General features: G+C 36.0%; 10 protein-coding genes across 13 annotated transcripts; 4 read left to right on the top strand and 6 right to left on the bottom strand.

Annotated features, from left to right (window-relative positions):
• Nucleotides 1-26798: 26798 nt before the first annotated feature.
• On the bottom strand, nucleotides 26799-37358 carry adnpb (activity-dependent neuroprotector homeobox b). Its single transcript, XM_056449327.1, has 4 exons — nucleotides 36914-37358; nucleotides 31481-31596; nucleotides 30787-30879; nucleotides 26799-30695 (listed from the first exon to the last, which is right to left on the bottom strand). The coding sequence occupies exons 2-4, from the start codon at nucleotides 31586-31588 to the stop codon at nucleotides 27885-27887; spliced, it is 3012 nt and encodes a 1003-aa protein (XP_056305302.1). The 5' UTR covers nucleotides 31589-31596; nucleotides 36914-37358; the 3' UTR covers nucleotides 26799-27884.
• A 974-nt stretch (nucleotides 37359-38332) lies between these two features.
• On the bottom strand, nucleotides 38333-44129 carry dpm1 (dolichyl-phosphate mannosyltransferase subunit 1, catalytic). The gene is made up of 9 exons (XM_056450003.1): nucleotides 43956-44129; nucleotides 43724-43823; nucleotides 43598-43631; nucleotides 43050-43126; nucleotides 42670-42695; nucleotides 42440-42535; nucleotides 39829-39897; nucleotides 39621-39735; nucleotides 38333-38650 (listed from the first exon to the last, which is right to left on the bottom strand). The coding sequence occupies exons 1-9, from the start codon at nucleotides 44084-44086 to the stop codon at nucleotides 38546-38548; spliced, it is 753 nt and encodes a 250-aa protein (XP_056305978.1). The 5' UTR covers nucleotides 44087-44129; the 3' UTR covers nucleotides 38333-38545.
• Nucleotides 44130-45452: 1323 nt separating this feature from the next.
• LOC130217696 (collagen alpha-1(XX) chain) lies at nucleotides 45453-111145 on the bottom strand. The gene is made up of 42 exons (XM_056449862.1): nucleotides 111019-111145; nucleotides 108792-108913; nucleotides 102427-102531; nucleotides 93232-93375; nucleotides 90013-90168; nucleotides 87307-87498; nucleotides 84485-84652; nucleotides 84047-84166; nucleotides 83209-83373; nucleotides 81331-81489; nucleotides 81071-81240; nucleotides 78275-78404; nucleotides 75863-76008; nucleotides 75652-75781; nucleotides 73664-73803; nucleotides 72313-72439; nucleotides 72099-72238; nucleotides 68692-68824; nucleotides 68464-68606; nucleotides 66107-66236; nucleotides 63139-63255; nucleotides 62900-63046; nucleotides 62761-62817; nucleotides 59597-59635; nucleotides 58428-58566; nucleotides 58202-58344; nucleotides 54419-54528; nucleotides 54034-54192; nucleotides 53345-53422; nucleotides 53152-53238; nucleotides 52991-53044; nucleotides 50278-50373; nucleotides 50139-50192; nucleotides 49999-50052; nucleotides 49866-49919; nucleotides 49712-49783; nucleotides 48466-48501; nucleotides 48312-48378; nucleotides 48000-48188; nucleotides 47810-47887; nucleotides 46810-46965; nucleotides 45453-46367 (listed from the first exon to the last, which is right to left on the bottom strand). Exons 2-42 carry the CDS (start codon nucleotides 108886-108888, stop codon nucleotides 46339-46341), a joined length of 4710 nt encoding a protein of 1569 aa, XP_056305837.1. The 5' UTR covers nucleotides 108889-108913; nucleotides 111019-111145; the 3' UTR covers nucleotides 45453-46338.
• Nucleotides 111146-113933: 2788 nt separating this feature from the next.
• On the bottom strand, nucleotides 113934-130025 carry slc35c2 (solute carrier family 35 member C2). Of its 4 annotated transcripts, none has more exons than XR_008835897.1 (11): nucleotides 129823-130025; nucleotides 129316-129464; nucleotides 129058-129208; nucleotides 128649-128712; nucleotides 126934-127006; nucleotides 123721-123889; nucleotides 123529-123612; nucleotides 121883-122058; nucleotides 117623-117752; nucleotides 115985-116417; nucleotides 113934-115012 (listed from the first exon to the last, which is right to left on the bottom strand). XR_008835897.1 is itself a non-coding variant. In XM_056449863.1 (10 exons), the coding sequence occupies exons 2-10, from the start codon at nucleotides 129424-129426 to the stop codon at nucleotides 116287-116289; spliced, it is 1089 nt and encodes a 362-aa protein (XP_056305838.1). In that variant the 5' UTR covers nucleotides 129427-129464; nucleotides 129823-130025; the 3' UTR covers nucleotides 115249-116286. The 4 variants fall into 4 exon arrangements, 1 of the variants encoding a protein (XP_056305838.1); XR_008835896.1 differs by having other exon boundaries at nucleotides 113934-114999; XR_008835898.1 differs by lacking the exon at nucleotides 113934-115012 and having other exon boundaries at nucleotides 115249-116129; nucleotides 116200-116417.
• Nucleotides 130026-131539: 1514 nt separating this feature from the next.
• taf13 (TATA-box binding protein associated factor 13) lies at nucleotides 131540-132258 on the top strand. The gene is made up of 2 exons (XM_056449628.1): nucleotides 131540-131623; nucleotides 131722-132258. The coding sequence occupies exon 2, from the start codon at nucleotides 131723-131725 to the stop codon at nucleotides 132095-132097; it is 375 nt and encodes a 124-aa protein (XP_056305603.1). The 5' UTR covers nucleotides 131540-131623; nucleotide 131722; the 3' UTR covers nucleotides 132098-132258.
• Nucleotides 132259-134646: 2388 nt separating this feature from the next.
• tnnc2.2 (troponin C2, fast skeletal type, tandem duplicate 2) lies at nucleotides 134647-139215 on the bottom strand. The gene is made up of 6 exons (XM_056449627.1): nucleotides 139106-139215; nucleotides 137673-137724; nucleotides 137451-137594; nucleotides 136487-136601; nucleotides 136271-136407; nucleotides 134647-135099 (listed from the first exon to the last, which is right to left on the bottom strand). Exons 1-6 carry the CDS (start codon nucleotides 139106-139108, stop codon nucleotides 135068-135070), a joined length of 483 nt encoding a protein of 160 aa, XP_056305602.1. The 5' UTR covers nucleotides 139109-139215; the 3' UTR covers nucleotides 134647-135067.
• A 1970-nt stretch (nucleotides 139216-141185) lies between these two features.
• Nucleotides 141186-154086, bottom strand: tnnc2.1 (troponin C2, fast skeletal type, tandem duplicate 1). The gene is made up of 6 exons (XM_056449626.1): nucleotides 153975-154086; nucleotides 146812-146866; nucleotides 146544-146687; nucleotides 143891-144005; nucleotides 142174-142310; nucleotides 141186-141682 (listed from the first exon to the last, which is right to left on the bottom strand). Exons 1-6 carry the CDS (start codon nucleotides 153975-153977, stop codon nucleotides 141651-141653), a joined length of 486 nt encoding a protein of 161 aa, XP_056305601.1. The 5' UTR covers nucleotides 153978-154086; the 3' UTR covers nucleotides 141186-141650.
• Nucleotides 154087-181455: 27369 nt separating this feature from the next.
• LOC130216839 (olfactory receptor 2AG1) lies at nucleotides 181456-182538 on the top strand. The gene has a single exon (XM_056448719.1). It carries the CDS (start codon nucleotides 181456-181458, stop codon nucleotides 182536-182538), a length of 1083 nt encoding a protein of 360 aa, XP_056304694.1.
• A 6883-nt stretch (nucleotides 182539-189421) lies between these two features.
• si:rp71-17i16.5 (phosphatidylinositol 4,5-bisphosphate 3-kinase catalytic subunit gamma isoform) lies at nucleotides 189422-198221 on the top strand. The gene is made up of 11 exons (XM_056449116.1): nucleotides 189422-189512; nucleotides 190883-192825; nucleotides 192954-193019; nucleotides 193185-193410; nucleotides 193479-193573; nucleotides 193877-194023; nucleotides 194131-194221; nucleotides 194929-195059; nucleotides 195149-195260; nucleotides 195492-195649; nucleotides 196738-198221. Exons 2-11 carry the CDS (start codon nucleotides 190888-190890, stop codon nucleotides 196993-196995), a joined length of 3222 nt encoding a protein of 1073 aa, XP_056305091.1. The 5' UTR covers nucleotides 189422-189512; nucleotides 190883-190887; the 3' UTR covers nucleotides 196996-198221.
• Nucleotides 198222-209294: 11073 nt separating this feature from the next.
• On the top strand, nucleotides 209295-212370 carry si:rp71-17i16.6 (uncharacterized protein LOC100148415 homolog). Its single transcript, XM_056449919.1, has 5 exons — nucleotides 209295-209494; nucleotides 209569-209689; nucleotides 209790-209887; nucleotides 211337-211434; nucleotides 211531-212370. Exons 2-5 carry the CDS (start codon nucleotides 209580-209582, stop codon nucleotides 211693-211695), a joined length of 471 nt encoding a protein of 156 aa, XP_056305894.1. The 5' UTR covers nucleotides 209295-209494; nucleotides 209569-209579; the 3' UTR covers nucleotides 211696-212370.
• Nucleotides 212371-212923: the final 553 nt, after the last annotated feature.

Raw genomic sequence — 212923 nt, 5'->3', positions numbered from 1 at the left:
TTTCTGTATATTTAAGCACTTCATAGCTTAAAAATGTGTAAAATAGTGTAAACACATAAATTAAATTCTGGTGCAAGATGCGTTTCTATATTATTGAATGAGAATTGGGCACATCAGATCACATGAAGGTCTGAGGTATGGTCATATCTCACAAAATGTCCTATTTTTGGTTATTTTAGTTTTAGATATTTCACATCAGTTTGATTTAATTGAACCAAACCAAGTGTGAACACACTATCTTTTGGGGATTATTGTGTCCTCGCCAGTGATTGGCACATTACTTTAAAAAAGTTATTATTTATAGTTACTAGTTACCTCTCACAAATAGTAAATAATTAAGTAACTGAATTACTTCACTATAAAAGTAACTAATTACCCAGGAAAGTAACTATTGTGTTTTTTAAAGAAAACATGCACAATTAATTTATTTTTTTGCAAATGTTGAATAAAATGGACACTAAATTAAATAAATTATAACTAGAAAAGATTCTACAATATTCTATACTATATCAATGTTGCTGTGGAACAATGTGAGATATATTATATATATTATAAATATTATTCTTTCACTTCATTCATTCATTTTCATTAAGTGTGATTCCAGCGTTCACCACTGTGGAATGAACCAGCAACTTATACTACTGTGTAAAACATGTTTTAACATGTTCGCAGTACTGGGAAACACCCACACACTCTCACATTCACTCATACACTACGGCCAATTTTTGTTCACTCAATTCACTTAGAGTGCATGTCTTTGGACTGTGAGGGAAACCGGAGCACCCGGAGGAAACCCACGCAAACACGAAGAGAACATGCAAACTCCACACAGAATTGTCAACTGGTCCAGCCGGGACTCAAACCAGCAACCTTCTTGCAGTGAGGCCACAGAGCTAACCACTGAGCCCCCGTGCCACACTATCCTTCCTATAATAAAACATAGCTGATAGTTTAGAACTAGTAATAGCCTATTTATCACAACTGGCCAACAAATAAGTCTAAAAATAAATTATGCTGATTAAGTAATGTAACCAAACAGAGTATAAATATTACAGTATTATTATTAGAATATTATTAATAGTAATATTTTTTTTAGTTAAATAAAATATTAAAATTACTTTACATCCTTCAAATATATAAGATACTGTACATTACAGCCGGTTACTTTCAACAAAGCTTGTAATGTCATTCATGTTGGTATAACTTTGTGTTAGCCAATCATCATCAGTTATGTGCTTGTCCCGCCCCTACACACTTAATGCATTTAATATACACACGTTTATTTATAATAAAAAACGTGACTAATTTTCTCACTTAATCAATCAATCAATCAGTCAGTCAATCAATCAATCAATCAATTTGTTTATGTATTGGCCAGGTAAATAAGTGTAATAACCAACAACTTATTATACACAAAGGAATGTGTGGCTGTTTGTACCAAAATACTTTGTACTTTCTACATATTTGTAAAATATGGACAAATCCTGGCTTAAAAAAAGATTCTAAATATTAACCCAACAATTGGATATTGTTCATATTTTGCCCAAATTTGGGATAAAACCCCCAGCATTTTTAGTGTACCCATATTCTGTCATTTCAAATTCACATTTCTTTGCACAATTGCGTCTATAATTCTTTTAATATAGTAATGCCATAATATTCTGATTTAGAATTACGTAAGCATGTCCTTGTATTTCTATTGATGTGACAGTATGCTCCAGTTTATGATTATTTAATAACCTCTGAAAGGATTTGCAGTGATTAATGCAGTGGTTCTTGACACTGGACCACAACACTGCACGTTTTTGATATCTCTTTTATGTAACACCTGATTTATATTATCAGCTCATTAATAGAGTCTGCGAGTCCTGAACTGGATGTGTCAGATAAGGGACACATTTAACGTGCAGAGCTGGGCCCCTCCACAACTAGGATTGGGAAGCACTAGCAGATTGAGAGCGACGGATTATTACATCGGATTAAACTGCAACAAACATCATTTCATTATCTGCGCATCAGATGAAAAGCATGGTGGGTGGTGAAAATCTCTCTCTTTTTCCATCTCCAGATTTGTTTTTGTAAACTTGTGCATTTTATAGGCTCTTGCTCATTAAAGCATAAAAGTGATGTGCATTAATGTGCAGGTCAATAATTCATGTGACCCTAGACCACAACCAGTCTTAAAATCCTGTCTTGAGAATATCTCAGCTAGTGTGCTATAAAAGTGATCAAATTTGCATTATGAAAAATAATAAACATCCAAAGTCTGTCACTGTCACTTCCACTTACAGATCTATGATTTTTTCAACCCAAGCTTATTCTGGTTATGTATCCCTATATACATTTCTGGAGAAAGCAAAATACGTCCCAGGAGTTTTCGCGAGTCCACCAGAGGCCGCTGTGTACGCTTTTTCAGATCTCAAATTTCTCTTCTGAGTGCCATTCACGCATGCAGTTCTTACATGAATCCACCAGAGGCTGCTGTCGACTGACTGACTGACTTACTGACTGACTGACCAACCGACCGATACCCCCACCCTCCCCTAAACCCAACCAATAGTATTTTATAAAAGAGAGATTGACCAGCCCACCCCTTCCCTAAACCCAACCGTAGTGTTTCAAAAAGCAATCCATAAAAAGAAAAGCCCCAATTTTTACCACATTTTTAGATATTACCACATTCTCATCCTGTTATTTACTTGTTCATATTACTTTTTAGCTTTCGTTTTTATCTTACCTGTTTTCTGGAACCGTTCTTCACCGGAATCGAACCCCGTTGTCGCGGTCAACTTTGCTCTGCATCTCAAGTCTGCCAACGTAAACAGCAAGGTATTGGACAAACTGGTAACAGAAGTAACCCCTTCCCATCCCTTCTCCCTCTTCAGAATCGGGCGACACAACAGCTTAGCGGCTAGCACTGATACCCCACAGCAAGAAGGTTGTTGGTTCAAATACTAGCTGAGCCAGTCGGCACTTTCTGTGCGGAGTTTACCTGTTCTCCCCATGTTCATGTAGGTTTTCCCAGGGTACTCCGGTTTCCTCCCCAGTCTAAACACATGTAACAAGTTAAAGTCACAAGCACCTAATACGTACACACTGGAGCGGTTGGCGGTCTATTCTTGGGAAGCTCTCGAGAACTACCTGATCTAGTAGCCCTCCTGGTGCTCATTGACCAGGCGGGAGCCTTGGGCTCATCTATCTCTGAGCTCAGTGTTCTCTCCCAGGACAGCATGTCAAACCTGCTAAATTAGTCAAGCATTATCCAAGTCTGAACTCCTGAAAGTCAGTTTGTAAATTTTCTACCCTAAATATAGAGACCTAATTTTGGATTGGTAAAATGTAGTGCTAAGAACTTAATTTAGACAACTTTCTAAATATTTAGATTCTTCTGAACCCTCAGATTTCAGAGATTGTCCTATACCAACAAACATTAATGGATAGACAATTTATTTAGCTTTCAGGTGATAAAAAGTTTTTAAAAATTTAATTGACCCTTGTGACTGGTTTTGTGGTCCAGAATCCCATATGGAGTGTATTAATGAGATTTGTAGGGTTTTATGTTGTCATTAAAGCTTCAGACATATCAGTAGTCTTCCAGAAATTAAATAATACTTGAATCTCAGCATGTAAAGATGACTTTGGTCTCACGCCATTATGAAGTTCATCAGTCAGACATGAAAATGAGAAGTCCTTTCTTCCAGTATACAGCCATTATGTCTCTCTGGGAAGAGCTAGTCTCTTCTTAATGGGATGAACCACTGAACCACACAGAGATCAGGGCAGCAATGCCATGCGAGGTCTATAGCATGCCAATGGGATATGGACAGATGGCTGTGTAATTACGCAGGAACTAACCCCTGTGTGCGTGCGGCTTCCGCTTTCAAATGCGAATATGTTCAATTATTCTTGTTTTCTCAACAAAACAACTATCACATCATTCCCTGCGAACAACATGCGTCTGATCAGAACTGAAACTTTAATGTGGCCTAATTTAGTCAGTAATGCAACATAATGTGGAGAGAATTGCAATATCAAAGCTTGTTGTGTTTAACACACACTTATACCCTCAAGGAGTTTATTATCGCTAGAAGCATAGAGCAGATGTATGCAAGATGTGGATATGTAGGTCTGAATGTATGGTGTTATTTTGCTTCCTAAATATTTTAATATTAAATTGTTATTGTTATTATTATTATTAATGCTAAAATGGCATGGCATGGAGCATCAGACCAATTAAAACCTATTGTAATAAAAGATAATTTAGTCAAAGTGGATGAAAAATCTACATTAAATCTAAATATAATTTAATGGTTTATCCCATTTGACCAATGATTGTGAACAAATTTATTAATAAGATGAACACAGACTTGTCCATCAACACGAAATACATAACTTTTTGCCAGTATGATCCATAGATGATCTGAGTTAAATTTTTTGATTTGTTTTTAACAGCAAATGAGTTTGAAAAAAAAGTATTTTTAAAGCATTTTGTGAAGGTAATTTTGAGCAGTTCATGGCACAAGCAAAAAGTGAGTTACAGACTCCAAATAAGATTTGGTTGCTGTTCAGAGAGTTCTCTGTGTGCCAGATTTCATAACTTTGATTTTTATGGGCTGCCAAAGACTCGGGTGCCTATAAATCTTTGTTGTTTGAACTCCAATAAATAAACATATCATAAATAAATTTGAGAACATGAAATATTGATTCAAGTTGAAACTATTTGATATTTTTACTTCTACATAAAGTTAACCACAGAATATGGTATGAACAAAATCTACAGTATAGTGCATACAGTATACAAAACAATTGGCAATATTACAGTAACATTAATAATAAAGTTCTCAGAGATCATAATAATAACAACAAGATGATAACTATGTTAATAGACATGCTTGTATGAAAAAAAAGAGTTGAGTGAACATTTTATTGGCTCATTCAGACACAATTAGTTCTTTCACTCCTAAATGAATCACATAATTTTGAATGAACTGGTTGTCTGAATGATTCACAAAGAAACTCACTTAACTGTAACACACCATCTGATTGTGAAACTAGGGCAACCACCGGGTTACTGTTCTGTTGCAGGACAGCAGATGTGATTTTTACAGGACAAGTGGGTCAAGTTAGTGAGAGATTTACTACCATTAAACTACACAAGTATAGATTTACATAACATGCTTTAAATTGCCAATAAGAATTTGTGTGCATGTATGTGTGTCACTGAAACTACACTTGCTAAGTTTTAAGCTAAAATCTGGCAGCTTTGAGCAGGAGGTTCTTGTGCATCAGTCTACACTCACTGGCCACTTTATTAGGTACACCTTACTAGTACTGGGTTGGACCCCTTTTTTGCCTTCAGAAGTGCCTTAATCCTTTGTGGCATAGATTCGACAAAGTACTGGAAATATTCCTCAGAGATTTTGGTCCATATTGACTTGATAGCATCAGTTGCTGCAGATTTGTCGGCTGTACATCTATGATGCAAATCTCCCATTCCATCACATCCCAAAGGTGCTCTATTGGATTGAATGGTGATTGTGGAGGCCATTTGAGTACAGTGAACTTATTGTGATGTTCAAGAAACCAGTCTGAGATGATTCACACTTTATGACATGACGCGTTATCCTGCTGAACGTAGTCAGAAGATGCTGACCATGTCCATCCCTTTATAACCAGTGTACCCCCCTGTGGTAAGGGTCAGCAACAATACTCAGGTAGGCTGTGGCATTGACACGATGCTCGACTGGTACTAATGGGCTCAATGTGTGCCAAGAAAATATCCCCCACACCAGTACACCACCATTACAACGTTTCTCCAATCTTCTATTGTCCGAAATTTTAGGATGAGCAAACCAACATTTGATATGCTGTGTCAAACCTGTCCTACAATAACACATCGGAGATGTGCGTTAGCACATCTGTTTGGCATAAACAGTGCATCGGTGTGCCTAATATGGAACGAGTTCTGTCAAACTGTGCAAGACAAGCTGTGGCATGATTACATCCAGCTTCCGCAGCTGGATTAGCAAGGCAAGAAGGCAGATAACTTCTGCCGACGACCACTGACCACTTTCCTCCTCAATGTTTCCTCTGTTGTTGTTGTTTACCACGACGGCATCTCCACACACGCCCTTCTTTCTACATGATTAAATCGTGGAGAAGTACCACATTGTCGCAAGTTTATTGACGTCCAAAACGAAATGCCTCAATAAATCCAATCTGCCTCTCCAATCTAAACTCTCTGTTTACATGAGAGTTGCATTGTCACATATCCAATTTATATCTGGTTTATTTCCACATATGAAGGAGTCTGAAATGATCTCTGAATATCTGAATGCTTGCATTTTTTTTGTGTTCACATGGTCATGGAACAGATCCGATCTGTGTCACATATGAGCAAAAAAAATCGGAATTGGGTCACATTTAACTGACAGCGTAAACGGGGCCTAAGATTTCAGATTTGCAAAAAAAGTAGACAGTGCCCTCTGGTGGATTTTTCATCTGAAATGTACAGCAAAACAAACCCAGAGCAACGTATTCTACAATTTGCAAAAATGTAGGCTAAGATACACATTTCCAATTAACCTGGATTGCAAATTCAATCAGTTGACAGAAATGGAGAAGAAAAAATACACTGGGGGAAGCCAGGCTCAATTGGGGGAACAGTTCCAAGTTCCTATTGCCCTAATTAATGTAGCCTTATGGCAACATATCTGTGTTTGTGTATTATGTTAATGCTAATACAAGTGTCTTTAGGGCCAAAATTTAAGAGTGACCACAGAAAATAAGCTGCAGACTGACAGAGCATCAATCTTTAATCCAAAATAAAATACAACAAAGCCTTGTTAAGGCAGCCTTGACTTTGACCCATCGTCCATAAAATCAAAAGCGCTATAATTAGAAATTGGGTTTTTTAAGAAGGGAGGAAATGGTCCCACTGGCAGGCCTGTGCAAAACAACCTGTAATTGGACCACAGGCACACCCATTGAAACAACCGCACGGTGTCCCCTGCATCTTCCATTCCCATTTAATTGTAATAATCAAATTGCCCAAATGTAGTATAGCAACGCAATCCAAGTAAGAGATTGCGACTTCCATGACAATCTGCTCAATGCACATAAACAAGTAGCCTGTATGTGCAGTGGTTTACAAACGCACAGCGATCCGTTCATGTGTTTCTGAATTAGGGATCAAAGGATGAAGGCAGCCTTTGCAATGCTATTCATCATACGGTTATTTCCTGTGCTGGAACTAACACGCATTTGTCTTTTTCAGATAGCCTTTCAGGGTGAAATTTGGCTTTCGCCCACACGAGTTCACACTGTGGCCTTGGGTTTGTGTGACAAAGGCTTCTTCAGAGAAAAAAAAAAATATCCTTCAAAAAATGTATAATAAAAATGTGCAGTAGCTGTGAATGTGTGCTCGCGTAAAGACAACCTACAGTAGATCGAAATGGTGCCTGCTGGACAAATGAAGAGAATGATGGATGTGATTCTGAACAATGGGCTCCAGTCTAATGAAATGGTTTTGGGCCAAAATGGTTTGAATGGCCAAAATTGATATGTTTTGACTGTTTACAGTATATTTTACGCACATATTATAGATAAAGTACTGCAGTCAAACACTGGACATATCTCAAGACTGATCTTTTAGGCTGTTTTCTGTTGATGTATAAACGTCACTAAACATTTGTCGTGCAAATCACAAAATTCAAAGATGAATGCCATTTTGATGCTCATTCATATGGTGAGGCAGATCGCTGTATTAGTTTAAGCAGATCAAGCAAACATCTTTTGCTCTTCCTTTACTTCTATAGTGATGTTTACCTCAAGAGAGCCATTCAATACCCATATCTCTTCAGTTAGCTAAAAATAACTCCAGACAGCATGATTTTTCTATGCACTTCTATGCATTGGATGATCTTTTGATTTTTACTGAACCTATGTTTACATTACATCAACAAATTTATGTGTTATTAGGGTTTTTATTTGAAAATGTACTTTTTTCCCTATTATTATATAATTTTGATTAATTAATTGATTAATTAAAAGAAATGCATTTTGTTTACTTAAAAGATTTATTTTCTGTGTTTAGGTAAGATAAATGACAAAAAAAGAAAAGTCTGATATGAATAATTTTTTTAAACTATTAAAAGTTTTAAAGGGCATCTATTTTACCGCTTTTTCAAGATTTAAGATAAGTCTTTTGTGTCTCCAGAATGTGTCTGTAAAGTTTCAGCTCAAAACACCCATCAGATTATTTATTATACCTTTCAGAATATTGGAATTTATTGCTCTGATCACAATGTAGCTGTTTTTGTTGCCTGTACCTTTAATGCTAGTTCTTCTCACCCACCGTTCCCACATGCCTGTCAGAGTGTGCCTCAATCTTCGCCTCGGCTGCATTAGATAAACATCACAGAGACAGACATAAAGGAAGCAGATCTCACATAACATTTGTGAGAAATACTACAGTAAGAACTTTCCCAATGATTATTTGATGCATTTGTTGTGGAGTTAATTCAAGCCTTTCTGCAACGAGGAGTCACACACAATGTTGTTACAAAGTTAATGCACAGACACAATACAAAGTTCATGCACACACACACACAAAGACACACATACAGATACATGATCACAGCGCGCTGAACAGATCTTTTAATCCTGATTGCTTTGCGCACGTCTGTCAATCAATTTGGTGGGCGGGGAAACTGCATTCCTATGTCAAGTTGTGCTGGGCCTCAAAATGGGAGGGATTTGGATCCTAATTTAATGTCAAGAAATAAAAAAAAAGACTTATTGTCTTTATATCACCCCAATATGACGGTGGACAATATACCTACACACAGTTTTGTCCAAGCAGCTCCTGAAAGACGATTTTCATCATAGGTCCCCTTTAAAAGAGGGTTTTTTTTTTCCAGCCAAATCGAGTGGATCCTGAATTTCTGGTTTTAATTTTTGCCTAAAATTTTCTAAATATAATGTGAACAGAAACTCCATGCATTTTAATGTCTTCTTTTTTTTGTATGTTTTTTTCATTTAATGAAACTATAAATATATATATTTTCTAATTTTAATATTTTTTTCTCGAAACATTTTCACAGACTTGCTCAAACTCCTTTGTTGGCCTCTGGACCCCAGATTGAAAAGTCTGGCACAGGTTTTTATGGTTGTACAAAACAGTTAAAAGGAATCGTTCCCAGGCTAATGGGTTATTGGTCACGTGTTCTAGATGGCCTTAATTATGAAGCTATATTTGAATGGGGATGTAGGGCAGGGATTACTCTGACATTAACAGAGTACAGAGGTAAATCAAGTAAAGAAATGTCCAGTCCGGCATGTGTACTGACACCTGAACTCACTGAATGTCACCGTTCTAATAAATCACACTGACAGTGGCGCATTTGTGTTTAAAGTCTTTAATTGGCTGGTCAGTGAATGCTGGTTTGAGAGTTTCTGTCTGAGGACTTCATTAATCATATGGACGTAATAGAGAGGACAAATATGGGCCAGGCTGATATTTGGGAAATGTGAACTTTGTTTTGAAAACTGGATTTTTCAGTCTATATGGGATTTCTGTAAGTCCCTAAAAATAAGTGCTATTTTTAAGTCTTTCATGCACAAAAGCTGTCTTGTCTTCAGACAGAGGTCTCCAATTAGTCTGCTCTTTCTTTTTGGAGGCCAGTGAAATCTGCTCGTACACAGTCTGTGCACACACTATATTGTCAAAATAGCTACAGATGCGGCTTTATTCTGGTCAGTTCAAACTGTAGACAACTGTGACGGTACTAGAGAGAATTATGGGTCAGTGATTGAGGGTTTGCAATCAATCAATTAATCAATCACTCAGTCAATCAGTCAGTCAGTTCAACACTATCGCATGCCAATTCGTAATTTTTTAATTTGATGGCTAAATTGTATGAATTCATATGATCTCATTCGTACAATTTAGTATGATTTGCTTAACCCAAATGACAGTTAGGTTTAGGGGTGGGGTTGGGTGCCAGGCCTCCTTTTAAAAGTCTTACATTTTCGTATGACTAAACTTATAAGCCAATAAATAAGCCAAATAGTTACGTTTCCTTGTGAGATCAGAGAGGTCAATCAATCAATCAATCAAATCACATACAAATGTTCTTACAAAAGTACTATGATTATTTAAAACTTTTTAAAATCACATTTTAGTACAATTTGCTTATTCTACACTGAGGGGTAAGTTTCAAATATGTGTGTGTATATATATATATATATGCTTTTATTTATAAATGCATATAATGCACCACTGTCTGTGTGATCATTTTAACACAATATTTTTTGTTCACAATAATCAATTACACAAAACAACTTTGTTTTTTCCACAAAGAATTAAATCTTTTTTTTTTCTTTTTTTTAAATATTTCCCAAATTATGTTTAACAGAGCAAAGCAATTTTTCACAGTATATCTGATAATATTTTTTCTTCTGGAGAAAGTCTTATTTGTTTTATTTCGGCTAGAATAAAAGCAGTTTTTAAATTTTTTAAAGCCATTTTAAGGTCAAAATTATTAGCTCCTTTAAGCTATATATTTTTTTGATAGTCTACAGCAGTGTTTCCCAACCCTGTTCCTGAAGGCACACCAACAGTACACATTTTCAACCTCTCCCTAATCAAACACACCTGAATCAACTCAGCAGAACATTAGCAAAGATCCCAAAACCTGACACGAATGGGTCAGATAAGGGAGACATACAAAATATGTACTGTTGGTGTGCCTCCAGGAACAGGGTTGGGAAACACTGGTCTACAGAACAAACGATCGTTATACAATAACTTGCCTAATTAACCCAATTTAAGCTTTAAGCTGTATAGAACTTGACTTGAAAAATATCTGGTGAAATAATATTTACTGTCATCATAGCAAAGATAAAATAAATCAGTTATTAGAAATGTGTTAATAAAACTAATATGTTTAGAAATGTGTTGAAAAAATCTTTTCTCCATTAAACAGAAATTGGGGGAAAAAAATAAACAAGGGGGGGGGTATTAAATATCAATAATCTGGGAATATGGGAATATCAAAAATCTGATATTTTTGAAAACATTTCTTAAATTTAAAATTATATATTCAATTCAATTCAAATTTATTTATAAAGCACTTTAAAACAACACAGTTGACCAAAGTGCTGACAACAGAGAGTAAACAAAGCGTAGCACATACTTTAAAAGAAGAATAAATAAACATAAAATGTCAACATCTCACGCTGTGCTAAAAGCCAAATTGAACAAGTGGGTTTTAAAAAGAGATTTAAAAACAGTAATGGAAGATTCTTGTCTAATATACAACGGCAGCTCATTCCACAGTTTTGGTGCAGCCACAGCAAAAGCCCAGTCCCCTCTGAGCTTTCGACTTGTCCTATAGGCAAACCCAGGAGGAGCTGGTTGGTTGACCTGAGCGAACGAGAAGGTGTGTATACGACATTCAGACACTTAAAAACAAATAAAAGTAACTTAAAATGTATGTATGTATAAAAATATATGTGGATAATTATATAAATAATAAGTGAAGTCAACAGTTCCAAGTTGCAATGGGTTTACTCACCTTTTTTAGTCAACTTGTTGCTTATAAAACAATGAGTTTACTCACTTTTTAGGTAAACTAATCACTTTTTACAATGTATTTAACTGTTGTACATATGCATTTTAATATATACATTTTTTCATGCAAAAATGATTTTAGTTTTTGTTACTTTAGTTAGTTATTCAAGTAATTATATGCATGTACTTTAACTCTTTAAGAGGCATCAAAACATAAAGAAATTTAAAAAAAGAATGGGCCAAAAACAAACAAAAAATAGAGTGAACATTAAAGGGTTTAAATGTGAAATATGTACAAAAGTTAAATAAATATTTGCTATTTCATGTTGACCCACCCACAGAGTACCACCAGCAGCCACCCTAAAATTCAGAAAAGTGAATGTTTGGTTACCTTTTGGAGTCTGTTCCAGTTTCATCTCCCAATTAATCTATTATGACATACAGAAGACGCAGGTTGTACAGTATTAGAAAATGAATGTATTTATACCCAGAGCAGACTTTCCCCCAGATTTTAGAGGTCGCTAATAAAAAGAGATATACCCTGAAGAGAAACGCATGAACTGGGTCACAGAGGAGACTCACTGTAGGTGCTTTTGTAAAGGCTTTTTAACTCTTTCATTCGAGTGCCATTCAAGTAAATGGGGATGTATACATTCAGCCACACAACAAGAGATACACCTGAAATCGATTGCTCACTTCTTCCCCCACAACTGGAAAGGTAGAGGTGGTAAAAATAGCACAGTGAACTGTCTTACCTTTCAGTCCCCTGCCGTCTGTCTCTTCAAAAGATACATTCACACTTCAGCACTCCAACAGAGTACAATTTTTTCAAAAATCACAGAGCAGTATAATTTAGGCCACTAATGATATCATAAAAGACATGCAGTCAGCAGGTAGGCCAACATCATGTAACAAATCTTGACTGAGATTTGAGAATTTAACATTAGCGGCTAAAACGTATGTAAATGTAAAATGGGTGGCCATTTTGGAAAAACTCAAACAACAGAATTTACTGCAAAGTAATCTACTACTGAATATGATGCTTATTTTTGCTGTCTAAACCACTGAAATAAAATGTGTGTAAGCTGCTGTATCATATAGAGGACTTGGTAAGCAGGAAAATGTGTACCATTTGGTTAAGTTGAGGTTAATAGGCTCTGTTATGCTTGGTTTGTGATAAATTTCAAAAATGTTTAGTACTCTAAGGGCTCAATTTTAACAATCTAGGAGCAAAGTCTAAAGCACATGGCACAAAAGCATTATCCGAATCCACTTTTGCTATTTTAAGGACGGAAAAATACGCTTTATGCCCTGGCACATGGTCTAACAGGGTTGTGCTTATTCTCTTAATGAGTTATGGGTGTGTTTTGAGCATAACATGCATTAAACCCATTAGAGTCTCATCTCACATTCCCTTTAAGAGTCAGTTGCATCGCAATATGGCCCATTTGCCATTTCCGTGGCGGACTTTGTAAGTGGTAAAATTGAACGCATTACTAGCGAGAAAACAGTTAAACCGACCATCTGCAGCGCGAGGACAAAAATTGAGCCTCCTCCATTCGGGCTCTTTACTTTACTTTTACGCTTTACACCTTATAAGGAAACGGTGTCATGCGCTCTACACTAAAGACATTCATTAGCCTACATAATTAATTTCGTTTGTTAAGTGCAAAGATTTGTTTTCAAAACTATTTTTAAATTTTGTTCAAATTTTTAGTAATCGAATAAATGAATATGGTGATGCATACGTCTCCAAAACCCGACAGGTGGACAAATCTAACATTGTTTTTATTAAAACAAATATAATTATGCATATAATAAATAATACTGATAATAATATTAACATTATATAAATGCAAATCGTCATGAATAAACTGAAAAAGCCCCCCGAAATGAAGGCATGGAGGTAGTGATTTTCATATTTATGTAGAAAATATAAAATATTATCAAAATATTAAATGTTTAATTAATATTAAACATTTGAATCCTTAGATTTTTTTTCATATGTAAAAATATTTGTATATTGCTGTATATCCTCTGTGTATTAAGCAATGTGTAAGCAATTGGAACTGCAGGCGCATAACTAACGCGTTCCGCGCTGGACTTTAGACCAGGTTTCAATTGGTCAATGGCGCAATCTTGTTCAGTTCTTCAAAATAGCAACTCCCCAACAATGCATCCTAACACACCTCCTTTTTAGACCAGCACACCCATGAGTCCACAAAGTGGTACAAACGGATTTGCTATTTAAACACTGCGGTGCAAAATGTGAAAATTAAGGTTGCGTTGGTCTGAAAATAGCAACAAATCGTGCCAAACACGTCTTGCGCCTTATTGCGCCAGGTGGATGATAGGGCCTTAAATGTTATTTTCCAGCCTGACTGATTAGTAAAGCCCAAAACATGACAATAATTGATCATTTTAATCAGCAATAATTAGCTAAATATGCTAGTTTCATTTAGGTCAGTAGCATTGTTTACATTTTGCTCTCCAACATGGCTGACTCTAGGTCTTTCGCCTCTTGATTGGATTTCTCTACACTGTAAAAAAAAGATCTGTAAACAGTTTTCCATATTTTGTAATTAATGCTTTTTTTATGCTTTTAAACTGCATTATGGGTCCTCCAATGACTTTTGATGATGAAAAGTTTGAAAAAAGTGACTTTTATTGACATTTTTAATAGTTTGAAGTCATACGTTGCCTGGGTTGGTGTTTAAATTATGGTACATTAAGCTGCTAATAAACTGACAGTACCTTTTCTGTTATTTTTGCAACTTAATTCTCTCTCTATATTTTTATACAATATATTGTTTTAAAGTCCAAATTGTCAAGGTAATTTTATGCAAAAGTCGACAAAACAGATCAATGTACCATAATCAAAATACCAAACCTATTAAATAATGTCTATTTTTTACAGTGTAGGTTTACAGTAAAAAAAAAACAGTTCCAAGTTTATATCATGCAATCATAATTCTTCCTCAGAATTGCGATTTGTGTCTCACAATTTTGACTTATAAACTTAGAATTGTAAACTCAGACAAAAAAAAAAGATTAAAACAATGATCAAAAAATGTGTATTTTTCAGTTCAGATTAGTTTTTCTTAGAATTGTCACTTTATATCTCACATTTTCATAAAATCTGTGATTTTATATCTAACTATTCTAAACTTTCCCCTTTTCTTTTATCCTGTGGCAGGAAAATTGGCTTTTTTACTACTACTACTACTACTACTAGTATTAGTAGTAGTTTTTTACTAATACAACTTAATTTGCATTAATACACAGTAATACAAAAGAGACACGGTAATACAAAAGATATGAAAGTAACACCAATGTCTTTTTAACAACAAATTATCCTGCTAATATTTTAATAAAGTAGTGGCTATTTTGCTAAAGAAATAAAGCACTTAGTGCTATATAGTATGTACACCTCTAACAGGGTTGCTATTAAAACATCATTTAGACTTTACATTTATTCATTTAGCAGATGCTTTTATCAAGATAAAAATAGGTCTAAAACAGGATTAATTTAAGATAATGATTATTTTCAATATAGAAAGATTAGATGCTGCAGTGATTAAATACACATAAAGAACAAACATAGAAAAATGGTCAATTTTAAATGTAACCTGAAATGAACGTTAATCATCCACACGCAGCATCAGTCTTTCTCTCATATTACACTACACAGCCTTGTCCGTAACAGGTTTCTGCACGAAAACATTTCATTTGCACACGACCCACTCAAGGTTTTTCTTTGTATCCAGTCTGGCTCATCAATTTTTTTTTTTTTTTGTGAGAACTGTCAGCTCTAACCTTTCACTCTCTCTCTCTCTCTCACACACACACACATACACACACTCACACACTATCAGCAACTTCTTCTTTAGCGTTGACTGAGGCTATGGCTGTTGCTTTGTATGTTGTTTCCCTCGAACTATTCTGCTGACCTTGAGCTTGAATTATCTCGAGAATAAAGACTCGGCTTCACTCTGCTGAAGGAGATGGGAGTCATGTACAGGCAGTGAGAGATTCACTGATTGAAACTGATTTCTATACAACACCAAGCTTTGACCAGATATTAGAGACCTATGAACCGTAGAGCTTTATGCAGTGCCCTCCACTAATATTGCTAAATTTGAGCAAAGAAGGCTCTGAAAAATGTGTCTTATGTTTACTCTTTTAATCTTTTGTGCAAAATATGAACAAAAAACTAAGGGTGCTTAAGTTTGTTTAGGATGACATTGGAGACTTTTTATCTCGAAACTTTCAAACTTACTGTGTACTGATGTACAGTACTGAAAAACATGATTCATTGGGTTTAATAAATTTTTTAAGGTAAGTGATTGCAAACAAGTTATATAGGCTGAATTTATACAAACAAATTAAGTTGGACATTATTAAAATAGAATTTGTTTAAATTCAGCCCATATAAATTGTTTGCAACCACTTACTTTAAAAAAAAAATTGTAAACTGCTTATTTCAGTGTAAATGAAGTTGGATTGACCCCAGTTTTTTGACCCCAAGACCAAACAAACTCATTGTTGGAGATTTTTTTTGACCACTCAAACTGTTATCTTAACTGATAAAGATAGAGTGCATCCCAAATAGCATACTTATGAACTACTCTATGTAAATTTGTAGTATGTCGTGCCCCTGAGCCTGGTTTCTCTTTTTTTTTTTCTCTCTTAACTTTGGTCAATTGGTGAAGGTTGTTCCTCACCACTGTCGCCACTGGCTTGCTTGGTTTGTGACTTGTGGAGTTGCGCATCGATGGATTTGCTCTTCAGTGTTTGGACTTTCAACAGTGAAATTTAAACCACACTGACCTGAACTTAACTGAACTTTAACTCTGAAAACTGAACTGTCACAGTTTCAATTTACTACAACTTCTAGGTTAAGCTGCTTTGACACAATCTACATTGTAAAAGCTCTATTCACCTTATTCTCCGCGTATGAGTGGGCGCAGCCATTTGAATCTTTTTGGCTCGAGACTTCTGGTCTCATTCACGTCCATTAATTTTTACAGGTTAAAAACAGCTCGTAATGCTGCGTTATGTTGCAAACTGATCTTTTCTTATTATATTATTCTAATTTTTATATATAATCATGCAAACGCTTGTTTGTAGAGCGAGTAGTTTGTCTGTTTTCTGCCGTTTATTATTCCTAGTCATTTCTCCCATAGGCAACTGAATCTGAAGTCCTAAAACAATCGCAAAAACGAGCGCACTTCCACATTGTAGAATAAGGTCAATAGAAATAAACAGAAGTATAGATAGTGTACACTCACATCAAAAATCCTAATAAAAAAATGTTAGTGTCGTGTCTCTCAGTCAGGTCTATTTTTTTTAGTAGTCAGGGCACTTATCAGGGAGTCAGCCCTTTTAAGTGCTGTCTCCATCAAACTTTTTTCTAGTGCATCAAAACGGTTGCTTTTCAAAAAATTCCACAATGAAAATGGATATTTAAAGGAATAGTTCACCTAAAAATTTTTATTTACTCACCTTTGAGCGGTTCCAAACCATAACGAGTTTCTTTATTCTGTTGAACACAAAATTATTCTGAAAAAAAGCCAAAAACCTGTAACCATTGACTTCCCTAGTATGATAACAAACTCTATAGAAGTAAATGTTTACAGGTTTCCAAACAGGTTTGTAACAAGTGAAGGATGAGTAAATGATGACATAAATTTTGGTGAACTATCTCTTTAAATACTGCCATAGGCATTCATTTGTTCATTCATTTTCTTTTCAGTTTAGTCCCTTTATTCACCAGTGGTTGCCACAGCGGAATGAACCGCCAACTTATCCAGCATATGTTTTACGCAGCTGATAACACAAACACAGGGAGAACATGCAAACGCCACACAGAAATGCCAACCAACCCAAGGCTCGAACCGGCGACCTTCTTGCTGTGAAGCTGTAAATAGCCATTTTCATGGGGGGCTCAGTGGTTAGCACTGTCACCTCACAGCAGGAAGACGGCTGGTTCGAGTCCTGGCCGGGCCAATTGGAATTTCTGTGTGGAGTTCGCATGTTTTTGAGGGTTTCCTCCGGGTGCTCCGGTTTCCCCCACAGTCCAAAGACATGCGCTATAGGTGAGTTAAATAAACTAAATTGACCGTAGTGTATGAGTGTGAATATGAGAGTGTTGCTGGAAAGGCATCCGCTGCGTAAAACATGCTGGAATAATTGGCAGTTCATTATGCTGTGGTGACCTCTGAAATAGAGACTAAGCCAAAGCAAAATGAATGAATGAATGATTTTATGGCAGCACGGGGGCGCAGTGGGTAGCACAATCGCCTCACAGCAAGAAGGTTGCTGGTTCGAGTCCCGGCTGAGTCAGTTGGCGTTTCTGCATGTTCTCCCCGTGTTTGCGTGGGTTTTCTCCGGGTGCTCCGGTTTGCCCCACAGTCCAAAGACATGCGATACAGGTGAACTGAAAAAGCTAATTTGGCCATAGTGTATGTGAGTGTGGGGGTGTTTCCCAGTGTTGGATTGCGGCTGGAAGGGCATCCACTGTGTAAGACATATGATGGAGTTGGCAATTCATGGCAGTTCATTCCGCTGTGGTGACCCCTGATTAATAAAGGGACTAAGCCGAAACAAAAATGAATGAATGAATGATTCATGGGGCTGCCAATTATTTTGGACACTTTTATTTAACAAAGAAATGTAAGAACACATGCTGTCTTCGCAAAATGTTTGTTCTCATAGAGAGTTTTATGGTTAATATTTTAAGCAAAACATTAAAAGGCAACACAATAAAGATCATTTTTTTCACAGCCTTCATAACTTTTAATTGCCTGGGTGCCAATATTATTCATTAATTTTCTTTTCGACTTACTCCCTTTATTAATCCGGGGTCGCCACAACGGAATGAACCGCCAACTTATTCAGCACATGTTTTACGCAGCGGATGCCCTTCCAGCTGCAACCCATCTCTGGGAAAGGTGCCAATATTAGTAGCTAAATATTAATATTGCAGTTTATAATCAAGACCCTCATTTCTCCTAAAAGTAATGTAAATCATTTCTCAACTGTCCCTAAATGAATGTACTGTAGGTATCTGCGATGAAAAACACATTTGAAAGAGGAGGATGAAGGAGGTGATACAGTATGAGAACAAAGATGAAAATATATCACCGCCTCAGACAAAAATTCTGCATAATGAGCAGAAGCTGTGAAGAATGAATAATTTTTAAAGGGAAAAAAACCTGTCAATAATTCATGACTCAAAAACTCAGGCCTAAAAAAAATTGTGATTGAGCTTCCATTTCAGTTTTTCCCTATCTGAGTGAAATGCAATGAATAATCAATAGGCACAAACTTAAATTCCTTATATTATTTATATACCTTACAAATAGAATAGTGCACTGCATATCTAGCCTGAATATGACTTTCCCCTGTATTTTTGACCGCAAATGGAAACTTTAAAACATGAAAAGACACTATTAGATTTGTGGTGCATATAATTACAGTACTTGCAGTGGTAAACAGGCCATGTTTATAGTTCCGGCCCTCAGGAACTCAGAGCGGGGCACAGATTGCTCTTGTGGCTGGGGACCAAAACACGAGCCGAGAGGAGAACGGTCCAACTGTGCGATGGAAAGACCCACTGAGATCCCCCTTACATAAGCTCTTCAGCAGCCTCAGTCCCGGCCAAAAGACCTAAAACACACCACTGGACATCAGGACAAAACTCAGCTAGACGTACTACATTGCATGCAGTAGTGTTTGTTTGTTTGTTTGTTTGTTATTATAAACTACAAAAACTGAAACATATAGACCATTTCAATGTGGTCATGTCATTGGCCTATAAACATTTCCTGCTTGCTATCAAACTATTTCATAACTGTAACAAGAGGCAATTCAATCATAAGTTATTGGTAAAACAGCTATCCTACCATTATTTATTAATATGTGGCTCTTTTTGGATTCTCTGAAGCTATAGAAATTAAAAATGTAAAACAGGAAATATGCGACCATTATTTTTGTTTACATCCTTCAAAATGGTCAATACAAGACATGTGACCAGACATCCAAACAGAAATTAACAACAACAAAAAAATATTCTTTACTTAACAAATTTAGATATACAAAAAAAAAAATAAATGACAAAAACGTGGGGGAAAAAAACAGCAAAGTGTCAAAATTACAAAAGACAGCGTATATAAGTGCACCAACGTTATCCAAACTAACTGTTAACGTTATTAGCAAATAGGCTAACATTTTTTATTTCAAAAAGTTGAAGAGATTCAATATATGAATGAAAATCAATTATGAAAAAATTATTCATACATGGTTAAGATTTACTTTTATATTCATGAAATTACTGAATAAAATCATAAGCTTAAACTTAAAAAAAAAAAAAAAAACAGACAGGCCTTCATGTGCAGAAGCTAGCTGCTAGGAAAATAAACAAATGCTGTAAACGGTAAAAACGACGTGCGCTACAAACCAGTGTTTAACTATAAGAAAACGTTAAAATGATATGATAAAATATAATAATTCAACATAAGGTGGATACAACTGCAGCACAAATACAGTAAAGTAGCCTAACCACCTGTTGTGTAGGGTCGAGTCAGTCGTGTCAGTAACGTTACTGAATTAAACTGCATTTGACAGAGAATAGGCTGCCAACACTTTTCTGTAGTGGGTATTTTGTCTTTCTTTCTGTTTTTTTCCCCCCATTTAATTTTCAGGGCAGCATTTCATTGCAGAACGTGTTTTCGGCTGCCTTTGCATAACACCCTTTTTATTACACTGCCATCTAGTGACAAAACAAGATATTTGGGAGGAATGTAAACGGAAATAACTGAACGCACAAGATCATTCCATGTATTATTCATTTTATTATGTCTTAAATGTATGTGCGTTTTATAAAATTATAAGAAAAATAAAATAAATATGTAAATATTATTTAAATAGAATTTTTCACAAAAAAAGGTTTGAATTAAACATACTATTAAATATAGCATGCATTTGTAACAAAAGGTGTGTGTGTGTGTGTGTGTGTGTGTGTGTGTGTGTGTGTGTGCGTGTGTGTGTGCGTGTGTGTGTGTGTGTGTTATGGATGACAAAACCTGCAAAAAACAATAAATAAATAATCAAATAAATAAATAAATAGACAAACAAATAAATAGTCAAAAGGTGCACAAAATCTTGCGTAAATAAAACCATAAATAAATAAATAAATAAATATTGTAAATATATTACATTACAACATCAATGCTGTAAAAACAACCTTGTGAAATTGAAAATAGTCACATTAACCCTTCACCGGAAGTTTATTGTTGGCTTTAAAACTCTAGCTGTGCATAGAGCCCATCGAAAGCTGATTTTCCCCACACTTCCAAAAGTTTGTTCATTTTTGAGGCCAATAAAAAAAATCTAAGGCAAATTTTTTCTAAGGATCATGCAATGATGGCATAAAGACTGCCTTCTGATGATTGACAGACACCGTTACAGAGGTAAAGTAAATACAGGATTATATTCTAAAATGAATAAACTTTTGAAAGAGTTCAACTTTGAGTTCATGTAATTTGTTTAATTATTTTTTAGCCTGTACTATTAATTGTTTATGTAGAATTTTGGATTTTTGGATTTATTTATTTGCATATTTTTGTTTTATTTTATGCAGGGATTTATGGATTTATTTACTCATTTATTTATTTATTTATTTATTTGCGTATTTATTGTTTTTGCAGGTTTTGTCCTCCATAGTGTGTGTGTGTGTGTGTGTGTGTGTGTGTGTGTGTGTGTGTGTGTGTGTGTGTGTGTGTGTGTGTGTGTGTGTGTGTGTGTGTGTATAACATGTAGCTTTTCTTTGTAGAGAATGCTGAATGTATATAAACTACTTAAAAAAAAACATTTAAGTTATTTTTCTCTGTTTTACTTTATTTAAATTAATAAACAATAAATCAGTAACAATAAAATATTTTAAATGTTACATCTATCGATTATTAAAAAAGTGTACATTTCAAAAGACAAATAACACCGGTGACATTTACCTCACAGACACACAGATGTTCACTCAGACTCAAATCATTTTCCAGCTTCTCCAGCAGCAGAAGACACTTTAACAGGATTGTATAACAGCAAAAGCAACCTTTGAGCACATCAGAGTCCTTGAATGTTTTGAGAAGTCAAAAGAGCTCTTTGCATTCAGCAGTGCTCACGCTGTCTGTTTCCTTTTCAAGGTATTTTTTAATGGTTCATTGCCAATGTTTTACAGCCGTTCCTTCTCCTCCTTCAGACATTCTGGCCCAGTCCGTGACTCTCATGTCCTACATTTGCTGTGATCTGACCATGACCAGAATACTTTACTCTTTTTTTCCCCCCAATTAAAAACATGATTCTCAAATCAGTGTTCATGTTCCAGCCTCAAGGAAGTCAGGGATTTTTGAATAAAAAAATCTTTCAGGCAGGTTTTGCAGAAAATAAACTATAAAAACACAACAGCTATTAAAGTGTTAATAACACAAAATATATATGTTAATTTTTGATATATACTATATCAGATATAACACTGATATATGTTTTTTTGTAATATTAAATATTATATAGAATATTTATCAACAAGATAATATTATAAATGTTGTTATTAATATTATTATTGTGTGCACTTACAAATTAAATTTAAAATAAAATGAATTTTTTAAATTTTGGTTTGCTTTTGTCTTTTTTATTTACATTATAATTTATAATTAAAATTTAAGTTTTAGTTACTTCATATTTTAAACTCATTCATTCATTTTCTTTACGGCTTAGTCACTCCACCTATCAGGGGTCGCCACAGCGAAATGAAGCGCCAAATTATCCAGCACATGTTTTACGCAGTGAATGCCCTTCCAGCTGCAACCCATCACTGGGAAACATCCATACACACTCGTTCACACACATACACTATTAAGACAATTAAGCTTAAACAATTCACCTATAGCGCATGTCTTTGGACTGTGGGGGAAACCGGAGCACCCGGAGGAAACCCACGTCAACAAGGGGAGAACATGCAAACTCCACACAGAAATGCCAATTGACCCAGGCGAGGCTCGAACCAGCGACCTTCTTGCTGTGAGGCGATTGTGCACCGATTGTGCACTGTGACACTCATATTTTAAATTAAATAATTAAAAAATAATTGATATTTGACAATGCAACAATGCATTTTTTATGTTTGTGATCTAATATTTATATTTTAATTATTTAATATAAAAAAATCTTTATTTTTATTTCATTTTCCTTTAAATCCTAATTAATAAAAACTATATTTGCCACAAACAAAGAATGTGAAATATGTAATCAAAATGCAAAATACTACTTTATTTTAATTTAAATAATTTTATTAAAGCTGAAATGTAAAATTGTACGTAAAAAACTTGCAGTTCAGTGTAAAATGCTACATATAACCTAAAATCACAAATAAAACAATGGAATAATCCATTATTGCATTAACATTTTACTTTTATAAAATTAAGTTATAAATTAGACAAAAGTTTTAGTTACCAAAAACAGCACTGGTCAGTGTTTCATATTCTGCTCGTATAAACACACACCTATTATATTTACAGTACATGGTGATTCAAAAAGAATACCACGACGAAATCTGTGTTTGATCAAAGAAACAAGATGAAACCTTAGGAATTAATCAGTGTGAAGAGTACTTTTTTTTTTTCAGTTGAAAACAAATTCATAGATGTTCAATATGACCCCCTCCAGACATTCAAGTGACATCAACCCAAAAGTTGTTTTTTTGGGTTTTTTGGGATTCTTCTTGAATCACCCTGTATATATACAGTTGAAGTCAGAATTATTAGCCCCCCTTTGAATTTGTTTTTCTATTTTAAATATTTCCCAAATTATGTTTACAGAGGAAGGAAATTCTCACAGTATGTCTGATAATATTTTTTCTTCTGGAGAAAGTCTTATTTGTTTTATTTTGGCTAGAATAAAAGCAGTTTTAAATTTTGTAAAAAAACATTTTAAGGTGAAAATTATTAGCCCCTTTAAGCTATATATTTTTGATAGTCTACAGAACAAACCATCTTTATACAATAACTTGCCTAATTACCCTAACCTGCCAAGTTAACCTAATTAACCTAGTTAAGCCTTTAAATGTCACTTTAAGCTGTAGAAGTGTCTTGAAAAATATCTAGTTAAATATTATTTACTGTCATCATGGCAAAGATTAAATAAATCAGTTATTAGAAATGAGTTATTAAAACTATTATGTTTAGAAATGTGTTGAAAAAAAATCTTCTCTCCATTAAATAGAAATTGGGGAAAAAAATAAACAGGGGGGCTAATAATTCTGACTTCAACTGTATTAATATATATATATATATATATATATATATATATATATATATATATATATATATATATATATATATATATATATATATATATATATATATATATATATATATATATATATATATATATGAATGAAAGAATGAAGAAAATGAATATATACAGTTGTAGTCGGAATATTAGCCCCGATTTATTTTTTTCCACAATTTCTGTTTAACAGAGAGATTTTTTTAAACACATTTCTAAACATAATAGTTTTAATAACTCATTAATAATAACTGATTTATTTCATCTTTGCCATGATGACAGTAAATACTATTTGACTAGATATCTTTTGAGACACTTCTATACAGTTTAAAGTGACATTTAAAGGCTTAACTAGGTTAATTAGGTTAACTTGGCAGGTTAGGGTAATTAGGCAAGTTATTGTATAAAGATGGTTTGTTCTGTAGACTATCAAAAAAAATTAGCTTAAAGGGGCTAATAATTTTGTCCTTAAAATGGCTTTAAAAAAATTAAAAACTGCTTTTATTTTAGCTGAAGTAAAACAAATAAAACTTTCTCTAGAAGAACAATTATTATCAGACATACTGTGAAAATTTCCTTGCTCTGTGTAGCATCATTTAATAAATATTTAAAAAAGGAAAAAAAAAATCAAAGAGGGGCTAATAATTCTGACTTCAACTGTATATTCAAAAGTCAGAACTATTAGCCCCCCTTTTAATTTCTTTCTTTTTTAAAATATAAACCTATATTTTTTATATATAAACCTCACCGTGTCATCATTAAGGAACATCTTTATACGGAACAGTGTTTCAGTTTAACTCAGGTCAGGATTTCATCAGCAGCAGGGCTCCTCAATGGCTGCAGGGGACGCTATAGAGTGTTCTACAGACTTTCCTCTGGTCTCCTGCCTCAGCAAGACTCTCAATTTCCCTTCCCCCCCTTTGATGCTGATCTGAGGACAGGAGCAGGCCCCAGCAGCTCCTCTCTCTCAGTCTCCAGTCCTCCTACACCCGCTAACTGGAGCTCACATGCTGCTCTCGCTCCCTCACACCCGACTTGTAAAGCAGTAAAAATAGTGACAGTGCACTTCAGTATCATACCTCCATTTTGAAAACCCTCCAATATGTTTTTTGCAGTCATGAGTAGGCTATCCGCCAGTTTCTGGCCTTCATCTGAACAACCTGCTGTCGGAGGGTTTCAGTCACCTCAGAAAGGCTCACCATCTTACAGAGTCAGTGGAAACTGGCGAGGCTGACAGCCAGTTAGAGTGTTGCTCAGATAATAATGATGGAAATGGCCACCAGGTGCCAGATGAACACTATAACTCAAGAGGTATTTGAAATTGTTCTTTAACTCTGATGATTTGTATACTGTACTTAAGGATAACTCATGAAGTATTTTTAAATGCTTTGACTTCAATATAATAACGATAATATGATAATGATAACTTCAAATAGGACTAATGGCAGGTTCTCCAGTTTTAAATTTATGGTAAAGTTATGATTTTTAAGTTTTAAGAATTACAGAAGTATGATTTTGATTTAAACTGTTTTAATTAGAATGCCTGTTAATCCCTTACGAAAATTAATCAGAGTAAAACTGTGTAAAAGTGTGGTAACCACACTGAAAAAAATTATTCAAAGATGATTCCTTGGATTTACTAAATATTTTTACGTTAAGTGGTTGTAAGCAATTAATTTTGGCTGAATTTAAACAAACAAATGAAGTTGAAAATTGCTCAATTTAATTTGTTTGTTTAAATTCAACACAAATAAATTGTTTGCAACAGTTTTGCATGCAACACCTTTTTCAGTGCATGACTTGTGCTGCATAAATTAGTTAATATAATCAGTTTACAGCAAATTCATTGGGTATGGTTAGTACAGCAAAGCCGTGGTGGTTATTATGATTTAACCACACACAATTTTTTGTAGTGCAGCCATAGTTAATTTTCTTTTGTTTTGTTCAGTATATATGTGAGCAAATGTGAATCAGATCGCACAATTAAAATCACTAATTATCACTTGATAAAAAAAATTTGGAAACCGACAGTCATTGATTATCATAATTTTTGTTTTTCTTATGGATGTCAGTACTTTCCAACATTTTTCATAATATACAGCAGCCAGTGTCTGATATATCGAAGAATATTCTCAAAATTGTCCTGCGACCAGAATGGGTGTTTCTAAATATTTTTAGGACAAATTTGATGAAATGTTTTGATCCACTTCAAATGTTGACTACTGAATACCAAAATCATAAAGGTTTGGAACCACTGGAGGATGAGCGTAAATTATGATTTTTTAAAATGACCCTTTATTTTTGGTTGAACTGTCCCTGTAAGACTATTCTTACATCTGAAACTGAAATTTGATTGGGTTCATTTTAAGTGCCGGTAAATACCCCTAGTGAGCAGAGGAGCTAAAATCATCGGGCGTCTAAAATCTGTGTTTTGTAACCATTTACTTATCATTTAGATGCATTTTTAATAAGAAATATAGATCTCAGTAATGTTGATTTATTGTAACCTCAGTACAAAAAAAAAAAAAAAGCAAAACCTATACCAGAATGTGAATGAATAGTCAGCAGTTTCATTAATTCTTTAGTGTTTTAGGCCTAATCTAGTGAAAATTGACAGCTCTTACCAGTTTAAAATACAAAACATCTTTAAAATTATAAATGACCCACTTCAGTGCATATACAAGTAACAGAATTGGGCAATCATGTTCACAACACCAATACTCTACACAACTGAAATATGAAATAATAGAGAAAATATTGATTATACACTTAAGTTTCATATTGGTCTACAAAAAAAAAAACAATAATGAAGATTTTACAGCAGACCAAGCAGCAGGTCTTAGGAAAGTCAAAAAAGACAGATAACAGAGACTGACCAGGGTTAAAAGCATTGTGAGAAGGACAAAACAGCACTTTATTGTTCAGAAATGCTTGCAGTGACAAAGAAAAATAGAAACAAAAGTGACAAACTAAACAAAAACCACAGACAACAGAAGTGGAGGTCACAAATTTAAACATACAGAAAGCTAGACTTAACAGAGATGCTCATTCTGGACCCCTGGTCACAACAGGAGTCCAGCTAGAAAAACAAAAGTCATGTAACAGCTGAGGCTGAACCAAACACAGGCAGGTCTAATTAGCACAATGCTACAGTGGTCAATTTAACTGCCGTATTCTTTTACGTTAGGGCAGATGTGGATGTATGGAAAGCTGCTCTGGATGCAAAACAAGTTACGGGATGGCAAATTTTATATATATAAATAAATAAACAAAACAAAAGATGCCTTCAATTATAAACAGGCAAAATAAAAGCAAGAGAATGTTCTTTATTTTGCATTGTTTAAAGTTCAGTATATTTTTTATCAAAATGCTATAGTTTGGTTAATAAAAGTAAACAGGAAAAACAGCCACCAAAGCCACATCCATTGTCTATGTGAACCAATGTAGAACATAGGAGCATTAAGCGTGAGCACGGAAAGTATAGCAAAATCGTTTTTGTTTTAATCAGTGAGTACACCTACACATCTCCTTAGACATATCTAAAAGACTGTACAAATATACACTACCAATACTATATGATAACATAAAATTCAAGAACACAAGTTGGTTCTAATAAACCCTCCTTTTGCCACAATAGCGGCTAAACGGACATGAAAAGTCTCTGGTTGTTAAAGAAACACAAACTGAAGGCAAATCATGTATCTCTTTGATAAATGTTGAGCGTTTTCTTTTTCCATCCTGAGAAAAAGTTGCTCCCAAATTCATGAACAAAATTTGCGTTTATTTCAAAGTGTAAAATATGACCTTTTTTGCCTTTCTCAAATGGCTTTCAGAGTTGAGATAAAAGCAGATCCTTATAGCTACCATCTGTAACCAAGGTCCAGAAATTCAATGAGGCAGCACTGTTGGTGTACGACAAATGTAACGCAAAAGTATACGTGTGCACTTTATTAACCCTGTCCAGAAATCAGACCTGTTGCTTGGTTAACTGAGTCTCTGATTGTTCAAGCTTGTTTGTAATACCTAACTGGCATTCATCATCTTGCTGGCTTGTTTCATTTGACAAGTCTGTTGACCCATAACCGTTTTCGCTGTGGGCATTCTCCCTGACATCAGAATCGCTTCCTTCAACTTTATCATTTGTCTCTGGTTCATCGTGGCTAAGTGATTGAGCCGTTAAACTAGCATCCTGCACATTCCCCTCATTATCACTGTCTGAGTCTACAGCAATTGGTTCAGAATTGACAAGAGCTCCAGGTTTTAAGGTGCTTTTCATTGAATCAAAGCAGTTGCTGCCTATGGTATCATTTTGACCATTTGAGTAGAGCAAAGCTTTGCCGGAAACCCTTGGTAGCATTTCATGCTTCTGCTGCAGGTCACCATTGTTTGTAGCTTTTTGTCGTAAGCGAATAGCATTGGCAGATCGACCTATGCGAAATCGAGTAGTTCGTCTTTTATGATCATGTTTATGATTCTGGAAATAGCATTTTGAGTCAAAGTTCATGGGATGATCTAAGTCTAAAATGTCTTCCATTTTAAATCCCATCAGGACCCGAGTGTTTAAAGTTTCGCAATTCAGCAAACATCTTCTCCTCCGATTTGAAAAGTGGCTCGCAATGTCAGACTTCCAAAGCCAGAGGCTGGACGCAAGCTTCTCCACCTCACGGTGAGTGGGATAAGGCTGCTTGTTGAAGTACTGAGTGAGGAAAGCTTTTCGGGTCTCGTAGGACTCATTCTCATAGCCCTTCGGATTCAAGGCAAAGACTACCGGCTCCTCTTGTTTCTCAGTTGAAGGTGGTGGGCTCTGCCCGGTCTGATCATCAGTTTTCTTTCTCTTTGGTTCAGTTTGGTCAAAGTTTGCTAAACCTGCCCGTTTGAGACCAGCCCCCTGAGCCTGTACAACTCTTGCAGAGGGAGCAGGGCGGCCGTTTTGAGTTTTGCTGACACCACGACAGTGCACTAGATGCAACGTAATTGTGGAAGCTGTCATGTTACTAGTGTAGACACCAAGGCAATGGATGCACTTGTAGGTCAACTTCTTTTCCACAGGATGAACCGTTTGAATAACTTGATGGCGGTCACGCAAGTGGTGAGCTAGAGAATCTGAAATGGGTCCCTTAAGAATTGAGAAGCATAGAGGGCAAAGTGTTTTTCCTATATCCTTCTTATAGGGTACAGCAGCTTGCGGTGTAGCCTTGACGGGCATAGCGCCTGAGGCATCTGAGGGTATCTTTGGGATTGGTGGTGTAACCTGTTTATTCCCCTGCAATGATGGTGGTAAAGCATTATTTTGGGCATGGAATGCTACGGATTCTTCTGGAGCATCCCGCATGTTATATGTGGTGACAATCAGCTGGACATTCTTGGGATTTCCTTGCTGAAGTGTGAGGTCAAAAGTAAGGGGGGAGTCTGTCCGTGGCCCAACAGATTCATTGGGATGCACCCCTCGCATGTGCGTCACCATTTTTTCCACATCATTGAATGTGGCTCTGCAGTGTGGGCAAGATAGGCCATGTATCAACATATGGTTCAGAAGTGTGTCACTAGGTAGGTAACGGTTGCAGTATAAGCATTTACTGGTAAAGTTGTGAATTTTCATGATGTAATTGGCCACTGCTGGTACCTTTTCTGCTTTGTGCTCCTTTTCAAAATGTGAACTATACACATTTTCTGGAAAAAGTTCATTGCAGATAGTGCAGATCTTCCATTTCTGAGTGTATGATGTGCCGATGACAGAGTTGCCCTTCTTGGAGGTAACGGCTGACACAGTAGTAGCTGCTGCCTGAACTCGAGAGTTCAATTGTGGAATTTTTAGTATGGATGTTGATGCAGATGCAGAAACTGAGCTGCGGAGACTAGCAGAAAGCTGTGGTTTGCTTGTTTGAGTCTGTTGTGGGATTGAGAGCTGCACTTGTTGTCCTCCAATAGTCAAAAATTGTGTAGTCCCTGGTTTCAAACCAAATACCCCCTGTTTTAGGTGAACCCCTGACAGGAGCCCACTAGAGTTCAAACTCCCTTTAGGAATGACAATTCGACTTAACTGCTGAGTGGATAAAGGCCTTACCCCAGTCACTACCGTGCCCTTTGGCATTACACCAACGATAGCTTTGTCGCTCTGAGATTTTGGTGACACCATAATAACAGGCTTTGCCCGAGGTACCACTACATTAGTGTGTCCAATCATGGCAGTTACTTGATAACCAATGCGCTCATGGTCCTCAATGACATGTTGGACAAGGGCTTCATAGGTACGGGGAACAAAGAGGCACCGTTTACAGTGGATGGCTGTGCTCATACTGTTGGCACCACCACCATCAGTAGTGCTCCCTGTACCAGAACCTGCCGTTGTCCCATTTGGTGTTGTTGTCTTCTCGCCAGGCCTCACCAAGTATGGTGCCGCAACATGTTGGAAATGTTCCCGGTAGATATGCTTTCGTACCACATTATACAGTGGGTCCCGGTAAGTGCATTTCTTGCAGTAGTACACTGCTTGTTCTATATTATCACGTGTCTTTTCCAGACGAGCACCATCTTTCAAACCAACCCCTGCCCCATGAAGTCCTCCAGGATTCTGACGCACAACATTTGGCATATGAAACAATCTGATGTGTGTCTCCAAAGTCTTTTTGTTCCCATTGTAAGTGCAATAAGGGCAGTTCAAGAGAATACGGTTTTCGAAGTCCTCACTGTGCACATTGCGAAAGTGACTCTTGTAGGCTGAGAAAAACTTAGAGGAGAATGTACATCCTGAGCAACAGAACGGTTTTGAGCGGTAATCCTAAAAAGAAAGAGACAAACGAAAAAGGATTAAGTTGTTATTAAAAACAGACAAAAAAGATAGTAAAAATTCTCTCATTCATACAACTTACTTGTGATTTGGTCATAGAGGGATCCCACATGCAGACATCGTCCCATGTCGTGTTCTTAAGGTAGAACTCATTGGGAACAAAATCCTTGTAGTCCTGAAAGGGAATCAGATAAGTACAGAGTAAAAAGGACTGTGTAAGGTTTCACAATATAAAATTAAATTAAGACCATATAAAGTGGCACATTCTTTGGCACATTCATTAATAGCCAAAGTTCCACATACATTAAATACATTTTTATTTGATTTTATGAATTTAATCAACAATCAACTGTTGCTGGTCATAGCATGGTCTTAGAAAACTTAACGGCCAAAATGTGTATTAAAATAAAATGATACCATTATTTAACGAAGAAAAAAAAGTGGATTTCTTTAAAAGGCAGGCATCTTTACTTCTGTTAACCTCAAACACAAAAAGATTACTTGGATCTCCTTTTTAACCTTAACCTGTACATGTGCGATTGTTCTTGCAGAAAGCATACTTTGAGAATTTCAAGATTAAAAGATTAATAGTAAAATCGTAAAAATAGCACAGCAAAATGCAAACTTCACAACAACAAAGCAATAGTGTATATAATGTAAGATGGAAACTCTAAATCATTTGGCTGAGTGACTCAGATGCTCCATTATGTTGAGCATGTTCCTCTTGCCTATGCAGACATTTAATAAAATATGAAATATGTGAAATATCTACTCACATCAACATGTTCCTTGCAAAACTCCAAGCCAATGTCACCCAGCACCTTTTTCACATTTTTCCTAGCTTTTCTTAGACTGCTGAGGTTGTTCACTGGGAGTTGAAACATTCTTCCACCTGAAAATAAATTCATCATATCATTACTGTCATGAATGATTCATACACTGTGTATTGTTAAATAAAGACAATACAAGAAAATATCAAATTATAATTGATATATCGATATCTCTCTGTACCATGCACCCTAATTTAAACCATAAGCACAAGCGTCATATTATTGAAACCAAATTCATGAATAATAAATTCAGATAAATTATTTCACAAAAGGAAACTAATTTGCAACCTTTGTATGGTGGCATGTAATTATAATCAAAGATGCCTGAACAAATGTGAACGCCAATGAAAATAAAGATGTTGCAATTATAAAAATCAACCTGTCTAAGGTATACGTGGTGGTCTACATGACTAAAAAATGATTCAATACTGCTTTGCTTAAAAGGGAATTAAATACATTCACATTAAAACATATAACTCTAATGAAATTTAAACAATGGAATTCACAAGTTTCAATAATTCAATAGTTTGCCCTAGATTATTTTACAGTGGCATATTTACTTACCAGCAATGATAACATTTACTCAATGATAATATATATAAAATACTGTGACTGGACAAATGGCAAAACAGTCAGGCTGCACAGACAAAACATGTTGGTCAACCAAGTAAAATAATGCTAAAATAATAACTTCTGAGCTCCAAAAATATATAAGAATACCGATATATTGCACTGTTTCAGCACTCTGCTGAAACTTACAAAGAGGGAATCATAGTCCTCATATAGTCAACAGATTGACAGCGAACAAGAGCATATGATTGGATGGGACGCTAGATAGGAGTTTTCTGCTCACGTCACAACAGCTCAAAATACCAATATACAATGGTTACAACAAAGAGACCATCACTCACTCGAGTGTAGGGCTGTGCGATTTGGAGAAAATATCTAATTGCGAATTTTTTTTTTTTGGACAGATTGAAATTCGATTTGTGATTTAATTTTGCAGTCAAGCTTCAGCTCAATAATCAGCAAGCTGTGGCATAATTCTGCAAGTGGTTAGTGCGTCAACACATGGTACTCCTGTGTTCACGGCAACTCAAGTTCAATTCCCACCTCAAGGTCCTATGCCAGTCCTTCTCCCCTTTCTGCTCCCCACACTTTCCTGTCTATACTCTCTGCTGTCCTATCAATTAATGGTGAACCCCCCCCCCCCCCCCCCCCCAAAAAAAAAAATTCATATTAAAAAAAGACCTGTTTTTGTTTGGTGTCTGTGAGTTTGAAACCAAAATAGTGAATCTATTTTGATTAATCACACAGCCCTACTCCAGTTGCACCAATAGAGGTCGCAGCCTATATAGGCCTAGATTTTAGCTGCTACGTTGAGGGCGCAGCGATCGCTCACACCCCCATGCATCATTTATCTTCTCACGTGTTGTGGTAACCCCGTAAAAAAAACACTTGCGATCGGTTCATGAGATTGGCCACATTGGAGAGTACCGCTTGAGTTATAAAATGTGATTATCAGCCGATAGCGATCTCCGGCCGATCAATCGGAGCATACTTAGTAAAATATATCAAAAAGCACCCCAACTGTATATGCTACCATAATGAACATGAACTGCTGATATATGAAATTCTAGAGGGAATGTCTATCGCATGGGAATGTAATGAAGTGTGACATTAATCGGTCTAAGTATAATGTACAAAACATTCTTCATAAAATGTAACGAATATTTTACTCAATTATAACATTGGGGGCAAGAAGGTCCTTGATTCGAACCACGGCTGGGTCAGTTGGTATTTCTGTGTGGAGTTTGCATGTTCTCCCCGTGTTCGCGAGGGTTTTCTCTGATTTCCCACACAGTGCAAAGACATGCGCTGTATGTGAATTGGATGAGCTAAATTGGCCGCAGTGTATGTGTGTGTGACTGAGTGTGTATTGGCAACCCCAGTGTTGGGTTGCGGCGGAAGGGTATACGCTGCGTAAAACATATAGTGGATAAGTTGGCGGTCTATTCCGCTGTGGCGACCCCTGATCACTAAAGGGACTAAGCCGAAAAGAAAATGAATGTATTATAACATTGTCTTTCAGAATAAGGTAAATAATCTGATTACTAATGTCCACATTAATGTAGAAGTAATCAGTAAAACCTCAGGATTCTCAGCAGTGACTAATCTAAACATCTGATTTGGCTTCTGTGTTCATAAGCTTAACAGAAACATTTGTGACTGCTTGTAAGTTTCAGCACTGCCCAACAAACCAACACCTGTAAACGGTTATGAATAGTCATTTGACACTCTTTGTTTTTATTTTACTATAATACTGCAACAACTAATAGGCTTAATTACATTTTTGTGGAATATTTGCCACAACCAATGTCTGCAATGCCACATGGATCTTCAGATATTACACGCTGATTTGATGCACACAAAACATTTCTTATTAATACCATAAATGTTGAATGCAGTTGAGCTGTTTGATATTTTATAGAAACAGTCATATTTTGATAATTAGAATGTTATGCATAATTATTAATGGCAATCATGCACTTATGCTCATAATTTGATGCAGCTTCGCCAAGCAAACAAAAAATATGTATATTAATATTTATTATAATATTTTTTATTATAGAGTATAATGAAGCTAAATCATTCTACTCTACACTACAAGTTCTTCAGATTTATATTCTCCTAGTTTGGGATGGTACCTTGTCAAAACTCAATTACAGAACCAAAAACTATAAAAGCATCCAGCGACTATGTGGCCAATATTCTACAGCATCAGCACACTCTTGACCTATGCTCTAGTGCAGTGGATCTCAAACTTTTTTCACCAAATACCACCTCAGAAAAAAAATGTCTCTCCAAGTACCACCATAATGAGCAGTATTGAAATACAGTAGGGTAGTGTGCCCAGTAAAAAAGCTACAGCTCTGTACAGTTCAAAAACGTGACAGATTAATTCCTATTATTTAGAATATTTATTATTCTTAGCCACTTTAATTATGTAAAAAAAATTATTTGAACATTAACACTGTACTGTGCTGATATGTAAAACAAACAAACAAACAAAATAAAACATTAATGTTTAAATTGAAATGTGCTTTTAAAAGTACTTAGATGTACTTAAATGTAAACTATTAACATATAGTAGCCTATTCATTAAAACCTGGAGATGTTACTTGGACCTCATAAATATAGGCTATATGTAGGCCCACGCGGAACTTGCGCGTACAGAATTCCATAGATTTCCACAGATTTTTAGCCCATCATTGATTCTATTTACTTGTGTAAATGTATATTTATTCAGTTTTTAAATTAATTTCAGTAATATTATTGACTAATATGAAAATATTCACATGATTTATTTACAATAAAGTAATATTTTATGTCTTTTAGTAGATACATTACATGAGAGACTTGCTTTGTTTACTAAATAAAATGGATCTAAATAGATTTGCATTGTAAATATTAAATAAAAGTTAAAAATGTATTACTTTTTATTTCACATATTAATGTTTTAGTTATGATACTCGCAAAATCATTCCGCATAAATCCGCAGATTTTTAACACAATTGTGCGCAGAATTAGCAAAAAATGTCTGCAGATTCCATCTGGCCCTAGCTATATGTCATCACATGTACATATGAAATATTTGATTCCTCTGCGTACCACTAGAAGGAAGCCCGCGTACCACAGTTTAAGAACAACTGCTCTAGCGCATATCATAAAGAAATAAACATATGCAACTGAATAAGGCCAATCCCAGGAACAAGATCAAAGGTCATGCACCTAAATGACCCGTCTGCATAGAAAGCCTGCATCAGCTCAGGGTCTCAATGACAAGCCTCAGACAGTGCACTTTTCCTGAATAAAGAGCACCAGTTTCACTTTGGCACTGAATGGGTTTCTCTCTCTTTGGTTAGGCGTTCATCATCTCCTCACTGACTTTCTCCCATCCTTTCTAGATGGCGCTAGAGAACAGCTCTTCCTCCATGTTATATAAGCCTCTCCCTGTTCTGCCTGCCCTTTTTCCGCTCCCTTTTTTTGTGCAGGCTTCTGCATTACAGCCCTGGAATGGCGCCTCCTGTTGAGGCAGCAGCAGAGGCCAGTGCGCGAGGAGCCATATCTGCAGTGTCTGCTCTGGGTGGAGGTTACTTGATCATCCTCTAGCATACAGATGACTTGGGCTATATGCAGATGCATAGACAGGAGCAAATTAAGTGAACTGAAAATTCAAATATATGCAAACGGTCATGTTAATTAACTGACTATCATGGTCATCTAAATACCAAAACATGAGCTCTGTGTACTGTTGTCAAATACATTCAGCATTATTTGTTCATTAGAGGCCTGAAACTAGAATAAGAAATCTTCATAACACATGCTGTCTAAATGTCATATGTAGTATTGCATTTGCTGAATGAAATCTATACTATAAATACTCAGAATGGTATATAGTGAAGTGTAGATACATACATGCATATCTATCTATTCTGAATTGCAAATAGAAAGGTCAAGTAATAGGTAAGGTCTATATTACATTACATTATAATACTATTCAGAGAGGTGTATACTACTATAGGACAGATCATAAACCAATATCCCTTATAAATTGCATAGAAAAATTCAAGTATGCTGGTATGGGAATATGACAACAATATGACGATGAGAACAACTGACCAATTAGAGGCCAAAAAACAGTCACACGTTGGAAGTGTTTGTTGACATGTCAAACACAATCAAATCGAGAACGCGCAAACTGTAGTTCGTCTATTCTTGAATTAAAGAGACAGTTCACCAAAACTAATACCAACAAATAATTAAGTCATTATGCTGTTCCAAAGCAGACAACGGGAAATCAGGTACAATGACAGTATCAGTCACCATTCACACATCTATTTTCTATTTCTGAGTGAATGGGAGACCGAGGCTAACGTTCTGACTAGCATGCAACATTACTACACAAGAACATATTGAGGATTATAAACACATGAAGACGACTAAACGATGACATAATGGGTGTCATTCTTTATAAACTGTCTCTTTAACAAATTATTCATCGCATTTGTTATGAGTTAGACTAACTGTCACAGCAAAACCGAGATTTAACGTTAACAGTGGGCTGGAGTGGTCTGGTGGTCTGATTTGAGGTCTGTATGTATGATAAAGCCCCTCAGCTGACGACCATCCCTCGGTTACAGTTACAACGGAAAAAACATCCTAATAACAACTTTGTTTAATTTACAACTGCACGACAAACAAACAAACAGCAACATTTACCACATGACTTTCAGATTTCCAAGTTTGAGGAGTCATAGTTAATAACGTTACTCATTTGATCTCATTCCCTAAACACACAACGGTGAGAGAGTTTACCTGTCCCGCGCTCCCGCAAACCGCAGCCGGTAATGTCGCTTTCCCGCCTCCCGAACCGAGCGACCAGTCCTCCGCTTCACGGGCGAACACACCACGCCGAAAGAGGGAGCTCGACTTCTGTTACGGGCCGACCCAGAGCTGCCTGTCTGCCGGGAAAGAGCTGCTGCAACTCATCTAAACAGTGCCTGTGCGTGTCTACGGGTGTCCTGGAGGGATTAAGAGCGCGAACCGCCGAGCGCGCGCTGCGTTTGCGATGATGCACAGTCTACAAGACGCGCGATGACGATGTAATTGACTGCAATTAACGCAATCTGAAATCCACTTAAACAATACGACCCGGTCCAGCACCTATACTATCCAAAATGGCGTGTGAAAAAGGGCGGAAGTGACATGTGTGTTTGATTAGCATAAAAAAGCATTGTGCCGACCGAGATGCGCTGGGTGCGGGATTGTGTGGTAAGAGCACTCCGACGACCACCAGTCTAATATTTACCCCATATAAGCTTACCTGAAGTGCACAAGTGTGTCTGTACGCGCACATATCATTTATTAAATGCTCCTGAAATTGGTGTAAACAGCCCCTGGATGCAGTTACATGCTCTGAGGCCATAGGGGGCGCTATCGGCCGCAAGTTGATTGGATAGAAGCGTATGCGTCAATTCTGCATCTGGTATCTACCCCCGCAGAGAGTCGGATGTATACAGTGCCTCAGTACCTCCAGCGTTGGAGCAGCATGAGTTCGGGTGGTGGCGCTGTACCGCGCTCCTGCGCAACTCACCGGGACTACTTCTGCATGCCAAGTGCTGGGGTTGCAGACTCTGAAGCCATGGTGGTGATTCCCCCACCTCTGAGCCCTGGAGTTATTCCACTCCTGGTGGTGGATGCAGCACACTCACCCCATCTATGTTCTACTAGTTTGGGGTGTCATTTGGAGACTCTAAACCCAGAGTGAAGGGGCAATCCTTACAGTGATGGAGTAGACCGATTAGAGATTGATGGCAGTGGATCATGGGATGTGGCATATTGTTTTCCTGTGTCATTGACTGATGAGGGAACTTGAGTGTATAAATCAGCCTCATACATTTGATTCCTTTTGAATCCAAAGTATTTAGATCAAATGGTTAAAATACCTTTCATAACCAAAATGATTTCGGAACATATTTTTTTTTTCAAGACATATATCTCTATTACCATTCGTAAAGGTACAAAGTAATATATGTGAACGCTCAAATGATTATTTAAAGAGTTTTTACAGAAATTCAGTTCGAGAAGCATTTTGAGAAGGAAAAACATTTCAGTCATTGAATGAATCTGGTTTGTAGGTATGTGTTCATTTCTTAATAGAACCATAATGATCGTTTTTATAGCCTAAAAATGTAGTTCATATGAAATAAGTGTTAGTACTTCAAGAACTAGCTCTCAGTTTGGTCCTTTTTATTACAATTCAGAAAATTTGAATGTACATTTCCAAATATTGCCTAGTAATTAACAAAACTAAGTGGAAGGAACATGTTAATCCAAGCATAACAACCTTATTACTTGGTAATCAAGTAATGCTTCTAGCTCCACTGCAGTGATGGTAAGCGCTGATCATACATCACAACACTAAATGCAACCAAATAAGGTCAAAGGTCATGTAGTGGCAAAAAGAGTGAGCAGTCCTTTCAGGAAGGAGACGATTTCATTTCCACCTAATTTGGACTCTCCGTAAACACGGTCCACGAACGAAATGGGAACCTGCATAACAGACAATATAACGTTAAGAAATCTATCAAATTAACCACTTAAAGTGTGTGTAATAGATGCAATAGAGTTTAGTATAACTCATAATATTCAGCTTACAAAATAAGAGGCTTTTGCACCAGTGAAATTTTTTTTTACAGTTCCTAGAACCACTGTCTGCTTTCTGGAGCGTTTACATGGCAGGAACTGGGAATGGATTGAGTTAAAGCAACACCATTTTGAGGGACTAAATTAGCTTCTGCTTTAGAAAAGGGTGTTATCCATCAAAATAGCAGCTACAGTGATGTAAAACCTGGCAGAGAATTTGAATACACATTCACATAATCTAGGTGACATGGTGGCACAGTGGGTAGCGCTGTCGCCTCACAGCAGGAAGGTCACTGGTTCGAGCCCCAGCTTGGCATTTGAGTGTAGAGTTTGCATGTTCTCCCCATGTTTGCGTGGGTTTCCTCCGCATGCTCCAGCTTCCCCCACTGTCCAAAGACATGCGCTATAGGTGAATTGTGCAAGCTAAATTGTAGTGTTTGAGTGCATGTCCTGGTCCTCCAGGTTGGGAGTTAAGTGTTGGGCTAACAACTCACCTCATAAAAACTAGATGTTACGAAACACCAATATGGTGCGGCTAAATATCAACTTCAATATACATGGCCCTGGGAGTAAGTAGGTATTCACATAATCTGCATTAACATTAAATATCTTTGTTATTTTGATGTCATGGTCAGCATGGCTTACATCACTTTAGACTTCCTGCTGGCGGTGCAAATGCAACCAGGAAAGGGGCCAATGAGGAAATAAGTTCTCGAGAAATAGGGCCAGGCAGCTAGTTCCTATAGCAGAGTTCCTGCAACTACCCAGTGCAAAATGCCACTTTAGTCTAAGTATCAGACAAATATATGAACTAAACATTTTTTTTAAATGTTAATAACTGCATCCATATGAAACGTGGAAAGACAGACGGTCTGACCTCTCCAATTGTATAGCCCAGTTGTCTGGCCCGGACAATCATCTCCATCTGGAACACATAGCCTTTTGACACACACTGCTCTACTAGTTTTTCCAGAACTTCTTTCTTATAGAGCCTAAAACAAAGAACACGTTATTGATAATGACAATACAATTTGTTAGAAGAAGCTTCAATAAAACATAATGATTCATTAATAAACATGCCTCACCTAAAACTCCCAGTAAGATCAGACGCTCCTGGTCTGAGCAGAACTTGTGTGACAAAGTTTGCCCCTCGACTAAAACAAAAATAAAGTTATTTTACCAAGTAATATAGTGCCATAAAATGTGACAGTATATGTGCCATTAAATAATCTAAGCCCTGTTCTTATTTATTCTAAGTAGTCGGTTGACAGAGACATTACCCTTTCCAACTGATGTTGACAAGTATTTAGATGCATTACTTGTGTGACCACATGTGTTGTAAGTGACTCTCCCTCGTGAAGCAAATACGGAAGTAACTGAAACTGCGATTCATCGAAATTCCGCTAATCCTGGCTCCATAATAGAGCAAATTTCTATTGAGCCCACTGTTAAAATGGCCAACTTTACAGCAGATAAAAGGTGTTTACAGCCTGGTACAAAGAACGATTTTGGTTCATATAGCTAATATTACCCTTCATGACAACTGTGAGGGGGTGAATTCGTTTATATTAAGTTATATTAATTCTGCATAATTAAAGGCGTGGCCACTTAAGTGACAGCTAGGTCTCGCTGATCGCAGTCACTTCACCTCAGCTGATTCCGGCTGATTAGCCGCTGAACTCGCCATATACATTGTGTTTTTGTTTGGTTTTATGTGGCTTTACAGTAAATTGCTTTTTGGAATTATTTCTCACAATTATCAGATGATAGGGCATGCTGTGTGCACTTAATTGTGCTCACAAACCACGTGGCCTCCATTTCCCAGGTAAGTAAAATTACATACTTAACTACCATCTCAATAAAATGTATTGGTTTTCTTTAAGATTATTTATATTTTTCTTTAGGTTGACGCGGTGGCGCAGTAGGTAGTGCTATTGCTTCACAGCAAGAAGGTCACTGGTTCGAGCCTCGGCTGGGTCAGTTGGCGTTTCTGCGTGGAGTTTGCATGTTCTCCCCGCGTTAGCTCCGGTTTTCCCCACAGTCCAAAGACATGCGGTAAAGGTGAATTGGGTAGGCTAAATTGTCCGTAGTGTATGAGTGTGAATGAGTGTGTATGGGTGTTTCCCAGAGATGGGTTGCAGCTGGAAAGGCATCTGCGCTGTAAAACATATGCTGGATGTGGCCAACCCAGATTAAAAAAGGGACTAAGCCGAAAAGAAAATGAATGAATGAATTTTCCTTTAGACCTGTAATTCACTCCAGAATCTGACAGATTAGCTGTAGTAGGCTATAGAACAGTCATCTGAACCGTTGTCATACAGTGTTATGCCTGTATTTCATCAATAGCCTTGCATTTACTAACACAGACTATATTTAAAGTGTTTTGAAGTAATTTGTGTTTTCCTGCTGTAGAAAAATGTCATAAAACAATGTTTAGTGGCTCAAAGTGTTACAACAGTGTTTTTAAAAGACTAAACACTTTATTGATATAGTACACAACCTAACACATGTGGTCAGAACACAAACGAGTCGCAGGTAATAAAGTATTAAGCATTTCTTCCAAAATTTTTCTTATTTGGTAACCCCCGGTGGGTGCGATGACGCGTGAACAAAATGGCGACAGTTGGCCACGCCTACTTGTAGCTTCTTTTGCGTCACGGATACTATGCCCATATCTTTTACAGTCTATGGTTTTGACACAGCGGAGAGAAGCATGAATAACTTGTTTTATTGTGCTTTCTGTCAACGCAACCTATAACAATCACATTAGGTCAGTAGGTGGGCTTTGGTGTACTTGTATGTACCTTTAAACAGACTAGGGCACGGGTGCCCAATCCAGTTCCTGGAGATCTACCTTCCTGCAGAGTTCTGCTGCACTCTTGATCAAACACACCTGTCTTTAATTACAAAGTGCTTCTTCGGATCCTATTGAAGCTACGGTCACACTGGGCTTTGTGTGTGCGAAATTCTGTCGTGCGGCGCTGAGAAAAGGGGCGGGATTAAACAAGCTTATTAGACATTTAAAAAAGCGAGCGATTGCTTCATGTTTTATATTTCTGCCCAGAGGGGTCCTGTTTTGATCCTTGATTGGTCTCATGCAGCCAAGTGATGCGATTTCGCAGGTCAGAGTTCACCAAGCTTGAACTTTGCACCGCAGCAACCTGCGAAACTTAACGCATGACCCCGCGTTTCCGGTCTGACGTATTCGTGTGCATATGAATGGAAGTCTATGGGAGGAAAAGCCAAGTGTGACCGCAGCTTTAGTCTGTTTAGTTGATTTTGATCAGGGTTGGAGCTGAACTTTTCAGGAAGGTAGATCTCCAGGAACAGGATTGGGCACCCCTTGACTAGGGTTACCCAATTAATCGAAATTCAATTTTGATTTTGGCTTCCAATTAATATAAAAAACAATAATTGAGAAAATTATTAATGCACCATATCTCCTTGTGAACTGTGAAATTTCATGATCTCTAACATGTATAGGTGTAATAATAGCAAACTTTACAAAAAAAAATAAATAAATAAAATAAACATAAAATTTTACAATTTACAAATTACAATTAGGACCAAAATAAACTTCTTTTACACAACCAAGCAGCCATAACATAGATCTAAAGATGACAAAATACATTTTATACATGTGCCTATTATTACTCATTTCAGTTGCTAATTCAACTGAAGTTGCCAGTCCCCTACCTGATGAGTTTTCGCCGCAGATCCCATCCATATACACCACCGTCTCCTCTGTACCTTGTGCCAGACACCAGGTCATATCCACCCTCTTTCTGTTTTCTGAACAAACATCAAATTTGTGGCGGTTATTCATAGGCTTGTAATAATGCTATTACTGCAAAACCACATTACACAGAATAAAGAGCAGTTCTTTAGCAGCAGAGGCATGGATTAATAGAAAGGAAATGACTTACTCAATGAACTGTGGAATAAACTTTGGCTGTGAGGGAGAAGAAAAAAAACACTTATACATGAATGCTCCTAAAGGTTTCACTTGATACAAGCAAACACACACGCACACACAATTCCCATGAGATGTCAAATGGTTCTTAATTTGAACTCATTACAAATCGTTATAACTATGAATCCCTTTAATTCTATTGAAGCCCTTTTTGCCACAAGTAAATACATTAAATATATTTAAGGCATGTTCATTAGAAGACATTCAGCGACATTCATTTCAATGGCTTTTTCAAATATGTCCAGCTTTTTTATGGCCATGGAAACCCTAAATACCACAATTTACTCAAAAGGTACAAAACACACAGTATGTAACTAATTGATGAATGCTTACATGATGTGAGAGATCTGCGTCCATTATGATAACGAAGTTTCCAGTTGCATGTTTAATGCCGTGGATGTATGCTGTTCCTAAAATGACATAAACGTCACAAACGTCACAAAAAGCGCGGACATTTTAGCTGAAGAATTAACAGTTACTATTAATTTTTTTACACACCCTTAAGACAATTTAAGATGTGGGTGACTTTTTATATTCAGCAGAACAATAAATACATTTTAAGATAAAACTTTGGTCCTTGATAATTCATAAACAATAAATAATACTACATGCACTTTGAGAGTAAAAAAACATATACATGCAACATTAAAAACTTAATAATGTTCAGTTCAGTTTCTTGCAGTCGTTACACTTCTGAAGACTTTTAAATTTAGTCAGAAGACAGATATTTTGATCTTGTTTTCGCTGATTGTTTTTTGACACTCTCAAAATGTCGGTGTTGTTCACTCCTGTTTTTAATACAACTTGGATGGCCTGAGGGTTTACTATCCCTTTAAGAAGTTTTAATTAAAGTATGTGTTAAGCAATATGAGCCAATTTACCTAATCCCAGCTTTTGTGCTCTCGGCCTCAGGAGCTGAAAAGAATAAAAATACCAGGTTTATTTGATTCCTTTACTTATCCGACGAGGTGTCAATTATGTGGTGTGTACAATAAAGCATAACTCACAATTTTATCCGCGCCGTATATCTTCTGCAGCTGCTCGCCGATCTGCAGTGTTCCGTCTGGACTGCCATCATCGATGACTATGATCTCATAGTTGTAGCCACTGCGTTAATAAAATAAATGAGCCTTTAAAACTAATCAAAACAGTTCCTCTTCTTGCATGACGTCACTGACAGCTCATCATTAGGATTTCTACAATCTGACAGCTGGTTAATTCAGGCAATTACGCAATTACCTTTCGCCGAAATACTTCACCAACAACCAGACGATCAACGGGAGGTTTTCTCGCTCGTTGTAAGTCGGCAGAAGCACAGAATATTTATCAGGTTTGTCCGGACTTTTCGCATTACTTCTCCGGCTCGCCATGTTGGCGTCTCAGATGAAAACCGGATGTTTACATCAGATCTGCTTGTCCGTGGAAATCAGGGCTCCATCCTTTGGTTCCGGGGCACATCGCACAATATTTATGGTGGCTTGGGAAAGCCAACATACTGTTATACTACATAAACCTATTCTTCTTCCGTCTTCTTCTGAGATTAATTTCTATATGCATCTCCTCCTAAACCATTTAACTCCAAACTGGTCTGACTCGGGTTTCAGAAAACTTGGAAAACATTGGTTTAACAGTGGACCAAACTTTGTGACCTCATAACTTTCCGCCAGACTGTCATACAGACTTAAGTTGGTGCTCATTTAACTCAGACTACCAATTTGCCAATCACTGATGATCTGTCAACTTACTAGACACACCCTAGCAACCACTACAGCACCCTAGCAACTGTCCCTTATACTTCCATATAAAAAAAACTGCCATTGACTTTACATTGGACATACTAACAACATACCAATTCATGCTAGTAATATACTAATCCATACTAGAAACATACTAACAAACATACTAATCATAATAACAATACGCTAATTCATACTAACGTTACAAACATATGAAACATAATTCACACCAAAATCATGCTATTAACATGCTAATTCATGCTAGAACCATGCTAACAACCTTGTAGTTTATACTAGAAACATGCTCAGGAGCAACATGCTAAAACCATGTTCTTGAATGGTTCCAAACTAGAAAATCGACAGTGTGAAATAACTGTTTAAGTCAGCAGGTAATGGTTTGCAACATTTTTCAAGATACTTTATTTAGTGTTTAACAGATAAACGAACGAGGGAGAGTAAATAATGACAGAGTTTTCATTTTTGGGTGAACTATCCCTTTGAGTGAAAATCATTGAACACTTTTAGTAGTGTCCACATAAAACACAACCCATTAGAATTAAAAATGTTGGTTAAAAGCATATTTTTTTTGCAAAGTATGTGTAGACTCTTTGAGATGACTAATGATTAAAAGTTGTTTGTTTTCTACCATGGAAATATTGCAAAGATGCGAATTAAAATACAACATTTGAAAGTAATCAACCATTGAAAGGCACATTCGTGAATACAACACAGTGTAAAATGGTAAGTCAATGGCAATATTGTTTCCTTGTGGCACCCTCTGACAATTTAGGATTAAGTGATATTCCTATAAAAACATTCCTTTATACTCATGGATTTATTCTTTTTTTTTTTTGCCATTTCGTTTAGTTTTTTTTTATTTAAATTTAAATATTTATTTGTATTTGTCCAAGTCATATGAATCAACAAAAATATACAGGCGTCATCGAAAGTTTCATATAAATATAATCTGAATGACTTCACTGCTGCTTACACACTGAAATTCTGCTTGTGAAAAAAGCTGTTTTATTATAAATACTGAATTTTTTTCCATTGTTTCATTATATTTTGCAGATATTTGGAGCCGTTTCCTTGTCATAGAAGCACAGATCTCACGTGAGTCAGTTTTCATTTCATACAGGTTTACATTAACAGGTATTAGCTTAAAAAACAAAACACAACTTAGTATAATCCAATAAAATACTGTTGACAGCACTCCTGCATATGGAAAAAGACAATATAACATCACAGTGAATTTCTTATTAAACTATGTATTGCTTTTGCACAATATTGCTTATTTCATGTTTTTAAAACAATACTTGATGCAAAAACCCAAAAGGAGGAGTTTAAGAAACTGGAATGGAAAATAATGAAAGTAACAAGCCTTCAACAATGTACATATAAAACACATACAGTGCATTAAATACAATAAAACACATCAAAGTAAAATATCAGAAACATTCTTAGTGCGGATCTTTGGTATTGTTCAGTAACACACCGGTTCCTTTTCTGGACACCAAAATACCAGTCTCTGTCAAAAAAAAAAAAAAAAAACAGCTTTGTGTGTGTTGTAAGTTCCTCTGGGCTCCTGCAGATAATGTTCTGTTCTGTTTGTGAATCTGCTGTTGTTTCGTAGCAGCAGTCCAGGTTGAACACTGAAGAACACTGACATGTTCAAGGATGATCAGTGCTTTGCTGATCTCAGAAGGGGTGTATTGAGCCGAAATCAGCCTCCACTTGGAGGAAATACAGTCAGAAGTGTCCATCAACAGGCTCGTTTAAAGTCAACGTCATCTCTTTATCCGTTCTGTCACACAGTGTCTTTCTACAAAGTCTGAGGAGAGAGAGATGATTCTGGCAGCGCTGAAGTCTAACAGTAACTTCTCAACTCAAGGACGGTACCCGAGGTATGGATCTTCTGCAAAATGAAATCAAGTCATTATACCCACAGGTCAAACATGAATGGTTTTAAAGTTTTTTAGGTGTTGGTATTAGTCTTAACATACATAATCTAGTAATCTAGTCTGCTCCAAATCAGTGACAAAAGTCACATTATAATCACAGAAGTCTGCAAAATTAATCAATGGATATTTTTTGACGTCACCTCAAACTTCAGTTTCTCATTTAAATCTTCTGACCAATCAAATGCTCTCTAGTATTTGATTTGTCCCACCCCCTTCAAGAGATTTTTCTTGAACTGTGATGTAAACGGACAGCTATTGGCTGTTTTTGAAAAGGGGAATGGGCTACTCTATGTCCCGCCCTGTGTTTTAGTTGAGATTATGTCAAACTTTGAAAGAAAATGCACATTTCAAAGCACTTCACTGGACCTTTAACAATGTTGGGACAGTTTTTTTTACCTGCAGGAGGCCCTTGATAACATCCACTGCTGTCACAAACACCCGAGGGTCCTATTTCTCCCTGCTGACCTGCAGCTCCAGGAATTCCTGTAGGTCCTGCTTTACCATCCTCACCTTTGGGACCTGGTTCCCCTATTTTAGCTTCGCCCGGAGGACCTGGTGAAGTAGAAATAAATAGAAGCACAGTTAGTGAGTACTTAGAAAATATTAGAAATCCATTGGGTCTCATTTAGTAATAACTGAGTGGATATTTTTTATAGACAGGAAAACATGTCATGAAAAACCTTATCCACAGCACATGCCTGGTCAAGATACTCTAGAGCAAGGCCAATGAATAGTGCCATTCTCTAAACCAAGCAAACACCTTTCATTGATTACAGAACTATCATTAACCAGCTGTTGACCAGAAGGTATATCTGTGTCGGTATATTTAGACACTTGCACTCATTGTATGTAAAAGAAATATAATTAAGATTGAACATGAATTTAATTATATATATATATATATATATATATATATATATATATATATATATGTATATATATATATATATATATATATATATATATATATATATATATATATATATGTTAACTCAGGATGGATGTATTATGGTAATCAAAAATTTTAATATGTACTACTGTATATTAATCAAAAAGAAAACAATGAAATATTTTTATTCCAAATAAGAGACAGAAGAAGTCAAAGAAACGCATGTTATTCAAATATAATTAATTCATAAATTTTCCAATAAACATAGACTTGGTGAAAAGAGGAGACTTAAAACTTAAAAATAAAAATTGTACTAACCTTTTTATAAACAATATAATCGCAATACAAGGGGGTTTTGTTTAAAAAATGTTTAGAAATTTGTCGCAAAATTAGATAAAATGTAGATTAAGAAAAAATTCACATTAGTTACAGAAAACCATATATGTTGAAATGATAAAAAAAATAAATAATAATTTACAACGACAGTTGTGTGACAAAAATGTTTACCTCCAAAACCCTTCATTCCCTGTGGTCCCACTGCATTTGCTCCGGGAGAGCCTTTCTCACCAGCCATGCCTCTGCGTCCTAGATGTTAATCCCAGAATTACTTACATAATATTAGTTTTTAAAAAAGCATCAGATCTAAAGATTTGCCTGCATCTCCAAAAAAAAAAAAAAAGAAAGTATCAAGGCTTACCTTGCTCTCCAGGGTACCCGGGTTTGCCAGACATCCCTCTGCTTCCCAGTCGACCCTGAGGGCCCCGGGGTCCGGGTGCCCCTCTTCCCCCTGTTATGCCAGGCTCTCCTGGAGGGGCTACGGGCTCCTGAATGGGCACTGGCTTTCGATTCATCTCGTTCAGAAAAGCATCCAACTTCAGCACTTCATCTAGAGCGCAATTTATCAAGTCATAATTGAAGTGCTGTTACTCAGGCCAAGATTTACATTTAAAGATGCTTTTAAATTCTGCATTTACTTAAAAAAAATGGATGTAAGCAATGTAGTACATACTGTGGACAAGCTTTTCACAGGCCTGTGAAACAAGCTGGTAGATCATTGCAAGAGACTGTGGCTCACCCTAATAAACAGAAGAATGATTAAATCACAAAACAAAATGATCTCTCTTATGGTTTGTATTCCTCAAACAGGTAATTTTGTAACACACCTTCTCTCCTCGTTCACCTTTACTTCCAGGAAGACCCTGTGAAAGGGAAAATTAACGTAGGATTTACACAAACATTTGCTTAACAGTTACCAATTTCTATCCATGTGTTTTAAATTACATCAAATAAAAATGCACAACTACTTTCACAAAATTCAGGGCAATGTCTATAAAACCCGACCTAAATGACCAGCTAAATCTAATGACACATGTAAATATTTATCAGGGCTGGCCCTTTCTTCTGGATTCACAATAAATGGGGTATATTTTAATCAGTATTACCAGATGTTGCTAGAAAAAAACGAACGAGCAAAAATCTTGCAACCTACAACAAGCTAGTTTGAATTAACAGTAGTATTAAATCTTAAAATTAAGAAACTACACTAAAATAAAGTATCTCTTATCTGTAAAGATGCTAACGTGGATGATGATTGGACATGACAACACAGAACTTTATGTTGACGTTTTAGTATAAAATCTCCAGCAACAACATTTTCACTCCTAAATAGTGTGTACTAATGGATCAATTTTAAGCGGTTGCTAGTTTGACAGTGTGTGTGTCAATATTTTTGTCTAATTTAATGTGTCAAGCCAAAAAATACAAGCAAATGACTTCATAACATGTGGATGTAGCAAAATTGCATGAATATAAAAGCCAGTTGGCTCTATTTCAATGATCTAAGCGCATAGTCTGAAGTGCACTTAGGGCATGTCCAAATCCACTTTTGCTATTTTAAGGATGGGGAAAATTGTTTGGGGCGTCCGGTGGATGGTCTTTTTTCTCTTAATGCAGTTATAACAAAGACTTTAGAATACACAAGACATGTCACCTATATCTTTTTGAATGGGGAAAAGTGTAACGGTCAATATGGTGAATAAAGCCCCGCCTACTAGCACAGGAGCCAATCATCGATCGCTATAGACTGACGAACTCTGGGGGAGGGGCTTGGACCAGCCGTGAGTTTCTGCAGATTTTGTGTGATTTGGATGTTTAGAAATGAAACTAAAGACTCAGTTGTTTAATTTTATTGGTGATTCCTATTATAAACTTCAATGGTAAGCTTGTTAAACAGTTTTGGGGAATTTGATGTTTTCCCATTCAGACAGAATGCCCGAGCATTTTGCCTGAGAGGTGTTTCAAAGATGGCCGCCGAGTGAAATGACTTGCCTTAAAGGGACTTTGGTTATAACTACTAAAACTGTATACTTTGTACGTGGCCAAAGAGCAATCGAGCAGAGTTTTACTCACAGTGGGCCCTACAGGACCGAGTGGCCCTCTATCTCCCACTGGTCCTGGATGACCAGGCATACCCTGTAACCCCTACAAAATGTAGACACAGATGTTTATAAAAATGCAATCAAAATGCACATCAGTTATCATATGAAAACAAAAATACTCTTACTCTTGGTCCTGTAATGCCTGGGGGGCCAATATTACCCTCCACTCCTCTAGTGCCCTACATTTACAGACAGAAAAATTGATGACAGACTGAACATTTCCAACACCATGACAGCTTCAAGCCACATGAGACTTGCCTTTGGACCAGGATTGCCCTCTCCACCTTTTTGACCAGGAGGCCCTGGTAAACCCTTAGAACACAAAGATGTACCTAAAATTAGACTTGATGTAGAAACACTCCTAATATGACCAGCTACAACCATTACCCAATTCTTACCTGACTTCCAGGCCTTCCAATATCTCCTTTTTCTCCTCTTGCTCCTGGTGGACCCTTATAAAGAAAAGAGAGAGGGTCTGAGTATGTCTTAAATGTTTATATACATTAGACTGTCTCTATAGATCAAGTGTAAATGTACCACTTTGCCCATTACAGCGATTCCTCGAGGACCAGCAGGTCCAAGTGCGCCAAAGCCACCCTCAGGGCCTGATTTACCTGGAGGGCCTACCTCACCCTAGATAGATGCAGAGAATGGACAGAAACACATAAACAAGACAGATACTACCAATCAAAACAGGCACTTTAAAATGGCAGGGAGTTGTATTCTCTATGGGTATAACGGTACATATATTCGTACCAGAAATTTTTGTACACTCTCAGAAAAAATGGTATGAGAACTGTCAGGGAAAGAAAGTCGATTTAAGTGACTTTGAACGTGGCAAGGTTGTTGGTGCCAGATGGGCTGGTCTAAGTATTTCAGAAACTGCTGATCTACTGGGATTTTCATGCACAACATCTCTAGGGTTTACAAAAAATGGTCGGAAAAACAGAAAATATCCAGTAAGCGGCAGTTCTGTGGGCACAAATGCCTTGTTGATGCCAGAGGTCAGAGGAGAAGGGCCAGACTGGTTCGAGCTGATAGAAAGGTAACAGTAACTCATACCTTGTTACAACCGAGGTATACAGAAGAGCATCTCTGAATGCACAACATGTCCAACCTTGAGGCAGATGCGCTACAGCAGCAGAAGACCACATTGGGTGCCACTCCTGTCAGCTAAGAACAGGAAACTGAGGCTACAATTCACACAGGCTCACCAAAATTGGACAATAGAAGATTGGTAAAACGTTGCCTGGTCTGATGAATCTCGATTTCTGCTGCGACATTCGGATGGTAGGGTCAGAATTTGGTGTCAACAACATGAAAGCATGGATTCATCCTGCCTTGTTTCAATGGTTCTGGCTGGTTATGGCGGTATGATGATGTGGGGGATATTTTCTTGGCACACTCTGGGCCCATTAGTACCAATTGAGCATTGTGTGAACGCCACAGCCTACCTGAGTATTGTTTCTGAATTTGTCCATCCCTTTATGACCACAGTGTACACACCTACTTCCAGCAGGATAACGTGCCATGTCATAAAGCACAAATCATCTCAGACTACTTTCTTGAACATGACAATAAGTTCACTGTACTCAAATGGCCTCCACAGTCACCAGACCTCAATCCAATAGAGCACCTTTGGGATGTGGTGGAACAGGATGATCGCATCATGGATGAGCAGCTGACAAATCTGCAGCAACTGCGTGATGTTATCATGTCAATATGGACCAAAATCTCTGAGGAATATTTTCAGTACCTTGTCTAATCTATGCCACAAAGGATTAAGGCAGTTCTGAAACAAAAGGGGTCCAACCCCGGTATAAGTGAGGTGTACCTAACAAAGTGGCCAGTGAGTGTATGTACCTTTAAGATACCAATTTAGACCTTTTAGGTAAAAAAAATGTGTACCTCTTGAAAAAGTACTGCACAAGTGACAGCTCTCATACTTTTATTTCTGAATATAATTACACACAAAACAATAGTTCCAATCTAAAAGGTGGCCGCAAGTCTATTTAATATCACCTTGCACTCAAGCCTTAAGCTATTGTTTACTCAGGGCGTACTCACACTATGTACAGTTGCCTTGAACCGGGCCAAAGCACTCTTGTCCCCCCTCCCGTCTCCCCAGACGGCCCGCACTCACATTACATTCAGGCCTGTGCACGCTTACGTCATCGATGATGCGCTGGTCAGAAGCGCTCTCGCTCAGCACAGTGGAGATTTCTTTATTTATATTGTCGTTTAAGTCATTTGATATGCAGTGACACGAAGTGAAATATTTAGCCGAACAGATCAGCAACTTTTGATGCTCATAAACAATCATAAAGTCCCCGTACTGCAGGTATTAGGAGGTTTGCTGAAGGTGCAGAGCTTTCGTGCAGTGAGAGGTTTGCGTCTTTAACAAACAACGACCGTTTGCGTTCATTGAACAGTAAGAATGATTAATAAATCTATATGAAACAGTCCCTTAAAAGTCACGTCTCGCTTTCAGTTTCAGGCTTTGGCGCGTTTTGCACTCACACACAAGCGTACCGTGCCAAAGCCCAAGTGAACTGGGCTCTGGCACACCTCTTCCAACCAGGCCAGGGCTGGCCAAGTGAACTGTGCCTGAGCCCGATTCAGAGCACTCACACTTCTCAAACAATCTGGGAAACGGGCCTGGGCACGGTTTGGATAGCATAGTGCGAGTAGGCCCTCAGTCTGTTTGACCAAACTGATGAAGTATTTGGTGAAGATTGTGACAGAGCCTCTTGCACATACATGGTTATTTATCGTTGCTTGATATTGCAGCCTACCATTATCAATGTAAAATGCACACAAACAAACATAAATATAAAAAGTGACACTGCTGGATTTAAATGCTCACTAGTACAGTCTGTGGTGGTCAATGTGAGTTCTGCATCAAACACATCTCTGCACATGAGGAAGATGTATGGAAAATCTAGTGAAGAGCAGCATCCAAATAAATATTCGGATTGTATCTGTACAATAATTTTTTTGCCTGTTCTATTTTGAATATTTGGAGAAAAATTGAAAGTAACTTTTTTGCTGAATGCAATTTTGTCTGATATGTATAGCAGAATGTTTTACCGATGCAGCACATTAAACACACTACACTATAAAAACAGCTTATCTGCACATTATTTGAATTCAGTTTCACTTAAACCTTTATATATTGTTTAATCTACTTGAGAATTGTTTTATTTATTATAGAATGTCTATTTTATTCTAATTTATTTCTGTGCCTTACCTTTTGTCCCACTTCTCCCTTCTCCCCCTTCTCACCACGAACACCAGGTTTCCCCTGAACAAGCATATCATTACACTAATAATTATTACAGCACTAATTATACCAATACAAGCTTTCTACAATGTTAATGTTAGTTTTAAAAAGCAGAGTTGTAGCCTCACAGATGGCCCAGTGTCTCCAGGTGCTCCTGGGACATCTGTGGTGCAGGTGCAGGCATAAGCAGTGGCCGGACAGCTCTCCTCGTCTCTCTAGAGAACAGAGAGTGACACTCGACATTCAGCAGCAGCAGCTTTACAGCATCATGTACTATATGAAGTCATTCATACTGAGATGTCAGCACAACATATGGCGTACCTGTGAGGGCAGATCACAGCAGCTGTCTTCTGACGCCCAAGTAGTGTTGCACACAATCTCAAAGGACTGCAGCTGAAACTGGAGATGAATACAATATAATAGGAATACAAAATGAACTTTTATTTAGCAAAGACATAAGTTTAAAGGACGTTTTGAATGTTACAAAAATGATACTGTGGATATTTTAAACTGTATTTATCATAGAAATAAAAAAATGAAAAAAGTAAGCATAGAAATAAGAAATGTTTCTTTCTTGAGCAGCAAATCAGCATATTATAATGATTTCTGAAGGATGACGTGACATTAAAGACTGGGGATCAAAATTTTGCCATCACAGGAATACATTTTTTTAATATTAGGTGACACATGTATTCACTATAGTAATTAAATACAATTAGTTATGCATAATTACATGCAAATATCCCTAACCCTCATCCTAATATTACTCAGTAGTTAAATGAATTGTTAAAGTGTAACCAAATATTGTTAAATTTGAATAATGGTTTGCAAAATTTAAATCTTTATTATCAAATCCAGTAAATTCAGTCTTTTTGTCTTATTAAGCATAGTAGACAAAAAATATATATATAAAAAAACACCTTTGAAGGGCAGAGTTTATATACTCTTTGTATTTTTTTGGTATTTGAACTTTATAATCAGTATATTTCTGGTCATAAAGTGAGACTTACGGCTGCAGATCCGCTGTGAGGTCCACGTGTCTTCACTAGTTTGCCAAGCATCTCAAAGCCATCAGTGGGTAAGGTTCCTAAGGGCCGTGCGGGTCTTTCTCCAACCCGCTGGCAATCCACAGACAGTGACACACTCACCTGACTCACCGATAAATGAATCTGCCAATCAAATCAGACAAAGAGAACAGAAGAATCAGGGCAGCTGCATCCAACATCTTTTCTTCTTTCTCAGATCTATCATGAAACTTTTAACTGAAGCTTTTCGTGCAATAATTACATTTATTTAAGTAGATGTATGTTCTGATTTCAATTTTGTTTATTTAAAGATAAAATGCTTTGAAATGTGTCAGAAATAGTTCATTTTTTTATTATTATTTTCACAAACCTTGTGAAAGCTGCCATAGAAAATTGAGTGGACTTGTGGCTGGTCAAAAGTCAGTTCCTGGATCTCTCCTTTGTAGTCTAGACTGAAATACAGCAGAACTTTCTTCTCGGCTAAATAACAAAACAGAGAAGGAAAATCGCATGAACTTGATGAGGTATTTTGTTTTGTTGAGACTTATATTTTGAAATGAAAACAAGTTGACCAGATGATTTTAATATCTCTGTTTGAAAAGAATAACTGGTGATTTTATAATAAATTACTTAATAAATAATATTAAGTAAATAAATAATAAATAATACAATTTGCTTGATGTTTTACTGTGGAGTTCAAATTATGATTATTTTGGTCAATATTTGGGTGATGTCAATTATTTAAAGCAATTGTGAGTGGGATGGCCAAAACCTTTTCGGACTGATTCATTTCAAGATTTATAATAAATGTATTTTTCTGAAAATAAGGTTGCTATCACACCCATCATACATTTTAGAGACCATGGAAAACTCACAATTCTCAATATCACAGCAGGATAGGTAACTAAAACCAAACACAGTAAAGAAAGAAAGAAACAAAAAAATCTTCAAAAATATTGAAAATAATTGTAAAAAAAAGGCCAAATACTATAGAATAAAAAGATATGCCTACAAATGTTTTTCATTTATTCAACTATATTTCAGTTAAATTAAATGTTACGTTCAAGAACATAATTATTGGTTTATTTATTTCATATTTATAAACATGTATATATATATATAAACATATACATATATACAGTTGAAGTCAGCATTATTAGCCCCCCTGCATTATTAGCCCTTCTGTTTATTTTTTTTACACAATTTCTGTTTAACGGAGAGATTTCTAACACATTTCTAAACATAATAGTTTTAATAACTCATTTCTAATAACTGATTTATTTTATCTTTGCCATGATGACAGTAAATAATATTTGACTAGATAATTTTCAAGACATTTCTATACAGCTTAAAGTGACATTTAGAGGCTTCACTAGGTTAATTAGATTAACTAGGCAGGTTAGGTTCTGTAGACTATGGAAAAAAATATAGCTTAGAGGGGCTATAATTTTTACCTTAAAATGACCTTAAAAAAAAAAAAAAATTAAAGTTAAAAAAGTTAAAAGTAAATAAATTAAAAACTGCTTTTATTCTAGCTGAAATAAAACAAATAACATCTTCTCCAGAAGAAATAATATGACCAGGCATACTGTGAAAATTTCTTTGCTCTGTTAAACATCATTTGGGAAATATATATTAAAAAAAAAAAATTTAAATCAAAGGGGGGGCTAATAATTATGACTTCAACTGTATATATAGATTTGTATTTTGTTTATGCATTTGGATGGAATAGCTGATGTTGTGTTGTGTGCTGTGGAGCATGCACAGGTCTCTCTCTCTCCCTCTCAAGCACTGCGCTTGATTGGGTCCAGCTGTGTTGTGAGCGGGAGCGTATATAAGTGGAGGAGAGGAACAAAGTATGGATCTTCTGCTTGGTGCAGGGCGCAAAGCTCCGTTGTTGTTGCTGCAGCCGATGCTGCTGCTGTTGTTGTTGTTCCATGCGTCTCCTATGCCCCAGATTATTTGTTGCATTAGTGTTAGCTGACAAATCGTTATTTCTTTTTCGCCATATTTCATTTGAGCCTGTGTGCTTTGTTTTCATTTATATTAAAACTATATATTATTTTTGGATAATTAAAGCTGTAGGTTGGGAATCGCCATTTACTTTGAAATCCTGTTTTCTTCTGGTTTGTGGCAGAAAGGAAAGTTTTGTTGTAATTTTATTTGGGGTTCTTTATTTTAGCAGGCAAGTTAGGATTATTTCCCAGCATATTAGTTGTCTTTTTGTTTATTACTTTGGCCTGGATTCCCTTCCGAGATCTTTAAAAAAAAAAAAAAAAACATTGTTATTGCTTGATAAACTGGCTGTGATTATTGTGAGCTGGGACAGGAGACGGGAAAAACCCTAAATTTAATATTTAAAACTTTAATTTATACTTTTGTTATTGTTCCTGCCAACCCTTGACTGGTCGGAGCGTAACATTAAGTATTCACTGTGAGCATTGTTTCTTATTAAATCTCAAAAGTCCACAGCATCATTATTAATCAAGCAATTAAAGCAAGAACAAATCACTGTCCTAGTCTTTTGTTGTTTGATTAGTAATGATAAACACAGTTGGCAGCAGGAATACAGCCACATGTCACTTTAAATACTGCATGGGTCCAATTTACTGTGACACATGCATTTTCATTCTCAAATCTACACACAACAGACAAGGGTTTATATGAATAATCACTAAATGCCAAATTTGGACAAATGTTTGCATGTATTTGACCATTTATGTGTATTTAATTTGACCATTAAGATAAAAGATCACATCTCTGAGGCTCTTTCATGCTATTGGAAAAATTAATAAATCGAATACACTTCCTAATACACTGATATCCATGTAAAACTGTGCTTAGCGGAGGAACGAATGTACAGTATATGATGCAATAATCATTTTATCTTGATTACTGTTTCTTCATAGTGTTGGATGCCAAAATTGAAATCAAAATTATTTTTTGATTAATTTCACAGCCCTATTGCAAACATTATTATTTCTTGTACCTGAATGTTTTAAACTCACTTGGTATATTTACACAATAATTGGTCTTAAAAGGACAGTTCACCCAAACAATTCCAACATCATTCTCTCACACTTCACCTCTTTGAGATTCTTCTATTGAACACAAAAGATGATATTTTAAGCTTTAACCACTGACCTCCACAGCAGTGGTGTAGTCGGGGCTATACGCACGTATACTCCGTATGCCTACTTTTTCCCACGAGCTGTTTGGGTATTACGACTTCTGAGGATCAATAATTGCGTATACCCTCGGTATACTCACTTGTTTTGCAGATTAGACTTCCCTAATTTACATGTATTTGCGTCCCCTTTAACTGTACACCAGATGTTTTTTTAACTCGCATCTTAATTTGTTACAATTGGTGCATTTTGTATAAATCGCGCCATTCTCCGTCCCCTGACGAGCGCAGCAGCTGTGAGAAAGTTTCGTGAGTTTTTCGAAGACTACGAAAAGTCAACTGAGTGATGATGTCTCGCTGAAACGCTCAGGTAAAATGATAAAACAGCATGGGCGTCGCTTTAGCCCTCCTATATTTCTCTTCAGCCTCCTAAATGTTTTGCGATTAGCTCATTAACTGTACACTACTAAATGATCACCTCAGTCTCCTTTCATTTTGATATGAAACCGGCGGTAGACTTCCGCCGCTCCGTTTTCAGCTAGTTTTACATTACATTACAGCTGTGCAGTGCGAGAGCACAAGGTGTGTGTTGTTCATCGAAAGATTGTTATAATATCTGCATTATGCATATCATATCAACATGTGATATTTGTTTTTTCCTACGATGAACTCAATGGTTGCAGCTTTTGAACTAAACATTGTCTTTTTTGTTTAACAGAAGAAAGAAACTCTAAGTTTTGAAACCACTTGAGAGTGAGTAAATAGTAAGTACATTTTCATTTGGGGTGAACTATTCCCGTTTAAAACACATGCAAACTTTCACTCCTTTTTATTGTTAAACTTTGTAATTAATCCAGAAATTTCAATTAAAACACACGCTCAACAATTTCTAATTGTAATTGTTGGTCCTAACCATGATCCTAACTTGATGTTTAACACTTTAACTACTGCAGATGCACACATATGATGTGAATTCTACTGATCTGGAACCATTCCTGATTGTTTAGGAAATATCCAGGCACTCACGGTCCAGCACAACCCCCATTTTGGGCTGGAAGTCATTGTCGGTGAGCTGCCAGAGGGCGAAGGGTTCTCTGGGTGAATCCTGCAGGAGCCTGAAGACCATACTGATGGTGTGCTCTGGAGAAAAGCCGGCCGGGTGGATGAAGCTGAGACAGATGCGCAGGGTTTGAACAGTGACCAATGGATGTATAAACTGGGATGTTTGATAATGTGTGCTTGTGTTTCTTACCCTGTGCTCTGGGTGAGCTGTACGTCTCTGTAAAGAGTGTAGCTGGGTAAAGTGCTGAAGATGAAAGGTTCAGCTGCTACTCCTTCAATAGTAGAGTGAGCTCTCTGAGTAAGACCGAATGCTTCCATCATGTTGAAGCCTAAACAAAGAGGCACACACAAGCACTTTAACATTTTGTACAGTTTGTGTGTTTGGCACAAGTATAATAAAGATCTTTTAAAAATATTTCTAATGAAAGTGCATAGTTTGATAAAATTACATACACACACATATATATATATATATATCTATACATACAGTTAATGTCAGAATTATTAGCCCCCTGAATAATTAGCCCGTTTATTTTTTTCCCCAATTTCTGTTTAACAGAGAGATTTTCTTCAACACATTTCTAAACATAATAGTTTTAATAACTTATTTCTAATACCTGATTTAATACAGTAAATAATATTTGACTAGATAATTTTCAAGACACTTCTATACAGCTTAAAGTCACATTTAAAGGCTTAACTAGGTTAATCAGGTTAACTAGGCAGGTTAGGGTAATTAGGCAAGTTATTGTATAACAATGTTTGTACTGTAGACTATCAAAAAATTAGCTTAAAGGGGCTAATAATTTTGACCTTAAAATGGTTTTTAAAAAATTAAAAACTGCTTTTATTCTAGCCGAAATAAAACAAATAAGACTTTCTCCAGAAGATAAAATATTATCAGACACACTGTAAAAATTTCCTTGATCTGTTAAACATCATTTGGGAAATATTTAAAAAAGAAAAAAAAAATTCAAAGGAGGGCTAATAATTCTGACTTTAACTGTATATTTATATATAGGTAGTATAGGTAGATTTTCATAAAAGATGACCAAAACAAACTGTGGATTTCAGTGGATTAACTTGATTGCACAGATTAATTGTTCACCTAAAGACTAACAATGTGTGCTATCAAAATAAATATTGTAAATTTGGAAATTATGCAGGCTTTAAATACAGGCCTGTCTGGAAAAAAAAACTTAGTTAGAACGTACAATAGACCCTGGATCTAGGAGCACCAAGGATATGGATTTCACTCCCAGAAACTGCATGAACATGGGGAAGTCGTGGCAATACTTGACAAAACTCACTTCAGTTTTAACTATATATAAATAAGATGTACAGTAAATATGATCATACCTTTAAGCACATAATTTCTGACTGTCATCTCAGGACACACTGAAAATAAAAAAAACAAAGGCAGCATGTTAAGTTTAAAGAAAGCTGCTTTTTTGGTAAAACTAAAAGTCCTATTCACACTTAAAGAAAAGAAGAAAACTTAAGAAAATCAAGCTTCAATTGTTAGACAAAGAAAAAGATACTGATCCACTAAAAATAACCAGGGGGGAGGCGGGGGTTGGGTGATCTTCAGAGTTCCTTGCAACAATGATGTAGGCTTTAAAACACACAGGATCCCTGTCCTTAAACAGCCATGTATAAACAAAAAACTATAAATATACAACAAATATTTATATAATTGTAACTAATATTACAATGTAGGCTAAATGAACAAAACACCACGATAGTTTTGGGTTATTTTCTCGCTGCAGTGCTTGTTATTCCATCAATAACTTTTTTTGACCCTTGAAAATATCTTTTGAGGGATTTACTTTAATATACACAAACAACAGCAGCCTACAGAACATCATTGTCTAATTTTCCCTGCAGTGCTTCTGAGAGAGGAATACATTCACTTATATAAAATCAACAAGCACAAATATGTTTCACTTAACTTAAAATAAATAACCTTGTCATGTAGCCTATTATTTTTCTATTCGCTCTATAAGCCCAAGAATGGCATTAAAGACAGCAAATACTGCTTTTATTTTACATAGGCCTATGGAATGTCATGGGATCTCACTTTTCACTCCGCTAAAACATAATCGCGAACTGGAAAATGAAAGAAACACCATTGAAAGTATTTTCTATTTTTTGTTTCTTTTATCGTACATAGGCAATGACCTATTTCTATTTTAAAGTGAGTAAAATAATTTTTTTACTGCCTATTTACACCTATGAATACATTTTTTTTCCATATATAATGAGCAAATTAACAATACACCAAATTTTGAAGCCGACTGTATTCTCATAAAAAATAAAACATCTTTTTCTTTGTATTCCAATGCAATATTCCTACTCTGCTTAACAAAAAAGAAAATATCACACCAAAACAATGGTGTATAAATACAATCATAAAATAAATGAACAATACTCTCTTCTTTATCATTACAGAAAGCACATTTTAAATTAACATCTTTACAACATTTTGCAATTACCTGTTTTACAGGATAAATACTATGAACAATTTTAAATGATACCTCTATAATTTTATTTGTTTTACAAAAACATCTGGAAATCTTAAAAGTCTCATTCCAGTTGACATCTTGAAATTGTGATCACCAAAAACCAATGGCTCAGGGAACACTGACAATCCGGCAAATCATTCTAAAATAATTATTATTAAATTATTTTTTCTTTTAAAGGGCACCTAGGTTACCTCTTTTTCCAGATTTAATATAAGTCTTTTGTGTCTCCAGAATGTGTTTGTAAAGTTTCAGCTCAAAACACCCATTAGATTATTTATTACACCTTTCATAAGTTTCTATTGTATAGCTCTAAGCAGCAGGTAGCGGTTTTTGCATGCTGCGCCTTTAAGGCTAGTCCTTCACGCCCACCGTTTCCACGTGCCTGTCAGTGTGCCTTAATCTCCTCCCTTGGCTGCGTCAAACAACAGACAGACATGAAGGAAGAAGATCTCACGTAAAGTTTGTGAGAAATACTACAGTAAGAACTTTGCCAATGAGTATTTGATGCATTTGTCGTGGAGTTGCAACGATAAGTCCCACACAATGTCGTTTCAAAGTTCACACACGCACGCACGCACGCACACACACACACACACACACACAGAAATGTGACAGGATACAGGTTAATATCCACTGCTGTATGGATATCTGTTATGTTAATGTACAAAATAAACCTGATTTAACGTCCACAAACCGGGATTGAATCGTCTGCTTTTATAATTGTTCTGACATGCGGTTGTGGTGATGACGTAAATCTAAAGTAAATCGCTGTAATTCATTACACACGTGCACTGTTTTAAAAACGTTTAAACTTGTAAAACTCACTCTTGATCACATTTGATGATGATTGATGATCACAGCAAACTGACCACACCTTCATGGTTGCTTTACATCATCCTGTCTTGTTTATATGATTATACGCTTTACTACAGAGATTAATACGCAGCTGTCAATGAATTCGGTGGGCGGGGGGGTCCCACACTGCTACATTAAGTTGTGGTCGGTCTCAAAACCGCTCCAATTGGTCCACCGTTTTTATGTTGTTAAATTGAAAAAAAAAAGGATAGGGTGTGTTTATACCACCCCAATATGACGGTCTATACACTATACCTACACATATGTCTGTCCAAACAGCTTGAAAAGTAGATTTTTCACCATAGGTGCCCTTTAAATTTATACCTTCCAATTTAAGACTAAAATCTAAATTTGTATTTTGAACTATATCATTTCCTAATAATTTCTTAAGCTCTGAGAGAATACATTTAATTATCATCATATACTCTTTAACAGGTATATAAAGGGAAAATTTTTCTAGAAACTCTAAATAGGTAAGCACATGACCATTACTATTTAAAAGCAAAATATTATTTCTAAACCGATTAGGAAAAAAAGAGATTTATTTCGGTGTGTAATATATATATATATATATATATATATATATATATATATATATATATATATATATATATATATATATATATATATATATATATTATATATTATTATTATATATTATAATAATATCCTTATTATTATATATCCTTATATATTATATATATTATAATAATATATATATTATTATTATTACAAATTAAACAAGTGTGAGGGGAACAATTGTGTTTGTTGTTGTTATGTTATAATCATCCATGATAACTGGCTGTCAGTCTTTGACATGACTGGACTCAACAGCCCCCACACCTTAATGCTCCTGACAAGAATAGCATGTGTAGTAATCATTTTTTTTAAGTGGTGTAAATCGCCATCATGCATAAATTAATTATATTTTTACACTTAATAATAATCCATGATCACATTACACAATACTGAACCCGCACGTCAAAATAACACAGTCAATATTTTTTGAGACCCCCCCAAAATTTCACAAATCATGTTTTCAGGGAGCCTAAGCCAAGCTCCCCCGTAGTTCACACCCTAGATGTTTCTATTTAAAATCGTCGTTAAAATACTTGTTCAGTTTTATACTGCTGCAACTCTTACCTTCTCTCTGAATGGGATGCAGTCCAGGAGGAACTTGAACTCTCACTGGAGCAGTAGCTTTAATAGAGAATTGCATGGTGTTACTAATTACCAAATCATCATATCAGTCATTTCTATACATCAGTGCTGTATATCTGACCTGTGGGGTGAAGAATGGTGACAGCAGCGCCCTCTACGGCTCCCAGACGTGAATGAACACTGATGCGGTACACGGTTTCAGGCTGCAGCTCAGACAAACAGTGACTGCTGCTGGAAGCATCCACCATCTCCTCTTTAGTCTGCTTTTCTGAAACACAAACATACAGAAGTTTATAATCTGGTTGTACACTATGAACAATAAATAAAAAGTGTTATGATTGTTGATTTGTGAGCTGCCACCTCTGAGGGCCTGGATGACTATGCGATATCCGCTGACCGCTGGAACGGGCCTCCAGGACACACATATGCTGGAGTGGTCTGAACGAACCACACTCACACTGCTCACCCGCAGACTGGCTGAGGTGCAGAGAGACAAACACAAACCGTGTCCAAAAGCACTCACTCAATCACTTGTACAGTATATGACAGTATAGTGGACTGTATCAGGAAAGAGGGAACTAAAACGAGTGAAAGAAATCGGAAAGTGATAAATAGTGCGAGGCAGCGAGGAGACTGTTACGGACAATTTCATCATGAACATTACACACCTACCATCCTGTAATATTTCCTTTTTTTTTTGATTTATGAATTTAAAATCTCTGTTAATTTGTCACATTTGTTTATGTTATTTTATAACAAATAAAACTTGCTAATTATACATGTAATTAAATTGTATTATATTTGGATATAAATGTTTATTTTTATTTGTTTGTCAAATTAAATACAACATAGTATATAAAATACATCTCACTTTACAACAAGGTTTCATTAGTTAACTAACATAAGTATTCATGGCGTTTCACATTTTCCACATTTGTTTATGTTACAGCCTTATTCCAAAATGGATTTAATTAATTTTTTCCACAAAATTCTACCCACAATATCGCAAAATGACAATGTGAAAAAAGATTTTTGGAAATTGTTGCAAATATATTAAAAATTAAAAACCTGAAAAAAATCACGTACATAATTATTCACAGCCTTTGACGTGTAGCTCTAAATTGAGCTCAGGTACATTCTGTTTCCACTAATCATTCCTGAGATGTTTCAGCAGCTTAATTCGAGTTCCCAGGGTTGACAGTGCATGTCAAAGTACAAACCCAGCATGGAGACAAATTAATTGTCTGTAGACCTCCGAAACAGGATTATCCCGAGGCACAAGGCTGGGAAAGGTTACAGAAACATTTCTGCTGCTCTGAGAGTTCCAATGAGCACAGTAGCCTCCATCATCCATAAGTGGAAGATTTTTGGAACCACCAAGACTCATCACTGCCTAGAGCTGGCCGGTCAATCTAAGCTGAGTGATCGGGGGAAAAGGGCCTTAGTCAGGTGATCAATAACCCGATGGTCACTCTGTCTGAGCTCCAGTGTTCTTTTGTGGAGAGAGGAGAACCTTACAGAGGGACAACCATTTGTGCAGTAATCCACCAATCAGGCCTGTATGGTAGAGTGGCCAGATGGAAACCACTCACTGCCTGGAATTTACCAAAAGGCATCTGAAGGACTCTCAGACTATAAGAAACAAAATTCTCTGGTCTGATGAGACTAAAATTGAACTTTTTGGAGTGAATGCCAGGTGTTACGTTTGGAGAAAACCAGACACCGCTCATCATCAGACCATGATGTGGGGATTTTTTTTCAGCAGCAGGAACTGGAAGACTAGTCAGGATAGAGGGAAAGATTAATGCATCAATGTACAGAGACATCCTGAATGAAAACCTGCTTCAGAGTGCTCTTGAACTCAGACTGGGGTGACGGTTCATCTTCCAGCAGGATAATGACCCAAAGGACACCGCCAAAATATCAATAGAGTGGCTTCTCAACAACTCGGTGAATGTCCTTGAGTGGCCCAGCCAGAGCCCAGACCTAAATCCTATTGAACATCTCTGGAGAGATCTGAAAATGGCTGTACGCCGTCGTTTCCCATCCAACCTGATAGAGCTTGAGAGGCACTGCAAAGAGGAATGGGCAAAAGTTCCCAAAGACAGGCGTGCCAAGCTTGTGGCATCATATTCAAAAAGACTTGAGGCTGTAATTGCTGCCAAAGGTGCATCAACAAAATATTGAGCAAAGGCTGTGAATACTTGTGTTAATGTGATTTTTCAGGTTTTTTATTTTTAATAAATTTGCAACAATTAAAAAAAAAACTTTTTTCACAGTGTCATTTTGAAGTATTGTGTGTAGAATTTCGAGGAAATAAATAAATGTAATCAATTTTAAAATGGTTGAAACATAAAAAAATGTGGAAAAAGTCTAGCGCCTTGAATACTTACCGGATGCACTATTATTAATATTATTTAAAATAACATACTGCACACTACTAAAAAAGCTATCAACAATAACCTAAGAAAGTACATCATTTATTATTTTTGCTTGGTTTCTAATGCCCTCAAGTAATTTCTGAGGTATTCCTGGTTAAAAATATGAATTTAATTTTATATGTCCCACAAATAGGAACGTTTGTTGTCTGACTTTTTTTATTCTACTCTTCATCCTTGTAAAAAGGGTTTGACACATTATACAGCTCATAAAGCACTATAGAAATAAAGGTGACTTTACTTGAAATGTGCAGCAAAGGCACGTTTCTTCTTCTTATGCTCCCTCTAATTGGATTTTGCAAAATCAAGCATTTCAACCAATCAGAGTGAATTGTGTGGTAAAAAGTTATAGTTCACTATAAAGTGGATATAAAGCAGTTTTGGACACAACTAAAACGTAACTCACTGTTTACTTGCACTCAAGTGGTTTCTAACATTAATGAGTTACCTTTTATGTTGTACGAAAAAGAAGATATTTTTAAGAATGTTGACAATCGGTAGCCATTGAAAAAACCATGGATGTCAATGGCTACTAGTTTCCAACATTCTTAAAAATATGTGTTCAACAAAGTAAAGAAACTCAACAAGGGGAGGGCTTAAGTTTTTTCTGTTTTACAAAACAAGATATTTTTAAGAATGTTGAAAACCAGTAGCTATTGACATCCATAGTAGGAAAAAATACTATGGAAGTCAATGGCTACCAGTTTCCAACATTCTTGAAAAATTTAAAAAAGTTCAACAGAGGAAAGAAACTCAAACATATTTAAAACAAGTGGAGGGCAAATCGTTTATGACAGAATTAATGTTTTGGCGGTGAACTATTCGCAGAACACACTATCATTCTACAGATAATGTATTAATATGTGTGCGTGTGTGTGTGTGTGACTCACTGGTCTTGCCCTGTGCAGAGGCGCTGCCGCCCTCTCTGCTGCGGTATTCAGCAGTCACCAGCACACTGTAGCGAGTGTCAGGCAGCAGATTCTGCAGCAGGACGCGCCTCTCACTGCCTGCCAATGACACCTATAAAAAAACAAACACGACAACATCATAGCACAACTAAACATCCCAGCACATTTACAACATAACACAACTAAATAAATTAAGCAATAGATACGATTCCCTGTGCGGCTGAGAGGCGTCCGCTGCATAAAACATATGGCAGAGTAATTGCTGGTTCATTCCACTGATAATTCAGGAATTAAGTCGAAGGATAGTGAATGAGTGAGTGAGCAAAATTGCCTGGGTTAAATAGTTTTGAATCTAGTTTATTTCCATTTTTTTTTAATTCAATTATCATTATTGTTCAAGTTCTTATTACTGTATGACTTTAGGTTTTACCAGAGTTTTTCTAGTTTTTAGTTTAGCTTGTCAGTATTTTAAGTTCATTTTGAATATTTAGGTAAGGTCATTTATTATATTAACATATTTATAATATATAATATGTGTTCACACTTCCCAGTGTTGGGTTGTGGCTGAAAGGGCATCTGCTGCGTAAAACATATGCTGGATAAGTTGGCGGTTCATTCCACTGTGGCGACACTTTATTTATAAAAGGACTAAGCCAAAAAAAAATGAATGAATGAATGAATGAATGCGTTCACACTATTATCAATGTCAGTCACATTTTAGTTTTTGAAAGAGGTTTCTTATACTCACTATATATTTACATTATGTAAAATAATATTACAATTCAAACTAACCATGTTCTATTTAAATATCATTTAAAAATTAAACGTATTCCTTTGATGGCAAAGCTGAATTTTTGATCATCTTTACTCCAGTCATCAGCCTCACATGATTCTTCAGAAATCATTATAAAATGATGCTCTGCTGCTTAAGAATACACGATTATCAATGCTGAACATCAGTTGTGCTGCTTTTGTGGTAACTGTAAGACATTTGCCATTTTGGCACACAATAAGGACTCCTTGATGAATAGAAGATTCATAAATGATAATTCTAAATGCATGTATGGTCACATCTGAACATTTTAATGCAGTTGCATATCATAATATATTATCCTATAACATCATTAACTGTTCTGTTCTAATTTGCTACCCTTTTGTTATGTTCATGGCTGTTTTTGCCCCATTGACTTCTATTGTAATGACATTTTTTTGATTGCAAAGCTATGATGACATATAATCATGCATTCTTGATTGTTGGTGGTTTTCCCTGTTGGGAAGATGTAAAATGTGTCATTTTTACAGTTGATCATTGGTTGGCAGCATTTACCCTTTAGTTTCTGGCTTCTATATGGAGATTTGAGGAGTAAAACCGCAGATTATAGTGTGCATGCATAAATACACTTACTATGTGTATCGGAGACCAACTAGCTAGTCTTGAGCCTCCTTGTTAGAGCAACTGACTCTCATGCAAAGAATCGGTTCAATCAACGCTCAAATCAGGTTGGGTGCAGTAGGACCGGTGGGTTACACATGGGGGCTCATCCGGGATGGGAGTGAGGTTTAGAGGGGCAAGTGTAACGGAGGCCTGCTTGTGAAATGCTATGCAGGTAAACCTCACTCCTCTGACCTCTAATGGTGCTCTAGCGACAAACACTAGAGGCCATGGTCTTTAGCTGCCTTGTTAGAGCAACCGACTCCCATACAAAGAATCACCAGTTGGATCGCAGCTCTGAACGGAATAGGTAGAATAGGACCAGTTGGTTACATATGTTTACCATGTTCTGAGAGCTGAGCTGCCTATTTTGACATACTGAAGGCAGAAACTAAGCTTTTTTGCACTACAACTGATGATAAATAGTTTAAATGAAAAATTTACCTCTTCCCAACAGGGAAAACCAGGTTTCATGGCCAAATTAAACTCATAATCATCCCAGAGAGGATGAAAACCTCCCCAACAGCAAGGCTTAATCCTTTCAGGACAATCTTTCGACCACTTGTAATAGATTGTAAAACATTGTGTTATGAACGCTTTTAATTAAAATGGTACTTTTTTATTTTTATTTCAGTTCTACAAGGTTACTACATTGAAACGAATAATATTGATGTCTGCCTGCACCCATCCAATCTCCAGCTCTTTTGTGAGTGGTTGTCAGGCTATTGCACCGCAGTTACTAGGGGCATCCGAGTGGTTTTGTGTGCCTTTATACTCGAGTGCTTACTATGAGAGCCTCTAAACCATCTGCTCCCTTAATAAGGAATCAATCTATAAAGTACATGAATGGAGGCAAAACCACTCTTCTGTGCTAAATAATAGGGTTCTCGTTTCTAAAAGCACTCACCGTGTTTTCCCTTGCATCTCCATTGAGCGGAGTATATGACACACGGTACTGCTGCACATGCGCATTGGGATGAACCCAGGTCACCAGCATACTGACTGCAGTCTCTTCTGAGATGGATAAACTGCTTGGACCACCTCCAGATACTAAAGAAAAAAAAGGGGCAAGAAAATGATACATCTTTTGTTGTCCAAGGTTTTCATGTGTGTATGCATTATACTGTATACTCACAAGTGCTGTATCTGATTGCCACAGCTTCACTCTGAGCGCCGTCAGCATATGATGCAGAGAGAGAAATCTGATATTCCTTGTCTTCTTCAACCTTTTCCAAGATTGCACCCTCACTTTCCCCATTTACCGTCAGCTGCAATATATTACCAAGTAATAATATAAAATCACAGCCAATGTTTACACCCTGTATTATGATGTGTTTTGATCAATCCTTTTCAATTGTTAATTTCAACTATTTCTATAGGTAGTTGGAAATGCATTTGATAGGTATAAACACTCATGTGGTTGGATGTTTTCAAACATTCACAAAAGAGACCCAACCCAGCAAGCAATTTTGCGTTTAAAAGACATTTGCTTTTAGCCATTTAGCAGATGCTTTTATCTAAAGCTAATTACAAGTGGGATCAGAGAGTAGCAGTATGTAAATGCAATGATGAATCTAAGCTACTTAATCAACAAGTCTAATTTTAATGAGTGGTTGATTGGTATTTTTTTATTTTATCTTTTATTTATCTTCTAAAAATCTAAAATGCATCTAATAGACATCCTAAAACAGGGGTGGGTAATCTTTTTTCAGCAAAGAGCCATTTCTGATTTTTTTGGCAAATGCATTTTTTAAAAGAGCCATTGGGGTATACAGTTGAAGTCAGAATTATTAGCCCCCCTGAATTATTAGCCCCCCTGTTTATTTTTCCCCTAATTTCTGTTTAACGGAGAGCAGATTTTTTCAACACATTTCTAAACATAATAGTTTTAATAACTCATTTCTAATAACTCATTTATTTTATCTTTGCATGATGACAGTAAATAATATTTGACTAGATATTTTTCAAGACTCTTCGATACAGCTTAAATGACATTTAAAGGCTTAACTAGGTTAATTAGGTTAACTAGGCAGGTTAGGGTAATTAGGCAAGTTATTGTATAATGATGGTTTGTTCTGTAGACTATCAGAAAAATTGCTTAAAGGGGCTAATAATATTGACCTTAAAATGGTGGTTAAAAAATTTAAAACTGCTTTTATTCTAGCCGAAATAAAACAAAAAGACTTTCTCCAGAAGAAACAATATTATCAGACATACTGTGAAAATTTCCTTGCTCTGTTAAACAGCATTTGGGATATATTTTAAAAAGGAAAAAAATTCAAAGGGGGGCTAATAATTCTGACTTCAACTGTACGCATATATGCACCCCAATAAAATACGACTACTAAACTACTAAATTAAGCAGGTTTAAACAAAACCTTTATTTATGTTCACGCACAACTCAAAAATAAACAAATATGAAGCATCACATGTTGAGCAAGTCCATGAATGAAGAAAGAACATTTATTTAAATTCTGGAAAATAAACTCTTTTTTTTTCTGAAAAGCAACACAATTTAAAATAAACAAACATTTTACTATTATAAAAAAATTACATAGTTTCTTGAAATTATTCAAATTCAAGTATGCAGCAGTAATTTAGGCTAGTTTTAAAGAACATTTATTATAGTTATTATATTAATTTTCACTAGTTTTGAAGAACAAAAATAATATTTTACTATTATTGAGTAAACAAAGGGCAAAACAACGTATATTTATATGGGAACCACGCACACACGTTTGCCCTTTATTGGTGTCACGATTAAAGTTTATCCACAGCACCGCGCACGTGCATTGGTCAAAACGTAAAAATTGTAATTGTATTTTCAATAGGAAACTGATTTCTAGTGATAGTTCAAATTTTTTTAACTGAAAAATATTATTGAATTGAGACAGCTGGAGAGCCATGTATTTTTTGGTCGAAGAGCCACATGTAGCTCGAGAGCCATAGGTTCCCTACCACTGTCCTAAAACCTAAGGCTGTCAGTTCAAAAGTAATAGGCATCTAACAATAGTCCAAAAATAGACTATAGTCATCAAATACACAGACTGCACATGAAGTCGGTCTAATCTGTTTGGTTGATGACTTATTGGACTATTGACAGCCCAGATTCAGTCTTGTTTTAGGCAAAATGTCTATGTTTGGAAGTCTATTAGATGTCTTTTAAACGCTAAATTTGCTTGGTTGATACTCCACGCCTACTGACCAGAAACACAATTATTATTAAACATGTTGTGAGAAAAAGATGTGTTGTACTACAATGCAGGGTGTGTTGTGTTTTACTACAATACAGGGGATATGTCTGAAATCATTGCCATGGCCATCCTATTAATGCGCTTTTCTGCTCACTCGTTCATTCATTGATTCATTTTCCTTCAGCTTAGTTCCTTATTTATCAGGGGTCACCACACCACAATGAACCGCCAACTATTCCAGCATATGTTTTACACAGGAAACACCCATACACTCTCAAATTCACACACACTCAATTTAGTTTATTCAATTCACCTATACCGCATGGCTTTGGACTGTGGGGGAAACCGGAACACCCGGAGGAAACCCACGCAAACACGGGGAGAACATGCAAACTCCACACAGAAATACCAGCTGGCGCAGCCGGGACTTGAACCAGCAACCTTCTTGCTGTGAGGCAACTTGTAAGCCATGTAATATGGGTTTAGTTATTCATTATTGCGCTTGCACTGCACTACATTTCTAGTTTTTTAATGACTAAAAAGGGTCTAGATGAAATTCAAATACTGGTCACAAGGACGATATGAATGCATGTTAAAACCAGGTGGAAACATTGCCACATGTCAATATAGCGTCAAAGGAACAGTGAAGATTCAAATCAGAGAACACTTTCTAAATTTCAAGGTCACCGCTAAGTACTATTTTAAGTCATTTTAAATGAAGTACAAAACGAGTTTAAGCATATTTCATTGACATATCTGAAAAAAGAACACTGGTTCACTTTAGGTTTCCTCCCTTTTATTGGTGTTAATCTGGCATCTGGTGGTGATTTTCAGAATTATCTGACAAACTGGTAAAATACTGTATATTCTGGTCACACTGCACTTTTTGCCCCATAGACTTCCATTCAAACACATCCGAATGTGGAAGTTCAAGGTTTGTAAACTCTGACCTGTGAATTCGCATGACATGAATGCATGAGACTAAAAGAAGATCAAAACGTGCCAGAAATTTCAATTAAAAAGCTAATTATCCAGCCCATTTTCATTGCACCATCTGACCAAATTTCACATGCTCAAACTTTAGTGTGACACCAGGTTAGCTTTTGAAGAAGATGAGCTGTTCTAAAGTGAATTAAAACCTCTAAAAGGATGTTGTCCAGATTTAATCCAAAGAGAGACGCTTTCCTTTTCATAATAAGAGAATCTTGAGGGACACTTCAAGTCCCCCAATCTTTGATCGTTCATAAAAGACAAATTGAACAAGAGGACAGGAAAAATTATGATTTGATCTCCACTGAATTTCAATCAGTCTTGACTGCACGCAGGAAGTACTTGAGTTGGAGCTAACCTGGCTGAGGTCTCCTCCATTGAGCGAGATCCATTTGATGAGATAAGAGACCACGTCATCCGCTGCGGCTTCCCATCGCACTGTTATTTCACTGCCGGTGAAGTTAGTGACCCTCAGATCTGAAGGAGCAGGAACCCGCACTGAAAGATCAAACACACACGTGAGCAACAGTCTTTCAAACTGGAGCACAGATTTATATGCATCACAGACTTACAGGTAGTAACATTAGCCGTGACAGGGGTGGACATGCCTTTCTCGTAGAGTGAATGGACTGACACAAGATACCTGGAAAGGGACGACAGATTCTGTAGCAACACTGTATTCACACCTCTGACCTCCACCTGAGAAAAACAGATAAAGAGTGAGATTTATAGCACGACGATGTTTGGGTAGAACAAACACATACAGTTAAAGACAACATTTTTAGATTATTAAGATAAATATTTCATTTCTTTACATTTTTAAATGTAATAATTTTAATAACTCATTTATAATAACTCATTTCTTTCATCATTGCCATGATAACAGCACATAATAATTTACAAGATACTAGTATTCAGCTTAAAGCGCAATTTAAAGGCTTGACTAAGTTAATTAGGTTAATTAGGCAAGTCAACAGTGGTTTGTTCTGTCAAGAAACAATCATAATAATAATAATTTTGTTAAAGATGTTAATGATATTGGCCTTTTTAAAAAAATGTAAATACAGTGGTCCTTCGCTATAACGCGATCCACTTTACGCAGCTTCACAGTTTCACAGATTTTTTTTCTGTAATTTACATTGTGTTCTGCATCCTGATTGGCTGTAGTGCACTGTCAATCAATCTCCTCCGTGCCGTGTCTCCTGTACAGTACAGAATGCGTTCAGCTTGCCAAATGTACATAAAACTTCAATTGCTAGCAATGAGACTCTGAAGTGCTGTAATGTATGTTGCAAGTTTTCTCCCCAGAATGTCGACGATGTCGTTCTGCACTGCCAAAGGCACCTGCGGTAACACCCAAAAGGCAGAGGAAGATGCTAACCATCACACAAAATGCTGAACTTCTGGACATGCTAAAGAAAAATAGAAGTTATACGGCTGTAGGGCACCGTTACGGAATAAATAAATGAAGATCAAACAGTTTTGATTTTTGGTTTCATTCTATAATACTGGACTTATTTTTCTGCGAAGGTTTGAACTTTGAGAGTGTTTAAACAAGAGAGAATAGTGTGAAAATGTTAATGCCTGTCTGAGAAAAGTGTATAAAGGGTGTAGTGAGGGGTTTTGCAGCTTTAAAACATCTATAATAATTGTAAAAAATAAAGCTGACTACTTCGGTTATTTTTAGAACGTAACCCCCGCGAATAACGAGGGATCACTGTACTATATATATATATATATACATTTATTTAAGTTAAACTAAAAGAAACAATGTATATACAGTAATATAAACAAAGAAATATATAGTAATATGTGTTCTGTGTTAAACATCAAAACTTGAAATTTGAAAAAAGTTAACAATTATTAAAATTTCACAGGAGGGCTAATAATTATCTTCAACTGTAAGAAGAGACTTCTGTTCACCTGTTTGACATCACTGCCATGATTGGTGCTGTAAATGATCCGGTGGGCGGGAACATCGACAGCTCCAGGGACCCAAGTGACCTTTAGAGTGCTGTGACTGACCATGGGAAACTGCAAACTGAGCGGAGAGGGCAGTGGGACTGAAAAAAAAAATATGGAGAAATAGCAGAGGGAATGAGCAAAAGACATTAGTAAAAGATCTGAATTCTCTTCAGTTCAGCTGTTTCATTTAAATAAACTGGTTCAAAATGATTCAGTATTCTTTTTCTGTCAGATGGGTTCAGAAGTACAGAAAAAATTATTTACATTTTCCATTCAAGTTGATCTTTATCTCTAAAAATGAAAGAGTTGATGTAGAAAATGGGCTTTTTTAAATAAACAGGTGAAGCAGCTGTATTCATTTCTGGTTTACTGCATATTATGGTGATTAGTTAAGAAAATGTAGGTTATGCGAGTTTGTTTTCTCGATTCTGTTTCATTATTTCTCGATTTCTGTTTCTCGATTTCTGTTGTAACATTATCAAAGGGTAAGTTCAAGTCAAAAATAAAAATTCTGCTAGGTTCTATTTACTCACCCTCATGTCAATCATGTTATAACATGTTATAAAGTTGAAGACAATATTATTAGCCCTTCAGTGAAATTTAAAAGTTAAAAAACACATATATGCAAAAATATATGCAAAAAACAAGTGCTGTTGAACAAAGAGTAGATTTTTTTAAACACAATTTTAAATAAAATAATTAAGAATGAGCAAGTAAATTCTTAATAAACTATTCAGATTAACGACGACGCAGTGGCGCAGTAGGTAGTGCTGTCGCCTCACAGCAGGAAGGTCACTATTTCGCGCCTCGGCTGGGTCAGTTGGCGTTACTGTGTGGAGTTTGCATGTTCTCCCTGCGTTCGTGTGGGTTTCCTCCGGGTGCTCCGGTTTCCCCACAGTCCAAAGACATGTGGATCAGGTGAATTGAGTAGGCAAAATTGTCCATAGTGTATGAGTGTGAATGAGTGTGTGTGGATGTTTCCCAGAGATGGGTTGCAATTGGAGGGGCATCCGCTGCGTAAAAATGTGCTGGATAAGTTGTCGGTTCATTCCGTTGTGGCGACCCCGAATTAATAAAGGGACTAAGCCGACAAGAAAATGAATAAATGAATGAATATTCAGATTAACATGTATATATTTACACATTTTATATGCTTATACTTCATGCTTTTTGACCCAATCTAAAGTGAGGACTGTTCAGGCTTTATAAATCCCTTATAAATGACAAAAAAACGGCTCAATATCAACTGAAAAATAAATCTTTGCAATCTTATCTGAAAAAAAAAAAACATTGTACAGTTTAAACATTGCTGAAATGACAGGAGTGTCAAAATACTGCATGAAATTTGATAAAACAACAACAACATAATAATTTAACAACATAAGAACATGAAAAAACATGTCACTCAGCGATGTTCAAACTGTCTAGTAATTTTATTTTAGATAAGATCGGAAAGATTAATTTTTCAATCGATAGTTTAATTAGTATATCATGAAATATATACATTATATTTATATACATTACATTATATAAATATATACATATATTTTTGTTTTGAATCACTCTGTTTTTCATTTCCTTTCTTCCTGTTTAGAAAATAACTGAGGCTTTAATTGTCATTTATAAGGGATTTACAAAGCAAATATAGTCCTCACTTTAGATTAGGTCACAAAAAGAAAAAAAAAATAAGTTGTGTTAATATAGCATTACTTATTTACTTATTATTATCAATGGAAAGATTATTTTCATGTATATTTATTTATTTGTGTTCCACAGTTACAAATATACCATTAAATGAATAGCTTGATGAAAAAAATCAAGCCACCAGTGTAAAGAGGGTGCAAAGATGATCCTTTCAAAAGGAACCACCATGCTTTCATACCTTTTTTCTAAGAGTGTCGAGAGATGTATCCTTCTGTATATGTGTATAACAAATCAATATTTACATGTGGTGCCGATGGCTGTGATTGGGTCACTGGGGTCCTCATCATACAGTGCATAAAGTGTGACTGAATAATCTGTGGATGGGATCAAATCCACCAATTCAACATCTGTCTGAGCAGGTCCAAACTTCACCTGGCACAAAAAAGAAAACCACAAAACCATTAGAACTAAACAAGAGCCACATGGTGACACGACACACAATCCTACACTCACCTCTTTGGCATCATCAGGCTCTCCATCATTGAGTGCTGAATATAAGGCCATGTACTGTGTAGCTCCTGCAGCCGGCTGCCAGCGCACCCGCAGACTGCTGGCAGAGGAGGCTGTGACCTCCAGAGCCTCAGGGATTGCCAACGGTACTAAAAGAGGAGAGGGTTTATTATTGCATAGTTTCAAAATTACTTTGCCCCTTTACGCTTAAATGTCAGCTGCACTTGACCAGCATGATTTTGTATGCATTTAACAGAAGAACAAATGTAATGTCAAATTAAAAATGTTTTATAAGTGCCAGGCTTACAAGCAAGCAGTAGAATTTTCGATTTTCAAGTTTTACATTGCAGATCAGTGTGATCTTGGGCTTTTTAACTACAGTTGAAGTCAGAATTATTAGCCCCCTTGTTTATTTTTTTTCCCTAATTTCTATTTAATGGAGAGAAGATTTTCTTCAACTCATTTCTAAACATAATAGTTTTAATAACTCATTTCTAATAACTGATTTATTTTATCTTTGCCATGATGACAGTAGATAATATTTGACTAAGCTGTATAGAAGTATCTTGAAAAATATCTAAAGTGACATTTAAAGGCTTCACTAGGTTAATTAGGTTAACTAGGCAGGTTAGGGTAATTAGGCAAGTTATTGTTTAATGATGGTTTGTTCTGTAGACTATCAAAACAAAATATAGCTTAAAGGGGCTAATAAGTTTGACCTTAAAATGATTTTTAAAAGATATAAAACTGCTTTTATTCTAGCCGAAATAAAACAAATAAGACTTTAAAATGAAAAATATATATATTATCAGACATACTGTGAGAATTTCCTTGCTTTGTTAAACATCATTTGGGAAATATTTAAAAAAGAAAAAAAAAACATTCAAAGGTGGGCTAATAATTCTGACTTTAACTGTACTGTTTATATACTGTATATAGAGTGTTGCGTTCGCAGGTGTGTGAGTGTGTCTTTGTTGTTCGGCATTTGATGTAGTAGAAAAATATAGTTGCGCAGGTTTTTTTTTTTTTGATTGTGTATTCCCGCTTTTTGTGAGTATAAATTTTTACTTTTGTTAGTTGTTTATCCATTCGTGTTTCACCCCCCCCCCCCCCCCCTGTTATTTTGTTTTTGGTTTGTTTGTTGTTATTGTAAATACTGTACTTTGCATATACATGGTGAGAAACAGTAAGATTTTGACACTTTTCTGTAAATATTTTCTCGTTTTTATATATCGTTAGCGAAACAGGAGTAGTTTTGTTTTTTATTTCTGTTATTTTGTTAGTTGTATGCATTTATTTGGGTGTTTAGACAGGGGATATATTTTTTGTTTATTATTTTTCTTCACATTTTGGGTGTTTAAAAAAGAAGAAAAAAAATAATAAAATAAACAGACCCCACTCCAAGGGTTCTTAAAAGTGATTATATTTGTCCAGTGGTTTTTATATTACGTCCTTGACCAAGGTCGTAACAAGAGAGAGATGAAAACAAAATCATTAGCCCTCCTTTGCAATTGCAATTCTTTTTCAAATAATCCCCAAATAAGCAAGGATAAAAAAAGAAATTTATTTTTCACAGTATTTTTCACTATTATACATTTATTTTATTTCAGGAGAAAATCTTATATTTTTAAGTTTGCTTTGAATAAAAATACTGTTAAAATGTATCAAATAAAAGTCTATATTCTTAGCCCCTTTAAGATTATTATTATTTTTTGATTGGCTACAGAATAAACCACTGTTGTCCAATGACTTGCCTAAGGTTAAGACTTTAAATGACACTTTAAGCTACTAGTATCCAAGTACATTTTTATGCACCGTTATCATGTCAAAGACAAAAGAAATTAGTTATTAGTAGGGCTTGACAGAATCTGCAGACATTTTTTGCTATTTCCACGCAGAATTTTGTAAAAAATCTTCTGATTTATGCAGAATGATTTTGGGAGTATCATAACTAAAAACTTAATATAAGAAATAAAAAATATTACCTTTTAATTTTTATTTAGTGTTTGCAATGCAAATCCAATTAGATCCACTTATTTGGTAAACAAAGCAAGTCTCTCATAAAATATGTCTAGTAAAAGACAGAAAATAATTTACAAACTGTATTGTAAATAAATCTTATGGACCTTTTAATATTACTATTATTATATCACAATAATATTAGTAATTCATTTTAAAAACTGAATAAATATAAAATTTACACACATTAACACAAGTAAATACATAGACTCAATAATGGGCTAAAAATCTGCAGAAATCTGCAAATTTCTGTGCGCGCAGATTCTGTGTAGGCATAGTTATCAGCAGTTAGTTTTTAGTTGACTTTTATGTTTAAAATGTATTGAAAAAACTTGGCTCCGTGTAACAGCACTTTAGAAATAACTGAATCCATTTTATATATAAGCTGAAACTCACATGTGGTGAAGGTGCCTCTGAGAGCGGAGCCCACTTTATTCTCATAGACGGGGAAGATGGACAGATGGTACTGTGTCTGTGAGGACAGTCCTGTCAGCAGAGTTGTGGACTCTGTTCCATTCACCACCAGCTGAAATCAACCAACATGCATACCCTATATTTACACAAAGTAGGTTTTTTGAATGCCAATATTGAATGCAGCGCAGTAAATGTCCCATAGATGGCGCCACAAGCCAAAGTTTCCTCAACTCGCAGTGCTCAAAAGTAGGACAAATAAACACAGCCATTTGAGTAATTATAGGTTTTCACACTTTTACAGGATAACAGCCTCAAGCATGTACCGATGGCTGACAGACACCAACTTATGCATATTTCACTTCATATTGGATGAAAAACAATATGTGATAAGGGGAAGATGTTCAAATTCACAACACTCACAAAACTGTAAATTAACAAAAGAAATCAGCTAGATTCTGAAGTTCACATATAACCAAAACTTTACTATGATTCATAAATGCACTCTTATTGCCAACGCAATGACAAATGACAACATATTGATTGTGGCAACAAGCAACACTCGCACTATTCACTGTAACTGTTTGAGTTTTTGACATCAGCAATCAGTTTGGCAAATGCAAACAATAATTCCAACAACCAGCTGCACAAGAAAGCATGCAATCTACCTGAGAAGTGATCGAAATGGGCAGCTTTCATTATATAATGATGTTAAATGGAGAAATTTTTAACCTTGGACATACCTAAAACACAAAACGACCAAGAAAAAAATTTTTTTTAACAAAAGAGGCTGAAAATTTGTAATTTGTATTTGAATAACATGATTGTAAGTGACCACTAAATGATCATATCACTTTAAATTTGTTCAAAGCTTCAGAGCATGTCACATGTTTTCCGTAGTCAAACAATTAGGTTAGTCAGACTAGCAGAGCAAAGAGGATACCTGTTTCTGTGCAGTTCATGGAGTTGGGTAGCGATTTATGAAGAAAGGAGGCCTAATCCTGCTCAATTTAAATCCTAGAACCTTTGGTAAAGCGGAGCGTGGTTTGTGAAGTTGATTATTTAAGCCATATGAGTTCGTTTGTATGTATACTGTATGTTAATCGTGAGCTCTGCCTTTTTATTAGTGGATTCAAACTGTCTTTATATACTTTATCGTTTAGTTTACATTTATTTCTCTGTACATAGTCATATTTTTCTGTATTCGAGTTGTATTCATTGATTTTTGTTGTTTCACGGTGCTACGCAGCAAAAGTTTAATGGCTCTCGTCTTGAGCAAAATAAAGAAAGCAGCACCCGTCAGAAACTTTCTGTCTCGTTCACGGATGCCAAAGGGCAGCTACAATGATTCTTATTACTATTATTACTATTATTATTATTATTATGTATTATTTTCTTATTATTCAGATGGCCATATTCAGATTTCTGAAAGAAGTTGAATGTGCTGGGCAGTTAATTTGTAAAATGAATGACAACAGGCTACAGTTTTTCATTTCAAACAAGTTTCAACATTTATAAAACATGTGTGTTTTTTTATGATGGGTTGTATAATACATTTGTACTGTAATACTTTACAAAAGTATTTTTCATCCCAGGCTCATTCTGATTGTGTACCCCTATTTTCGCTCCATTTCTGGAAAGTGCAAAATATGTCCCAGGAGCTACGTTTTTTTGGAGTTTTTGTTTTCGCGAGTTCACCAAAAGCTGCTGTGTACTCTTTTTCAGACCTTAAATTTCTCTCGCGAGTGCCATTTGTGCCTGCTGTTCGTGTAAATTCACCAGAGGCCACTGTCAACTTTCTGACTTACCAATCGACCGATCCCCCCCACCCTCCTCCTAAACCCAGTCAATAGTGTTTTCAAAAGCACCGACTGACCAGCGCCCACCCACTTCTCTAAACCCAACTGCAGTGTTTTAAAAGCAACCCAGAAAAAGAAAAGCCACGTTTTCAGATTTTACCACATTCTCACCCTGTTATTTACTTGTTTTACTTTATTTTTTAGCTTTTGGTTTCGTTTTACCTGCTTTCTGGAACCGTTCTACATCGGACTCGAACCCCTTTGTTGCGGTCAATTACACTATGTGTCTCAAGTCTGCTAATATACATGTCGAGCTACCGGACAAACTGGTAATAGCGGAAAAGCCACCCATACGGAGGTAAGCAGCCAGCTGGTAAGCGAGAAGAGGAACGACCCATAGCTTTTGTTTTAAAGACGAAATGCAGCCATACGTACTTCTTTATACATAATTCATGATCTCTAGAAATGTATATAGGGCTACCTTTTCAGAATGAGCCTGTGTTGGTATTTTCCCCCAACATTTTATATTCCTTTATTCCAAACTTTTAATTTAGCTTCAAGTGAAAATCAAGTGACCTGAGGGAGTTTGAAAAAACTTGTCATTCTGCGCTACAGGAAACTGCTTTTCGGGCTCTGAAACAGCTTTTAGGCCAAAAACAGAAGTGATTAAAACTGCTTAAAACAATGAAAATCCTCATTCTTTTTGTTTTAAACAACAGTTTTAAAACAAAACTCTCATAACAACATTTAAATACAAATTGTAAATAAATACTTTAGCAAGGCTATTATGCTAAGCAATGTGATAAAATTAAAATAAATATTTTTGCTGCATCCAAAAGCGAGCACATAATATCGACAAGCTAATGCAGCACATACTAGTATTTAAATGTAAAAATGCAGTATTTAAAAGCTCATGATTGAATACAAAGTGAGAGAAATAACACCAAATAATGTCCATGGTAATGCTAGACCCTTGTCTCACCTCATTGAGACTCTGTCCTTCAGCGGTGTGGTAAACCACTCTGTATTGCTGGGGATTTCTGCTGGGGACGGTCCAGCGCAGACGCACCTCTCTCGAGCCCAGTCCTACATACTGCAGATCAGTTGGGCTGGGAAATGACAGAACTGGCTCCTGAGTCGGATGCTCCATTCCTTCTCACAAAAGACACAGCGTTTAATTTTAATGTGAGTGTACAGTACGGATTTGTCAATTTGATAAAAACAAATATGTGATTGACCTACTCTTGGCTTTAATACGGTCTTCAATCTTGCCACAGAGGATGCGTGCTAGTTTTCCCACCAGTTTACTGAGCAGAGGAAAATCATTCACCTTATACACATTCAGCTCCAGAGGTTCAGATGCCACTTGCCTCAACTCTGCCTCATCTGCGTTTTTCACACCTGGACAAAAGTGAGAAAGAAAACAAACAAACAAACAAACAAACAAACATAAAACTTAAAGACAAAAAAAAAAACACAATAATTTTGGGCTTTTATTGTCTATTTATATGGTATGGCCTGTAGTGTATAATAGCAAATACTATAGAATACACAAGATGTGTCACTCGAATAGTTTTGAATGGGGAAAAGAGTAACAGTCAATATGGTGAATGAAGCCCCGCCTACTAGTACAGGAGCCAATCATCGATCGCAATAGACTGACATTTCTCCAGGTCTGGCTTTTACAACAGTTTTTGTGGTCAACAAACACACTGGAATCTCAGTGAATACTCGCTTCACAGACATAAGAAATATATCCAAATCAAGCTTGAAATCTGTGCTTTAAAATGAGCCAACAACACTTGAAACAAAAGCTTTTTGGTTTTGTAATCTATATGAAACGGACGTCAGGTACAGTCCGTCCTGTCAACGCTCATCACATGACAGCGACTATTTAAACGCCCACAAACTTGTAAACAAAGAGTCGCTGTCATTTCTGGAGGAGATTCGCCATCAAGACTAAGTTGTGAATTACTAGAGAAGACCAGCGCGATCAGACGATCATTATCCAGAGCATGATAATGTGTAGAACGGCCATAAATGAGGTTAGTGTCGTCATCTTATTCCTTTCGAGTGTGCATGCACTTTAGCTCGAGCAACCTGAAAATATGCAGATTTTGTTTGATTCGGACGTTTAGAAATTAAACTTAAGAGACAGTTGTTGTTTCATTTTATTGGTGGATCCAAATATGCAATGTAATCTTAAGCTTGGCAAACAGTTTTGGAGAAATTGATGTGAAAAATGTGCAGAAATTGCCCGAGCATCCTGCCTAAAAGATGTTTCAAAGATGGCCGCTAAGTGACTTGTCTTAAAGAGACTTTGGTATTAGTCAACATTTGAAGTGGATCAAAAAAGTTTATCAAAGTTGTCCTAAGACAAAAACTGGTGCCTTTGTTTTACATCAACTTTGATGAAAGGGTTTGATCTACTTCAAATGTTAACTACTTTAAACCAGACGGTATACTATGCATATTACACATGGGGTGGTCAGAAGGATTTTAAATGACCTAAATCAAGTAAAAATTCTTACAATTAAGTACTTATATTATTATAATTATTATATATTATATGCAATTAAATATCTTAGCATGTGTGAAAAGTGAAATCTAAGCATCTTAGCAAAGTGAAATCTAAGCATATTAAAGTTGTGGCTAGTGAAAATACAGAGTGGCTAGTAACTTTGGAAAACTACTAGACACTGGCTAGTTAGCAAAAGAGTGAATGTAAACACATTGTTTTATTCAGTAAGGATTAAGAATGCAATAAAACTATAACTGTTCTTTGTAATCTCTATTCATTTATCATTCATGCTCTATTCTATTCATAAAATAAAGATAACTAAAGATCATCCTTGAAAAATCACATTTCCTAAAAATTACTTTTCACAAAAGCCCCCTATCAACACTGTTCCCTTAATCAGCAAATCAACATAGACAGATTTCTGGACATTTATAATAATAACAATATTATTCTGAAGATAATAGTTATGATGTTGAAAAATCACAAATAAAAATACATTATATGTTAAATCATAATAAAATATTAAAATAGTTATGGTTATTCATTTCAAAACTATGTTCGTTTTCACAAATGTGTATTTTGCTTAGAAAGGCTTTCACCTATAGCAATGATCTCCACACCAGCATTCTTCAGTCTGTTGGCAGCAGCAATGGCATCATCCTGAGATTTGCCATCAGTCAGAAGAAGCAAGAACTGAGGCGTGTTGGGTCGCGCACCCACCTCCTCCTTCAGATTGTTCTCAAGAGCGTGGATGAGAGCCTGACCTGAGACACAGACATCAGAATGTTAAGATGTTAAAAAATCTGAGGATGTACAAATGTGCAGATAAATCTTGATCTATGCAGCCAAGAGGACTAAGATTATTAGATGACAAAAACAAGTATGCCACTAGATCATGTGCTTTTCAACAACTATAAAAGTGTAAGAGGTATTCTTTGGGAATAGTGGCAATAAGAATATGACAAATAGTGCCATTGAAGTGATTATTTATTTATTGTTTTATTTTGATTTTTTTGGCGAGAGTGTTATGTATGTTTATGTTTTATGTCTCTATGTCCATTTGTTGTTGTGACTTTGTGAGGTTTTTTTTGGCACTGTTATGAAATGAAAACTCTTGACTGCAAACCAAATCTATCTTCGGGTATAAATAAAGTAACCTTACCCTAACCTAATTATTAAAAAGATGGTTTATATGGTGCTAATACCAGTACCTGCCAGTAAATGTGTCTTTTTATTGCTATCAGTGTCAGTCATTCAAGTAAAATAGGTTGGTAATTATAGCCACATGCTCAAGTGTGTTTATAGCCAACAAGCATTGTTTATTACTGTAGCAGCAGAGGAATAAATATCCACAGTAACATAAAATAGAGGTTGCTCTTTTTCTAATATTTATAATTCCAAGGCTGGTGAGAAATATAAAGAATGTGATTCAATTACCTGTAAAAGTGTTCCCTCCTTTGTATCTGAAGTTCCTGACGGCCTCCAGGAGCGGCTCTTTAGACGTGAAGTTATTAAAATGCCACTCTGTGCGTGGATCTCCACTATACTGAGACAACGCTGAAACCATAACAAATTAATACTTTTAACCACCAATAGCATTAATTAATTCAAACAAGAGGCATTCATGTTTTAAAAAGTTTCTTTTTTAATAAACAATCGATGTACTTTTAACTTGTATTCATAAAGCCTGAAAAAAGTGTCACATATTAAAAAATATTTTCCATAAAAATAAAAACTGATTAAAATAATTGTAAAAAAATTTTATTGAGCAGCAATTAAGCATATTTGAAGAACTTCTGAAGGATTTTGTGACACTGAAAAATGGGGTTTGAATGTTGAGACTGAAGCACATGGCCATTAAATACAATATCCTACCTATCTGGACGCCCTCTGGGCCGATGTGAAAGGGGACAGCGAGGCCCTGAAGGAACTCCCTCACTTTTCTGAAGTTTGTGCGACCGATGCTCCAGGATCCATCCACCAGCAGGACCAGATCTGCCTGAGCCCCAGCACTGCATTCAAATGGCTTTCGTGTGGAAACAGCTTAACACACATGGAGTATTGTAGTAAGTGCTGGGATTAAAGTGCGACTATTATGCTTTTTCTGATATGTCCTTTCAATAAATACATTTCCATTACTGCCAATAAAGTTAACCATACTCAAAATTGCCTGAAACCAGTCGTCAGTGATTTCAGTCTAACTTCCTGCACAAAATTAAAGTAATAGTTCTCCTAAAACTGAAAATTTTGCATACTGCCTGAAAAATGTTTCAAAGATGGCCGCCAAGTGAAATGACTAGACTTAAGGGTATTATTCAACATCTGAAGTGGATCAATGGCCCAGTAGTTCTCCCAAAACTGAAAATTCTGTCATCTTTTACTCATCCTTCAAATCTGTTCGACGTTCTTTCTTCTGTTAATCACAAAAGAAAATATTTTGAAGAAGGCTGGAAACCTGTAACCACTGACTTCCATTTGTTTTTCCTACTATGGAAGTGTCACAGAAGGGGGAGGAGACCAGAGCTGTGAGTATGAATGACAGTTTATTAGGGTTTCTGAACAGGAATGTTGTGAACAAGTCTTTATCTTGCGTAGGTGAGCAGTAGACCAGATGATGGGATGGAACCGGAGACTGATGATGGAGAACACTGAACATGGAGAATATCGGGAAGCACACAACAAGGAAGAAACCAGGAGGGAATCACACGTGAGAGTTTGTCCTTCTCTATGTGACAAGGCCGGACACTGAGTGAGGGACTGTGAGGGGATTTATGGAGCTGGAGCTTATGAGCGGGGATGTTGTGCAGGTGCGTATCAGGGATCAGTAGGCAGGTGAGAGGGATCTTGCTGGTTGCGATGACTGTTAGCTGAGTGTTTCAGGTGAATGAGAATGGGCAGAACCTGGCTTGGCTGTGACAGGAAGTCAATGGTTGAGGGTTTTCAGCTTTCTTACAACATCAGAAAGGCAGGGTTTAGAGAAACAAATTACTGAAGGAAATGTTACATACACTGTGAGGAAAGACATATGTGAAAATAAAAAAAGAAATTGATCGTAGATGAATGTAAACATATTGTAATGTCTTGTTTCTTTTTTCTGGCTTTTGAGGCGTATTTAAAAAAAAAAATGACAAAAGACTATGTAATTGTCTTCGTTTTTGGCCGTGGTGACAATTCTCTGAAAGCCAATAGCATTCAGCATAAAGTCTAGCTCCACCCTTTTGGTACCGTACTATTGTGCTAGATACCCTTAATCCCCATTCAGACTACACATTTTTTTCCTGATTTCAGCATAATTTGCTTGACATATAGGGCTTGACATACTGTATAGGGCAAACTCAGTTCCTGAAGGGCCACAGCTCTGCATAGTTTAGCTTTAACCCTAATCAAACACACCTGAACAAACTAATTGAGTCCTTCAGGCTTTTATGAAACATTCAAGTAAGTGTGTTGAAGCAGGATTGGAACTAAGCACCCCTTTGAGTCTGACAACCCTAACGTAGGGTGTCGAAGGCATTCGCAAATGACTATTCGATAGATCATCGCCATAGTCACACTAGAATATTAAATTATTTCACTTGTTATTCTTTCCACAACAAGATCCATCTCATGGGTGACACTGACCAATAGGAGCACAGTATTTCATTCATATACAGCTTTTAAAATGGCAAAATCAACGATTCCTGTTATTCCTTACATTTATATAGCACTTTTCTAAACACTCAAAGTGCTTTTCACAATGGGGTGATCTCCTCATCCATCAACAGTGTGCAGCATCTACCTGTATGACGCGACGGCAGCAGTATTGCGATTGGTGGAGAGGAGACAGAGGGATGAATCCAATTATGATATGGGGATGTTTAGGAGGCCATGATGGACAGAGGCCAGTGGACAAATTTGGCCAGGATGCCAGGGTTAAATCCCTACTCTTTTTTTTTTTTTCCGAAGGTCATCCTGGGATTTTTAATGACGAGTCAGGACCTCGGTTTAAAGTCTCATTCCTTTAAAGTCCTCATTTTCAGGCGCCAAAAGTTTGTATGTACTATTTTATTCACCATTTTATTTTTTATTTTATATCAAAATTTTATATCAAATGAAATAGACTCAAAAACAAAATATAGAAACTTTTAAAATAGAATAAAAGGGCACTTTAAGAGTTAAGCAAAGGAATGTCTTTTAATGTCTCAGCCTGTGCATGTTTGCAGTTATTTTTTGCTGTGAGGGATACTTAAGTGTCTCTTTACACTTACAAACATTTTGCAATCATCTCTACCCTTATATAAAGCAATCTGTTTACATATACACTGCATGTGTGCTCCTCCATGGTGCATTCCTATCTGTGTGTGTGTGTGTGTGTGTGTGTGTGTGTGTGTGTGTGTGTGCGTGTGCGTGTGTGTGTTTTTTACAGATGGGAGGAAGAAGGAAATAAACTTCAGTCCCGAGGGCACTTGAGGGGCCCTGATAACAACCTATACAGTGTCATTAACTCTGGTTTGTCCCTAATTCTGTTATTATCCTTTACTATACAGACACAGGAAACAATATGAGCATGGCTCATTTACTCATACTGACCCTGAATTACAGGTGACTCTGTAAGGCGACGTGGCATTTACAATCATATTTGCATATTTACTCGTTCAGTAAACATTGATGAAGTTTTGTTATATGATTGATTCACATCCGAAATGTGATTCTATTACCAGTGACAGGTTGAGTTGGGGTGGTTTTTCTCAGTTTACTGGTGTCGGTGTCCTCCTCTTTTGCTGACCTTCCTTCATTTTCTTCCTGATCAATTCTATCTTCGGTCTTTGATCGATTTTTGTCTTTCTTCTTTTTCTTCTCTTTGGTGCTTTGGTCAGCTTCTGGCTCAAGCTCAGGTACAATAGGAGGCTCTAAAAATAGAAGAAGGCTATTATAAATGAAAATGAACATCTAAAAAAATGTAATATATACTCAACTCAAAATAGAACTAGATTAAACAAGACTTGCAATAGAATGGCAATAAACATATTAAAGTTTAAGTCGAGGCTAGGTTTTAAATAGTGGTGTTGTGTAACCAAATTTCTATTATCTTTTACATTTGTAAAAATATCTTAATTGCACACATTTAATATATAAAATAATACTTGAATTTTGTACATATCACTGCATTTTTATACATACATAACTACATTTTTATTAAAACTGGTCTTATATCCCTGTTGTATCCTAATTATGAATACTAAAAAATCTTGAGTAAATATGACCCCAACCTATACATGACAATCTGCACATTTGTAAATTAAAAAAATAACTATTATAAATGGTTAAATAGATGCTAGTTCAATCACAAATTTGCATGCAATAAATGCATTATGACTAACTGCAATGTGCTTTCAAGTACACATTTACATTTAGTCATAATGTATCAAAATATATCATAAAATATATCACAAAAAGCTGCTGTTCAACATCAAAAGCAATTATCAGTTAAAAAAATTAGTATATGTCATGCAGTTTCAAAGCCTGCATCTATATTCCCACACATTTTGCCCCTATCTAAACAAAATCCCAGCACAGGTGGACAGCAACCCCTCCATGTCCCATTCGGTCCCATTACAGAAGCACTGATTACAGGCATTTGGAGATGAATGAACTCTTATTAATAGTTAGTGATAAAGCAACCGCCAATTTAACCCTCTCTAACTCCACCAGCAAAACATATATAATGACAGAGAGTGTGGAAATGCAGCTCCTCTGCTTTGTACACCAACTGGGCAGCAACTATAAAAGTGCATGGTTTGTCACAGATAAATGTCATGCTGTTAACAAGTAACTCGATTTCACACATCTGGAGCTCAACATGAACGTCCCAACAGCAGACATGCAGTAAAAATTTACAATGAATATACCATTAAACCATCATTAATATTAAAAACATTTTAATTTAATTAAACTGATAAAAACATCACCAAGATATGAATATTAAAAAAATCTAAATCTATTGAATCATTACTATAAATCTTTTACTGTTATTAATTATCAGTTAAATGAGTTTAATTAAATAATAAATGTGTTAAAACTGTAATATAAAACTGTTTGGTCAAAGACAAACACAACAACAAGCACATAAGACATGCACACAAAGTTAAAACTCTCTTCCACCTTACTCTGATTCAAGATTTTCCTTGAAGGGGGTGTTCATAAGACTGTCATGACACCTTTATAATCATGAAATGACAGCATTTTATAACTGTTTATTATTAAAGTTCAGAGATATAACTTATTTATCTCAGGAGTTTCCCTAAATGAGACGGTGAAAGTAAACAATAATATGAAACTCTTAATAAAGGCAAAACACATTAAGGGTGTTTATTTGCTGAAATTCCTGTTTCAGGAGTACATTTGTAAGGTTTTTGTGAAAGTTATTTATATTTAAAAAGGGAAAAACAATAAATCGTTGTAGGAAATCTGTAATGTTTAATGCTGTTCTCGTGGTTTACCGAACGGTCTCCACGAAAAAGCAAGTACGTTCTCTTTGTTCGTGGAATTGTGAAACAGCCTTTGTCTTCATTGTGACGATTTGACATTACCAAGTAAACATAACTTACCAAGACAAAATCTGTGATCATTAAAATATTTCAGATCACTTTTTTCAATGGAACAAAAGTAAATGTCATTGAAGCATTTCAGTAAAAGTGTCAATAATCAGTCAAAGAATTTTACAGCAGTGCTATTACTGTTTATTTCATTAATGACATTTACGTGTAATGTCATTTATATGTAACTAATGACATTTTAATGACAAATTCATTTTGTACCACTGTAGTTGAGGTCAAAGAAATATTAATTACACTTTTGTAAATTTCATGATATAATTATAATGGCCTCATGACAATCATGTTTATGACAGATCTATTACTAGTTATGCTGTCTTGGTAATGTCAAGTTGTCATTACAAAGACATCTCACAGAGTGTCACCTTTGCACTTAAAATGACAAACCGGAGCTAATGAAACTTAACGACAGCTGTCATTGACATTCATATAATCTTATTCAATTTTATATGCGTCTTATAGGCCCACACAGAATCTGCACGCACAGAAATCCGCAGATTTATTTTTACAAAAGTCTGTGCAGAAATAGCAAAAAATGTCTGCAGATTCTGTCTGGCCCCATTATTATGAATGTCTTTAAAACACCCCCTTCAATAGAATGCTACCAAAATGAGTTATAAATTGAGCTGTTGGGACAAAGCACAGGCCATGTAATAAATATTTGAAAATACCTCCCCAAGTAACTTGCAATTATGATTCAAACAGTCGAAAGCTCTGAATTGTAGCTTTAAATTCACACAAAACACACTTCAAACTTTTTCATGTAAGATTGTGCTGATAAATGCACATTTAATGAACTCCAGGCTGTACCTGTAGTGGTTGGTTCTCTGTAGAGTACTGTGGGAAGGCCTTCTAAAGCCTCTGTCACGTCATCCACCTCTCCAGAGCCTGAGCCAATAGAGGGACTTTTCTTCTTCTGCTCCCGGTTCCCATTGCGGATCAACTCTTCCTCACGCAGCCCATCAACTGATGAACACGCAAAGGATATTTAGGATAAGAACAATTTTTAAACACATAGAAAAGACAGTCATTCTGAAATAATAATACAATTTAGTATCTGTGTGTAGCAATTGAATATATTTCAATAGTAATTTATCGTTGTGATGTAAAGCTGAATTTTCAGCCTCATTTCTCCAGTCTTTTTTTACGTGATGTTATGCTGTTCAAGAAGCATTTATTATTATTAAATACAAGTTTAAAAAATGTAATTGCAATAATATTTCCAAATTTTAAAGTTTTACTGTATTTTACTGCACAACAGGCTTCCTTTAAAAACATTTTTTAAAATCCTGCTGATCCCAAAGTTCTGTGGTGTGTTTAATGAATAATATTCGTTCTGATTTTTTTTTCTTTCTAAGATTTATTTTTGGCCTTTTTGCCTTTATTAGATAGGACAGTATGGAGACAGGAAGCGAAGTTGGAGAGAGAGAGAGGGGAATAGGGTAGGGAAATGTCCTCGAGCCGGGATTCGAACTTGGGACGCCCTGACGTGCTACTGCACCATATGTCGGCGCGCTAACCATTAGGCTATTGCGTCGACCGTTCTGATTTAATTGTATAAACTATTACATGATTCCTACTTTATGAAACAAGTAAACCATTTAAGCATTCTATCTTTAAACCGACAGCCTTTTGACATATAACCAGATGCATATGGAAAAAACTGAGTGGATGCTTTATGGCGGAACAATGGAAAAATCCCCCTCAGACATAAAGCATCGCCCTAGAGAAAATCCACACAACTGGCCCTGTCCAGACCTGCTCGGCTCGACACAGTAACCTACTCCCTCAGCCTGACATATCACAGATGTTTGCCATAGTTTGCATCTTTTGACAATGACAACACCAGGCTATTACAGAATAAAGTCAGATCTGCCAGCTAGATACTTATTTCAGCACAATCACACTTGGGACAATAGCTGAAAGTCATTTCATCATCCGCTATCAGGTTTCTTTCAGGGAGGTCGCTGTTGGGGGACATTACTGTGTTTAAAAGGGAATTCCAGAAGTGTTTTGTGCCTGTAAAGACACAAGTGTCAGTCCTGGCCTGTAATCCAGCAGGAATCCACCATTCCACACTGTCAATTACAGACAGTTTCCCCTGAACACTGTACTGGTGTTATGTGTTCAAAGGAACTTTTCATCTCACAAACGTGACTTATTATTCTCAGAATTGCACAAAAAAAACATGCAATTGAGAGTGGGTTTCCATTCTGTTAGAAATACAATTAGAATTGTGAGATTAAATTAAGTCAACATTTAAATTTAATTATTATTATCTTATTAATTTTAAGCTAGATTAAATTAAATTTCTTAATTTTAAGAAGCAAAGTCCTACAAAGCATAATTCTCACATTTCAAAGAAATAGGAATAATAATTGCAAGGAAAAAGTCAGAACTTTGAAATATAATCTGAAAATTGGAAGAAAAAAATTTTTATGTTTTATTTTACAATATGGGAAATACGTCAGTGAAAGTGTAAGATGAAATAAACTAGAGATAAACTAGAGAAACTAGATAAATGAGAAAAGATAAACTAGAGAAATGTCAGAATTCTGACTTTGTTCTTTGATCTTGCAATTCCATTAAAAAGTCACAACTGTAAACTGAATTGTGAACTAAATTACCTACACTGTAAAAAATGGCGGTGATTTCAACGGTAAAAAACTGTAAAACTGCTACAGTACAAATCCCTAACCTGGTTAACAGTATGTTTCCTTAATATATACACCGAATAACTGTAAACTGACTTTCCCAGAATTCCCTGTATGGCACATCACTTTTTATGCGTTTTGTTGACATTACTATGAATCTTTTTAGCTGTTTCCCCATCAGTTATGTACATTAGAGATTTATGCTACATCTAATGTTGATAAACAATGTTTATTTCATGACTTTAATTTTATGCGTGTTACCATACTGGTGTTTAGTAGCTGTGTGAATGACACTGAGCACCTTCTATATATTAATACACTTTTCTGCTTGTGGGAATAGTTGATTGTGATGAGCATTGGTTCATTATGTAACTTCCTCATCACCACCTGCATATGGGTGTGCTAACATGTCTAACTGTGTAACAAAAGATGTGTAGATGTTGGTAATTCAAAATACAGACATATTACCTCTATAAATTAATAAAATACAGTAGTTTACCGTAAAAATGAGAAATTACTTTTACGGTTTGTACCGTATTTTAAACAGTAAAGTACTGGCAAACACAGCTGCCAGTACTTTACCGTAAATTTTACAGATTTATTTTTTACAGTGTAAACTGCTAGAATAACTTTTTGAAATGTACTTATTTGTGGTAAATACTGTGGTAGAAACAAGCTTCCATAGATTTCTGCTTCTTGCTCTCAAACCTTCTTCCACCTCTAAAAACAAATTCACATCACACAGACAAACGCCAATAAACAAGTTGGCTGTTGTGTTTAGAATGTTGTAAAAAAAGGTCACAATTAATGTTCACACTATCCCAATAATTGCCACACCCAATAATGAAATCATGAGTTAAATGTGCTAAAAACAGATTCACACAGATTTAAGCATATCTGGTCTGAGGTCAGATTAATCCCAATTTTGTTGCTGTTTGTTGGGAAATCATATCACATTGTTTGGATGTTCAACAATCCAACAAACTCAGATTGAACATGTTCATTCGGGTGAATACAAACACAGACCAACAACAGATGCAGACAGGGTTAACACACTGATCCAACAAACTTCGACACACTTGTTTGATGGCATTTGTCTGTGCAGTGTGAATTGGCCTTAACAACAAACATGAGAAGAAACATCTCATTTTAATTGAGCCATAATATAACACAAATTGCACTGGACATTTTGATATGTCCTCAAAATGTGAGACTTGTCGAGGTTCATTGTGAAGCAATGACCATTCATTTTCAATCATTAATAATAGATAGGATTTGATTCCATAAAAGAAGGATCGAGCAGCACCCTAGCAATAACTCTAGTCTAAACACCTTAGCTATCAGATAACAATATGCTCACATCTTCAATTCTTACTTGTAAAGCGTCTTTTTGCAATGAGTTTCTCCTGTGTCCCATTGATTGCCATAACCTGAAGAAGGTATTCCTGTCTGGAGTCCAGGCCAGCGACTGTGGCACGTCCGCGTGTGGTCGTCAGCATCAGCTCTGGCTGAGGAACCTCTGGAAAAGAGAAAGAAAGGGTTATTTAGATTTAAAAATGTTTAACAAACAGCTGAAAATATATTTCTTGCTTTTTTATATCTACATTTCACATCAATACATTATTCAGATGCTTTTATACAAAGTGCATTACATTGTATTGAAGGTACATTTGACTTTTAGCAGTTCTTGCTTTCCCTGGGAATCAAATCCACAACTTTGGCATTGATAACACCATGTTATACTCTTTGTGCTATAGAAACACCATTATTCCTCTGTGTCTTTATCAAAAATGCGTTAGGAGTGCATCCACTTAACACCACTGATGTGTTTTTGCACAGATTTAAATGTAAGTGTTCCTCTATGAAGGCTCAGCTGTGAGTGTTCCTCCAAATGTAAGCATTTTAAAAACCCAGATCACTCAGTGTTTTACAGAAAAAGAATGCTTAACACCTTGCTACACTGCTAGTGTTCTAAAAAAAACAAAGCTCCCATAGAAAACAACTAAAACAATACAGTTGGCTCAAGAAAAACACTTTAGTGGACACACGCCTTGTTTCAATGTTTTTTCCGGTCATCTCAAAACACTGTTTAAAGGTCAAAGTAGCAACTTTAAGCCAGTTAAATGGTCACTTTTTCAACATTATTCCTTCAATACTTCTCAGAAGTTGTTTTTATAAGAGCCAACTGCTGAGTTTTTAGAGATTTGACACCGAGACACTTCAGATATAGTCACCTGAATATTGTTGGGGAAAGAATGCATCTACAAATGATCTGCAAACTACACAATATTTGCATATAATCTGCATCCAACTGTCCACACAGAGAACTCACTCTACAAGTGAACTACCGGTAGCCAAACCAGGCTCATTTCACTTCATTCAATTTCTAATATTGTAGCTATTTCATTCATTTATAAATTTTCTTTTCGGCTTACTCCCTTTATTAATCAGGGGTTGCCACAGCGGAATGACCCACCAACTTATCCAGCATATGTTTTACGCAGCTGGGTGCCCTTCCAGCTGCAACCCTGGAAAACACCCATACACATCCATTTACACACATACACTATGGACAATTTTAACTTACCCAGTTCACCTGTACCGCATGTCTGGACTTGTGGGCACCTGGAAGGAAACCCACACGAACACGAGGAGAACATGCAAACTCCACACAGAAATGCCAACTGACCCAGCCAAGGCTCGAACCAGCGACCTTCTTGCTGTGAGGCGAGAGCACTACCCACTGCGCCACCGTGATGCCCATATTGTAGCACTGATCACTATAATGACTGGTTGTGAGGATTGCGCCTGCAGTGTACCTCCCGTGCTTTGCGAGTGTTAGTAATAACAGGAATTAGTAAACACATAATAAAAGTGCAAGGAAAACAACAATGAGTGCAGAGATAAAGTAAAATAATAAAGTAAAAGTTATTAAATAAGTTATTATTAAATTTCATTCATTGTGAGGTGTAAATTACTTTCATTTCTTTAGTTTTGAATTGCTTTTCTGAAAATAGACCTAAGGATAATGCCGATTTTTCAATTAGACAGCATTAAAAAGAATGTACATTGAGTGAGACGTTAAAAATACCCTACAGAAGATAAATATAAATATCCTCAAAAGATGGCGGAGTGTGAGAGTTTGTTAAGATTCACGATTGCCTGTTTCTGTGGGTTTCTGCCTGGAGCCTCGTGAAGGCATGTGTGCTGTTTGTTTTGCTGTGTGAACTTTCTCAAGACTGCAACAGACCTGTCTGGACTCACCTAACTGAGCACAGGGCGGAACAGAAGATAACAGAGGCAAAGATAAAGACAGAGTGAGAGATGGTGATAAAAATACAGAGGGCTTTAACTGAAACATAGACAGAAGTGATATGAGCAAAGGTTATGACTATCCTCATTCCATCATCTCTCAAAAAGCCTTTTACTCATCTATTCTGAACCCTTAGTTAATGGGATAAGAAAGAAAGAAAGAAAGAAAGAAAGAAAGAAAGTAGATTATCACAACACTTTATTCTAAAAATATTAATACCTTATCTAAACAATTAACAATTAAAAAAAAAGAGGGGAAATGGAAAAATGTAACAAAAAAAAGGGAGCAAAAACCAAATTGTTTTCATAAACCTCACACCGAGCACTGCCATAACAGCACATCAGGTCAAAACATGAACGATCATCCATAGCATAAGACAGATAATAACAGCACAGAATAAAAAAAAAAACTGCCAACAAATTGTCACTCATATTCCCCTCAATTTTTGCTTTCTACTACTATATACCATCACTTTAGCTTGCCTTTTCCTAATAAAAAACTAAGAAGTTTACATTACAAATGTTTTCTCTGAACATATTTAAACGCGCAAATAAAAATTGTGGAAAAGGATTCACCAAAACACAAAAACAATTCCATAAAACAGTAAACAAAGGCTCAAGAAAGAAAGAAAGAAAGAAAATAATGAAGAAACATATTTGAAGTCAGAATTATTAGCCCCCCTGAATTATTACATCCCCCCCCCCCCCCCCCCGTTTATTTTTTCCCCCAATTTCTGTTTAATGAAGAGATTTCTTCAACACATTTCTAAACATAATATTTTTAATAACTCATTTCTAATAACAGATTTATTTTATCTTTGCCATGATGACAGTAAATAATATTTGACTAGATATTTTTCAAGACACTTCTATACAGCTTAAAGTGACATTTAAAGGCTTCACTAGGTTAATTAGGTTAACTAGGCAGGTTAGGGTAATTAGGCAAGTTATTGTATAATGATGGTTTGTTCTGTAGACTATAGAAAAAAAATATAGCTTAAAGGGACTAATAATTTTGACCATAAAATGGCTTCTTAAAAATTAAAAACTGCTTTTATTCTGGCCGAAATAAAACAAATAAGACTTTCTCCAGACGAAAAATATTATCAGACATACTGTGAAAATTTCCTTGCACAGTTAAACATAACTTGGGAAATAATTAAAAAAGAAAACAAATTCAAAGGGGGCTAATAATTCTGACTATAACTGTATTAATACAATTAAAGTTACTTTCAAACATGTCGATTTTTATTTGATGGAATTACTGAACAGAAGAAAAAATGAATCCACTAGATTAATTAAATGGGAGTGCTTTAGTGGAATCCGGGTTCTGTTCATTGTAGTCAACAAAATGTGCATTTTTCTTCAGAGTGGTGGGTTTAATCTGCCCTTGGGCGAGAAGGTATGACTGCTATTTACAGTTTGACAACTAGTGTGCTCCATAGCACAGAACATTTCTTGGTAGCAAGATGCTCCACTAACAGCTATTTTCTTCTAAGCAGTACAGTACTTTTGCATCTATCACCTTTGAAATGTATTACAAGTTATATGCAAGCTAAGTTTTTTTAGTTGGGTTGAGCCTTTGGCAAGGCTTATCTGTTTAATCAAATTTGTGATCAGTCTTGGGTAAAGTTACTTCTAAAAGTAATGTTACAATATTGAGTCACTTTAAAAATGTAACTATAAATGTGTTTTTAAGGAAAGTCAGTTTTGTTATTTTTGCATTTTGTAAGATTCAAATAGGCTTTAGACTGTAATATTCATTCATTTTCCCTCAGCCTAGTGTCTATTTCAGAGGTCGCCACAGTGGAATGAACCGGAATTGATTTCAGCATATGTTTTACACAACGGATGCCTTTCCAGCCGCAACCCAGTACTGGGGAACACCAACACACTCCCATATTCACATACACTAACACTACGGCCAATTTAGTTCATCCATTTCACCAACAGCGCATGTCTTTGGACTGTGGGGGAAACCCAAGCAGCAACCTCCCGCTCTCCCTCGTGAAGCAAATACGGGAGTAACTGAGACTACAATTCAGCGAAATTCCGCTAATCCTGGCTCCATAATTAAGCAAATTTCTATTGAGCCCACTGTTAAAATGGCCAACTTTACAGCAGAGAAAAGGTGTTTACAGCCTGGTACAAAGAACGATTTTGGTTCATATAGCTAATATTACCCTTCATGACAACTGTGAGGGGGTGAATTCTTTTTATAAATCATCCGTTTCATTTATATTAAGTTATATTAAGTCTGCATAATTAAGGCTGTGGCCACTTAAGTGACAGCTAGGTCTTGTTTTATGTATCTTTACACAGTCAGTTGCTTTTTGGAATTATTTCTCACAATTATCAGATGATAGGGCATGCTGTGTGCACTTAATTGTGCTCACAAACCATTCACGTGGCCTCCATTTCCCAGGTGAGTGAAATTATATACTTACCATATCTGTGGTATATAGGTAACACAAATGTATTTGTTTATATTGCTTATATTTTTCTTTAGACCTCTAATGCACTCCAGAATCTGACATTGATTAGCTGTGGGCTATAGACCAGTCATCTGAAATGTAGTCATACAGTGTTATGCCTGGATTTCATCAATAGCCTTGCATTTACAAACACACACAATATCTGAAGTTTTTGGAAGTAATTAGTGTTCTCCTCATGTACAAAACAATGTTTAGTGGCTCAATATGATACTACAGTGTTTTTAAAAGACTAAACACTTTATTGATATAGTGTACAGCCAAGCACATGTGGTCAGAACAAAAACGAGTCGCAGGTAGAAAGTATTAAGCATTTCTCCTATAGAAAAGTCTGTATAAGCAAAATGCTAGCAGGCGTCTAAAGCTCCGCCTTTTTGCCCTTGTTTGGTATCCCCCCGATCGGTGCGATGACGCGTGAACAAAATGGCGACAGTTGGCCACGCCTACTTGTAGCTTCTTTTTCGTTCTTCAGAAACGAAATGGGTGATGTCACTGATACTACATCCATATCTTTTAAAGTCTACGGGAAAACCAGAGCATCCGGAGGAAACCTGCGACAACACGGAGAAAACATGCAAACTCCACACAGAAATTCCAACTGACCCAGCCAGGGCTCGAATCAGCGACCTTCTTGGTAACAGTGCCAACCACTGAGCCACTATGTCACCCTAGACAGTAATATAAATTTTTAAAAGTAACTTTATCCAACACAGCCTGCGATCTCCACATCAGAGCGTAATTATCATTGCATGTCAACGTGCCTATAAGTATGTCCTACTATTCATATATTTAAAAAAAATCTGAAGTGGCAGATTTGCGGCCTTTTTCTCAATGAATCAAAATGTGTTTAAAATGACAAGACTTTTCTGACATTTTTAGATTTAACAACTGCTTAGTCCGATCATATAACACTTTAATGCTATGTTTTAAACAGTCTTAGTTGCTTAGCAGAAAAAAGCATCATAACTGACTGCAGACTTTTCCACATTTCTTGGTTTTGACAGCAGGTGATTCCACAGATGTCAATGATAATAGTCTGTAATGGAGTCGACAAACGAGTTGATGCTTCAAAGACATATTTTTTTAATCAGATTATATTAAGACAATATTTGAATCTGTAGCTGGTCTACTATTATTTGTGCACACTAACAACAAAACAATGTGCTGATATAAAACGAAGAAAACAAACAGGACACAATTACTGCAATCTCGATTTCTTTCCAAAATCAACTGAACGTACATTACATATACATTTTTTTTTCTTCATGATTTTGTAATCTGCACTAAATCAATGTGAGAAAGCGTCTTTCCTGCATACTCAGTACACGCTATTTATTTCCCAGGTCGTCTTCTCTCTGACTGAATGTGACATAACCACACAAAGACAAATGATCCTAAACTGACATTTCCTTCAAAAATAATATTATAAATCATCTTTATGAGCCTAGCATTGCGGAATAAGTTATAGGTTTAACACTTTTGTGTATCTTATCTTGTTCAATAACATGCCACATGCTTTAGCTTTATTAAGTGGTTTAAGCAAGAAGTATGCAGTCTGTTTTGAACACATTGTTAACATGGCATCTATGCATTTATGAGTTGGTTTTTATATAATTTGCATATAAGGTTGTAACAGTCAACAAGACATCAACAACTAAACGTTCCTGGCCAGATGAAAGAGCTCGAGAAAATGCTTTGCAACCTGCTCAACCTTTTTATTTATTGTACTAATTAATTTAATTCTATTATTCAACATATTTCCAATCTATTCAATCTTTTCCCAAATCCTTACTTACATCTTGCCCATTTTAATACGGGACTTTGAATCTCAAAGTATTACACATTCTTCAATGTCAGACTTAAGGCTTTTTCAAGCACTTTTCAGAAGCATTTTCAAACATTTCCATCTGTTTACAAGTGTGACAAATGACACATTTACATACACATACAGTTGAAGTCAGAATTATTAGCCTGGAGAAATTATTCTGGAGAAAATTTATGCCAGCTAGAATAAAAGCAGTTTTTAATTTTTAAAAAAACATTTAAGGTCAAAATTATTAGCTTCTTTAAGCTATATATTTTTCTTGATAGTCTACAGAACAAACCATCGTTATACAATAACTTGCCTAATTAATTAACCTAGTTAAGCCTCTAAATGTCACTTTAAGCTGTATAGAAGTGCCTTGAAAAATATCTAGTAAAATATTATTTACTGTCATCATAACAAAGATAAAATAAATCTGTTACTAGAAATGAGTTATTAAAACTATTATGTTTAAAAAATGTGTTAAAAAAAACTTCTCTCCGTTAAACTTAGGGGAAAAAATAAACTGGGGGGCTAATAATAATAATAATGATTTCAGCATATGTTTTACACAACGGATGCCTTTCCAGCTGCAACCCAGTACTGGGGAACACCAACACACTCCCATATTCACACACACTAACACTACGGCCAATTTAGTTCATCCAATTCATCAACAGCGCATGTCTTTGGACTGTGGGGGAAACCCAAGCAGCAACCTCCCGCTCTCCCTCGTGAAGCAAATACGGAAGTAACTGAGACTACAATTCAGCGAAATTCCGCTAATCCTGGCTCCATAATTAAGCAAATTTCTATTGAGCCCACTGTTAAAATGGCCAACTTTACAGCAGATAAAAGGTGTTTACAGCCTGGTACAAAGAACGATTTTGGTTCATATAGCTAATATTACCCTTCATGACAACTGTGAGGGGGTGAATTTTTTTAAATAAATCATCCGTTTCATTTATATTAAGTTATATTAAGTCTGCATAATTAAGGCTGTGGCCACTTAAGTGACAGCTAGGTCTTGTTTTATATGTCTTTACACAGTCAGTTGCTTTTTGGAATTATTTCTCACAATTATCAGATGATAGGGCATGCTGTGTGCACTTAATTGTGCTCACAAACCATTCACGTGGCCTCCATTTCCCAGGTGAGTGAAATTATATACTTATATACCATATCTGTTGAAAAAAAACTTCTCTCCGTTAAACTTGGGGGGAAAAATAAACTGGGGGGCTAATAATTCTGACTTCAACTGTACATACTTAATCACATTATATCAGATGACATTTGTTAGAATTTTCTATAGTATAGTATAGTATTTTAAGGACATTTTTGATGGCATGTTTGTCCCAAGCTCAACATTACTGAATTACTGTCATTTATTCTCTTAAATGTCATTTGTTTGCATCTTGCATAATCTTAAATTTAGATTTATTTTCATTTACAAAGGAACACATAAAAAGACAGGCAGATCATGCTACAGGCACATGTGCAGACTACAGAGTTTTCATTTTAAGTAAAAACAAAAAGATTTATTTTCTGTTATTTAAATAGTATTATTAATTAGTATTACCCATTTAGTAAGACAAATTATGATGAAAGTAACATTATTACATTTTCAAACAGCATCAAGAACTTAATTCAAAATCTAAGCACTTATCAAGCCTTGAGTACAATGGATTAAAATGCATTCTAAAGAATATCCAGGCCCCATACAGACACTGTTAAATGTTTTATGTTAGAAACTGCTGTGAAAGTGAATTGTCCTAATCAAACCAATTTCCGACATTTTTTTGAACCCATCTGACCAGATAAAAATAGCAATGTATAATTCTGCATATTGTGCTTTTAAGCACCTCAATACCGTAATACAAAAACTTGTCATCACCCAGTGATAAGCACAGATATTTGGCTAAATTAACGTTAGTGAGCGGCGTTCGTCTGTCAGATCCATTTGCGATAGCACCCTCCCAATGGATATTGGATAAGACGAAATGGCCAAGCATCCAGCCCCAAATATACAACCATCACATTGAAACTCCAAGTGATTTTACAAGAGAGAAGTTAAAGGCCTACAAGTCTTTGGATGCCTACAATTTTGTTCTGTGTGAAATAATGTTCCATGATTACCAGATTCAAAACTTTGGGGTGCTAAAAACCGAGGTTCTGCCAAGCCAAAGACAAGGAAAGAAGACGGAACTGTACAAGCCCTGGGTAATCATCAACAAGCAAAACATCTGCATTCTGAAAGCGAACTGCACCTGTATGGCAGGGTTTGTGAACTTACATGTTTACATTTCATTCTAAGCATTCAGTGTCCTCAGTTTATTTGTTTTTGCTGAAATCATTGCTGTAATCAAAAACAATTAATGTGTATGATTCAGCATAGCGTGAACTTACCTAATATGAAATGAGAACTGCAGAGTCGAGCATTTTTAATTAGGTCCTCACTCCATTCAGCTCTTATATTGGATGTTAGCCAAAGACATCTGCAGTTGGCATTAAAAGCAGCGTGGTGTACGGTAAAATTTAAGTTTTCTATTTTTGGACTTTCAATTTTGGCATCCTACGGCACAATACGATAATTTGCTATAGTCTTTTTTTGCAACCGCTATGCGTGGTTGAACCCGTGTGACGTCATGTTTGACATAGCTTGGTAATTCCCTTATTGATACTTCTAACCCAAACCCTCTAGTAAAGCTCTACTATTAAATAAGGTGTACGTAGAAGTGACTTATAAATATCTAAAGGTGACCACCAATATCGATTTTTTTATTTATTACAGTTTTAAATATTTTTTAATTGGTTACATTGTTATTGAACACCGCTCCAAATGCCAGCAAACAAAGCATATATCATTGAGAAAAAGTAACAAAAATGGCAAAACAACACGTTACTTCCAACAATTGCTAATGCTAAAGTCTTAATGTGTTACTGATAACTAAAGCAGTCTGACCTGTGATGGGCCGCACACGGACCTTGTAGCCCTGAACCGGCCCTTCAGCCTCCTTCCATTTCATCTGCAACCGATCTTCAGACAGAACAGTCAGCTTCAGTCTGCCTGCAAATGCATTCAGAAGACACCATTCAACAAATGCAAGTATGAAAACATAATTAGAAAAGAAAACAGATGCATTTCCACTGAGATTTCCACTGAGTCTGTGTCTTCCAGCGAACAAACACACACAAAAGCCAGTCAGATGTGGGACAAAAACAAGCCTGTAACTGCTGAAGAGAATCAAGAGGCCTGTATTTGGGCGAAGCTAAAATATGTAAGTCTTGAAAGATCAAAGCTGCTCAATAGCCCCTTTTCCCCCCTCTGAGAAGTTCTAATATTTGACCGGGAAGTTTTTCATTTCCTTCAGCACTGTTCTCTTGCTCAACTCTGCCCTTGTCTTCAGCTTATCTGCATAAATTCCACATGACAGTTTGTCAATCGCCTCTTTCATGTAGGCTGGCCCGTTTTTCCCTCGCTCCAGCTGTCCACCAGTGCTCAAAGCAGGCCCTGTCATGGCCTGCAGGGTAACAGGGGCTCCGGGACCACAGGAAATCTGCTTTTCGCTGGGGTTGAAGGTCAGCCTGAAGGGGATGCATGTGTGTAACGTCATGGCCCAGATGGGTGTTACAATGAGGATGACCCCAAAAAACATCAAGATCTTTGTCCCTGCTAGATGTACAGCAGCTTTAGGATCTGGATTATGTTACTAGGGGAATAAATTATCAGCGGAAAATGAATTAAAAACGGAAAAATGTTTAATCATAGTAATTCAATTTCATGTGATTACATCTCAACTAACATAGGCATAAAAACTTGATTCAAGCTAAACAAATACATTTAAAAAGATTAATCAAATTAAACAAAGTATTATTATATAGTATATATTATTGTTTTTTTTATAAAACCAGGGGGAAACTGTAAAAATAAATAAATGAATTTAAAAAATAATAATAATAATGCCTTTTGTATTATATCTTAACAAAAAAGTGCATGATTAAGCAAAGCGATAAATGGTTCATTCATTTTCTTTTCGGCTTACTCCCTTTCTTAATCCGGGGTTGCCACAGTGGAATGAACCACCAACTCATCCAGCACGTTTTACGCAGCGGATGCCCTTCCAGCCGCAACTCATCTCTGGGAAACATCCACACACACTAATTCACACTTATACACTACGGACAATTTAGCTTACCCAATTCCTCCATGTCTTTGGACTGTGGGGGAACACGAACGCAGAGAGAACGCAGGGAGAACATGCAAACTCCACACAGAAACGCCAACTGACCCAGCCGAGGCTCGAATCAGCGACCTTCTTGCTGTGAGGCGACAGTACTACCACTGCGCCACTGCGTCGCCTAAATGGTTCATATAATATCAAAATGGTGAAATGTTAGGTTTCATGCAAGAAAATTGTTTTATCGGGTATAAAAATAATGTTACATGAGACAGCATCAAAATCAGCTTGCTTAATTCAAATGAAAACATTACCATTATAAAAACTTAATATTATCATTACTATCATCAAATAATTATTATGACAAAAAATAACTGAAATTGTGAAATGCTGGGTTTCATAAACTGTAGAAAAAGGTTTTATAAAATATTATATGCATTGCTGTTAATATTATTATTATTGTTTTAAAGATGTAAATGATCAAATGGTAGGCTTAATTATTATTATTTCATTATTTTTATTATTATTATAAAAATGTGAATGATCAAACGGTAGTCTTAATTTATATTGAAATATTATTATTATTTAATTATTATTATTATTATTAAAAATATGAATGATCAAAAGGTAGTCTTAATTTATATTGAAATATTATTATTATTAAAAATATGAATGATCAAAAGGTAGGCTTAATTATTATTATTATTATTATTATTATTATTATTATTATGTTATAAAAAGTGAATGATCAAATGGTAGGCTTAATTATTTAATTATTATTATTATTATTATTATTATTATAAAATGTGAATGATTAAATGGTAGGCTTAATTATTTAATTATTATTATTATTATTATTATTATTATTATTATTATTATTATTATTATTATTATTATTATTATTATTATTATAAAATGTGAATGATTAAATGGTAGGCTTAATTATTTAATTATTATTATTATTATTATTATTATTATAAAATGTGAATGAATAAATGGTAGGCTTAATTATTATTTAATTATCATTATATTATTATTATTATTATTATTATTATTATTATTATTATAAAATGGTAGGCGTAATTATTATTTACTTATTATAAAAATAATGTTATTATTATAAAAATGTGATTGATAAAGTGGTAGGCTTAATTATTAATTATTATTATATTATTATTATTCATTCACTCATTTTCTTTTCGGCTTAGTCCCTTTATTCATCAGGGGTCACCACAAAAGAATGAACCGCCAACCTATCCAGAATATGTTTTACGCGGCGGATGCCCATTATTATTATTATTTTTATTTTTTTTTTTATTATTTATTTTTTTTTTTATTATTATTATTATAAAAACGTGAATGATCAAATGGTAGGCTTAATTTTTATTATTATTATTATTATTATTATTATTATTATAAAAACTTGAATGATCAAATGGTAGGCTTAATTTTTATTATTATTATTATTATTATTATTATTATTATTATTATTAAAACATGAATGCTCAAACAGTAGGCTTAATTTAATATTTATTATTATTATTAACATTATATTATTAATAATAATAATAATAATAATAATAATAATAATAACTGTTTTTGTGCTATTATTGTGTTAAGATCTAAATGAATAGGCTTAATACAATGTCATATTTTATCATTATTATTACTACTACTGGTAGTAAATATGACAATCAGCTGCTTTGATTACAGCAACAGAGATCAGTTTCAAGGGTCAGATCTACTATAAATATCCCCTTTAGGGTAACAACATTTTCACAGTGTGGCAACAAATAAATAGCCATGCTCTGAATCAACTGGCAGAAGATCAGAAGGCAAACAGAAACTTTCTGGCCGACGCAGCAGCACCACCAACCCAGAAGTCAACAAATGTGCTGCCAACTGCTCAGACAAAAACAGTGCGGAAAACACACGCGCGGCATGTATCCTCAAGGGAGGACAGAGATAACAAGAGGCCCAGAGAGGACACATAAATTATTCCAAGCACTTTTAAAAGCAAATTTCTTTCCCAAATGCAGGAACATCCAGTGAAGGCTATGTGCAGTTGTCTAGAGATTTCACAACGTTGCACAATGGCCCCAGGCAGCGAGTTTGTCGTCTATTCTTTTCTGCCGTGCTGCTAAGAATTTCCTTCCCTTGGGGGAAACATTCAGTTCAGGGAGACTGTGTTTTCAAAAAAATCTGTATCATTTGGTTAAGAAAACTCTTAAACGTAAGTCTACAGGGGTTAAATATGACTTGGACACACTTTTCTAGAAAGTGGGTTGTAAATTCAGTCCAATTAGATGAACTTTTAGGAATGCAGATGACATTTCACAAACAAAACACAAGCTGTGTGTTTTCTTGGCATGATGTAATAAATGCAAACCATGCCAAGAAACACAAATGTGATGTGGTTTTAGCATTATATTTTACCTCATTGATTCCACAATTCCATTCAGAAACTAAATTAAAGAATAAAAAATAAAAATAAAATTGAAATAAAAAAATGTAATGGTGTGTGTGTGTGTTTTTTTTTAAATAAACGAATGATCTGAACATTAAATTGGACCAGGAATAATGTAACAGCACAAAATGCTACACTTCACCCTCAATGAATGGAAAAAAAGAAGTGAATGCATTCCTGTCTCACAAAGGGAGCTAAATGTGGACTGCTATTTTCTGTTTCCGGCTAAGAAAGCTACTTGACCCTTTATTATATTTTAAACTGCACAGGCCCAGCATTTTGGTTAGAAAAGGGGATCTAATTATGGAAGCGGTAGCAATTATCCGTGGCTCTGAAATACTGACCATTTTCAGGGAAGCGGACGCATTCAAAATACAGGGGCAAACATATAGAACCTGCTGAACTGTTGATGTTATGAGCTTACAAAGAACATTATGGTCATTTATTCTTATGTGTATGTATTTAGTTGTGCAGATTAATTTCCCCAATGTTTACATTCATGTTTAATTAATTTTTCCTCTTGTTATAATGGGGCTATTAATGTTAATGCATGTGATAAAGACTAAATGCTCAACATAATAAACTGCTGAAGCACATAAAATTGGCTCAATGATGTAATTAATTTGACAAAGTCAATTGGGTGAGTTATCTCGGTTAAAAAAAAACACCTGTAAACCTGATTTGCAGACATTTCTATGTTAACTTCTTATCATCTGGTCAGATTGTAAACTGGGTTAAGAAGTCAGAATGTAAGCAAATGCACCTGGGTTGTGAATTCAGTCCAATCAGATGAACTTTGACACTTCACAAACAAAAGAAAAAAGTTGTGCGGATTTTTAGCATGATTCAGGATTACAAAAAGACAGAATATATCTCATCCCACATTAATTAATGGGGAGCAAATTCAGTTAGTAACAAATGATGAATATTTGGGTGTGATGTTGGACAATACATTTAAGTGGGATGTATCGACTGACTGTGTAAGGAAAAAGCATCAACAGAGAATGTACTTCTTAAAGAAACTATTGTCTTTTAATGTTGACAACACATTGTTGATCATGTTTTATAGTGCTTTTACTGAAAGTATTGCAACATTGGTATGGAAATGCTTCTGAGGCCCAGATCAGGTCACTGGGGAAGGTGGTAACAACAGCCAGTAAGTTGTTGGGAATAAAACTAAAGAGCATTGATAGTATATACAATGAAAGAGTTCTAAATAAGGTTATCATGATTGTCAATGATGAGAGACATCCTTTATCAAACACCTTCCAATTGTTACCATCAGGTCAATGATATTGTGTTTCCAGATGTGTAAGAAATTGGAAAAAATTACCATTTATCCCCCAAGCAATTAAGTTTTTAAAATTTGCTACCCCCCTCAGTAGCAGCTGATGGCTAGTAGAATGGGTATTTATTAAGAGTAGGGATACCATGTTTTTAAATGATTTATTTATATATATGCCAAATGTGAAATGTCAGAAGTCTCTGTGAGTGTATGCTGCAAATGAAAGTTCCCTACAGGAACAAATAAAGTTAACTAACTAACTAATATTATTTGTGCATGAATTTTACTGTCTTATGTGTATGTCTTATCATTTAAAGCAAATGTGATGTAGTATTAGCATTGTTTATACATCCTCCACTGTTCAGAAATGAGTAACACCAGGAAATATAATTTAATAATCATAGTTTTACTATTTAAGGTGTCATTTTTGCTGGAAATATATAAAGTAATGAAATAAATGTTGTTAAATCTGAATATTAAACTGGACCAGGAATATTTGATCAGAAAAAGATTATAGAATTCTTCAATGAATGAAAAAGCTAATCCAGTTTTGTCTCTCAAATGTCTTAAGTTCAACGATTCAGTAAGTGAATGTATTCAAATGATCAGTCCAAAACAGAGCTAAATGTACAGAAAACCAGGTCAATTACATGCTACAGAACAATGCCTCACTTTTTTGTGAATTAATAATCCATGTGTGCATTTAAAGCACAATCTTTGTCATATTCTGCGAATAAGTCATGCATGGTGGTTTGTGAAATACAGGCTGAACATAACGTCAACACAGGCCACTGCTGTATATATCTGCACGATACACAAACTACGGTACACTTCTTGGCTATATAAAGAAAACCATCCTCTGGCTATAAAACTTTACATGGATGAGTACTGTAATCAATCCTGTCATGTGTATGAAATGGTGTTCGGTAATTATGAATGGATCAGTGTACTTTAGATGTGTGCTATCAAGTCAAGGTGTCTGTTTTAGGGTTTTTGGGCATCTCGCGTGGTCCTGTTTGATATTGCAACTTGACTTGTCTAAAATGTAAACAAACTCTTTGTGGTTGCACTGTACCAAACTGTACACTGTATATTCTGAATGGTGTTGTTCTTCGTTGTATTAAGACACCAAAATTTACCTTTAATTAAAAGTTTCTGTAAACAAATCATTCTTCAAAAATCACCCAATCACAACAAAATATATGGTAAAGGAAGTGTATGTTTAATTTCACAATAAATGTGTGATTAAACTGAATAACATCCAAAGCTTTATCCAGTCTTATATATCAGCCTTTTTTTTTAGTTCTCAGTCATAATAGTAGATACTTTTTTGACATTACCCAGATTAATTGTATTTGTGGATATTTTAAAAAACAGCTAAAAAGGCAACATTTTACCTTGTGTATGAACTTCAGAAACCAGAACCAGGAGAACCGTCAGCAGGAAGATTGTCATTTGCTCTGGGAGGATGAGAGGACAGATGTGGGCCATCATGTATGTGTTGGTACCAATTAAAGACCTGTAGAAAGAATGGTCAAAACTAAATGAGTGCAACTTTCACTCACACCAAACCAACAAAGCAGAGGTGAACAACATAATATAAATAGTAATTATGGATGGCACCATAAAGCAGTTTTATTTTATTTTGTATTTTTGAAAGAGAGAGAGAGAGAGAGAGAGAGAGAGAGATTTTACAAATACTTTATTCCAATTATGCAATTACATATCAACCCACAAAAAAAAAAAACTTATTGTTGAGAATTTATTTATTTTCTACAACAGAACAAAGCACATCTTTATTGCACCATATATTGGAAACATTCTCAAGATCACTCACTAAATTGTACAATGTAAACTGAAAGAGAGAGAGAGAGAAATTATTATACTATATATTATAATACTATACTACTATTTACTGTGTTTACTATATTTTTTTTAATTTTTTTTATGTAATATATGAGTGAGAGAGATTGTTATTAATATACTACTATATATTATAACACTATACTACTATTTTACTGTTTCCCGTTTTTTATTGCATCTTTTTATTAACATTTTTATTATTAAATCAAAAAACACATTGAAATAAACCAACAGACAATGCCCCTTTTAACAATGCAAAGCTAAAGAAAAACAGAATAAAGTAATAAACAAAATAAATACATACATACATAATAAAATTATAATAAATAAATAATAGCATAATAATAATAACAAGTAAATAAATGAATAAACAAACAAAATAAACATAAAATAATAGTAAAATAAAATACATAAATTCAATTATGACATACCATAACTCAAAATGCAGCTTAAAGAAACATCAATAAAGTCCAAGTAAGTAGTCCAGACTTGATGAAAAGCCTCAGTGGACATATGAATGACACAGGTTAGGAATTGTAAGGGAATGATTTCCCCAATAATATTGTGCCACCCTTTCAAGGATGGGAGTCTGTCCACTGTTTTAACTGTTTATATATATATATATATATATATATATATATATATATATATATATATATATATATATATATATATATATATATATATATATATATATATATATATATATATACACATACACACAAGAGACACACATCTAGATTATTATAATTAAATCTTTATAAATACACTGATCATCATTGTTTTATTGCTGTTTTATCCTAAAATGTTGATTGTTAAATGTAGTTTGTTCTGATCTATTATTATTTTTATTGATATATGTGAATAATATGATGTATTGAATAATGTTATATATTAGTTCTATTTTAATTTAATTATTATATGTATATATAATTTTATTACTACCATTTACTGTGTTTTTTATTTCATATATATATATATCAATGTTCTTTTATTTTTAATGGAGAGAGAGAGAGAGAGAGAGAGAGAGAGAGAGAGAGAGAGAGAGAGAGAGAGAGAGAGAGAGAGAGAGACTTACAAAACAGGCTGTCCTAAAACTGGTCATTATAGACCCATTGAAGACAATTACAAGACAAGGGAGGAACTCTGAACACCTGTTATATATTCATAAACCAGACATGTCTGCGAACTCTGAATGTACTTTAGCATGTGAAATTCAGTCAAGTCCTCATAAAATATCAATGGAGGATAGCAGCAAATCCTCTCAGTAGTGTGTCGGTCTTCAATTCAAATACTATGTATTAATTTGAAGTGTAGCTTCCCTCTCCCCTTGTTTATAGTGCGAGCTTTAGGCTACATGCATTGGCTTGTTGTACAGAAAACAGCAGAAAAAAACATGATATGAGATTTAAAACTCCAAATAGTAGAATCTGTCATGACACCACACCTAAAGCGAGCTGCCGAAAGATATTACCGATACATACGCGCATTATGAAACATAAAACTGAGGTTTTAACCTGAATAAACTGCACCTTAGTCTTTTTTGGGACTTATTTTTTACTCAGAGATGACATTTGTAGACACTTCTCAACTCAGTCTGATACTTCAACCACTAACGTTACAGGGGCAATTTTACAGCGAGTACCCGCGAATTACAAATATTTTTAAACAAAAAGCCACAAGCTCTGTTTAAACAGCAAAGCTTAGAAAACACACACAGATACACAGAAAATCTAACTAAAGTTTTGACGGAAAGTTTACCTGAAGCTGAAGCCTGTACCTGGCGCATTCCTCACAGGTAAGGGATGTTAACACATTGAGTCCCGGTCACTCACTTCCCATTTGCTGCCGTTTAGGTCTCGACTTTGGTTGAGCAAAGTGTGAAATCTGATATGCAGAGCCCTCCTCTAGCAAAAAAAAGGAGGCAGGGTATAATCTACACAGGGTGGTACAGTATATCAGCTGTTCAGCAAAACCCGAGAAAGATTTTTGCTGTGTCTAAAAAATGCCCTCCAAAAATGTTTACTGAGCAGTATCCTTTGAGATACAGACTTGCTATATAAACAACTATATAAGCAGCCGTTTTGTAATGAATCACACTGCTCATTTAATTTAAGTCTTTGTTAAAATATACAGTGATAGAGCGCAGGTTCGGCCGATGCAGCGTGACACTAACAGCTTCCCTGTTAAAATGATATTTTTAGCAGGATAATGATGTAGGCTACAACATTAGTTGTATTTCTTAAAATCCTTAATTCCAAAGTGCCCTTCGAAATGTCACGGTTTGAGCACATCGGTTTGGAAGGACACTTGGCGGCCTTGATTTCGTTCACTCCGGAGTGCCCTGCTGTTTCATTTCTCGTGGCCACAAAAAAAAAACAAAAAAAAAAAAACCGTAATTTGCAAGTCATAATAACGAGAAACAAATGTTTTATACAATTATTGTCACGATGCGTGGGTTAACCTTGAAAATGTAACAAATACAACAACTTTAAGGTATTAAATAATGTATATTTAATTAAAAACAATAATCCAAATATAAAATTATTTTAAACAGTTTTTAGTTTCTCTCACGTTTTATTTAGCCTTGTAAACTGTTAATGCATACGATGTGTTTCTAGTTTGTGAATGAATACATATAAAATATTTTCCTTATTGACTTGTTAACTATTTTCAGTTATATGAGGAAGCAGCATACCCTTTTTATTGACTTAAACTCTTTGTTTGACTTTCCTCATTTAAGATTTGTGTTTGTTTATATACAGATTAATGGTTTAATTGAATTTGGAAATCTAGAATACGGCGAGTTGCAGCCAGTCCTCTTTGTGGACAAGTATTGAGGACGAACCTGCAAAAACAATAAATAAAAATACGCAAATAAATCCACAAATTCCTGCATAAATAAATGAATAAATAAATATATGTGTGTGCGTGCATTAATATATAAATGGTGCGGGCAAATTACTGATTAAATAAATAATTACACAAATGTTGGGAGAATAAGAAAACGGTAAACTGTAAGAAGATTTTCCCCCTTTCAAACTGCACTAATAACCATGTATATATTTATTTATGCAGGAATTAGTAGATTTACATAAACATTTATTTATTTGCATTATTATTCATTTATTGTTTTATGCAGGAACGTGTGAATTTATTCATTTATTCATTCATGCATTTATTTGAGTATTTATTTATTATTTACTGTTTTTGCAGGTTTTATCCTCCATTGACAAACACGGTGAGGGTCACCACAGACAGTGGGGGTTGGTGAGGGTCGCTACAGACACAGAGGGTTGGTGAGGGGCACCACAGACAATGGTGGTTAGTGAGGGTCACCAATAACGGGTCGGAGAGGGCCACCACAGACAATGAGGGTTGGTGAGGGTCCCTGCAGGACACTGTGGGTTGGTGAGGTCACCACAGACCAGGGATGGGCAAACTCGGTCCTGGAGGGCCGGTGTCCTGTACAGTTTAGCTCCAACACTAATCAAACACACCTGAACATGCTAATAAGTGTCTTCAAGATCACTAGAATTCTATAAGCAGTTGTGTTTGATTAGAGTTGGAGCTAAACTGTGTACCGGCCCTCCAGGACCAAGTTTGCCCACCCCTGCCACAGAGTTGGTGAGGGTCACCACAGACACCGAGGGTTGGTGAGGGGCACTACAGACACCGAGGGTTGGTGAGGGGCACCACAGACACCGAGGGTTGGTGAGGGGCACTACAGACACCGAGGGTTGGTGAGGGGCACCACAGACAATGGTGGTTGGTGAGAGTCACCAGACAATGAGGGTCGGAGAGGGCCACCACAGACAATGGGGGTTGGTGAGAGTCACCAGACAATGAGGGTCGGAGAGGGCCACCACAGACAATGGGGGTTGGTGAGGATCACCACAGACACGACGGTTGTTGAGGGTTACCACAGACACCGATGGTTGGTGAGGGTCACCACAGACAATAAGGGTTAGGGAGGGTCACCACAGACAATGGGGGTTGGTGAGGGTCACCAAAAAAAAAAAAAAAAAAAAAAAAAAGGCTGCCGTGGATCACTGCAATGTGCTGGGCATGAGGCACAAAAGAGACTGGATTATGAAGACAAAGCAGAAGCTGATTCCGACTCTGAAACTCATGAAAATAAAACGTGTCATCTTCAGTCAAATGGTGTCTCTCTTCTTTAAATGCATTCACAACAAATTAAAAATATTACAAAAATGAAGTGCATTACAAAACAGTAAACGTAAGAACTTTACTGACCACAAACCCAATAAATTACCAGCAACTCAATGCCTTAATAGTTTAAGTGTGCCAACTTAAGTGTAAAGTTTCAAATATTTTGATGAACTATTAATTTAAACACTTGAGTGAGCTGAACCACTAAGTGAGCATGATACAATAGGAACACTTTACGGTAAAGTCTCATTAGTAAAGGTTAGGAAAAACATTAAAACCAACCATAAGAAACAGCCATGTTATAATTATACCTAAACAATAATAAATGAAAAATCTACATTTAATAAAACAATTACACCTTGATTTTAATGTGTTATTAGGCATTAACTAAGAAAGTGTAATGAATGCCTCTGTAGTTGTCATTATAGTGACTATTTAAATTAGCTAATAAGTAAATAAAAGTCCTATAAAAAAGTCACAAAACTTTAAATATCATACAGTAGTTTAGATTATCATGTGAAAATGTTTATAACTGAAAATAAACAGCCTATTAAGCATTTGGTAATGTGATGAACAACTACTGCCAATACAAGCTGAATAGTCTTAAATGCACTCAGTGTAAACAATAAATATCCACAGCATTTTGCATAGAGTGTAAAATATCAATATTTTGCATATCCATTATGATGATATATTGTGTTATTGAACATCAGCATGTCTACTTGGAACATATTCCTGAAGAATTTAACATCTCACCAATAGATGGCAACAAACTACCAGTGAAGAAAAGGACCATTACTGTTGTCATTAAAGTCAATATAATTTCTGTTATATCCATTACAAAATGGGCTTTGAGGGCATACCAACATTTAAAACTTATGTTTCATAAGATTGTAAATTATCTTCATCACAAACCCTGAGGTAAATGTTCAAACTGTTTTAGTCATTTAAAGTGGGTAGTTTGACACAGCAAACCTTTTACATTACATTGGATGTGAATCAGCACCTCCAAGTCCAAGGTGCTCCACCGGGAAAAGGTGGTTTGCCATCTCCAGGTTGGAGGAAAGTCCTTACCCCAGGTCGAGGAGTTCAAGTATCTTGGGGTTTAGTTCATGAGTGAGGGAAGGATGGAATGTGAGATTGACAGGTGGGATTGGTGGAGTGGCAGCAGTAAAGCCGTTGATGTACCGGCCTGTTGTGGTAAAGAAAAACGTTTGCGTTCCTACTCTCACCTACGGTCATGAGCTTTGGGTAATGACCGAAAGGATGAGATCTTGGATACAAGCAGCTGAAATGAGTTTCCCCTCGCATGGTAGCAGGGCGCACCCTTATAGATAGGATGAGAAGCTCTGTCACAAGAGAGGAGCACAGAGTAGAGCCGCTGCTCCTCCACTTCCAAGAGAAGTCAGCTGAAGTGGCTCGGGCAGCTGCTTCAGATTGCCTGGACCTATGGAGGTGTGCCAGGAATGTCCCACTGGGAGGAGGAGGCCTCTGGGAAGACCCAGGACACGCTGGAGGGACTATGTTTCTCAGCTGGCCTGGGAACGCCTCGGGATCCCCCTGGAGGAGCTGGAGGAAGTGTCTGGTGAGAAGGAAGTATGGAATTCTCTCTTAAGACTGCAGCCCCCCCATTACCCGGCCCCAAAAAAGTGGATGAAAACAAATAAATGAATGAACTTAAATATTTTCTAAACTGCAAGACGATAAGGTGTTTGGTCATTTCACCTGGAATTGAGTCTGTTAATTTGCTCTTATACAAGCAAGCACAACAACCTTTTTAAATCAATAAAAAAAAAATCCTAATATTTTAGTCAAAAATGACTAAAAACCAGCAACAAAAGTTTAATAAAAGTTCACTATACGCTATAATCCCGATGAAGAAAGTGTACAAACTGAAGCATATTTTCCGTTTAAGTGAATTCATAGCCATTTGCTCACTCTTGATCTTGGAAACTGAAGCCCTCTGACTTTAATCCACTAAACAAACTCAATGAACTCAAAGCAAGAATTATACAGGCTTCCCTCCACCTGCATCAATACTGCAAACAAATCTAATTACTGGAGGCTGCGTAATCTACTTTGCCTTGCTGAAGTAGATGTTTCCCTCTCTTAATAAGAGTTGATAACGTTGGCTGAATTCTGAAAATTAAATACATATAATACACTTGTAGTCGTAATTCAGAAAATTGACTTGCAAAAGTAAAAGAATCCACGGTAGAGTTCCTTTTCTTTATTAAAAAAAAGCAATTCACTCATGTTCTAGATGTCATAACTCGAAAACAAATTATTGCGAGCGACTGATAACTGAACCGTTATTTAATTAGAAAAAACTTGAATTGTAAGGCCACTTAAGACTCGTCCTGTACTGAAACTGATGCCATAAGCATGGTTGAAGGCATGTTTTACACAATGTCAATTCTGTCAAATTTACTCACTATTCCTCCCTCCCTTCTAAAACCCATATTTGGCAGCAAAAGACCTTTAATATTATTTACAAGTCAGTCGGCCTACATTTATGGTCCGTTTTTTCATAGCTTTTGGACTTTTTTAATACCTTCGCAAGCCGTTTGCCCATCCACTTTCATTCTATGGATGAATTCCTGGATATGGATGAGGATGTTAGAATGAACTCGCTTCCTTTTAGAGTTCTGTCTTCCCAAGAGCACTTCTCTGTTCTCTCATTGTCACACAGAGACAAGCTGCAAAATACATTGGCTGTTCAATTTCTTTTTGAGTTCATTCATATAATTTCTGGAGCTTGTTCAGTACCTGTGTTCAATGGGAGCACTGATATGAGTCTTTAAAGAAGCATATTCCATGAGCCCATTCAGGATACTCATGTCTTCCTCAGAGTAATTAATAGAGAATCTCATGCTCCTCTTCATCATTTGTGTCTTCACAGTGGTCATCTTTTGTCTGCAGAAGAGGAAACTCAAGGTCCGGGTTCTCCCTGACTGGTAGGTATCTTACCATGGGGCCATTTCCTACTAAAAATATGGAGACAGACACACTGAGTGCACAATAAATACTGCAAGAAAAAGAATCAGTAATTGGAAAACTGGCTTTGCATAGTTTTTTCTTCCAAAAGTTTTGCTTTTCTTTTCTAAGAAGTTTATGTTGATTGATGATGTACGGGAGCAGGGCTTCTGCAGGTTTTACGGGGGTACATTTATGACCAACTAAAGAACATTTAAGGGAAAATAACAACAAAAAACAATACAGCAATGTGTTGAGAAAAATGTATAATGTCCAGGGAGTACATGAAGCGTTGCATTTATAGCAATATTTCAAAGTAAAAATACAAACAAAATGACCTGACTTACCTTTAATTACATTTTAAATATATTAAGGCTTGAATTCCTCTGATTAAACCACTTGAGTGTGAAAAAAGCGTTTACCTTCCATTGTATGTCTTTAGAGCTCTATAACAGTGGTGTCAGACCAACTGCTTTAAATAAAATTCTTCATGTGATCCCTAGACATTCTGCATAGCAAAAAAGGGTTTTATACCTATAACATCTTCTTGATATAAATATTTGATACTTGGTGACATAATTAAACGTTTTAATTGTATCAAATGTTTAACACTTTAGGTATCAAGGTTTAGATTAGTCAATGCATAAAATATCTAATTCAATAGCATATTAAAACTCATCTGGTACATGAATTATTTTTAAATTCATTATGTAACTTGCACTAGTTTTGCAGTATTAAAATTACACTGAATTATCAGAAAAGGTCAACACCCACCCAAAAGTAGTTCCAATTTGGTCGAAAGTGGACAAAAGTGACGTTTAAATGCCAGGTGTGAATGTTAACATAACTCCTTTGTCCACTTGTGATGGGATTGACAAAAATGGATCTTAAAAACAGCTGTGAACTGACCAATCAGGTCACTCTCGTCTTTTCAGAAGGTGGGACTTTGTGGAAATCAGAGTGTGTCAAACAAACTGATAATAGAGATGCTTCAATAATGCATTGCATGAAAAAAATATTTGCATTACAAGCATCAAACATTGTTATTCTAGTACACCATACTGGCAAAATTAGACAATGTGATCTGCAAAACATGTTGAAATTATTTTTATGCAAAATTCACATCGTGTTACAAGAATTAATTGCAGACATGCCCATAAATCACATTATTAGTCAATATAATTAGACTTAGAACAGGCCTAGGGAAGAATCTTACCTTTGTTACGGTATGTTTTTAGGCCAATATGAAGTGATATCCCAGACAGGCACACAGCAAAACCCAGCCAGTTGACTGTGCTCATTTTATCCCCCAAGAACTCCACTGCCAGCAGCAGAGTGCACACTTCCTACAGAGAGAAGCATATTAACACTATTAGACTAATGAAGACTATTGGCTCGTTTCCACTGACTGGTACGGTATGGGTCACCTTTGGCCGTTTCCACTGAGTGGTACGGTACGGTTCGGTTTGGTACGCTTTTATATCCGTTTCCACTGTCAAAAATGGCCTGTTTCCACTGAGTGGTACGGTACGGTTCGGTTTGGTACGCTTTTATGGCCGTTTCCACTGTCAAAAAGCTTACTGAACCGTACCACTTTTTCGGCACCCTTTCGAAAGGGTACCAAACACGAGAAAGGGTACCAAAAGGCGGAGCCACACGCGCAGCTGAACGCTATTGGTTTACAGAGATACGTCATTCGCTTACGCAACAAGCCAGAATGAAAACAAAAAACCCGCCATGTTTGAAAAACACAGCGAGAGATTATAGCGGAATTATAAATACATATAATAACGAGCCATGGTCGATCTGGGCTCAAACAATCCTTGTCGTCATCTGGATGAACAGCCACAAAGCCAAGAAGAAGAGCAGATTTACCCTGTGCCCCATAGTTTTTAACGAGCCAGTATGAGGCGCGAGCGGTTTCGCTTTCTTGCTTGCGCTCGCGCCCGTCTAACATTATATCTGAAATAACAAACTTCTTGAGCTGATGATAATAACTATGGAGAGAGATTAGACTCAATAATAATTCATGCAAAAGACACGATGTACACATGCGTAGCCAAATTCACGTACATAAAATATTTATTTATACTTACAAAAACAATTCACATGCACAAAATAAAAATACATTTTCATAAAGTACGTTTCACAAATGCAAAACACCATTTGCAAATATATAAGAGTGTACAAAAAGTTCTGAATGTTTAAAATTCACGAGTTCATCCTGAATGAGAATGTGCAAATCCTCTCTCCTGTACGACTCACCCTGAATACCAGTGTGTGTATTGAGACTTTCCTGTCAGAAACAGGCAACTCGTACCTCTCAGCCAATCAGATGAGAGCTGTACTCGATGTCAACCACTCTGCGCTCCTTTTGCGCAGTCTGTTCCTCTAACCAACATGGCGGATACTCCTGTAAGTCAATACTGTTTCCTACTAGTTTGTGTATACGCTTTTTATAGTAGAATCTGAGTGTATTTTCAGTAACTCAATAGAAAAGTGCTTGTGTTAAGTCTATGCTAATTTAAGTGTATAGTAATAAATGTGCAAAGCATCTTGTATTAGCCGCCATGTTGTAATTTGATCATTCCCGCGTTTTCAGGGAGTTGTGATTGGTTGAACAGTAAGCTTGCATCTTATTGGCTACAGGGCACGAGTGACTCACGTGGGAGGTGTGTGCTGACAGGAAAGTCTCAAAAATGCACACACTCGTATTCAGGGTGAGTCGTACAGGAGAGAGGATTTGCACACTCTCATTCAGGATGAACTCGTGAATTTTAAACATTCAAAACTTTTTGTACACTCTTATATATTTGCAAATGGTGTTTTGCATTTGTGAAACGTACTTTATGAAAATGTATTTTTATTTTGTGCATGTGAATTGTTTTTGTAAGTATAAATAAATATTTTACGTACATGAATTTGGCTACGCATGTGTACATCGTGTCTTTTGCGTGAATTATTATTGAGTCTAATCTCTCTCCATAATAACCTGCACTATTGACGTGCTTTTGAAACTACATGTGCTGCTGAAGATTACATACACAGATAAGAGGTTTTCACTGACTGTAGGCTATATTTTGTGTTGTTTTGAACCTAAATATGGATGAAATGTCTGTTGTGTGTGTTCTTCTGTAGTTGATAACATATCGGAGACTGTAAAGGGCTGTATGTGTTTATATATGTTCATTTATTTAGTTATTTAATGTAATTACAGACGTTACAGTAGGCTGTTTCGCACTGTCATTGATCTGCTGTTATAATCAACTCATGTTCCTAGAAAAGTTAGTAATAAACATTTCTACACAAGTATTTATGTGTGTAAAGCATCTGTTTTGTGAGAAGTGCTTTTCATATGATATGTGAACGACTCGTACAGCTTTATTGTAGACATTTCCTCGAGCTAGAATGACGTCGACTGAAACTTTGTCATACACCACGCCCACCAAAAGGGTACCTTTGTTAGTGGAAACGCAAGCCTGATAAAGGTGAACCGTACCAAACCGAACCAGTCAGTGGAAACGAGCCAAAATGATATCAGGCTTGCGTTTCCACTAACAAGGGTACCCTTTTGATGGGCGTGGTGTATGACAGAAAGTTTCAGTTGACGTCATTCTAGCTCGAGGAAATGTCTACAACAAAGCTATACGGGTCCCTTACATATCATGTGAAAAGCAGTTCTCACAAAACAGGTGCTTCATACTCATAAATACTTGTGTAGAAATGTTTATTACTAACTTTTCAATGAACATGTGTTGATTATAACTGCAGATCAATGACAGTGCGAAACAGCCTACTGTAACGTCTGTAATTATATTAAATAACTAAATAAATTAACATATATAAACACATACAGCCCCTTACAGTCTCCGATATGTTACCAACTACAGAAGAACTACATATAACAGACATTTCGTCAGTATTTAGGTTCAAAATCAACACAAAATATAGCCTACAGTCAGTGTAAACCTCTCATCTATGTCTGTAATCTTCAGCAGCACATGTTGCCTCTGTTAGACTGTAATTCCGTCATTCCCGGTTCATATTAGTCCAAAAGGTGAAGATAATAAGTTAGTTATTCATGGCATTTTGTTCATGTTTGCTGAAAAATAATGTGCTCCTTTTTTTCCGGCTTCTCCTTTGTTTCTTCGCGCTTCACATTCGCGTTTGTCAGTGTCTGACAGTATAGGGTTTCAAAAGCACGTCAATAATCAAGCGCAGGTTATTATCATCAGCTCAAGAAGTTTGTTATTTCAGATATAATGTTAGACGTGCACGAGCGCAAGCAAGAAAGCGAAACCGCTCGCGCCTCAGACTGGCTCGTAAAAAACTAGGGGGCACAGGGTAAATCTGCTCTTCTTCTTGGCTTTGTGGCTGTTCATCAAGACGACGACAAGGTTTGTTTGAGCCCAGATCGACCATGGCTTGTTATTATATGCATTTATAATTCCGCTATAATCTCTCGCTGTGTAATTCAAACATGGCGGTTTTTTGTTTTCATTCTGGCTTGTTGCGCAAGCGAATGACGCATCTCTGTAAACCAATAGCGTTCAGCTGCACGTGTAGCTCCGCCTTTTGGTACCCTTTCTCGTGTTTGGTACCCTTTCGAAAGGGTGCCGAAAAAGAGGTACGGTACGGTTCGGTTCAGTACGCTTTTTGACAGTGAAAACGGCCATAAAAGCGTACCAAACCGAACCGTACTGTACCACTCAGTGGAAACGGGCCATTTATTACCACACTGAGGTAACGAGAAAAATCACCAAAAACAGAATGAGAAGGAGACAGTTGGAGACAATGATGAGGATTAAGACAGTCAATTAGCTACAGTTAGGAAATGGTAATAGAACTCAGTTCTTCTGAGTTAAAACAGAAATTCATCACAATAATAACTAATAACTTTAATAACTTTCTACTAACTTTGTCGGAAGGGAACAGTATACAGTACATAATGGATTACAATTCGCAAACTTATTCAGACAGCAGTTAGTATGACAATATTTACCCAACTATAAGCACTTTGTTGTGCACCATTAGTCTCATTTAAACCTGAACTTTAGTATAGGGACCCACCAAACTTTGGTCTACCAAAAATTAGCATCCAAAAATAGTTTTCAACTGAAAGAGGAAGATGTCCAAAAATACGAGATGAAATAAAGGCTACTGTGCCACACTGATTACTGCAGGGTTCAAATTGTGCACTGACAGGACTTTTTCATGTAGTATACTTGCTCCTGCTGCTTGCAATATCCATATTGTGCTGTATAATGATAACGCTGGTATAATGATAGCTCTTAGTCAAGAATTTTTTTGATTTCCTTTAAATTTTCTGTTTTGATTCAGAATAATAATTTCAGTGCATTCCTGCTTCAGTATTTTCCACTATACTATACATGTTCAAAACCCAATGGTTAAAAAAAAAAAAATGTAAAAACCTAGTGTCTGAACAATTTTTGTTTTACTGCATACGTGTTCTCACCTTAAAAATGCCTGCAATGGACAGTGTAAGACTGGATGTGCGTGACACCAGCAGGAACTCAGAGAAGCCGAGCCCGAATGCCAGCATGCCACCCACAGACAGAGTGACTAGAGAGTAGAGCAGGTGAGAGAGCTCACTGACCCTGAACAGCTTCTCTGTGGTGCTCACACTCAGTCCTGTGCAGGAATAACAAAAAAAGCAGCAAAACAACAGGTTAAAAAACAAATCCGCAGACAAACCTGAAACATAACAAATGGTGAGAAATTATCAGCAGATTTCTTTTGAAAGCCTTACAAACCAAAAGAAATCAAATATATTAAAAGACCCCATACAAATGAGTACACATTATAAATGATGATTTTCATAAATTTCTCAGTGAATGTGACACCAATTTACTGTATTTTTACAGAACATTTTTAATAAATATGTATATTTCTCAACATATAAGTGTGTGTTCACCAAATATCTTTGGCATAAGACTACATTTAATTTCAAATATAATAAAGAATAGACAGAAAATTACACTCTACATTAAATTAGCCTAAATAAAACTTTTGGTATGGTCTCATTGATTTTTCCTGTATTTTCCCCTCCAACACATTAATTTGTGGTGTACTCATTTTTACGCTGTATTTTCATATTATTTTGTTATAATACTTGCTTTTGTTTCTGACCAATGATTGTCTGTATTGACTAGATTCTTCTTTTATTTTTTTATGATTGTTAACAGATCAAATTCCATTTACTTAAGCCAGCAATATAAGTAACAACTAAGCATAGCTGGGGGGAAGAGAAAATTTTTTTTTTTTAATTATTTATATTTATATATTTATATATTTATATATATATATATATATATATATATATATATATATATATATATATATATATATATATATATATATATATATATATATATATCGATAACTTTTGGTAACTTTCCTAATACCCCCCTTTTAATTGTATGTTTTATTTTATTACGAAAACTTATTTTATTTCCAAAATGTTCAGAACTGTGAAAACAATCTTTTTTTCTGTTTATAAAATCAGTTTTCTATGCTCGCTTACACTTAATCTATTTTTTGATACAGCATACAATATAAATAGTAGTATAGTCACTCTTGCAGTTCAAAACTAAAGATCTTTTTAGCAAAGCATACACTCACAGTGCATCACAGCTGTATGATACATGAATGTGCCCCACGCAGGTTTTTGCATCTCGTTTATATACACTATGAACAGCAGCTACACTAATCATTCTCTTTATTCTCCATTTCAACCTGGGGATACTCATCCCGAAGCCCTCAGACTATGCAGCGACACTGATTCGATCCAAGACCAGTGACGAGATGATCCCAAGGTTTCCATAATCCTGGACCAGACCGTATCCTGAGCAGCTGTTGTGGTGGTCATGGAGGAGTGGAGAGCATGAGACTGATTCCTGTGATGCTCCAGGGAACTGAACTTAAACACTGAAAACTGAACTACACTGTTTCAATTTGCTATGATCTTCAATGTGAAGCTGCTTTGACACAATCTACATTGTGGAAGCGCTATACAAATAAAGGTGAATTGAAATTGAATCTGGTGAAACACAAATAATTAGCTTTTGTTATATTTAAACAAAAAAATTTTATATGACTGACCCTCATTAAGAAGAAACAGGGGAAATAGGCCCAGGAACATGAGGGGCTGCAGATGGTACATGGTGTCTATGGGGTTCTGAAGGCCTGGGAGTCAAAGAGTAGGACAGAAGAGTCACACACAAGATTCAACACAAACACAATTTAGGGAACTTAACAGGAACATCCACCATCCTGCTGACACTAAAGACTTACCAAGCTCCGCTTTCTGCATGAGCAATTGAGTGAGAGTCCAGCGGATTCCTCCGATAAAAGAGGCCAACAGGACCATGATGAAACCCTCCAGATTAAACTGAGTGGACTTGAGAGTGAACATGAAGAGGCCACTGGAAATCAGGACAACCACCAGGATCAGGAAGGGATTCTGTTGGTGTGAAAATAGACAGCAAACATTACCTACAAGCAGCACAGACTGCAGAAAAAAACAGCCAATTATACCGATATTATTCATCCAAACTTGCAATTGGAAATGGACAGACAAACACAGAAAATGGCATTTCATGGAGTGATTAAAAGTAGTTTTAAACTAATTTGTACTGGCCCCCTATAGGCTTCACGTGTGCTTTTAGTCTCTTAATGGTCTGACACCTCCATGCAAGCCTGATTACCTGCTGTTCATTTTTGCAGCTAAAACAACAGATAAGCTATATTAAAACCTGTAAAGTGCCACAACCGGTGAGGAAGTGCACAGACTTAATGAAACAGTACAGAACTAATAAACTGCATGAGATTTGAAATGTGAAATTTTGTTATTATTTTTCATTTAATCCAAAAGGGATAGTTCATTCAAAAATAAAATTCTGTCATCATTTATGCACCCTACACAAAGAAAGATATTACTGAAGAATGCTGGAAAAACAGCAAGCATTGACTTCCAAAGAATTTAGTTTTCAATTGATAGTATTGAACATACAGTATTACAATCTCCCACTGACCACCAAGTCACGGGCTGAGTGATTTCTCCTTTATCATAATCGTTCAGTTGATAATTGTTGTGCAATAAGATATAGTGTTACTACCCAACAAGGATACATGCATGGGCTGTGCTTCTATGGGATTTCTTCATAGAAAGAACAGCCCGAAAGGAGAAATTTATGTATTTGTGCCAAATAGTAGCATCATTGACCTATAACAATCTATTGGCCTCTATCCACTGAGCAGAATGACTCCGTACGCTCTTTTGTCCATTTCCACTGTAAAAAGCTACCAAAAAGTGAACGTACAATACCACGTTTTTGGTACCCTTTCAAAAGGGTACCTAGCACAACCGAATGGTACCAAAAGGGTGGAGCTAGACTCAAAGCTGAACGCTAGTTGTTTAGAGAGAATTGTCATAATTGCGTGCAACAAGCCAGGAGAATGAAAACAAAGGAAGCACCATTTTAAATAAACAGCTGAGAGCCATAGTGGACCCGAGCTGAAACAAACCTGGTCGTATTCTTGTGACAAACAGCCACAAGCCAAGAAGAACAGAATCTGCCATGTGTCCTATTGTCGTTTACGAGTAGTTTGACTTTTTCCTTTTTATTCTCTATTTGTGTAATTTTAACAAGAGGTTAGATGTGTTAGTGAAAGCTGTTTGTTTTATAATGTTTTTGAACCCAAATAAGGCCTAAATGTACATTTTGGGTAATTTTTTCAGAATATTTTGGTACACAGCAGAATTTATGGTTCCACTTATCACAGCAAGCCTTCCAGGTCCTGAAGCAGCAAAACAGCCCCAGACGTCACACTACCACCACATTTTACTGTTGTACTTTTTATAAAATGTAACGGGATACACACGGTCAAAAATAATTCAACTTTTGTTTCGTCAGTCCACAGAGTATTTTCCCCAAAGTCTTGGGGATCATCAAGATGTTTTCTGGCTAAACTGAGACGAGCCTTTATGTTCATTTTGCTCTGCAGTAGTTTTTGTCTTGCAACTCTACCAAGCAATCCATTTTTGCATTTTTTCTTATGGTGGAGTCATGAACACCTCCCATAACTGAGGCAAGTAAGGCCTGCAGTTCTTTGGATGCTGTTGTGGGTTTTTTTGTGCCTCTTGGATGATTTTTAGCCAGCCAATTCTGAGGTTCTCTGAACTTTTCTGTGTTTTTGACATTTTTATATAATGCCTCTTTCTGTGGTTCGCGACAGTACCAAGGCTTTAGAAATGGCTTAAAAACTTTTTCCAGACTAGTAGATCGCAATTATTTCCTGATTTGTTTGAACTTCTTTGGATCTCAGCATGATGTTAGATTTTGATCTTTTAGTCTACTTTGCTTTGTCAAGCAGGTCCTATTTAAGCTTGATTGCGAACAGGTGTGGGAGCACTCAAGCCTGGGTGTGGCTAGAGAACTTTAACTCAGGTGTGAAACCAGAGTGAAGTTTTTTTAACAGGGGACATACACTTTCACACAGGGCTATGTAGTTTTGGATTTAGTTTTCCCTCAATAGTAAAAACCTTCATTTAGATATTGCATGATGTGTTTACTTGTGTTACCTTTGACAATAAAGTGTAATAAACATTCAGTAAAACAAGAAATTAGTAAGGAGCAAACACTTTTTCACACCAGTGTTGTTCACTGTAGTTTTGTGACTTTCAGAGCAGAAATGATAGCTGCTGTTCTCTGTATCATTTTTATTTATAATTGTATCTACTTTTTGATTAAGCACACTTATTTCACAATACTAGATAAAGTGAGTCCCAGAACTTTGGCAATATTCTTTGAATTGCGTTAAATTACAACCTTCAATCAGTTCTTTTCATAAAAATCACTTGTCAAGTTCTTACTTTACATATTAGAGAAATCTACTGCATAGGTGAGCAACTGCTCAATCAAGTGCAGGAAAATCGTACTCAACCAGTTTATTTTTAACATCTCACAGGGAGCTCTCTAATTTTTCATTTCACAATGTGACCTCTCAGCAAACCTCTGACAGCAGATCAAACATATAGCATTTTGACATCCTGTTAATATGATCTAAACTGACTCATTAAAAATGTCTGCTTTTAAAATGTACTTTTATTCAATCCCCACAGTAGGAATTCATTCTCTTTAAAATGCTATAATTTTAATACGACCTCAATTGATCAAAAATGTCTGCTGTTAAAATGCATTTTACTCCATTAAAACAAGAGAAAATCATTCTCTTTAAAATGCCTTACTCTGAATATGATGGGGGGAAAAATATCTGCTGTTAAAACTTTATCATTAATAACCACAGTAGGAATTCTCTTTAAAAGCATGCCGTCCTCCAGTCTGAGGAATAACGATCTTTACAAAGAGTACAGCGAATTCAGCTGTGTCCATAGTCAAGTCCACAAAAGAAACCAAATAAAAAAGAAATACAACAGTACACCATCAAGAAAAAACAAGAACTAAACGTTCAGTTTGAAAATTGTTTCCTTTTCTTTACACTTACCGGCTCCTCCAGTTTGAAGAGCAGGGAGAAAAACAGAATGAAAAGAACGGCTGAAGACTTGGTCATGGTGTACCTACACAAAAAACAAAAATTCAAAGATGATTGTCACGCAGGTCAAGAATAAAAGTAAAGTTTAATGAAAAAATGAAAAGAAAAAACATGACTCATATTTCTGTCTTGATTTGCAGTTTAGACCAGTCAACACTTGATGAGAAGTCTGATTTTAGGAAGTTAAAGCTGGCAGATTTCACAGAAATGCACATAGCAAGTATGATGGCCACAGACTCTGATTTTAATTAGTTAAAGAACATTTTTATCATCATATGTTAAGCCAGTTTTAAAACATTACAACACATTCATTTGTCATCTGCCATCCATTTCCTAACATCAAATCTTATGTTTACACTTGAGATTCTTACTTTCAGAATGACTTGAGGTTGTTGTGGTGTGTGTGAACTTATGAGCACATGATACCCAGTTCCTCCCTGGAGCAAGTAATTTACAAGTGTTTTATACACAGTGTTTTAAGGCTCTTCACATTTTAAAAATTGTGTAATGTACTCCAGCCTTAATACAAGTTAAAGTTTTTCATTGTGGTTAAGTGTAAACAAAATGCTGCATCAGAGCAGGGGTCTGCACCATGAAGTTAGATTAGCTAATTCTGGGTTTTAGGTACATAAGGGTGGCTCATTTCAGCTGCTCTATAATACAATGGCAACAAAGTGTAATTGAAATTCGAGCTGCCTTCATGTTACCTAAAACCCAAGGTGCAATCGGTGCAAACTAAACTGAAACTTAACTGGCTAGTCAGCTAATGCAGCATCATGGTACAGGCCTCAGGTTTGCTATTGTCATGACCTCAAAATATTTTTTCTTGTCAGCTTCAAAACAGAGTCAACACGTCAGGCTATACACAGTTCATTAGGTGAATATTACATTAATTTTATGTTACATTATAACACAAACATATGGTAGTGAGAATAAGGAGAAATTTATATAAAAAGATTCAGATTTTGTTTCTCGGAGTGATTTTTTTTTTTTTTTTACTTTTCACAATTTGTTTTCAATGTGGCCAATATAAGACTTCAGTGTTATCTGATCAATGTCTTAACTGACCTATTTACGCAAAAAGATTGATAACAAAAATCACATTCAGCATGCTGTCATACTAAAGTAAACATAGAGGCCAGTGTGTGTTATTTAGTTATAAGATGGCGTGCTAGCAATGTCAGCAAATTCATGCACAGGCTATAAGTAGGTCGAAGAAGAGGATTAGGAGAACAGTGCAAATATTTAGTCATATTTTTATTTATTTATATATATATATATATATATATATATATATATATATATATATATATATATATATATATATATATATATATATATATATATATATATATATATATATATATATATATATATATATATATATTTATTTATTTATTTATTTATTTATTTATATATATATATATATATATATATATATATATATATATATATATATATATATATATATATATATATATATATATATATATATATATATAGATTTATTTATTTATTTATTTATAAAAAATATATATAATAAAAATCCAGCAGTACAGACAGACATAAATATATTAATATTACCTGCAAAACGTTAGAATAAAGTCTGAGGTGCCTTCTTGCAAACACTATACAATCTAATCTCAAAAAGTAATAAACATGCTTACAAACTAATAGTGATGAATAGAAAACTCCAGTTGGACAGTCCAATATCCAACGCTGTCGCCAGGGCTGAAAGACACAGACAAACAGATATTATTATAATCAACCACTTTCTCACTAGAATGAAAGGTTTAGATGAGGTATATCATTCCGCGTTACTACTTGAACATTAACTGATCATGAATATAAGACACCGCAGTGCCCACTGTGCTTTTAAATCACAGGTATGAATTATTTATTTACAGGGTTAAAATTGGTGTACAGAACAACAATAACTGAGGCCAAGCGCAGTGTGAATAGCCCTGATGTGGACTTTACCTGCCCAAACTGTGTGTTGGATAAAAAAAGATAACGGGTTTAATCTATTCAAAGACATTTTTGGTCTTAGGACTCTCTGATGACTTTAATTCTCACCTGTAGGGGCTACTTTAGAAAAGTAAACCTTCCAGGGAAGAGTAACTCGAGGCTTCCCAGTCCAGCATTGCATGGCGGAGCGTGTCAGTGTGGATAAACAGAATATTATAGTGAGATGGACCAGGGTCATAAATAGAGGAAAGTGGAAGTCCTGAAAGCAAGTGACAACAACAGGAATTAAAACGGAAGTAAATAAGAGCAATATTATAATATCAGAATTTAATTAGATGATCATCATGCTACTGCATGGCATCCCACCTTCATGAGCCACTTGTTGTAAAAAGTTATGCCAATGGAAAACACATAGTAGAAAAGCACAAGACCCACAGTGCGCAGCGCCTTGCAGAGGAATTGTGTCGGGCACGCCATCCTGGACAACCCGGATACCACAGGGCTCAGCTAACACTCTTAAAAACAAAGAGAGAGATGGGTGGGATAATAACAATCAACCACAGTTAGTTCACAAGTGTGTTAACGCGTAAAACCAAACTTGATAAGAACACGCTGGCCAAAGTTTGAAGTGCGCGTGTCGAATTGATCGAAGAAACACTTGTTGAAGACTGCCAGAGCAAGTTGTGCCGGTTTAGTGCCTGATAAAGTGACTGAAACCTCAGGGGTTGAATTCTGTAGCCATTTAAGCAATGAATTCTAGCTTCACTGAAGGGAGCACTGAAACTCGTCACCTCACAGATGCACTCGAGCGCACGCTGACATTTACAGCTGAGCTAACCAATACTAGCATTGGTCAGTGATCAGTCTTCTTACCTCACTGTTTACACAGTCCTCCAAACCGAGAAGGTGCTGGTATTAAACGCTATGTGACCATCATTTGATCGCGGGAGTCGCCTCGGAGCGCTAGGTTAGCATTAACACGCGACTGTTTGTGAATCGTGTCATCTAATGACTGGAGTTTTAACAAACCTAGAGACACCCCTGTGAGTTACTTGTGCTGTGACGTGGACGTTGCTCCGCTGACACATGCGCTGCAGCCCGGGAGATTTTGAATTCAATATAGATAAGGTTTCTCGGGAGATTTTTTTAAATTGAATGTTCTCATCTTTTATGTGTGTTTGTTCTCTGTTGTTTGGACAAAGTGAACTGTGCTGCATCGTAGAAATATAATTATATTGTTTTTTTGTTGTTGTTTCGTTTTCACTGCAATGTTCGCAGCCAGTCATTTGATTGAGTCGGTTCTTTTGAATCAGTTGAACGAGTTCTGAAGAAATCATCATCGAATTGAACAGACCCTTAAAGCGAACATCTGATTACTGTCATCTTATTACGATAAACTTAGTTATTTACAAAAACAAAGTGTCATCTGTATCTACACATGACTTAATTGAGGTGGTTTTACTGAATAAAAATAAACAAGAATTTACAAATACAAGGAATTTAGAAATATGCTTTGTCTGGGGGCTTTTTAAAAATTAAATTAATTTATATTTAATATAGTATTATTAAAATAAGCACAGACTTAAATAAACATGGGATTGGTTAATTTAATAAATACACATTAAATTCATCTCATAATTATTATATTATAATTCATTCTTATTACATGAATTTACATTATAAATTAGATTTACATTATAAATTCATTCATTCATTCATTTTCTTTTTGGCTTAGTCCCTTTATTAATCAGGGTTCGGCACAGCGTAATGAACCGCCAACTTATCCAGCTACCTTCCAGCCACAACCCAACTTCCATATTTTACCTTCCAGCTGCAACCTAACACTGGGAAACACCCATACACTCCTACATTCACACACATACACTACGGCCAATTTAGCTTATTCAATTCACCTATGTCTTTGGACTTGTGGGGGAAACCAGAGCACCTGGAGGAAACCCTCGTGAACACGGGGAGAACATGCACAGAAATGCCATCTGACCCAGCCGGGGCTTAAACCAGCAACCTTCTTGCTGTGAGTTGATCGTGCTAACCACTTTTCATACAAATGATTATTTAAATAATAAATATGAAAACTATTATGACATAATAAATGAATCAAACTGACATTGAAATAAAATAAAAAAATATTTAAATGCATACGTACATTCATACGTACATAATGAGTTACTTGGTAATAAGAAGAAAAGTGTCATAATGCAACTTAATATAAACTAAATATTTTCCAAACAATATTATAGGCCGATTAATATTATGTAGCTTCCACAGTTCGAATTGAGTATTTATACAAGAAACTGCACATATATCTTTTACATTTGCAGGAGAATGATCATATCTTTAGCATCTAAGTGGCATTTGAATATTGAAAACCCCTGCTTCAAAATGGTTAGGCTTGTTATTACTTTTGTGAAAGTTGGCCAAACAAAATCATCAAAAGACTCAGGATAAAACGATAGAAAGTTGTGACGTCAAAGAATCACTGAATCGATTTGTTCGAAAGATTCGGAAATAAGTTGAACTTCAACATTGTGTTTCATCCAGAACTTTAGGTGGCGCTAACCGGTTGAATTTCCCAGTCCTGGGTCGCGTCAGATGTAAATGAATGAACAGCATTTCCTGCTGTTTTGTTTTTGTTCCCTGCCGATCTCTATATGTAAGCTATACACAAGCACTGTCCTTATATAATATTAAATACCAGACTCTTGCATATTCATACCTGTTTCTAACCAACGTACTGTATTCCATTTCAAGTATGGCCGAGGAAGAAGATGATCCCGGTTTTGACGAGGATTTGGACGACGGAGGAAACGGGGCAGACTCTGGCCAAGGAAGGAGAAAGCGGCTTTTTTCCAAGGAGCTTCGCTGCATGATGTACGGCTTCGGAGACGACCAGAACCCGTACACCGAGTCAGTGGACATCCTGGAGGATCTTGTGATCGAGTTCATCACGGAGATGACACACAAAGCCATGTCCATCGGGCGCCAGGGCCGCGTCCAGGTGGAGGACATTGTCTTTCTCATCAGAAAAGACCCCAGAAAGTTCGCTAGGGTAAAGGACCTGCTCACCATGAACGAAGAGCTGAAGAAGGCTCGCAAAGCCTTCGACGAGGCAAATTATGGCTCTTAAAATAAGCCGTCGGTTGCTAGACTTTTATTTTGTCCAGTCCTTGTTAAAAAAGGTTATTTTTTTTTACATTTTATTGCTTCATATTCAGTTGCTTGACACTTCACAGTTTAGTTAATTTTGTTTCAGTTTTTGTACAATAAATGTACATTGTTACACTTTTATTGGAAGATCTTTTTCCCTGATTATTAATTTGGAAAGAGCGAACAAGCACTAACTTCTCGAGAATAATGAAAATTATAATACAACAGCCATATATAATCATTAACAGTTTTTGTTATAATCGTATGTAATTCTAAATAGTTTTTGTATGCCCTTCAAAAAAAAAAAAAAAAAAAAAAGGATTCAATCACTGTCGAAAAAGTAACTATGGTTCCTCAAAGAACTGGACAGTGAAACGTTCTTAAAAGGACTGTGTTTTCCACAGTCTGAGGAATTTTGTTTTCGATGAATGTTTATGGAATTGTTAATGCCAATGTTGAATCTTTATTTAATGAGTGTTAAAAATACTCTATAATTAAACTTAAACTAAGTTCTTAGTGCTTTGAATTAAAAATGTGCATTTGGCCTTTTTTTACAGACTATTGCTGAAGTGGGGAAAAGTTATATACATATAAGTCATGTAAATGTATTATGAAAAATGTAACTTGTACATAGATATGTGCGGGTAAACAATAGTATATCAAATCACGATAAAATTTATGTCAATAACAATAGGCTCTGGACTTTTTTACTCTATATTGGTGTAAGAGCCAATCACGCAGCAGAAATGTGCAGCAATGGGAATCTAGAAGTGTGAAAAGTAAACCGAAAATTTATCGGCTGAAAATTTGTTATGCCATTTAATGGACCCTCAAATTTTTGTGGCTTCAGTCATTGTTGGGGTACCCTATTAAATCTGGAAGCATTAACAACTGATGTTGAAATATATATCGTTATCATGCAATATGGAAAATAATCATCGAAATTGCATTTGTGTCATATCGCCCAGCCCTACCTGTACATTTGATTCGAAAGAAACATTTTCCAAAAATATAATTTTGTTTTAAAACCACTTGGAAACAAAACAATGTTGATTTGATGTTAATATCACACATTTGATGTTGATATCTCAATAATGTTGTATTATTTATTGGTTTGGGTGCAGATTCAGTGAGATGAAATTAGTTTTCCATTAATTTCCACAGTGGTAATTTATCACTGCGAAGAAAAGTTTGTTTCAGGATCATCATTGCTATTTTTTTAAGTAAAAGGTTTGACAATAATACATTATTAGATCATTTAGATGTTCTTAAGGGGAAAAATTATGTAACTATACCCCAATGTTCTTGAAAACTGCAGGAATAATGAGTAAAATGTCTTGGTAAATAGTTACATATATTGTTATTTACATTTTTAACTATTAATATATTTTATAACTATTAATAATATAACAAACTAACATAGGCATACATGTAGAAATTGCATTAATGACAAGCCATGCTATCACTAGTCACGTTATTTTGCACGAGCTATTTCCTGTTTATGTGTGTAAATTAAGATTTATTGCTGTCTGTAAATAACACAAAAACTATTTGTACTACAAAACAGTATGTTTATGATTACGCTAATAAGTTAAAACAATATAGCAAAAACACGTTTGTAATATCAAGCAGCATAACAGACAGCTAAAACAAATGGAAGCCGACACCAGAAGCTTTGCGCACTAAACCTGCTGCACATGCATGCATGAAAGTAAGTTTGGTAATAATCTTCATGTCAGTCCTCACAAAAATGAGAAATAAATCACCCATTATTTGCATTGTTAGTGTGCGACGCTTTAATTTAGTCAAGCACACTTATGCATTCTGTAGCTCGAATCCAAATGACACTATCCATTCTTGTTGTACATATGAATCATACATGCTGTATGAACTTTACATTACTAGGCTACAAATAATACTCAGCAGCCATTGACCAGATAAACAAGACACAATTTACTGATTTACACACTCACAGCACACAAAAAATAAATGTCATGTTGCAAAGCTATATGTGCAGTGGAGGATAACTATACTTCAGAGTATAATAATGTAAAATATTTAAAGCACTTGGGTATTTGTAAAATTATCTGGAGTTGGGGTCTTGCTGCTAATATATATATATATATATATATATATATATATATATATATATATATATATATATATATATATATATATATATATATATATATAACGTTTTTGGTCTATATATACAGTGCTTATAGAAAATCATCATACCCTGTGGAAATCTACCTTTATTCACTCTACACCCTGCTTTCAAGGACCTTCGGGATAAAGTTGTAGAAAGGGACAGATTAGGAGAAGGCTTCACAAACATTTCAATAGCTGGAAAAGTAATTTGGAATGTTATTTGATATCAGGCAATATGACAAATAAATGTAATAATTTCAAAGGGGTGATGATTTTCTATAGGCACTGTATATACAGAAATTGTAAACTAATCAGGCTCAGAGACTCTGGATTAACAAAATCTTAATAAATCATATAAGCCAAAAATACTAAACAACATTTGTTTTATTTTTTATTCTGTTTTCAAGCGTTCGTTCTTAAATACAGTGAAGCGACTGTGGCTTTGGCATTGGTCTATGCAGCGATAACAAGCTGCTGATCTAGACTAAATCTAGACTAAAGACACCCACAAATGAGGGGTCTACCATGGCATGTGTTTCTAGCGAACATATCACGCTTTCATAACATCATGAAGCTGCGAACCACACCACAGCTTCGCTCCTTGGGTCTTGCATATGAGGGTCAGTGGGAGCCCAGCCTTGGCAAACCCCACACAGGTGTTCATCTGTCTGTCTGCTGTGGAGGTGAGATGGAGGCAGAAAGAGGACAAAAGGGGAAAGTGAGTTTGAGTGGCGTTATGAGGGCAGGGATTCAGTCGGCAGGGGTGAAAGGGGAGAGGAATGTCCATGAGTCTCTGTTTTTACTGCACGTTCTCCATCATCTTGAGGAATTCTGGGAAAAAAAGACAGTGTTGACTCAATATCTGTTCAGAATGCATGTGCAACGTATGTACCCATAGAAGTCTGGTATGTGGCAATATATGCAAGTTACATATCTAATGTGTTCAATTGAAATATTATTCAAATAATATAATGAATTAATTATGACATAAATTTCATATTTGGATTTCACATATTTGAAAAACATGTCATATATTCAAATATATATTATATATTTCAAAATGTTGCTTTCATATTTTTTGTTAACCATTGAAATTGGAAATATTTACATATACAGTTTAAATATTTCCCAAATAATGTTTACAGAAGAAGGAAATTTTCACAGTATGTCTGATAATATTTTTTCTTCTGAAGAAAGTCTTATTTGTTTTATTTCGGCAAGAATAAAAGCAGTTTTTAATTTTTAAAAAACATTTTAAGGTCAAAATTATTAGCCCCTTTAAGTTATATATTTTTCTGATAGTCTACAGAACAAACCATCGTTATACAATAACTTGCCTAATTACCCTAACCTGCCTAGTTAACCTAATTAACCTAGTTAAGCCTTTAAATGTCACTTTAGGCTGTATCCGAGTGTCTTGAAAAATATCTAGTCAAATATTATTTACTGTCATCATGGCAAAGATAAAATAAATCAGTTATCAAAGATAAGCTATTAAAACTATTATGTTTAGAAATGTGTTGAAAAAAATCTACTCTCCGTTAAACAGAATTTGTGGAAAAAAATAAACAGGGTGGCTAATAATTCAGGGGGGCTAATAATTCTGACTTCAACTGTATGTTTAAATATATTAGCTTATTAGCTAATGTTATGCATGTGTGCCTATATATGACATATTTGTGAACATGTGAGTACATATTTCAAATTCCAATGCTTGAAAATATATATGAAAGCAATATTTCGAAATATATGTTGCATATCTGTCACGTATATATGATGTTTGTACATATTTGAAACTATAGTGGTTGGAATAAAATATATGTAAGTGGCCATTTTTTGTAATATTTTAAAATATATGTTGCATATACACTATGTAACAGTTTATATATGTGAAATCCAAATATGAACTTGTATATCATATGTAATTTGCATATATTTCCATATATCAGATTTCTATATATGTTCATAAATAAAACGAAATGCACTTTATAAACCATCATACCATCAAAGTCCAGCATGCCATCGTTGTTTTTGTCTCCGTCTTTAAGCAGCTCATCGATCTCCTCCTCTGAGATGGATTCACCAGTGCTGCGGATGATCTCAGCAAACTCATCTCTGTCGATGTAGCCATCGCCATTCCTGCAGATTCACAATGTTGCGTTTGATCAAGTGTGCTTGAGTCACATTCACAAACAGGTGCACATATCGAATGACTTACTTGTCCAGCACACGGAAGCATTCGGCCAACTCTTCCTCGCTCTTGCCAGCCTGGTCCTCCTTAAGGAGTCTCACCATCATGACCAAGAACTCCTCAAAGTCGATGGAGCCGCTGCCTAAAGTTTCCAGTGAGTACAATAGTTATTGCATATCTTAATTTTTTGCATTTTATACTTAAAACTTAACTATCAGAGTGTATGTAGACAGAAACATACTTTAAGGAAACATACAAACAAAGAGTTTGAGCACACGATATGTGCTCTTGAATTGGCCTGAAGGAGCTTATAAAATTATATTCATTTTTAGTTGTAATGTCAACCCTTAAAGAAATATCTCAGGTCCCTCCACCTCCTTACTCAAAAAGATCTCCTTCTTAAATTTACCATCAAACTTTTCACAAGGAAATAGGTAAAAGAATGTCTGTGTTTCAATTCATGTAATAATTTAATAAAATACAGATCATCGTATTATCAGCAGACATTTACTACAGAACAAGAACAATATTCATTCAATTCCACAAGGTAAAATATGTTTTTTAAAAACTTGATAATTGAAAATAAAATATTAGGACATTTTATATTGCAATGAACATTGGAGGACATTGCAGGATATTGCTAAATATGCTAAAAGCTTATCTTCTGGTCCGAATATGTACTGTAGACTAGCCTAATATCATTAAACATTTAAGGGTTTAAAACAATGTATTGATTTTGAGGTAAGTTGCTCTTGTAGCTTTAATTTTCGCAGTGAAATTCTTATCACATTGTTCAATATTTTTGCCTGAAAGAATGTCAGACCGTCTGTGTCGCCCCTTGCGGCCGAGCTGAGAATGTAATCCGTGTTTACGGGCAGACACGTGACAACGCAGCGGATGAAAATAAGCTTGCTTAGTTCAAATTTTTGGGCTATATAATATTATATAAAATGATGTGTGTACACATTTCAAGCTGTGGCATTTTGTTTACCGTCTTCATCGACCTCCTCGATGATTTCTTCCAGCTCCTCTCTGGTTGGATTCTGACCCAACATCCTCATGACAGTACCCAACTCCTTGGTGCTGATATCACCGCCACCGTCAGTGTCGAACATGTCGAAGGCAGCCTTGAACTCTTTAAAACAGACGCGTACGGGTTAATACAAAACAAAGACGTGGAATACATCTTTCTCTTTGTATATAGATCACTCACCGGCAAGCATTTCCTCGCTCAGATATGAGCGGGCCTCCTGTTGCGCGTCAGTCTGTGAAGCAACAGGTTGTTACATTATGAACGGTTAGTATCAGATGGCCTAAATATTCTATGGTAACATTAGGATAATAATGTTTTTTTGAAGTACTGAATTACATTTTTATAACCACCATTTTATTACAAATACCACAGCAAATGTTTAGATTTCAAAACTATAGAAATTGCCATAACCTACGAAATAACCACACATTAACCAGGGTTTTGCAACTCTAATCATAGATTTACCATTGTATTTGTAGTAAAACTGTGGGTAGCTAAAGAAAGGGAAGATGCAGCAAAAAACATGGTTACTGCAGTTTTATTATTTAAAAAATGCATGGCTAATTTAGAAATGTGCAGAACAGTCCATTAATATGATGAATAAGAATATATATATATATATATATATATATATATATATATATATATATATATATATATATATATATATATATATATATATATATATATATATTGTGACTGGGAATTTGTCATTATTATTAGTCTTTGTTTTCCTGATAATATGCATGCATTACTACTGGGTTGTGGGTCTTGCACACAGCAGGTGGCGTCCAGGAAAGTTTTGCAGCTATTTTAAGGCTTAAGACGTTATCCCAGCAGTCAGTGACTGTAAATGGTAGTTAAGAAACTGGATCCTTGGAATGTGTCGCCTCAGCATTTAGTTAGCCCACTTAAACTAGCCTGCTGATCAGCTTCATGTATCAAATAGCAGGAAATCTGTCTTCACACATTTACCACTTTTCCAACTTTTAAGCACACAGTAGTAGCTTACCAAAATATTTAAATGATCCAATCAGTTTAAATTTAAAATAGTGGAAAACCATTGAGTTATTATTGGAAAAATTATTTATATTTATTGGAAACATGATTATAGCTTAGGGCATCTAGATTTTTTTTGTTATTTGTAACAGATTTATCATACTTTGCTTGTGACAGCTAGACCATTTTCTTGGTTTAGGAAAAAGATTTAAAGAAGGTTTAGTGTTGCAAACAAAATCTGACAGTATATAAACTAAATTTGACACCTAATAGTTATGCTCAGATTATGTCAATATTAAAAAATGACAAAAATAAAGAATAAAGACATTTAAATATGACCTATTTTTCTATTTTCTGATCAATAGCATTTTAAAAATTATCATAACTGAAGGATTCCCTTTTTTATTTCCTATTATGAAGTATTAGACGAGCAAAGCTGCAAGGAAACCATTAATAAAATGTATCATTACATAATCCTTAATTAATAATGACAGATATATATAATATACATTGCTCTATTACATTTGATTACTCTTTGATTAACAGGCCATTTGCACATTTGTTTTCATGCTTTCCTCAGCAAAACTGACTGCTTAGATTATTTAAACTCTTACCATGGTTGTGGTTTAGCTTCCCTCACTTATATCCACGAGACAAGCAGTGGTCAACGCGCTCGCACCCCAACAGAAAGACTAGACATCAAGTGACAGTTCTGACACACTTTAAACAGGCCACCCAAGACCCGCCCACAGACCTCCAGATTTAGAATCCTGAACTTTTAGGGTTCGGCGGCTCCCACAAGCCAATAGAAATGAGAAATGAGTACACTTAAAGAACAGACTTCAAGAATACAGGAAAATGGTAACTGTTATTCTGCTGCAGGCCTGTGTTTGTTGGAGGAACTGATGAAAGACACAACAAAATGGTTATGCTAATAAAAAGCCACTATGAACTATGTTTAGGTGGCATTTATCATTTGACTGTTCCGTGGGTTCGGACTGAAATAGGGAAGCGAGTCTTTGGTCATGCCACCCCCTCATCTTGGAATATTCTTCAGTCTGAACTGAAAATGTCTGAACTTATCTCAATTGAATCATGTCGTTCTATCTTACACACCAAACAATAGGAATCCATTTCTCAGTACATGTGTTTTTGCATTGTAATTTTTATCGCTAAAAGACAAAACTGGAAAACTTCATTTTCTTTTTCTTCAAAACTACTTTTCTTTTTCCTTTTCTTTCATGAAGCTGTGTGTTTTAGACCTCTTGGCCGGGTCACTCTTGTAAATGAGAATATATACAGTTGAAAAAGCTAATACTGTGTTTACTGAATTGTTGAATTTACTAATGACATCCAGATTTGGTAAAAGCTTTTCATTAATTCACCTCAAAAGCTAAAGACCTAATCGCTTCCTAAAATTTACATATTAGTACCTCAAAAGAGCAAGATAACCTTTTGAGTACACTGTAAAAAAATCCTGGTTGCCTTAAATTTTTAAGCGTAATCAAAATACCCCTTCTGAGTCCATTAAACATATATTATGTTAAACTGACTTAAAACAGCTTGCGAGATTTATAAAATTAACTTAGAACATGATTACCTAGTTTAATAAGTTACAATGAACTAAAAACATATGCTGTGTTGACTAATTGATCATATAAATTTGACAGTGTAGGTACTGCTCTAATGAGTTTTTATACTTTTAAACATGTAACATAAGTTTGCCCAAAATGTAATAATAATTGATGTGTATTAATATTTATATGTAGGGACTAAGCCGGAAAGAAAATAAATGAAATATTTATATGTATGTGTGCAGATGGAAAATGAATTTTAAAATGGTGAGAGGCGAGAGCGTTCTACACCTCTCCCATTTTAGTCAAGCCAAGAAACCCTAAACCTCCTGGGAAGGTGCTGTGTTGCAAATCTTCGCTGTGCCCTGAATAGCAGTTGATTTAGATCTCCACCCAGAACCCAACAACACAAATGGCGACACAGGTACCCCAAATCCCAAAGAGCCTAAACCCCAGTTTCCATCTAAGGCATGTGCTTCCTGAGCGAAGAATCATGAGGACGTTTGAGAAGGAGGGGGTTACAGACCCTATACTTTCCAGGAGAAATGGAGTGATTTAAAAGGCGAGCAGAGAAGTTCAGAAATCATTGCATCTACAGCAGTGGCATGAGATTACACCTCCAACAGTACAGTATGACCTGAAGAATCAACTGGCTTTTTCCGCCGTAAGAAGAAAACATGGAAATCTGACCTTTTGCCTCCAATCTCAACTTATTTTACTACTGGCACAAATGGTCTTTGGGATTCGAAATTGATCTTTTTCATGACCTTTCTTCTAAAGTATGAAAAGAAGAGACCAACATAAATACAAACGACAACACTACGGATCTGCTGGAAGCTCAAAGTGTTGTCTATTTTGGACCAGGGAAACTGGAAACCATGATGGCGGGCTGATCTTGTTTTTCTGATGGGGAGTAGTGAAAGTATTGGCGGGGTGTGTCAGAAGAACACATGAGTCTCAGTAATAGCTACCAGAACTGAGATATTTGGCCTTGTAATAACCACTTTTAGACTTGAAATTGCATTTCTACTTTTTAAAATACTGTAAATGAGCTAAAACCACACAATACTATTTTGGATATCAAAATAAAAGCAAAATATCCCCAAAATATAGAAGCATATAAGTCAAAGGTGCCTTTTTAATCAATTTGCAAAGATACAGTTGGAAAAATAAGAGATTTCTTATCACCATGACAACACAGCATGAAGTCTGCTTCTGAGGTAAATACTGTAACAGGGCTATTTTAAAACAGCAAAGGGTGAGGGGACGTGGCCAGAGGGCTGGAGAATGTCTTGGGAAGAAGCAGGTGTAGTGGAGGACAGCTGGGGTGAGGGGTAAGTGGTTTCCTCTTAAATGGTTTGAATGGTTATTTATAGACACTATCACAGTGCGGTCCTTGAGGAACATCGCCGAGAAGGTACCACTCATCTATAATTTTCTCTGTTGCTCAAAGCAAATTTCATACTATCATAACTGTTACCGATTTGTCTCATTGTTTTCTTTTTCTTCAAAAGCCTCACTCAGTTTCTCTTGAATATCTTGACTGCTTTCAGTTGCGGTTGGAGGGGATGGAATGGAATTTTTCTTACTGGACGTTCTCCATCATTTTGAGAAACTCTGGAATGAAAATTTAAAAAAGAGATGAAAAATCATGTGGTGGGATGAAATATCGTGCACATTCATTTCCTGGGATGCAATAGTGTACAGGTTCATTTCCTGAAATATCTCACGCATCTCTACACAATTTAAGCAGTCTGTCAATGATAAGAGCCTATTATAAAATATTACTGTTTTTTTCATACTTTGATACTTATCAAATGGACAAATGGAGGTCAGGAAATCCCCATGGGAACATACGTATTTATATTTGTATATAGTTTAACACAATAAAAATAAAATATCATTGAAAGAGAACTTTCACATCCATGGACAGTGCACAAAAGGTGCAAAAGATTATTCATATTAATTAAATCTTCTAAATGGACAATAATGGTTCTTTAAAAAACTGTTCTCTGGGGAATATAAAATGGGTCTTCGAATGCTTCACTATGAAAACCCCTTTTTAGAACATTTATGAGGGCGACACAGAAAAACAGAATAACATTTACCATCAAAATCAATTTTTCCATCTTTGTTCGTGTCCGCATCGGCCATGAGCTCATCTATGTCTTCCTCTGCCACCGGCTCACCAGTGGCATGCAAGATATCCCCAAACTCCTCGCGATCAATGAAACCATCTTGGTTCCTGTTGGAAACAAATTATATTTAATTACTGTTGTTGATATTGTTGTCAAGCTAAGTGACCTGTCTTGTTTTATCTAAATGTTGTATTTTTTATAAACTGATTGCATGTGTGAATACATGAGTTTTCTAATAATGCTGTCAAAATTTGCTAAAGCACATAATATTAAAGGTGTTAAGTGTTGAAGTGTTATATTAAAGGTGTTGACTTTGACTTTTTTTTTTAACAATACAGCTTAATTCAAACCAGTAATTTACTATTTTAAAATCTAACATGAAATACATTCATTGGAAAATTAATCAGTATGTATTGTGCAAATGCATTATGTCTTTTTTTCCTCTTCTGTACGATACACAGGAGGTAAATTACAGTGAGGAAAATAATTTATCCAAAGAAATCCTTTAAATAAAGAAAATTATTGTTTTTATTTTTCATAGAAACATGAAATAGACTGTGTGGACTCGCAATGGGTGGATTGGAAAGGACATCTATTAGCTGAATAATACTATTCATTAACATGCTCATTCATGCTGCTTTATTCATACCAAATATTTCTCAAGATGCTTTAAAAAAAAAATCGTGGATTTAGCACCACAGGTAATTGGATTAATATATGAAAAGATTATTAGTCTAACTTTAATGGATGCATTTGTTATTTTTTTTTCCTGTACGAATGAAGTTAAAATAAAAAAACAAAAAAGCACATTATTTTTGTGAATTAATTTGAAGGAATTTAATTAAATACTACCTAATTTTGTATTTTAAAGTAGACAAAAGGTGTGCATATGAAACAAAATGTGTTGTCATATTCAGTTATGAAATAAATGAAACATAATAATTGAAATGAAACAAACATAATTGATTCACCCAATATCTTCAGTTCAACATGGCAAAATTTGACAAAAAAGTATATTCTGCATCACATGATTTAACAGATTTACATTTCTAAAATAAATGTTGTCAAATAATAAAGTCTTCTTGCAGTCACTAATTGTATTCCTTAAAACTCATCATTGAAAAAAATGACATATTTAAAAAAAAATTTCCCATGAAAATGATTTCTTAATGCATTAACATGTCTTGATTGTAACTCTCGGCTCTTGCCTCACGTAGTTGAATAAGCAAACGACTACAATCTCTATACTTGTACTCTCTTAACAGCATCAAATGATGTAATAAATGCTACACAATGGCAAGGGGTAATGTTCCAATAATGGTAATGCTTGGAGAATTAACCAAATTCTGAATGGGTTACAGCCTATAATGCTAAAATAATTCCCTTTACCTGAACTTACAAGTATGTAGTGCTCCACAATGCACAGTGGAGCACTGTGGACTTTCATCTAACCTCACACTTTTTCATAGTGAATAGACAAATTGTCATGCTGGAAGTCATGTTTGATATCGAGATCCATCTTATTCAAACACCGATTTTCAAGTCACATGGATGGTCGTTGTAAACCACTTAGGCAGACCAGCTTAAACATTCTGATTTCTGGTGATTTATATTCTTTTCTATTATGGATTTTAAAAGATAAATTCAGTGACCTTTCCTCACACTGCTTATGCTAATAAAAACATACTTGTCAAATATACGGAAGCATTCAGAAAGCTCCTCTTCGCTCTTTCCAGCTTGGTCTTCTTTTAGCTGCTGCACCATCATGACCAAGAACTCCTCAAAGTCAATGGTACCACTGCCTGAGGATGCGAAACAGAGGTGTACAGGAGGAGGATGACATAGGAGGTCATTATTCTTTAAAACATTAACTAAGCTTCAGACACTCAATTTTATATTAAAACCAATCGACCAAAATTACAGGTTGTGGAATTTGACACTGTGGCGAGTGAGGCGGGGCCGAGAGCCGTAACGGCGAGGCGGGTGGCGTGAGTGAGATAATCAAAGACACCTTTTTTTTATCTTGTTTGTCTACTGTGTTTATTGTGTAAAAGAACTGTTATCTTTTCCTGTATTCTAAGTTGTATTATACAGTTAGGGTTAAAAAAAAAAAAAAAAAAAGATAATCAGAGACACCTGGACGCATCACCTGCCTCGAGAGAGGACCGGTCCGGACATTTAGGGCCCTATCAGACACCCGGCGCAATTGTTGTTTGCCGGTTTCAGCTTGGCACAAGAGTCATTTTGACGTTTTGCACCACGCTGCATAAATAGCAAATGCATTTGCGCTCATATGTTCGCCCATAGGCGTTCTGGTCTAAAAAAGGAGGCATGTTGAGGAGCATTGCTGGCGCATTGCTATTTTGAGGAACTTAAATAGGCTGTTCAATAGACCAGATCAAATCAGGTCTATAGTCCAGCACAGAGCGCGTTAGTTGTGCGCCATGCTTACACATTGCTTAATACACACAGGGTGTACAGCAATACGCAAATATCTTTACAAATGAAAAAGAATAAAAATATTAAGGATATATATAGGATATAATAAGGATATATATATATATATATATATATATATATATATATATATATATATATATATATAATATATATATATATATATATATATATATATAGGATATAAATATAAAGAATTAATATATTACAAAAATATTTTCAGTTTATTCATAACAATTTGCTTTTGTATAATGTTATCATTATTAGTAGTATTATTTATTATGTGCATATTTATATTTATTTTATTAAAAACAAGCTTAGATTTGCCCACCTGTCAGGTTTTGGACCATATGGCATAGCATGTGTATTTGGATATAACATAACATATTTTTTTAACACACTTCATTATTATTGTTCATGTATTCGTTTGCTGGAAATTAGAACTGAATTTAGAAATAGTTTTGAAACAAATCTTTGCGCTTAACAAACAAAATTAATCATGTATAGGCTAATAGATGTCTGTGTGTACAACAAGTTTCCCTATCCACGAGAGTGAAAGTGAAAGTAAATAATGAGGAGGCTCATCTCTCATTCTCGCTCTGTAGATGCTCTGTTTAACTGTTTTATTGCTAGTGAAGCGTTCAGTTTTTTCACTTACAAAGTCCGCCATGTAAATAGCAAATGCACCATGGTGCAATGCAACTGACTCTTAAAAGGAATGGGAGACTCTGATTGGTTTATTCTCAAAACACGCCTATAACTCATTAAAAGAATAAGCTCAACCCTGTAAGACCATGCACCATGGCGCAAAGCTGATTTTTTTGTCCTTAAAATAGCAAAAGTAGATTCTGACACGCCTTTAATGCGTTTGCGCACTTTGCGCATGGATCGTCAAAATAGAGCCCGATTTGTTTTACTTTCAGTTTCACAGCAGTCTCCGTGAGGAGCTGCCATCTGTTTGTTTTATTTTTTCAGAAATAAATATTTAAAAGTTTGTCGGTTCTCCGCCTCCTTTCTGATGGCCAGGCGGTCTTCAAACTTCATTACAGCCACGTTATTGCATAATAGCTTGACTAAACTTCACCTCCTCAGACGAAGATTCAACATCAACCCAGGGGCTTCTTACAGTTGGAGGTAAAGTAGAGGTAGGTTTGGAGGATAGAGCTGGGTGTTATCAGGATGGCAATAAAACTGAATACCAAACTTGTTAAAAATATTACAGAAAGATAAAATGTCAATTTTAAATACGAGGGAACCCAAATCTGAGCCCCGAGGAACTCTAGTCATGACGTTTAATGGCTTTGATGTGAACTTATTCAATTCTTCTTTATTTCTATAGTGCTTATTACAATGTAGATTGTGTCAAAGCAGCAACTGTACAAACTGAGTACTGCTCATTAAATAAGATTGGAGCAGGCAAATAATCAGACCAAATTCAGGTCTGCACAAACACCAAAATATGAAGACAGCACTACACTGTGCAATGCCAAGTTGGATAATAATACAGGCGTTGCATAGCCTTCCTCCATGATGCAGAGTTCCTAGTGACAGACACGTGCATTGATCTTTTTTGTGTTTAACAGAAGAAATCTCAAACAGGTTTGGAACAAATGAAGGGACAGAAAATAATAACAGAATTTTCATTTTTTCTCTCTTTTACTTCAGTTAAAACTCTCTTTAACTCTTTAACTGCGGAGTTTACAATTTGCCACATAAATGTCTGTTCTAATAAGAGTAGTCAAAAGAGGAAAGTAAATTTTCTAAATTATTATTTTTTCAATGTCAAAATCTCTAGAACATTATAAATATCTAAAATTATAAATAAAAAAGGCAGGCCATGTCTCGTTTACTGTAGTCCACTTCTGGTATGCAATCAGACTTACCGTCTTCATCCACTTCTTCAATGATGGCGTCCAGCTCCTCTCTGCTTGGATTCTGACCCAGCATCCTCATAACGGTACCCAACTCCTTGGTGCTGATATCACCGCCACCATCAGTGTCGAACATGTCAAAGGCAGCCTTGAACTCTTCGAGTTGGAATAACAAACAATAATTCAAAACAAGTCATGAAAAGCTGCGTCTTCAAGGTTTTTACATTAACAATTTAACATTTCATCACATTTCACAAGTTTCAAAAGTTCATACACTCACCAGCGATCATTTCCTCACTCAGGAAAGAGCGAGCGTCATTCTGGGCATCCGTGGGCTAATGAGAGACAGATTAGGACATAACAAAAACCTCCTGTGAAATTTAGACTTCAGACTGAAAATAGCTTTTTTATCATCTAGAGCAAAGCAATTGTCATTGGATTAAAACAATTAGTCTTTACAGAGACTTCATGGAAATAGATAGCAGGTGAAGAAACATCTACATCATATTTATATTTGTTTTATTAATAATCTTTTAAAAACAGAAAAACACTGAACAGTACATGGCTACACTGTAAAAATGACTGTAAAATTTACAGTATTACTGGCGATTCTGGTCAGTGGCGCCTGCAGCCGTACGGCTGTGCGCACTGTGCATACCTACCATGAGAGGATGGGAATTAATGACGCTTTATTTATTTATTTATCATTATTTTTTTATTACATAATTGAAATTGATTATTAAACAGTATACACTACGATATATTGACGAATCAAGAAAGAATGACAACAAATAAAGATGTGCGTTTGTATGTTTTATAGTGTGTATGTACTTGCATGGTGGGAGATAGGTAAAGAAATCTATTGGCTTTAGTTTTTCTGGCATTTTTTCCACACACTAAAAATTACAATTGAGATAACTATTGTTTAAAACAAGGTTCAAAATGAGTAAACCCTCTTTAAAACAGATAAACCTAATTGAGACATTTGCCAAAAGGCCTAAAACTAAAACTACCTATCCCCCACATGGAGGGGAGACCGCAGTCTCATCAGCACCTGAGCTGGGGAAACTGTCTTTTTCATCAGACAGATCAGATCCAGCTGCTGCACAACCTCTCGCAACGGCTACCATTCAAGGCTATTTAAGATAACTGACCAAGAAAAATATTTAAACAAAGAGACAAACTCTATACGAAACTCGTTTAAAAAGATTTTTTTTCTAAGAAAAATATAAGAATTATATTTTTGTTTAAGCCCTGCCACTACTCAACTGTGCGGGTGGATGATTTTCGGTCAGTGGAAAGTAAGGATTTAATTAATGCTTCACTAATTGAATTGTATCACAATCTTCTGTAATATATTTGCAATTTTTAATCTGTTATTATTTTAAAGATTACATCTTGAGCTGTGGTTTTACAGCACAACTGAAATGTTAATTTACAGTGCAGTCGTAAATTTTACAAATTTGTCAGTAATACTGTAAAATTTACAGCAATTTTTTACAATGTAGGAAAAAAACTAAATAAATAATATAAATTAAACAGCATAACTGTAAAAATGATATGACAAAAAGGCATAACAACTAATGCTTTTGTGTTCTTGTAACTTCCTTTAATACGTTAATCAGATTTCAACTTTTTTATTTTGTTGATCAAAGTTTAGCTTAATATGTTTAGTCAGTTTAACTAATGTTAGTTGAGATGACTGGAAAGGTTCAACTAAAATATTATGGCAGCAAGAATTTTTTTTCCGTGTGTAGAACTCCTTAATTGAACAGTATTGTAACTGACAGCTCTACAGAAACCACATTAGGAATTTAATATCATCAACGTGTTTCTACTGAAGCTGTAGTTAAAGAGGAGTTATAAATGCTGACAATAACCACACAATTATTTAGAGATCACATCTGCCATCACAAAAGCATGAGAATGTGACAGAAGTATCAAATCGGTTGATTTATCTAATGACAACATGTTCTCTCATGTCACAGTTGATATACATTACATCTATTGTTCAGGCAGATTAAATAAGACAGATCAATTCCTCGTATTGAATTCTATGAATTTAGAGCTGACTTCATTTTATGAAATTTATATTTAACCTCCTAGGGCTTAAGTGTCCACATATGTGGACAGCACATTTTAGCTCTTACAGTTTTTTTACAATCGTTTTACCACAAATTTCAGAACTCTGGTGTCAATTTTCAAAACTCTAGACACAAAATTCACAACCATTGCCAAAATTGCACATTTTTGCAAAACTCCTAAATCTTTTTTTCAAATGCTTGGATACGATACACACAAGTCAAAGATACTTTGTTCATTGAACTAAGATCACCTTTTCAATAGAATACAATTAAACATCAAATTGATCCCATTTTAAAATGCAACTCAAACATTACATTTGAAATAAATGCGTTTTCATTTACCTAACATGATGTTATTATCAACTGATACAAGCACTCAGAATGATAAATAACTGTTGCATTACTGTTGATGCGTAGAAACTGATGTACAATATTACATGTTTAGATGATGAACGTTTCAGGATAGATCAAATGACATCAGTGACCACAGAAGATGACCCAGCTGATTTCATCTTTATTCATCCTTATTCCATATTAATGGTTTCTTTGTTCCATGTACCACTTTTACAGACCATGTTTTCATATTTGACATTACTGTACTGTATATAAGAAAGCCCAATCACAGTAGAACAATGTCATCGCTGGATTCACATTGACAGAAGTTTCTTTCCAAGATTTTTGAGTAATGAAAACACCACTGTGATGTAGAGGAGAACCTGTGACCAAATCCACAAGACCAGACTGAAGGAAACACAGGTCCCAAAATAGAAATCTGATATATAGAAATATATGCAAATTACATATGTGACGTAATAGTTCATATGAATTTTACATACATAAAATATGTCATACATGTCAAAATATTGCCATTTTTTAAACTATTAGAATTACAAATATGTACATATATGTTACGTAAATATATCATCTATTATGTTATATATTTTACCCCTACAAATATATTACCTATAATTTGTATAGGTGTACATATGGCTGTTTATGAACACATACACACACACACTGTATATGTATGATATGGTTGAAAAAATGTAAACAGTGATTTTTGCACTATTTTTGACAAAATTATTGACTATTATGAGATTTTATATACAGCATGTGGAATCCAATTGTAAGTTGCATATGTTGCCATATCATGCAATAAATCAGCTATATAGGGACGTGCAGTGAGAAAGAAATTACAGTGAACCTACATTATGATGGAATGAATAAAACTAGTTGAGTGTATCCACTGTCTGTACTGTTCCCTTATGTATAAACCATAATGAACCCTGCATCATATATTTTAAACAACAATATTTAATGATGGTTAAAGACTGTTTATTGAAACGATGTGACTCTTGTGTGCAGGTGATCTGAAGTTGTGTTCCTGTAGTTTTTGTATGATAAAAGGATCATGCGAACCAATGATCCTGCAAATGCAAGACTTCTTTAAGATAATGAACGCAGCATGCAGAGTTTTGAACACTGGAGAGTCTGTGTTAAAAGGAGTGACTGTTTAGAGTTTTGTGTCTTGAGTTTTGAGAATTGACATCAGGGTTCTGAATTTTGTGGCAAAACAATTGAAAAAAAACTGTAAGTGGCTATTTAAAATACTTTGAATGTTTTATATTTTGTTACAATGTCATCCTGCAATGTTTTCCAGCATATGAAATGTCCCAAACACTATTTTTAACTGTCCAAAATGGGAAAAATTAGTTTTTACTCTCTAATAGTCAAAGCAAGTAAAAAAAATCTATGTTAAATATACATAAAAAAAATTCAGGAAAAAGTGTTTTATGTAAATTCGGACCACGAGTCCACATATATAGACATCATTTCTCTCTAAAAGTACATCTTATCAAAAGATGGTACTTAGGTTTTTGTTCTAATTAGGTTCCAATAAGCCCAAAAAGCAAAGAGAAATAAAAAAAAATGCATGTAAAAATAGGTTTCAGACAATTGTTCGTAAATGAATAACCTAATTTCCTATTTGGAAAATATGTTAATGACCTAAAGAACCTTTTTTTTTTCACTTAAAAATCAAGTGTACATGAGACGAGTGTTGTGTGGTCTCTATGGCTACAGTACATTGCTGAAAGTAGCATTAATATAAAAAAAGGTATAGGACCTGTGAAAAGGGGACATAGAAATCCACAATAATGCCAAAATTAACTCAGTGCTTTACATACAGTAAATATACAAATGTGAAAGGTCGTAGCAAACACCTCCTACACCACACATCTCTTTACATGTGAAAGGAATCATTGGCCTTGTGTCTGAAATCTCATTCTTTTTTTTCAACCTCGATTGTCCCTTAAGATGTATGTTGAATCTACACTTTCATTAATTAGTAAGTGAAGAAGAAATCAAAAGTTCTGACCAGGAAAACGTGTCTCTTTTGCTTGGTCAGTTGTCTTTATGAAAAAACACCATTCAATGCCAACGCCAAGTCCATTCACTTATCTGGTGGGTTACTGCTAAAATTATTTTTTAAAATAGAAGCAAATCAGTTCCTGCTGTGCTATGCTTGAGTAAAAAAACATGACATGGGGCACATTTTAAATCCGTCATAAAACTCTGTCTGAGCTGTTCACAGTAGGCATCATTTTATTTGGAGGACCTGCGCTGCATCTCCTGCTAAAACCATGCTTTTATTTTCATTCACTACTTTGCAGTAAACACATTATTAGTATGCGTTTTGCATTACTAAGAGCAAAACATGTTCTGTTTGACTACCACCTCAGACATTACTCAGAATTTAAGAAAATATTATTAGATATGGCAGTGGTGGAAGTTAACTCTAAGTAGTTTTACTTTATTACTGTACATATGTACATTTTTCATAATTAGGCTATAAGTTTTAACTTTATTTAAAGAAACCATTTTTTTTACTTTAGTACATTTCAAAGCATAATACCATACTTCTTACTCCGCTACAGTTCATTAATGTTGTGGAGTAAATAGTTCATTTGAACAGGAGAAATTATCGCTGGCTCAGGGACACGATAGCATCTGAACGAGCTGATACTTTTCAATATTAATCTCCCTTCTCAGAAAAAAAATCATATGCTCAAATCACACATAAGACTCATATGAGAACACATGGGAACATAACACAAGGCCAATGTTGGGTTATTTTTTTATTCAATTTGATTAACATTTTTAACTCTTTCATTCATTTCCCTTCGGCTTAGTCACTATTTCAGGGGTCGTCACAGCGGAATAAATTGGCAACTATTCCAGCATATGTTTTATGCAGCAAAAGCCCTTACAAAAAAAAAACCCAGTTCACACACACTCGCCAGTTTAGTTTATTCAATTCGACAATAGCGCATGTGTTTGGACTGTGGTGGAAACCGAAGCACGTGGAGGAAACCCACGCGATCACAGGGAGAACATGCAAACTCCACACAGAAATGCCAACTGGCCCAGCCGGGACTCGAACCAGTGACCTTCTTGCTGTGAGGCGACAGTGCCAACCACTGACCCACCATGCCACCCTAGTTTTTAAATCAACAGTTGGGTTACTCCCAATTTGACGGAATGTTGGTTTACAACAACCCAGCATTTTTTGAGTGTGAAGCTGTAGCTCTGTTTAGAGTCGAAGCTCAAAAACTTAAGAAATTCTTTCATCAATCTCTCAGATTCAAATGGTTCAATCAGAGTGAGCGAGCTGATTCAGACCTCTTTATGAATTGCTCGAACATGGTCATGTGTATATTTGTGTACTCTAATACCATCCAAATGAGGTCAATTTTGCTTAAAAACTAAACCATAATAAAGCCCTGTATGTAAATTAACCACATTTTTCAAAGACACACACACACACGCACGCACACACACGCACGCACACACACACACACACAGAGAGAGAGAGAGAGAGAGATGTTTGTTTTTGTGAATTGGAGGACATCCAGGTTTCCATTGTTTTAATACTGTACAAACTCTATTATCATTCATATAATTCATTCAATTTCTAATCATGGAATGGTTCATTTTCATAAGGCACACTTATTTGAAACGATTGTATTATCATTGATAAGATATATTTTGCATAAGGGTTTTTACCCATGACTATTTCATTCACATAGCAGATTGCAGATGGAAAAACTGAAATTCCCTTCCTCCAAGTTCACAAGGAAATTGCTTGTCTGACCAGGTAAGTAATTCTGGTCATTTTACAGTCATTTGCTGCTATTACTGTACACAAATGCGCTATAAAGCTATAATAATTTCCCACAAACGTTCATGCTTACAAAGAATATCAAAATGACACTGCAAATGTCAAAGGACCATGACAGTCTGAGCACTGTAATCAAACCCTGTGTGTTTGCTCTCTTTGATGATGTGGATTACCACATCTATCTGGAGACTACAAACTATCAAACATGACTGAAGGTCTTGACCACAAAACCATGAGGGTGCATTTGTGAAATTGAGATTTGTACATCACCCGAAAGCTGAATAAATAAGTTTCCATTGATAGTTTGTTAAGATAGGACAATATTTGTCTGAGATGCAATAATAGTTGGAAATCTAGAATGTAAGTGTTCCAAAAAATTTTAATATTGAGAAAAGTTGCCTTTAAAGTAAACAAAATTGTTGTTAGCAATGTATATTATTAATCAAAATTTAGGTTTGGATGTATTTGTGGTGGGATGTTTATAAAATGTTGTAATGGAACATGATCATGACCAAAACAATGTGTTTTTGGCTATTGAAACATGCATATATATACAACATAAGACTGCTTTTGTTGTCCAGGGTCACATAGATACTTCAGATCTGACTGCTACAATGATTAAGTGTAGAAGCAATTTACTGTCGAAACAATTTTCATTCAGAAATTGCTATTAAATTACAAATAATGTCAGAGAAATCACAACAAAAATATAAATGTGAACATAAGCTAAGCAATCTCGGGCCTTCTAAAATACTAATGCTTACAGTTGTAAACTAAAATAAACCTATGTGACAAGTATACCTGTGCTGTTTTCAAATTGTAGAAAATTGTAGAAGAGTTCTTATCTAAAGGCCTCTAAATTTAGTAATTTCACTTGTATGGCAATTAATACATTCTGTTTAGTGCCGTAAAATAACTGACTTTAAATCTAGGACTCTGGGAAAAATGTTTAGAAGAAAACTTTAGATGGCACTTCTGAGACTCTTCATAACTTTAATAAGACAAACAGACTAGATATCAGTAAGTTAGCAATAAGGATTAGAGGTTTAAGTTATTCCTTAAAAGTAAAACCTGCACATCTACTCTTCAATATTGTAGTCATAAGCATGCATCCATTTTGAGTGATCATTAAAAAATCTGATTCTGATTTTGTGTCTTGTCCAAATATAGAAATCTTACCATGCTGACAGCTTGTTAGTGAGCTCAATATCTGAAAACAATAACAGTCCTCAGTCCTCAGTCTTCCTCCTGAATGTGCACAGATGGACAAACATCTCCAGCCTCTCTTAATAAGACCTCATATTACTCTCACCTTTCTAGAAAATGGCCAGGATTGGACAAGAAACACCAGACAGTGAACTTGTCAGCCAATGTCTGCGCAGCCTTAAAAAACAAGCTCCACCCTTCTTCTTCATCCCTTTCTAATCCATCCACCACTATGTGTTCTCCATTGGTCCATATTTAGATGAAGGTTGAACAAGTGTTCTCAATGACATTTCCCTGACAAAAAAAGAAAAAACATTATATAGAAAATAAATAAGGTAAGCAATAATACAAACAGCTTCCAGAAACGGATGTATGCTACATGGGGTTTTGTGCCCTCACCCCACATGCCAGTATTTCTTCACCTTATCTGTCAAATTTTCCATCCATCAGTCATTTTGGCTGTGTATCCCAGCAGTGCTGTCTGGTTCACTTGGATCTGCATAACACTGACACATATAAAGAAACAGTGAGTCACAGCAAGACAACGAGATGTGGCATGTGTGCCATGTAAAGTATTGTATCACCCTGAAGGGGTTTATTACACTGCTACGCGACAATCACAAAAGTATTTTAACATTAAATATTGATTTAAATTGAAAAACAGTTCATAATGTTACCTGTAATTAAATGATCTCAAAGCTTGTAATAAATATAATTAATGACAGTCATAATAACAACAAGTTTTTGAGTTAACAGAACATTAAAATGAGTTAATTGTGATCCTACAATTTCTTTGTTATACGAGAGTCAAATTGAGGTTTTAAGTCAATGTATTGTAATTTAAATGAAATGACTGGACATGCATGTGTTCATTTGAAACTTGTGCATATTTTCCTTTTAACAAATCAAATTCGAGGGCGACATGGTGGTCGCCTCGCAGCAAGAAGGTTGCTGGTTCGAGTCTCTGCTGAGTCAGTTAGTTTTTCTGTGTGGAGTTTGCATGTTCTCCGTGTGTTGGTGTGGGTTTTCTCTGAGTGCTCCGAGTGGATATATACATATATATATATATATATATATATATATATATATATATATATATATATATATATATATATATATATATATATATATATATATATATACACAAACACACATACATACACACACGTATATATACACACACACACACACACACACACACACATACATATATATATATATATATATATATATATATATATATATATATATATATATATATATATATATATATATATATATATATATATGCACATACATACATGCAAACATACATACATATACAAATACAATAAGCTTTGTATTTACTTACTTTTGATAAGAAGCAGTTTCATCTTCCTGTCCATTTTATCAGGAAATTAAACAATAAATGCTGTTGTGATAAGCTTTGACGCTGTGGGTGCAAATTAATGCAAATTTCTAGATATTGTATAAAGGGAAAATTGACATCCTGCATTTCATGTATTTGCTCAATTAGTGTTTCAACAAAGACATCTTTAAATTATTTTGTAAATAATAAATCTATTTTTATGCTCTGCTTTTGTGTAGTTGTTTTCTTGTTGCTTCCTAGTTATTCTACTTGATTGTTAATTAGTGCATTGGTTTCTGTCCTCCCTGATTGATCCAATTGTGTTTCCTCAGTTCATTCATTCATGCATTTTCCATTGGTTTAGTCCCTGATTGTCAGGGGTCACCACAGCGGAATGAACCGCATGTGTTTGGACTGTGGAGGAAACCGGAGCAAACCCACGCGAACACTAGGAGAAAGAACATGCAAACTCCACACAGAAATGCCAACTGGCCCAACCGGGACTCGAATCAGCGACCTTCTTGCTGTGAGATGACAGTGCTAACCATTGAGCAATCAAGCCACCCTGTTTCTTAAGTTCTTTGTTTGATATTCTTTTCGCTACAGCTACAAGTTTCAGAAATTTTACGTTTCTTTTTTTTAAAAGTCACATACACTTAAAAATGAGCCACCAACTATTCCAGCATATGTTTTACGCAGAGAATGCCCTTACAACTGCAACCCAGTACTGGGAAACACCCACACACTCTCGCATTCACACACACACACACACACACACACACACACACACACACACACACACACACACACACACACACACCCATATACTATTGTGGGTGATACTGTATGGATTGTGGGGGAAACCGCAGAACCCGAAGGAAACCCATGCAAACACAGGGAGAACATGCAAATTCCACACAGAAATGCCATCTAGCTCAGCCGGTACTTAAACCAGTGACCTTCTTGCTGTGAGGCCACCATATCACCTATTAACTTCATTCATTGAACAGAAGTTATTTGGATTCTTCTTAGAACCATCAATGTAAAATAAAGACTTTAAAGCGTGTACCGTTCTTTAAAAAACACTGTTGAAATGATTCTTAGAAGTCTGAAGAGCCTAAGAACCTTTTGTGCACTGAAAATGTTCTATAGATGTTTATTTTTTATGCCAGAATCAATGCTATTAAAGAAGCTTTATTTTTGAGTGTGGCCTCAGATCAAACAAATAAATTCTGTCTTCATTTACACCCCCTCATGTTCTCTAGACTCAAATGACTTTATTTTTATCCATTGAACACAGCAAGGCCTGAAAACCTCTAATAAAAGCATTAAACACAGTACATCATATTGTATGAAGTCATATGAATCCCACACCATGGTTTTGTGTATAAAGTACAGGCAGATATTTCTGTCACTGTTTAATATAGGGTGAGCAATAACAAATTGTACATTTTTGTGTTTGTTGTCTGTCTATATTAGCATTTTTAAACAGTAATGATCCCACTTTACTCTCAATTTCTTTCTGTATTCTTTTGTATGTGACAGGACCAGTTCTGACCTTGTCGAATTCCTAAGGCGCACCATCACTACCCTTCCAAACCTTATTAGGTTTCTCATAATAATCCTCTGACTTCTAGAGTTTCGTAGGCTTGCAGATATATCTACTCCCAAGATGAGTCTTAGCGTAGTTTGACTTGATCCCACATGCTTAACACACACAGACACACACATACACACACACACACACACACACACACACACACCATTACTTGTAAACACTTGTAACTCAACTCAACTTGTAGTACAGTAAAATCAAAGAAGCCATGTGTGAAGAGACAAATGTAGACTTGTGTGATAGTCTCAAATAAAGGTACCAACAGTATTGTGTTTGGGTTATTTGACAAAATGGTAGATTTAAAAAGAATAGATAAAATATATTAGTGTAGCAACTGATTGTTGAACATATATAGGTATGTAGACAGGCCTGTAGCCAGCCTGAAAGGGGTGGTTCTTTTTTCTCAAAAAGTGGGCTTTATCTTCAGTTATCCACCTCATTTTCTATTTAATTATGAGATTAAATACTCAATTTAGTGACATTTTAAGCACTATTTTTAGCTGGATTTGCTTCAGATGGTCATCAAAACAGCACTTTCAACTTTCCTCAGTCAGAATTTGGCCGTTTGAATTAAAAACAATCAAAACATGACTTCACTTACGTCATATTCAGCGTCGTATTTCCACAATTTATGATGGCATAGCAGTCAAAATAGAATAAATGAAAAAATAGGGGCAAAAATTCTGGACCAATGGCAAATGCTGAACCTTTGTCATTCGGGGATTGGAGTTTCGAACCACCCGAACCCCCCCTGGCTACAAGCCTGGTGGACCAATGAAGTTTCAATAATACATTTAATTATTGTTCATGGCCATTTGGTGATTTCAGTTATATTACAGTAGACATCCTTCATCTTCTCATGAGTGACACATGCAGTCGAAATGTTCTGTTGCGTAAAATATTTGAGAACTGGGAAATTTGTGGCCTGAGTGGTGTGTGACTACATTTTGTGTGCAAAAATTCTGTTCCTTTTCACGCTATACCACAGAACGTTTACCTCTATATATGGACGTCTTTTCCAGTGCTACCAGTTTGCTCAGAAGCTCACCAAGAACAGCATCAGACTTTGGATGTGGAGAGGACTGTGAAGTCAAGTCTGGAGAAGGACGGTTCCAGAAATCAGGCAAAAAAAAAGGTATGATATTGAGATAAAAGCATGGGGTTTTGAGTTGATACACACACGACAAGCTGATTTATCAGGGGTCACTACAGAGGAATGAGCCGCCAATTACTCTGGTATATATTTTATGCGATGGATGCATTTCCAGCAGCAACCCATCACTGAGAGTACACTAACTCATGAACCCCCAGTGCTAGAAAACACGCATGAACTTTCTCATTCACACACACACTCTCATCCATTACAGCCAATTTAGTTTATTCAATTCATATACCACATATCAGTGGACTGTGGGGGAAACTGGAGCACCCGGAGGAAACCCCAAACACAGGAAGAACATGAAACTCCACAAAGAGATGCCACCTCCATGGCCCAGCTGGGACTCAAACCAGCAAGCCGACATTGCTAACCACTGAGAAAAAAAAATACTCAATTACTATAATTTCAGTATTTGTAATTGGTTACTTTACACCACTAATGATAACAGCAACACACAACAGCAAACTTTATAGCTTTCATTTAATTAAAAACTAACAATAATAGTCTAATATGCATTTATGAATATATTAAATCCACAATTTGAATCCCTTTTACACAATTAGTGCTCTTGAAATATATAATGGAGGTGGATGCAGATTCAATTCCCTCTGGGTCTGGAGTATACTATTATATTTCCCCCTCACCCTCCCTCAACAATTTTCTCAACAATTTCTTTTTAATTTTAAATGACTTAATTGGCCAAATGACTACAAAAGGTCATTATCATGTGGTTATAATACTGTTATGAAGGATCCCGTTTCATGAAGCTGTCCAGGAACAAAACATTTCTATTAATTATGGTGGAACAGATGTAAGGAAAGCTCTCAGTTAGCTCACCGTCTTGTCTTATTTAAATATATATTTTAGAAGTTTTATTATTCAAGAAAAAAGCTTCAAATAATTTACAAATAAAAATTAACAATTTTTAACTGCTTATTAAAATACAAAAGCCGCTACTCAGTTACAGTCATTTGAGAACTTGTAATTCAGGAAAACTTTGTTGCCTTCAATTTTAACAGGATTATAAGTTTATTCTGGTGTTCTATTTTAAATACGGTGCCAAATCTGAAACTATTGTAGTCTGTAGTGTCTGCCTTTGGTTTTGCCTGTTATTGATAACCCTTAAGCATTTCCCCATTACTTGATATTTGGCAGAGAGCAGAGATTTCAGTTGCAAGTGATATTTATATTGATAACATTTTCCCAGCTTTCCACAGTTAACACAAAAAATCCCAGAGCTTTTTTTTTTCTCTTGCAACTCAGAAACTTTCTTAAAAACTTATTTACAGATTTCCAGAATCAAACAAAATCTCCTCTTGACAAAATTCTTGAAGAATCCTTAAACAAAAAAGGTATAGGCCTGCTGTCTACTTAATACAGGCTGATCTATTCTATTTCAACTACCTCTCTCTCTTGCATTCAACAACAGTAAGAGACATGGAGAATTGTGTCTTATATTTGAAGATGTTATAGGAACTGTTTTTTTCAGGTGTTGACTCGTAATAGCTGCGCTCCATTAATAATGCCTTTTTATAGTTGCGGTGTGCACACTTAACTCTGAAATAGTCAACTTGACTTGATTGACCTAACTCAGATCAGCTATTGTGAAACCGAAATCTCTGAGTTTTAAATCTCTCGGTAAATCAACTCAGAGTTTAATTTTAAACTCCCAGTTAGTTAAACCGCCTCTCTGAAACAGGCCCCTGGTCTTGTTTCTCTGTAGTGAGCATTAGAAAGACCTTTTGTTTTATTGTATTGTAAATGTATGTTTTACTGTCTGCCTCGACCTTTCAGCTGTCTTATTGGTTACACTTTGAAATATCTACATGCTCCCGATTGAACCTTGCCTGTATGACCGTTCTTAAATAAAGGGTGCAAATTGGATCCAACCCTTGTCACCACCACAACTCATTACAGACGATACGTTTGTTGCAGTTTTCACAATGGAAGCAAAAATTTCCTTTGAGTTTAGACAACTGGATGTGAAATGCAATGAGCTCCATTCATTTGGAAAGAAATGGGTTTATAATAAAAGTCAATTCCATATTACTTTTTCTGAGAGCTTCTCTTTTGACTTCTACAGTAATATCACTACAATATTATGGACTGAATATCCTCCACTTTCACACAGCTCTAAGATCTGCTGAAAATGCTGCTCTCCAAATCACTGTCTATCTCTTATGCGTCTGTGTTTGTGTTGCTGGTGTGAAAATCAGCTGTTGTGCATGTACTGTAACTCCCCTTTCATGCAAACCCGTCCCTCTTTCGCAACTCACACTCCTACCTAAACAATGCTGGACTCACCCACTTGGAGGGTGACAGTCTGACAATTTATGACAGTCTGGTGCAATGTTATGAGGTCACAAAGCTTGAGCCAATGTTACTGTAAGTCAATGGGACTTTTCAGAAATTTCCGGGTCAGTTTTCAGAAAACCGTAAGTCGGATCAGTTGAAATAGATATACAGTAGCAACTTGAGTCAGAGCAGTTTGAGCCACCATAATAAATACACGTCTCCCAAACATTTATAGTTACCATAGCAACTCACATGTGCTGCATAGAAAACAGATGAGGTCGTTTAAAGTCCCAACAAAGAGCATAGAATCACCAAGAGGCGACACTCTAGTGCGATTTGGGAAACGGCCACTAGATGGTGCGGCAGCCATTTTGGAATAAGAATTCCAATAGAACAACAGTATATTATAAGTCTGTAAAATAAACTATTAAAAGTGCTGATGATTGTGATAGTAAGTGTTGTATTGTCGTCTTTCAGGTTGTACCTCAGCTTTAATGCGCTTTTTAAGTAAAAAAATAAAAAACAAAGTAGCTGCTTGCCATCGCGACAGCCATGAGATCCAATGGACAGCGATTGCTTTCACTCCAAAATGGCGGAATCGCTTGGCTGTTGCTGGGCGCTGCTGTTGCAATGGAACGTTCTATTGAGTGTCGCCTCTTGGTCATTCTAATCTCTTTGGTCCCAATGAACCGGAAGCTGTGAATGTTATTTTTTCGTATCGTGATGCAGTTTCTAGAGAAACAAAGTATTAAATGAGTAAACAGTGGCGTGGCTTGTTTTTTCTACCACGGGCTGAATGGACGTAGCAAGGCATTTCGTTCAGAAAGATCGAGAAAAGGGTTTTAGAAGGGTTTCATTTCTGTTTGTTGCCAATATTGACAGTTGAACCAGCCTGGTTAAGTCTGTTAGCCACACCCATTACCTCGCAATCACGTGATCGGAGAATAAAACTGAAAAAAATCAACTGGGGTGCTAATAATTTAGGGGGGCTAATAATTCTGACTTCAACTGTATATAGCATATATTCACACAAGCTGCTTAAGCACTTAAGCTTCTTATAAAAGCTATTTTTGCATAATAGGTCCCCTTTAAATGTTCCTCACTGGCCCACTGATGCAAAAAAAAACAAAAACAAAACTTCAATTTAATTAAATTACTCTCACTAACCTCTACTAACGTGTCTCACAGGAATAGGTCCCAGGTTATTACAAAGATGAACAGAGTACAATTCAGCAGCTAATTCGAAATGCTTTCTAGAAACGCACGCTGATGACTTTGAGCATCAGAATAGCTGCTTAGTCATAACGGAAAGATTTACACAAATTAACCAATCAAGTGGATAGAGTGTGCTGTCATCACTATCTGCTCAAGTCCATCATGGCTGAGTTTAATGGTGGGGCAGTGGCACATAGGTAACCCCTGGGGGCCCGGTTAAACTGTATTTGTTCTCCACAAGAGCCTTACGTCACCCAAAGCTCTCCCAGACACCAAATCGGAGCCATAATGACAGCAGCAACTGTCCACCTCTCATTGCTCTCTCTCTCTCTGCACAACGCTCCTCCTTTTTTCTTCACTCTATTCTTGGACATTCTTGAGAACAGCAGCTGAGCCTTGGAGAACAACTAGATGTGTGGCCTGCTAAAAAAAGAAAAGAGCAATCAAATGTCCACTTCCACTGGAAAGGAATACAATAGTGTTATCTTATATAGTTATTATACTGTATGTGTTGTAGTATTTATACAACACTTTGTTATGAATGCTACAGCATACTGTAGAATTAACTTTAGTGAATTGATCAACTGTAATAGATCAATTAGTTTTTGCATTTTAGTATAATAAAGGGTGTTTAGAAAAGTATGGACCCTTTTCACATTTCTGGGTTTCTCAGTAGCAGTGAATCAGTAGCAGTGAATGGCTACAACACATATTTTTTTTAGAATCCTATTTGCTGAAAAGGGTAACATTTTATTTTGATGGTCCATTTGAGTATTAGTAGACTGTCTGCTTAATATCTGCTGATACTGCTCCTTCAACAGGCATTAAGTAGACTATAAGAAACTTTGCAAGTACATGTCAACTTAGACTAACCCTAACCCCAACCCTAACCCCAATGGAACTTAAATTCAACAAATGGACGATCAAAATAAAATGTGACCAAAAAAATAAACCCATGATGCACTGTAAAAAATGTTTAGTCAGTACAACAACAAAAAACATAATCCTTAATTCCCTTTTTCTCATGTGCTCAACATTTTTTTAAATCTTTAATTGAAAGGAGAGTAAAGAGTATAGACAGGAAAGCATGGGGAGAGGGGAAGGATCGACATAGGAACCTCAGAAATCAAACTTAGGTCACCGTGAAACACCAAAGTGCCACGTGTTGATGCACTAACCACTACACGATTGGTGCCAACATGTACTCAACTTTTGAAAACATCAGTTGCACTGACCTAAAATGACTGAAGTTGAGTGAACAAAAAAACTTGTGGAAATTGGTACTAAGAAATAATTCATTATCCAGGAAGGCCTGCTTCACATGTGAATCATTACAAAGCATTTTCCCCTGTTTGTCCTGCCATTTTTTTTATCCTTGTCTTGTTTACCATTATTTTTTTTTATCTGTCCTGTTTCTGTTACTTTTTCTGTCCTGTTTCTAATTTTGTGTCTAATAAATGTTTTGTTAAGGTTTAAGTTTTTTTTTAATTGAACTATGTTTGTTTGTTCTGAGAATGTATTATTTCATAGTACCAATTTCCAAAAGAGTTTTTTGTTCACTCAACTTCAGACATTTTAGGTCAGTGCAACTGATGTTTTCAAAAGCTGAGTACATGAAAGCATCAATGGTGTAGTGGTTAGCAGACATACAGAATGCCACTCTGGTGTTCACAGCAACACAAGTTCAATAGGGTATATGCCGAAGCATGCTAACAGGACTTTGAATTTGCCAGTAACCTGGGTTAAGCGCTTCCGGTCAATTGTATGCCAATGCAAAAATCGGCGCATTTAAGGTCAGTTTTTTTTTTTAAAAAATCAGCGATCTCCACTACCTGAATGATATCCGATATAAAGTGGGTCTCAGATTGTACACGAAGCACTGCATTAAATAACATTTCCCCCGCCATGTCTTCATAAAATGAGCATTTATTTTACCCCATTATATTCAATGGAGCTTCTGCACTAGCCTGCCGATTCTGACGGTCGTGTGCGAGTAAACAGCTTTTTGTCTCGTTTTACACTTGAACAATTAAATGAATGCCAAAGTCTGTTGAACTGAATGTATTTTACTTACATTACAACATCGATGCTGTAAAAGGAACCGTATAAAATGGAAAAAAACTCACAATAACAGGTCACCGGAAGTTTATCAGTATGGAAAAAATACTAGCTCGGCATTTACCCTATTTCTGCCTCAAGTTCCTATGCTAATCCTTCCCCTCTCCCCATGCTTTCCTGTCTCTTCTGTTGTATAAATTAAAGGTGAAAAAAAGAGCTGAGTACGAAAGGATAGAAGGATCATGTTTTTTTTGTTCACTCAACTTCAGGCATTCCAGTTCTGCAGACAAAAAATGTTCAGTTGGCACAACTTAAAAAGTTTTGTTACAGAGTAGTTGACCGCTCCAGAAAACTAATAATCTTATGTTAACCCAACTAAATGTTTTTTCTATTACTGACAAATAATTTTAAATTTCTGGAAAAAGAAGTTCTAACATTACCAATAATTTGCTGGAATGCTGCGCTGTGCTGTGTTCACGCTTAGAACGCGCTGACGTGAGACGTCTACTCTAGCCAATCAGAACATTCAAACGCATTCACGTCCACGCTTTTTATGAAAATAAAAGTCTTTGAATATTTTTCCAGACACATTTTGCTGCTGTATGTTAGTCAGATAATGTTTCTATGTTCCTTAATGCCAACTGTGTAAATAATTACCCATAAAACTCTTATGATAAACTGCTGTTTGTTTACCTTTAAGCTCTACTTCAGTAGCTTTACGGCACGTGTGTGCAAGTGAAAGAGCTGGTGAGCGCCATACACACACACACACACACACACACGCACGCACGCACGCACGCACGCACACACACACACACGCACACACACACGTCGACACGTGAAAGTGTTGCTTTATATGTTTTTTATCGAAGTTGTTCACAATACATATCCATCCACAGAGTTTGTAATGTAGTCAAATGTTTACAAATATAATTGCAGCCATTAAGAGGCCATTTCTAGTTAATGATGTCAGAATTTACTGGTAATTTGGCACGGATGTGTGAACGGTCTTTTCTGGAAAAATTTCAGAACGCCCTTGCCTATGTGAACGGGGCTTTTTTGAATTTACCGGTAAAGTAGTTTAGGTAATTTTCCAGATATTTACTGGTATCACTGTGTAAAAGGGACTAATGTGTTGTGAAAAGGGTCCAGTGGATCATTTGTTTATATTAGTTGTTACGGTACCATAGCAACTATAGAATTACTACAGCAGATTAATTAAATTTTTATGGTTAAAAAATACATTACAGTATTTTTTTTCATGTGGGCTCCCATAATTCCTGTTGTCTATCAAGAGTACTCAGTGATTCTACAATGTCCTATTATATAACCTATTCAGTATGATTATGTTTGATCAATTACCTTTTTTTTCTGATGATAATAGCTGTTCCCCCTTGTTCCTCTGTACATATAGAAAAATGAGTGTGTGAGAGGCTTGACTCCTGTTCACCGACTCCTGTAAACCATAATGCAAAAGTAGGCTATATATATACAAACAACTACTTGTGATTCTTCCTGTATCCCTTCATCACAACCATGTTCACTGTAATCTTCATTCAGTAGTCCTCGTCAAACACAAGAAATCAAAAACAAAGTCAAAAATGTATTTGTAGAGTTATTCATTCATTCATTTGGATATTTTCTTTTCAGCGTAGTCCCTTCATTAATCAGGGGTCGCCACAGCGCAATGAACCTCCAACTTATCCAGCATATGTTTTACCCAGCAGATGCTCTTCCAGCTGCAACCCATCCAACCAACATCCATATAATGAGTTTTTGTTTATTTGACTTTATTATTTTATTTAAAATGTTTTCTTTTATTTTGTCTACCTTGGGCTTTGTGTTGGCATCAGGGGTATGGTTAGGTTATTGTTGTGGAATTTTTGCCAGTATGCTCAAAATAAGGAGATGAGAACTTTAGAGTTGCCTGAAATATAGTTCACTGTATTTTATTCTGTCTAATAAAGCCTTGTTTATCCCCATCCTTGCAGACAAAGTAAGATAGCATAAACATGCAGTTCACACTCTTCTGCTCTGGTGAGCTGAACTGGTTAAGCTTCTAGAGTTGGCATGAGAAACTCCTGATATCCATCCATCCATCCATCCATCCATCCATCCATCCATCCATCCATCCATCCATCCATCCATCCATCCATCCATCCATCCATCCATCCATCCATCTATCTATCTATCTATCTATCTATCTATCTATCTATCTATCTATCTATCTATCTATCTATCTTTCTATCCATCGATCCATCCACCCATCCATCCATCCATCCATTCATCCATTTATCTATCACTTTTGAGTGTGCTCCATTTTAGCTTTAAATAGTAATCTATAATAAGTAAAACTTGTTCAAATATTGTAGTGGGTTTCTAAAATAGGCCTGTGTATTACAGTTTTTCTCAGTGACTTTGGTGCATTTCTTACAACACTATTTACATTTGCACAACAGTTAATGCTTTTCTTAAAACAATTAGTACAAACTGCAAAACCTAGTTGATAACCCGCAAAAGCGTGTCACTTGCTCAAAATGGACAGCTCGTTCCTCAGAAGCAAGTATTCATATCAATGAAAGCGTCAGTGTCATCAAGATGAAATGTCCTGACACCACTGTTTATGAACAAGATGCAAAAAAAGTCAGATTTTAGAGACACTTGCTGAAAATGCTCAAGACAGTACTAGATACTATTTGCACAGCCATTTGAAAACTACAGTAAAGTTAGACATCACTGCATTTAAAGTATCTGAGTACATTTATACTCAGAAATAAATTATAGAAATAAATTTTTCACATTTTTACTGCATTTTCTCTTTGCAATTCTAATTTATTCACAGCATTGTGCAAAAGAATAAACACACAATTATTTACAACAAACATAGGTCTGTAAATCATTCATGAAATTGTTCAATTTAGAAGACATTTTTTAGGGAAAAAAAAAGATTATAAAATTTGCTTCTCAGATTTTGATAACTAGTTCAACATTTTTGTATGTAACGACTCAATTTATCACTAAGATTTTTTTCAGAAATTTATATTTGTTTTTACATGTGCATTTGTGCCCATTTTTTGACAAATATGTTTCTAACCGCATCTAGAGTAACTGTGTGCGTGTATTCTTTATTTTTTTTATTTGAAACCTATAAAAATAATAATAGTAACCCTTTTTTAAATAAATCATTTTGTGTTTTTGCTCTTCAATTTTGGTACAGTATGTGAATGGTCAGCCTTGAGGGCAGAGTGGCATTCTTTTGATGAGCAGCTGGATTTCACTGCAGCCTTTTTAGTTTCTTTTGTGTTTTTAAAATAGAGCATCAGGAGTCCACATCAATAAGGAAATTGAAGCAACGGAGTTCTCTGAGTTCAAATGAGATGGCAAACTCTGACTTTTCGGTTTCAGATCAGAATAGAATAGAATAGAATAGAATAGAATAGAATAGAATAGAATAGAATAGAATAGAATAGAATAGAATACAATACAATACAATACAATACAATACAATACAATACAATTATAGAATAGAGCTGAATAGATTTAGTTGACTCAACTCTGAGTAGGCTGACTTTGAGTTACAGTTAGTGTGTGCACCACAACTATAAAAAGCCATTATTAGTGGAGTTCCAATATTACGATTACAGCATATGAGACTAGTTTAATTCTCATATAATACAACAGGTTGGCAAATGATTTGCCAACAAGGTAAGAAAAAATGGGAGTGGCTATTTAAACTACACTGTAAAAAATGCATGGTTCCACACAATTGATTTGTGTTGGAACCAAGCGGTAACCTCCCGCTCTCCCTAAGACTGTTAAAATGGCCAACTTTACAGCAGAAAAAAGGTAGGTAGGTAGGCTAGGTCTCACTGGTCGCAGTCACTTCACCTCAGCTGATTCCGGCTGATTAGCCGCTGAACTCGGCATATTTCTCGTATTTTTGCCTGGATTTCATCAATAGACTTGCATTTACTAACACAGACTATATTTCAAGTGTTTGGAATTAATTCACATTTTCCTCCTCTAGAAAAACATCATAAGAACAATGTTTAGTGGCTCAATGTATTACAACAGTGTTTTTAAAAGACTAAACACTTTACTATATATACCTAGCACATGTGGTCAGAACACAAACGAGTCGCAGGTAATAAAGTATTAATTATTTCTCCAAAAGAAAAGCCCATCTAAGCAAAATGCTAGCAGGCATCTGTAACTCCGCTTACGCTCCGCCTTTTTGCCCTTGTTTGCCGTGACACATGAACAAAATGGCGACGGTTGGCCAAGCCTACTTGTAGCTTCTTTTGTGTTCTTCAGAAACCTATGGGTGATATTACGGATACTACGTCCATATCTTTTACAGTCTGTGGTTAGGAAAACATGAAGGAATTAAGGATACTTATCAGTTTTTACAAATTTAAGTGGATTGAACATGAAACCATTATAGTTATCTTCAAAACACTCAAGAATTGTGTTCTTTCGTCTCATTTTAAATAAGTAGTTTAAATAACGATTTTTTAAAATGTGTAAGTGCAAACAGCTCTAGAAAGATCTAACTCAAGATTATAATCAGAATCAGAATCAGAATCAGAATACCTAGCTTTGAGTAAGATCTAGTATGGCACTGGCTGACTCGGAACCCATTTCAGAAAGCAGTTAAATTTCTGAGTATCAGAATATGAAACTCAGGGTTTTCTATTTATAGAAAGAAGATAACTCTGTCAGGGTTGGCAAGGAGGACCCAAACGCAGAATAAAGAGGAGAATACGAGGTTTATTTGAAGGAGGGACACAAGGCAATGCAGAAGGACAGTCCACACAATAGTGCCGGGTGATGGAAGGAGAACAGGCTGGTGAGGGATGGAGACTCAGAACTTCAGGATGATACAGATGGGACAGTCTTGTGGAGGTGGAACAGGCTGGTCAGGAAAGGGGAAACTCCAAATTTCGACCAAGCAGTCAGATAGTAGCTAGCAGAACCTCATGTTTGGGACAGGGGTGGCAAACAGATAGAACGTCAAGCCAAGAGGGATCCACAACCAGTGGAGACTGAGGAGGCAATTGACACGCAACACAACAGGACTAGACAGCTGGGGAGACAAGAAAATCTAAAAGAAATGAAAGCAAAAACAAACTAGTACAAAGTAAAAATGACTATTTTTAGAGGGGAAAAAATAGAGCTCGAGAAATAAAATTAAACAAAAAAAGGGAGTAAATAAAACTACTAAAACTTAACAAAAGGCCAAAAGAAATAAGCTGTAACTTGAAAAAGCAAGACACAGCGAAAGGAATAAAAAAAAAAAAAAAGAATTAACAAAAGACTAGGATTAGACTGGGACTGAGAATCACGAAAAATGACAAAATGAAAACTTGAAAGTCTTGAACTACAAACAGAAATAAAAATGACAGCAACTTTGCTGAGCCAAACCCCAACTTTTACCACGCCAAAGCCCAAGTGAACTGCGTTCTGGCACACCTCTTCCAATTGTGCCAGGGCCGGCCAACTGAATCGTGCCAGAGCACGGTTCAGATAGCATAGTGTGAGTACGCCCTGAGTCATATATATCATTATTCAAAACCATTTCAATAAGGAGTTTCAATCAACTATAAATTTAAACTTAATCTCAAAATTGAGTAAGTCTGAAAAATGAAACTGTGTGTTGGTTTTCAGATCAGTTGAAAAGAGTTTTGCATCACAGGCTCATTGGGAGAATGTGCTCAGGGATACATTTCTTAGAACCAAGAAATAACTGCATTTTGTGTGGAAAACAATGCTACTGGTATGGACGGCTTTTCTGGCATGACTGGTTTTCTTGGTTGTTCACTGTAAATGCTGCCAAACTTTGGAGGTGGAGCGAAAAGGACCAGAGTTCGAGTTCAAGAACGGTTTCAGAAACCAGGTAAAACAGAAACCCCAAAAAAGAGCCGTGTGATAAAAGCATGTGGCTGCGATTGCTTTTCTCTTTTAGTTTGCTTTCGAAAACACTATTGGTTGGGTTTAGGGAAGAGGTGAGTGGGTCCATCAATATCAAGCTAATATATTATGCATGATGACAAGCTGACCAGCTTCTCTCACTGACTCATATCAGAACATATATAGCAGTCTCCATAGCAAGTGGATTTACAGTACCAGAAATGGCACCTTTGAGAAAACATGCCCCAGTAACGTATTTAAGATGGTCAAAAATATACATGGTGGCCTCCAGTGGATTTGAGAAAACAAAAACTGCAAGACAATGTAGTCCACATTTAACGATTTAAAAAATTGCTGTGAGCACCGTTGTTCTTTAATGGCACACTGACCACCACGCTATTGCCACCCTCTGACACGTCTCTGTAATGATACACAGTGGTTTATAGCCAAGGAACTGTACATGTGTATGAAATGGTTCAGAGCCAGGCATACTGTGCAGATGGTTCTACATGCTATTGCCATGGTGTACAGTAAATGCCCTGATGCAAAAACAAAGAGCTGCACTGAACGTTTCTATGGTAGGTTTGTCATGTTCGATTTTTAAAATGTTTGTGAATTACATTAACGATTCTTTTGAAAAACGACAATACTCATTCAAATATTCATTTGGATATGAAAAAACTATGCACTTATAATCCTCTCACAATGAAAAAAAAAACATATCTTCGCTTCTACGTCCATCAAAATTCTCATCAAAAGAGCACGCAATGCTCAGTAAACTCTCTGAAACAGACAAACTCTGGAACATAAAGCCTAGTTCACACTACCGGATTTAAGCCTGATTTGAGCCTGATTTGGAAGTTAACGAGCTCGCCGACAGATCAGGCTGTGATCAAGGAAAAATCTGCGGGTGCTCGGCACTCGGCAGTCTTTATGTGTGAACTACTGAACAACGCATCAAAGAGGCTTGCTGACGTGTCGCCGACAGAAATCCAATATCTAGCATGCTGAATATTCCAGAGCATTCAGCCTACTCAACCCCACGTGCGGTCAGATGTAGTGACGAGTTGCAGCCAATGAGATAGCATATCAGCCTGAGCTGAATGGCCGTGCGCTTAAGAGCTCAACAGAAACGTCTGTGATTGGCCAGAATGGGCATCAATGTACTTGCCTCATTCTGCGTTAACATGGACACGAGAGTATATTACGGATATTTATACGTTCTCATATAAGACGTCATATTGTCACGTCATATTTATATTCAAAGCTTCAATTGAGATATTAAAATTAAGCTTTGAATGTCTGTCATCATATTTTATGACACCATTACCCTAAAAATATTATCTTTTTTGGTAATACAGTGTCATGGATTGGTCAGGCTCTCACGACCCCCACTCACGAAGATCACCATCACCTGACTTCTAATGAGCACACAGCTGCATCACATTCACGAGCACCAGATAAAAGCACAGCACTCCAGTCGCTCATTGTCCGGGCTCGTCTCGACGAAAGCGGACAACTGAGCGACCACTCAGCGTAGTCATCCTCAGCCAAAACAACGATTTACTTACCTGTTCTCTTTGTATTCCTCCTAGTCTTCCTGGTCCTCCCGAATCGTCCTGTCTTCCAGTCCTTCCAAGTCTGTGTCATCCTCTGTCAGCTGTATCTGGTGTGTGCTGTCCATCCTCGTGTATTCCTGTTACCCAGCCACGGAGGAAAAGACCCCCAACATCATTCCTGATCCTCCTGGCTATCCTTCATGTGCTCCTTGTTGTCATTTAATAAACACCCTAACGTTTCCTTACCTCTGTCTCCTGTCCGCTGCATAACAGAAGCCCGGACCTATAACGACGACAACATGAGCACCCTCGATCACTTTCAAGAGCTGGTGGACCAGTTGAAGCGGATTCTACAGCCACCAGCTCCACTTTCCAACGCACCACCAGCACCGAGCACTTCCGCCTCCACAGTTTCTTCTTCGGCCCTTCCTTCCAGTCCCATGGCCCGACCAGCGCCCTACTCAGGCGGAGCGGGGGAGTGCAATGGTTTTCTGTTACAATGTTCCCTCATATTCGAAATGCAACCTTCTCTATATCCCACAGATAAGTCAAAGATCGCCTACATCGTATCACTACTCTCTGGACCTGCACTTAAATGGGCTGAGACGATCTGGAACCAAGCCGGGGCCGGTCATGAATTCCATCACTACCTTCACGGAGTATTTCAAAGAGGTGTTTGGACGTTCTGATGGGGAAGTAGCCGCTGGAGAGCAGCTGTATCATCTAAAGCAAGGTACTCTATCTACACAGGAATATGCTCTCCGGTTTCGCACTCTAGCAGCTGCAAGTGGATGGAATGAGAGATCGTTGTTGACCACGTACCGGCTCGGCTTGGAACCCACTCTCCGAATCCAGCTGGCCACATTAGATGATACAATGGGTCTGGAGAGATTCATCCAACATTCTCTTCCGATGTTCCGATCGTCTCCGTTCCTATCAACAGGACACCATCACCCCCTCGTCTGCACTCCTCCAATCGCCTGAGTCAACAGCCTCTCCAGAACCAGAACCCATGATAATAGAGTCTGGAAGACTGACATCAGCGGAACGACAGAGGAGGCTGACCCGGGGTCTGTGTCTATACTGCGGTGTCAGTGGTCACACCCGTATGGAGTGTCCCCTTCGTCCCATTCGGACTTCAGTGAGTGTATTCAGTACGAATATTGAACAATGTAAACCACTTACTACCACCGTACAAATAACTACTGCCTCTATTTCTCTCCTTGTCACAGCCCTCATCGACTCCGGGTCAGCAGGGAACTTCATCTCCCCAATCCCTCTGTCGTCAACTCCACCTCCGTACTGAGGCGTCCTCGCATATATACCAGATACAACCGATAACCCAGTGTACTCGATCTTCGACCCGTATCCATCGACAATGCGAAGACATCCTTCTTCAAGTGGGGCTGTTACATCAAGAGAGCTTCCCAGCTACCGCCGCATCGGCCATGGGACTGCGCGATCGACCTAGTTCCAGATGCCCAGTTGCCAAGAGGTAGGATCTACCCGCTCTCGCTTCCAGAGAATCAGGCAATGGAAGATTACATAAGGGAGGCTCTGAGTCAGGGGTACATACGTCACTCAAAATCACCAGCCGCCTCAAGCTTCTTCTTTGTGGCCAAGAAGGACGGAGGGCTGCGTCCATGCATCGACTACAGGGTCCTAAATAACGGTACAGTAAAATACCGATATCCCCTTCCTCTGGTACCAGCCGCTTTGGAACAGCTCCGAGAAGCTAAAGTCTTCACTAAATTGGACCTCCGCAGCGCGTATAATCTGATAAGAATACGTGAGGGGGACCAATGGAAGACAGCATTCGTGACCCCTACTGGCCACTATGAATATGAGGTCATGCCTTACGGTCTGGTCAACGCCCCCTCCGTATTCCAAAACTTCATTCATGAAGTCCTCCGGGAGTTTCTTCACCACTTTGTAATAGTGTACATAGATGACATCCTCATTTACTCCCGGAGTGAGGCCGAACATCGCCAACACGTTGCGGAGGTCCTACACACATTGAGAGAACATCACCTCTACCTCAAAGCGGAGAAATGCTCATTCCACCAGAAGTCGATTCATTTCTTGGGATACATCATTGATCAAACCGGTATACGTATGGATGGGAAGAAAATTGAGGCTGTTCTATCCTGGTCAGAACCCACTTCCATTAAGGAGCTCCAGAAGTTTCTTGGGTTTGCTAACTTTTATAGACGGTTTATCAAGGACTACAGCAGGATTACATCACCTCTCACTAATCTCCTCAAGGGTAAACCCAAAGGACTGGAGTGGACCAAAGAAGCAGCCGCAGCCTTCCGCCTTCTTAAGAAGGAGTTCACAAGGGCCCCACTCCTGACTCATCCTGACCCAAATCTTCCTTTCGTGGTGGAAGTGGACGCATCCACCACCGGCGTCGGGGCAGTATTATCTCAACATCATGATACACCGCCCCGACTGCATCCCTGTGCCTATTTCTCTCGGAAGTTGAGCCCGGCGGAGCAGAATTACAGCATAGGAGACAGGGAGCTGCTAGCAATCAAGCTAGCCTTGGAGGAGTGGCGTCACTGGTTGGAGGGAGCCAAACATCCGTTCCAGGTGATCACAGATCACAAAAACCTCCAATATATCAAAGAGGCCAAGAGACTATGTCCACGTCAAGCCAGATGGTCACTTTTCTTCTCACGTTTTGATTTCTCCATTTCCTATCGTCCAGGACCCAAGAATCTAAGAGCAGACGCTCTCTCTCGTTTACACGAGCATCACGATCATGAAGAACTCCCAACGAAGATTCTTCCCGAACACATCTCCATTTGTCCGATCACCTGGAACGCTCCTCCAGTCGTTGCCACTCCGGAAGCCCCTGCTCCGCCGGGATGCCCTCCTCATCGGCAGTTCATACCACCTGAACACCGGGTAGATCTGATCCACTCCTTACATACCTCGCTAGGCACTGGACATCCAGGGATCAACAATACTCTCTCGCTAGTATCCCAACGATTCTGGTGGCCAAACATGGCAAGGGATGTGAGGCAATATGTTCAGGGCTGTAAGGACTGTGCCCAATCCAAGAGCCCACGTCATCTACCCGCTGGAAAGCTCCATCCCTTGCCGATTCCGAACCGTCCCTGGTCACACCTAGGAGTGGACTTTATCACTGATCTCCCTTCGTCAGAAGGTAATACCTGTATTCTAGTCATAGTAGATAGATTCTCAAAGTTTGTCAAACTAATCCCTCTGAAAGGTCTTCCCACAGCCTTTGAAACAGCCGACAATATCTTTAATCAAGTCTTCAGGTCATTTGGTATTCCAGAAGATATTGTGTCGGACAGAGGTCCACAGTTCATCTCACGTCTATGGAAAGCCTTCTTCAAGCTCCTAGGTGTGGCCGTCAGCCTCTCTTCTGGATATCATCCCCAAACCAACGGGCAGACAGAGAGGAAGATTCAGGAGGTGGGACGGTTCCTGAGGACCTTCTGCAGTGGTCACCAGAGCTCCTGGAGCCAGTATTTGGGCTGGGCAGAATATGCCCAAAATTCACTGCGGCAACCCTCCACCGGACTCACGCCATTCCAGTGCGTCCTGGGCTTCCAACCACCGCCCTTTCCCTGGGATGGCGAACCATCTGATGTCCCCCGCAGTGGATCACTGGTTCCGGGAGAGCGAGAGAGTCTGGGACGAGGCTCATCAACATCTGCAGAGGGCAGTCCGTCGAAGCAAGGTAACCGCCGATAGAAGAAGGTCTGAAGAACCCAGATACACACCCGGACAAAAGGTGTGGCTATCCACCCGGGACATACGCATGCGACTGCCCTCTCGCAAGTTAAGTCCCCGATTTGTTGGTCCCTTCACCATCGTGGAACAGGTTAACCCCGTCACCTACAAACTACAATTACCCTCTCACTACCGTATTCACCCTACATTCCACGTATCACTCCTGAAACCCTATCACGATCCTGTTCTTCCCTCCACAGAGCCTGACCACGAAGAGGAACCCCCTCCTCCACTGCTCCTAGAAGAAGGAGCCGTCTACGCAGTGAAGGAGATCTTGCGTTCCCGACGTCGTGGTGGCCAGTTGGAGTACCTGGTGGACTGGGAAGGGTACGGCCCCGAAGAAAGGACATGGGTTCCCAGAGCTGATATTCTCGATCCTAGTCTCATGGTGGAGTTTCATGAGAGCCACCCTGAGTTCCCAGCGCCTAGAGGCAGAGGGAGACCACCACGGCGTCGGAGGTGTCGGCCCTCAGGAGCGGGCCCTGGGGAGGGGGGTACTGTCATGGATTGGTCAGGCTCTCACGACCCCCACTCACGAAGATCACCATCACCTGACTTCTAATGAGCACACAGCTGCATCACATTCACGAGCACCAGATAAAAGCACAGCACTCCAGTCGCTCATTGTCCGGGCTCGTCTCGACGAAAGCGGACAACTGAGCGACCACTCAGCGTAGTCATCCTCAGCCAAAACAAACGATTTACTTACCTGTTCTCTTTGTATTCCTCCTAGTCTTCCTGGTCCTCCCGAATCGTCCTGTCTTCCAGTCCTTCCAAGTCTGTGTCATCCTCTGTCAGCTGTATCTGGTGTGTGCTGTCCATCCTCGTGTATTCCTGTTACCCAGCCACGGAGGAAAAGACCCCAACATCATTCCTGATCCTCCTGGCTATCCTTCATGTGCTCCTTGTTGTCATTTAATAAACACCCTAACGTTTCCTTACCTCTGTCTCCTGTCCGCTGCATAACATACAGCCTATAAATATGTAGTTAAGATACTAGAACACACAAGGTCTGGGCCTCACTTTTATTTTCCCTTTCAAGCAGGAACTATTTCGCGGCACAGAATATGCTGTTTTGAAATATATTTCTGAAGTAAATTTATGTTTTTGCCATAAGAAAGTTATGTTTATGTTAGCAGGAAGTTGCTGGGCAAAAAATGCACGCATATTTAAAGTCACAGCGAAAAGAGCAGACATGCATGCAGTCATTTTGACTCATATGGTAATTAAAGGTAGTAATGCTTTGTTCTTTACTGTTTGTAATTTTAAAAAATAACAATGTTAGAAAGAAAAACACAGATATTTAGGAAATGTCAGTGTTATAAATATGTTAGTTTTATTTCAAAGAGTTATTAAATTACAAAAATTAAAAACTCTCTGTATCTATCCACTTGAAACTTGCAGATGAGCAATTGATCCGCTGAGCTGAATGGCGCTGTTTTTAAATGCTCCCTTGAAAGCTTGAAATGCTGTCAGTGATGTAATTAGCACACAAGCAGACAATAGTGTTCAGCTTTTTCTGACGACTCTTTTCTCAACATTTCATTGGCTATGGTTTGGTAGCTTGATTGAGCTGTTGGCGAACAAGTTGTTGTCAGATCATGTAGTGTGTAGTTTTGTGGATCATTTATGTAGTTTCACGTAGTGTGAACACCCCAGCGATTATTAGACACAAAATCAAGTCATGTAGTGTAAACGGCACAGCGATCTGCCGATGTTTAAAGTCATGTAGTGTGAACTAGGCTTAATCTGCTCTGGAGCAGGTTATATTCAGAGAGTAAGTTGTTATGGCTACTTAACATACGCCAAAAGTTACCTCTGTTTTTGGAACCAAAAGCTGAGGTTATCCACTTACCTACTCTTAAACTAACCCGGGTATGTCACATAACCTGCTTTCCGGAATACCCCCCAGGTTACATTGTAACCCCGTGTCCTAACAACACGCTAGATTTGCAGTGACAAGCTATTTGGCTGTTTGCATTAGACGAAACACGACAGAAATGTAAACACAGCCATTCAGAAGCACAGAATATGCACTCACTCATGAAATAGTAAGGTTTATAATCTAATGAATACGTATTAAACCTCTTTAACATTATTAAATGTACATGCTGAATTACTGATATGTGTTGGTTTTGAGTCACAGTTCTAAAGTTCAATTTCAAACAGCTTATTTTTATTTTCAAGATCTGAGGTGGACTATCTGCTGCTGCTTTCAGTGTTATTGCAATAAATGTCATGTAAAATGGCATTCAAACTCACATTATTAGCATTTAACTATTACCATTTATTGAATTATTATTACTATTATTACCATTTATTGAATTAAGCACATAAGGTGTATCTGAGGTGATCATTGTCATAGTTTTCTGTTGTTCAGCTGCAAGAAATAGAAGTCGTTTCTAAAATATCAATTCGAGGTGTTGATTAAAACAAAAACGTCTTTTATTATGGACAATATTCCTTTTATCGCGTGCCGTTGCTTTTATATAGAACACGATTAATATCAGCCTTCAGGTTCATCGTTAGACTTGCTCCTGTTGATCCTCAATCTGTCAACCTGCGCTTGCGTTTGTTTTGATCCAGGAATGTAATACCTAGTTCAACCACTGGGTGTCAAACTTACGTGCTGCATCTTTAATTATTTACAGTAAGTAGCTCTTGCCAGCTCTAGATACATAAATCTAGCTCAAGATATATTCTATACCATGCAAAAGTAGCAGTTCTTTGCAATATGTATAAATAATAATTAGATGCTTTTTATACATAAATTGGCAAGGTACATACTATTTGTAATTCAGTATTGTTCATTAACAGGATGCAATAACATAGACTGTTTATGATTATGTAGATTAAAAGTACTTTTATCGTTATCAAACACACATTATGCTATTTCACTTTTAGAACATTTACTTTGTTTTTATGGAAAATAAATACTACCATAATTGTAATGAGTTGGTCTGGCAACAAAGGTGAGAATCCAAATGTAGCTCTATTAAGAATGGTCAGGCAGGAAAAGGTTGAAACAGGGACAGACAGGAGCATGATATTAATCCAGAGAGAAATCGTATAAACAGGCAAATGGTCAGGACATGCAGCAAAACAACATGAATAAAACAAAGGTCAAAAACAGATAAACAAGACAAGGATAACACTTCAGTAATGCTCACTTACAGATCACAAGACTCAGCAAAATGTGTGTGAGTGAGGTGTATTTATAGTCCTGGTAATCAGTCTTCACAAGCTTCAGCTGTGTGTTTGCAATCAAGGGGATCTGGGCCAGGTGTGTAAGTGATCTCCAGTAGCCTGCAAGAGCAACTCTGCTGGTGATCATAACAGATTCATTCATTCATTTTCCTTTGGCTTAGTCCCTTATTTATCAGGGATCACCACAGTGGAATGAACCGACATATGTTCTTCGAGCCGCAACCCGATACTGGGAAACACCCATACACTATCGCATTCACACATGCACTCATACACTACGGCCAATTTTGTTTATTGAATTCACTTACAACACATGTCTTTAGACTGTGGGGGAAACGGGAGCACTGAGGGGAAACCCACACAAACACGGGAAGAACATGCAAACTCCACAAAGAAATGCCAACTGGCTCATGCTGTGATCCAACTCTGAATTTGCTGAAGAAAACCTTCTCCTGACCAGGTTAGGTTCATAGTCCAGGTTAGGTTCATTAAAACGAGCATGAGAATGGAATGAATGGATATGAAATTGAAACCCCAGAGTTTCAGGTTAACATACTCAGTTTTCATTTAACCTGCTTTCTGAAACAAACCCCTGGTCAGGAGCAGGGTTTCTTCAGTAAGCCTTCTTTCCCTCTCCTCTCCCTTTTTAAAGTGCAAGATATGTTTTAATACTTCATTCTTTCATGCACACTGCATAAATGCTTTTCTTATTAAGTATTTTAACGTATTTCAAGTAGAAGTCTTTAAAAAAACCATTAAATTAAGATGTAAATTCTACATAAGAAAATTATATAAGCCAGATATAGCAGAATGTCAACGACTGGGTACAAATTTCCATGGTCAAATTTAATTCTAGGTTAAATTCAGCATAACATGATCAGCAACGAGAACTTATAATACGATTGAATGATTTGAGTTCAGTTTTTTCCAGTGGTTGCTCTTCTCACTTTTTTTTCTCATCTATGTCATATTACATTAAAATAGATTTTCAATAAAAATGAAGTAAATTTTTAAAAGTAGAATTCCCCAATGAGTGCTTGTTAAAGTCTATAAGATTGTTCTTTTAATAAATATAATCATAAACACTCCATGCTACTGCATTGTGTTAATGTACAATACTGAGGTGCAAACAATATGCATCTGTATAAACAGCATCTAATTATTTACACTAGTAAATGAGATATATGCAGTATATGAGGACAAAATACAGTTGAAGGCAAATTATTAGCCCTCCTGTGAAATTTGAATTCTTTTTCACATATTTTCCAAGTGATATTTATTAGAGCAGTAATTGTCATGGTATTTCATATAATGTTGTTTTTTTCTTGTGGGCAAGTCTTATTTGAGTTTAACTAATAAAAGCAGTATGGCTGAAAGGGCATCCTCTGCATAAAAAGCATGTGCCAGAGTAATTGGCGGTTTATTCCTCTGTGACAACCATTAATAAATCAGAGATTAAGCCGAAAGAAAGTCAATGAGTAATAAATGCAGCTCAAATAAAAAATAATAAAAATAAGATCAATATTAAGAACTTTTTCCCCTAATTGCCAGTATTTCACCATTAAAGAAAACCTAGCAGGAACAGTTTTAAGACACAGACACATATATATACATACATTGTAAATATATATATATATATATATATATATATATATATATATATATATATATATATATATATATATATATATATAGTCCCAACACAAATTGATTAAGTTAACACTTTTATAAATTTATGTGGATTGAACATAAAAAATTAAGTTGTCCCAATGAAATCTCAAGAATTGTGTTGTTTCAGCTCATATTAAATAAGTAGTTTGAATGAGCAAAAAAAAAATATTTTTTTAAATGTAGTACATTCAACAAATATTTTTGCTTCAAATCATCTAAATCGCATCGTCAGCGCATTCAGAAATAACAGTTTGTTTGCAAAAGCCGCTAAACGCCACTTGCCTTTGACAGCAAAAGCCGCTATATCCCGAGAACCAATCAGAAGATGCGAATCGAATGTTTTCAATGTAGCAGCGTGCTGATACACCGGCTTTATGAGGAGAGTGTTTTAATCCGATTCAGATTCAGATAAAATAGTGACGAAAAAGAGACAAAGACTGTGAGAATGGTGAGGATGAATGAATGACAGCTTCTAAAAGTATCTGAGAGACATCCCCTTTTTGCCCAGTGTGCCCTAATGTAAGCTATTTTTTAAAAGATAAACACAACGTATAAAACTTTACATTATTTGCATTACTTTATAATACCTTTACATCTGATATGCTTTTTATATTAAGCTTTTTATATTAATGGACAATGCACAGATATTGATGTTTCACAATGTTTTTACACTACATTATTTGAATCTAAGAGGTTTAGTGTATAATGTTTACATTGCTCTACTTACATTAAATCTAAATCCCAAATATCAGAAATGACAACAGATTAAGATTTAATTAATGTTAATTTAAACGTTATTGATTAATGCACTTACTTGACAGATTTCATCAATTCATTTTTTCTTTTGCTTAGTCCCTGGTTTATTAGGGGTTACCACAGAGGAATGAACCGCCACTTGTTTGACAGATTTGTATATTTTTAATTCTATTTTTATGTTTAGTAAAATAATTTCTAACTGCATCTTTAGTGATTTTCAACTAATTACACTGTCTTGTCTCAATAGGTGGATTTAGAGGTTTTTGCTAAAAAAAGCACAAGTGGATTTAGCTGGTTTTGACGCAAAAGAAAATTTACCTCGTTAAAAAAACCAAAGAATTGTCTAAAAAAAAGTTATTTTATTTACTAGCTAATAACCTTAGCATTTCCTAAAAAATGAAACTCCTGAACCTAATCAGAGGAACCGGATAGAAAATGATCATTTGCAAAAAAAAAAAAAAGAGGTCTGATGGATTTAGAGGGTTTTGCATCTGAACTCATCATATATATATATATATATATATATATATATATATATATATATATATATATATATATATATATATATATATATATGGGTTAAAAATGGGTTTGAACGTGTTACAAATATTTATTAAAACACATGTACAGTCATATGATTTAAATATATTTATTTTTGTCCATATGAAAAAAAAACGCGTTAAGCATTAAGGCACCACTGTCCACTTTTTCCCAAGGGCTATCTCTCTTTGAATGAAATCAAGCCCCACCTCCATTTAAGCCACTCGCCTCACCTGTAAGCATCTGTTCTGGTCTGGAAACACATCTCATGCAAGCGCAACAAATGCGAACATCAGCCACAGTGTCGCCAAAATCCCGCTTTCCTGGTCATACACGCACTCGTTCTCGTCCAGATGCGTTTCACGCGCACTTTACCATTCTACATACTATGGACTGTAGGCTGCACCTGTCCATCTCCAAATCCGGATGCCCTCAACATCACTTCAAACTTCCTCCAGCCGCATGACCCGGGACGCTGCCTCTTCAGATCTATCCTGCCCTCGGACACAACTGTGCAGGCGCTGCTGTGCGTCTTCATACTGATGACCATCATCTCCCTCGTGATCAACGGGTGCACACTGTTCAGCATCGGCAGTTCTGAAGACTTATCCTGGCAGCCGCGCTTTGCTCTGCTGAAGAGCCTCATAGTCAGTGATGTTCTCCTCATCGTCACCCAGGGTCCAACACTGACATACTGCCTGCTCCAGAAGACCACGCTGCCCTATGGTTTTTGGTGCGTCTTTCAGTTCTTCATCAACACGGTTTGCGTATTCTGCACTGTGCTTACCATCACCTGCATGGCGCTGGAGCGCTACGTGTACGTGTGCCAGGCTATATATTACATCAGCATACTAACCAGAAAGCGACTTTACTTCATAGTTGGTTTGACGTGGTGTACGTCGGTGTTCTTGTCCAGCACGATCACAGTTTTACTCAGCTTGGGCCACAAAAGCGCACTTCTGGACAAACCTATAGCCGGACTGCTTTGTGAGCCGGACACTTTGGAGGCCCACCTGGGCTTTCCTCGGGCTGCTGCGTTGTTTCGAAAGGTTGTTGGGCTTGTTGTGACTCTGCTTTGCATTTTTTCCTACTCGTTCTCGTACGTTTGCATGTATCAGAAGGCGCAAAACGCCGTTCAGCCTTTCCATCAGGTCAACAACAGGGCGCGCACGACCGTGATGTTTTACTGCTCCATGCTGCTGGTTCAGATGCTCCCCATCTTTCTGAAGATCGCCTCAGATGCTGTATATGAGCTCGAAGGCAACATGGCCATGTATCCTGGAAGCTGGCGCTCGACCGGGACGCTCCACATTATGTTGCTGGTGATGCTTCAGTTTCCCCCCTGTATTAATCCACTCATTTACGGGCTGCGCAACAAGGAGGTGCGGGCGGCTCTGCCCAGGCTGCTGTTCTGGAGAAGGGAGAACCGACACTAAGTTTACATTATGAACTTTTCAAGGTTTAGTCGCCTGGAAATATTCAAAAAAAAGAAAAAAAAAGAAAAAAAGATGAATGTCTGGCTTTCAAGGTTCAGAGAAAAACGCATTCAAGAAGATTGCGCAGTTTGATGCAAAATTCTATGAAAGCAAAATTCCGACATTTTAACATTTTAATGTGTCATTGTTTAGAACAGGTTTGTTTTTATATAATTTCAAAAACCATGTTAGGTAATTAATGAAAGAATTGGAGAACAAGATGAGATATTTTAGTGTCCATATCAGAATAATAAATGTACGGAGGGGGGGGGGGGGGGGTTGTCTTATAAAAAGCATAATGAATGCTAGTAAAGTGTCTAATAAGAAAGTTTTCAAAATATTTGAGAAAGAATTTTCTATTGTTAGTCATTGGACACTAGAAATAAAGAATTGCAGGTACTTTAATCTACCCTTTATGACAAAATGTCATTATTTCAAGAGATACATTTATGTAAAAATGCAGCCCGTTATCCTGACCTTACTGTGTTATATAAAAGAGCAAGTGCTAATTATATTTTTAAATGATTAAAAGGTCTAGCTGGCAAAAACCTAGTGGTTTAAAAGAATATGAAAGCAATTAATTGGTATGCTTGTACTGTAGACTTTGATCCTTGAGCAGACTTTCATGTCATCAAATCATTCTTTTCCTGACAAGACATACACAGAATGACAACTCTGTGGGTACTTACAGTGGCAGTGAGAGCTTAATGTGCTGCAATTTAAAAAAAAAAGGAATGCAACTACATGTGCTGCAAATCATTTTTAAAAAATGTGCTGCATTTTCCCACAACGCAAACAATTTACGAAAACGTGCAGCATTTTCTCACAACACTTTCAAATAGCTCGGAACACAACGAAAATGTTTCAAGAGGACCCTAAAACGTGACAGACCTGGCTATTTAGTTTATGGTTATTTACGCTAATAAAATACAAATGACAAGGGAATCAGGATGTTAAAATAAACAAACAAAAAAAAATCACCTTTCAAAGATCACCTACAACTTTACTGAGCAAGAGTCGCAGTGCAGCGGCGTTCGTCACATTCTTGGGTCGCCTTGAAACATTTCCATTGTGTTCAGAGGTTTTTGCAAGTGTTGTGAGCAAATGCAGCTGTTTTCGTAAATTGTTTGTGTTGTGAAAAAATGCAGCACGTTTTATTAATTTGTTTGCATTGTGAAGATTTGCGTGTGCTGTCAATTGGATGAAGATCCTTTTCTTAACTTACTGGAATTTTTTTGGAATTGCACGTGCTTTCTTAAATTGCAGCACGTTAAGCTCTCTCGGCCACCGTAGGGACTGGTGTAAATCGTAGTAAAAAATGTATGATAGCATTATTTTTGAATTATTCACAGCAAAAAATGTTTTATCATTCTTGAAACTCCATTTTCGACTGATATTAAAGTAATTAATACACTTCGTATCGTAAACAGTCTGTGCACAGGAGTTCTGTAACAATCCTCTTTTCATTTTTTAATTAAAACCTCTAAAAATTGTGGATAAAACAGACTAAAACGCAGTAAATTTATACATATACAAGCTTATATTTTTTAATTAAGAAAGTTACTGATCAGGGTTTAACAGATTGAATTTCAAAGATTTTTTACATGACTATAACACAATATTATTCATTGTATGACATGTAATGCAATTGTGATCACACTCTTACTAAATACCTCTTAATAAAAAATATAAAAGAACATCACACTGACACTTTTTAAGGATTGCCTCTCAGGAATGCAGGTATAAATAGGCATAGTAAAAAGTAAGTGAAAGTGAAAGTTACTTTTCTGTGTGTTACCCTATGAGGTGTAGGGCTGAAAATTGTGGCAATGACTGATATTTCACAAATGAATATATATAATGGGACAAAAGATGTTTACATACTGTATATTGTACATGAACAGATGAATGAGTTAATCATGTTGATTACAATTGGAATTACAATTATTTATATAAATGTATTTATTTTCAATTGATCTGTTTATGCATTAATTTATTTATTGTGACTTTCTTTCAGTTCAGTGTTAAAATCTGTTTACAGTATGTAGGTGTGCGGGTCAATAAAAAATGTAAAGTTGTAAAAATGTGAAATTACAAGGAAGTAATTTGTTATACAGTAAATATATAGATCACAGAGGCTTTATATAATGTGTAGAATTGTTATATATGTGTCTGTGTTTTACAAGAATCTATTAGTTATTTGTGATATGTAAAATGTATTTTGATTTATTAAACTAAGCACATTTTGTCTAAATTTAACAACTACAATTTTGTATTTTTGTACATTTTGTAATCATGTTTTCAGACAATGTTTATATTCACTCTTAGCCAACACAATACTAAAGTTTTAACTACAGAAGAGTAAAAAAAAAAAGTATTTGGTGGAGGAGAGGAAGGTGGGGATGACTTTCATTCACTTTGCTGGAAATCACGTACCCTCAACCCTTATTCAATCACAACAAAAGTTGAATGATGAAGTAAGAAGCTTTGTATTTTGAATGATGTATCTGTGATGTATACTGATATATTTGATAATATAAGCGACTGATATTGTTGTTATATACCTGTTATGAAAGATTATGCAAAAAAACTGCTCATGCAAATGTCTCCATATGAATGTCCATTACCTTCATTTGCGGTGTTAATAAACATTTGGAAATAATGACTGCACAAAAGCACAGACATCTCGTCTCTATTGACTTCTGTGATAATAGGCTACTTATAACTCTCCATGCAGACTCTCTTTCACCACCCAGAGGTTTTTACTTATATTTGGTGTCAAGGCAACGTGTAACTCAATAGGCTCTTAAACAGATGCAGGCCTATTCATGAGTTAATTTATCAAATGAGAATGAGAAAAGATGGAGAAAAGAGAGAAAGACAAATGGGAATGAAAAAAAAGAGGCTCTAACAACCTTAGCAATGACATAATAATACAAATCTAAAAATCTGTTTTTAATTTTAATGCTTTAACTGTGGTGGAACAATATATATTATAAAAAAAATCTACGTTATCGTGATAATAGTATATGCAATATCTGTATCACAGAAAGGTGGGTTGAATTAAATTTATTTTATGTGACAAGCATTTATGTATTGCATGCACAGGTTGTTTAAAGAGCCCCTATTTTGGGTTTCTCAAAACCTCTGATTCTCAAAAAAAAAAAAGAGTTGACTTAGAGTCATTTATAAAAATTGTGTTGGTTTCAAATCTTTAGCTGTTTCATGTTGACATCGATATGAAATATTGCCATATAACTGAACTGGGTTAAGTCCCTTCCCTTTAAACCGTAGCACAGTGCTGAGAATGGGACTGATCATGAATGAAGATGAGTGCGATCACTGATCACTGTGAGATGGCTAGAGATGACTTAAGAATAAATGGTTAAAGTTCATTTTCAAAACAATACCACTGTATAGCCAAGCCAAACTTTAATCCAAGCCAAGCCAAAAGACTATTAGTGTACTGTATATGGCTTTGTCAGACTTTGCACGGGACTTTCTCAGTACAGTTAATATATGGACCAGTTTCTTCAGGTTTCATCACAACCTGTAAGTAGGGTTAAAATGGTTGCCTCCTTGTTTTCTCTAGCTTGCAAAATATGTATCTAATTGTGTGTTGTAACTTGTAACCGCTCTCAGGCTAACTCTTCATGGGGAAATTCACAAAACATGTCTAAAACTTTGGAAAATGTGATACATGCTTGCTTTACCGATTTAAATGGGTTTCTGAGCTCGCGATCCCCGGGCTTTTGACCTCAATCAGCTATTCTTACACAGACAAGGACCGGTGTTAAGAATGGAGCAATATTGTTTTAATGCATTCTTGCATTGGACTCCAATGGGCATTGGGCTTCCAAACGGATATATCACCCTCCGAAGGGCACTTTGGAATGAAAAAATCCCCGCCATATTGAAGTGTCATTGCAAACTGAAGCGATCAAAACTTGTCACTTCTTCAGGCCCTTTTGAATGAAAGATGGACACTTTAGGAAATTATCATTCGAGCAGGAAAGCTGTTTGACACTTCCCAATTTAAAAGAGCTCATCCCTAACCCCTCTAACTCCTTCGTAGGGACCCTCCAAAGTGATTAGGGCATAGGGAGGAGCACTTCTGAATGGAATCCACCCCTACTCTGCACAATGGCTGGCTGCATGTTTGGTGTTTATTTCTGTACCGCGCTGAACGCAGTAGAGCAATTACAACAGACTGGGTCATCAGACCAATCATTACAGATTGGTGTCATGCAATGGAGGGGTTTGGAAAAAAAATGCATCGCTGAACAAATCATATTGGAGTCGTTGGGATAGTTAGGTAAAAATAAATGCATATTATAAGACAATGAAAACATGCATGTATATCAGCCTAGTGTTGGAGACCCCCAAAACCAAAATATGTCCTGCACAATAGGGGCTCTTTAACCAATTTTGTCCAATCAAATTGGGATTTACAATTTTTATACCTGCCTCCAGTAGGTTCTGCTATGCCATGCAATAACAGTGAATAAGAATCAATATATCTGCTGAGGTTTTCAGTCATTCATAGTGTTTTAAAGTCTGAATGGTAGCACCCTTTCTATTACCTGTTTATTTTAGTATTGTTATAACATTGTTTACTATAAAAATTTAAATAGCCTTTCTCTAGGGAAATGTTCTATCACAAAAATATCACAGTACTCAACAACCTTACAATTTGCATATTTTCCCAGCATAGTCGATTTGAAGTGCTTCTGGTGATTTGAAGTGCTTCTTTATTCTCAATTACAAGTCGCTTTGGATAAAAGCATCTGCTGAAGGAACAAATGTAAATGTATTATATATTTACTTACTACATAGACCTTGAATCTAAAGGAAATTAACTCTTTATATAAGAGCGAAAAGAGAGACCTTAACTCACAAAGGTTTTTGCACATATCTGTAAAATCAAAAATACAATAAAAATATGACCTTTTTAATATGGATTTTTTTTTCTCTAAGATACCTTTAACTTTTTATATTGAAGCACAGTTGTTAATTGTATTATTGTGTATACAGAATATAGGGGTTGGACAATCAAACTGAAAATCCTGGTTTTAGACCACAATCATTTATTAGTATGTAGGGCCTCCCTTTGCAGTCTATAAAGTTGATCAGTTCTTCTTTGGAATGACAGATACAATTCCTGTACATTTTGAACCATTCTTGCAGAACAGTGGCCAGGTCACTAGGTGATGCTGATGGAGGAAAATTTTTCCTCCAAAACATCCCAAAGTGGCTCAATAATATATAGATCTGGTGACTGTGCAGGCCATGGGAGATATTCAACTTTGATGTTCATCAAACCACTTTGTCACCAGTCTTGTTGTGTATTGGTGCATCATCATCCTAATACATGCCATCGCCTTCAAGGATACAATGTTTGAACCAGTGGGTGCACATGGTCCTCCAGAATGGTTCAGTAGTCCTTGGCAGAGATAGGACCATCTAGCACAAGTATTGGACCGAAGGAATTCCATGATATTGCAGCCCAAAGCATTACTGATCCACCCTCATGCTTTTCTCTAGGCATACAACAGTCTAGGTGGTATGCTTCTTTGGGGCTTCTCCACATCGTAGCTCACCCAGATGTGGGAAAAACAGTGAAGGCGGACTCATCAGAGAACAGTACATGTTTCACTTTGTCTACAGCCCAACATTTTTGTCATTGGGAAACACCCAAACACTCTCATTCACAGACATACACTTTGGCCAATTTAGTTTATTCATTCATTCATTCATTTTCTTTTCAGCTTAGTCCCTTTATTAATCCGGGGTCGCCACAGCGGAATGAACCGCCAACTTATCCAGCACATTTTTATGCAGCGGATGCCCTTCCAGCCGCAACCCATCTCTGGGAAACATCCACTCATTCACACTCATATGCTACGGACAATTTAGCCAACCAAATTCACCTGTACCGCATGTCTTTGGACTGTGGGGCAAACAGGAGCACCCAGAGGAAACCCACGCGAACGCAGGGAGAATATGCAAACTCCACACGAAAACGCCAACTGACCCAGCCGAGGCTCGAACCAGTGTCTTTCTTGCTGTGAGGCGACATCACCACCTACTGCGCCACTGCGTCGCCTTAGTTTATTCAATTCACAACAATTCACCATGTCTTTGGACTGTGGGGGAAACTGGAGCAACCATGCTGTGAGGCGACGGTGCTAACGGGATTTTAAAATGTTTTAAAATAAGCTTACCCTGCTCACCAAGGCTGCATTTATTAGTAATAATTAATATTATTGATTTTGTATTGATAAAACAATTAAAACTTCCCATAATGTTTCTTAGCCACTGTCGGAGGTGCTGGTGAGGGGATGCATGAAGGGATCCAATACAAACTGGTTGATGTTCCAAACAAATGACTGAAGTATATTAAATCAGAAATGATTTGAATAACAACATAAACACAAACAACTTAAAGGCAGCTTACATTCTGGCTCCACCATGCCATTCTCAAAATGGTCAAAAACTGTGCCACCGGGCCCCCACCTGTCCCGGGTGGCATTACCTTGTAAAACTTTATTTCTCTTCACACCTATAGAGGGCACATACTCAGAGAAATACAATAAACACTTTTATCGTTTTAAAACAAAATAGATTTCAAAAACATAAGTTATTACAAATAAAAATAAAAACAAACATTCCTTCTACAGTTTTAGATTATATGCAGAGAGATGGTATTCGGTCACGCAAGTGAATTTTAAATAAAATGAAACTACGAGCAAATAAGTTTGTAATGATAAAAAAACTTCTTCCTCTCAGGTGCAGAGAGACAAAAGAATGAGGAAATGATAAGCTGTTATGCAGTCAGTCACTTCTGTGATGTATTACAGTAAGGGGAATTGAACTGTAGCTCGCACACAAGCCACAGAAACCTACCTAAAACCAAAGACAGACAGCCTGAATAGGTGAGTGTGCTTCAAATTATGCAAAACCTTGTTGAATTTCAGCTGGTATTGAAAATTTGTTCTAATATATAACTTTTATGTGAGGAACATGTAGTGTAGTCCTGAAGACTAAAGCTTCACTTGGTTTTGATGCATTCTTCTGGCTAGAATGACTGGAAGAACCAGTATGTGTGCTACCAAACTGTATTTATTTTAGAACAGGTGCCAGTGTTAAATTTTTTTCCTTAGACTGGTGCAAGAATAATAGCATGATAATGCTGCTGTACATTACAATTTGCATGCATTCCTTCTAAACCTTATTAAACAAACACACATGCATATACATATATATAAATTATATATATATATATATATATATGCAAATAAATAAATAAATGAATAAATAGACAACTCAAATAAAAATAATTTAGGAAAATCAACTAAAAATCAGCTTTCCTTTCTTGAAAACAAATTACACTTCAGCCTCCCAAACATGGGGAAATACGAGGAGGAAGCAGCACTTATATTTGTTTCTACATCACTGAAATTTAAAACAGACTCATAAATACAATATATATCTTATATGTTGCAATTAGTGTTGATGAATGAATGGAATGAATGAAACTAATGAATGGAGCAAAAAGGATCCAGATGCAGTCCAGTGAATTTGTTAACGTGTATAGATAATTGCAAAAACAAAGGTGAGGCACAAATATAACACACAAAAAAAGCTAAAGAACAAAACCAAAACCAGGCCCTCAGAGACATTGCGAGGGTAACTAAAATCACTACTGACTAAAAGGGACTAACAGAACAGGGTATGAGTACACAATGAAACAATTAACTTGCTGATGAGGAGGTGGAGACAAATAATGAATGACTAACAAGACAATACGGATAAACTAAGGAGACAGGGAGTGAGACATGAAAATAGAGCTAAACAAAAATACATAAACACAAAACATGGTGTGGATGTAACTATATATATACTGTCTATAGTATAACACACACACACACACACACACACACACACGAATATAGTGTTTACATATTTTATTTAAAAGTGCTGAAATGTGTCCAAATTAGAGGATTTACTCTGTTTGATTTCTATTTATTTTGGCCACATTTATTTTCACTCAATATCCTAGCAACTGCACTGCAATAGGCTAAAAATAAACTAAACAACTGCTTTGGCATTCATTAACTTTAGTATTATTGAGAAGAAATGTCTAGTTTAATCACCACCAGAATGATAAATAACTAAAAAGGGGCATCTTAACCTAGACTCCAAATATGTTAATATAATCAATTATGTCTGCTCTACAAAATGGCCTGTTTTGAAAAGTCTGGTTGATGTTAAATGTGCACATGCTAACTCTTTTGCTTTCTAGCATCCATGGAGAACAGTTGGGATGCACACCGGGATGGTGTGCGGGATGTACAACAGGAGCCTTGCTCAGATAACAACCTTGTATTCATTTGCAAGTTGCCGTCCAAGGAAGGTTTTCAGTCAGTGGACAGCCAGGAGCCCTTACAGATCAAACTCCCAGCACAATGCAGCGTGCATCAGCTTCGAGTGCGCCTTTGTATGCTAGCACAGGAGAATAACCGAATATCTGAGCCATTTGCACTTCTGGACCCAGAACGATTCAGTCTGTTGTACCACAAGGAGGAAGAGTGGTATGAAATTTATGACGACTTTCAGGTATTGCAAACTCTGGATGCACCCTGGTTTCAAGGTACTGATGGTCTTCAGACTGTCTTTGTAACTGTGCTGGCTCAGAAATCTGCCTCAGAGGAGAGAATTTATTTCCAAAGTGTTTTGAATGAACTAATCGGGTATGATTTGGACTCCTCAAATGCTAATCGTTTAGGTGAGCTTGCCTATACTCGAAGAAAGTTTGCTACGCCACGAAGAGAAGAACTGAAAAAACGAGATCTCATAGCTTATGCCACCGAACCATGGACAACTTCCACAGTGCTCCCAAATGATCAGCAAGGCCACTTTCAGCGGACACTTTCAGTTACTCTTTATTATAATGGTTCAAATCTTTCAATTAAAGCTGATTTTACTCAAAAACCCAGTGATATCCTCAAGATCTTTTGGGAATCATTGCCAAAGGGGGGCCTGTCAATTGAAAGATGGTCTGTTGATCATGTCCTCAAGGTGTGTGGCAGAGAGGAATTCCTGAGTGGAGACTTCCAGCTCTCAAACTACCTGTGGGTCAGACACTGCCTCAAAAACTCACTGGAGCTTCATCTCTCAGTAGTTGCCATCTCATCTCTTCCAGATGACATAGTGAGTACAGAGTACTGGCCACTAGTGGATAGTCTCACTGGTCTCTCAAGCTCCCATGAAGAGCTCTGCCTCAAAGAAAAGGAAGTAGAGGACATTGTGCTGATTTCCCTGTGGGACTGTGAGAGAAAGTTCAGGGTTAAACTCCTGGGATTTGATATCCCAGATCTCCCAAGTAAGGTACCATCACTTGTTCACGTAGAGGCCACAATAATCTATGGTAAAAAGATTGTATCTGCAATTTGCTCAACTCCGAAAGAGTTCACAGATGAAGTTCTTTGGAACACCTGGCTGGAGTTTGACATTTTGATCAGGGATATCCCTCAAGGTGCTAAACTAGGTCTCACAATTAATGCCACAGAGGCAGCCAAGGACACAAAGTCAAGCTCTTCTAAGGTACCAGATCACCATAAGGGAAAGTTGCAAGCACTATACTTCGTAAATCTCCAGTTGATTGATCACAGATCGCTTCTTAGCCAAGGTCCACACACTCTGAACATGTGGCCTTTCCCAGAATGGGATGAGGAGGCAGTCACCTATGAAGCAGACAAGCTGTCTACTGCCACCAACCCTGATGTAGCCAACTCAATGGCGATTACCTTCATGCTGGATCGCTACAGCTTTCCTGTTGTCTTGCCTAATGGCAGGAGCTCTTCTTGTAGTGGTACATCTCCTGTCTCAGAGTCTTCTTCACTGGACCTTGCAGGGGAATCCAGACTCTCCTCCCCATTCAGTGAGGCTTTTTCAACAGCAACCTTCACAAGAATGAGTGGCCTAAGAAAGTTCAAAGAAGAAAGTGTCCACTATGTCTCAAATTTACCCCAGTTTCTTCGCACAGTCAACTGGATGCTTCCAACTGTGGTCCAGGAGGTCCATTGGCTGTTGAGTCACTGGGGGCCAGAGGACATTGAGCTTTTTGTGGCCCTTGAGCTTCTGAGTGTGGATTTTGCAGACCTGAAGGTCAGAAGACTGGCAGTTCAAAGATTAGAGATCTTATCCAATGATGAGGTGCTTAAGTACCTGCTTCAGCTGGTTCAGGTAAAAAAACAAACATTTTTTACATGACATAATATATACAGTAGCTCCAGTTTCAAAGTAGTGAAATTACAGACAGCACATTCATTTAACGCCAATCAAAATCCAATAAAGCATATTATTTTCTGTAGACCCTTAAAGTCGAGCCATATCATGATAGCTTTCTGGCAAGATTCCTGCTAAAAAGAGCACTAAGGGTAAGTCCTGTTTCCTGCTGTTCTCATTAGAAGGAAGTTTTTATTTCTATTATTTTCACAAAATAAGATACCTGCACCATATCACCTGTCAACATATATATATATATATATACCTGTAACCTGTAAAGGTTAACTCCATTTGCTGATTCCATTTTCCTGGAACAGAGTAAACGGATTGGACATTTCTTCTTTTGGTATTTGCGGAGTGAGGTGGCAGGATGCCCATTTTTTCGCCAGCGTATGGCAGTGATACTGGAGGCATACCTATTGGGCTGTGGAGAGGCGATGTTGGCTGAATTCCAGCGCCAAGTGCAAGTTGTCAGTTATCTGCATGAAGTTGCTCTTGCAGTAAAGCTGCTCTACCCAGATAGGACAGATCTTCCATCAACAGGTAAAGATCAAACAGGTTTCTATTTATACTATTCATGTTATTTGCATCATCACGTATGTGTGTTTCAGCCCCTCAGAAGCTGCAGGAGTTGCTGGAGAAATGTGATTTACCATCTGACTTCCAGGTGCCTTTTGATCCTCGTATCAGAGCAGGAAGTATCATAGTAGGTTAATCATTTTTACCTATAGATAGTTTCCAGAATATGCTTGTATACTAAAATATTATCAGATTTTTGATATAGCAAACTTCTCAACCTTTTCTTTGTTGGGAGTTTCATTAGTCCCCAATCTAACAGCAACCTGTTCTCAGACTAAACTCATCCAAGCTTATCCTCAAAAACAATATATTATCCACACTTTGGCATGTCCACTTTTGCTTTGGACCCCGTTTAACACCCATGTACCCCATTCACATTTGTTGCATGGATAAAACATTCTTCATAAGAAACATTCTGTTGTACACACAGCTAAAAGACTGTAAGATAATGGCCTCAAAGAAAAAGCCACTCTGGCTGGAGTTTTCCTGCATTCAGTCAGAAGCTCCAGCCTCTCCTCCAGTCGGCATCATCTTTAAACATGGAGATGACCTCCGACAGGACATGCTCATCATTCAGGTACATTAGCAACTGTTTAAAATACATGTTTACCACAGACCAATTAGCAATAGTGGCTACAAATGAGGTTAGTAAATAAACTAAAATGTTTTTAATGTTGTTTTTAGACTCTCGTGGTTATGGACTCAATTTGGCAAGAAAAAGGTTTAGACTTGAATCTGGTGCCCTATGGATGCATTTCAACTGGATTTAACATAGGTAAAGATCAGTCTTTCCCTCACTCCTATACTGTACTGCAGTATGAGCAACTAACCCCAGAGCATCATTTTGGAGCTTTTTGTATTTTTCATTTTAGTTTTTGAGATAATTTTATCTGTGTTAATGTTAATTTGGATAAAATTTAAATAACACCAGTTACAAAAACATTGCCTATCACGACAAAAAGTTGCAATTAAAACGGCAATATTCAATCCCAAAGGCATTTAAGATGAAATTCATTCATTGTTTGTTATTAAGCTTCCATGTTGTTGGAAAGGTTTGGCCTTTTTGCTTTTTGTTCTTTTAAATTTTCTTTAGGCAATTCCCTTCTTTTTCAGGGTTCACCACAGAAAAATTTACATTATTATTATGCGATTTTAAATAATTATGTGGGTATGTTGGTGTGGTTTCTTTTGTATGTGTATACTGAAAATTGTGTATGTGTGTAAGTGATTCCTTCTTTTTTTTAATGAGAGAAAAATAATAATGCAAAAAAATGTTTGTCGTTTCTGATCATTGACTGTAACCTTTTTTTTTTAATTTTGGCAAATAATATTAAATGTTACTGACTTTGATAAAAAAATACAATGGTATGTAAACAAACTGTCAGGACTAATGCTGGTAAAAAAAACACTGTATTGCGACTGACTGCAGAACTGTCTTGAGAATTGTCTTCACAATCAGCTGTATAACTGTCTTTGATACAGGAATGATTGAAATTGTGCGAAATGCAATCACTATTGCCTCAGTTCAGAGGAGTCAGGGTGGTGTGGCGGGAGCTTTCAAAAACAATGCCCTGTACGACTGGCTTCAGGGAAAGTGCCCATTCCAGGAAAAAGTAAGCAGATATACTAGATATACTCCTGTCAAATCTGCGGAAATCTGAATGTTCTCTTACTTATTCCTTTTTAAATTTTGTTACAACAGCACTTTCAAGCTACAGAGAAATTTGTGAACTCGTGTGCCGGGTACTGTGTGGCCACATATGTGCTGGGTATTGGTGACCGTCATAATGACAACATCATGATCACTGATCAAGGTAAAGAATTCGGTTTGAGTAAAGCCATCATAGATAATGTTACAAATTGTTATTAAAATATTAAAGGTTTTTGCCTGCCATCCACACAATGTTAAAAAAAATTATGGGTAGATTTTAAGGGAGGTTTGCGGTATAAACCCGAACATGGCTTTGAATTGATGTGCCAGTATATTGTACAAATGAATGCGTCCATGGGGAATCTGCCTAATGTAAGTTCTCTGTTCTTCTCAGGAAACTTGTTCCACATTGATTTTGGGCACATCTTGGGAAACACTAAGAGCTTTTGGGGAGTGAACAGAGAAAGAGTGCCCTTTGTCCTCACCCCGGATTTCCTGTATGTTATGGGCAGGGTCAAAGGCCGTCCCAGCCTCTACTTCCAGAGATTTAGGGTATTTTTTCCTGCACTGTTTCCCTTTGTTTTCCAGCTATTTTGTGTGTGTGTGTGTATGTGTTTTACAACAACTAGTGTTGCTACTGTTTGCTAAACGGATGGTTTCCTTTTTGGTGTGCCCAAACTCAGTCCAGGAGGGCCGGTGTCCTGCAGATTTTGACTCCAAGTTGCCTCAACACACCTGCACGAATGTTTCTAGAAAGTCTAGTAAGAGCTTGATTACCTAGCCCAGTGTCAGATTGGGATTTGAACTAAACTTTGCAGGACACTGGCCCTCCAGGTCTGCTTAAGACATTCTATTGACTAAGTGACTTTGCTACATGTCAACAAACTTAAATTATTGTATTAATAAGCTTATTATGTAAATACCATAAATATAGTGTACTAAGAAGACAGTTTAAACTGTAAAGAATGAGTGTTATTGAATGTACTTTTGCCTGTGCAATGAAAATGACTGAAACTAAAATGACTTAAAATGAACTAAAACTAAATAAACTAAAAATGAAATAAATTACAATTAAGAAAACATACACAAAACAAATAAAGATAACATAGGCAGTCAAAATTACTAAAACTAAAAATACAAAACTGAAACTGTAAAAATGAAATTCTGGTTCAATACATTAATAAATAATAGAATATACTATTTAATACACTAAAATTACATGTTCAACACAGAAATCTGGCATTTATTTTTTCAGCCCGTTTTTATAAAGGGATAGTTCACCCAAAAATGAAAAAAAAAATCCATTATCATCTACTCACACTTGATTTTCTTTCCTCTGTTGAACACAAAAGAAGACATTTTGAAGAATGCTGCTGATGGTACGCATTGTCCCCCAGGAAAAAAATACTATGGAACTAAATGGTTCCTATCAACCAGCATTTTCTAAATTATCAATTGTGTTCAAAAGAAGAAACTCAGGTTTTGAACAAGTGAAGGGTGAATAAATGTATTTAGATTTTTGGATGAACTATTCTTTTAAGCTTTAAAAAAGATTACCCGGCTCTGTCTGGATTCGATTTAAACAAGTAAACAAAGTGCTAGAGCCTTACTCTGAGCTGAAGTATGTGTTGTTTCTCCAGGACACCTGCATCAATGCCTATCTGTCCCTTCGAGCTCAGTCTCGGCTTCTTGTGACGCTCTTCTCTCTAATGCTCCTGACGGGAATCCCTGAGCTCAGCATGTCTCAGGACATGCTTTACCTGCGGACGGCACTGCAACAAGATCAGAGCGAGGAGGAGGCAAGAAATCATCTCCTGCAGCAGATCGCACTTTGTGAGCACAAAGGTTGGACTGTGCAAGCTAACTGGTGGTTTCATTTGATGGCTGGCATTAAATAGAAAACAACAGGGAATTACGTAACTTTCTAATAGACAATGTCATTTAGGAATTTCTATGCATTTTATAGCTTGGTTCAATTTAAACCTGTGAGTTGAGGCCTTAAGATGAATTAAAGGTGCCTTCACACATACTGTAGAAAGTTTAATTCAATCCTAGCAAACTCTTGTATGATTGGTCTGTTGGTGGGATTCATATTAAGTGTAAACACTGCCATCTGAACCTTGGTGTGCACCAGACTGAGGCGGTTAAAAAAGGGTCCTGGTCTACTTCCAAATGAACTCTGGTGTATGTGCATAACACAGACCGCACACATCTAAACAAACCAAAACAGGACATTATATCAGAATATGTGAACATAAAAAGGACAGAATGGCTATTACCGTTTAATACAGATGTACTGTAAGAAACACATCTCAGATCTTGATTTGTATGTATGTGAGAGAAATTACTGGCACTATTTTGACTTCTTTACACATTTTTAAATCTGTTCATGTGTTCTCAGATGTTTAACATATTATCATGAAATGCTTATGCAATGATTGTTTTGTTTTTTGGATCTTTGCTATGTTATATATCATAAAAGCCACCATCTTTAGAATTAGTTTTAAAAGTGACAATGTGAATGCTGAGTGAACTAGGATTAAATGCACTAAATGAACCAAGAGAACCAAACTATAAGTGTAAACACATTTTTATAACAAATTATACAAAAACGATAAACCAACTAAGTACATATCGTGATTTGTTTTTCTAATTTACCCTCTCAATGCGTGTTTTAAGCTTTTAAAAATATATTTATATAAATTCATAAACAATATGGAATGTCAAGAGGCCTGTTGCACAAACATGATTTGAACAAACTTGCGGTTGTATAGTAAGTTTGGGGTTGATAAAACCAAACAAATCTAACCTGGTTTAGATCAGGTTAAGTTATTTCACAACCCCTGATATAAACATTCTCTGTTAACTTGGGGTTACAGCGTTAGTGATTGACTCTTCATTTAAAATGAGCTGAATCAACACATTGAGTTTATTGTTTTATGTTCAATAAACTTAAATTTGTAAAAAAAACAAACAAAAAAAACAGTGTCCTGGAGAAACAACATATACTTCAGCTTAGAGTAAGGCTAGCAGTTTGTTTACTTGTTTAAATCAAATGCAGACACAGCAGGGTCATCTTTTTCAAAGTTTATTGGAATAGTTCACCCAAAAATCTAAGTTAACTTAATAAATTTTTGTTGGGACAGCATGAAAAAATTGTGTGGAAGCCTGCATTTTTTACAATAAGAGATATCATTATCAGAAATATAGTGAATATAACTACATTTTCAAGATATAAACACTGTTGATGCAGCAAATGTTTGAGAAGTCAACATAACGAAAATAATATTATATCAATGAGAATCAGTAAACTTATTTTAATAATGTAGATTCACAAATAGCTGAAAAGACAGTAATTTTAAAAGCTTTTTAATTTTTTAAGCAAATGTTTGTCAATAAATAAATTTACGTATCAATTCAGTGCTCTTAAAAATATTAATTGACAATTTGAAACTATTTGAATATAATATAAAGTATAAATAATTATAATTAATATCAAAGAGGGGCAGCACGAATGAGTGAATGATAATATCAAGGAAATAAATTAGCAGCTACAAAGGACAAATTGAACCTGAAAGGTAACAAACTCCTAAAAAAAAAACCTAAAAACCACCAAAAGTACCATCGAATATTATTCCAACAGTGCTTGTATTACAAGTCATAGCCATAAGTAGGGCCAGATGGAATCTGCGGACGTTTTTTGCTATTTCTGCCAAGAATTTTGGTAAAAATCTGCGGATTTCTGCAGAATTATTTTGGGAGTATCATAACTAAAACCTTAATATGTGAAAATTAAGTAATTAGTAAAAAATATTATCTTTTTAACTTTTATTTAATGTTTAAAATGCAAATCCAATTACATTCACTTTATTTGGTAAACAAAGCAAGTCTCTCATATAATATATCTACTAACCGACTAGAAAATATAACTTTACAAACTGCATTGTACAAAAATCAGATGAACATTTTCATATTAGTCAATAATATTACTGTAATTAATCAAAAAAAAACTGAATAAATATAGATTTACACACATTTACTCAAGTAAATAAACAGAATTCATGATGGGCTAAAAATCTGCGGAATTCTGAGCGTGCAGGTTCCGTGTGGGCCTATGAAGGCAGTTTTATATACTGTATACGCTACCAGTAAAAAAGTTTGGGGTCAGTGGGATTTTTAAATGTTTTAAAATAAGCTTCTCCTGTTCACCAAGGCTGTATTTACCTAATCAAAAATACAGTACAAATTGTGAAATGTTATTGCACTATAAAATAACTGTTCAAAAGGAGTTTATAAATTAATTTCATAATTAATTTCAGTGATTTAAAGATGAATTTTTCAGCTTCATTACTCCAGTATTCAGTCACATGATCCTTCAGAAATCACTCTAATATTAATTATTATTAATAATAATAATAATAATAATAATGGTAATAGTAATAAAAGCACTAATGACTGGAGTGATAATTTCATTTGAAACTACATACAGTAAGTAATAAATAAATATTTACTAAATAAGTATTTAACAATTGAACAAATTTTTACACTTATAAATACTGCCTTAAAGAACAGAATAATTTTCTTTAAAAATAAAGGAAAAAAAAACTGACCCAAACTTTTGACCAGTATTGTATATAAAAACAATTTGAATACATTGTTTTTAAATGTTATATTTGAATGGGAAACACCTGCAAATGCATATGCATCCATGATCAATGCCAGCTGCAAAATTGGCCATTTCCAATCCAGTTTTTCACTGCATGTCTCTAGTAAATACTGACAATAGTTTTCAGTGCCAAAATAATGTTTAATGTTTGAAATCGGTTAGTAAGTCTTGCCCTCAATATTCTTTAGTTTTTCATTTAGTAAAAGCTGGTTTTGAATAAGGATTTTCAGTCTTGGCTTACAGTCCATGTAATGTTAGATTTTATCACACAAACCTTGTGAAGAAATGTCTTGTGCTCAATATAAACTATACTTTTTTGTTTGTTACACCCCCAACCACAATAAACAATCATCAAAGACCATCAGAAAGACCATCAACATGTCACGATGATTATATTAGAAATAATAAAGACGACACACCACAAAAAGAGACCACATGAGTAGCAATCTGCTATTGACAGAGGTTGCCTTTAGAGGGCACCCTGACCCACATTCACCTCACATGCACTGGGTCATGAGACAACAGACCTAAAAAAAAATCACACTGCCTCTTAACAACAGACTGTGAGACAAAATACGTTTAGCTTTTGTTTACGCTATTAAAAGCACAACATAAAAATATGAAATTCCCCTCATATGGGCCATAAAACTGAGTACTTGTGGCTGAATTGATGTGTACAGAGCAAGAAGAGGGGTGTTTGCTGGGTGTAGGGGTGTTTTCAAAGCCAGCAGTTTGGGGGGCAATGGGCGGGGAGGGCTGTCAAGTCTGTCTGAGAGACTGTTTCCAGACAGACAAGCCTCCATGCTTTTAGCTTGCCGTCTCTTCATCCAAAACATCATCATATCATGCTCTAATCATTAAGGTATTTTTATTTCATTACTTTCTCGGTTCTCATTTTAATCATGCTTTGTCCTGAAATGGCACAGCAGTCATTGTTGCATGTATTCCATTCTTCTACGCTTCCTATTTCTATACTCACACACAAACACACACATGCGCGCACCAAGACGGCATCACTGTGCTGCTGACAAGGATGAGCACATGGTCACTCCTCAGACTGTCTGGCTGTCTGTTTTGGAACTGTCTGTTTTTCACTACATCAGCTCTAGAAGTATTTTATGTGAATCAGTGTTACTGCTCCTTACTAAAAGGTAAGACTCTTTACTATAAATATACTATTTATATTCACTTTATATTTAATAGTAAATATACTTTATATTTTTCTACATTTTCAATATTCCGTTACATTTTTTGGTCTTCAAATACATTTGTATTTCAGCTGCTAATCCAGTTTCTTCTCTCAGGTAAGCGTTAAATGGACGAGAGAAGGTAATAATTCTATGTAATAGCAAACAAATTTTATTTATGTAATTCGAATGCCAATAAAAGTAATAAATATTTCAATATAAAAGTCTTATTGGGTAATAAGCTAATATTTTAAGTGAAATCAAATCACTTGTTAGTCATATTGAACATTAAGAAATTGGATTTGATATATACAGTATACTTTTTATATATTATATACTTATAAATGATTTATAACACTATGTTAGTACAGTATAAATGATGCATACTTATTACCTATATATACAGTTGAAATCAGAATTATTAGCCACCCCTTGAATTTTTTTTCTTTTTCAAATATTTCCCAAATGATGTTTAACAGAGCAAGGAAATTTTCACAGGATGTCTGATAATATTTTTTTCTTCTGGAGAAAGTCTTATTTGTTTTATTTCGGCTAGGATTAAAGCAGTTTTTAATTTTTTAAAAAACATTTTAAGGTCAAAATTATTAGCTCCTTTTAGCTAATTTTTTGATAGTCTACAGAACAAACCATCGTTATACAATAACTTGCCTAATTACCCTAACCTGCCTAGTTAACCTAATTAACCTAGTGAAGCCTTTAACTGTAAGCTGTATAGAAGAGTCTTGAAAAATATCTAGTCAAATATTATTTACTGTCATCATGGCAAAGATAAAATAAATCAGTTATTAGAAATGAGTTATTAAAACTATTATGTTTAGAAATGTGTTGAAAAAAATCTCTCCGTTAAACAGAAATAGGGGAAAAAATAAACAGGGGGCTAATAATTCAGGGGGGCTAATAATTCTGACTTCAACTGTATACTGCTCAAAAAATAAAAGGAACACTGAACATAATGTAACTCCAAGTATTCCCTTTATTTTTTGAGCAGTATATATTACAAGTATTTCATTACAGGTAATCATGTTGCATTGCTTTAAGTTTACAATAAACCCACATTTATTTGTGATTATATCCCACTGCCATGTGCTTTCCTTGAGGTCACACCCTCACAAAAAAATTATATTAGATTCAACTACTTTTTGTAAATGAGAAGCTTTAGAAGTTACTGATAAGGGAGTGTCAGTGGGCAAGTCGGTTCATATCTATTTGAGTCCTGGTTAGTACACGTGAAGGACTCAGTCAAACAGTCCTGGTTTGCAGTGCAGAAAACAGCCCTGACCTAGTTCACATCAGACAGACCAGCCCCCAGTCTCACAACATAGCCAGGATCATACACTCCAAAAATGACTGCTGTTTGTTCAAACTGCTTATTTAAAATGAGTTGAAACAACACAATTATTGAGTTTTGTCTGGGTCAACTTGTTTGTTTAATGATCAATTTTATTGATTAACTTTGTAAAAACTAATACGTTAACTTAATTCCATGTTATCCCAACACTTATCAGTTATGCGGAATCCAACATTGTTTACAGTGTACAAGACTTAACAGTAAGTGCTGTCAAATCAATGCTAAGTTGTTTTTAGTGACATATTGTAAGAAGCAAATTGTACTGGACTTCAAGAATCATAGTGAAAATTGTTCAAGTGATCAGTGTGTTTTCTACTGTATAATTGTTATGCTGGATAAGATAATGACAGGATTAGTTCAGGTCAAAATTAAAATTCTGTCATCGTTTGTTTACCCTCAGATTGTTATAAATTCTTAAAGGGACAGTTTACCAGGAATAAAAATTCTACTTGTTTCTTTCTTCAACTGAGCACAATGGAAAATATACTGAAGAATGCTGGGCAAAAGAGCCACTGACATCCATAGTATATTTTAGAAAACAGTATATTTTAGTCAGTGGGTGTTTTTTTTTCCAACTATCTTCAGAATATCTTGTTTTGTGCTCAACTGGAAAAAGACATAGCAGTCATAACTTGAGTGTAAATAAATTGTAAGGGAATTTTCATTTTTGAGTGAACTATCCCTTTAAGACTTCTCGTAATCTCTGAAACTCAAATATATTTTAATGAAATCTGAGAAAGTCCTGTACCTCCTTTTAAAATGTGTTCAATCGAAACATTTTCCATCCACCTATTTTTATGCACATTTTGGATATGCGCATGGTTGATGAAAATGCCAAGATGCGCATACATTTTGAAAATGCGCACAAAAAATGCATGCGTATAACTGAATATCATACACTTTTTATTCAATGAGAAAAGATGTGCGTGAACTATGATGCAAACACTTTTAGCAAACAAATTCCAGTATGCGCATTAAAAAAGTCATGTAATTTTGTTATTCTGTAATAAAATGTGTGTGAATGGACAAACCAGCAGAGTGACCACATTGTAAAACATCTGAAATGTTGTTTTGGTCATTCTAAAACGCTTTAACCATTTCAGCATTAGTGTTATTATATTATTAAATACCTCCAGAACTGTCAAGAGTGTCTGTGCTCCATGTCTCACAACTTCAAACGCCACCCCGCGTTCATTGTGTGTCGGCATTGTCTTTTGAGGCGCAAGTAATTTATTAAATAAAGAAAAGATCCATGCAGCTTCTCCTACCACAGCAAATTACATTGTTCATTTTGGTGCCAGTTAATCAGGAAGTGACGATTTTGTTCTCTCTGACTCTGACTGGTTGAAAGAAAAGTTACTTTACTCGTGTCTTTTATGCAATATTCCAGTTTTGGACATGAATTCAACTCACATCTTTGGATGGAAACATAGCAATTGAAGCTTTCAAATTATTTTTAAAGAGATATTTTAAACAAATACACTTTATCTAGAGAGGAGATGGCTTAATGTGATGAACTGGTTTTATTTCAGCTTTTATTCACATATAAATATTGATCAGCTAAAATAAACAAAAGCTCAACCAAACCTGCTTGATCTGCACGAACAAACCTCAATAGTTCTTGCAGATCCTCAAACGTGCCGTGTAACAAACAAACATGAATCACATTGGGTTACAGTGACCTCAGTGACCAAGTTTGAAAGCTGTAAACATTGTTTGACGATCCATGTTTATATGTGAATGAATCTGTTTATAACATAAATCAATCATTCCTCTTCATGAGACAGCTCACTTTGGATGTATTTATTTCAGACTTTCCAAAGAGGGACAAAATCATATTAGATTAAAACAATAAAGCGTAATAAAATATCTTAATTTGTGTTATGAGGAAGAATTGATTTCTGTCGCCTTTTGTTTTAAGGTACAAAATCACTTTTATTAACAAGTCTTTTAGCTTAATAAAATACTAATTTGCTGCTTATTAATATTTAGTAAGGTAGTATTTGGGTGTAGGTATTGGTTAGGGTTAAGGATGTAGAATAAAATCCTACTTTATAAAATACCATAAACAGGCAATATCTTAATAATAAGGAGATTATAAGCCATCATTTAACGGTAGAGAATTATACTTAAACTAAAGTGTTACCTTAATATCTTATTGATTTGCAACTACATTATAATGAGTAAATGATGTCATAAATCATCACAGAAATACTTACAGAAATATATTGTTTTGGATTTATTGGTGCCTTATGTACAGTGCATAAACTAAAGTAAGTTAGGAAAACTTGAACTGACGGTGGTCTGTATTTGTGATTGTACTTGTTTACAAGCTGCATGAGTTCTGTATGCATTATGATTCTGCATGCAATAAAATAAACTCAGCTGATGTGTATACGTCATACGTCAGTCAGTGGAGTGACATTTCTGTTCATAACAGCACTGTTGCTTTTATGAATATCAAAATTTTGTAATAAATATAAACCATATGGAATCAAAAGAACAGGGTAAATCCTAAAACAAATGTTAAAGATGAATGCTCTAATTTAGCTTTTTGTGTGTTTGTATGTATGTCTGTAGTGACTGCCAGCATGTCGAGATGTGCATACATGCCATATGTGCAGTGTGTCTTTAATGAAATCTGTCTTTTCAGGTTGAGTACAGGTGTGGCTAACAACACTTAATGAAAACTGACAGAAAGATGACTCACTGGCCTCAAGGATAATCTTAGACGTTAATCAAATCCTTAAATGTAATTTCTGCCAAATTTAGGAGAAAAATGAGAGATTTAAACAAGTGTGCACACATTGCTAATAATGAGCATTACCTAAACATATTGATATCGATATTTATTGTAACGATGCTTATTATTATAACGATACATATTATAGATACTTATACCCATGTAATATTAAAGTGTCTTTAAACAAGCAGGATTGTACTGAAATATAGGGGGTGAGAGGGGTAAGGCTATTAACTAAGGGCTGTTTATATATCCAGTCTTTTGTGCAAGTTCGTTATTTCCAATGGAGGTGTGCAGCTTGCGCATGGCGTGATGCGCTTACATTTTCCAGGTGAAACTAGTTGAAAGAATGCCACAAGCACACTGTGAGACACATAACAAAAACTGACCAGTCAGCTTCATACTTTGTATGGAATATTCACATTTCTACTCCGATGAGAAAAAGAAAATACAAAAGGAAAATACCAAGCAATTTAGTTAAATAGTTAATCAAATGTGCCTTTCAGATGTACAGCAGCCTTTGACTATGTTTGTTCTCTTTAAAAGGGAAATAAGGGAAATACTTAGAAAATATGTAGCTTAGATTTACATTTGACAAATAAATTTTGTATTTATTTATTTATTTATTTATTTATTCATTCATTTTCTTTTTGGCTTAGTCTCTTTATTAATCAGGGGTCACCACATTGGAATGAATCGTCAACTTATCCAGCATGTTTTACGCAGTGGATGCCCTTCCAGCTGCCACCCAGCACTGGGAAACACCCATACACCCTCATTCACACACATACAATTTAGCTTAACTATTTCACCTATAGCGCTTGTCTTTGGACTTGTGGGGGAAACCGGAGCACCTGGAGGAAACCCACGCAAACACTGGGAGAACATGTAAACACCACAAAGAAACGCTAACTGACCCAGCCGAGGCTTGAACCAGCGACCTTCTTGCTGTGAGGTGACAGCGCTACCTACTGCGCCACTTATTCATTCATTCATTCATTCATTCATTCATTGTTCTGTCATTTATTTTCAGTGTAAAATTATTACTTATGTTTAAACGCCAAAAACTTTTTTAGTTTATTTTAAAGTCCAAAGAGAAATGGACTATTTTGTTTTTTATTATTATTTGTGCTTTGAAATATAAGCAGTTTTCATGTGATTTACTAAACTAGTAGTGTTTTGAAATTAATGAATGCATAATAACTGTGATAACCGTGAAACCATGATTATTCCTCAAGCTATAATCGTACAACCAAAATCTATAATTGTCGCATTCCTACTAACATTTTAAAAACCACAATTTTGACTTCATGGGGATTTTAAAAAAAAGCCATTTAGAATATAATTTAAGAAAAACTATTTAGTAATTTATCGTAAATACTGCAATATTCTATTAGAATTGCCCTTTCTGGTGACTTAAGGTGCTTTAGTTTTTAAAAATCTCAAAAGCACTAATGTTATTTTTATGATATAGATGTTTTTTTTACCTAAAATTAAAAAGATAGTAGCACATGGGTTGAGAATTCATAACAGAATTGTTCTCTCTGTTTTTGTAAACTTCAGTGATATTATACAAGCCTATGATTTTCAAATAAATTTTTTTTTGCAAATGTGTGTGTGTGCTTTACTGGTTATTTCCCATGTCCTGCACAGATCCACTGTCACGCTGATTCTGGGAGGTCTCGTCTTTTCAGCACTGATGGTCCATGGATAAGCTGCAATGACACACTGCCGCGTCCTTCAAAGGGGCCCTCCAATTACCACTGAGACACACCGACCACCAAAAACAATGTGCATGCTATGTCTGGAAAGGTCCTAAAGAATCAATCCATAAATCGAAATGAGGAAATGAGACTGGCCAGAGACTAAAAGAAGATTTTTTTCCTCATTAGCAGATGTGTTTAAACTGACTAAGACTGCCATTTCGATTTGTTTGACCTTTTAAATTCATTTAAGTGGCAGCACAAAAAACTGTCCTCCGCTATGCTTTTACCTTTTGTAGCGTGACTGATTTCCTTTGGTGCTCAGAGTGGACTGAGGTTTTCTAGCACCATTTGAAATCGGTCGTGCTGAAAGGTATGGCGTCCCCTTCATATGTGCAGGCAGCAGACCACTTTGTAGTCTCTGGAAAGACAGGAAATGGATGGGGTGATGTTTGAAGTTGTAAACCAACAAACCACTGGTCCAAAGATAGAAATGTACCATTATTTATTGCCTCAGTTGAATTAAAGTAACCAGATTTTTAAAACTTTTGTCACAACTTTTTCACAATTTCTTTGTGCTTATTCCACCTAATACATTTAAAATTGAGGTTTAGTTCATTTGGGTTGAAATACGGATAAGGAAATTTGGTACTGATCTATTAAGATTAGTTTTGATAAGCTTCCTTCATTATCTGTTTATCATACATTGAGTATAATTATGAATGAAACTGTGTTAAAACACAAGAACAAACCCAGATAATTTAGTATAAAAAGTAGGTTTTAGGTTTAGAAATATAAACAAGTTATAAAACTAAACATATTTCCCCCTCCTTTTCTTTTTATGAAACATTTGCAAATGCCATGGCAGTCTAATTACTAAACATTTATTTTTTTAGCAAAGATGTTTAATATGTACTTTTTTCTTAATTCATATTGTTTTAATAATTAACAGTCACAAATGTTCATTTGTTTTAAGACTAAAACACTTATTTAACTGATCTAATATTATTATACTCTTAATTATTTTATGAAATGAGAAACAATGTTCTATTCTGTATTAGTGTTTCTTGAACAAAACTTAAATAATAAATAAAAACATAAAGTACAATTTAAATTAATTAAATGTCCTTGAACATTTATTCCAGGATCAAAAAATGAGCTAAATGTATTAACATACTACAAAGTATTGGATTATGGAGAATATTAATTAATAAAAACACATGCAAACTGTTTTCAGCGAAACATTAAGATAATTAAAACATAATAATCATATTTAAAAATAGTTTTTCTGAAATTATAATGTAATTATACTAGGCATGGGCCGGTATAAAATTCTAACAGTATGATAACCTTGGATAAAAATCACGGTTGTGTGATTACTGCTCTAATATATGTTCTTTTTAAATGTCTGGGTTTTTAAAATATTTTTCTGCTTTGAACACAATGGCTGCGTCCAAAATTGCATACTTCCATATTATATAGTACGCTAAAAACAGTATGCGAGCTGAGAAGTATCCGAATTCACAAGCTGCGTCCACCACATTGGCATAATCACTCTCGTAGAAGAATTTTGCTTTCACAATCCAAAGTAAATAAACAAATCCAACTTCAGTGGCCGCAAACTCCACCCCTTCGCTACGTGAGCAAAGCAGCGGCCGTTGAATGTGTGAAGTGTACATCATTCCAAACTTAATTTTAACAGCTGAATAAGTGCATCATGCAGGTATTATTATTTTCAGTGTAAACGCACTTACACTATTTATACCACAAAATGGCGTAGAACAGTGCATAGGTATGCAATTTGGGACGTACTTATAGAAATTAAAAAACAGTATGCGAGAAGTACCCGGATGACCTACTACTTCCGGCAAGATTCTGAAGTGAACATTTTAAATATTTTGGAGCAGTAAACAAACATGTCTGGCAAAATAATTCAAACGAATAATTGACTTCTGCTGTTTCCATTAGTTTTAAAAACACAGATAGAAATCTTTACAATTTAAAGCGGCATCTTTGGATATATTTTCTGCTTGAGATACTGTTGTCCTAAAAACAACAAAAAACGTTTAAAAAAACCTTAGATACACCTTAGGAATGGTATAACAGAAAGTTTTTTTGTTTTAAAACCTTGAAAACATTTATCGTCATCATGCCTAAATTATACAGTCTTAATCTTATTTTTGATGTGTTAATCTTTCCTTTACAATGTTTCACAAAATCATAAAAAAGCAACTTAAATCTATCTACTATGACACATTTGACGGTCACGGGTTCAAAATGCTTTTGCTAAAATCTGTACAGAGGTTAACATTTAATTTCTAGGCACTGTCCATTTTGAAATTCTCTTTCATTCCTTAACATCACTTTGTCTGATTAGTGTCCCTCTTTTACTGCTCATCAGCTTTAGGATTAACAAGACATGTTTGGACCCGCAGCTCCAGAGTCAATCATTAAACACACATGCAAACATCACTTCTGAGCCAACGCATACTATCCCACAATCCCTGGACAGCAGAGGCAAGTGTCAGAAGGGATGGGACTCTATTTGCCCTCATTCCTAAGAGGAATCAGGTGCTTTCTGTCACCTGGACTACCAAATCTCCATGGATGTCACAACCAACCCACTTGCCTGAACTGAGACCTGTCCCAATCTGATCTGGAGTCAGTCAGCTGGATGTCACTCTCAGTCTTTCTAAGAACACGGAGAGAAAGTCACAGATGACCATCAGGTGAGAAATACACACGTATTGTTCTTGTATTTGGTTGTGTGCTACTAAAGTTTACGTTCAATTTTACATTTTAGGTGACTTTGCTATGTTCTACAAAAACACTTTTAGGATGACGGAACAACAGTTCGACATGATGCTGGAGAACAAAGAGATCCAGGATGACTGCAGTGTAAAAAGCAAGCGTTATCTTCTCACGTGTGTGTGTTTTTTTGCAGCAGTGGCCCTCAGTAATGACTACACTTGATGTATAAGTTGAAGAAGATGACTTTTAGACCACTGTTTATCTGTTTTTCAGTTTGTTTGATGAATCGACTGCAGAGTATTTCCTCAGCCCTTCCTTAAGCCCAAAGGATACACCTCCTTGGTTTTCCCAGCTGAAAGACAATGCGAAAGGTACTTTTTGTTGTTGTTTTTGGAGATGAATAATTGTATAATATTAAAATTATTTAATACATGTGGCCCTGGACCATTAAACCAGTGTTATGTTGTACTTATGTTGAGTTTATTTGTAGGTGCAGACAACAATAAGTTGTAAGAGTCAAAATGATTGATTTTTCTTTTAAGCCAGAAGCCGTTAGAACATTAGGTAAATATCATCTTAAATGAAGAATTTTTTTTAAACTTCCTTCTATAAATATATCAAAATTAATTTTTGATAAAAATTAAAATTTTGATAAGTGATTTGGACAATATTAAAGGTTCTATTGGGCGTCACAGTGGCGCAGTGGGTAGCATGATCGCCTCACAGCAAAAAAAGTCGCTGGTTCGATCCCCGGCTGGGTCAGTTGGCATTTCTGTGTGGAGTTTGCATGTTGTCCCCGTGTTTGCGTGTGTTTCCTCCAGGAGCTCTGGTTTCCCCCACAGTCCAAGGACATGCGCTATAGGTAAATTGAATAAGCTAAATTGGCCGTAGTGTATGTGTGTGAATGCAAGAGTGTATGGGTGTTTCCCAGTGTTGGGTTGTGGCTGGAAGGGCATCCGCTGCATTAAACACATGCTGGATAAGTTGGTGGTTCATTCCGCTGTGGTGACCCCTCATTGATAAAGGGACTAAGCCGAAAAGAAAATGAATGAATGAATGAAGGTGCTTTTCTCAATATTTAGATTTTTAAAATCCAATTATCAAATAAAACTCCAAATTGGAGATATAAATATAATTTTGCAAACATTTACCATTTACCCTTATGACTAGTTTTGTGGTCCAGGGTCCCATTTAGTCATAAAAGCAACTATAATTCATTAAAACTCTTCCTAAATATATATATATATATATATATATATATATATATATATATATATATATATATATATATATATATATATATATATATATATATATATATATATATATATATATATATATATATATATATATATACAGGTTTTCTGCAGGTTTCAGCAAGTAAAATTAAGACCATTTTGAATTAAATTTTAGACATTTTTTAAATATTACCCAAATTATGTTTAACAGAGCAAGGAATATTTCACAGTATGTCTGATAATATCTATTCTTATTTGTTTTATTTCAGCTAGAATAAACCAGTTTTTAATTTTGAACCACCATTTTAAGGTCAAAATTATTAGCCCCTTTAAGCTATATATTTTTTCATAGTCTACAGAACAAACCATCATTATACAATAACTTGCCTAATTACGCTAACCTGCCTGGTTAACCTAATTAACCTAGTTAAGCCTTTAAATATCACTTTAAGCTGTATAGAAGTGTCTTGATAAATATCTGGATTTGGAAAAAAATAAGAATTTAAAGAAACCCTATAACTCAAAAAAGAGAAGATATTGCAAGATATGCAATAGCTAAGTAAGTTTGGTCTCTGTCATCAGATTACAGTGCAGTTGCCCTGTGGGACACTCTGAGACTGCGCTCTACACAAATACTGCAAGAATCAAACACAGAGCCTTCGATGGAGATTACTAACGAGGTCTGACTCTTTAACACCTCACTAACTCTGTCAACTGTGGAATCTTGAAAAGAATCTTTACCATGACAGCTAGCAATGTACACTATTTTTCAACAGCTTGCCAGACGGGTAACAGACTGGAAGACACAGATAAAGCAGGACCATCTGATGCACCTGTCAGAAGTGAAATACATGTTTCATTGTGCTCAGCGTAATCAAGCCATCTCTGCCCTGCTTCTACAACAAAACCCTCTTTTTGACTATCAGATCAATAATGACTGAATAGATTATTGCCTACAATGCAGAATAACATCCAAATAAGTGCAAATGAGGAGTACTCAATAAAATGCTCAATTACTCATTCATTTATTTTCTTTCCGGAAAAAAAAATCATTCATTTTATTTTCTGATCCTTATATATATTTCTGCAACCTACAAGAGGAAGAATGGTAAGCAGAAATTTAGTTTGGTTCAGCAAGACATTTTAGACAATTTGCTAACTCCTGTTTTTCAATTGTCATATAAAAGTTTTGCGCAGACTTAATACATGAGTCTGCTTTAATTGATATAGTTAAAATAAAAATAAATAAGAATGCTGTCATAATTTACTCACCCTTTACTTGTTTACTTGCTATTTTGAAGAAAGCTGGAAAGTTATAACCATTGACTTCCATTGTTTTTGTTTTGTTAAAAATGAATTGTTACAGGTTTCTGGCTTTCCTTAATATTTATATTCTTTGTGTTCAAGAGATAAACTCATAAAAGCTTAGAGGCACTTGAGGGTGATTAAATAGTGAGTAAATGTTCATTTTTGGGTGTGCTATCCCTTTAATCTACACTGTGGTAAGCAATTGTACTTGTAATTCACTACCATTGGAGGGCAGCAGAATCTAAATTTGCCTTTAACCTCATTAACGAAACAATTTAAATTGTCTACTTGTTTTTCTCCAGGTTGTACTTGCCCAACATAAAATAAAAACAACATTAAATTTTCATCCGGATCGTGTTTTCTATTATTTTGTGCAGTTAGTTGACAGTTAATAAGCATATTTAAAAGACTGAAATCTCAACTAGACTGCATTTAGAGATATTTCCCTTTTAGAAGATTTTTTTTGGTTGCAAAAGATTAAGGCACTGATACAACGTTAATATTACTAACACTATGGTAAAATATGTCAGTACACAATACAATAATTAGCTGTCATTCCTAACCATAATGCCTGAAACCATTATCATTCCACTTTGTACTCTAGATGACCTCAGCTGTTCATGCTTTATTAACCCTACTATCCCTACTATGCCCTTGTTCTCACGGTTAGCTACTAACCACTAATAACTAACAATTTAATTAGAAAACTACCAATTCGTGTCGTGCTATATAGTGCTGGCGTGTTTGTAAGTAGCCCCCTATAGAGAAAACTTACTAATGACTTAGTAATAAGGAGTTACTAACATCTTTGTAGTTATTATGTCCCTCGTGAATGAAAATTATGAGCAAATGTTTGACTCA

This window comes from Danio aesculapii, chromosome 23, assembly GCF_903798145.1.
Source record: "Danio aesculapii chromosome 23, fDanAes4.1, whole genome shotgun sequence".
NCBI lineage: Eukaryota > Metazoa > Chordata > Actinopteri > Cypriniformes > Danionidae > Danio > Danio aesculapii.
The sequence above is the reverse complement of the archived record's forward strand: the minus strand, read 5'-3'. Positions and strand labels throughout refer to the sequence as shown.

Bases quoted from the DNA above. Each gene is read 5' to 3' on its own strand.
- taf13 (XM_056449628.1), top strand. From the start codon at position 131,723: ATGGCCGAGGAAGAAGATGATCCCGGTTTTGACGAGGATTTGGACGAC.
- LOC130216839 (XM_056448719.1), top strand. From the start codon at position 181,456: ATGCGTTTCACGCGCACTTTACCATTCTACATACTATGGACTGTAGGC.
- LOC130217696 (XM_056449862.1), bottom strand. From the start codon at position 108,888: ATGATGGCCCACATCTGTCCTCTCATCCTCCCAGAGCAAATGACAATC. The intron at 54,529-58,201 runs GTGAGTGCCTGG...TTTGTTATTTAG, and splicing joins AATGGGGGTTGTGCTGGACC to CCGAGAAGAAAGTTCTGCTG. The intron at 53,239-53,344 runs GTACGCCATATG...TCTGTTCTCTAG, and splicing joins GCTGTGATCTGCCCTCACAG to AGAGACGAGGAGAGCTGTCC.
- tnnc2.2 (XM_056449627.1), bottom strand. The intron at 136,408-136,486 runs GTAAGTCATTCG...GTGAATCTGCAG, and splicing joins TGCTTCCGTGTGCTGGACAA to GAATGGCGATGGCTACATCG. The intron at 135,100-136,270 runs GTATGATGGTTT...TTTTTTTCCCAG, and splicing joins TGGCATGCTGGACTTTGATG to AATTCCTCAAGATGATGGAG.
- si:rp71-17i16.5 (XM_056449116.1), top strand. From the start codon at position 190,888: ATGGAGAACAGTTGGGATGCACACCGGGATGGTGTGCGGGATGTACAA. The intron at 194,222-194,928 runs GTAAAGATCAGT...TCTTTGATACAG, and splicing joins TTCAACTGGATTTAACATAG to GAATGATTGAAATTGTGCGA. The intron at 195,650-196,737 runs GTATTTTTTCCT...TTGTTTCTCCAG, and splicing joins TCTACTTCCAGAGATTTAGG to GACACCTGCATCAATGCCTA.
- si:rp71-17i16.6 (XM_056449919.1), top strand. From the start codon at position 209,580: ATGTTCTACAAAAACACTTTTAGGATGACGGAACAACAGTTCGACATG. The intron at 209,888-211,336 runs GTACTTTTTGTT...CTCTGTCATCAG, and splicing joins GCTGAAAGACAATGCGAAAG to ATTACAGTGCAGTTGCCCTG. The intron at 211,435-211,530 runs GTCTGACTCTTT...ATTTTTCAACAG, and splicing joins CGATGGAGATTACTAACGAG to CTTGCCAGACGGGTAACAGA.
- dpm1 (XM_056450003.1), bottom strand. From the start codon at position 44,086: ATGGCGAGCCGGAGAAGTAATGCGAAAAGTCCGGACAAACCTGATAAA. The intron at 43,127-43,597 runs GTAAATTGGCTC...ATGTCATTTTAG, and splicing joins AGCACAAAAGCTGGGATTAG to GAACAGCATACATCCACGGC. The intron at 42,696-43,049 runs GTAAGCATTCAT...TCTCCCTCACAG, and splicing joins ACGCAGATCTCTCACATCAT to CCAAAGTTTATTCCACAGTT.
- tnnc2.1 (XM_056449626.1), bottom strand. The intron at 142,311-143,890 runs GTATGTTTTTAT...TGTTTCCAACAG, and splicing joins TGCTTCCGTATATTTGACAA to GAACCAAGATGGTTTCATTG. The intron at 141,683-142,173 runs GTAAATGTTATT...TTTTCATTCCAG, and splicing joins TGGAAAAATTGATTTTGATG to AGTTTCTCAAAATGATGGAG.
- slc35c2 (XM_056449863.1), bottom strand. From the start codon at position 129,426: ATGGCGTGCCCGACACAATTCCTCTGCAAGGCGCTGCGCACTGTGGGT. The intron at 129,209-129,315 runs GTGGGATGCCAT...ACTTGCTTTCAG, and splicing joins ACAACAAGTGGCTCATGAAG to GACTTCCACTTTCCTCTATT. The intron at 122,059-123,528 runs GTCAGTCATATA...ATTCCTGCACAG, and splicing joins CCTGTTTCTTCTTAATGAGG to GACTGAGTGTGAGCACCACA.
- adnpb (XM_056449327.1), bottom strand. From the start codon at position 31,588: ATGTTTCAACTCCCAGTGAACAACCTCAGCAGTCTAAGAAAAGCTAGG. The intron at 30,880-31,480 runs GTGAGTAGATAT...ATTCCCTTTCAG, and splicing joins TTTGCAAGGAACATGTTGAT to GACTACAAGGATTTTGTTCC. The intron at 30,696-30,786 runs GTAAGTTGTATG...CTTTCTTTTTAG, and splicing joins CCTCTATGACCAAATCACAA to GATTACCGCTCAAAACCGTT.